The following is a 288358-nucleotide window of genomic DNA, read 5'->3' on the forward strand; positions in this document are numbered from 1 at the left end:
ATAAGATGACAAAACCATGTCAATACAAACATCTGTTCAGAAGAAGTAAGAAGATTTTCAAGATGACCACCATATTTTATCAGATCAGCACCAATTTCACAAAGAATCAAATGAATATCATGTCAGATTGGTGCTAGTTTAAAAAAGAATCAAATGGATATCATGTCAGATTGGTGACAGTTTCACAAAGAATCAAATGAACATTACGTCAAATAGGTGCTAGTTAAAAAAAATCAAATGGACATCATGTCAGATTGGTGACAGTTTCACAAAGAATCAAATGAACATTATATCAAATAGGTGCCAATTTCATTAAGAACCAAATGGACATCATGAAAGATCTGTGTCAATTTCACAAAGAAATCAAACGGACGTAATGATATTCTTTAAGTGAAAACCCGATGTCAACCTGACCATCCACTCAGGAGGAGTAGGACTTTCAAAATGGCCATAACTGCCATAGTGGATGTCCAATATGCATCATTTATTCTGGACCAACTGGACATCTGGATGAAGTTGTACTAAGTTTCATACTTTCCTGCAATTAATTTACGAGGGATAATGATAACCTACTTGTGCTAATGGATTGATTACAGACAACTCTATCACATAACCAGTAGCACCAAAAATCTATAAAGATGTCCGACTTCTCTCCATTTTAAAATTCTAAGCCCAAGCAAATAAGGACCAGATAAAAGATGCTAAGCTGGATAGGTGGTGGAAAACTACTTGGTCAGTAATACAAGTGGATGTTGTTGTTGTCGTTCTAGGGTTTAACACCATTTTTCAGCACAAGATAGGCTATACATGACGGCCAGTATAACTGGTGGAGGAAGAACCCTGGAAAACCCAGGGAAGAACCACCGACCCACGAGAAGCTACTGGCAGGCTTTCCCACATACCCACGCTAGCCGAGCCTTGGACTCGAACCCACGCAGACAGAGGTGAGATGGCAGTGATTCGGAACAGTGAGTGCTTTAGACCACTCGGCCACTCGGGGCCCCAATACAAGTGGATAATTGATAAGATATAAATTTGATTGACATTTTTGTCAATAGGTCAATTCAACTGAAGACAGCAGCTTCTAATCTCATGGTTTCTTCAATTTCCTTAACCTTAATAATGCCATATGCCATCATCAAGAAGGATGGGCATTTTCTGTACAATTTCCTCAATAACTGACCAATTGTCAGAGTGGAAAATTCTGCCTATTCATTAAAATACCATATCCAATATACTCCATCTTCTGTTGACAATAACTTAATCTGATTTAATATGCATGATAAGCATATTTCTAAAACTTGATGAGGGGTCTTTATGACTACGAGTGTCAGATTTCTAAACCCTAAAACATGGTCGAGCTTGAAGCACGGCTACAATTAAACAATAGATCACGCCTTTCAGGAGATAACATCCACTACCAAGTATGATTTTCTACAAGTTAAAATGTTTCACTAACAGGTGAGCAGAGTTGCAGTTCATCAGATAATGCAAAAATAATGAGTTTCAACTTCAGACTGATTCACTACAAAGATATTAGTATGCTCTATACAGCTAGCACAAAAAGAAACCAGACAAATTCAATGTATACATTATAAAGCAGGACATGTTTATTCAAGAACCAATTAATGATGTCCATCTTTATAAATATAACGTAATTTATTACAAATGAGAAATAAATAAACATTAATGCTTTCTAACATTGTTTTATAATTTTTAACACATACATATTTCCATTACAATACACTGACAACATTACATTTTATCTAAAACCACAATCTTCTCAAGTACATACAGCTCTTCACAGGTATACAGGTAATACATCCTGTAAATGACGCACATATTTCAGTCAAACAACATCTGAATTAATACTATTTGTTACAAAGCAAAATGAACCCACATGTGAAAACTGATATCACATACTTTGAAGAGATGCAAAAATATGAACCTCTATGTCATGTGTAAATTCAAATGTAAATTCTAACCCATTCTATAGGTGTTAGTGGCATGATTCACCTGTAAGCAGTAAAACTGGTGTTTATCTATAGCTCTCTGCCTGAGGATGAAATCATAAAAGTACTTTTTTACAAGGCTTCTCATTACATCTGTTTCAGCAGCAATAAATTCCAGGGTTTAAAATAAAGGCCTTATTACAATGAACCTAAACTGAATACAAAAAGTTCCAAAGATTGTTGCCCAATAATTCAGTAAATCTGTCAAAGATGAGGTATACTTGGGCAAACACCAGTATCAAGCAACAAAGCTCACACCCCCTGTCGCCAATGTTCACAGTGACACTTTTATAACATTTATTTTGGTAACAAGGATGCCAGTTTGACAACAAATTTGGCAACCACCTTTTATCATGTTTCTGATGGGGCTAGTTTAATTTTATGATAAAGTAGGTCAGGTACAACAGTTGCCACTATCTGTGAAATTTCACTTCAACATGCCAGGAAAGTAAAGATAACTTCACTTGCCATGAATCTGTGCCATCCAATACTGTCCCCAGTTAAACACCATAAATAGTCTGCCCCCAAAACAGTTAACCTTGTTTCATTTTAGTTTACACATGAAAAAGAGTAGAAACATGCATAATTATTGTTTAATTTAGTACACTTTGGTGCCCTTCAAACACGCACAAAATTTACCACCAACCATGCAAATGTGATACTCTAAGACATGAGTGTCATTTCAAAGTTTTAAAAACTTCAGCACCAAACAGAGTGGGTTGACTGACTTTTACCTTCAAGGAAATATCAGTCATATACATTTTAAATCAATGACCTGCTTTCAATGTTACCTCTAATGCTGCAAATGAGGATCTTGAACACATTTTCAAATTCTAAATAGAATGTTTTTGATATTTTCAATACATTTATGAGAACTGCATATAATTTAATAGTATTTAACTTGCAGAGTTAGAAAACCCAATTGCTGTTAAACTTTGTGAGCTACAACTAAATTTGATCTCTAGCTTCTGCATATTTTCCTAGCACTCTACTGCAGTTAGAAGGGGAAATCACTCTGCTTAAAATTCTTAGTCAAGTATAACCACTGAATAAAGTGTCATATTTCACTAAGAGTTCTTTACGTTTCTCAAGCTATGGTCAGTGTTCAATGACACTCAGAAATTTTGGGCATTTTATATTGTCTAATGTGAGTGATGCTCTAGACAGTGTCAGTGAGGTGCCGAATCATCAATTACTCAAATCAACAAAATTCCCAACACACTCAGACAATCTCATGAGATGTTTAATTCCATGTCAATAATTATAAGGTTCTGTGAATTCAAGTTTTGATTAAGCTACTATGCATCACTTTGAATATTCAAGTGATACATTTATAAAATATCTAATTAAACTCCCATACCTTACTAATTGGATTTATCATATATGAAACACAAAAGGCATCAAACTAGTATCTTTGGCTAATAAGCCTTTAATTTTGTCTCTGAATTTTCACCAGGACCATCATTGGATATGTCTAAAACAAATGCAGATTTATATGTTTTAATATTTGACCTTATTACATCATGGCTAAAACTGTTATCATGAGATCATTGTCAAACAATTTATACTTTCTTTTTTGTCAAGTTTTTTTTTGATTTGACTGTTATTATATAAAATATTATGCAGAATGTAGTTCCAAAATAAATGTAAATAACAACGGTAAATAAAAGTCACTGGCAGATAAAATGGAACAAGCAGATTCATAAAATGGACAGACTACTTTCCTACAGCAGACAGTTCTTTTGAAAAAAAGATCCGCACAGACCAGAAACTTATTGTCATGAGGCAGTATTGAACAAGACTGATTCCATATTCAATACTCTGACAACTGTTATCAGCAGTAAACATATCCAAAAGTAGTTTGCCAGTGGTCATAATGTGTCATCTTAGATGTGTTTCATATTGGGGCATTCTAACAACACCAAACCAATACCACTGCCTGGGTGCTGATAGTTCATAATGCCACATAGCCTCCAGCTGATACTCTCCGTATCATGTTTATTACCATAGATGTGTTTCATGCTGGGGCATTCTAACAACTCCAACACCACCACCAAGGCGCCGATAGTTCATCCCTCCACACAGCTTCCAGCTATTACTCTCTGGATCATACATTTCTATTGTCTTTAAATATGTCGTCCCATCAAACCCTCCAATAGCCATTAGCTGGCCATTAACAACTGCTAAACCAACCTGAAACAAGAAAGATATATTTATTTTATACTCTAAGTTCATCTGATAGATTTAACATAAGTATATGAATATTTTCTGGTAGAAGCTGTTGCCAAACTTTATACAATGCACATTATAACATCATGAAATCTTACAACTTTTCACATTATGACATTAAACAACTTGCTGAATAACTTTCTGTGCATCATAAATTAAATTTTGAACCGAGTGGAGTAAAAGATAAGAAAGGTAAATTTGTTTTAATATATGCTGTTGTTGTTGTTGTTGTTGTGGGGTTAACGCCATTTTCAGCACACGATAGGCTATACATGGTGGCTAGAATTAATGGTGGAGGAAGAACCCGGGAAAACCCCCGACCCACGAGAAGCTAGTGGCAAGCTTTCTCACATACCCACATTGGCTTAATTCAAGACTCGAACTGACGCAGACAGAGGTGAGATGGCAGTGATCCGTAACGGAGAGCGCTTTAGACCACTCGGGGCCCCTTTAATATATGTAACATTTCATTTCAAGAAATATGTGTGTGTGTGATCTGGATTTTTAACATAGCTTAAACAATTTTTCAGTCATATCACTACGATATCTGTAGTGTGATAGTTTATAGTGATGTCTAGCACCTAGGCATCATGTCGCAGACATGTAGCATGATATCCCACCCAGTCACATCATCCTGACACCAGGCCGACCAGTCCTAATGCTAACCTCTTATTACTATTTTTTCAAAGTCTTTGGTATGACTCAGCCAGGGATCACACCCACGACATCCCGCATCTGAGGCAGACGCTCTAACTACTAGGCCACCGGAGTGGTCTTTGAGAAATATGAAGACAGATACGAATAGATGTTAATTATAAACCAGATTATACAATAAAAAGTTTATCACATGTATAATCTCTGATATCTCTGGTGGACTGGTTTTGTTGCAGCTAACTCATAATCTTGTCAGCCACAAGCCAATAAAACCTGACCACCCATGATATCAAACAGTACACATACAATAACATATAACCACCCTAAATATCCATTGTATAAGGCATACCCAGCTGTAATGAGTAATGACTGATTTGCCATAGCATGATGCACATAAATATCCATATATAAGGCATACCCAGCTGTAATTAGTAATGACTCAGATTTGCCATAGCATGATGCACATAAATATCCATATATAAGGTATACCCAGCTGTAATGAGCAATGACTCTGATTTACCAATGCATGATGCACATAATATCTATATATAAGGCATACCTGGCTGTATTGAGCAATGACTCAGATTTGCCACAGCATGATGCACATAAATATCCATAAACATCGATCGCACTATAAATGAGGCGCGAGTTATCGAAGGACCTATAAAATAAGCCCAAAACCAATAAAGTGATCGACGACATAAAGGAAAAATAAGGGGGGGGGCAGATTATAGTGTTGAATACTCACTTTATAATCGTGCTGAGATTAACTGTGAGTAAATATCTCTTCATAACAGTGTACTTTGTTTATTATTTCCTCATAGAGCAACATTAATTTCAGGATAAATTACAGTATATTGAGGCGATCATTGAAACATTATTCCACGTGGTTTCCATTCGCTTAACATGTGTACCACTTCACACACTGTGTACTATGTCACTAATTTTTATATTGAATTGGATACATTCTAGTTTTATTGTTTGATCCAAATTAGACATTTTTTTATATACAAAAAGATCGACTCTTTTTGAGAAACACTGTTGATCGAACGAAGCAGCAGAGGGGGCGAATCCGACATTTTGTCCAAACGTCATTTTGCTTAATTATTACTTCTGCACTCAGCGGATCCGGTGTAGTCAGCGCTGGTAAAAAAAAAAACGACGACGTCGTTGGGGGATCGTCGCGTCGTCATTTGGTTTAATGCACTTTTCTGCGCGCCGATCCCAGCGTCGTCAGCGTCCGGTAAGCACATCGACGACCGCGTCGATGTCATCGCCCCCTCTGCTGCTATGATCTTACAAACAGAGTGATCACTAACTCCTCCTCTTGCAGATCAATTAGGTTATTTGACTGATCGGTAATTCTAAAATTAATTCTCATTAAAAACCGATCATGGCATCGCATATAGACCGGATTAATCGGACTCTCAACGATTAAAAATCCCGGAGGGGCTGTTGGTGAAAATGAATAAAGGATATATCCCTGTTGAGCCTGATTTGATTGCTTGGTATCCACCTGGTAACTCCCTTCGATAACATCACATACTAGATTGATTGCTATCACCGATGCAATATTTACGTTGTATGGAGCAATATGCCTACCACCATCTCCGTTATCGTATCTGAGGATAGTTGATGGGGGGGCGTCCGCGGGTGGATTCTTAGGCCATCCTAGTATGGTTCTTATTGAACTGTTATAAATATCAACCATATACCCCGGTGTGCTTATTTCAATCGTCGACGATAACGTCGGTTCATGAACCGTAATAGCGATTTTTGATTCTTTTCCTGTGATCGATTTTATCCTGCGTTGAAATTCTTTATTGATTTGCTCTATTTGGTATGACCCAGTTGGTATTGTAACCTCCTCCCAGTTTGGGGTCCCATCGGGTTTATTTGTCCGTGCAAAAACCAGCGAGTTATTAGGTTGTTGTCCATTAAATGCGTCCGCTCGGATATTAGGCCAACTGTGATATATTCGCAATTTTGCCAGCGCTATTTCCTTCACTGGAACCGGCGACGGGAAGTTCACACTGAATTCAGGTTTCGTTGATGTCACTGATATCATACTTGTTTGTACCGGAGTGGTGTTCTCCGCGATCCGTTGAAGCAACTGAAACCCTTCGGGGTTCAGCGACATTATTATTATTCGTTGTCTTTAGTGTCTAATTTCAGCAACCAGGTGGTTCCGGCTTCCAGTTAAAAATCCTCGATTTTTGACATCGCGGAGCTATACAACTGGACCATCGTGGAGAATTCAACATCGGATACGAACAAATTATCAATCGATAATGAGATCAACCCGGATAATTTCGAGTATGCGTCGGATACTATTTGATGTTTTACTGTATACTCGTTGAGTTTTTTCTGAAAACACGATGATATCTTTCTAGTGATTGCGTTGGCGACTCCAGCAACTGTTGTCATCGCGGAGACAGTGATTGGAACAGCGATCGGGGCTATCGTGGTCACCGTGGATAAAATAACACCGGTGCCAGCTACTATACCCGACACCGAGTACACGACCGCGTCGATGGCGGTTATTTTACGGTATTGTTCGGAAAGCGTTTTTAAGTTCGCGGAGAATTCTTTTGCGGTATCGAATCGATATTGATGTGACGTCGGTGATACCTCTGATTCAATTACCCTGGTGGTCATTTTATTCTAAAAGAGCTAGTGTTTTTAATTACTTAGATTCGCTACAAATTCCACATACCATGTGATGTTTGCCCGGGCTAAATTTCCATCAACGGCATAAATTGTAAACTGTTCAGTTGCGTTCTTGTCTATAATTGTTGATATTGTATTGTTAAACCCAGATGAACTCGACGATAATATATTAAACTGCATCATTGAAACCAGTGTCAATCGATAAATGCCCTTAACAGTTGCGGTAGTATTTACTGTATTCTGTGTAGGAGTCCAATCGAATGATCCATGCCGAATTGTGTATACTGTGTTGATGATGTTCTCATGAGGGATTTTTATTTTTTCGAATTGCTCTGCTACTCTCGGTAGTCCGTCTTTAATCGCTTCAACATCAGTTCCGATTATTTCTATTCTCCGCAAATTCGCGTCTATATTATTCTTGTTCGCTGCAACCCTAGTAATGAGTATATCTATTTCCTGTATATGCGCGTCCACATTTTTTTTGTTCGCTGCAACCTTAGTAATGAGTATATCTATTTCCCGTGTATGCGCGTCCACATCTTTTTTGTTCGCTGCAACCTTAGTAATGAGTGTATCTATTTCCCGTGTATGCGCGTCCACATCTTTTTTGTTCGCTGCAACCTTAGTAATGAGTGTATCTATTTCCCGTGTATGCGCGTCCACATCTTTTTTGTTCGCTGCAACATCAGTTTTGACTGTTTCTATTCTCCATTCATGCGCGTCTATATTATTCTTGTTCGCCACAATATCAGTTTTGATCGTTCCTATTCTCTGTTCATGCACGTCTATACCTTTTTTATTCGCTACAATATCAGTTTTGATCGTTTCTATTTCCCCTGTATGCGCGTCTTATTTCTTTTGTTCGCTGCAACATCAAGTTCGATTGTTTCTATTTTCCCTGTATGCGCGTCTATATTCCTTTTGTTCGATGCAACATCAGTTTTGATTGTTTTTATTTCCTGTCCATACACGTCTATATTTCTTTTGCTCGTTGCAACATCAGTTTTGATCGTTCCTATTTCCCCTCTATACACGTCTACACCCTTTTTGCTCGCTTCAATATCAGCTCTGATTGTCATTATGTCCTGTGTATGCGCGTCTATATTCCTTTTGTTCGCTACAATATCAGTTTTGATTGTTTCTATTTTCCGTCCATGCGAGTCTACATTATTTATGATCGTTGCAACATTAGCGCCGATTATTTCTATTTCCCGTTCATGCGCGTCTACACTCCTTTTGTTTGTTGCAACATCAGTTTTGATTGTTTTTATTTCCTGTCCATACGCAGTGATATCATTTATAGTTGTTGTAATCTCATCCAGCTTGGTATTTTTTTTACCAAAGAATTTATCAAAGTTGTCATCGATCCTGTTAACATTTTTTCGCAACGTGTAAAATTGGCCCGACAGCGTTGCAAAATCCAAAATAGTATTTTTTATTGTTGTAATATTCGGTTCGGTTACCGTCGGGGTCCCGAAAAAACTAGCGGTAGTGAGCTGTATATCGGTGATAGATTTTTTCACCTCGGTGGCAGATTTTTTCACCTGCGCGTCAAGTTCGGTCACCGATTTATCCAACCTTATAAAACCGTCTTTGACTAATGTTACCGCCGATATATGTTCACCCGGTTTGAGTCGTCCGTCGCTGGTATACAGCGCGATAGTGTCCTCGGCGGCATCACGCTGTCGTGTTAAAACGTCATCCAGGGACACATTACTGGATTTCAATTTACCCTGGCGGTCTTGAAATACGACCATTTCACCTGGGTCAACACTGGTTAAATTCAACGTATCGGCGATTTCATCCTCGATTAGTTTTTTTATGTCATCGGTGGCGAGCGTTTCCGTGGATTCCTTCAGCGCCGAAACCGGTCGTCCCCAAATATCAATCATCGTTATTGTAAAAAAAAACGGCGTTTCTAATTAACCCGCCGGGCCTCTACGACCCCACTAGTGTATTCGTTTACAACTACATGAGGTGGTTTTCGCGATGATGAAATCGCCGCGAGTACGTTTAATGCCTCACGGCCACATATCGGTGGGTCACTTAATCGCTGTGTTGGCAACGTGGAATAAAACGCCCGGGCTGAACACGCCCGGATATACCGCATGAACTCGTTTGGCGGGGCTAACCCGTATGAATCAAAATAGACGATTGCACGCGGATCAATCGCGTATGCAACCCAATGAGTTCCCGCTCCGGAGGACCCATCGAGGTTAATTATGCCTGTTTCAATATTCCTTGGTGCCGCCGGTAATTGATCCCTCATAAAAACACCTCTGAAGTTTTTTATCGCTAGCGCGTTTGCGGCGTCTATTAAATCAAAATTAGACATTGGAGTCATTGACTCAGGAGTCATTGACTCCCGAGTTAATAAACGGTTCCCGGTAGTCTTAGACCCTTTCCCGAGTACCATGAATACGGGGTTCCCGGTAGTCTTAGACCCTTTCCGGCCACGGGTCGTTTTTTTTTGTAGCCTTTCCCGGTTGCCTTCTTCAATGCCATCCCCGCCGCGGTACCAACGGCTCCTAACGCCGCCGCCTTAGCCACTGCTGGTGCGGCCGCGGCAATCAACGCTGGAATCGCAGCTAACAGCGGAAATATCCCACCGGTCTTTTCCATGTTTTTAATTGCTGCGGCGGAAAAATCTACCTGAACACCCTTTTTATTCTTCATCGCATTATTGAAATGTTTTATTTGACGCGCCGTCAACGATATCTTATGATTACCACCTGCCATCTGTGACGGCTTCAGCGTTATTGTGGTCCCGCACTGTTTAGCCGACTTTGATCGTAATTTCTTGACTTGACCATCAGTCAACTCTACACTGACGACACTATACGACATTTTATTGTAAACGCGTTTGTGTTTTCAATTACATGTTTTCCACTGGCGCATCAACGATTCTCATTCGTCCACCAACACCTTCTAGCAGCATTGATTTATCGCTGAGGATGACAGCAACCGCTCTGTAATTGGCACCACCCGGGGCTATACGAGCTCGGAAGTGTATATCAACGACGGATTGTCTCGTTAAATCAAGATGTTCCAGCGAAAAATAATAAATCGGATACAGCTTTTTAAAATCAAGTTGTGATATTTGCAAACCAGTGTCGACGTTTTGATCACGACCCATGTATGACAGCAATCGATGATACACACGTGCGACATGGTTGTCGCCGTAATTAAGCTGTATATCCTCGGATGGTTCCTGTTGTCCGTTTATTCTCAGCGAAACATCCCTGACTCCTAATTTATCAAATATCATATGGCTGCGTTCTTGACTGCCCAATCGTTCCCTATTCTGTAGCGCTATAAAAATATGACGCGGGGCTGAAACACCCTGTTTTGATGCCAGGTGCCATGTAAACGTATCGGCGACGTTATCCTCTTTAGCATCAGTTGTTACCGCTAGCCAACTCAACAATGATTTTCCTCCCTGTTCCATAAATGCTAACAATCGTGCTTCCGTGGTAACTGATGGAGTCAGCACCGGCATCCACAATGCCATTTTAGTTAAAATGACTTTACCGGCAGCGACGCCAGCAGCATGCCATATTGCATTGTTATCATCGCCCCTTCGCGTCAGTGCGATTGTATGCTTAGCCCCATAGATAACCCTCCTGACATTTCTGCAGAATCCAAATATGTGATGGAGTGGAATCGCGCATGAAAACTGTCGGCGTGGTCTTTGCAACATTGTTACTCGTGCTGCGAATCCCATATTGTAATTATCGTTAAGACTTTTTATAACAGTGAAATTAGCGTCTGGTCTTGCTCTGCGGTCTGGGTTATTTGCTTCAGCCTGTGGGTCAACTGCGGTATCTCTTTCCACCAGCACGTTAACGTATTGAAGATGATCAGCGTTATCGGTGGTGTCCTTCGCAAACATCATAGATGGGCCCGTCGATCTCGTATAATCGTCCGAGTATCTCGCTAACCCAATTATCGTCGTTGCAACATCAACCTCGCGTTCTATTGATTCAATTTCTCGCCCGTCAATAAGATATCTGGCGCTCTCAAATAACGCCATGATACCGTTGTTAACGAAGCCAACTCGAACACGATCGTTATCTGCGTATGGTGCATTATCGGCGGCATTTGTCACGAGTTCTCCCTCAATTTCGATAAACGCTTCACATGGCAGAAAGTATCTACTGGTATCTTGGACTTGAAGTTCAATTCGCGATCGTAGGTCGGGTTGCGCTGCATAATAAGAATAATATTGATAATCACGGACAGAATCATCCCTGCGCACTGGGGCATCCATATCAAACGCGGGATCAGCGGTTCGCGCAAACATTTTATTATTTATCATGTTGATGTTTTCAATTGCGATTTTCTTTGAATTCTGTTTAAGACCACTCCCCCGCTATTGTGTTCATGGGCGCGTTGGTGGATGACTGAGCCGCCAACGACTCTAGTTTTTCTTCCACGGCGTTATTTATTACTTTACTGACATTTGCAGGCATCACCGTCGTTGATGGCATCACCGGTGGTTTCTGTTTTTTTCTTGAAAATCTTTTGGATTTCACCAACGACATTAGTTTGTCCTTTGCTGCAGAAAGCGCCTTTCCGGCAACATCTCCAATGGCACTAATACCCTTATCACGAATAACATCAATAGCCTTCATTCCTAATTGTTTGGCTAACGGCGCTACTTTTGGAGCCATTCTTGTAAATAACCCCGCAATGGTGCTACCGAGACCATCTCCATAGTACGCGCGGTAAACAGGCAATCGCGAGTTTACCACGTAGACGAGTACTGGTTTATCATGGTTGTAGTGTATGATCATCCTTATTAAAAACACCAGTTTTCCAATTAATCATCCACGAGTTCGTCTATGAGCGTTCGATATGTATTAATGTCTATGATACCGCCTGCAAATAACCGCTTGCAAATATCAGCAGCCTCATTGATTATTTCCGTAGAGTTATTTCCGGCTCGTTTTCCTCCAATTAGTACCTCTAGCCGTGATATATCACTGAGAACACTACCAGGACAGGTAACACTAGCGTTTTCAACTAGACCACTACCACTTGGATACCCCTCTCCGCTTGTTTTTTTAGAACCAGCTTTTTTTTGACGTTTTTCTCGGACTTCTCCTTTTTGTTGTTGTAGTATTTCTTGTTGTTGTTGTATATCATAATCATCAATTCCCCTTCTAAATTCTTTATATCCCAATTCTTTTGTATCCAAGCGATCAATCTCTTTATTCGTTTTATACAACCAATTAACCCAGTCATCTCGTTTTATATTACTGTTTTTATACTCGTCTTTTAAAAAGTTTTTTCTTGAATGATAGCTTTGAGCGGCAAAATTACCAAAAACCCTATACTCGTCGGATTTCAGTAATTGAGGTTGTTTTATTTGTGCTATAGCCCCTTCAGTGAGTTTATCTATAAAGGGGACTCCTTTTTGAGTGGAAATTTTTTGAAGTTCACCAACATCACCCTGTTCAGAATCATCAATATCAGCTAATCGTTCATACTCTCGTTGGGTTTTTATATCACTGGAAAGTTGTTTTATCCGTTGCTGTGTTTGTTCTGTCTCTGCTGCTATCTTTTCAAGTACAGGAAGAAGAGATGCCTCTTTCCGTTCGCCTTCCTTAGGAATATCCCCATATATTGCTCGTTCTGTTGCAGCTGTAACATCCTTAGTCGCTTTAGTTACCGGGGCAAAGAGTTGTTCGCTTCCAACAGTAAAATCGGTTTGCATTTGTTGTCGCGTTTGAAGTTTCTCTCTCACTCTGTCTCGTAACGGTATGAACTTTTTAAGCGCTGCTAGCCGCTCTCTGGCTAGCCGAGTAGTAAGTGATTCACCTACCATTATTGTAAATTGATCCGCAATTTTCTAATTTTCCGCCGAGTGTACCATCGGGGGCTCCACGGAGTTTTCGTCTATAATCCTTCTAATGTTTTTGATCTTACTAGAAATCTCCCGGCGTCGTTCATAAACACGTCCGAGTTTTTTTCGTATTATTTCAACGGCAGTAAATAGTCCAATGAATGCATTTGCGTCATTGTGGTACAAGTTTTCATTAATCGTATGTTGTAATCGTTTTACAAAAAAGTACTCGCGGGCCAGGGTAAAACGCCCCCGTTTCGACTGTTCGTTAATAATTTCATAATCGGATAATATTTTTTCACTGTCGAGACCATCAGATAATTCAATTCCTTGATTTTTTAATTTTGAAATCTCGGCTAATATATTATTGATGTCTTCGATATTCATTATTCTTATAGAACATCTTGTTTTTAAATAAAAAAAAATGAAACCCCGTGTATCAATCCCGAGGTGTTTAATAATTCGTTTTCTTCCGGAATGGACAATTTATTGTCATGGCGACTTCGTCAGCGCCATAGGCGCCGGTGACTTCGTATCTACATATGAAAATCGAATTCTATGCCCGGTCTTTTTTGAGATTGCTGTTTGATATACTCGTTCTGCTACTTTTCGTATTGAGGCGATACAAATGTCAAAGTATCTACTGGCTTCATTCATCGACTGAAATATTTTTTCCTCGTGAGTTGTTGTATCAAATGACTTTACGGGTTTTGCTTTCTTTGGGTATTTACCGGTTTGGCCTTTTTTGGTATTTTGACTCTGCGAGACAGCTTGCAAGTTTATAAGAGAATTATCAGTCTTATTATTATTAATATGATCAATCACAAGTCCATTTTCGATTAATCCGTTGAATACCTCAAATACCGCCCTATGAACATGGTACTTCTTCTTTCCGGCACCAAACATCAGATACCCCTGATTACTTACGGTACCAACCGGCTTCTTCAGTTTGCGGTTTCTAACAATGCCGTCGCGAGATGCCTCGTAATTGACGAGCACAGGATGCGGCTGAAATTCTTGGTCCATTTGTATTATAATACTACTTGTCTAATTTATTATTTGGTTTAATTATGAATCTTTCAACGTAGTCTTGGGGGGTTTTGATGACGAAGTCAGCGGTGGGGTCAATGACGGCGTTTTTAATTCGCTTGTCATAATAGCGTTTTAGTTCCCTGTATCGCTTTCCGCCACAATTAATACACAACTGCGATTTTCCTCTTACACCGACGTGGCAAACCAAGCACGGGAGGGGGCCAAGAGAACCATTACGAACGCTTTGTAAATGATATCCGCAGAATTCACCTCTACATGATTTATTGCACGGGGTTGTCGACCCAATCATCAACCATTTGCAGTGATTCATTATACTATATTCTTTCATTTAAATACTTGTTTTAATTATATGGATGAGTTCGAGAGATTGGCAGCAATTAAGCCCCGGAAAAATATTAAGTTCAATCTCGATAGAGTCCTCAAGGACACACCAAAAGCGTTAATAAACGATACAACCCTGTTGAGTAAAATACGCGATTGTATCGATGAATTCAAGCGTGATGGCGCATCTCATAGTTGGTCAACATTTCGAATTGATGGCGTTGTTGATGCTACCATGAACGACAACCGCGCAGCAACGATAATATCACAACTTGACGGTAAAAGGTATTTCTTCAGAGTAAAATTCATTGTCCGGGTGGAATCAGGTAATTGGATCATACGTGATAAATTTGAACCAGTTCTCAGCGACATGAAAACAGTCATTGTTAGCCGCGACTCCAAGCCGGGGCTGTTAACCGGAATTGACAGACCATACTATGAACGAGCGTATCCTGAAACAGCAGTTGTTTATGGAATATACCCGTTAAATAAGAAACCTGATATCGGAAAACTGAAACCAATGAAACAGTCAACGGGGATAAATTGTGTAGCAGAACGAGTAATAGAGCATTTTACAAATGCGTGTCGAGGAAACAAATTGACTGATTTACGACGTAGCAAAATCAACCAGTGGGAACTAACCGTAAAAGAGCGTGGAGCAACCATCAGCGACATAGCGAGATTAGAAACGTCGTTGAGATTTCCAATAACCGTTACAACGATAACCGGTGAAGTATTATACGAATCAAAGTACAAATCAAATGGGACCCCAATCAAAATTATTGATCATAACGAACACGCATGGACGCCCGCGATCACAATATTTCCACGGGATAGAACAGTAAAGTATATACCCGAAGAATTCCTGGGAGAAGAATTCTCCCGGGATGGTTTTCTCGCGGAGAGGAAACTATTTGATGCTATTGCCTACTTGTGTAAAAACGACCCTGTATCAGTGTGGTTACTTCGCAGCGCTGAAAACGATGCGGATACCTTTGATCAGTTTGTAAGACCAAACGGTGAATTATATCGCACTGAAGCGTTTCACAACAAGATGAAAAAAACCGCCATGGAATTTGAGGAGCATGATGAACAACTGCTAACAAATTGTTTTACGATTCCATCGGTTGTAGCTCATGTTGCAGCAAGGAAAAATGCGTGGAGACCAACGCGCAAGGAATTTCTGCCGGATGTACAATCCAGTTGTTTGGAATACTATCACGGTGGACTATGGAACACTGAATACAGCCGCGACGCTATGATTTCCGTTGATATGGTTGCCTGTTATCCAGCGAGTTTTCTCGGGTATGGATCCGCCGCTAAGTACTTTAGACGATTTGGACACCCCAGACATGAAATGACTCGTGTTGCTATTAATGGACCACTGCCTGATTTTGATTTAACCGGATTCGCTCGCATAGTATCATTTGAATTCGCGGCAGGACTCCATCGCTGTTGTTATATTTGGATCGGTAGACACATGTCTGAAAAGAAGTGGCTGCCAATAGCGCTGCTACGGTATATGATTGATTGTAGCATGCTTGTATCGTTGATTGTCAGTGACGCGATTATATCATACCGGGCGCAGACTGAAGTCTGGTTACCAGAACCGGAGCGTCTAGATAGCATAATTGACGAGTCCAGAAAACACATTGATGCCGACGAGGAATATATCATCGAATGGTCCAGGAGGATATTCAACCAACGAAACCGCGAGGCAAAAGATCTCGGTAGAAGAATAATTGGTAAGTTCACACAAGGTGGAAAAAACCACGACTACAAACGATATTGCTCACGGCTGATTATAGATGACGCAGAATATGATTTCGTAATCAAGGACGCAGTGGCAAAAAATAAATACGTGAACTGCAAAACAGCTTTCTTGTCCAATGGAACAAAGTTGGGTACAGTTGTTACTTACGCCGATGGAGACAGCCCCGCGTATCCACATTTGAGGGCGTCTATGTTGGGTTACGCCGCTATCAATTTATTCTCGATGATAAATAGATTTCCCGACACCGCGGTTAGAGTAGCCGTTGATTCATTTTATATAGACGTAAAGTACAAGGGAAACATAGCTGAGTTTACTAGTCCGGACGAGAGTTGGGGTACATGGAGAATTAAAAATGAAATACGACGCGATTATTCCCCGTCAGCAGATGTCACCGTTGAAAATAATTACTTACGCGGTGATAAATTGTCAGAATGGTCTAATGCACCACCGTGTTCTGATCCAATTTGTAGACATAAAACAGTTTATTTAAGCGGCTGTGGCGGGTCAGGAAAGACGACTCGGGCAATTGAATTATTTCGAACGCGGGCAAGTATAATCGTGCTTACACCGACCCATAGACTAGCGCGAGAGATAAAACAACGAAATGTTGACGCCGTTACTTATCACAGCTTTTTTCGATACAGTGGCGGTGAGTGGACTCCTGATCGAATGGGTGAAAAATTTATTCCTGGGGTTATCATTTGGGATGAGATATGTACTGTTTCGTTAGATGTTTTACAAATGTTTCTTGAGTGGTTGCTGCGCGCGAATACAGCGGTGATCATGTGTGGCGACCATGGTCAACCACCACCATTTGTCGGCGAGGGTCCACATGATTGGTTAAAGGGTTTTGTGGACTATTATGAAGAAACCGATACTGATTACCGGGCACTTGATGAACAACTGCGCGGGGTTAAAAAATTAATCAGATTACAGCCGGATAGAATTCAGTGTGAAATAATCCGCGAGGTGATTCCGGAAACGCCGTTAAATGAATTCTGGGAAACATGGAGACCAAACGATTTGATTGTAGCGAGTAGAAAGATAGTCAGAGACACACTTCAGCGGAAGTTGTTTACGTTGCATAAGGAAAAGTTTCCAACGCGTCCAGTGCCGTTATGTTATAGACCCGCGGATACACGGCGGCAGAACACTGAAGTTGAAATCCCGGGCCGGACAGAAAAACAAATTCTTGTGCTGAATGATATTGTGCTCGTTGATATCAGCGTCGTCGAGGACGCGCTACGTGCTGATAAATCCCCGTGGACGCTAGGATACGCAACAACAATACATTCCTCGCAGGGACTAACCATCACGGACACAATTGTTTGGATGGTTGATAATCGCATCGAATGGTCAAATCTAGTCTATCTTGCAGTGTCCAGAGTACGAAGGATAAATCAGCTTCGAAGAATTGTTATTGACGAAGCCAGTGACAAAGCCAGTGACGGAGTCATCGATGCAAGCGTCATTGATAGAAAACTCTCGGGTTACCGCCAACAGGATAAAAAAAAACAGCGGCGTTTTGATATTGATGCCGAATTAATAATTGCGTTACGACAACAACAGAATAATCACTGCGCAAGTTGTAATTGTGTAATGCGCTGGCGTTATTCGGATAAAGACGCTCGCCAATTTACCGTGGACAGAATCGATAACAGTCTCGGTCATGTTAAAAACAATGTGAGGTTGACCTGTCTTGAGTGTAATAGACGCAACGGCGCTAGTTAAGACCACGCGGGGGTAATTGAGTATCGTCAGGTATCACTTGTAGTTGCTCGCGTGTAAATCCGCGCTGAGGAGCAGTTGAATCCAGTCTATAGATCGGTGGTCTACCAGTTGATCGTGTTATCGTTGATATGTTATGTGTGGTAACACTCCAAATAGGATCAGTAGCTCTTTTTTTACCGCCTTCAAGCTCTCCTGGTTCATATAGATATCTAACAGTGACATCGCCGAGAATCGGCTTGGAAACGCTATTTATTTTTGATTTTCCGGGTATATACTCGTATTTAATCGCGTCGCTGGGCTTCATGTTGATTGCTCGGGTAATCTCGTTATTTAACGCTCCAATTACGCCTGGCAACCTTTTGACCCATTCACGAGATCGTTTTTCTTGGATGAATTCCTTCGCGTATTGATACCCAAATAACCGTTCAGCAAGAGTTCGATTGAATCGTTCAACAATTGCCTGATCACGATGTAGCGCAGTATGACCTCGTCGTATCGCGACGCTATGATGTTTCAGCGTTGATAAAACAGCACCGCGAAATTCACTACCGGGATCAACTTGTAGTAGATTTGGCCAGCGCAGAGGACCTCTTCGATAAATTCTTTCAAACGCAGCGGCTACTTCAGTTGCCGACTTTGTTTTTAACGGCTCCGCTTGTTTGTATCGACTCGCAACATCAACTACGGTTAGCGCGTATTTGTAACCGTTGTCATGCGGCAGAAATAGTATATCAGCCTGATGAACTTCATTAGGTACGCTGACATCAAAGCGCGAGAAGTTGATTTGTTTAGGCGGTGGTAGATAGATTTGCCATATAGCCTGTTTGGATAACCAATTAGCCGCAGTGGTCTTTGTTACCTTTGCAGCGCTTGCAAGCTTACCAATTGCGGCCTTCCCCTTCCAGTATCCTCTCGGAGAATAATAGATGGAATCCATGTTGTTATTATAAACGCTATCGTTTTCAATTACCAGCGCCAGAAGCTCCGCTTCCAATCATTAATTTACCTTTCATAGCCGATTTTACCAACCATGAGGCTAATTTTTCTTTGACGGATTGATCAGGAATAGCATTTAATGCGTGAATTAATTTTACATCCGCGATATGACGCTGTTGCAGATCGCTACTTTTGTAAGCAACATCATGAGCATGACACGCCTTATCGATAGCGTTTATTGGATACTCACCGGGTTTGGGCTGATTTTGATCATCGAGTCTAATATCTAATCGTGTTCCGGGGCCGCAGTAGTTATATCCTGGGAGGTGCTTTTCTCCTGGATACTTTGCCCACGGTGTTCCGGGGAGTTTTGCCAATTTGGCTGCGATGTCACCTCCTCGCTTTTTTTTAAAACATCTCCGGGTCTAATAGAAATAAATCTAAATTTCTTTGTACCGCATTGTACACACTTACCAGTAAGCGCCGATCTGTTATTTCTTGTTGTAGCGGTTGTCATATCATTTGTGCCAGTACGCACTCTACACTTCACACAATATAGATCCATAATTTATGTATAGAGATATGAATATAATTGATTTTTCGGCGACTAAAACAAGAGAACCAGTTAAGCATGTTGCAGCGTTACCAAACTCGATCCGGATGATTATCATCGGACCATCTGGATCCGGCAAGACGCAATTGTTACTCAATTTAATAATGAGATGGATGAAGTGGGATAAGTTGTATTTGGTTGCTCCTAGCGTAGATGATCAACGATGCTACGAGGTGTTGAAAGATTTCAACGAGAATGCATCAGCGATCGCTAAAAAAAATGTTATTGAGTTTATTACGGATATCAATGATGCACCGGGTATTGATGATATTGATGGCGACGTTAACAATCTAGTCGTGTACGATGATGTTATGTTAGACAATCAAAAAAACCCAGCTAGGATATTTTCCAGAGGCAGGCATAAAAACACTGACGTGATATATGTCACTCAACGATACACTCAGATTCCAAAAGTAATTAGAGACAACTGTAATATTCTTGCTGTGTTCAACGGCGTTGATACACACACGCTACGAAATATTTGGCAGACATGGTGCGGCGGTGACATGGACTTTAATGTTTTTCGAAACTTTTTTAGTCATGCTCAGTCGACCCCACATGGATTCGTAACGATAAATTTACATGATCCTCGGACACGATATCGTATCGGACTTGACCAAATATTCGGTTAGTTGTAAATAATTTTCATTGTAAATAACTACTTAGCAGCAGAGGGGGCGATGACATTGACGCGGTCGTCGATGTGCTTACCGGACGCTGACGACGCTGGGATCGGCGCGCAGAAGGTATTAATTAAACCAAATGACGTCCGGACGATCCCCTCGACGACGACGTCATTTTTTTTTTACCAGCGCTGACTACGCCGGATCCGCTGAGTGCAGAAAGTAATAATTAAGCAAAATAACGATTGGACAAAATGTCGGATTCGCCCCCTCTGCTGCTAACGATAGATAGATAGATTTGAATGCGATAAAAGTAAAATGGAAAACAAAAAAACAAGGGTTAATCAGTACTAACATATTTAATTGGTCTACAAATTTAAAACAACGTAAATTAGAACAAGTTAATACTTGCCATTCGTGCCACGCTTGACAAATATCAATTCACTTTTTGAAAAAATCAGTTAATTTTTTTTGTGTGTGTTACTCCTTGGTTTCTCTGCCGCTGAGCAAAATCCCTCAGATTTCTCAACTGCATGAGCTTTACGTAGTCAACATTTTGGGTCTCCAGCCACCTTATGGCAATATCAAAATATTTGATTGTTTCCTGTGCAGAGGGGAGAGGTGGTGCAACATCTGCGTCTGCATCACTTTCAACACTTGTGGTACTCCAGTTAGAATCGTCTTCTGCTGCAAATTTGTTCGTTATAGAATTAATTATTGTTTCATCTGACATGTATTCGGCTGTGGGGCAATCATTGTCAGCACAAATCCACTCCTCCATATCATCAAGAGAAACGCCCATCTCTGGACCATGAGTCTGTACGAATTTCTCCCAAACAGCCTCGGCATTAATGACATCAGTTTCACTGAAACCTTCGAAATCACTATCATCGTCGCTGTCTCTGTTATTGTATTGCTTTACGTCAAAGGCAGCTCTAAGACCCTTAATCCAGCACCCCAGGTCTCTTGTAATCGATTTTTTAATGCAACAAACACTTCCCCAAGTTGCTGATCAAAACAAAGCCGGCATGTAATTAGGTTCTCACAGAAGTACTCACGGGTTTCAATACGACAGTCGATTGACTCTTTTCATGTTTTCAATGAACAGAATATGTCATGATTATAATGTTTACACTGAAACGGAATTAAAGGATTAGAACGTGACTTACACACAGGAAGACGTTTAATTGGTGTTTATTTCATTCTCTGTTGCCACCTGTTAGCATTTACCAGAAGTTTTCATTGATCGCTATTTCACCAGACTGTTTATTTACAGTATACTGACAACTATTTATCATAGAAACTTACATAATATATGATATCTTGAAACAGAGGTCTTGCTAGGATTTTAAAACTGGGTTTTTCTGCCTCTGAATTCAATCACTAAATATCGGTACATTTTCTCACCCGGCCGCCAGTCAAAGACTTTGAACTAGCCGCCTAGCTATTGCATCATGTTCTTTTTTTTATGTACTCTTATAAAATGGCAACATGTATGCACATCAAAGAGTCTTTCAGTCACTGAATTCTGTCATTGTAAATATCAGCACAGTTAACTGATCAACACATTTTCCCACAAAGCAGGTGGCTGAAACAGGACCGGCAAATCTTTGAATTTTCCCGCGCACCTATTACATGCGTACGGAGGACTCCCGCGTCAGTGATTTTCTGCATACCAGATCCAAAACTGGCTTCCAAATATGCATAATTAAGCGTTTTCAAGATCTCTGAAATTAATTCTTATTTAGAACTTGCAAATTTCAAAATATGGATTATATTTTTACAGGCATTAATCACCATTTTCGATGATAAAATGAGCAATGTATCAAGGTTTAATTTATAAATTCTTATCGTGATTTTTTCATGTTCAGCATATTTTAAAGATATTTTAAATACATTTTCTCTGGAAAAAAACAGGAGCCAAGACAGACACCGCGTTATAAGCGGGATTGAAAGTTATCCGGGCACGAGTTATCGAAGGAGCGGTGTATAAGGCACACCCAGCTGTAATGAGTAATGACTCAGATTTGCCATAGCATGATGCACATAAATATCCATATATAAGGCATACCCAGCTGTAATGAGCAATGGCTGATTTGCCACAGCATGATGCACATAAACATCCATATATAAGGCATACCCAGCTGTAATGTGTAATGACAGATTTGCCATTGCATGATGCACATAAATATCCATATATAAGGCATACCTGGCTGTAATGAATAATGACAGATTTGCCATAGCATGATGCACATAAATATCCATATAAAAGGCATACCTGGCTGTAATGAGTAATGACTCATATCTGTCACAGCATGATGCATATCCATGTATATAAAGTACACCCTGCTGTCAGGAGTACAGATTTTTGTTTCCCATATCCTGACACTTATAGCTATCCATGTGTATGGTGCATCCATCTGAGACAATTAAAAAGACTTGGATTTACCAATGAACAACGTATATACCATACTTATTCACATACAAGTCAGATCCAACTGCAAACAAAGACCATGATCTGCAAACACATAATACACTGGCTGATTAGGGTCTATGTTATTTGTTTTGCCTATTAGTCCTAACAAACTGCATAGACTTATATCAACTGCTGTATTAGATCTTGGTCTAATACACTTGTAGCCCTATCTGACTTGCTTTAAAGGATATGGTACTAAGTCTTTTTTGTTCATTTTACATCTAAGGTACCAACCCTAACCCTAAACTGACAATGTGTAATGGAAGATATGCACCTCGGGTGATGTCAAAGTTCATCAAAATAATGACCTACCACAATTGCAATGGATTTTGCTGAAAAAACTGTTTAAAAATTTGATGTTTTTTATGTGTTTTCTTACAAAAACTATAATGTGCCCAAAAATGATGTTTGCTTATCTGAACTACTTGGGAATTGCTGTCATTCTTTTTTGCTCACAGTTAAATGCTGGTTACTTATCAGCTTCATTAAGCAATTCGTTTCATTTTGCAGTACATAGCTTATATAACAAGGCTCGGCATTAAATAAGTGATTACTAATTTTATCTGAGATTTACATAAATCAATTTTCTGGAATATTTGGTAACATAAATTTTTAAGCACAATTCTCAATTATTTTTTTCACAAGTAATAAAATCATCATCTCACTTCATAATGTCATTCATTAGAACTATAAAAGTGAACCATATAATTACAAATACACATGAAACTGAATGGAAAGTGCTTTCCCTGCATCCTACAGGAGAATACTTGATAATACGGACATAAGTTTTACAAATGCAAATAAAGAATATTATCATACAGGTTAGAGAATTTTTAATTTCACAATCTTTGGAGATTCAACACCCAGATCAACAAATAAACAGTACACACAACCTTGCCTGGAAACACCAACCTCTATGCCATCTTGACCATGCAGACATCACCAACAAATGATGCCACAAAGCTGGTGGTGTATATATGTTACTTTATAATGGGGTAAGTCTAAAGTAAAGTTGGTTATATTAATGCACAAAAACAAGGTAGTTAATAATGTTAGAGATTATCATAGAATATTTAGCAATATAAATGGCTCTTTTACTATACCCGTGCAGTAAGCGGTGTAGTAATATACTGAGGGGCTTCATAATGAGGATAACATATACTACTTCATAATTATGTACATATATGCTAGCTTATAAGTCGAGTCAAAATGAAAACAACAGAATTTTGATCTGATGTAGCATAATGCACCTGCAGAATAGGGTCTATGTTGTTTGTTCGACTGATTACTTTAAAAAACTGCACAGACCCATATCTGCCAGCACATTATGGGTCAATCCAGTTTGCAGCTGAATTCGTTTTATAAGCGAGTATCAATAGTACATGTCTATCTTTGTCGACAGCATCTATGTAGGATGTGCAATTCTAGTATTCATGCATAAAAATCAACCAAATGCATAACAATCGCACTTTATATGTTCAAGCCCTCAGATGTTTCATGTAAACACACATGGTATCCAGAGAAGGCAGTTTTGAAAAATAAAGGCAAGGGTACTCTGATTACTCAAGGGGTTAAAATGAAAATGATGCAAAATTCTAAATTGTATCTATGTGTGACTACTCCACATTAGAAATGCCTTCTGCAAATCCTAAGTACATTTTACTGGAATAGCCTCCAATTTAAGGTGCCAATGACACTAACAAAAATATGATAAAGATGTCCGGTTAATAAAATCCACCCATTACATTCTCCTTAGCATACTACACTTTCATTTTTAAAGGCGTAAGCAAAAGGTATTTGGTGAGAGAGAGATCGATCAGAGAGATTGGGAGGGGGAGAGAGAGTTGATGCATTACTGAACAGAAGTTCATGACATAATTTTGGAAATCACATTAATAATAAGACATATCTAATCTAAATAAAACCCTAGAATAATCTGCTGAATAATGCGATTGCCTTATGCATCAATTAAACTAGATGAATATCATTGATATTTAAGATTTCTTACTGAGAAACCTGAATAAGCACTGATTTAGGTTTGTCTCAATCTCAGAGCAAAAAAATAAATTGATAAAGTACATATTAAAATATATTCAGAAATATTTTAGAAAATAGTGACAGGAACTAATTATAGGCAAATCTCTTTACATATTTATTTTACAACCTTGCAATAAAGTAAATAATTTTCTAACAAATGAGATGCATTCAGGAAGACAGATGATCATAAAGTGTCCTAATAGCACGCATACCCCACTCCTCCTGGATGTCATTGCAACTACTGGTTGCCATGTGTTGGCCTGTGGATTATATCTCTCAGCACTGCTGAGTTCTGTTGTATCATCTCGTCCACCTACAGCATAGATCATGTTGTTATAGACTGCCACACCCAGGTGTTTTCTCCGAGTGCCCATCGGTGCCACAGGGGACCATCGATTGGATCTAGGGTCATATCTCTCAACTGTAATTCAAATACTACAATAGTCAGAAATAGAAATCTAATATGAAACTCAAATTGTAAGATATATTTTGTAATTCTGCCACCAATGTCAACATTGTCACAAATTGCAAAGCTTTGAGCTTCTGAACTGAATAGTAGTAAAAAAATTCATGTAGATGAATTTAGACTCAAAAATAAAAAACAGCAAACTTTAAATTTGCAACTAACAGCTATTAGTTTAGCAATAATTATACAATTGTAAGAAATTCTGAGAAAGTTGTACAAGTGCATTTACAATTTAAGTGTCGGGGCCCCGAGTGGCCGAGTTGTCTAAAGCGCTTTCCGTTACGGATCACTGCCATCTCACCTCTGTCTGCGTAGGTTCGAGTCTCGTATTCGGCTAATGTGGGTATGTGAGAAAGCTTGCTAGTAGCTTCTCGTGGGTCGGTGGTTTTTTCCAGAGTCTTCCCGGGTTCTTCCTCCACCATTAATACTGGCCGCCATGTATAGCCTATCGTGTGCTGAAAAATGGTGTTAAACCCTACAACAACAAGTACAACAACAACAACAATTTAAGTGACCTAAAACACATCTGCATCCATTCACAAGAGTACTTTGACTGACACATTATGCACCTCTGTTGATAACAAACTTTTGTATGGAAACCATTTTTCTTCAGTCTGAATCAAAAAATCTTGGGCAGGTTTGTGATGTAAAACAAAAGTTGTTATGCATAAACAATTGTTTCAGTTTCAATCAGTGACCTATACCTCTGACATAGCTGCCAATCCCAGAACACAAAGATACTGATTGCTTATGCCAAAAATACTGATTTCCAAGAACAAATACTGATTTTTAAAACTTAAATGCATATTTACAACATCGACAACCATCAGTAAAGTAGGACAGTAACTTGCTTAATTATTTAATGTCTAAGAAGCACGTGTTGCACCCTTGCACCTTCTGAATGGGCACTGTTCCTTTCATGTGCCCATTCCGAAGATGCAAGAAAGCAACATTAACTCAGACACATGCTGTTTATATGAGCTTTTTCCACAAATTGTTTTTTCAATCATTATTAGTTCCAATGTGCCATCTTTCATTGATGATCTGAATTCTGTGCAACATTTTCCTTCTAACACACAAGTAATCCTTTGTAATTTTACTGTATGGAAAAGGTGTGCAAAATAAATTACCAGCAACACTAGTAGCTGAGAAAGGTTCATTATAAAAGAAATTTAGTAAATTGAACTTAGATCGAATTACATCAAGGTTCTCTCTAACAGCAATAAATGTAGAGATTTTTTGTTGTTGTTAGGCAGTTGTTGATGATGTAGCACAAAGCTGATGTTTATGAACTTTCTCATGCTGTTTTATGTTATGGGTGCCTCATTAGCGAAATCACAATTACATAATTTGCAAGATGCAAGTTTTTTTCCTTTACTAGATGGTGTCACAAATCAAAACAATATGGCACAATTGTCCTTCCAGTACAGTTTTCATTTCTTTGCTGGCAAAATGAATCTTCTGCTTTCCTTTTCTAAAAGACTAGAAGTTGGATATTACAAAAGATGAAATACAGTGATAGCAGTAACTGCTTTGCACAATCCAATATGGTGGTTAAAAACTGGCACGGTAGCCTCAATTTTGAATGAACCAATTATATTTTAGAATTCTATCTCCCTATATACATATGACACATTCACTCTCAGAATGGAACTGGGTGCCCATTCTAAACAGAAAATTGCAAGGAAATTTTTAATTAAATGGTTTTTAAAAATATTAAAAACAGATTTTTTAACAAGAAAAACATACACTCGTAGTTATATCCAAAACGCAGGACAAATACAGAAAAAAAACAGGACACTTGGCAGCTATGCTTTGAACATATAACCCCAAAATCAATATCCTTCTTCCTTACCCAAAGTGCAAACCTTCCACAAAGTTTTGTTGAAATTGATGTACAACTAATGTTACTGTAAAGGACCATATTTCTATTTTTAAATGAGTGGCAATGACCTTTAACCTTTTGACTCCAAAGTCATCTAGGTTCTTATTGACACAAATGGAAAGCATTCTATCAGGTTTGGTAACCATGTATGATGGAAAGCTCAAATTACTGAACAGAAGCCATTTTTCTTCTTTCATTCAAGATTACCTTAGCCAATGACCTTTAAGCCCCAAATCTACAGTGTTCTTCCTTACCCAAGTGCAAGCCATCCACAAAGTTTGGTAACTGTAGATGGGTAGAAGGCGCTGTTCGGACCTGTTGACCCTAAGACAGGGTCACTTTGAAAGTGAGACAGTAAGACAGTCTAAATTTTTTCCATAAGTTACACCTTAACTTATTTCAGTAATGTCTCACAAACTATCATGTGCTGCTATTTTTAAACTGAACAACATGCATTTGAAAGTTCAAAAGTGTGATCTGATGCTGTGAAGGCAACATTATGTTAAATTAAAACACTGACAAAGGACACTAAGACCCTAATTACTTTCAATTCAGTTTCAGAAATTGCAGTTTTAAAATCCAAGGAGGTCAATGGCTTCTTCCGAGATCTCTGATAAATTTCATGTGTCAGTGTCAATCTACTGTGATCAATACTCAGATCGATCTAACATAATGTCCAGCACTGATACATTTCATGTGTCAGTGTCAATCTACTGTGATCAATACTCAGATCGATCTAACATAATGTCCAGCACTGATACATTTCCATCATTCTTCCCCAGTAATCAGGATATTTGCTTTATACTTTTGTCCTCATTGTTTTAGCTTATTAAGAGGCTGTCCCCTTTTTGTTTGACATTTTCTTGATAATAATAAACAAAAAATAGATCATCACACAAGAGTTTCACATGAAAAAGATGGGCAGATTAAAGCATCAAAAGTACAGCTTAAAAATTATTCTGGTTACCTCATAAACTGCACTGATCTAACACAAACACCCAGATTGAGGCAAAAAACTCAGATTAGCCCAATTTGTAATTTTAGCTATTATTAAAGAAGTCCATAATTTACAGATCATTTCAGTAAGACATGGAGTCAAACTGTAGGGGTTGGCAAGTCTGGGTTATTTTGTTGAAACCATTTTCCTTCTTTCAAGGTCACCTGACCTCTAACCTTTTAACCTGAATCCAGAAGCATTTTTCTTTACCCTATGTACAAGCTATCCATTAAGTTTAGTAACCATAGATAGTGGAGAACTAAAGGTATTGTATGGAAGCCATTTTTGAACTTGAAGACGGTGTACTTGATCTTTAAACTTTTGAACCCAAAATCTATCAGATTCTTAAATACTCCAAGTGCGGGCCATCCACAAATAACTGCATATGATGGAAAGCTTAAGTTATTGTGCAGAAACTAAATGGCAACAGACTGATGGATAGATATCATAATATTGTGTGCATATAATTAATATAAAATTACTGCCTGTGTTGGCATCCTCTATTTCCATCTACCAGTCACTGATGGATTCATTTCTTTATAAAAAAAAATCAACACACAGGGGTTGACAGATGCAATACACAGGGGTTGACAGATGCAATAATGTTCTACAAAAAGCATAGTGGATGCAGGGAAAGTCGATTCAAAATTCAAATTTTCAATCTATTTAACTGGGACAGTTATAAGAAAATATACTAGTCAAATAATTATTTTTAGCTGTTTGGACTCATTAGGCACATTAATTACACCTGAAACATACCAAGCACTTATGTCAATCGATCATCCTGCTTGCTCCTTTGTACATTTAGAACTTACCTGGAACTTCAACTGCCATTTAGCACATTGAAAAACAATCTATACATCTTTGGTATAAAAACTGCCTTAAGTAGATCTGTCAGTAGGCTAGTGTTTACAGAATACCCACCCACCCACCATTACTGGCTAGATATGAAGTGCAAATATTATTTTTTTTTAAAACTGGGGGTATCACTACATTTGTACTAATCTGATAATGATAAGGGATACAATCTCTACTCCTGATACAGATGCATATTTCCAAGTCTCTACGATATGACAGTTCTGGAAATATAAACTGGACAACAGTGTGATCGAAGGAGGGATGAGCACATTTCTTAAAATGCTGATCAGACTCATGATACAAAAGCATATCAAGCAAAGGATTCTGGAAAAATTAAACCAAAAAATGGATGGATGGAAGGACAAACTGATTCATTATACCCTATAAACTTCATTGACAAAGAGTATAAACAGTGTAAATGTACAATGTAAACATCTAAATCTCACCAGAAAAAAAACATACATGCAGACACACCAAAACATGTGTAGAAAATAACAATCTATACATATGCCTACCTGTATTAAGCGGTGATGTGCCATCACTGCCCCCAACGGCATAAAGATATCCTGCTAAAACAGCTACCCCCACCCCCAGCCTTCTGGTACTCATGGATGCCACTTTTGTCCACTTGTTTAATTGTGGGTCATATCTGAAAACAAGTGAATTCATTTATTAAGGATTCTTCAGTAGCTTCAGTGAATGTAAAACCAGTTACCCAGTTTTTTTCCACAGAATATTTTTTTCTACCATGTAATGTTTCCTAAGGTACATTAACTGGATGAAGATGAGTTTGGTGGAACAGGTTTTTCTTTGCTGAAGATCTGTATCACACTTAGGTGGCAAGAACACAATAGCTGCATGGTCAAATAAATGTGCCGTCAGGATCAAAATTCAAAAAAGGGTAAAATATAATTGCCTAATGTATCAGTACAATGAAAATTAATATCTTAAATACAGAACAAATTATGCATGCAGGCCAGCATTACAAAAGACAACAGAAAGCTGGGTTTTTAAGTAGTGTTATTATTTACTCTCAAGAACTGACCTGAGATTCTTTAATTAGTGGAAATGAAACTGAATTGATAAACACTACACCATCGCATCTCTGACTAAATATGATACAATCTATACAGACACAGTTCTCTCTCTATCCCTTTCTCTCTTATATATATATATATATATATATATATATATATATATATATATATATATATATATATATATATATAAAAAGAATACAAATCATATGGCGAATAACAGTCCTTTCAAGTGCACTGGATCCAGCAAGGGATCACGTTTGTCAGGGATTGATTACGATAAATGTAATAAACTGACTATGAACAGTGCAAAACTAGCATCTAACTAGCCTAAGTGTTTTCGACTCTTAATGAGTCTTTTTCAAAGGCAAATACAAAACATAGTCAAGTCAAGACATTGTCTTTGTAAAACTTTACATGACTATGATGCTGTGGATGCTGAAAGATATTTTATACTGACCTAGACATTGATGAGCCATAGCGTCAGCTGTTATTTTATGTATATTTATGTACACGCAAATTATATCCTGGATATTTAATTGTTGTAGTTGTAATTATTGGTTATTGGGTGACTAATATGCAGATTTAGAGAATCACTGAAAAGAGAACATGCCGGATGCAAAAGGGTAATAATTTTATTTGTGAATGTCTTTTTCTAGTCTTCTTGGTTTAAACTGCTTGGTTTCAATGTTCTAAGGTGGCGTTTCCAGTAAGATTCCTTTTCTTTCCTGGTTTCGGGACTCCATTTGGGGTTGAAAGCAATTGCTATAAGTGTTATACCACTGAAAGTGTGGTCATAGGAGCAGAAGTGTTCTGTGACTGGGCTTCTGTACAGCTTTTATGTCATCCAATCAGATCCATGAAGGTTGATCCTTTTATGCAGTTTTTCAGTTTCTCTGACATACAGTACTTACATGAGAATGAGAGAGAGAGAGAGAGAGAGAGAGAAAGAGAGAGAGAGAGAGAGACACACACACACACTCAGTTCATTCCAGAAATGAAAAAGTGGTTGATCATTGGCCTCTAACACTAAGCAGATCTAAAAGTGGAGTCAAGAAATTCAAACACATAACATTATCACAAACAGCAGTGTTGTCAGTTTAATAATTTTTGCTATAAATATTTAATTTTCCAGCACTGTTTCCTCTGAATCAGCTCTTAAAAAGATTAAAGCTCAGACAATTTTCTTGTTGGCTAAAATAACCAATGTTCAAGACATGGTCATTTAATTTGACAAGGAAACTGAAAGGGCATTTGAAACTAGATTTTTTTCTTACTGTATGATACAATGATAGTAAATGCAGCATCATTTTCAGTGAATATTTCATCTTCTCTTCTTTACATATCTATCAATAATGCACTATGTACTCTTGATTGGTTTTAAAGCTAATCAAAATCAGTAAGACATTTCTGTCAGCCAATGAAATTGATCATTTTATGATTCCTTGGCAATGAGCACTCTATTCAGCAAACTTGGAATAAGTTTCTTCATTCTAAAATCAACCATAACTATCTTGTATCTTCAGTGTCTTGGATCATTTTTTATGCACCTATGGTGTACTGACGATGAAAATATGTCAATTACTTGTGCAAGGGTACAGCCTGAAGTGAACCCTGTATTTAAAAAAAATAATTAACTCATTTTTTCATGGCTAAGCAAAAGGTAAACTATAATGCATTATATACAGTTTAATATTTTACCTCTCCACAAAATTGAGACAGGAGACGCCATCTTGGCCACCTACAGCATACATATAGTTGTCCAGCACTGCAACTCCAACACTTGTCCTACAGGAGCTGGTTGGTGCCACTTCACTACTCCACTGGTTGGTTTGAGGATCATACCTGAAAACAATGAATTATTTGTGTCATCTTGTATTGCGGTTTTTCACTTAAGATGAAGGTCACATGGATGAGATTTAATTCTTACCAGAGAAAACTGTTTTTGGTGATCTAAAAATTAACTTTTCTTTTACTGTCTAAATAATCTGCCTTTACTTGTTTTCAACCCATAGCATTTGTTCCTATTGACCTATGTGATATTTTATGAAAATCAGACTTAATGGGTTTCAAAGTTTTAATATATTTAATGTTTATGTTCAAGCCTTGGCATATATATCTTCTTTTAGCAGAGGTTGATGTATTTTCTATACATTTTTAATCTTTTGGAAATATCTGCTTTCTTCTGACAGGCGCATTACTACAGTTAAATTAGGCTCTAATTAAAACTTTCTACATGGATTGCACAATTAACTTTTAACAACTTTTCAAGGACTTCTACAGGTTTTAAGGAGTATTATGTCTTTTGGAAATCAGACCTTACTCATATGTTACTTTGATATCCACTGATTTCATCTCAAGTTGATCCATTAAATTTGATCCCATTTTTATTTACTTATTTTTTTTATTTCTGGAACAATAGATAAATAGAAAGTTCTTAATTTATATTGATATATTTTATTCAGTTTCAACATTTTGTATTCTCCTAAATAAATTCAAGGAGTTTCTGGCAGAATTCAAGGTTTTTCAATGATAACACAAACTACTTGAAAAATTCAAGGTCTCGTGACCATTTAAAAAAGTTAAACAAGTTAATAATTAACTTATCTTAATAATACTGATACATTCAAACCTAATGCAATATATGCACAATGACTGCTCCCTTTATCACTGTTATTGTTTTCCTATACACCTAGCTTATATGCTTCTTAGTAGAGACATTTAAACAGTTCTAAATTTTCACTGTCGAAAGAACTGCACTCTAATTTAAAACTATTCAATGAATTGTTTGCAAAGGCTGTGATTATCCATGTTACGGACTATTCACATAATCTGCTTCAAAAACCAAAGTATTGGTGTTTGTAAATCTGGTGACAGGGATATGTTTACCTTTCTATACTGTTGAGATAGGACTGGCCATCATGTCCACCAACAGCATACAGGAGGTCATTGAGTACAGCTACCCCCACCCCACATCGCCGCTTGCTCATGGGAGCCACCATGCGCCACTCATTTGTTTGTGGATCATACCTCTCAACACTGGAGATAGCATCACCACTGCACCAACCACCCACTGAAATAATGGTAAATGATTTGCACAGTTCTTAATAGACACTGAAGTATCATTAGAATTTGTCAATGAAAATTATCAAAAGCTCTAATAATAACAATAATAATGATAATAATAACAACAATAAAAATATATAAAAACTAAATAAAACATGAAACATACCTTACTTTGAGATCAGAACATTACAAACTTCATTTTGGTTGGACATTATATGGTGGATGTAACAGCTGCAGCATGTTGACTATTGAAATAAGTTTCACAGTATTTGCTGCAATTTTGATAATAAAGGTAGCTGTCCTAAGACAGACCCATAGTTACATGCATTACATTTAAAACTTCAATTTAATGCACAGATATATCTACCAAGGCACCTGTGGTATAAATATTTAATGCACAACTAAGATTTCCTGTGCACATTTTATTCTTGAAGTGTTTTTGTGAGTAAAGATAAGTACATCTGACTTTGATTAAAACTAAAACCATAAAGGTTGTCTGTCTTGTTTCAAAACTTTAATTCTATTTTCACTAACTGGGTCATCGTATTAGGTTGGCATTACAATATTGGCATGTTTGTGAGACTCAATTTTCCTGCCAGATATCTTGATGGAGACCATGGACCTTCTTGTTTTGTCAATCAGATAGGAATAACAGAGTTTATGCTTTGGACAAAATAGTCACCTTTATCCATGAAATTTTACTTCAGTTAGAAAGCAAAGTTGACCATGTTTCCATGATTGACTATCTACCCAACCATTTCAAAAGTGGAATCCATTGATATTCTGCCAAAGTAATGAATTTTGTCATAAACATGCTCAATACAAAGTCCAAAAAGCTTACATCAAAATTGGGCAGCATATATATGTATTAATAACTGCACACATTGAACCTCTGTCACTCTAGATTCAAGTCTAGGCCATAGCACATGCAAGATCACTAATTTCTTCTTGATTCTCTCATTTCCTCACTGTTTAAAACTACATCCACCTCAAAGCCATTTACTTGCCCTGGAATATCTTCATCAGCTGAGCAAAAAGTAAAGTCAAACCTGTCGATAGCAGCCATCAATGGGAAAAGAAAAAGCTGATTTTTGTATGATGATGACTTCTGTACACAGGTTCATCTTTTAAAATTGGTACTGAGCAAATGCCATGCACTGAATATCATTATTATTAATATTATTATTATTATTATTATTATCATTATTATTATTTTATCAAGATTGGTTTATGCTCACTACTCAACAAAATCATAAAGTACATGTATCTGTTCTTTCCCAAACTCATGTTACAAAAAGGATACTGTATCCTGCTCCATTTAATCCATCTTATAAATAAAATCATCACTGATCTGAAATAATCACTTATTTAAGTCTGTTTTGTGTACTGTGACAGAACACAAATTTTACTACTGATTGACAGCTTACACGTGACTGTGAAACAAGGGACTGACTCTTTGGTTGGCCAACAACTATGGTCTAGCTATTCATGCTCCAAAAATAATACCTGGATTAGCAAGTTACTGAACTCGCCAAGATTTTTTAAAAAAAAACAGTCAACTTATGTGAGTCTTGTGATGAGTATGGAATCAGATGAAGCCATATTCAGCTATTATTTGTGATCAATGAACCAAAATTTCACCTGTGTTTGCAGACAGGTTTTAAATACTGAATGACTCCTGATCCTATTCAAAAGGTATGTAACTTCAATCTCTTCTTAAATAATAACTTTCTTCATCAGAGGTAGCTTTAATTCACTGGCATTAAAATAATGAACTAAACAAAGCACACTAGAGCAACAGGCTACTGCATTAAACATAACTACTTTTTCCTACATCCAGCAAACAAATTGCTTCAACCCTTTACCATGATGATAAAAATTGCCTCACTTTCAAATGACATATGACATTTATATAGCATTACACATGACATTTATATAGCATTACATATGACATTTATATAGCATTACATATGACATTTATCTAGCATTACATATGACATTTGCATTACATGACATTTATATAGCATTACATATGACATTTATATAGCATTACATATGACATTTATATAGCATTACATATGACATTTGCATTACATGACATTTATATAGCATTACATATGACATTTATATAGCATTACATACAACATTTATATAGCATTACATATGACATTTATATAGCATTACATATGACATTTATATAGCATTACGTATGACATTTATATAGCATTACATGACATTTATATAGCATTACATATGACATTTGCATTACATGACATTTATATAGCATTACATACGACATTTATATAGCATTACATATGACATTTATATAGCATTACATACGACATTTATATAGCATTACATATGACATTTATATAGCATTACATATGACATTTATATAGCATTACATACGACATTTATATAGCATTACATATGACATTTATATAGCATTACATGACATTTGCATTACATGACATTTATATAGCATTACATATGACATTTATATAGCATTACATATGACATTTATATAGCATTACATATGACATTTACATAGCATTACATATGACATTTATATAGCATTACATATGACATTTACATAGCATTACATATGACATTTATATAGCATTACATGACATTTATATAGCATTACATACGACATTTGCATTACATAACATTTATATAACATTACATATGACATTTATATAGCATTATATACGACATTTATATAGCATTACATACGACATTTGCATTACATGACATTTATATAGCATTACATGACATTTACATAGCATTACATATGACATTTATATAGCATTACATACGACATTTGCATTACATGACATTTATAAAGCAAATTTGCCCAGGGATAATTAGAATGGCTGTTGTGACCCAGGACCACTTGGACAGGTTTGACTATATAACCCAGTGTGAGCCCTTGGGTTTCCCCTGACTTGTAACCAAAACCCTATGAATCTTAAATGCAAACCATACAGGTAGTAACACTCGCAGAATATGTACAAATTAATGTATTGCTGTAATGTATGTCTTATTTAGTGCTGCATTCTGAAGAATCATTACAACATATATTTATCAATCCATAGCAAGTGCTTTCTGCTGGACAAGATGTACTAACTTAACAGACACAAGCAGATGATCTCCAACTCCCAAAAGTAATCAAACGGTGATCTGGTATTATGGCTTTAGAAAACCATAATCTCTGTACACAATTATTGCAAGTTTGATCATTTAGATGATTCATTTATTTTGGGGTTGATTCACACAATTAAGCATCCTGGAGAAAAAATGCATTATGCCATCTTGCCACAAACAACCCATGCATTATGCCATCTTACCACAAACAACCCATACATTATGCCATCTTAGCACAAACAACCCATACATTATGCCATCTTACCACAAACAACCCATACATTATGCCATCTTGCTAAAAACAACAACTACCATTTTGCCACAAACAACTCATGCATTATGCCAAACACAACCCATTCATTATGCCATCTTGCCACAAAGAACTCGTGCATTATGCTACCTGGCCACAAACAACCAATGCATTATGCCATCTTGCAACAAACAACCCATACATACATCATACCATCTTGCCAAAAACAACTCATACACTATCATTTTGCTACAAACAACCCACGCATTATGCCATCTTGCCACAAACAACTCATGCATTATGCCAAACACAACCCATTCATTATGCCATCTTGCCACAAAGAACTCGTGCATTATGCTACCTTGCCACAAACAACCAATGCATTATGCCATCTTGCAACAAACAACCCATACATACATCATACCATCTTGCCAAAAACAACTCATACACTATCATTTTGCTACAAACAACCCACGCATTATACCATATTGCCACAAACAACCTATGCATTATGCTATCTTGCCATAAACAACCCATGAATTATGCCATCTTGCCACAAACAACCCATGCAGTATGCTATATTGCCACAAATAGCCCATGCATTTTGCCATCTTGCCACAAACAACCCATATATACATCATACCATCTTGCTAAAAACAACCCATACATTGTCACTTTGCCACAGACAACCCATACATTATGCTATCTTGCCACAAACAACCTATGCATTATGCTATCTTGCCATAAACAACCTATGCAATATGCCATCTTGCTACAAACAACACATGCATGGCAGTGGATGATTATATAATGGTAATTATCTTCATTACCATTGCTTAACATGAGGCCAAAGACAAACATCAGATGAAATGGTTGTCCTTGTATCAGATGGGTCCCAGCTATAAATCTTCTATGCACAAGGGCCCTTGGGGAATGTTCAATCATCTATGGTTGACATATTTTTAAAAATGTCTAAATGTAATAATGCTGTTGAATTGATATGATTCAAAACTCTACCTTTTCCTCAGTCTGCATGTTAGGCAAACAGATATGATCACTAAGTATATGTACATGCTGCACTTTCCTGAATTTGTGTTTCATTTCCTATACATACTTAAATATTTACGCCAACAGGATTTAATTTTTTAAAGCTGTCTTTGTTGAATATATGACATATTTAGTAAAACATCCGTATGAGGCATCATGTGGTATCATGTTCGTACATATGTGTGCATAATGACAAACAGATAATGCAACTTGGTGTACAGACTGGACATGCACACAATGTTTTTGTAGGATCAACAATGACTGTAAGAAACTGCAGTGACTTACAAACTTGAAATGGAGTTTCTTTAAAATAAACTGTTACTCATCAAAGGTTGTTACTCATTAATAAACATAATTTTAAAATGTAGATAATGTAGTTTTAAAAAACATTGTTAGCAAGATTGGTAAATCGATCCTGATGCAGTACAACCATAAGAAAATCATCCATACCTTAAGAAAAATAAAAGATAATTATTGACAGCCACTTGCATGTTCATTTATGTAGTTACCAATGTAAACATTTACAGGAAATAAACAAAGCTATGACATTCACACATGTCAATGTTGTAGCCTTACATTTATGCCCTGTATAGTAAATGTCATATAGGTCATGTAGCCATTCGACATGTACTACTTCAGTAATGGGTGTCATTTGTTAGAATTTGATTCTACATATCTTTAAATGGCAATTATTGACTTTATTTGATTCTTCACATCCATATTTCTATGGAAGGTCATTATTTACAAGCCCCAGAAAGTACATGGGGCAAAATCAATGGTAAAGTAAATGGAAAGTTTTGGATGAGAAAAACCTAAAGGTGTGATTCAGTACAATCCAGATTGAATCTCAAGCACTGTGATGTCACAATGAAAGCTACACAAGTTAATAAGCATATTCGTACAGCTCTATATTGTGATTATCAGATGCTACATGCTCTTTTCTTGACCCAGTTTACGACCTGGAAATCACTGTAAAATTCCATTGCACTTTATAGTTATTGTCTGGAACTTTCATGATGACAGTTGAGGTTCAAATCATTTAATAATCAGGACTGGACAAACTTCAGTTAAACAAAATTAGTATTAAACTTTAAAGCAATAATATATATTTCATTTACATTAGTAGATACATGACCTGTATGACTTTTACTATAGATAAGGCACTTCAGACTGAATAATAAGTAATAAAACGGCTGAAAGCAAGAAGTTAAGCTTCATTATGGGTCATTTCCAAATTAGCAACCAAAGTAGTAATCAGGTAATCATTAAAACATCAACAAATGGGCAAGAACAAAAATATTCACGTTTTCTTTTTGTGTCTGCTACTAAGAGCTCCTGTAAATTGTGAATGTGTGTATGTGTGTATTACAAAATCTGTTTTTACAAAACCTTTATTTATTTATTGATGTATTTTTATATATAACTGTACCTGCAAATAGCACCTCTCCACATCGAATTGGTTTTCTGGATCTTGTTCGAGGACCTTGCATGAGTGGTCTTTCCTGAGGTAATAACAAATAATTTTTGGCCTCATCTACTAAGTCCCGGCAAGCCTCATCACTTTTGATTAACAAATCTGAGCCAACAGTGCCCACCAGGAACTTAGGGCTCATTAATGGCAGCCGCACATGTTGTAGCACCTGGAGCAAGTGAAAAGATTTAAGGTCATATTCACATATCAGTAAATCAGAAAATAGCAACATATATATATATATTTTCTTACATATGTACATACATACGGCAGCCAGTAGCCAGTATACCTCCACCAAGAACCAGAAAAAACCCCAAGAAAGCTACCAGCAAGTTTCACATATACCCAAATTGGCCAAGTCCAACAAGACTCAAACCCATGCAGACGGAAGTGGGACGGCAGTAATCCGTAATGATGAACACTTTAGTCCACTCAAACTCTCTTTGCCCCAATGAGTATTGTAAGGTTAGTATGTAACATGTTACATAAATAAGAATGTAACAGTATACTCAGATCAGTATATTTGTTGTTGTTGTTGTTGTTGTAGGGTTTAACACCATTTTTCAGCACATGATAGGCTATACATGGCTGCCAGTATTAATGAAGGAAGAACCCTGAAAAACCGTGGAAAGAACCACCAGCCCACAAGAAACTACTGGCAAGCTTTCTCACATACCCACATTAGCCGAATCTGAGACTCGAACACATGCAGACTGAGGTGAGATGACAGTGATCCATAACGGAGAGCACTTTAGACCACTCAGCCACTCGGGGCCCTCAAATCACTGTATAATGAGTATGTAACAATTTACTCAAACAAGTGTGTAATGAGCATTTAAGATTGTACTCAAATGAGTATCTAATGAGTGTAACAATTTTCACAAATGGCAACTGGTTATGCAGTGTTATGACTCTATCATTTTAAACTAAGCAAAGAAAAGACCTAAAACATTATAAAATTCAACAAATAATTAATTTTCCTAGAATACAAAGTGAAAATTTAAAAAGAACTTTCAGTATTGTGAATTAAATCCCAAAGAGTCCTCAAAGTTCTATTACAAGTCCAAAAGAATATAGTATTTTGAATGAATTCCAGTCATGTTCCATATGAATTCCAATTTTAAATGTGTTGATGTGTCAGTAACCTGGAATGTGCTAATGTGACAAGTTTTGACGTATCATAATATGTAATACAATCCAAAATGTCCTTGATTAAATATTTCCAAAATAGTAATTTAGTCCTAAATCAATGGGCACTTTGTAGTTACAGTGAATAATTTAAATAATAAATGAAACCCTCTCAACTAACATAACTAAATGACTGATTACTCGAGATAAATGTTAAGGTTATGAATGACTATTTCTTAAGTAAACAACATTTATATAAAAGCTAAGATACAATAACAGAACCAGGATGAGGATTATTTTCCCATCAAATTCATAAGCAACTTGCTTCTAGAACATTCTTAATTTTAAAAAGAAACAGACCTTGAACTAATCATCTGTAAACATATTAACCATCAAGTCATAATGATCTTAAAAAATAATCAAAAATCAGTCATGAATTAGTGATATCATATGTTGTTCAAACACACATACACAAACATTATTTAGTTACGCCCAAATTTCTACACTTAATTATGCACAAAGGTCAATCACACAATACAAATTAAATACACACAACAGCAGCATAAACCAAAGCTGGAAAATTTAATGTTCTTCAAAATTCAGCTTTGACACCCCGAAACCATTCACCAATTTATAACTACCTGTACTATTTTTATTCTTTATTGAGCAAAAACACAAACTGTTGTTTATACAAACACAGTTGTAGCAAGAAATGTGCAATTTATGACAGACTATCATAAATTTATGTTAGCCTGATGTCACACAAGTTATGTTATTGGGTAATGTACTGATGTCATAAAAATAAAACTGCTTAAGGCAAATAATGCCATCTATTTGTCAAGTTGCTGCCAATAATTCATAAGAATCTCTGGCATAACATTCTGACACCGAACTGATTTACTAATTCAGCTGGTGATATATTTTTACAACTAGTATAATACATTAGGTCCACATATATACATTTGTCACAAAGTAAAACACAGGAAAAAGCTTATAAAATTGTCAAAAAGATTATCAAATGTTTGGATACAATACTTACAACATGAACATTACATCCAGACAAGGTAAAAAATAATTTGATAATTTATTCTTTTTTTTAATTCTGAGAATCTGATTTTGAAAGTACAGTATATTATTCTCTTAGTAATTACATGAACACTCTTTTAATGAACATAGTTCTAGTAAACATATCATAAACTAGGTCTATTTCATGTATTTCATGGAACACAGATGCCCCCTCAGAGTGCCTAAAAATTTATCTCAACAAACATAACAACTGTCAATCTGATGGGCTGACTGACTAGCATATATCCAAAACAATGCTAGGGTGGAGCATCCGAATGAGAATACAAGTAAAGCACATATTTTCCATTCCTTCCAGTAGCTGTTACTGATTACTAACCTGCTAACCATTTTAACAGTTTCAAATCATTCTTGGCACCACCATTAATAATATTCACCTTGATTATCAAAGATGAGTGTTAATTAACAACAAAGTTTCACCTACCGTTGCAAGACAAGTCCTCCGTTCCTGTATGTTGTATTTGACCCATCCCATCACTGCACTAAACACTTGTTCCTCACTCCGCACATTAAGTTCATCACTGGATATAATATCTACTAATTGATTAATAGGTAAAAGTAAAAACTCTTCACTTTCCATTACCTGAAATGATAAAAAAAATTACATTACTTTAATCATACAACTTCCAAGGTTCTCAATAGATGCATACCCTCGGGTTTTGTCATGTGGAATATACTTTATATTTTACCCATTTATGATACACGGAAATTCCAACATGTGCATTTTATGATGCACACTGATTTTGGCCAAAGCATTAGTCTTAATTACAATTGCTTTGCCTCTGGCATAATTTCCTACAGAGTGTACACTGTCCATAACAAAATGACTATGCGCCGGGGATTAACATATGCTAGACTGCTATTTACCCCTTATCTGCCCCTATGCAAAATCAATATGAACTGGGCAGAGCCAACAGCTGATGTCATGCTTAGGTCTGCATAGCTGAATCAAGGTTAGGTTTTGAAATTATCTTTAACACTTACAACAAAGGAAGAGGGAATCAATTATGACTTGATTAACATTTGAATCAAATATCAACATTTGTTTGATTGTCCATCAACATACATGATTCTACTTGTGGTAGGACAAAAACACCATTTTAATGGCCATCAACCGCACTTACCATTTTATAGTTAAAATATCTCACTTTTGAAAAATAAAAAATTTAGTTTTTGTAAGACAAAAGTAATTGATATATTTGTGCATATACTCCGAATATTAAAGTAACCAGTGTGAACCAATACCTCTACAATGATGTGTGGTAATCAGGTTATAAATCCTGACATGTGCATGCAACAATCTTATAAATGATTTAGTTCACTGCTGTAATCTGAAGAGTTAAGGCCAAATGGAGGATGTTTTATATAATAAAGGATTCCAGGTGACTCATGATGGCATTAAAGTCTTTTAACAAAAATCAGCTGACTTTTGTTTTTGTATTACTGAATTGTTCTTGCATGGCTCAAGATGTTTATGGAAAAATATTAAAGGGAAAATAATACACATTTTTGTTTAGTTCATGTCTTACGAGTCTAGGCTCTTACAAAACGTAACAGGAAAAAAGTGAAGACAACAAGGTTTGTAAAATTGAACAAATAATATATTTCCTGAGAAAACAAGGTAAAAATGAGAATAAGAACTTTACAATTCAAACCCAAAATTAATCCAAGAATTTTTTTAAAAAGTCCTTTTCTTAAAGAGTCCTAAATGAATCTGAGTTCGAGTCCCAATGAAATCCAAAAATAGAAGGCGATGACGTCTGTTACAACCTTCAACGTGCTGTTGTGTCAACAGTTCCTTGTTGAATCACAGAAAAAATTAACCCAGTTTTGAATTCTGAATAAATGTCAATGAATGTCTTTATCCACGAATTCTGTATGAGCACTTATATATTTCCAGGGAAAAGAATCACTTGTATTCCATAAAATAAAATTTCAACTCAAATTGTCCACAACAAAACACCTTTAAGTGTCAATGGTTTAGAGCTCAAATACCCAAATTCTATCCAGAAAACAGTTACACACTAAGATGCAAAACAGATTCTCACACGAGGGTCACATGGTCACCCTTCCAGAACAAAACAGAAGCTTTTAACATGCCTAACATCATGTACCCCCAGTATGGCCTTAACTGAACTCAATGGTTCGTACTCTGGGAAAGAATTTTTAAACAATTTAAACAAAGGCTGTTTACCAGAACAGCCACTGTTTCTGAATCAAGGTCAGGAACGAGGTCAGCATTAGACACAATGTCTCTATAATGTTGTTTAGGTCAAAAATATGAAAAAATCAGTCAGAACTGCACTCTCTTTTAGACAATATCAAATCCAGTAAACAAAGTTACCTTATAATAGCATGTAACGGAATAAAATAAAATTAAAACAAACAAACAAACAATTAAGTTAAATATAAATTAAATCAAATATACATAACACATGTCAAAATGCACAACGATAAACTTTCTCCCAATACTAACAACAACAACAATAATCACAAACAAATAAAAGTTGGGAACACATTTCATGTCCAAATCTGAAACTTTCTCCTTAAGACAAACTTTGCTTGAAGGAGTATTGGCGAGTAGTCAGCAACTTTAAAAATCCTTCCAAAGAAAAAAAATGAAGTTTGATATTTCTTGCAGGCTGAGTGTGGTTGTTTGTCATTGCCATGTTCTAATGCTGACAAGGAGAAGATATTCTACGTTCTTCTCAACAATAAAATTATTCAAGGGGAAATCTGAACAAGAAAACCAATGAGGGTCTGTTAAGTGTCATTAATTAATGCCACCAGTGGTCCTTTGTCAGTGATCTTGTAAAAGAAACCAAAAATGCTATGGTTTTTCTTTTTTTCTTTTTAAATTATCGCAGTGAAGTACGAGTTATACAACTCTTTCCTCTTCATCAACACATTAACCCCTAGTGACGAGTTTACGTGGCATGAGGTAGTAGCCTACTGCCGAAGTTTGTAGCATCAAGATCATGTATGATGCACTGAAGTGGGTGGTATTATAGAAAGGTAGACAGATGCAGCTCTACAATGATACCAAATAATCTTGAATTTCTAGTTGCACTACAAAATACATAGGGAAAAATTTCATTTTTTGGACCCAAATTTTTTCTACCCAAAATTTGCCCATGGTCGGAATCCAATTTTGTGTCCGGATTTTAGACTTTTTGGTCTCAGATCTAAGGCAGACCAGTATGAACTGCAAACAGACAGATGAATCTTTGCAAAAAGTAGCATAAGATGGGCATTTGGAATAAAGAGGGGTTTCAATACGAAAATAATGGGTCTGTGAAGCAAAAACAAAAAAGAACTCCAACTTTTACCCTTCTGCTCATGCTCTAGCGAAATAGCTAATGAAAAGGATGTTTATAACACAACAAGGCAGTATGTTATTGGAAGATCACCTTGAAGTTGGTGTTTTAGGATGTATTCAGAAATAGCTTTCAAAATGTGTTTCCTACTCGGGGTTAATGTGTTAAATTGTCTTACATAATTAATCACAATGGCTCTATATTTTCTTTCCTGTTTCAGTCTTGCCAGTAATGATCCTTCTAACCCTTCACACTTAAAAAAAAATAAAGTAACAACTGTGACGATAAGTAGAGCAACTTGTAAGAAATCTTATGCAACAGTTACAAAATCAGATACAAAATACACATACTGTACAAATGTTTCCTTTTACAAGAACTCTTGAGCATCCGTTTGCTCCATGAATAACAAACAATCCCAATGGTGAGATCATGACTCAAAGCCAATGTATCTTGAGATTTCAGTTTGAAATTTATTGAGAACCCTGATTTCAAACAGGTAGGCATCAAAAAAAGATGATCCATGTTTCTTCTAACAGCATGAAAAAATATAGCAGGAAATTCAGTATAAATCTGATCTATATTTCTCTTATTTATTCAGCATGTGTGAGTTCATGCCTCTATTTCCAATCTAAAGTTAACTGTTTGCAGGAGAAAGCTGGGCATGGACAATTTCTTTTTAAGGTACATGATAAAAAACTAGGGCTGGGACCATCAAAAACTGGGAAGGTCAGGTTAGTGGAACCACATATTTTTGAAAGACCTATTTGCATTGTAGAACAAAATGTGTACTGATATGCTCACTCAGTCCACAAGAAGCTGGTGAGCTAAGTATCTTTCCAAAAAAGAAAAACTGCAACTCGTCAGTCCTTTCTAATTCATATCATAATATGAAGCCCAGACCTAAAAGCCATACAGGTCATGTATATGTTCATCATTGATTATTTCAGTCATCATTCATGGGTGTCATTTTGTTAAAATTTGATTTTACATACACTGAAATGGCAATCATTCACTTTATTTATATCCTAATACATCCATATTGCTTTGGAAGGTTATTTACACCGCCCAATAAGTACATATGGCAAAATCAATGTTAAATTATGTGGACATTTTTGGACAAGATCAACCTATAGGTGCAATCCAGTAAAATCCGGGTTGAATGTTGCGTTATGTGATGTCATAATGAAAGCTACATATGGTATTGAACAAATTTGTACAAATTTGTACTACCCTATGTTGTTACAATTACTCTTTTCTTGGCCAGATTTAGTACCTGGCCACATTTATAAAAGTTCACAGATATTGATAATTTTCTTTCAGCTGAAAAAGGGTGAATAACAGCATGTAGAGTGGGCTCCTATATAGTTAGCAAGGGCAGGCTGGAAAAATGAGATGTCTGCCACCCCTGGAAAAGTTTCAATAAAATTTCCAGGCAAGTAAATTATTCTGTCACTTGCCCTGATTTTTACAAGGAATATGAAGGGAAAAAGTCTCAATTTTTCTTCTCTTTTAGGTAAATTTTTATTCTGACCAAGCAGAAAATGTTTTTTATATACTTTTTCCAGCACTGAGGGTTGTAAGTGGAGTCAACTTTTAACTTCTGAACCTTTACTTGCTTGTTTCATTTAGTACTAATTAAAATCAGTTTAGTCCAGACTTGTGAATAACAAGGATCCAGAATGACTTTTCTCTGAATTGGAATCAGTTGGGCTAATACTAATAATAAGGATCATAAACAACTTCTCTCCTACTTATACAAGGAATCACATCAATGACCAAAATACCAAACCAGGTGAAAAAGTGAAATTTAAATATAATTTCAAAAACAAAGACCCCTTCTTAACTTCAAAAAACTTTTCAGACCTCCAAATTCACTTTTATGCCTGGAAAGCTTTGTGAATTCACAAATCCCTTACAATAACACCACAGTTCCTGGGTGTCTGCAGCCCATAATCTGGGAACCACTTTTATAAATACGATTAATTATTGGGTCATTTGACTTAAAATGACCAACGCTTGACCAAATAAAAAAAAAATCAAACCACTACCTACAAAAGTATAAGTTCACTGAAATTGTAATTCAATCACCTTTTGCTACATGCAAAAGTACACATAAAATCTCCATGGTTTGTACATGTACTGTTTTAAGTGATACTTATATGTTCCAGTTCCTGCTGACTATAATGTATACCAGACACAACGAGATGCAATACATGTGTAAATGATACTTTAGAAATAAAGAACTTACATCCTGGAAATTGTGTTGTGTAAATTTATCTGCAATTCTTAACAAGTCTCTACAAGCATGAGTATCTGCAAATGCACGAATCCCCAAACAATTGGAAGGATCAAGTTGTCTCTTTAAGAATTCGCAACAGACATCTTGAATTTCTGCAAGCTGTAACAAACATGCTGCTGGTAATAATGTCTGAACATTGCTTTCCTCAACTGTGATATTGGACGTGTAGCAGAAATCAATTAAAAGTTCCATGGCATTTTCATCTATATCTCTGATCGTCACTTCAGTCTGTCGACTTTCTGCCAACTCCCCCGTGAACATAGCATGAAAATATGGACTACATGCAGAGAGGATTACGCGATGAGCAAATATTTTTCTCTGACCCACAATTAGCACAACGTCACACAATTCTCTGTGTTTTCTCAAAACATTGATGGCTTCCAGCGTATGCCGTGAATGTTTATCTGAGGTATACGCTAAACGTGCTGGAGATGGTGGCCTATCCACACTGGTCTGGGTCAGATCTGTAAAAAATTAAAAAGAATTAAATAAAATAGAAGTACATTCATTGAGTGCAGATTCCCTACCATAGTACCTGATAAAACCTAAAAATAAAACGTAACCTAGGTGTGATGGACAGACAAGGGTAATTCAACATGTCTCTACTAATGCTGTGGAAGAAACAACAAATTGTTTTGTTTGTAACAATTATATATAAAAAAAATACTCATTAAATAACAAATATAACATTATTTCCAGCTATCAAGTGATGTTTTCTGCAATGTAAAGGTCTACTACACATAATTCTCACCCAAAACAAACATATCAATCATAACATGCACATATGTCTACCCCAGATGCGGGAGGTCGTGGGTTCGATCCCTGTCAAAGTCATACCAAAGTCTTACAAAAATGGTACTAAAAGCTGCCTCACTTGGCACTCAGCATTAAGAGATTAGTGTTAGGACTGGTCGGCCTCGTGTCAGGATAATGTGACTGGGTGGGAAATCATGCTACATGTCTGTGACATGATGCCCCAGTGCCAGGCATCTCTATAAACTGCTACACTGCAGCAATATGACTGCAAAATTGTTAAAGCTACATTCAAAATCCAAATCACACACACAGTCTTCGTCTAAAAGTGAAAACATTTGAAAGAAGATTAGATACTCACAATAATATTAGAAGAAAGAAGACTTAAGTGTGGAAAAGAAAAACACAGGAAGTACAATATTGAACCAAGCTGGGATTGACAAATCCGAGATGATCATGGAGGAGTAACTGCTCCTGTGTTCATAAATACAACGTCCTGAATCTGGACGGGAGGGACTGTTGTTAGTTGAGAGGGAAATAAACAGAAAGTCCCTTATATTACGATCCGCTACCAATTCCTCCCGCTAGGCCCAAATCTCCATGGCTTAAGATAATCCACTAAAAATAAACAATACAACAGGTAGTAAATTTACCAATATTTTCCTAAATACGACCCCCGCTAAATCTCAAAACATAAACAAAATCGCTCACTACTGTGCTCACCCGCCTATCTACTTTTGATTTTTCCCTTTCAGAACATTCATTATCCATGTTATACTTACCTACTCCTCCTTTCATCATTATTGCACTGCTCAAAATTCTGATAAATCAATCAAAAGGTCATATTTCCTTCTTAAATTTTACACGAAAATTCAACAGATGATGGGATTTTTGTGCACAGGAAGTTCGTGTTTTTTTTTTTTAAAAAGAAATGTCTTCATAAATTGTGTAGTATCAAATGGTTTTATTGGTTTATTTTGGACGTTTCGTTGAAGTAAATAGTCCTTATCCAATCAAATTGTGCGTATTACAGATGCTGTACCGGAACTTAGCCTTGGAATGACGTCAATTGTTTACAGGTAACGGGAATCTCCTAATGTTCGAAGTGTACTGTTTTTATTTAGTTTTCTGCTTAAGATAAGAAAACCGTGATGGCGTTGGAAGGAGAGGGTCAAAAGGAAGAACAGCAAGAAGAAAGAGAAATTCTTCTTCCAAATTGTACAATTGTAACGCATTGTGTTTTGAAAAACGACGTAACAAGATTCACTTTGTGTTTTGAAAATGATGAGGATCCATACAAAGAAACAGTAGGCGAGTTGATTAATCAAAGAGATGATGATGGAAAATCTCCCTTAGATATTGCAGCTACACTTGGGCGCTTGGAAATGACAAAAGAACTGATTGCAAGGGGTGCTGATGTAAATAGCGTGACTGAGAAAGGTAAAAACAAATTTAGACTAGACATTTATTAACAGATTTAAATTCAAAATTAAAATTTTAAATCTTCTCCCACTGCCGATTAAGAGTACTGTCATGAGGCTGAGTGCATCATTTTGGATGCTGAAGTGATAGCACTTGTCTAGTGTTAGGAAGAATATGTTCCAGTCATTTATTTCTCCCCTGTGGCAATTGGTGGTCACTGTGGGGATCATGTACATAATACCCATCGTAATGAGTTTGACTGTCAGTCTCAGTGGATTTGTTTGTGTGATTCTATATGGGCATATCAGTGGACATGTATTGCATGTCACAGTCAAATTTCCTCTGCCCTTCCCATCCCATTTTTTGATATTTAGAAATTTATGTTTGGCTGTACATCATATATCAAAAATGGGGTGAGAAGGGTCAGAGGTCACTCAGATTAGGCATGTCATGGATACCTGAGGTATTATGTTGTGTCTTTGAAAAGTGGAGAAATATGTCGCATTTACAGCTCAGGTGCATCTTCTCAGGTGAACTGAATTGCACAGCCCCTATTCAGAGCTTGGTAAGTCTGAGGTTCCAGCCATGGTTTGACCATGAATTTTTATTCTATTACATTATGATGGGGTTTGTTGTGCTTTTGTTTAACATAGCCTCCCACCTGGGTCACAAAATGATGGTGGGGGGAACTGCATTCATGAAGAATTCTTAACCAATGACCTATCTTACTCTAAGATCAGCTGCTCTACTGACAGAGCCATTCACACAACCCTTTCCTACAAAAATACTTTTACAATTGATCATAAAGTCATCACTGTAAAAGGAGATGGTAGCTTGTCACACAACAGTTATATGCCTGACACTTTGTAAATTACAGGGAAAAAATTTCAGCATGATTAGTTGAATAAATGGTGGGTTGAATAGCATTATGTGATAATAATAATAATAATAATAATGAGGACTTTGTATAGCGCCTAATCTTTAGAAGCTCTAAGCACTTTACAACTTTAGACAACACCTATAAGATAAGAAACATAATAATATTATTACAAAAACAAACAACATGAAATTAAAAAAACTTTAAAAAAAATAAAATAAAAAACATGCTGAGAATATTTCAGGTAGGAAACATTATTAGGTCTTTAAATTTGTTCTTGCTGTTGAAATAAGTAAGTTTTGAGAGCCCTCTTGAATGTGATCACTGTGTCTTTGTGTCTAAGTTCAATGGGCAATTCATTCCACGTTGCTGGGCCCTGGTATGCAAAAGAACGCTGTCTATATGACTTTGTTTTCATACTTGGAATAATGAGTATACGATTGTCAGAAGAGGAGTGTAAGTATCTTGCTGGTGTGTACATATGGGTGAGGTCAGATAGGTTTGTTGGACTAGAGTCCGACACTGAAACGTAGCACAGAGAACAAATTTTGTGTTTGATTCTGGATCAAATGGATAGCCAGTGTAGGGTATGGAGCAGTGGGGAGGTGTGCTCAGATCATGGTACTCTAAGTATGATCCAAGCAGCTGTGTTTTGAACTTTTTGAAGTTTCTGGAGTAGATATTGAGATGAACCAGACAGAATTGAGTTACAGTAGTCCAGTCTTGAAAGTACTAATGAACACACAAGTGTTTTAGTGGCATCAACTGAAAGATATTTGCGAATTGAGCTGATGCGTCTCAGCTCAAGATATGCAGCCTTGCATATGTTCATGACATGTTGGTGCAATGTGAGAGTACTGTCCAGAGTAACACCTAGGTTTCGTACTGATTGTGTGAATTTAATGTTGGTGTTGCTGATATTTATTGTTTTAGGTAAAGGATGTGAATGATAAAGCATGGTATTCCTAGGATTAGTCACAACATTGTCCAGTTTTATATTAATGTTGTTTCAAACTTCGGTACATATATGAAAATAACCTGTTAGATAGGATTCAATGTGGGCAAAATATTCTATTGATAAATTGATCATCAATCAGCTAGCAGAAACTGATGTTGAATCATGAACTTTTCTCCAACACCATTCAGCTATTCAGTGTATCCAGTAGACAAAAAGATAATTAACCAAAGTTTTGATTTGGATTTGACTGATATTTGAGAATATATGGAATGCTACAGGTTTTACAATATTTGCACATGAAACCATTAAAACTTGTGATTCTACAGGAGTTTTGTAATATTCTCAGTTTCCATGTTTGTTTTGGGTGTTATTTTTGCCTAATGATATGGATAACTAAAGCATTTTTAACATGTCTTTTTAGGATTCTGTGCATTACACTATGCTGCTTCTTGGGGTCGTGTTGAGATTCTCAAGGTTTTAATAGGGCACAATGCAAACTTACAGCAGAGGAATGTACACAATGAAAGGCCAAGGGAAACTGCCCTCCGCTACAGCCAGGCAGAATGTGTGGACTTTCTGGACTGGGCAGGTGATTACAGCTAAGAGTTTGTGAAACTGTAGTATACTCATTTGTATGTAAATGTTTATAAGTTTGTGCCTTTGTTCATAGTTCAAGTTTGCAAATAAGAGCAATTTCTTTTCAGACACCATGCTTCCACTTCCCAGTAAGTTAGAGCATATTGTAGCCAATATAAATCAAATATACATGTGAGCTTCTGGTTGGGTTGATTTGTGCTATGTTTAAGTTTGACAAGATAAACACACACACACACACACGACATTTGACAGATGTGTAGTTATTTTTAATAATAGGCCATGGTTGATGTGTTCACACAAGTATTGTAAGCCCTGAAAAACACTGTATTGACAGTCCTTGTTTCCATGACCTGATTTTACTAATTTAAGATTTTACATTACATTATCTTTCTGATGATATTTCATAGTAGAAATTAAGAAATACATCTCAATAGTTTTAAACCTGGAGACCTGGGATTATTTGTAGTTTTGAAACTTGATTGGAAGAATAATGCAAATTGATATTTCAGGAAATTTTCACATTTTCAACAGAGACAAAATGATACACTTCTGGAAAAATTCAAAGCCCCTGTATTTTACTCCCTGATTATTATATCACTCTGTAACAGAATAATTGTTTGAGTTGTTTAGTAATTTAATTTTTTAAAACTAGGACAAAGTCCTCAAACATCTGATCCTGGACTCTCATTTTTAAAATACTGGATCCCCAAATTCAGGTTAAAGTCCCAACACTTTGTAAATCAATTACAGAACTTTAATCAGGATAAAGTTGGAATCACAAAACTCGTTTAACTTCAGTCTCTTGTAGACTGCCAAATATTCATAAAAAATTAAGACTTAGCTGCAGTATGATGAAATGACTTTGAAATACAATTAGATGCACTGATCAGCCCTACATGATGCTGTGGCATCATTCATCTGTGACATCAGGAAATATTATGTTATGTATCGAAATAACAGCAAGCAGTACTTAATAAGAACAAATAGTGGTATGCTGGTAGGCATGATTAAGATGTATCAACTAATGAGAGTTAAGATGTATTCTACATGTAAGTCTTCAAACTATAGTTACTAAGGGTTTATTGGGGTGGGTGGGTGATAAAAGCACTTTAATACACTGTTGTCTATATCAAGTTAATGAAATGGAAGCAAAGTGCATTTCCCAAGGGCCTCTAACTCAGGCTGGCAAGGGCAGGTATCTAACCTGCTACCCTTACCCTTGGAGTCTAATGCTGAGATATAGAGTTTCTCCATTGTTATACATGGGACCATGTTACACCAGGTTGTTTTGTAATTGAAGGACTACTGCACATGTAATGTTTCTCTAACTTGCAATTTTAGAGGCTAAAGTGGCATTACAGGAAACCATCCGCACCACCCTTGAGACGCTTCAGGATCCAGAGAAGGTACAGGGAAGGTTTACAAAAGAAGACAAGGTAAATAAATTGGTCCCCCTTTGCGATACTACTACTTTTATAAAAAAAAAGCTGGCCTTATAAAAATATTGGCCTGTCGTGAGAGGATCAGAATGGTAAAAGATGCTGATCAGGTTTTGGGTAAAGGGACGTCAGATCAGATGGTGGACTTTAGGTGGTGTTCTTCAGTTACGTGTTTTGCATAGGGTTAGATTTTTAAAGAAAAAGAAATGGGAAGCTCCATGAGGTTCATGTATTTCTGTGACTAGGTAACAATGTGATAAATAGTATCGCAATTTGCTTTGGCTATTCTGGGTTCTCAATAGATACATACCTTCTAGTATTGATTCTTGTAATTTAAATTTTACCCATTTCTGATGCATGTTACATGTTAATTTGGGTCAGAGCATGTCCTAATTATCTTTGATTCCAGGAAATTTCCTACTTACCATGTGGCTGACAAATTTATCATATGCACCATTGTTTGACATTGCTCATATACTGTTTACATCTTCTCTGCAAACATTACTGTCTATTTAAAGTTAGAATGAACTACATTACACTGTGTCTATTTAAAGTTAGTATGAACTATATTATACCGTGCCTGTTTAAAGTTAGAATTAACTATGTTACACTGTGCCTGTTTAAAGTTGATATGAACTACATTACACTGTGTCTATTTAAAGTTAGTATGAACTACATTACACTGTGTCTGTTTAAAGTTAATATGAACTACATTACACTGGGCCTATTTAAAGTTAATATGAACTACATTACACTGTGCCTGTTTAAAGTTAATATGAACTACATTACACTGTGCCTGTTTAAAGTTAATATGAACTACATTACACTGTGCCTGTTTAAAGTTAATATGAACTACATTACACTGTGCCTGTTTAAAGTTAATATGAACTACATTACACTGTGCCTGTTTAAAGTTAATATGAACTACATTACACTGTGCCTGTTTAAAGTTAATATGAACTACATTACACTGTGCCTGTTTAAAGTTAGTATGAACTATATACAGTATGAAATACATACATTACACTGTGCCTGTTTAAAGTTAATATGAACTACATTACACTGTGCCTGGTTAAAGTCGGTATGAACTACATTACACTGTGTCTGTTTAAAGTTAGTATGAACGACATTACACTGTTTCTTATTTAAAGTTAGTATGTAGGGCCAAGATGTAGTGATCAATGCATCTAAATGTATTTCAGTCATTTCATCACACTGCAGTTAAGTCATAAAAAACTTTAAATATTTATCATGATGTGATAAATAGAATATGACACAATCACTTACAGAAGATGGAAAAATATTTGACATGTGTTATAAGTTGTATTTCAAAAGAGTACTCATGTAAAAATGTTTTTGTTTACATTGTGCTTGTTTTAAGTTAGTATGAACTACATTACACTATGTCTGTTTAAAGTTAGTATGAACTACATTACACTGTGCCTGTTTAAAGTTAATATGAACTACATTACACTGTGCCTGTTTAAAGTCAATATGAACTACATTACACTGTGCCTGTTTAAAGTTAGTATGAACTACATTACACTGTGTCTGTTTAAAGTTAGTATGAACTACATTACACTGTGCCTGTTTAAAGTTAGTATGAACTACATTACACTGTGTCTGTTTAAAGTTAGTATGAACTACATTACACTGTGCCTGTTTAAAGTTAATATGAACTACATCACACTGTGCCTGTATAACGTTAATATGAACTACATTACACTGTGCCTGTTTAAAGTTAATATGAACTACATCACACTGTGCCTGTTTAAAGTTAGTATGAACTACATTACACTGTGCCTGTTTAAAGTTAATATGAACTACATTACACTGTGCCTGTTTAAAGTTAGTATGAACTACATTACACTGTGCCTGTTTAAAGTTAATATGAACTACATTACACTGTGTCTGTTTAAAGTTAGTATGAACTACATTACACTGTGCCTGTTTAAAGTTAATATGAACTACATTACACTGTGTCTGTTTAAAGTTAGTATGAACTACATTACACTGTGCCTGTTTAAAGTTAATATGAACTACATCACACTGTGCCTGTTTAAAGTTACTATGAACTATATCACACTGTGCCTGTTTAAAGTTAGTATGAACTACATTACACTGTGCCTGTTTAAAGTTAGTATGAACTACATTACACTGTGCCTGTTTAAAGTTAGTATGAACTACATTACACTGTGCCTGTTTAAAGTTAATATGAACTACATTACACTGTGCCTGTTTAAAGTTAGTATGAACTACATTACACTGTGTCTGTTTAAAGTTAATATGAACTACATCACACTGTGCCTGTTTAAAGTTAGTATGAACTACATTACACTGTGCCTGTTTAAAGTTAGTATGAACTACATTACACTGTGTCTGTTTAACGTTAGTATGAACTACATTACAGTGTCTGTTTAAAGTTAGTATGAACTACATCACACTGTGCCTGTTTAAAGTTAGTATGAACTACATTACACTGTGTCTGTTTAAAGTGTTTAAAGTTAGTATGAACTACATTACACTGTGCCTGTTTAAAGTTAATATGAACTACATCACACTGTGCCTGTTTAAAGTTATTATGAACTACATCACACTGTGCCTGTTTAAAGTTAGTATGAACTACATTACACTGTGTCTGTTTAAAGTTAGTATGAACTACATTACTGTGCCTGTTTACAGTTAGTATGAACTACATTACACTGTGCCTGTTTAAAGTTAATATGAACTACATTACACTGTGCCTGTTTAAAGTTAGTATGAACTACATTACACTGTGTCTGTTTAAAGTTAATATGAACTACATCACACTGTGCCTGTTTAAAGTTAGTATGAACTACATTACACTGTGCCTGTTTAAAGTTAGTATGAACTACATTACACTGTGTCTGTTTAACGTTAGTATGAACTACATTACACTGTGTCTGTTTAAAGTTAGTATGAACTACATCACACTGTGCCTGTTTAAAGTTAGTATGAACTACATTACACTGTGTCTGTTTAAAGTTAGTATGAACTACATTACACTGTGCCTGTTTAAAGTTAATATGAACTACATCACACTGTGCCTGTTTAAAGTTATTATGAACTACATCACACTGTGCCTGTTTAAAGTTAGTATGAACTACATTACACTGTGTCTGTTTAAAGTTAGTATGAACTACATTACACTGTGCCTGTTTAAAGTTAATATGAACTACATCACACTGTGCCTGTTTAAAGTTAATATGAACTACATTACACTGTGCCTGTTTAAAGTCAATATGAACTACATTACACTGTGTCTGTTTAAAGTTAATACAAACTACATTACACTGTGCCTGTTTAAAGTTAGTATGAACTACATCACACTGTGCCTGTTTAAAGTTAGTATGAACTACATTACACTGTGTCTGTTTAAAGTTAGTATGAACTACATTACACTGTGCCTGTTTAAAGTTAATATGAACTACATCACACTGTGCCTGTTTAAAGTTAGTATGAACTACATTACACTATGCCTGTTTAAAGTTAATATGAACTACATTACACTGTGCCTGTTTAAAGTTAATATGAACTACATCACACTGTGCCTGTTTAAAGTTAGTATGAACTACATTACACTTTGCCTGTTTAAAGTTAGTATGAACTACATTACACTGTGCCTGTTTAAAGTTAATATGAACTACATTACACTGTGCCTGTTTAAAGTTAGTATAAACTAGGCATTGCTTAATTGGCTTAATCTTACATTGTTTTGAGATTATCTTTTGATGTTTTCTGATAGTTAGAGGGGGAATCAGCCATGACCTCATGGATTAACCTTTGATCCAAGATCAACATTTGATTGATTGTGCATCAAAACATAATCATCTGGTGAAATTGGAAAATGTTTTTGCTTCTGAAGCCAGTTGTCAGGGCTAAGTGAATGAACCCTGTGTTATATTGGTGATTAATTTGCTTCAATCAGTGAAACATTTAAAACTTTGCACATTTAATTAATGTATCACTCGTTAAGAATTTACCAGATATTATGTTCAGTGATTTATTTTATCTCTTTGAAATAATCCAGGTTGAATCACAAGATGGAATAATTTTGTTATATTAATGTATTTTTTTAACTGTTTAATCACAGTGACACATTGAAATGTATGTTCTTGCCTGTCTCAGAAACGACCTGCCAGTCATAACTTTTTCATGTTTGTATGTGTGTTCTTACATGCACCATGCAGTTGATAACTTTCTTTTTCATGTGTTTGTATGTGTGTTCTTACATGCACCATGCAGTTGATAATTTTTTCATGTGCTTGTAAGTGTGTTCTTACATGCACCATGCAGTTGATAACTTTTTCATGTGTTTGTATGTGTGTTCTTACATGCACCATGCAGTTGATAACTTTTTCATGTGCTTGTATGTGTGTTCTTACATGCACCATGCAGTTGATAACTTTTTCATGTGTTTGTATGTGTGTTCTTACATGCACCATGCAGTTGATAACTTTCTTTTTCATGCGTTTGTATGTGTGTTCTTACATGCACCATGCAGTTGATAACTTTTTCATGTGTTTGTATATGTGTTCTTACATGCACCATGTAGTTGATAACTTTTTCATGTGCTTGTATGTGTGTTCTTACATGCACCATGCAGTTGATAACTTTCTTTTTCATGTGTTTGTATGTGTGTTCTTACATGCAACATGCAGTTGATAACTTTTTCATGTTTGTATGTGTGTTCTTACATGCACCATACATAATTAGAAAGAGAAACACTTACACAACTGTTAGAACTTGTCATGTCTGTCTCGCAGTCTGCTTGCATGTTTCTTGCAAAATACTGTACAAGTGTTTCTCTTTAATTAGCATAAGATGAAAAATCAGTTGATTAACTTTTTCATGTGTTTGTATGTGTGTTATTACATGCACCATGCAGTTGATAACTTTTTTTCATGTGCTTGTATGTGTGTTCTTACATGCACCATGCAGTTCGTAACTTTTTCACGTGCTTGTATTTGTTTTTACATGCATCATGCAGTTGATAACTTTTCACATGCTTGTATGTGTGTTCTCACATGCAACACACATTTGTTTAAGATCCATTATATCCTGGAATGGTAAACTTTCTTTTTATGTGTGTGTGTGTGTGTGTGTGTGTGTGTGTGTGTGTGTGTGTGTGTGTGCGTGTGTGTGTGAATGTATCTATGTATGCATGGATGCATATATGTATTGTATTGTATGTATGTATGTATGTATGTATTGTATGTATATATGCATGCATGGATGCATGGATGGATGCATAGATGGATGAATACCTACTGGAGACATATAAAATCTGACTTGAAATTTATTAAATTCATATAGTTTCTAGGTATAATATGCCTTAAGCTGCTTGCATAGTCAATGAGATTAAGTTAATTAAGACAGGTTTTTGAATCAGTAAATCTCATGACTGTGAAAACTTTGTTTTACGTTGCTACATCTTCGCTAGCCAAGATTCTGATATGTTAACCCTGTCTACACCTTGGTAGATCAAGTAGATATTTAAGTGCTTTGTCCTAGCAACATCTACTGGATTTTATGAGTTGCCTCCCTTAGTAAGCAGTGTCAACTAACCAAGAGCATGTAACAGCAGTGCATTGTATATAGGCCAAAAATTGTAGAAACAGCTGACTTAAAAAGGATACTTTGTAAGTTTAACATCGAAAGTATGACTAGGTACCAGGGAGAAGCCATTACAGGTGTATCTGAGTGAAAGTTATTTATGCAAACACAGACCGGCACTGGAATTTTGCTTATTTATCAGTCTATTCAAGCTGTGTGCTCATCTTGTATTGATCTAGTAGGAACAGTGTTAAAATTTTATCAACTTAATTTTGATTGGATGGCCTGTACACGTTTTCTTTATATGTGCATATTCATCACACAAAGCTTACATTGACAAGTACACATTTGCTTTACAATATGTACACATAGATTACAATATGTGCATAGATTTCATGCATAGTTCATAATGGCTTTTACATTTTCAGAGCATTCTCCAGAATACGTGCAAGGAGAAGAATGAATGGGTGGAGAGCACACCAGATGCCACCACACAAGATTTCATTACCCAGAAGGCCACACTGGAAGAGGTCATAGGCCCAATCCTCCTGAAACTGACTGAGCCTCGTACGTAGAGAATGAGTGTTGTTTTAGGCACCAATGATTAAAAAACAAGGGTGGGATGGTGACAGCTGGGATTTTCATTGTAGAGCCAAAATATTAGCTTGTTTCTCATAATAATAAAAAAACTTTTTATGTGGTAGTACTGAACACCAATATTCAGAAGAAACAAAAATAGTTTATACCATCTAAGTAAGGGCCAATATTTGTTTCCAAAAATGAATCTCAGCTGCCCTACTCACAAGAAGATTAAATGGTGGGTGCTTTTAACTTTTTATTCTCTCATTGAATCAGTAGAGAAGATTTGAAAATTTTGATATATTTAATCATTGTGGATCTGTTTCTCTGTTCACTTCCATTTTTTTCTTCTCCTTTTGTTAGTTTGTTAATTAGATAGACCATCTAATCAGGATGGGCATACTTGGAATAAGATGCAAACTAACCTTGACACGAGTTGGCTATAGTTACTGTTGACATTGATGAGTAACAAATATTAACATTGACATTAAGTTATAAATAGTTGAAGGTCAAGGTCACTGTGGAAGTAGAATGGACAAAAATGCAAGTGGCTTAAGTTTTGTCATTAAATAAATAAAATATGCCCTGGAACAAAACATGTAATGAAATCTGGTTCTTTCAAGAAAGAAAGTATGTACTTAACTAAGGCCAGTGAAAGGACTGACAACTTTGAATGCTTAATAGAGAAAATTTAAATATAAAAAAAACTTGTTTTTAAATTTGATCCGAGTTTGGACATCAAAAAATGCAAACCTGTACATTGGCTGCAAGACACTGGCATCAGAAATGGAAGGTCCATCCTTTTGCTTTGCTTTCTTTTTCAACAACAAAAGCAAGGCATGTTTTTTAAACCCTAGCTTTCAGCACAAAAGCAAGAACTGACCTTTGATTGAACGGTTTTTGCACCCAGGCAACAAGGCCTGGCCTTTGGTCTGGGGATTTAGCACCCCAAAAAACTACAAGTCCTGGTTTGGGGTTCTTAGGGTTTGGCACCAAAACAGCAATCCATTACCTTTGATCTTAACATTTGTGTACCACAGAGGTAGGTAGGGCCTGGATTATGGTTTTAGATTTTGTCATGAAATATCTTCCTCTTTCAGATTTAGCAAAAAAATTTCATTTTAATTTTGGGATAATTCAAGCACTGTGACTTAATAATATTAACTTAGTATATGGATTTTTTTAGGTATATTAATGCATTTTGTTATTGTCTTAAAGGGGATGAACCAGTAAGTAGATCAAATTGTGTGTCTTGTGTGTGATTATAATTACATTATTATCAGATTTTGCATTATTTATAATCTTTAATTATACACTGCGTTATATTCATTCAGCTCACATAGTTTTACACTGAGAAAACCCATGTATAATGATATTCTATCTATACATAGGCATTATTGTCAATTTTATTCACGCCTGTTTTGTTCAGCTTTGGATTTTTTATGTTCCAATTAACACTGATTCAAAGTAAATGAATTAGTTTTTTTTTAAAAGGCATGGAATAATAAGTTGCTAATAACAGAGCTCTCGATAAGCATCATATCTGCATATCTTATGCAAACTATCTCATAATGTATGATTAAAAATTCTTTATGTTCAAATTATGCATGACACTTTTAAGCATTTGTGTCTTTAATTGTTAAGTACAGTCCATGTTTTATGATGGCCCCTCATGTCAGCATGATCCATATTTTATGATGGCACATTTCATCAGTATCAAACTATGCTACCTTGGACACTTCATTTGATATAATGGAAGCCTATTAGATGAAGAACACATATTCAAATCAGCCATATAATTTAATGCACAATTAATTAGTCTTAATCACTAAGCCATTTTATGCATTATAAATGGCATGATTAGAATCTTGGTGACTGAGACTTGGTCTGGTACCTTAATATTTGTGTGTTACACTGTTCACACAATACTCTACTGAATTTTCAAACACGTAACTAGTCTTATAACCTAGCAGCAAGTTACTGCATGTATTATATTCTTATCTCAAGCTCTGCAATAATTGTTGTAGATCAGCATAGTCCAAATTAACAAGAATTGATGTTATTCATCTACATGTAACTTGATAGCTCCACAAGTAATTATTTTTTTTTATTTTTTTATCTTGAAATACATTTTAATCCAATGGAGGAAAGTCAGAATAACTTATCATTGAACACATGGGTTTACTTGGTAGCTATCCTGTTATTAATTTATTATGCTATTTGACTTCACAAAGTTTGAATTTTATTTGTGCAGCTAGCACATTAACTGCATTAATTTTGCATGTAATGAAGGTCATCTGCTATTTGTATTGCATTTGTGAAAGTTGGAATTTACTATATGCTGTGAATGCTTATGCCTGCATGGTACGCTTAGCTTTTATCACAAGTCCAGAATGTGTTTCATCTCCAGCTTACCATATTAGGATCATTAAATAAGCTGAACATATGGCCCCACGTCTGTCACACATGTTTGTCTCTGTCATAAGATAATGGTATCCTCTTTCAGAAATAATTGTTGTCTTACTTTAACTAGGCCTCAATGCTCAATTCCAAGTATGTAAAAGTATTCAAGGTACATTTAGCATGACTCTTGATCACATTATCAGAACCTGTGTACCTGTGAATCAGGGTCATCTTTCCATTAACCTGCATACCTGTGAATCAGGGTCATTTTTCCATTAACCTTTGTACCTGTGAATCAGGGTCATTTTTCCATTAACCTGTGTATCTGTGAATCAGGATCATTTTCCCATTAACCTTTGTACCTGTGAATCAGGGTCATTTTCCCATTAACCTTTGTACCTGTGAATCAGGGTCATTTTTCCATTAACCTTTGTACCTGTGAATCAGGGTCATTTTTCCATTAACCTGAGTACCTGTTTAATTTTCTATTAACCTGTGTAACTGTTTCATTTTTCCATTAACCTGTGTACCAGGGTCATTCTACTAGCAACCTGTGCACCAGGGTAATTTTACTAGTAACCTGTGCTCGAGGGTCACTTTTCGAGTAATCCATGCAACTGATTTTTTTCTTCTCAGTACAGTTTCACCTGATTTGTCTTGCTTTATTGACCAACAAAAACATCATACAGATCTACAGAAAAAGAAAAATCCAGAAAAACAATTTCTGATACGTGTTTATGGTTATTCATTTGTACCTTGAGAAGTTTTACTAATTGTTAATAAAAATAGGATACTATTAGTTAGGGTTAGAGCTAAGTTAGGAATTATGCCATGAAGAGAGCTAGCTGGCAAGACAGAACATTTTCATCCAGGGATAACAATGTTCCAATTTTTGGCATAGGACAAGGTAGGATAAGGGCCAATTTCAGCCCCCAGTCAGAACCAAATGAAACTTATACAATAAATAATAAAGACCCCTCTCATTTCATAAAAAATATTTTTAAATTTGTATCAAGGACCACTATAATAATAAAAGTAAGCCATTGGTTTTTCTCTCTTTTGCAGTACATTTTTTCCCCTTGGATTATTGATATTGTGGTTTAACAAGCCCTAGCCTATTGCCAAAAAGAATGCATTTTAAATTATGCGTTTGTATGCAGTATATATAATAGTCAATGATAAGACTTATAAAACATCATTTTGATTTTGCAACATTGTTTAAGAGAGGTGTATGTTTCTACCAAGTTTTGTTGCTTAGCATGGAGACCAGTTTTCATTTTAATCTTAAATGTTTCACTCATGTTTATGTTCAGCATTAAACTACTGTCAACATTATGCCAGGATATTATGTATATTTCTTAATCATTTTCTTTGGGAAAGAGATGCCATAAAAACATTCTGTTCCTTAGTAAATCTTATTACTTTGTATGATGAGAATTAAAAGTGCTCAGAATGTCAATGTGAGCTGTTTTGTGTATGTATTGGGCAAGGGAAAAACATTTTTTTAAGTTTATTACTAAGTTGTTGAAATTATTCACTATAATAAGTACTGTTCCTAAACTTTGATTTTGTTTAAAATCCAAGTTTTATGTGAGTACAATGGTTTCCAAGCGAGTACAATGGTTGCCAAGCGAGTACAATGGTTGCCAAGCACATGTCATGTAAAGGACTTATGCAATATGTATAGCACCATTTTATTACAGCACTGACAGATGATATCAGTTCTGAAGTATTTATTATCAATATAATGAGTGGACAGGCTCTGGTTTTGAAGTATTCATTATCAATATAATGAGTGGACAGGCATGTAATGGGTGGACAGGCATATAATGAAAAACAAACAAAAACAGTAAGACCAATTAATACAAAAGTATTTACTTTAATGTAAACTTCCCCCGCCTCCATCATTTTTTCATTGACACCATCAATGTGATGTAATTAGTTCAAACTCAAAATTATCTCTTTTTTTATATAAATATAGGTCGTTCATCCCTTAAGCTCCTGTATATTCAGTCATCAATCATGAAATTTTACTTTATTTTGTTTTTTTGGAGAACTCATGCCACATTTAAGCATTTATTTCAGTATTTTTTAAAATAAATTTGTCTTAAATTCCATAGCAGATGCATGCCATAACAATTTCTCTTTGTAGTATGGAGTTTATATTCCCCACCCCTTGTACTTCAAATAAACAAGGTCAAATGGAATTTGATTTCAAATTAACATGGTAATATTTATCTTCCTGTCAATCATGTCAACATAGAACTAAACCTTGAAAGAGATGTACATCACTTCTGTACTGATAGATAAAACTATTAAACAGGGAAATCGAATGTTTAGGTGTGAAAAATGTCAGCAATTTTTTCTAACATGCATCAATATGGAGTCTATACACAGCAATAATTTACATGCACTGACACATGCATATACATGCCCAGACATACCCAGACATACATATGCATGTGTACAAAGACACACACATGCATGCACATTCCCAGACACACATATGCATGTATACACAGACATGTCCATGGACAGACATGCCCAGACACACATATGCATGTGTACACAGACATGCACATATACAGACATGCAAACATGAACACATGACAAGTGATGGGACATCAGAACTTCAATTTTATTTAAAAGAGGCTGCTTACCCAGTGATGTTACAAAGTTATGGCAGGCAATCAATCAATTAAATTTAATAATATAACATGAATAATGGATCAATTAACTCAACTATCTCACCTGATTGTGACATTCCAGACAGATATACATAGAAGCTTAACTATACAAGAAAATAATGTACATGACATTTAAATCCAGCAAGTGCACACTGGCCAAGATGTAAAGCATAGTTTCCAAAAGAGATGATGCCTCAAAAGTTTTCTCAGTATGCTTTACATAGGGACCAACCATTTCATTTTTAGAGAGGGGTGGAAGAAACCTGGAATTTTCTTTTAAACTTGGGTATTTTTCTTTTCTTTTGTATATTTCAATGTAATTTTTGTTTAACCATGGTATCTTGTAATAATGAAGATAATCATGATATCTCATAATAATGAAGATAACCATGGTATCTTGTATTAATGAAGATAACCATGATATCTTGTATTAATGAAGATAACCATGATATCTTGTATTAATGAAGATAACCATGATATCTCATAATAATGAAGATAACCATTGTATCTTGTATTAATGAAGATAACCATGGTATCTTGTAATAATGAAGATAGCCAGGGTATCTTTATGTCACTGCAGTTATATTGCAGCCTAGTTGACAAATTACTTTATATAGATATCTTTTGTCCCTGTTATGTTCCTTAAGGTGAATATATATCCCCCAAATTAACTTCTTTTTAATTTTTGTTTGGTATGCCATTGCATTAAGTAATGTCTAATTCATAAAAGTACAGCTCTGCTATACACCAAGATATAGTCTTCATTTTTCTCTATAGCAGAGGATATGTTGTAGTTGTGTCCTAAGTAATTCATCAAATGGAACAGAATGAATAAAAATATGCTAGCAAATATTGCATGTTAACTGGATTCAGTGCTAATTTCGGTATTATCAAAGCTTGTATGGGTGTGATTCATATCAGTACGATTTGCATTATCAATCATTTTGATTATGTTTGTCAGAGTTCATTTAAGTTTTTGCTTTAATATAAGGGTAGAATGAAATTACAATATCAAAAACAATTTAAAACTGTCAAGGTGAAGAAGAAATACATCATAATTTTTGTTTCTTATCACCAAGGCATTTTTCAGATCCCATTAATAAAATAATGACATAGGCTACCTGTCCTTGCTGTAGGTTGTCAACCTTTACATTTCTCTTTTTTTAAAATCTTTTTAACTACCATCTTCCCAGTATTCAGTTCGATAAGGATTGGAAGAAAAGAAATAGTACCCCAGAATGAAATCAGAAAGAAAGACAATAATTTCTAAAATCTTCCAACAAATGCCAGTCAACATTTGAAAGTCAGTTTTGTTTCATGAAAAAGATGACAGCATTTTTGTGATAAAATGTTTTTAGGACAATGTAGTGATGAACATTTTAACGGGTGAGGTACAAATATGGTTTGTCTTCATTTTTCTGTTCATTAGGATCGGCATAAAAGAGAGCACTTTAGAAATTTGCATATGAATTGGTTAGAAAAAGCGTTTTCTGTTAAAAAATCAAACATGTTCTCAATTGTGCTGATAGTTTCTGAGGAGTCTGAAAATGTAACTATATGAGGTTTTGGGTGAACAGATGCCAATTTAGGAACAAATTAAATGTTCATTTCACAGTATTACAAGTATACATGTTACAATGGACATAGAGTGATTGTGCTAAACCATAACAAATGCCTTACAAAACACTTTATTGTTAAATTGGGGTCCAAATCTGCCATTATTCAAACTTGTCCTTTCTGTTTAAGAAAATGTCACTTTTCGAATTACTGTACTCTAAATTTTTTAAAATTATAATGTACTTTATAGCTAATTTGGGCCCAAATCTGCTTTTATTCAAACTTGTCCTTTCTATAAAAAAATGTCACTTTTCAAAATAACAAAACTATTAACAATTTTAAACAGAGTAATATGGTAGCTTCAGAATTTTGCAAACTGTCATTTGCATACCTGCTGCAAAACATTTATCTTCATAATAGGCTGTTTGTGTGCAGTGCATTAATAAGCTACTACCTTTATACATGGTAAGAAATGTATATATATATATATATATATATATATATAAAAGTTGTTTGATCATGTTGGTGTCATTTATGTCCCTTACATTTCTGAAGAGAAAACAATGGACATATGCCCGAGTGTTACATTCCTATAATTTAGTGAGTTATTTTGCATTCCAAGTCATTTTCTTTGACCTTGTTTCATCCGTGTTTGCAGGATAAGTGCAAGAGAGCTACATGATTAGTGAAGTATTTGTATCAGAGTCAATTTCCTGCATGAGACAATATATATATTACATGTATATATATGATACTTGTACCAACTGTGTATTCCAATGATAAAGTATAATATGTATATATCAGTTAGTTTGGATAGGGTCTAATAGTTATTTTTATGAACAGGTGGTTTTTATACCAACTAAAAATATATAGATTAATATACATTGATTGATGTAAGAATGGAACTTGGAAATGATACACACAGATGGTTTATATGGTCAAACAAGCAAGTATGACCCAATGGCAGTCATATATGGTCAAACAAGCAAGTATGACCCAATGGCAGTCATATTAAGTTTAACATTATCTTATGCAATTTTATTTTGTATCCAATCTTAAATAGAATGGCCACCTGGTACCAAGAATATAGGAAAGACAAGAGATGTTGTTTTTGTTGGTTGGTTTGTTTAACACTTTCAATACACTGTTGGCTATATCATGCAGAGGAAATGGATGCTAAGTACCTTACCGAACAACACACTGAGGAACCCAATCAGCTGGTAGACTGAACCTAGGATTGAGTTCAGTGTGTTACTGATAATAAGATACCACAACTATCCAGATGGCAGAGAGTGTAAAAGAAAGCATCAGTGTAAGGAGGTGTCTGCCAGGGAAAGTATCACTGAATGGGTGTCTACTGACAAAAAGGACATCATGAAATGCTTTTTACAGCAGTTTATTGAATATCACAAACAGTGTCATTAAGTTGACAAAAACAATTCAAAATATGTTCCTTACACTATGAACTTACAAATATATTTTAAATTAAATAATGCCTCCTTGCTAAAGTTTGAGTAACTTGGTACATGTATAGATCAAAGTACATGGCTGAAAAAGACCCCGTCTCCATGAACTGTTCTTTAAGTTTCAGTTTACACTCAATAATTTGTCAAACAATTATCAAGAAATTCAACCCGCAATAAAAATACATATAATGTGCTGTTCTTAAAAGCATTTTGAGAACCCAGCATTTTATTATTTTTCATATTCCTTGTAGTTTCTTCCATCTTTTGCTGTGCAGCTCTACAGTTATCTATGTCAATATCAACAGGCAAGAATTGTGCAAAATGTGTAAGACATACAGATACTATTCTTTCAGATTAATTCATACTTCCAGTTTGCATTTTAACTATAATTTTAAATAAAAATTCCCAAACTGTATAGTGGTAATTTCTTCATGAACCTAAGTTTTAGAGATTTGTTTACCAAAAGGGTGTTGAACTTGTTAGAGGTTTGTTTATCAAAAGGGTGTTGAAAGTTGTTAGAGATTTGTTTACCAAAAGGGTGCTGAAGTTGTTAGACACTTGTTTACCAAAAGGGTGTTGAAGTTGTCAGAGGTTTGTTTACCAAAAGGGTGTTGAAGTTGTCAGAGGTTTGTTTACCAAAAAGGGTGTTGAAGTTGTTAGAGGTTTGTTTACCAAAAGGGTGTTGAAGTTGTTAGAGGTTTGTTTACCAAAAGGGTGTTGAAGTTGTCAGAGGTTTGTTTACCAAAAGGGTGTTGAAGTTGTCAGAGGTTTGTTTACCAAAAGGGTGTTGAAAGTTGTTAGAGATTTGTTTACCAAAAGGGTGTTGAAGTTGTTAGAGATTTGTTTACCAAAAAGGTGTTGACATTGTAGCAAGTATGGATCAAGAGATTATAGAATTTAAATTTATACATTTTAACTGGATTTAAATTTATACATTTTAACAGGATTTAATTTTGCCATTTGAATTTTAGATTTCTTACTTGCTAAAATCTCTACTGCTAGAAATTCCCACAGAATGGTATATTTCTGGTAAAATGTTTGATCACCTGCAGAGGTGTGTATAACAGCATTTGCATAGTTTAAATGATAATGCTTCCCAAGCTGTGGGTATAATAATAACAGTCTATAAGATATTAACACAGTTATATGTATAGCAATGAATGATGGGAGAAAATCAATTCTTCATAATAACAGTCTGGATTTCATCAACAGTAATTGTTCCCTGATAACAACAGAGATCATCAAATTAAATTTGTTAAAATATAAAGGGAGACTTGTTCTCAAATTTATTCTTATTAAATATTGGCCAAAATTTAGAATAGCAAGTGGGAGGAGGCTCCATAGTAAACTTTGGCCAAAATTTAGAATAGCAAGGGGGAGGAGACTCCATAGTAAACTTTGGCCAAAGTTTAGAATAAAAATGGGGAGGCTCCTAAGTAAATATTTGGCAAAATTTAGAATATACAGGGGGAGGAGGCTCCTTAGTAAATATTGGCCAAAATTTAGAATAGAAAGGGGAATTTATTCTTAGTTAATATTGGCCAAACAGCAAGGGGGAGGAGGCGCCTTAGTAAACTTTGGCCAAAATTTAGAATAGAAAGGGGGAGGGGGCTCATTCTTAAATATTGGCCAAAGTTTAGAATAGAAACGGGGAGGAGGCTCCTAAGTAAATATTGGTAAAAATTTAGAATAGAAAGGGGGAGGAGGCTCCATAGTAAATATTGGCCATAGTTTAGAATAGAAAGGGGAGGAAGCTCCTTAGTAAATATTGGCCATAGTTTAGAATAGAAAGGGGGAGGAGGCTCATTCATAAATATTGGCCAAAGTTTAGAATAAAAAGGAGGAGGCTCCTAAGTAAATATTGGTCAAAATTTATAATAGAAAGGGGGAGGAGGCTCCTAAGTAAATATTGATTAAAATTTATAATAGAAAGGGTGAGGAGGCTCCATAGTAAATATTGGTCAAAATTTAGAATAGAAAGGGGGAGGCTCAAAGTAAATATTGGTTAAAATTTAGAATAGAAAGGGGGAGGAAGCTCCATAGTAAATATTGGCCAAAATTTAGAATAGAAAGGGGGAGAAGGCTCCATAGTAAATATTGTCCAAAAATTAGAATAGAAAGGGGGAGGCTCTTAAGAAAATATAGGTTAAAATTTAGAATAGAAAGGGGGAGGAAGCTCCATAGTAAATATTGGCCAAAATTTAGAATAGAAAGGGGGAGGTGGTTGCTTAGTAAATATCGGCCAAAATTTAGAATAGAAAGGGGGAGGAGGCTCCTTAGTAAATATTGGCCAAAATTTAGAATAGAAAGGGGGAGGCTCTTAAGTAAATATTGGTTAAAATTTAGAATAAAAAGGGGGAGGAAGCTCCATAGTAAATATTGGCCAAAATTTCAAAATAGAAAAGGGGGGAGCTTATACTCAAGAATTGGCTTATCGTTGACAAAATTATCTTCACTAGCCTTAATTCCTATATGTTAACCCTTTATATACCACGGCAGATAGAGCAGATATTTCTGTATTTTGAGTCTGTAAATTTCATTGGATGCGACAGCAAGCCATCACATCCAATCAAAATTAAGTTGTTCAAAACATCTGAACACTGTTCCTACCTGATCGAGACAAACACATAACCTAAATGGACTCAAATAAGCTAATAACCTGTAATGGCTTCTCTCTGGTACATAGTCATAATTTTGATGTTATACTTACAAAGTATCCTTTTAAAGTCAATTGCCTCCACCAGTTTTAGCTGATATACCATGCAACAATGTTACACGCTATTGGATAATTGGCATTAGATACTAAGGGAGGCAACTCTTGAAATCCAATAGATGTAACTAGGACAAGGCATTGAAATATCTGCTCGATCCGCCAAGGTGTAATATAGGATTAACATACTAGAACCTTGGCTAGAGATGATGTGACTAAACATGGTAATTAGATTACTGGACTCATTAAAATTTCGTCTTGGAACACAATGCTCAATTCTCATTTTGATAATGAATTTCTAAATATATAAAATCCCATAACCAATATGGCACTAAATGAAATACTACCTTTAAAGGCATGAATCTTAATTTGATTGATTATATTTTATTCAAAATTACTTTCAACCCAATCCAACTGTTACAATAAAAATAAACTAACTAAAGTTGGCAAAATACAGCAATGGCCCATCAAAACTGTTAATAATAATCAGTTATTTAGAGATTATATAAACGAAATGCATGTAACCCACCAATGTGGTGCTTGTTTAATATTCTTTTAAATCAAGTACAGTCAATACATTATAATAATGGTTATATTGTCTGGTTAGATATAACCATTAAGGTTCCATTCAACAAAGCTGGTAAAGCCCTATAGTAATTGTGATGTCTGTCTCTCTGTATATCCAATGGCAATTTTGTTTCCACAACATAACATTACTGGGATTGTTGGATTGTGCCCAGATTTGGTATACAGATTAAGGCCTTGAAAGATGTAAATTTTCAAGCCTTCTCTATATGGTCCCTGCTTTCCTAATTACTGTACCCCATTGCCCAACTTTGGTTTCTGCAACACATCTTTGCTGATGATTTCAACTAGGCTACTTTGTTTGGGCCCTATGTTTTTAAGACTGTGAATGACTTTGATTTCCAAAATTCCACCATGTCATTTCCAGGAGTTATGTTCCCTGGTGGTCTGCTCTCTTCACTTCAGTTTCCACAGCAAATCCTTACCAGGATGTTTTGGATTTCAGTCTTTTTTTTTCAGTAGGGATTTTTATTGAGGAGACATGAAAAAGTTTGATTTCCAGCATTCTAGGGCATCATTTACAAGAGCTATGCTCCTGATTGACTGTACTCCTGACTTTAGTTTCTGCTTTAAAACTTTACCAGAGCTGGTTGATTTCATCCAAGTTTGTTATGGAGATTTATACTAATGAGAATGGGTTTAACTTTCAGGATGATTGTCAGACCTATTGACATTGCTTTCCAAACCATAACTTTTAAAAGTTTCTTGGTTTTTAACCAAATTTGGTACCAGTCATTATATTGATGCCACCCAGAATAAATTTGATTTCCAGTATTTCACTACAGGAGTTGTGGTCCCTGATTGTTCTCCAAAAGTTTTGTTTTCTGAAGTGTTACTTTACCAAGGATTATTGGATTTCAATCAGGTCTGGCATGCAGAGTTATAATTATAAAACCCTGAATTAGTTTAATTTCCAATTGTTCTCAGTATTGTTTACAAGAGTTATGGCCCTTGATTGTCTCCTCATTTGGTTTCTACTGCATAACTTTTACGAAAAATAATTGATTTCAGTCGTATTTATACAAAAACCTTGAATAAATCAGATTTCCAGCACTCTTCTTATTTAGAGGATTTTTATATTCCCTGATTGCTGATGCTCCTAACAATGGTTTGACAACACAAGGTTCACTATTTAAAGCCAGCAGAACACACTAGTTCTTTGACATGCACCAATTGCTTACACATCTGAGTTCTTTTTATTGACACTCCATATTTATATGTAGCCAAAACAGGACTTAGAGCCCTGTTTCTAGCTGTGGAACATATCTAAATTGCTTGATAAGTATATCCCTAGTCTTAAAAAGTTAAATGTCTTGATGAAAGATTTTTATTCTAATGACAATCAAGCATCACAATAAACTTCTCATTATCGAGACAGATTTATCAGTCTACTCCAGTCTCATATTGAAATTCTCAATGAGGTAACTGACAGATTTATCAGTCTACTCAAGAGTCACTGAAATTTTCATTGTGGTAACTGACAGATTTATCAGTCTCATCAAGAGCCATTGAAATTCTCATTGTGGTAACTGACAGATTTATCAGTCTACTCCAGTCTCATATTGAAATTGTCAATGAGGTAATTGACAGATTTATCAGTCTACTCAAGAGTCACTGAAATTCTCATTGTGGTAACTGACAGATTTATCAGTCTCATCAAGAGCCATTGAATTTCTCATTGTGGTAACTGACAGATTTATCAGTCTACTCCAGTCTCATATTGAAATTGTCAATGAGGTAACTGAGATTTATCAGTCTACTCAAGAGTCACTGAAATTCTCATTGTGGTAACTGACAGATTTATCAGTCTCATCAAGAGCCATTGAAATTCTCATTGTGGTAACTGACAGATTTATCAGTCTACTCCAGTCTCATAATGAAATTCTCAATGAGGTAACTGACAGATTTATCAGTCTACTCAAGAGTCACTGAAATTCTCATTGTGGTAACTGACAGATTTATCAGTCTCATCAAGAGCCATTGAAATTCTCATTGTGGTAACTGACAGATTTATTAGTCTACTCTAATCTCACATTGAAATTCTCATTGTGGTAACTGAAAGATTTATCAATCTACTCAAGAGTCATTGAAATTCTCATTGTAGTGACTGACAGATTTATCAGTCTACTCAAGAGCCATTGAAATTCTCATTGTGGTAACTGACAGATTTATCAGTCTACTCAAGAGCCATTGAAATTCTCATTGTAGTGACTGACAGATTTATCAGTCTACTCAAGAGCCATTGAAATTCTCATTGTGGTAACTGACAGATTTATCAGTCTACTCAAGAGTCATTGAAATTCTCATTGTAATAACTTACAGATTTATCAGTCTACTCAAAAGCCATTGAAATTCTCATTGTGGTAACTGAGAGATTTATCAGTTTACTCAAGAGTCATTGAAACTCTCATTGTAATAACTGACAGATTTATCAGTCTACTCAAGAGCCACTGAAATTCTCATTGTGGTAACTGACAGAATTATCAGTCTACTCAAAAGTCATTGAAATTCTCATTGTAATAACTGACAGATTTATCAGTCTACTCAAGAGCCATTGAAATTCTCATTGTGGTAACTGACAGATTTATCAGTCTACTCAAGAGCCATTGAAATTATCATTGTGGTAACTGACAGATTTATCAGTCTACTCAAGAGTCATTGAAATTCTCAATGTAGCAACTGACAGATTTATCAGTCTATTTTAGTCTCACAATGAAATTCTCAATGTAGTAACTGACAGATTTATTCGTCTACTCCAGTCTCACCATTGAAATTCTCAATGTAGCAGCTGACAGATTTATTAGTCTACTCCAGTCTCACCATTGAAATTCTCAATGTAGTAATTGACAGATTTACTAGTCTACTCAAAAGTCACTGAAATTCTCAATGTAGTAACTGACAGATTTATCAGTCTACTCAAGCCTCGTCTTAAAATTCTCAATGTAGTAGCTGACAAATTTATCAGTCTACTCTAGTCTCATCTTTAAATTCTCAATAATAATAGCCAACAAATTTATCAGTCTAATCACACACTGAAATTCTCAATGTAGTAACTGACAGATTTATTACTCTACTTCAGTCTCGTGTTGAAATTCTCAGTGTAGTAACTGACAGATTTATCAGTCTACTCAAGTCTCATCTTAAAATTCTCATTGTAGTAGCTAACAAATTTATCAGTCTACTCTAGTCTTGCAATGAAATTGTCACTGAAGTAAATGACAGATTTATCAGTGTATTCCAGTCTCATATTGAAGTTCTCAATGTAGTAGCTGACAGATTTATCAGTCTACACTAGTCTCACATTTAAATTCTCAATGAAGTAAATTACATTATTTTTTTCAACGAGGCGCTTTGCAATGATGGGAAACTGATACTATTATGCTTTCAACAACAGATGTTTAACAACTGTCCTCATCATTGAGTGACATAAGAATAACTAGTGAGTGAATCACATCTTCAAATGAACAAAAACTTCCGATCTTGCTCACATAAAAGTGTCTCAGCATAAACACATACTCAGTTCAAAACTTTGATCCCTCATAATATTTTTTAAAGATCTACTGCATATTCAGTTTTTAATTTCACCTTTAAATGTGGCCAGTGTATAAAAAAAATTCTATCGTACTTTTCCCGTTATAGTTTAATGTTTTATAAGTTGACATGTTGACCTATTACTCACAAAGAATCTGATTGGTCTACATAAGGCTACAACATTCTTATGCATTCCAAATTCTGACTGACTTAGACCATCGGAACTTTCCAAATCCCTCCAATAGGATTATTTTAATTTACTACTCTTTACTATCACGATAATGATGCTGTAAATCCAATCAGTAGCCAACTGGACTTAGAAATAAAAATGAAACACAGCAGAAGCTCTCACTGATTACTGAGATTTCATGGCAACAGCAAAAAAATTTATTCCAATATATCTGAGTTATACAAAAATATACTTGATTAATAACGAGGTCTTAATGTCTGAGTTAAGTATGTGCTCAAAGCTGAGATGTTTTATGAAAGTAGGACTTGATTGTTTTAATTGGCAAAGATGTCAATCACAAAAGACAAGATAAAGGTAAGACCGTGATTGGTTCTTGTAATGCTGACATCACATGACATTAGGAAAGCAGGTGCCATAACTCAAGAAGTTATTCACTTGGTCGTTTGAATACTTGCATCATGGAAAATAAAAACGTTCCCCATGAAAAAATGCATAGTTCAATATATTTTGGCTCTGCTGAGTTAACGTATTGTTTGAGTACATGCATTTGTTATGACATGTATCGTTTCAATTTGTGAAGTAACGTATTGTCTACAAGATTTGGTACACTTGTTTTTATTGATTTTTAAGGGTATACAAATAAATCTTTGCAAAAATTTTCAAATTTTACCCATTTCTTAAGCACTAAAATCTGCATAGTCTTAAAAGGAAAGTCCATGACCATTTTCAATCTTTATTATTTGATAGATATTAACTTACGGAAATATTTTAGTTCAAACTTTTGAAAATCTATTATGTCCAGAGTGTATTCAGAACTAGCATACTGCAGAGGTAAAATGTATAAATGGTAGGAAAGCATCAGAAGATACCCAAATAGTTCACTGTGTCACAAGGTTCATTTATGTTTACTGCAGTGCAATATATTCTAAGGTAACAAGCATGTTGGAGCGAAACAGTTCATGAAATTGAATATTTAAGCAGTTCATGAAATCAAACAGTTGGAGTGAAACAGTTCGTGAAATCAAACATTTAACCACACTAAACCTCAAGTTATGGTTGCTTTTATTTCTACTGTACCTTTTTGCCAACAACTTGTTTTTTTAATGATTTTCAGCCCGAGTGAAAGTAAATGATTAAATGAAAATTAAAAGCATTGGTTCCTCTATTACTGTCATCTAATAAGGTCACACTGGCAAGTAAATAGTCATGTTTGGCATGGACTTAATGTAATCTTGAGTTTATTCTATTACTGTCACCATTATAAAGGTCACACTAGCAAGTAAATAGTCATGTTTGGTATGGACTTAATGTACTCTTGAGTTTATTCTATTACTGTCACCATTATAAAGGTCACACTAGCAAGTAAATAGTCATGTTTGGTATGGACTTAATGTACTCTTGAGTTTAAGCTCATAGTGGCAGCAATAATACGGTACATTTCAAGTGATTTCGCAGAAATAAAAAAATTCCGCTTCTTTGGAGATTCTAACAAATATGTCTCCTATATACTATACATAATTAAAAAATGAAACATGGACTTTCCTTTTAACAGTACAACATTTTGCATTTGAATAATTAAAGAGGTAAAGTTAAAAACAAATTTTATGGATCGAAGAGTATGAAGAAATAGTGGGAACAATAAATAGACAATATGGTTTACACTAAATTGTATCATTACTATTAATCTGACGTTTTTCCTTACAGCCCCCGAAAGGCCAGAAAAAAAGTAAATAGACTCTCTCCAGCCTAAGGACTGTGTCAGTGTCAAACGTGCAGATGGCAGGAAAAGGCTTAAGCTTAAAAATTCATGTACATGCCAGTAATACATACAAGATGCATGTACATAAATATTGCACTAGACATGTAAATAAAAGATATAAAAATTAAAAAAACGATACATGATGACTTAATAGAATACTGTGATATGAATTTCAAATTAAAAAAAAACATCATTTGACTGCAAGTTGTACAATTACATTACAAATAAATGCACTTACAATTAATAAACTTAAATTGTTCCAGACCATTTGCATATCTTGTACTTTATTTATTGCTGATATATTTCAGATGACCCATGTCTAATTTATCTGTTCAAGCCTAAAAATATAATGTTTCCATTGTCAAGTTTACAGAAAATTGAGGTTGGTCAGTCCAATGAACAGTTTCAGGATTGGGGTGGGGGGGAGTAATCATTACATTATAATTTTTGCAGAGAAACAAGGTCTGATGTACTTCTTCTTAATGTACTTATGATATCCTCTGAAAGAAAGTTTAATATATTCCACAATTTATCAATGGTTTAGCAAACCTATTGAAAACAACAACTTTGTGATTACAATACCAGGATAATGAAAGTTGACTATGACCAGCACACAGCAGACCAGCAGCCATTTTTATTTTGAATCATACTTTATAGTCCAAGTCAAGGAGATCTTTAAAGACAATGCAACAAATGAAAAGCCTATCACTGAATGCTACACTTAACAGAATAATGTCAATTGTCTGGATTGTTTCTTCACACAAACCATGACAATGTCCCCTGAAATGCTCACTTATTACAATATACATGCATCCATGAATCATAAACACAGTTGAATATAATCTCGTCCAGTTATAATTATGTTGGTATTATGAATAATTAAATTATGTATTAAAGAAAAAATAAATGTAATTTGGAGGGGGAGGGAGATAGTGTGCTCAATTGTTACTAAGTGAGTGCCACGCATGGCAACATTTAGTTTGGAAATCCCAAGCTAATTAAGCATAATTAAAGAATTATAATCAACCAAAGACTTTTAATAGTACAAATGTCATAGTTTACTGTCAGTCAATGATCAATGGTGACTTAACAGCTGATAAAGAGTTAATCTCCTATCTGCATAATTAAGAATAGAAACCATGTCATCAAAAATTATTTTGAATTAATGCCCTTCCACAAACACCACACATAAAATAACACCCATGTTATCATTCCATCATGGATGGTAAGAGTAGATCTCTGGTAGGTGTGAAGCACAAATGTGAAAACTTATCATTAATTTTAGCACTGAATTAGATTTTCAAAAATTTTTTATTATTTCTACTATTATTTCTACTTATGCTGAATGTCTAAAAAGCAGCAACTTCTACTGATATTATTATAATCAAATGTCAATTTCTTATTTCTACTTTTTCTGCACTTAAACATGTTGAATGTGTAAAAATAAACTTAATTTTTTACCGATATTAATACAATTAAATGTCAATCTCTACCAATATTAATAACAATCAAACATCAATTTCTACCAATATTAATAAAATCAAATGTCAATTTCTACCAATATTAATAGAATCAAATGTAAATTCATACCAATAATAATAGAATCAAATGTCAATTCCTACTGATATTAATAAAATCAAATGTCAATTTCTACCAGTATTAATACAATCAAATGCAAACTTATTGGATGCATTTAATTCAAATATTTCCATTTACAGTTCTACTTTCTGACAAAAATCAGATCCTCTGGACAAGCAATTATCCAGGCAAAATCCATGTCCCCAATGAGTCTAGATAATTGAAATTTTACAGTTGCATCAACTGAAACCAATGAATTAGACTAAATCCAGTCTGGTCAAAATATTCAGAAACCAAATGCTGAGTGTTCACAATATTTAGAAAATGACAAAAGTATGCCATTTTGACATCATAATGCTCCTTGTGATGAAATACCCAAAATGGCTACCAATCACTCAATCACACATACGATATCAATTTGGAAAAATCTCACATAATTTTTAGACCATCTCACTTCCTGAAATCAGTTTCTCAAAGAATATGAAAACTGTTATGGCAACATGTTTTCCTTCTAATGTTCTGAACCAAGAGGATCATAATACAGCATTCCCTCACTACAGCACCCTTCATTATAACACCATTCCTGGTCATGGATCCCATTTCAATGAGTTATACTAAAATTATAGATACAATGAACTTTGTTATAAGGTGGACACACTTTAAGGCAGTATTCTCCATGGTTCCAATGGATACCATTATACAGCTCTCGCTCATTATAATGTACATAACTGCAACACAATCTGGACCCATGAACAAAATTAAACCATTGCATCTGTATTGGTTTCTAACAGGCAGTACTATTTTTAGACATGTCTCATGCATTATGAAACAGTGCAGTATGGATAAATACTGCACGATTCTGACAATGTAAAATTAATGGAGAAAAAAATGAGCATGTAATAATATGAGTTTATTTCCTCATTGTAACATAATATTCTGACAACATTCTGTCAAAATAGGTAAACAATAGTTCAGTGCATATTCACAGCACTTACTATATCATGGTTCTGTACATAGCACTGTTCTCACTACATCATAGTTCTGTACATTACAAGGCTGGCATTTATGGACCCCAACTACTGAATTGTAACAAGAGAGTGCTTTAAAGAGTGCATTCTGCATGGATAACACATATACCATAACATGCAGGTTTGAGTAACTCAAACTGTATGTGGAACACATGAAGTCTCATTTCAATCCAGATTGTATGCATTTTCCATGCAACCTTAAGTTACCAATATAAATTCAAGCCAAAGGACATTTTATACGCATTTCACACTGTGAAAAAAATCAGGATATCATGAAATTAAGAAAAAGGTCACAAAATATTTTGTGAAATCTTTGTCTGGTACTCTGATAGTATCAGAATTATGCATAATGTTTTCTAAAATATGTGTGTGTGATTTAGATTTTTAATGTAGCTTTAACAATTTTACAGTCATATCACTATGATGTCTGCAGTGTGGCAGTTTAAAGTGATGTCTAGCACTGGGGCATCGTGCCACACACAAGATGAATGATGTCCACCCAGTCACATTATCCTGACACCAGGCCGACCATTCCTAACACTAACCTCTTAATGCTGAGTGCCTAGTGAGGCGGATGTTAGTACCATTTTTAGAAGTCTTTGGTATGACTTGGTAAGGGTTCGAACCCACAAACTTCTGCATCCGGGGTGGATGCTTTAACCACTAGGCCAACAGATCAGTTCTAAAATATGTAAGAAAAGAATAACATCTTGAAATTTGATAACCATCAGTAACATTCTAAAGGCCTCAAATATAAGATTATCACCAACGTGAAAAAGTAAACAGAGTTGGGTTTTTTTGTAAGGTTTAACACCATTTTTCATCACAAGATAGGCTATACAATGCGGCCAGTATAACTGGTAGAGGGAGAACCCTGGAAAACTCCAGGAAGAACCACCAATCCACGAGAAGCTACTGGGAGGCTTTCTCATGTACCCATGTTAGCCGAGCCTAAGAATGAAACCCACGCAGTCAGAGGTGAGATGGCAGTGAATTAAATGGTGAAAGCTTTAGACCTCTTGGCCACTCAGGGCCCCAAAAGTAACCAGAAAAGCAGATGGGATCTAACCTACAGGCACAGAAAAATCAAATTCCAATATTGTTTAAAACAACTATATATTCACAGTAAAATTTGCAAAACATGTGATTTATCCAAACCATTAAAAATGACAAAAGTGAAGTGCTGTGCAGCTCAGTTTGAAGAAAACTTCCCTTGTAGGTCCCTACAATAAAACCTGTCCTACTAAGATTTCCACTGATCAGTGAATAAAATGAAAATGGTTTTAAGTTTGACACTTGCTTAATTTTTCTCCAGTAATTATTTTCAGCAAATTGGCTACCTAGGTTTTTTTAATACAGTATTTAACATTCCACATTGCACAGGCTGGTCCTGTTAATTGTTAAAAAAAGTAGTTGTCTGTGACCATATGCTTTGAGAATAAAAGTTTAATCTTCAGGGATGTGAGGATAACAAATGTTGTTTTAATATCACAATTTTACTCACTGATGATAAATGTTGTCTTTAGCTTGTTTTAGAACAATGTCTTAAATCTTTGAATGTTTAACACATGGTGCATGTTTTAATTCTATCATGTGCATTTTGGGCATCAACTAGGCATCATTTACCCCAATATTTGACTTGCTGTGTAAATAGTATTTTAAATGCACTAGTGAAGTGCACGAAAATGCCCTCTTCATAAAAAGAGTGCCTGTAGAAGAGACTTGACCAAGCTTAAAATGCCCTGACAGGCAACCAACACCCTGCCATAAGAGGCAAACAGCATCTTGACCTTAAAGGCAACCAATGCCCTTACCTGAAAGTGCCCTGCCCTGACAACTGGTCTTGAATCAATAATTTTGATGCAGTGGATATTTATGACTATGTTACAATCATTAACATATTAAAATCCTCAAATAATATTTTTCCTTTACTAACAAATTTTAGATTATTCTGCGAGAAAAATGATCCAAAAATTGTATCTACTGTGATATTATGTTACATAAAGCATGGTGACATCACAATGGTAGCAAATTACCATATATTTTAGAATTTACTATTGCTATTTTACGGCTGCAAAATCTTAAATCTGGTCTATCATAAATAATGCAGGTCAAATTAATGGTCATAGTAGAATAAAAACACAGCAGTGGACTGTTTGGTTATTTGCTGATACAGGAATAAATCAAGAATGAAACTCAGTATCATATTACTTGCAATCATGTGTCATAAATTTTTACAAGACCAAAGCATAGTCTTCAGATACACTATAATCTGAATATACCTCCACCTTTGTTTGTACACCCCTACTGATTTAAAAAACAATAATCTGAATATACCTCCCCATTTGTTTGTACACCCCTACTGATTTAAAAACCATTAATCTGAACATACCTCCTCCTTTGTTTGTACACCAATACTGATTTAAAAAACAATAATCTGAATATACCTCCCCATTTGTTTGTACATCCCTAATGATTTAAAAAACATTAATCTGAATATACCTCCCCATTTGTTTGTGCACCCCATCTGATTTAAAAAACAATAATCTGAATATACCTCCCCATTTGTTTGTACACCCCATCTGATTTAAAAAACAATAATCTGAATATACCTCCCCATTTGTTTGTACACCCCATCTGATTTAAAAAACAATAATCTGAACATACCTCCCCATTTGTTTGTACACCCCATCTGATTTAAAAAACAATAATCTGAATATACCTCCCCATTTGTTTGTACACCCCATCTGATTTAAAAAAACATTAATCTGAATATACCTCCCGATTTGTTTGTACACCCCTACTGATTTAAAAAACAATAATCTGAATATACCTCCCCATTTGTTTGTACACCAATACTGATTTAAAAAACAATAATCTGAATATACCTCCCCATTTGTTTGTACACCCCTACTGATTTAAAAAACAACAATCTGAATATACCTCCCCATTTGTTTGTACACCCCATCTGATTTAAAAAACAATAATCTGAATATACCTCCCCATTTGTTTGTACACCCCATCTGATTTAAAAAACATTAATCTGAATATACCTCCCCATTTGTTTGTACACCCCTACTGATTTAAAAAACAATAATCTGAATATACCTCCCCATTTGTTTGTACACCCCTACTGATTTAAAAAACAATAATCTGAATATACCTCCCCATTTGTTTGTACACCCCATCTGATTTAAAAAACATTAATCTGAATATACCTCCCCATTTGTTTGTACACCCCTACTGATTTAAAAAACATTAATCTGAATATACCTCCCCATTTGTTTGTACACCCCATCTGATTTAAAAAACAATAATCTGAATATACCTCCCCATTTGTTTGTACACCCCATCTGATTTAAAAAACAATAATCTGAATATACCTCCCCATTTGTTTGTACACCCCATCTGATTTAAAAAACATTAATCTGAATATACCTCCCCATTTGTTTGTACACCCCTACTGATTTAAAAAACATTAATCTGAACATACCTCCTCCTTTGTTTGTACACCAATACTGATTTAAAAAACATTAACCTGAATATACCTCCCCATTTGTTTGTACACCCCTACTGATTTAAAAAACATTAATCTGAATATACCTCCCCATTTGTTTGTACACCCCTACCGATTTAAAAAACATTAATCTGAATATACCTCCCCATTTGTTTGTACCCCCCTACTGATTTAAAAAACAAAAAGCACAAATGAGACAAAAGATACACAGAACATAGTTCACTTATGGATTTATAATTTCAAACTGATTATGACCCTAACACTGTTATCATCTGCGTGTTTCATTCCAAACGAAAGTTTTCAGTCTAAAAGACAACCCTGTTTGCCAATCATTTCCAATCCCTGGACAAGTACATTTTCAATGAAGGGGTGTATACATGACTGCACATGTACATTTAAGGAAAAATAATATGTCGTCTGCTTCTGATATCTACAATGTAGAATCAAGCAAAGGAACAGAATAACAACTACAAATCTGCCTTTCATGCAGGTTGAACAAGTTATGTAATTTCTATGTACATGTGTGCAAAGGGATATAACTCTAAACTCTCAACATTATGGTAATTTAAGGAATTATCTGGCAGTTATCGAATAGGATGAACTACGTCACTATGTTGTCTGAGGAAATCAACTCGACCATAGCGTATGCAACATGGCACCATTTGAGTATGGAAAGTCCATTAAGCATGAAAGGCGCAGAGAATAACAGTGTTGAGGCCACTCTTGTCACATTCAGGTTAGAAATTATAAATCAATTATAAATCAATGAGTGAATGGGCTAAGTTGTGCATTTTTTATCACACTAAAGATTTTCATTATTGAAATCAGAAGAGAGGCACAAACAAACGGGGAGGTATACTCAGACTATAGAACTGACATAAAAAGAGCCTCTCAACCAAACAGTGAGGGCCAAAATACAAAACCAAATGAAGGAGTCTGCATGTATTAGTTTGTACAAGGACTCTGTCTCATAAGTATGACACATATTTACCAAGACATTGTAAGGATCATTTACACTGGTTCCAACTGCATCATGTGACATAGACAACTAGTTTAGTTTTTAGCTCATATCACCAGAAAGGAACTACATATGTACTCATGTGTCCTTGTATGCTTTGATCATATGTGTAAATAATGGTCAAAATAAATTTCCCTTAACTACAGCCATTCATGCAATATGTAACCAATTTTCAAATTTCATGAATTCTCTAACATATTAGATTCAATTAAAATATTACAATACTAAGGACAATTTTGTTTCCCTTTACAATTTTCCAAAACTTGTACTTGCTAAATTTGTTCATTTACAGCATGTTAAAAATAAACAGATGATCAAATTATATATTTCTTGCAACATCCATTATAACTATTATATATTAAGCAATGAAGAAATTTTTTTGACTTTTGCAGTCCTGGAATAAAATCTTGTAAATAAATCTCATCAAAATTTATAAACCACAGAAATATAAATATGGCCTGAATTTCTGTACATGTCATACTTCTCTACTGACAATTTTCAAAATGTAGTAGCCAATCACACTCATTACAGAGAGAGCAGGAAGTGTCCTTGTTTCTACCTTCAGCCTAAAGTTCATGACAGGGAGTGCAGGGAATGTTCTGGTTTCTAATCTCAGCCTACAGTTCATGACAGGGAGGGCAGGGAGTGTCCTTGTTTCTGATCTCAGCCAAAAGCTCATGACAGAAAGGGCAGAGAGGTCTTTGTGTCTAATCTCAGCCTAAAGTTTATGACAGAAAGGGCAGGGAGTTTCCTTCTTTCCTCAGCCTAAAGTTCATGACAGAGAGGGCACAGAGGTCTCTGTTTTTAATCTCAGCATAAAGCTCATGACAGAAAGGATGGGATGTGTTCTTGTTGCTAATTTCAGCCTAAAGCTTAGATTACAGTACACTGTTTCATTATTTATTTTCTAATGTAATAAAATGGCATATCAACTAGATGGCATATCTACATAAACATTTTGAGTTCTTTCCACAGTGTGTGGTGTAGTCATAATAGTTTAGTATTAAAAAAATTTAATATTACTGGTAAAAAGTACAACTGGCTGTCACTGCTAAATAGAAACCTCACATACTGCAACTGCTGAAACATAAGTCTCAAAAGTTAAAACCTCTATTCTGGAAAAAATCACTACATTCTACATCCATCAAAATATGTCACTATTATTCCATTGTGTGATGTCAAAAGGGAAATGTTTTCCTATAGTGTTGGCTAGTGGGGTATAATGGTGCCCTTACCTTGTGCACTACACTCAACCAGACAATGCTGTAACATATATAATGCCTTCATCTTAGTCACTATGTGTCACCAGACAATAATGAAAGAGGTTTAGTCCCTTGGGCACTCCAATAAACCAGACAACACAAGATGTATAGTATCATGGGCACTACACTCCACCAGACAATACTGTAGGAGTTATAGTGCCTTCGGCAATAATTCCACCAAACAACACTGTAGGAGGCATAGTACCTTGGGCACTAAACTTCATGACACAACATTAGGATCTCCATCAGACAACACTTCAGGAAGTACAGTACCTTGGGTATTACACTCCGTCAGACAACACTGTAGAAGGTATAGTGCCTTGGGTATTACACCACACCAGACAACACTAGGAGGTATAGTGCCATGGGTATTACACCACACCAGACAACACTGTAGATTTTTTGTTGTTGTTGTGGGGTTTAATGCCATATTTCAGCACATGATAGGCTAGACAACACTGTAGAAGGTATAGTGCCTTGGGTATTACACCACACCAGACAACACTGTAGGAGGTATAGTGCCTTGGGTATTACACCACACCAGACAACACTGTAGGAGGTATAGTGATTCGGCCATTACACTCCATCAGACAACACTGTAGAAGGTAGAGTACCTTGGGTATTACACTCCACCAGGCAACACTGCAGAAGGTATAGTGCCTTGGGTATTACACCACACCAGACAACAATGTAGAAGGTATAGTGCTTTGGCCATTACACTCCACCAGACAACACTATAGAAGGTGTAATTACTGTTGCCAGGTACAGTATTCCATGGTTGAGATCAATGTGTAGTATTCTACAATAAGTAGGCCTGGGCCACAATCAAAGCAGAAAAATGACTATGTCTTGCTCACCACTATCATCAGCTCTACAATAAATCCCTTTAGTTAGCCAATCAGAACTTGAAAGCTTATCATGGAATGTACTAAACTGTATTTAAATCAAATACTGACTTACAGCAAAATCCTCTACATAATTTTAATTTTTCTACAGTACAAATTCATCAAAAGTCACAGTGGAAACTTTTATTATCTAAATTCTGATTATCTGTAAATTTCAATAATTAGAACAAGAAGTGTTACCCATGTATGAATATTATTATTTTTACAAAATCTGACATGTTCCATTTTAGGCATCCAATTCCAAGAAAATCATTTTATATGCTGATGAAACATGTTTGTTAAGAATCTGAATGCTCCTTTTTTCAAAAGGAATTGTAAATAGCATAAATCACAATTTTTATAATTAAAACATATTTTTAAAATTAAAACGTAACAGGTATCACATACTGTAAATTAGCTGGGACATTGAATTTGAAACAAGAGTCCCTCAAAGTGGCAGATGCTCTAATAGGTAAAAAGAATTTCCAGGAATTTGATATCTCTAATGGGTAAATAGAATTTCCAGGATTTCAATATATGACATTTTTTAACTTTCAGCCGCTGACCATTGAAACCATCTCTTATATTCTTCAATGATAAAAAGATTTAAAAATTTGTTGCTGTTTGGAAAGAAAATGTAACAAAATATTTGACTTGAGAATTTCATTATGTTGATTCAAATTTCTAGGTACTATCCACCATTTTTGATGATAAAATAAGCAATATATCAAGGTACCAATTTTGGTCACAATTTTATTCACGTTAAACAAATAGGGGCCAATGTTCTTGGTATTTGCTAGTTATGACCCCATGTCACAAGTGGTTTCAAATGTTATCAGGATGCAAGTTTATCAAGGGAGTGGTGTAATTAGCACATCACAGTATATCAGTATATTTAGTACATCATTCATTATCAATTACCTTATTTTATGTTGTAAACAAGCTAATGTACAATATTTATAAATGATGCTAACACTTTTTTTAAAAAAAATCATTATCTGGTGCATGTGTGAATAATAACCACATGCTATTTCACAACACAAATAGTTGCCACAACACTTATAAGAGAATCTTAACCCACAATGTCACATGATTCCAAATCTCCATTCATAAAATGTAAACTTTTAAACATATAATCCCTATACAGCGAAACCTACCTAAACCAGGTAGACACTGTAATGTCCAAATATATTAGCTGTTTTATAAAGAGGTGGTCAGTTTGATTAGTATTTAAATAGTCATACTATGACAGAAATATGTGGTCAGTCTGCTGAGAAACTGGATAAAGAGGGCCAGCAGTCAGTGCCAAGGAAGTCAGGTACTGAGAAGCCAGCAGGTTGCAGAAAAAGCTGGGTACAGAGGGAAAGCCAGGTACAAAAGAGCAAGCTGGGTACAGAGGGGCTGGCAGTCTGCCAAGAAAGAAGGGTACAGAGTGGCTGGTGGAGGGAAATTTCGTTGAACATCTATTCTACCATTTCAACCATCAACATAACTGATTATCCAATATCTTCAACATCTAATTTTAACTTGGAATAATCAATATTCCATTTAAATATAAATGTATTATCACAGTTCTAGCATCTTCAGATCCATTTTTAGTCTGGACGGCAGCGGTAACTGATCAATGAGACTGAAAATTTCCTTCCCTTCAGTCAGCGAACATAAAAACTCTCGTATTTGGTCCCGACAAGCTTGAGATAGTAACTTTGGCTTCCGTAAACGCAACTGCATTTCTGCATGAAGTCTATTCTGCTCATCTGTCTTCCCCGGGAGATAAATCCAAGTTTCTTCCCTCAGATCCCATCCAGCTCGGATAAGGAAATCTGCAGCCTCGTAATGGCCATGCCATACCAGTAGGCAAAGTGGTGAATGCCGCACAAATCTAGGGAGAAATTAAACATACATTAATGAAACTATTAGTACAAATTTCTGAAGAAACATCCACCAGATCTACTGGCATTTCTAACTATATAAAATTTGTATCATATATTATAAAACTGTAATGTTCCTAGCATCCTCAGTTTTGGCTATAGAGAGAATCTATTTATTGGCAAGACCAGGCTCCTTATTCTTGAAATTTAGTGTAAGAAACTCAAGCTCACATGCAGACATAATTTTGTTTTGTTTTTGATGGTTTTATAGGCACTTTTAGCACATTATTGGCTACATTATGTCAAGGAAATGGTACTTAAATGCCTTTCCAAAGGATATGTAGAGAAAATTGACCCTGGCTGGCTCAAGCCCATGATAACTGGATTACAAGTCCAACACTCCACCAACTGAGCTGCCATGACTCCCTAAGGTCACAAAAAATGTCACCAGCTTTGGATCTGTGATTACTGTATCATGTGGATACAATGGTTCCACCAAGTGCAATGCCACACCTATGAATAGCAGTAATGTTGCGCTAACATTGGAAATACAAAATTTCTAAGCATAACAGGATACAAATTTCAATATATCTAGCAATATTATACCAAAGTCTGAGTTAAAACATTATCTGATGTAGAAATTATATGACTTTCACAAAAGTGAAACATCACACTCTAATATTGTTGGATCTAATAGAAATGTCATACCCATGTCCTGCCATTCATATAGATGACACTGACCTGAAAATATAACTAAACAAAATATGAAACAAAATTGCAGAGACCCATACTGTGAGTATATATGGCAGTCAAATCTATGTACCTTTCATCTCTTGTCCTTTGAGGAGAAAGGTAGGAGCCTGCTCCAACCAACAGTTTGAGGGCCTTAAGACTGAAGTCTCCCAGTACAGCACGGAATGCACAGGTGTGTAATGGTGTGTAACCATGCTGATCAATCACATTCAGCTCTGCCCCGGCTTCAATCAATGCTGCCAAAGCCTTTACGTGCTTCTCACCAAATCCTGCAAAAAGAACATACATGTTACATCTCATTCGCAAAATCAGGTCACATATTGTCAAAACATTTTAAGCAAGAAATTCAAAGTCTAAAAACTTTGTCACTCTTTACCTCTGATTAGGTTTTAATCAGAATAATAAAACTTTCTGGATTACCTGTTTGCCAGCATTAAACATTTTAATTCCATGGACACACTCCAAGTATCATATCTGATTTGGGGACTTGAATCTTGAGCTCAAATTTCAAAATGTTTTGAGATTAAGCAGGTGTGTTTCCTTTATAAACTTTAACTTATCCAACTTGTTGGGCTATGCAATAATTTTCTGACATCATTTTCTTGAAATATTTGGCCCCATTTCAGAGCCTCTTTATAAATTAAATATACAGCTGCCAAAACATAACCAATTACTGATTACTGCTTTCTATTTCTGGTGCTGTTAATCAATGATTACTGACTGCTATTTCTGGTGCTATTAATCAATGATCTGAACAAAGCATATCTTGATACAATGACAGCAAATTTGCATAACAGTTAAAGATTTCTTGATTTCAGACAATCTTTCTTAATTTTTTGACAATTGGCATATATATCTTCCTTGTTATATTTCTAGCTTTTGATTCATCTTGTGAATTAAAATCATAAAAAGCTGAGCAATGTTCTCATTCTGTGGAACAAAATTATTTTAAATGTAAACAAGTCATGAACAGTTAGCAGTCTTGTCTTCATACTTTATTTTGAAATGCTATGTGAACAACATTATCCAATAAATCAATTATTATCAGTTGTGATTCAACTGATAAATTATCCAATAAATCAATTATTATCAATCGTGATTCAACTGATAATAGTCAATTTAAACTCAGTCCAGTTTCATAAAGAATGAATGAACTGGAGACACATTCATGTAACACAGATGCCCTAACACAGTGTCTGAAATTACCTAAATGCAAACTTAATCAAACTGGGAAGGAATGAAGGAAGGAAGGGAGGGAGGAAGGAGGGAAGGAAGGACAATGGTACTATATATTACAACCATGCTGCCATGATGGAGCATGAATTCTTTTAATATACAGATATCTTAATGTCAGACACAGATTATAACAGCAAAGGTCAAAAGGTCAAGGGACAAAACATTCTGCCATTTATAGACAAGTATTTTTTTTAAAAGATTAGATATGCAAGTAAATTTAAAAAAAGGTCTTTTCACTTTGTCCTTGAACAACAGCTGTATTTGTAAGGAAATGTTTGCTCTGGCACACACACACACACACACACACACACACACATACATATATATATATATATATATATATATATATATATATATATATATATATATATATATATATATATATATATATATATATATAAAACTGTTCTGGTGGCCTATGTGGTTAGAGTGTCCACCTAACATGTGGGAGGTCATCGGTTCAAATTAACTGATTTTTTAAATAAAAATCACAGCTGACAAAGCAGGGAAACTCCCAATAAACTGGAAGCAGCTAGTGTCGATTGATAAGGAATGAAATTCACTTTGTCTTCAGATAGAGGTAAGGCCAAATAGAAACGGTCTTAAGAGTGAGGTCCTGAAAGGAAGCCTCACTCAACTGTTCAAAGTGGGTTGGGTTAATGACCATAAAACATAAGATTCCATCAAGGCATAAGAAAGTGCAAGAATGGCCTGAATGATGCAACTAGCAATTCAGTCCAAAAACTTGTTCTGGCCAAAAGATCACTTGAGACGAAGCAAGCGTGAAGGTGGAGAATATGTGGGCTATTGTGTAGGAGGGACTCTAGTTGTTGCATCACAAGATCCTTCCTGTGAGAAAGAGACAGGGGTCAAGCAATCAACAGGTCAAAGATCAATGAACCATGAGTACTGGGAACAATGGGGTCATACAAATGATCTTTTTGCAGAAATTGAGAAAGCAGTCAGAAGGGTGGAAAGGCATGTACAATCAGTCGATCACACTGGAGTCTGCAGGCATCCACAGCCCATGCTCCTGGATCTGAGACAGGAGAAAGCCTAAAAGGGAAGTCTGTTGTTTAGCCTGGTTGCAAAAAGATCCACCAAAAGTCTTCACCACAGTATGAAAAGGGACTCTGAAAAAGAGCGACGAAGAGTCTATTCTGTGAGAATGGCTCCTCCAATTCTGGACATACTGTCTGAAAATGTTCTTCTTGCCCAGAATGTGGCAAACTCTGATTGGGATGTCCTCCAAGTCTGCCCAGCCGAGGAGGTTCCAAAGAAAAATGGGCTTGTGTGCCTCCTTGATGTAGGAGGATGTAGGAGACATGCTTCAAGTGTTTTTTCAGAAGAGATCATGATACACTGAACCCTTACTCTGTTGATGCGCCCTTGCAACACTGGGTATATCACTTTCATTTCTAGGTTGTTTATGTGGTGGGATGATTCAGACATTGCCCAAAGACCATGCTGAATCATGTTCTAAATGAGTGCCCCAACCAAAACCTGATGCATCAGTGAACAGATATGCATGTTGGTTGGGTGCATGCATGGGGACTCCAATTACATATCTTGCCAGTAGCTTCTCGTGGGTCGGTGGTTCTTCCTGGGTTCTTCCTCAACCATTAATACTGGCCGCCATGCATAGCCTATCATGTGCTGAAAAATGGTGTTAAACCCCACATCAACAACCAACAACCAATCACACATCTGTCCTGATTCATCTACTTATGCAAATCATGATGAAATGCTGGTCATAGATTTGATAGAAAATCTGAAGGTTTCCAAAATGCGAGGAGGAACTGTAGAGGTTGCATATGAAGATATCCTTTTAGAATCAAGTTGGCAGTGGTGGTCAAGGCTCCACAAAAGAACAGGTACAATTTTTTTGCCTCTAACAGAACAAGGATTCAATCTGTATGATCTGGTAGAACTCTACGTTCTGATTTGTGAGGAAACTTATCCCGATGTAAACAAAGTCTTGCAAACAGATATCAACAGTGGAACAGATCCAGATGAAAAGCCTGGACCTGAACATAGTAGATAAGCAAATCTTCAAAATACTAGAGAATTGGTGTTCCCAGCAATCAGAGATAAGCTGCTACTATTCCTATAACTCGCATGTAAACTCTGGGTGAAGAAGAAATTCCAAATGGAATGACCTGGAATTGAAAAACATCCTGGTCTAAGCAAAACAGTGAAAAAATATGGGATGTGTAAAATGGCATCACGAAGTCTCCATCTTAAAAAGTTCTTCCATAAAAAAATATGGTTTACAGGGGAGAGTTGTTGTTGTGGGGTTTAACGTCATTTTTCAGCACACGATATGCTATGCATGGCGGCCAGTATTAATGGTGGAGGAAGAACCCGGGAAAACCCCAGGAAGAACCACCGACCCACGAGAAGCTACTGGCAAACTTTCTCACATACCCGCATTGGCTGAATCCTAGACTCGAACCCACGCAGACAGAGGTGAGATGGCAGTGATCCATAACGGAGAGTGCTTTAGACCACTCTGCCACTCGGGGCCCCTTTAAAGGGGAGAGAATGATTTTAATGTGAATCTTTCCACTTTTTGGGGTAATTAGTAAGATACAGGAATGGAAGGCGGGTGATTGATCATTCAGAACTCTCTTAACTGCCTGTTTCTGTAAAAGCATCATGCACCTTCTCCCTCAGTTTCACCAGATGGGATTGGTGAAGAAAGATGGGTGTCCTGGACAGTGAAGCTAGTTCCCAAAACTGGAATCAGTACACCTTGCTTGCAATTGAAAGAGCCCACCCATCATCTGTGATGCTTGACCAAGATTTGGAAAAGAGGCCTAGCAGAGCACCAATCAGAACATCAGGTAGCAGGATGTGCAGCTGGAGAGGGTCCAAGTCCCTAAGGTTGTCCCCCACCTCCTCCTTTGGGAAATGAAGAGTGGTGTGAAAACTGCCTCTTTCTATTCAAGGTTTGTCAGGAATCTCTGTTTTGCCATTTCTGGAGCTCGATGGATGAAGACGAGGTCTACTTTGAGGTTGTATATTGGACTGGGGATGTGTCTGCTTGAAGAATTTGGCACAAGGTTCATGAAGGCAATTCACTTTCACATGTTTTCTGGCCGACTGCAATGGACACAGATTGTATCTATGTTGATCAGTGAAAAAAGTATAATATGTATATTGAGAAATCAAATATTCTCAATTATTTATTTGTATTCATTTACTATTTGGGCTTTCTCTTCCCATGTGTGCTAGTATCTCAGCAAAAAAGGATAAATATAAATGGAGATAAAAGGTCTCGTTGTAAAATCCTCTATGTATATAAAACCAAGAAGACAGGTACAGCAGCTATTTACTGTAACCCATGATTTTATATCATTATAAGCAGTTTATATCTAGTTCATAACAGAATGACCAAAACAGAAGATTAAACATTCTTAAAGTAAATTAATAGTAATAAACCTGGAATTCTGTGTTTTTCAGTGTAAAACATTAAATCACAAAAGTTTGTGATGCTTTCCTGCCTTTAATGAAACCAGTCTGATCTTCATTTATAAGATGTTTTTCATTGTACAAGCCAAGGTTATTTTACAGTGTACATTCAGCAATGTTACTGGTCTCCAGTTCTTAAGATGCTGCTTTGGTTTGTTACCTTTTGTAATACAACTAATTTTTCTCTCTCTCTCTGCACTGATGAAAGTTCCTCTACACTGCAACCATAGTTTAAGGACACAACAAGGAAATGACATATATCTTCAACAACAACAAAATTAAAACTTCCGAAGTAAAACCATCTGAACCTGGACCTTTATTGTCTACCATTTTTTCAAACATCTTAATGCGTCCTCACAAAATATAGGTCCATCTAATGACAAAACTACAAACTGCAAAGACCCAGGTCTTTCTCCAAGCTATCTAGTTTGGAATATCATGTTCACATTATTAAAAAGTTCATTTAAATTATGAAGTCTACTTTCCTGTATTTATACCGATGCTAAAAATGGTGTTTAGTTTCTTGCAAAATTCCTTTTTGTTTTTTCTGTGACCCATTGTCTCTTATTAACGTAGGCATCATTTTATTAACAGAATATTATTTCACAATGGTGCAGAACTACTTTGTAACCTTTTTCCTTCATCACTCAAAAATGTACCATTACCCATTCCATTTTTTTCCTCTTGTATTTCATCAAGTCTTCCTTTTTCCTGCTCAGTTCTAGTGAATTTTCTAAAGTTTTGAAATCTTTTTCTAATTCCTTAATTGCCTCTACTATTACTGTACTTTTGTTTTAAAGTTCTCCTTTTTCTAGTATGTGGCCAAAGAAATAGTTCAACTCCTTATTTCTAATAGTAATGTTTATTAAAAAAAAGTTATCACAAGTGGTATTTGACATTCATCCTGTGAAATCTCAAGTGTTTTCCGCATAATGTTCTACATCATCATGTACTGTTTAACTTTTTGCATCATCTTTACTGCTATTTTCTTTGAATTCAAAATTATTTATTGAGTAGAATAGCAATATCCCCAGCATTTGATGCATCTGAACAAAAAGAAACATTCACTTCTCCATGTAGAACTACGATATTTCCCCCATGTCTTATATGTTTTATTATATTCTCATTTTTGTCCCCGTTAACTTACATTGTCAGAATTGTTCAGTATTACCTGATACTGAATTCGTGCAACAATAGACATATAGCATTCACATGCATAAAAAACTACTTTCTATTGTAAACAAACAATGGATGGAGACGCCAGCACTTTTTATTTGTACACAAATCATGTACACTTATGTAAGAGGCTCTTTACGTTGTGGTTATTTAAATTTGTTTCTGAATGAACTAAAACAAATGTTTCATGGACTGCCATATACCAGCTGCTATGGCACATTCCACGCTGACACAATGTTATGGATTTAGGCTAGCTACAGTATATAACAGACGCAAGATAAGGTCCTTACAAATAACATACAAGTGACAAGTCATACCCTCTCTTCTTTAGCTGGTGATAAGAATGGCAAAATAAAATATACTTACAGTTTTACATCCTGAATTTCATCAAAATGTATTTTCTTAATTCTGCAAATCTGAATTACATGAGCCATGTCATAGGTTTTCAATCTGGATTACACATTTCGAATTTGTACTGTAATTTCGATGATAAGTGCAATTGCATACTCCTTACTGCACTCAAAATGAAATAAGCATTAAATTCCATAGTGTCTTTTTGATAACTGCAATTAAAAGACTTCATATTTTTCCCACATTATGATTTGAAACATTCAATGACAGAAACAAAAACACATCTGCAGATGTCAACATGCTTCTCCCTAGCTTATTAACTCTCAGGTATTTCATGTGGAATCATCACATACAAATCCAGTCTATAATCACGAAATTTCCTAAAATCGAGAAAAATACCAAAATCTATTCATTCCACATCAAATGGAAAAGTTGTTGCAATGCACATTCATTCACAATATGACTCCAAATTACAATTTTAACAAGACACACCATTTTCTTTCGTAAGTTATGTCGAGCATGCGACTAAGTTCACATTTATCTGGGCGGAGTTATGTGCGCAGTAATAATGTTGATTTGTGTAATGATGAATATGCACTTGTGTATTTAGTTTGGAATGCGGCATACATTCATTTACGTGTTTCTTGTAGTGTATTGTATTTATGTAATTAAACCTTAGGTAGAATTAAAAAAATGAGCATAAAATAAAAAGGTTACTGCATTTGTATTGGAAAATATGAACTCGTTCTGTCGGAAGGATATAATCTCAAAACTCGTTCATATTTTCCCATACAAATGCAGTAACCTATAAATATACACATTTCACCTACTGGCCCCTTCGAGATGGTGTCATACTCAAACAGTGTATCTACTGGTCCTATGGGGTGGTTGTTATTAAACACAAACTTTTAATATACTAGCCCTATGTGATGGCTGTTATCAGGCCCAAATATTTCATATAGTGGCTATTATAAAGGAGTGTTTTATATACTAGCCCATATGAGATGGCTTTTATTATACAGGAATGTTTCATATGCTGGCCCCTATGGGATGGCTGTTATTATACACAGACATTTAATATACTTTCTCCCATGGGATAGCTTTTATTATACACAAACATTTCATATCCTGCCCTCCCCTGCCCCATGTTATGGCTGTTAGTAAACACAAACATTTTATCTACTGGTCCACTGAGATGACTGTTATCAAACACAGACATTTCACCTACTGGCCCCATTAAGACTGGAGTTATCATATACAAACATTTCACCTACTGGCCCCAATGAGATGGTACACAAATATTTAATATACTGGCTCCAATGAGACGGCTGTTATGATACACAAATATTTCATACACTGGCTCCAATGAGACGGCTGTTATGATGCACAAATATTTCATACACTGATCCCAATGGGATGGTTGTCATTATGTACAAACCTTTCAAATGTGTACAACTAAATATGTATACTCTGTATGTAAATATGCCTATGGCCACAAGGAGAATTAGTTTACTGCAACCAATTGCATCACCCTCTTTAAATAGTCATTATTATTAATAGTAGTTGTAGTAGTATTACTGTTGTTGTTGATGTTGTTGTTGGGTTTAACACCATTTTTCAGCACACGATAGGATATATATGGTGGCCAGTATTAATGGTGGAGGAAGAACCTGGGAAAACCCTGGAAAGAACCACTGACCCATGAGAAGTTACTGGCAAGCTTTCTCACATACCTACACTGGTTGAATCTGAGACTTGAACCGGTACAGACAGAGGTGAGATGGCAGTGATCCATAATGGAGAGCGCTTTAGACCACGCGGGGCCCCAGTTGTTGATTTTATTCTTATTATTATTGTTGTTGGTGGTAGTGTTTTTAATATTATTATTATTATTGTTGTTGTTGTTATTATTATTGTTGTTGTTGTTATTAATATTATTTATATTATTATTATTGTTATTATTATTATTAGTAGTATTGTTATACCAGCCACTATGGAATCAATAATGCCAAACATATTTCATTTACAATACAAAAGCAGATGCATTTTGTTTTTCTTCCAGTAAAGTTTGATTTTAGCCTGTATGTGGTTTGTTTTACTCAGATTGTGAAAACTCTACCATATTTATTAAGCAGTAGTCCCAAACAAATGTACTTAAGTCAAACAATTAGATAAAAGCAAAGCATACATGTTTAACATTAAGAAATTATACAAAAAAATTTTAATATACTGGCATAGATACTGATATCTGTATGTTCATAATAAAAAAGGAATATTGTAAGTCATGTTATATTAACACCAAGCAGCAGATAAGCTGCACTACTCTGAATAATTAAAAATTTAAAAATTTAAACTCGAAAACTAAATGGTAAAAAATACATTACCATTGACTACTAAAGGTTATAAATAAATCTGTAACAATTCTGTGCTGAATTGTGGGAAATGCAATATCATATCTTATAATACAGTATATCCTCACTGATAAGTTGAGTCAAACTGCAAACAACAAAGATCCTGATCTGCTGTAGCATAATGTGCCTGCAGATCAGGGTCTATATTGTTTGTTCTATTGATTATTCCTAACAAACTGCACAGACCCAGATCTGCCAACACATTATGCAACAACAGATCTAGGTCTATTCAGTTTGCAGTTGGACTTGACTTAAAAGTGGGTATATATGACTCGACTTAAAAGTGGGTATATATGGCTTGACTTCAAAGTGGGTATATATGACTTGACTTAAATGTGGGTATATATGGCTTGACTTAAAAGTGGGTATATATGGCTTGACTTAAAAGTGGGTATATATGGCTTGACTTAAAAGTGGGTATATATGACTTGACTTAAATGTGGGTATATATGGCTTGACTTAAAAGTGGGTATATATGGCTTGACTTAAAAGTGGGTATATATGGCTTGACTTAAAAGTGGGTATATATGGCTTGACTTAAAAGTGGGTATATATGGCTTGACTTAAAAGTGGGTATATATGACTTGACTTAAATGTGGGTATATATGGCTTGACTTAAAAGTGGGTATATATGGCTTGACTTAAAAGTGGGTATATATGGCTTGACTTAAAAATGGGTATATATGGCTTGACTTAAAAGTGGGTATATATGGTACCTTATTGCATGACGTCATCAGCATGATGCTGACTACAAACACACAGATTCTTTACAAGTAACAGATGAAAAAATCTAATTTTGCAGATTTGATACCATATGATGATTCTATATAAACAGTATTTTTCTACAAGGCAATGGACTAAAAACACATAAGTATTTAGTCAAAAGTTTTCAGCATATTGCCCATGCCAGCAATGCCCATTTCTAACGATGGTGCATTCGATCAATATAAAATCTGCTATCTGAACAAGTTCCAAAATGTTATTTCTGATCACTCAGAAGTAGGGCAATTCAAATTAAGTCACATGACCAAAAGGGCCCGTAGGTAGCAAACCATTTGACACATTCTCAATGGCATGATTAATGTCCTAATGAACAAAACTCAGTTTGGCATCATCAGTCAGTGTTTCCCAAATGAATTTTTATAAATACCAGTACATAATTAGTTCTAAACCTGGGTACATGAACCCAATTTATTACAGTTTAAACCTGGGTAGAAAATACCCAATTTATTGCAGTTGTAATCTGGGGTACAAAATACCCAATTTATTGCAGTTTAAACCTGGATACAAAATACCCAATGTATTACAGTTTAAACCTGTGTACAAATTACCCAATTTATTGCAGTTTAAACCTGTGTACAAAATACCCAATTTATTGCAGTTTAAACCTGGGTACAAAATACCCAATTTATTACAGTTGTAATCTGGGGTACAAAATACCCAATTTATTACAGTTGTAATCTGGGGTACAAAATACCCATTACAGTCGTAATCCAGGGTACAAAATACCCCAATTTATTAGTTTTAAACCTGGGTACAAAATACCCAATTTATTGCAGTTTAAACCTGGATACAAAATACTCAGTTTATTACAGTTGTAATCCCTAGTACAAAATACCCTAATTTATTAGTTTAGACCTGGGGTACAAAGTATGCAGTTTATTACAGTTTGAACCAGGGTACAAAATACACCAATTTATTACAGTTGTAAACCTGGGTACAAAATATCCAATTTATTACAGTTTAAACCTGGGTACAACATACCCCAATTTGTTAGTTGTAAACCTGGGTACAAAATAGCCAATTTATTAAAGTTTATCTAAAGTCTTTGCCATATAATATATAGATATTAAAGTCTAAAATTTAAGGCATAAAAATGTTGTTCAAATTCATTTGACTTTGTTAATTTCATGTTTAATACAAAATAAAATATAAAATATATGAAAGATGATATAATAAAATCAACTCTCACTTTGTGCAATGGTAAATCCAGTTTATCAAATCTTCAAGTTATTTCAATATTTTGACAAAAACTATTCTAGAATTTAAAGTTTATGGGGACAATCCCCCATTTCATATTTAAATTTAAAAAGGGGGTATAAAAATAGATTCTAGGATTTTGAGTACATAAAGACATAATTTGCAACAACACAAAATTTAAATGCATATACACAACCATGTTTCTGGCAAGATTTTTTTAATAAGATCAACATGAAAAATCTGCAGTCATCTGCCCCAAAACAACTGCTTTTGGATGCAGCCTCACAAAAGGAGATAAATCAGACAGCTCATTTCATAGATCAATGAACACAATAACTTTCCTAAACTTTCAGACTTTGTTCAAGGTGAATGATGGTACAATGGTGTGTCTGTCTGCTTGGTTTTAAAAGCACTAGTAATACATTAGCTATATGATGCAAAGGAAATAGGAACCAAGTACCTTTCCCATGAACACAATGGGGCAGCTGACCTGGGCCGACCTCGGTGGGCACTTAACCCATGACCTTTGGATTACATCTACTGAGCTACTGCTGCTCTCTGTAATATGTTATTTTACAAACTTTTTAAAATTATTTAATCAGATGACATAATTTTGGTATTCATTTTAATTTTCACTGATTTAAACCTTCATGACCAGCAAATACTTTAAACAGAAGAAAGAATTTTATGTATAAAAGATTTAAGTAAAAACATTTTTTTAAATGGATATATGGTATACAAAAAAATTATGGGTACACATATTACTAATAAGATGGTATTGTTTTTACCCATGACCTTTTAAAATTTATCAGCTATATTTCACAAAACAAATCAGGAAGCCCTACTACATTTAGTGAACCATAATCTGAAATCTACTATAGACATCACTTTACTCCCTTTCTATGGCCTCTATTCTAAATTGAGCTCTTTGCCACTGGTATAATTATACTTTCAGTGCAGGCCTGAACATATATGTACGTATGGCAACTGAATATTAATGGGGACCAAGTAAGGACAAACAGACTGATACCGTAATACATACATAGCAAATACAGCAAGATTATACTCTAGTAGGTGAGGTGTTTTGCGTCATTTACTACCAATGATTTAAAATATCTGCAATGACTACAGTTTAAACAGGTAAGGTTTTAGTAGAGTTAATTAGTATAGTTATTTTCTAAGTCATACTGGATTAGAATACTAGATAGGTGTCTATAGATAAGTCTATCAAAAAAGCCTGTTTATTCAAGCGTGTAATTCTTACAATGTAGCAGACTTATAAACATTTACTAGAATTAAGACAAATAGTCGTTACTTTTACTGGTTTGAGCATGTTTTGTAGTTAGGTGAATCAAGGATGGAATTTAGGATTTAAATGTATGTAGGTGGAGGGGCTGGTGATCTACTCTATGCTAATCTATGCTCCCACCCCACTTACCCCTCTCAAGATCACCTCTGTTATAGTGTATTGTCGACAAACAGTAAATGCTATTTCTAACTATAACGTTCAATTTGTTTGTAAGTTCCTACCTCTATACCTATTTAATCATTAACTTGAACATTACCAATCTGAGACTTTGATACTAAATATATTATACAACTGGATGATTAAGAAACACTGGTGCATCAGTCACTATTATATTTCCGAAATACGGATCAGTGTGAAACATTGTATTCTGACCTACCTGTATGCTGACCTACCTAATACATGTAGCAGCCAAGCAGAACATGAAGTGTTCAATTTATAGATTGATTTTCTTCACTGAACCATACGTACTCACTCATAAGTAAATTCCAACTATAAACTGCACATAACCTGATCTGACGTTGCATAATGTGCTGGCAGATCTGGGTCTGTGCAGTTTGTTAGGAGTAATCAGTAGAACAAACAACACAGACCCTGATCTGATGGTGCATAATGTAATGGCAGATCAGATACTTTATTTTTTGCAGTTGGTCTCGACCTATAAACAAGTACAAACAGTAACTAAAAACTTGGCAACACTTTAAGCCAGAATGACAACATGGTTCAGAAACCTACCAGTATTTCCCCAGTTACATAGTATTTAAATCATTTAGAAGTACCATAAAACCCTGCCTTGAAAGTCCACCCTTTCCACCAAACAATCATGGTCTTGTAAGACATGTGGTCTCTTAAAACAGCATAAAACCTTGTGAGAAATAGTGGGGGTATTCCCACCCTACCAAGCCTTCAGTGCCATCCCCTCTGCCCTAAGTACTCTTCAAGTCTCCCAATGCACACTTTCTGCCCCTCCCCACTAGCCTCTTTCTGGATCATTAAAACACATTCTAAAATCAGTTTTGTTTTCTCTTCATTCCACTTATTTTGTTTATTTTTTGCAGAAGAAATATATGAATGTGTTTGAGTCTCTTTCTATTTCCCAAGAAGATGAAATGCTAAATGTTGTTACCATATTGGCATCCAGTTTTCTATTGTAAAACAAAAATGCCCTATGATAGTAAAATCGCCTTTATTCAACAAAAGTGCCCCTTTTGCTAAATTTGTCCACATCCCTCAAAAAGAAATTCATAATTGGAACACTGATACATCCCTGCATAATCAAATAACTCTTGTCAACTGAGAATTCAGTTTATCAAGACAGGACTGCCATGTCATAATACAAATTGATACTGTATATCAGCAGTGAATTATAACACAAAATGTGTGTGTGTGATTTAGATTTTTAATGTAGCTTTAAAAAAAATTTCAGTCATATCACTACGATGTCTGCAATGTAACAGTTTATAGTGATGTCTAGCACCTGGGGCATCATCCCACAGATATGTAGCATGATGCCCCACCCAGTCACATTATTCTGACACCAGGCAGGCCAGTCCTAACACTAACCTCTTAATGCTGAGTGCCTAGCGAGGTAGCTGTTAATACCATTTTATAAACGTTTTTGGTGTGACTCAGCAAGGGTTCGAACCCATGACCTCCTGGACACTCTAACCACTAGGCTACCACACAAAATGTAACAATATTCTACCATCATGTTAGGGCTTACATAACTGACCTCATTACATATGACCATACAAAGTAGAAAAATATATGGGATCTGGGCAATGATAAATAGAACTCACACATTTTTTAACTAGGGCAAACTTTTACACATCTTTCCTCACTTTCTAATTAAGTGCTGTAGTTGATGTTGTGTTGTGTAGGCTATTAATTAGCTGGTAAAGGAAACAACTTTTAGACTACATATTTAATTGCTACCAATCACTAAATCAAATTTAAATTCTCCCCTGATTAAGCCAATGTTGTCCTCTTATCCATCATGTTAGTGGACTTCACAGAAGACATCCTGATATATTTCCCTGTGTTTCTGATGTAGAAATCTGTGCTTCCTATGTTAAGTTAAACCTTTTATTTTTTGATAATGATTTGTCAAGAAGCTGATTTGTTAACATGCATGATGTAAATGAATACAACATTTCTTATCAAATGCGATCACATTCACACTCAACCTCTGCAACGAAATATAGATATGAAATAAATGTACTTTAGGTGTAGGAACCTGACAAAGATATTTCAAAATTTAAGTATAAAATCTCTCTTTCCTTTAAAACCATATACAAAGTTACAGTTGCTAATTAAAACACTTAATACACTGAAGTGTCTCTAATACCATAATAATTTTAAATATCTAAATGTACTGTAAATGGCTCTTTAATTCATTGACATAAACAAACATACCTTTTTTCATTTCTCTACTACAACAGATAGAGTTCAATCTGAGAAACAAAGGCATTATGTCTATAGGATGGTTTCGGGTGAGTTTACTATAAAAGTTATATCTGTATGTTTTAGACTAGAGAAGCAGCAAATTTTTTGAACGTGGAGTGTAATCAGAGTGATTTGTAAAAGACTAGAAAAACTGGAAGCAGTTAAAATAACATCAATTATCCCTGCAGAAGGATACTGTAGCTTTATTTCAACCCATTACAGCATTGGAAAATATTATTAGTTTTGTTAAAGTTGAGAAAATATCTCCAACAACTAATCATACATGAAGAACAAGCCTAGAATACTTGGACAAATAGGGGCATGTGCACTTGTAAAGGGCATGTGAAAGTATTTCATTGAATATGGTACCTCCCACTTCCTTAACAATTATCAATAAATGTGATGAAAATGCTGTTAACAACCTAGCAACCAACTATCAATCATAGTGAATGATCAGTTGAGTTCCACTGTTATCTCCAACTACCTGTTCGCTCACCCTTAAGAAAATACTGGGGATACAGAACAGTGTTTAATGAGCCATATGTACTTGCTTATAAGTCAATTCAACCTGCAAACAACAAAGATCCTGATCTGCTGTAGCATAATGCACCTGCAGATAAGGGTCAATGTAGTTTGTTCTACTGATAACTCCTAACAAACTGCACAGGCCAAGCTCTACCAGCACATTATTGGCCAGCAGATATGGGTCTGTGTAGTTTGTAGCTGGACTTCTCTTACAAGCATGTACAGACGGTATGTGGCCATGAATATTGAGGTCATACAACTACTGTATAAATTGCAGTCTGTATAAATAGGTTACTGATTGATAAAATGGTGAATATTGGTACCTTGTCAGCAGTATCATTGGAAAAACAATTTTAAATTACCTAAAATTTGTCCTTTTCCAGAGATATGTAACTCTTCAGAAAGATCAACAGTTGGATTGACAGGGTGGCATATCTGCATACCACAGCCATCAAAGAAAATCAGAACATTATGTGATCAAAACAGCTAATTTACACGTGAATTATCATGTAAAATATTATACAGGAAAAGAAAAGAAAAAGAAAACAAGGTGTGATGGCTGACACATATACAATCTACAATCCCTGGAAGTTTGTCCACACAGAAGATTTTGAGGACATTCAGATTGTGGAAATAGAAGTATGTTATAATCTAGCATCATGTAATAATGTTATCATGTTATAATGTAGCATCATGTAATAATGTTATAATGTAGATTCATGTAATAATGTTATAATGTAGCATCATGTAATAATGTTATGTTATAATGTAGCATCATGTAATAATGTTATCATGTTATAATGTAGCATCATGTAAACTGTAGGATGGATTTTTTATTATCAACACTTGTGTGACATTTACACCTAAACATCTCTACAATTAGACAGTATTGACCACCTATAAACATGAGTACCCCTCAGATCATGCTTCTGACTGACATCTGCCTATGGGCCACATGCAAAGAAATCTGGGTCAGTGGGATGCTCTGTTGAAATTTCCCCAGTGCTGGTGATTGCATATCACATGAACACTGAGGTTTTGAGATTTCTGAGCAGTTTCATTTTTTTTACAACATCCCCTGGGTGGGGATGGGATGGGCATGATTTTACATAAATTTCAAATAATTTCTGAGACCTATATCTCAAATGCCTCATAAAAAAAGACATCATCAAGGTTCAAAGTGTCAACATGTGCGACTAGGACCCGAGTGTAATATTCCAGAATCCTTCTCTACCCCCAAAAACTTATCTCCTGCGTCACAGCAAAGTAACATTTGACAGCTCTAGACTATATTGATAGATATGCTTAGAAAATACACAATTATATATTAAAATGACAGGATTCAATCCTACCCTCTGTCCCAGGAATGTACCTGCTACAAGGTAACTTTGAAACCAATGAGATCTGCACTTACAAAGCATGAAAAGACAAATAGATGTGTGACCCTGAATCAAACTCTACCCAGTCCTAGTCCACCGCGTCATAACTTGGAAATTATCAAATTGTCACCATATTACCATGTATACAATACTAGACTTGAAAAGGCAAATGAATGTATTGAACTGATATTAAACCCTGGGTCCATCCTAACTACCTGAGACCAGGCCCCTGGGTTGTAACTTAGAAACTATTGAGATCACCACTCAACAATCATATAAACAATTAGGTACTAGCATGAAAGCACAAACATGTACTTGCAATTAGCACTGACCCTGGGGTCTACCCCTAATGCAAGAAACTCAGCCCCTTGATCATAATTTGGAAACTACTGAGATCCACCTGGTTTTTAAAGCATTGTATACAGTTACATGTAAGTCTGGTACACTGAGATCTCAATATATTTGTTTATAGTTATATTACTTGCACTAATGTGACTGTTCCAGTGGCCTATTGGTTAGAGCATCCACCTCAGATTTGGGAGGTTGCAGGTTTGAACCCTGGTCAAGTCACACCAAAGACTTATAAAGATGGTACTAGCAGCTGCCTCACTTGGTGCTCAGCATTAAGAGGTTAGTGTTAGGACTGGTCAGCCTGGTGTCAGGATAATGTGACTCGGTGGAAAATGATGCTACATGTCTGTGGCATGATTCCCCAGTGCTAGAAATCACTATATATTGCTACACTGCATACATCTTTACAATATCACTGCAAAATTGTTAAAGGTACATAAAAAAAATATCCAAATATCTCACACACACACACACGCACAGACACACACTTTTGTCTCCTTTTAATACCATTGCAAGATACAGATTTGATATTAGGATCAAAGAAAATGAGGATTTATATTCAAAGTGCCTACACTAATACACTATGGTTCAGTGCTCTCAATTATAAACTTCTTATGCTACAATTTATTTCCATGGAAACATAAAAAATACTGAATGCAGAAAATGTTAGGTATCTAAAGGCACCTGTATGCAATTTGCATAAAGCACTTACCTAGTCTGGTTGAAAGACCTTGAACAATTCAAGAAATGAAACTGTTGATATCGTGAGAGCAGTCCTTTACATATTACATACATCTAGATACAAATATAATGTTCTTTCAATCATGCTTTAGTAGACTTTTTATTAACAGATGGTATATGTATGTTTTTAAAGCTTACACTAACTGTGATTGATAAATGGGAAATGTTGCAATGAAACTCGTTGGATTGTCTTACTAAGAACTATGTTCCAGAAATAAAACTGACAAAACCAGTCAGGAATTCTATAAATAGTAAAACTAGACTACTGATCTACTATGCATTACATAAAATTACATGGAGATACTTTATTTTTAAATTTTGCCTTGAAAATTTATGAAAGATAGATCAACGACCAATGGACAGAAATATTAAAAATATTGAAACTGAAGAATTGTGAATTGTAAAGGCAACTCTAAGCCACTAGCATCAAAAACATACCAAATTTTAGATATGTCTTGAACAGGATTGGGTTTTTGTCTTCGAAACAAAATGGTGCATAATATCTCCTTAAACAAAAGCAATACATGTACAAATATTTAACAGGATGTAATGTGCATAGGCAAGAGCACATGTTGACCACAAGTGTAATATGTGTACAAAGTTTTAAGGAGATTAGTCAACTAAAATGAGCTGACTTACCAACGACCATGATCAATAAGCAGGCAGACCTTGCTTGCCTTTACACTTTTTCAAATTCTACTCTGTTTACCTGACTTGATACAAAAGACTAATTGACGTGATAATACAATGCAGGTTAACATATTTCACTTGATTCTGACAAAGCAATCAACAATTATGCAAGTGGGAGAATAATACACTCTCAGTATTTGACTTGATTCTTTTGGTAATGCTCATCAACACTTACGTGATATATGATTTAAACTTTTCACATCTAAATATATGAGGGCATAACACAGTTATAATTATTATGATGAAAGCAAATTAAATGATAAAACCGAAAAGATTTATTCCACTGGTATTTATTTCTTAAATCTGATCTGCCATATCATAATGCACATGTACATCAGGGTATTTGGGGCCCCGAGTGGCCGAGTGGTCTAAAGCGCTCACCGTTCCGGATCACTGCCATCTCACCTCTGTCTGCGTGTGTTCGAGTCCAAGGCTCGGCTAGCGTGGGTACGTGGGAAAGCCTGCCAGTAGCTTCTCGTGGGTCGGTGGTTCTTCCCTGGGTTTTCCAGGGTTCTTCCTCCACCAGTTATACTGGCCGCCATGTATAGCCTATCTTGTACTGAAAAATGGCGTTAAACCCTAGAACAACAACAAGAACAACATCAGGGTATTTGATGTTTGTTCTTCTGATTACTCCTAAGAACTACACAGACCTAGACTGTCCAGTGCATTATGCGACAGCAGATCTGGGTCTGTGCAGTTTGCAGTTGGACCAAATTTACAAACGAGTATATGCATTATGCCAATTAACTAGACCATTTCATTTCACAACCAATTTACAGGAGGAAGAAATAACATCCGAAGATGGTGCCCAGTCTTATTCAATGGTGGAAGACATCGATCATAGCGATGTCCAAGAGGAAAAGTTTCTTCTGAGATTTGCTGACACAGACGTCGCCAGGGAAAATCGGTATCTGCGTGTAACCCTTGACGGTGAGGTCAAGACTGATGGGAGCAGGGCTGACTCTGGTAGTAAGTAAATGTATTAACACTGTAATTCTTACTGTGAATTCCTTTAGTTTCTCATGCATCCAGTTTTCATGGGTTTCAAAAACAATAGTTTTGTTGATACCTAAATTTATGGACTGGGTAAGGAGTTTTATTATTTACACAGAACAACATCATTGTGCATCAGCTCCATAAATTCATGGTTTTGTAACAGCCAGGAAATCCAGTAAAACTGGTCGCCATCAAACATTTTGCCTTCACATTAATGTATGCTCATGCAAATGTGATGTGATTTGGATTTTTAATGTAGCTTTAACAATTTTTCAGTCATATTGCTACGATGACTGCAATGTGGCAGTTTATAATGATGTTTAGCACTGGGGCATCATGCCGCAGACATGTAGCATGATGTCCCACCCAGTCACATTATCCTGACACCAGGCCAACCAGTCCTAACACTAACCTCTTAATGCTGAGCGCCAAGCGAGGCAGCTGTTAGTACTATTTTTGTAAGTCTTTGGCATGACATGGTTGGGGATGTTCATGCAAATAACAAATGATCTGGGCCAGAAAAAAATCTCTTACCTAGCAAGTCCAGAAATGTTGAAAAGTATAATTCACAAAATCAGATAAACAAATGACCTGGTCAGGAAAAATATCTTTTGCCTACCATGTCAGGAAAAGTTGAAAACTATGATTTACAAATTAGGTAAACAAATGATCTGGGAAGGAAGAAAATCTCAGACCTACCATGTCAGGAAAGGCTGAAAATAATAATTCACAAGTTACGTCAACAAATTACCTGGGTAGGAAAAATTTTTTTTGTCTATTATGTCAGGTGAAGTTGAAAATTATGATACACAAATCACGTAAATAGAAAACGACACGCATGGGCAAAATCTCTTGCTAGCAATGTGAGAACAATTTGAAAATTTATATATGTATATTCACAAGTAAAATTTACATGTGTATAAACAAGTAAAATTTACACATGTATAACATTTACACTTGTGTCCATATGTAAAATTTACACATGTATCCACAAGTAAAATGTATACATGTGTATCCACAAGTACAATTTACACATGTATATCCACATGTAAAATTTACATATAATAATAATAATAATGAGGACTTTGTATAGCGCCTAATCTTTAGAAGCTCTAAGTGCTTTACAACATTAGACAACACCCATAAGATAAAAAACATATATTATGATTATAAAAACAAACACCATGAAATTAGAAAACATTATTTAAAAAAACATGCTGAGAATATATGTATCCCAAGTAAAGTGTATACATTTGTATCCATAAGTAAAATTTACACATGTGTATCCACAAGTAAAATGCATACATCTGTATCCATAAGTAAAATTTACACATGTGTATCCACAAGTAAAATGTATACATGTACATATGTATCCATAAGTAAAATGTACACATGTGTATCCACAATTAAAATGTATACATTTGTATCCATAAGTAAAATTTACACATGTGCATCCACAAGCAAAATGTATACATCTGTATCCATAAGTAAAATTTACACATGTGTATCCACAATTAAAATGTATACATTTGTATCCATAAGTAAAATTTACACATGTGCATCCACAAGTAAAATGTATACATCTGTATCCATAAGTAAAACTTACACATGTGTATCCACAAGTAAAATGTATACATTTGTATCCATAAGTAAAATTTACACATGTGTATCCACAATTAAAATGTATACATTTGTATCCATAAGTAAAATTTACACATGTGCATCCACAAGTAAAATGTATACATCTGTATCCATAAGTAAAACTTACACATGTGTATCCACAAGTAAAATGTATACATTTGTATCCATAAGTAAAATTTACACATGTGTATCCACAAGTAAAATTTATACAATGAACCCACATGTAAAATTTATAGAAAATGAAGAAGAAAATCTACATTTTGGGGGCTTTTCACCACGTGTAGAATTTCCATATTTTAATTTAGTACAAGTGTATGATATAAATATTTTATTTTTCTATCACTGATTATCAGAAAGTTATTTGTTACTTTTTTTAAACAGCACCTTTCAACTGTTAAACACAGGATTGTTATATCACGCCGAGGAAATGGATGCTAAGCACCTTTCCAAGGACACACACAAGGCAGCCTACCCTGGCTGGCCTAGCTGGGTATCAAACCCACAACCCTTCAAAAATGAGTCTGATACTCTAACAATTGAGCTACCATGTGTCCCTGATTATTAGAAAGACCTGATGTGCCTTAAGAATAAGTCACATGGACCTATATACTGGTATATTCCATTGGTTTACAAGCACTTATATGCTAAGTGATAAAACATATACAGGTCACTGAAGATGATGTTGAATCTATTCAGCATTATGCACACTGTATTCCATAGTTTATATAAGGAGCCAGATGCACTTTAAAGAAAAGAAAATGAAACAAAGTAAAACCTCAAAGCGTTTAAGAAATGAGGTGACTTGAGACTTCCATGTGTCTCCATAACAACTTCCATGTGTCTCCATAACGACTTCCATAATGCTACAAAAAGCAACTGACAGGAAGATTCAATCAACAGAACGGAAAACACACAAAATACATAAATATATACAATGAGGTTATTTTCTTCAGGTTTGTTTGAGGTGATCCACTGGTTCTGTTCAACACGAAACTCCTACCAGCTAATATGTCAAATGAACCAGCGAATACTCTACATGGATGGAACCAGTCTGCAAACACGGGTAGGTTAAAAATATGTAAATCTTCTGTGTTTTATAAATTATGTGGTAAAAGTAACCAAACATGAACTGCAATGTGCAAGTCATAATGGGTCAATACACTTTATGAGCAGTATAAGTTTCTATAACTACAGATAAAAATAAATATCACAAGAACAAAGAAAGCTACGTACAATGTACAACTTCAAGGAGACGTAACAATGATCAGGGAAACATTTTTGTAGACACAGTTTCAGTGACTTTTAAAAAACAATCATAATCCTTGACTAAAATTCCACAAGCCTGGACTTCATTTTCCATATGCTCAAAATTGCCCTACTTAAACCCAAGCAATATGTTCCCCATTCATAAGTCACATACTTCACTTTGTACACAAAGTTTACAGCTTTTGATACAAGTACAAGTAGATAATCTTCATAAATGTAAGGAGCATATGTGGTGATGAATATTATTAATTTCCTAGTCTTTCTCTTCTTAAAATAATTTTTTGAATTTTATCAGTGCAATCAAAGTTTTCTCAGATAAATTAGATTTAGTTTTTGACAAGCCCAAAGGGCACCTCACTTGGAAGAAAAGGAGGGGCCTGATCTGAAATTTGAGGACATCAGGCTTTCTGATTATTTTAGTAGAGTAATGAAAATAATCCTTAATGTTAAAGGTAAACAAGTCAGTAAAAAGGAAATACTATCACATAAAACAACTAAATCACAGATCTACAGCAAGGGAAGATTAAATATACATATTCTGAGTTAAAAAAAGAAGTTGTCTTTAACATGACGTTATCCACTTCTGTCACCAACTAAAGGTTCAGGCTGAGAACCAAGTCAAACATTGACAAAAACTTAATAAAATCTTTCCTAAAATTAGCATTGCTTAACATCTTGCTAAATTTTGAAAATCTAAGCTAAATAGATAATATAACTGAAAATTTAAGAAAATATGAATGTTACTTTTCACAAGTCATTAAAATATTTCAAGTCAAAATAAAGGCCATAACTTGTTCAAATAAGATCCTAATATGCCGATCATGACACTCATCTGAACTCTTGTCGAGATAAAGATCTTCAAGAAATGTAATTTGATATGAAACAAAATATGTTGGGGTCCCGAGTGGCCGAGTGGTCTAAAGCGCTCTCCATTACGGATCACTGCCATCTCACCTCTGTCTGCATGGGTTTGAGTCTAGGATTCGGCTAATGTGGGTATGTGATAAAGCTTGCCAGTAGTTTCTTGTGGGTCGGTGGTTCTTCTTGGGGTTTTCCCGTGTTCTTCCTCCACCATTAATACTGGCCACCATGCACAGCCTATCGTGTGCTGAAAAATGGCATTAAACCCCACAACAACAAAAGATGTTGATTCTCAAATGTTCAAAATACTTTGGGATACATGGCTACTCTAAGTCAAAGTTCATAACTCCAAAAAATATAGCCAATACCTGGCCATAATCAAACTCATCTGAGACATTGCTCAAAAGAATTTTATTAGTAGATGCAGCTGAAATAAAAACTGTAAATCATACACTGTTCAGAAGCCAGTGAGATAAAATACATGTGCTACCCTAGTCATATAAGGGACATAACTCGATAAAATACTACCCAAATCCGATAAGACCTTGTCAAGATGAAGGCAAACAGTAATTTGGTTCAAATAAAACAAAATATGCAAATAACAGAGTTTACATTCCAGCAGAATGCATATTCTAACTCTTTCAAAGGCCACCCAAAATTTAGGTCAAAATATGGTTATCTTCTCTTGATGAAATAAATTATGAATGCTAGAGTTTTCAGAATCCATATGGATGCTAATTTCTAGTTGATTGAAGGCCATAACTATTTCAGAAACAGCAGAAATCTACACAATACTTAACTATATGAGACCAAGGAAAGGTGAAGCTTCAAGAACAATTTGGTTTCAATCAGATGCACAATGAGAATGCTAGAGTGTTCAGAAGCAAGTGATGTGTACATGTGGAGTCAATCAAGGACTATAGCTTTGTAAAATATGATCACAGTCTGGACACCAACATGCTCTTAAGAAGTAGTGTGAATCTGATAGAAATGCAAAAAAATGTGTTTACTAGCAACAGAAATGCCAGGTCTAAGTTGTTGTTGTTGTTGTTGTGGGGTTTAACACCATTTTCAGCACACGACAGACTATGCATGGTGGCCAGTATTAATGGTGGAGGAAGAACCTGGGAAAACCCTGGGAAGAACCACCAACCCACGAGAAGCTACTGGCAAGCTTTCTCACATACCCACATTGGCCGAATCCTAGACTTGAACCCATGCAGACAGAGGTGAGATGGCAGTGATCCATAATGGAGAGCACTTTAGACCACTCTGCCACTAGGGGCTCCCCAGGTCTAAGTTGATCAAGGCCAAGAACTCTTAGAAATACAAGCCATATCTGCCCTTGATTAAAGCAATCTCCATGGCAAATGTGGTATGAATTTTAAAAAATGAAACGTGAATGAAAGAGTGTTCACATGGTTGTACATTAACTATGGTCATGCTAAGATAAACAAGGGCAATAACTCTCAGGAAACATGCAGAATACGCTCATCATCAAAATCCACTGAGTACTTGTTCAGATGAAACATCAAAGCTAATTTGGCTGAAATCGAATTATAAAATGTGGAAGCCAGAGCACTCTTAAAGTCATGCATTTAAAACGCTTATGCAAAGACAATCATGAGCCTCCAAAAATGTATGCAGAGCATGTTCATCACTGAATACATTATGAACTCTTGCCGATATGAAGTTTAAAACAAAATTTGGTTGAAATCTAAATATAAATGTTGACGCTACATACAATGTTCATCAGTTATAATTAAACGCATGCTTTACAAATGTCCCTGTAAAGGGACTTAACTTAAAAAAAATATGCTAAATGTACTTATCATCAAAAATATTTGAAACCTTATTGAGATGAAGCTTCACAGAAGTTTTGGAAAATTTTGTTAAAACTGAAAAAAAATTTGAAGCAAGAATGTTCAGGTTGTGCTTAAGCAATACCAATGCTACCATGATTAAGGGCCATAACTCTGGAAATATGTGTTGAATGTGCTCATCATCAACCTCATCCAAGCTCTTGTAATGAAACGTGAAGACAAATTTGAACTGTAACCATTTTTGAGATGAAGCATGACAGCAAATTTTATTCAAATCTAATAATAAATGTAGATGCTTAAGTGTTCACAAGATAGATGCATGAACACTTAGAGGCCATTTTTATATCCCTATACCTTAGCAACAGAAAAGAACAACAAGCACATGTGCCGAAATTTATTTATTTCAAGAGATAATTAACCTTTGAAACTTAAACTTGTTAACAGAACCTTAGATTAGTCATATTTTGTTTAAAAGAAACAGTTTTATGTTTGTAAGTCACTGTACTGTTTCTTAGTTCTTTTTGTAGATTCTACAAGCAGCATCTACAATCCATGTCCACACAGTATGTCTAGCTGCATTATCTATTTTCATTCCTTGCATGTAAGAAGCAGAAGGAAACAATATCAAGACAATCTTAGTAGTGATGTTTTTCCAATATATATATTTGTGTGTGTGTGTGTGTATATATATATATATATATATATATATATATACATATATATATATACATACAGTGGAGCCTCGTTAATCCGGACTCTGTTTATCCGGAAACCTCGCTATCCGAACATAATTCAACGGGAACGGAATTCCTAAACGTTAATTTGCTCCGTTAATCAAGAAATCCACGTTCCGGATCTGGAAATCAAAATCAGGGACCGAAGTGTAAAATTACATTAAAACTTGTCTCGATAATCCGGAAATAATCTGTCCAAAAATAAGAAAATTCGAAAAATCGTATGTGAAAATACAATCAGAAGAATAACACATAAAACACAGTAGTGAAGCCCTTGAGAATCTATGGCCACTATCAATAACTAAGTAGCGTGACCATATTGTAACCAGTGATAGTATAAACAATGTCTGTTTTAGCTAGTCGCCGACGGGAGTGTTAATAATTAAATAAACACACTGGGATCAAATCGTCCATGCTTTTTGACATAACATATGGTAAATAAATTAAAAGTGTCATTAAGCCTCTTTGTTGTTTACCAATTGTACATAACAATCACAGTTTATTGCTTGCTGTGCAAATACAGTTGACATTTTTAAGCTGTGGACAGTATAGGGCTTCAAAGAATCCAGGCAAACAAAGATTACAGACTTCTTCAGGAAATTGACATAATAAATGTATGTACAGTACATACATGTACATGAATATAGTGTGATGTGTTCGATGTGTTAACTGTCTAAACTTCTATTTACTGTATATGTACATACAAGCACATGTTATAATAATGTGAAATAAACACAAGTTAATAGATGTATTCATTAATTTATTTCAACCATTATTGAATATACAGTACATTACATTTAAAGCTAGCATATACATGTACATATATACGGTGTGATGATATCGTAAAATAAAAAAAGTGCATGATTCAATTATCCGGAAAACTCGTTAATCCGGACATATTCACTGGGAACGAATGTGTCCGGATTAACGAGGCTCCACTGTATATATATATATATACACACACACAAATATATATATATATATATATATATATATATATATATATATATATATATATATATATATATATATATATATATAAACAAGGATGTATCTTACATACTGCATTCTGTTACAATAAGTAAAAGATGTACAGCTGACAAGAAAATCTTAAGTTTAGGTACAGTATGCAACCAGCTGCTCAGTAAGACTAACCAGTAGATGGAGAAAAGATTGATTTCCCAATCATATATTGGTCCCCTAGGCTGCATAAACTTTACAGCTGCCCAAACAAAACTATCACACAAACATTACATCATGTTTATTTTTTTATTATATCCTATTAACAAATTATTTGTAAATATAAAGTTATAATCAATATTAAAAGCCTCTTTCTTATGATCAAAGTCATCTGAGAGCTTGATGATATAACATTATTTACCAAGTCTGACTGAAACTGGATAAGATATATTAACTAAATCTTGAGGTAAAATGTTCAGCTAATCAGATGCAAGGCATCTCATTACTTGATCTAGAGGTAGCCAGTTCAGCCAGCCAATCAGATGCAAGGCATCTCATTACTAGACCTAGAGGTAGCGAGTTCAGCCAATCAGATGCAAGGCATCTCATTACTTGATCTAGAGGTAGCCAGTTCTGCCAATCAGATGCAAGGCATCTCATTACTAGATCTAGAGGTAGTCAGTTCAGCCAGCCAATCAGATGCAAGGCATCTCATTACTAAACCTAGAGGTAGCAAGTTCAGCCAATCAGATGCAAGACATCGCATTACTTGATCTAGGAGTAGCCAGTTCAGCCAATCAGATGCAAGGCATCTCATTACTTGATCTAGGAGTAGCCAGTTCAGCCTGCCAATCAGATGCAAGGCATCTCATTACTAGACCTAGAGGTAGCCAGTTCAGTCAAACAGGCATCTCATTACTATGTGCAGATCTGACTTATTAGAGAACTGGTCTACAACAATAATATAAACTTATTTACCATGGGGGTGCAAAATCAAATTGGAATTTAGCCTCCAGAGTGGGAAACAACCTTAGCCAATAAAATGTTACCTAATTATTATGTGCAGATCATGCTCATAATCAGACCATATAAAATCTTCATAATATGAAAATATACAATATGTCTGATGAGAAATTAGTTCAAGAGTGTTGAAACCAAACAAATGCAAGGTCATATTATCATTCATGAATTTCACTCATAATCACATTCATATAAGATTGTTATGACATGGGCCTATTTACCAAGTTTGATCAAAATTATTAATGAAAATACAAGAGTGCTACAGAAAACAATCATCAGATTTAAGATCACTTCATAGTATGCTTAGGTCTTGCTCATATAAATCATTGAACATACAAAAAATATCAGCCTATCTACCATGCTTAGAAGCTCAGCCAATCAGGTGTAAAATCACCCCATTCATATGAATAGATCTTGCTCCTAATAAAACACATTAAATATCCTGATAGTATAAGTCTTTTTAACCAAGTCTGATACAAAAATGTGATAGAAACAGAATTCTTCAAGTGATGATAAGCTCAACCAATCAGATGCAAAATCACCTCATTAATATGCATGGCTCTTGTATAGAACTGTACTCATTCACAATAATAATGATTTATGCCTATTTAACAAGAGAGTGTGATCTAACTTAGATCTGAAATAGTCTTTGGAGTAGTAACAGACTCAAGTAATCAAATGCCACATGACTTCATTTGTAACAGTCGATATCCCATGAACTCAAATGCGATCATGATTATAATGCTATATTCAAAATTGGAGCAAAATGTGATAAAGTAAATATGACATTCAGAGTCCTAACAAGCTCAGTCAAATGGATGCATGATCATCTCATAATTTTTCTTATATTTTGTTGATTATTGAACTCATCCAAGATCCTGAAGATATAAGGGCATATTCCAAATTTGATCAAACTGAATCAGAATTATGATTTCCAAAGTGGTAACAAGTTTAGCTAATCAGATGCAAGATCGCCGCCTCCCTAAGATGCACGGATCATTATCCAATATCTTGATGAAAACAAGCAAATGTTCAAAGTATGATATAAAATCTGAGTAGAAATATGGTTTTGACAGTGGTAGGGTGACAAGCTCAGTCAATCAGATAAAAGATCACCTCAATAATATGTGTGGTTCTCACTCATTTTCATATCCATCCAAGATCTTTATGATAAAAGCCCATATTTCAAATTTAATCAATGTCTGATTATAATAAGGCTTCCAGAGTATTACTCAGGCAGTCAGATGGATGACTGCATTATTAACATGTGTGGACCACATTATGAAACTCAACCTGATATAAGCTTACATTCAAAGTTTGATCAAAATCAAATAGAAATATAGCTTCCAGAGCGGTAACAAGTTCAGCCAATCAGGTGAAAGTGCACCTTATTAACATGTGTTGACCTCATTATGAAACTCAACTTGATATAAGCTCACATTCAAAGTTTGATCAAAATCAAATCAGAAATATAGCTTTCAGAGCGGTAACAAGTTGTCAATCAGGCGAAAGTGCACCTTATTAACATGTGTGGACCTCATTATGAAACTCAACTTGATATAAGCTCATATTCAAAGTTTGCTCAAAATCAAATAGAAATATAGCTTCCAGAGCGGTAACAAGTTCAGTCAATCAGGCAAAAGCGCACCTTATTAATATGCATGCATCTTGTTGATTTGAAGGCTGAGGATAAAGGAAAATCGAGAACCCTGTGTTAACTCTTAAGCAGCTCCCAAATCTTATATATTTTTATATTTTCAGCCCTATGATCCTGAGAAGGACAAAAACGATCCAACAACTATGTTTCAAATGCAAGCAAAGGGACACAATCTCAGACTTAGAGGTTTTGTTTCAAATTCTGACATTCCTCTGTTCTTTGATGAGCAAGGAAATTATCGACCAGAAGGGCCAAAACTAAAATCTGCCGACAATGCACGTTTAAATCCTGTGTACTTTGTAACATTTTGTGTGAAGACAATCAGAATTACATCTGTGTGAACAAAAGGAAACCACTACACTGCTCATACATTTAAGTGCACTCTAATAACTCATCAACAAGCTTATAACATTGAGAAATGCGCAGATCCCATTTTTTTCCTCTGTAGTCAATGTAATATTTACTTAATGTATCACAATCACAATCTAAATTGGTAAATAAATGTTCAATTTATCAGTCCTTATATTGTTAAAATTGGCATTTTGTTTACAGAAATTTGTAACAATCAATATGAAATTCATAAATTTTACAAAGAAAGCCAATTTTTATATGGCTTCATATTTTGTCAATAAACAACACTTTATTGGATAAAATACTGATCAAGTGAAGCTGATGATCATTGCTAACTTATGTAAACTGTTGGTAACTGATATCAACACTATTAGAGAGAATACCAATTAAAGAGGTCTTACTAAGTGATATTCATTTTTTTAAATTTTATTCTTTTTTCATTTAATGCAATCATTACAAATGTGATATGTTTTATTCTATTCAAAAATGAAATATTGTCAAGTAATATTCATTTTTTTATTTTATATTTTATTCATTCATTGCCATCATCATAAATGTGATATGCTCTATTCTGTTCAAAAATGAAAAGAATTAACTGCCAGCACTTCCTTTTAAACTTAGTTAAGTACTTACTCAGCTGCTAATCAAGTACTTACTCACCTGCTAATTAAGTACTTACTCAGCTGCTAATCAAGTACTTACTCAGCTGCTAATCAAGTACTTACTCACCTGCTAATTAAGTACTTACTCAGCTGCTAATCAAGTACTTACTCACCTGCTAATCAAATACTTACTCAGCTGCTAAGCTGAATCTGTTCTGATGACTTAATGTTCTTTAGGTTCAATGACACAAGCCACCAGTAATAACCAGATTGTTTCTGCTAATTATAATACAGGAAAGATGCTGACATCAAAGTAATATGTGTTTAGTTTAGCCTAATTTCTTTTAAAACTCACACACCAAAGATAGCTCCACTGTTGTTACACTTGGCTAATATGTGGATTATTCCTCAAAATTTTTAATAATACATTCAACAATAACTTGCAAATCCAAATAAAATTACAATATCAATGATGCATTGGTCACAGAGTGGAAAATTTAAGAAAACTCCAATGGTTGCAAGCCTGCCTGATTATAAGGAGTCTTCTATTTGTTTTTGTTTGGTGTGCAATGCTTAGAAGTCATTTTCTTTATTGAATTGGGCATAGTTTGTGATCATAGGAGTAGAATAATTTCAAATGCATGGTTGCCCACTCGGCAAGAATACTGAAAAATCTGAATATCCAGCAGAAGCATCTGATTGTCCAACTAAACTTTTAAGGTAATTACAATTTAACTATTGAGTTATAAGAAATTAGCATTGGAGTTCTAGCAAATGTGAAAATTAGTAAAAGCTACAGTTTTTGTCTGTCATTTCATACAAAATGCCCATTTGAATCATCTGGACCATATATATTTTAAACATCTTTCTGCTAAAGCTGGTTGCAGATGGGCTTTAACTTTGAATCATCTGTTTGCCCAGCCTTAATTTCAAGTTGCCCTGGGCTACTAGGCAATGGATGTTTGTACCCCAATAGTAGCACATTCCAAAGCAATTTAAGTTATAGTGAACAGGAGATAGATGCAAAGACAATATATTTTACTTTCTCTATTTCTATGTGTGTGCAATCAGGTTTGTGTTGAGGTTTTTTGTGTAGAGTTGTATTTAAAGTAGTGATGTTACTGAGTGTTTATATTTATATTATAATACTGTCACTGAATCATGATAACATCATAATATTTATACTATTTGTCTACAAAGCACATACTCTTGACATACTCTTGACATACTCTTGGGTAAGTGCCAAAGTTACAGCTTATGGAAAGCAGCATTCTTTTTTCACCACAAACCACTGATTGTAGATTACTGTTCTTTACATCTGACAAACATTTATCAATTGAAATATAATATTATCCGAGGAAGGTCAGGTGAAGGTGGAACCCAGTTGGTCTAAGCTACATGGATTTACAGATCACTGAAATCTCACCTCTGTACATGGGGGTTCAAATCTCAGCTCAACCAATGTGTGTATATGAGACAGCTTGTCAGTAGCTTGCCATGGGTCAGTTGTTCTTCACAAGGCCATCCCAGAGTCTACCTGTACCAAATACACTGTCCACCACATATAGCCATATTTAAAAAAATGGTATTAAATCAATCAAATCAATCAATCCTAATGCTGAAGACACATCTGATTATGGTAAACAAGCTGCTATGTAGTAGTGCTCTGCATTGCAGCCTATTGGAAACCTTATTGTACGGGGGTGGGAGACATCTCTAATATACACATGATTGCTAATATCTAATTCTGGCTACATCAACATGACATTAAATCGAATCCAGCAACAATACACAGTGATGGTGAAATATGATACCATCACTAGTCAAAATCTAAAATCATTCCAGAAAGCAAGACTGTTGTAACAGTAAATCAAAATTCAGCTTTTGAGACATGTGATCCATATTAGACATTAAAATACATTTAGCTTTGTTTGTCCAGAATAATGAACATAAATTTGCAAATAACAAAAAATGTTGAGGACACAAAAGAAATGTTTATGCATGATTCCATCACTTGCTCAGGATGCTTTCTTTTTAACTTGATAAAAATGTTTCACTAGATATTTCAATTACAAAATAATAAATTTTCCTATCATGCTGTATGATGCCAGAATAATTTCCCTTCAGAACTTATACTGACAGCAAGAACAACAAATATTTTGGGACACAAGTCAATAAATATAAACTATAACACACAAAAGGCATTATTTTTGCCAAAAATACATAATTTGCAAAACATCTGCATTACCACAAAGTTTCGTCTCCTGCAGCTAGTTTTCTGACCTTGGAAAAATGCCAGCCTCTTCTTGTTTTATCTACCATACAGCTGTATATGGTCAAATGCTTTATAATATTTTTAAAACAGTGTAACTTGGTGAAAGACATTAGAACATACGAGACCCTCCATTCTCTATAATCCCTGATATTTAAGGACGCACATCTTAATACCATTTTAACTGAGGTAAACATACAAGGCTGCGAATGAAAAGTGAGTTTATTTTTTTTAACTTTCATTCAGGAACAAGATTATTACATAATAAAAAGATGGTTTTCTTTTCCCAAGTTGGCACTGGATAAATTGTAGAATAAAAATAATTATATTTTCATACACAGCTTTGTCACTTTTGACAATTTCATGTTCCTTATTCCAAATGATGAGGCACTTCTCATATTAACTCTGGAAGAGAAACTATCCTCTATATAAATTGATGATGAAAGCATTTCAGTAACTATACTGGTGTAATTTAAGCAGTTCTTCTACTTCACTCAGTGAGAGCTGATTTCAATGATATTACAGATCCACATTGGGGTCTTCCGGGCCAGTTGGTTTATCTAGTACATATCACTAATTCTTCAAGGCCTCGCTGTAAATGATAATGCAGCTTGCTATAAATCTATCAAAGGTTAATATCCATAATACACTGGAGCAAAAGTCAGAATGCACCTGTGACACTCAGACCAGGCATGTGTAACTTCCTCCAGGGAACAGGCTGGATAATTTTTAATGCCACACCTTATGATGTAAATAAGCAGATAAAACCAGGTTGTGGGCTGGATCCAGCTTGCAAGCCATAGTTTGCCACATGCATATGTTACTCTGTGAATTTGGGTGAAACCAAGTGACAAACTACACTTACACAAGAGAAAGATGGTCATTACACTCTCTGTGTCATAAGCTATCGTTTTTTTTCAGATCAAGTGATTTTTTTATTTTTCATGTGTGTAATACCACCTTGACTGTAATGGTAACAAATTTGTTCATTAAGCATCGTCATTTAATATTTAACTTGGACTGTTAGACAGCACAATTTTGGTATAGTCTTAAAATTTAAATTGGCCTGATAATATTGGTAACTCCAATATAAATTCTGTTTAAGTTTAATATCCCTGGGAAGGATATCAATGTACATGCCAAACTCATTCTAGTACATGATAAAATAGCTTAACACTTGCCACTTCTCAATGACAGAACACAACTGTAACATTCATTGCATGCTATCGAGGCTCATTTGAATACATTTACATCTTTTCTTCCCAAGACAATGTATGAATTTGTATGTGTTTTGCACCATATTTTCTTTTGCCTTCATTTTAACCCAGTTGTTTTTATTATATAGACAGCTGGATTCACCAAATGATGTGCCAATCATATAAATGAATTCATTTTGTGCAAAAATAAATAAACTTTTGCAGCAGTGAATGATATTTGTTCCTTTTCTACAGCTACATGTATATGCTTGCTTGTTTGTGAAATTCTTCCTAGCTACAAAAATACATTAAAACATGCAGGGTATGACATATTTTATAAAAGTCGACTATCCCTGATAAATCTGAACTAGCCTTTGGTTGTTGTTGTTGTTCTAGGGTTTAATGCCATTTTTCAGCACAAGATAGGCTATACATGGCCGCCATGATAACTGGTGGAGGAAGAACCCTGGAAAACCCAGGGAAGAACCACCGACCCATGAGAAGCTACTGGCAGGCTTTCCAACGTACCCATGCTAGCCAAGCCTTGGACTTGAACCCATGCAGACAGAGGGGAGATGGCAGTGATCCGGAACGGTGAACACTTTAGACCACTAGGGGCACCGAACTAGCCTTTGGAAGATCTGAATTTGCTAATAATATGACAACATAGAATCAAAACAAAAGTTTAAAAAATGATGTAAACTAAAGAATGGAATGGTTTTTTTAAAGAAATTGTGTCATATTTATTCTACAAATAAACAGCTTACTTTGTTTTCTCTTTACCTTTTCTTGCACATTAAATACTTCTGTCAGTAATTAAAGATATCTAAAATTATGGCTCACAGTACATGTAGATTGATGAGAGCATGAGAAAAAAGGAAGTGCTTGAAGTGATAGCTGGTGAATGGAATACATATATCCCTAAAAGAGAACAAGACAGACGGGCAACTAAAAGACTCATCTCTTTGACTTTATCAACAGTAATTGAAGCCTAATTTGGAAATGAGATCAATCTTGTATTAACTGATTTACACACCTGAATGAGTTGAGAACACTTACAATACATACTTACCTTTAAGTCCATTCCAACTGTAAACTGCACAGACCCAGATCTGCTGTCACATAATACATTGGCAAATATGTGTCTGTGCAGTTTGTTAGGAATAATCAGTAAAACAAACAATATCTACCCTGGTCTGCAGGCACATTATGCTATCACAGATCAGGATCTTTGTTGTCTGCAATTTGACTCATTTTATAAGTGAGTATATATCATATTTTATCCAAGTAGTTATTTGATAAACAATAAGTATGAACCAGTTTCTTGTAAGTATTACTGGTACATAAATAATAGATGGTAAACACTGTGCAGATGTCTCAGTACATCATCAACTGTACTTTTAGAGAAATCAATGTGGCTGGTCATTTGAGACTGTTGTGTATATTTAATTTAACTGTTTGTTTGTTAGATTTAATTTTATTTATTCCATTACATGCTGTTTTAATGTAACTTTGTCTACTGGATTTGACATTGTCCAGAATTAAAACACCATATCTACTTTCTGACCTTGTTGCAAAATCAGTGACAGTTTTAGTAAACAACTTTTAAAAAATTTTTTTATATCTTTCTCAGAGTAGGAATCATTAAGTTAAGTCAAGGTCATACCTGGACTATGTGATATTTATCATATAACAAACTTCTATTTTTTCCAGAAGAATGAACTCTTGAGCCCCATCAGGGAATCTGTTTTGCGTTTTAGTTAGTCTTATAACTGAAGTTTTGATAAGAATTCTATTAGTCATGCTTTCACATCTGACACATTAAGTTGTAATATGTTGTGACCAGTTTGACCTGAATTTTTATTTTCTTCAAATTATTTGAATTCCTGTATCTTTTCCCTGGAAATATAAAGGTGCTCTAAATTAGTCCTTGGACAAAGACATTTATTAGAATGTATGCGGTATTCAAAAACTGGAATAATATTTTCTGATTCAACAAAAGACTGTTGGCACATCAGTACAAAGCTAATTATTGCATATATCATCACTGACAGGACTTGTGTGTTTTTTTAAATTCTTATTTTTTTTTTTACTTTGTAGTCTAGGGAAATAAATTATTTGCTAAATTTTACAATGCTTGTTGTCTTCACTCTTTTTTGTTACTTATTTTAAGAGCATAGACTCGTAACAATGTGAGTAAGTTTTTAATTCTAAACACACCTGTAACAAAAATCATACAAGTCATTAAGAACTATCACCAAATCACTTTGAAATTGTGACATGCATAAAAAAAGACTTAACAAAGCCAACTTTTGAGAGCTGGCAAGATTGATGCACTTTATTTGACCAGAAAGTTGACCAATCTTATTTTGAGGCCCACATAATCATGTGGAACTCCCTTCTCACCCACTGTCTCTAATGATGCTAGGACTGTCTGTAACTAAGCTAGGACTTAAAAATCCACAAATCCCCAATACCAATAAATATTACATTTTAAATGTAACTGATAACATGTTAAAACAAAACTGTTTGCCCATTGGTCAAAGTTTACATCAAATAATCAGTATTCATATTATCACATATTTGCGACAAATTTGAGACTCACCTTGATACTGGCTACAAGACAGAATGATAGACTCAGATAGTGAATCATGAATCAACTGATGACTGAAATTGTGGTCATTTACGTAACTGACGCATGCTGTACATATTTAATGCTAAATAAAGGTGTTGACATTGTGGCAAGTTCACTCAGTATAATCTTGCATGAAATAAAACATTACAAACTGCTCATGGACAAGTACCTTTCTTAAGCTGAATCTGAGCTTGTCCTGGATGTCAGGCAACTAGGTTAGTCCAATCCTGAACTGGTATTTAACACCCAGAGCAAGAAAAATATCTAAATTTCTTTGGCAGCCCTGGACAAGTTGAAAATTTTGCTTTGAAAGTAAAATTTGGGTTATTTGATAATGATTTTAGATTAAATATGCAGGATGAAGAAATTCTGTTCAAGATGCAAGCACAAACTTCTAAATTAAACAGGGGGTCATAACTCAGATACTGTACCCACTCATTAAAATGGAATTTCTAATAACAATGAACATGAACTGTCTTATAGGTGAAGCCATCGTATATTGAGGTATTTTATATGTACTATCATTACTAAATCACAAAATGCAATCCATGACCTTACATGTACCTGCCTTAGTTAGAGAAGAAACCACCACACAATGAGGTATTTTATACATAATATTAAATAAAAAATGGGGCCAAGACTATATCTACTTTACTAATGAAAACTTCCTTATATTAAGGCATTTTATAATGATGCTATTAAATCATTTTGTCTTAAGATGCTGATATTAAGGCCATCCTACATGTGGCTTAAATCCATGCAGTCCTTCTAAATTTATTGAGCTGAAACCAAATTCTTGATGGATTGGTAAGCTCCCATGTCAAACAGGGGACATAACTCTAATTTCAGTAGATGATAGTGTAAATTGACCTTGAACTAGGTTTAGTTTTTGCAGGTGTCATTTTGTTTTTCCTTTTCCTTTTTGAATTCCTGAACATCTGAAAAGTGGCTGCTTAGTAGAAAACTGAATGCGACTAAAGCATTCATACAACAGCTCAAGTTTGTTAGGAAATATCATCATCAGGACATTTGAATGCCAGTATACATATGAGAGTACTACACAAAGAACGCTCTTGATGACATATAAGGGAAGAAAGGAGATATTTTGCTTTCAACTTCTCCTTTGACTTAACATATATGTAACCTTTAAAACTAGTATGCACAACAGGATTTAGTCTCGGAGAAAAAGTGGGGAGTCCAAATTGATTGGTTGGTTGGTTGGTTGGATGGATGGATGGGGCTTAACAGCTGATCACCATAAACCTGGCTACTAAAACCTATTTTAAAAAAGTATAGTGTAGAGTAAGTTTAGGTACCCAGAGAAAGCCATAGAAAATAAAGTTAAAGGGAAGAAGAGAAAAAGGTAAAATACTTAAAAATACAGAATCAAATTTTGTATCTACAATGCACTCATTAAAAACATCCAACACCATCACAGATGGAACATTGAATGGCACATCCCTGCTTAAAAAGGTTAATTCCATTAGTTGACTCCAGAAGGGTGCATCTGATTTAATCTATACTCCTGAGCCGCAGGGAGACACACTGCTGATAGCAAGGGACTCTCCCTATGAAGTCCAAGATTAAACCTTGTATATATCTATGTAATCTAAAGATAATCCACAACAAAATGACTTTCAACATCTGCTGAAACAAGTCGTTTAATATAAATTTCCAAAATAACAGGATTTCTGCCTTTGTTTCAAAATCAACTACATACTATTTTTATTGTAGGGCAAAAGCCAAATACCCAATAAAACTTACTTTGCGTAGAGAGAACCTTGTGGAGGACTGTATGACCCATTGCATCCCTATCTCTGATATCACTTCCTCTTTCCAGAAGCAGATTGATAGTCTCAAGGTGACCTGTTGATGCTGCAATAACCAATGCAGTTTCACCTTTACGCCGAGATTGCAGGGAAATCTTAGAACCATTCTGAAGCAAGACCTCAACTACCTGAAATACAATGCTAAAACTATAGAATGCTTCAAAGAAAGATGATGTTGTATAAAACTTAAGATGCTTTTCTTAAATTATAGAAAACAATTTTATTATGTACAAGCATCATGGGTGTAAATAAACCATGCCATACTGAGCATAAATATAACATAGTGTTAAACAGTCTGGCAAGACATGTGACATATCCTGTGAATTCACTGGCTAGGTGAAACAGTCTGGCAAGACATGGGACATATCCTGTGAATTCACTGGCTATGTGGCACACGCTTACTGTAATATTTTGATTTTCTTTTTACTTACAAAAAGATTCTAAATTAAAAAGTATTAAATGTATGATGGCATCTTCTTCTCCCTCTAATATGTTAATCAATCAACCTGTCCATTTTAACTGCTTGAATCCAGATCTCAATTTCGTACCCTCTCTCTCTCTGGGTCTATGATGTCAATATTGATAAAACTGAACATCCGAGAAAGATGTAAAGGAAAAAACTTAATCTTACAGTCAATAGCAACAGTAAAATAAGCATAATAATTATAAGATCAAATGCAAAAAAAAAGAAACTGAAAATGTTTGAATTACCTCCTGTTTATTCATCATTTCACTGGGTTTATATGTATTTTGTTTTATATGTTTGCTGGGGATTACACTTACATTGGTCAGCATGTTGGCCATGCAATGTTTGAACTTTATTTAAACAAATGTTCAAGGCTGAATCTCAACAAACATGATCTTTCAAATTTATTAATATAAATTTTCCTAAGAAGCAAACAATTTTTCCTACAAGATTCAAAATAGCTGAAGAGCATTTTTTCATAGCAAAGATGTGATGAATTAACTCCCTTCATTTATACACAGCAACTACCTTAAATCCAATGGAATCACAAGTATATGTATTTTGTATGTGGTAAAAATGTAAAGTATGTACACTGTATCTTTGAAAAACTAATTAAAAATTTAAACTTAAAAAAGTTGTTTCCTTTATATAAAAAATGTATCTATCCAGTGGTATATCAAAGATGCTCTCTGTGTGTGTGTGTGTGTGTGTGTGTGTGTGTGTATGTGCATGATTTTTAACAGCTTTAAAAACTTTAGTCTTATCACTCCTGTGTCTGTATTGTTGCAGTTCATGTCCCACCCAGTCACATTATCCTGACACCTGGCTGACCAGTCCAAACACTAACCTCTTCATGCTGAGCACCAAGCGTGGCAGCTGAAAGTGCCATTTTTATAAGTCCTGGACATGACTCGGTCAGGGTTCAAATCTGCAACCTCCTGCATCCAAGGCAGACTCTAACCACTTAGGCAACCATAGTGGCTTTTATATATATATATATATATATATATATATATATATATTTTAAACTTCAGAAAATACATACAAACATTAGCAACATGTATAATTTGTAAGCTTGTGCTTTGTCTGCACTATTTGGCACGACAGCCAAGAGATCAAGACACCTGAGTTTATCATGTATGCAGTATGGCAAAGTTTTCATTGATAAAGATTACCCAAATAACGATTACTAAATGAGCAAGTCATAAAGAATTAACAATCACACAGGTTTTATTCCCTCACCAAACCCCACCTCACCAGAATAAAAACAAAAAGGCTTCAAAATTACAATATCAAAAATAGGATCTCATTTAGTTCACAGTTGTGGAATAATTTAAAAGAAAACACCCACCATTATAGAGCTATGTGTAGGCATGGCACCATTATTTCAATACATTTTAATTACTAATTGATATTTTAAAATTCTTCTACTTAATAAGAACATACGACAATAACTGAGTATTAACAAGAACTAAGTGCACTAGTATGAACTTGGTGCAGTTATTTAAAGGAACAAGCAAATAATAAAATAATTGTCAAGTCCCTATAAACTAGATCCACCGGCTTCTGAGGGCCCATTTTCTTGCAAAGCTATAAAAATAAAAATCACTGTGCCATAAAGGTTTTGTCTCCAAATACATCATAAGCACCTAACTGAAAAAATATGCACTGTCATGTATATCTATGTTATGTGTGTTAATTATCATAGATTGAAAGGGTTATTTAGTAAATAACATATTAAATACTAATATTTTTTACAGTTGAAATCACACTTTAAGATGAAGTCATTTTTGTAACCACATTCATAATTTTAAAGAGAGTGAGATGTACTTTTATTGATGTAAACACGCAGACAAGTTCAGTTCAGGTCATGGGTTTTCTGGAAAAACCAGGATCACTTAATGCCTGATTAGCTGGCTGCTAATGTACTTGACAGTAGACAGTGATTTCAAAATGATTTAGTTGAGCCTCATTCTGCTTTATGTATTATGTCTCAGTTTTCCATACAAAGGATAATTAACTGTAAATTATTTATTCCTACCATTCACAGCAGTTGTAGAAGAGGAAACTGGTGGTGATCATTTGACAGGATTTATTTATTAATTTTTATTTATTCATTGGAATTACAAAGTGCTCAGACATTTGGATCTAGGAAATGTATTGAATTACATGTACTGTGAATTCATTTAATGAAATTTTGGATTATATTGTTATGATATATCAAGACTATTGGTTAATGAGCACAATAGATTGAACTTCATTTGGCTTACCAATGGAACTCATTTGGAATACTAGAAACTTTTGAATTTGTGCTAGAATTTTTAGGACTATTTAGGATTTCATTCACTAAACTGTAAGTTATTTTAATTTTTCACTTTCTAATTAAGGGAAATAAATTATTTGTTCAATTTTACAAAATTTGCTGGGTTTTCACTCTTTTTTCTTACTTAGTATAAAACCATAGAGTTGTAACATGACAAAAAGCTTTTCTAAAGTAGCAAATAAGTGTATCCGCAGTTTACAAAAGTTTTACTAAATTAAATTACAGTTGATGGGAGACGAATATATATTGACTCTGGTCAAAATAAACAAGTACAAAATTATTCTTCCTTACTAGTGTGACTATAGCCAGGGTATAGGAGATCATACACAATCGGAATAATAACCTGAAATATATGCATATACAGGTCTTCAATATTTCAGAAAGAAAAATAAACATACATGGGTGCATAAAAGATAAAATACACCCAAGATAATATATTTTATACCCTGGGCACAGAGGTCTCGCTAGGATTTTAAAGCTATGAGTCCAGGACTCCTATTTTGGAAAAAACAGGAGTCCCACCAGCAAAAGTTGCAGTCCCATACCAGAAGCATACTGGGCATACCTGAAATGGCTAAATTTCCAGATAAGTAGAACCAGTGGTTGCCACTAAATTTAATTTTCTAACTTCTTTAGACCAGTGACATGTAACTCTTGCTTGTCCATTAAAATGAGAGTGAATTATGTCAGGCCAAGGAAACATCTTACTCCATGCACTAAGCTAAGCATCACACATACTGTTCCAGTTCTAGCAACTTCTAGCACTCCGTTTAATCTCATTACAATCTTCGCCAATTTGCCCCAAAATACTTAACCAAATTTGCTAACAGCATTTTGTCTAACTCTCGACATGTCTTGATTTTGAGGTCACACACGCTGTTTATTCGGTTACACATGGAAATGAACACAATAATGACAGGTAAAGTTGTTCATTTGATGTACTCTTACACAAAAGTACATCACTGAGTCTTTCTGTCTATGTATTCAGTCATTGTAAATATCAGAACATTTTCCCATCACTATGCAGCTAATTGAGTCACGTTCTTCACATGTAGTCTTACAATAACAACATGTACATCTGGGGGTCTTTCAGCCACTGAATTTTCTCATTGTAAATATCAGCACAGCTAAAATGATCATTTGATCAACACACTTTCCCACTCAGCAGATGGCTGAAGCAGGACTGGCAAGCCCTTGAATTTGCCATTTGGCAAATGTGTGTGTATGGAGAATTCATGTATAAGTGATTTTCTACGTCCCAGGTGAAATTTTTTTGCGTCCAAATATGCGTGATTAAGAGTTTCCAGGACCTCTGGTGGGCAATCTGTCTGATGCTATCTGAATGTGTCAGTACAATATTTAATCGATTTATTGTGTTCCTATTCTCATTTCTTGCTGTTTGCTTTCCTTTTGTCAACCTTTTTTTAAACAGAATATGCTCCTAAAATTGGTCCATAAGCATAAATATCAAAACTGTACAAATACGTTTCACCAGCAGTAAGCGCCAATTATCTAATTTCAACAACTGCATAATACACTAACCCATTTGGATCTCTGCAGTTTGCCAGGACTTAGTAGAACAAACTATACCGACCCTAATATACCATGGTGATCAAGGTCTGTACTGTTTGCAGTTAGGAATAACTTGTACGTGTGTTTATGCTTATTATCAGCACCTTATGGTTTCAGCTTGCATAGCTAATGTGTGTATCTACATATGGATGTAAATTAGTAAATTTCTATGAGAGCATGAGATAATGGTAGGCAACAAAGTAGATTAGTTCATGGGAATTTATTACCATCCCTAACATACAATTATTACATTATATTATTATTATTACATATATTATTACATTTATTATCATTATTACATTTAGTTTATTTTTATTTATTATTACATTTAACATTAGTAGTAGTAATAGTAGTAGTAGTAATAATATTATTACCTGTGGTATTGAAAGACAAGCAGCTATATGGAGAGGAGCCATACCCTGGCTATTGAAATTATTGATGCCAGTCCCCAGCTTAGCAAGCATCTCTACTACTTGGACTTGAGTTGGAGTCTTACTGTATATGGCCACATGTAATGGTGTATTTTCCATTTTTTCCAGGACGCTCTCATTAGCACCTGCTGACAGGAGAATTTTCAAAATCTCTACATCACCGTTCTCAGCTGCAATGTGGATTGGAAATTTCAAGTCTGCACCACATTTGTTTGGATTGGCCCCATTAACACAGAGAAGTTTTACAATATCAGTGAAACATTTCTGGACTGCAATGTGAAGTGCAGTATATCCAGCAGGTCTGGGTGATGGAGCATTACGATATCCTAGACCTGTTTCAACGTTTACATCAACCAAACTGTTCTCAACTAAAGCCTGTACTACATGAACCTGGCCTCTCTCTACAGCCGAGTGCAGGATTGTTTCCCCATTTTGATTCCGAGAATTATTCACTAATGCTCCTTTACGTATCAAATACTTAATGACATCTATATGACCATTGTACACAGCTAGATGGACCGGATAATCCTTATTATTGTCAAATATATTGATTGGGATTCCTTCACGTAATAGTAATTCAATGATATTCACACCACCAACTGCAGCTGCATAGTGAAGGGCTCGTCTCCCCTCTGTATCCTTGTACTGTAAGTTTAGAGGCCACTTTAAACTAAGCAAAATCTGGACTCCCTCTATGTTGTTCTGTTTACAGCAAATGCATAAGGCTTCATTTACATCAACTCTTTTCAAATCAACTGCATTTTGGTCCAAGATAAACCTTAACAATCGATTGTCTTGCTGTAGAATTGCTCGCTGAAACTGTGCTACACCATCTGTACGACGGGTATTATCCTGCAGCATTCTCCTGATTAGATGTCACACTAAGTCTTCTTAACTGTAAAAGAGAAATCAGATTAGACTTACCATCTATTAAAGTACATCACCTGCTTAAACTACATTTTATATGGCCATGTTAAGTTGTGCAAATTACACTATGGTACTATCAATAAAATAATATCTGCTTGGAGAAATTCTGATGAAACTTTACACAAATATATAACTGTATCATCACAAGATCTCTTTCACTACAGCCTGATTGTAATCTCAAAGGAAAAAGTAATTTGGAGACCAAAGCAAGCCTGGGGAAGCCATGACTATTCATCGCAGATTTTTCCTATCTCAGTGTATCCCCTAGGGGTGCATGACTGAGAGTCAAAAATCTCCTTGGAGTCAACATGGAGGTCAGACTACGTAAAAGAACAAAAAAAATTGTTATCAAAAAAAAAAGGGGGGGGGATTAAAAATGTAAGGGTCTCTGAAGAGCAAATGAGGGCATGTGAAACACTGTTATCTGTAACTCAGTAAATTTTCAGGTAAGCATGATTAAATGTAGCTAAAAGTACATAATTATTTTCACACAAAGTATTTAAAACAGATCTAATAGTTTCTGCCACATTAAATGACGAGACTTGAAAATTTACTGAGATGCAGAGAGAAAAAATTATCCATGCTGTATGGAACGAACGGGCCATCCATCTACTCTATAAATAGCATCATGTGTAACAGTGTATGAAATGCTTCTGATCAGTACATAGACCAGCAAGTTGTTCTCCACCTTTTTTTTTTTTTTTTTTTTTTTTTTGACTGGCGGCGGCAGTCAAACAAAAAAAAAGGGGGGGGGGGACAACTTGCTGGTCTAATCAGTACAGTGATGAAGATTACTCAGAAATGGGCCAAACATTTAAAAAGACACTGGCAAATGCCGATGATATAGATCTTACAAGCCGATCTTACTAATGTTTTTTCTTTCTTTTTATCTTTTTTTCCTTAAGAGGTTTTACTGTACCAATACGATGTATGAATGAGTCATATCAGTACTGTATCTATTATACCTCGAAATCTGCGTCTCAGCCGGTGCTGAATCGCCCCCTTTAATTAAATTGATACAATTCAACTGTTGTGCTGAGGACATCACGCAAATATCGTCCACATCTCCGATTTAATATTGCATCAAATTATCCAGTCATTCAATTTTTTGCAGTCAGCTGTAAGTGCTACTCTTTACGGCAGAGGCGCATAAGCATCTGAGGGAGAAATCAACAAGTACAAATTACAAGTCTGCTTTACGAATGAATGAACGTATCTTTATTTGAAAATAAAATTATATGAAATAAACCCTTGCTGGATTTAAAAAGAAGTCTGCTGCAATAGGTTGAGATACAAATAGGCTTAATTATTCCATTTTACACCTAATACTATGTTTCAATAATAATATTTTTTAAAAAGAAATTAAATTGTCAGATCTCCTTCATCGATTTTTTTTTTGATCGACTTCCCACCAAAGGAAAACACACACAATTTCAAGACAGCCAAAGCAAATATTATTGTAAGACAAATAAATATTTGCTCCCAAATAGATACAAACATCACCATTTTTATAGATATATTATAAACAGCACAGAAGCTCGCAATACTTTTGGAAGTAATAATGTTATATAAAACTAAAGTATTATTTTTGGACGTAGAGGTCGTGAAAAATAAAAATAACGACATCAGTATCATGGTTCATATTAAAAACACGAATATTCATCAACATGTTGAATATTTTTCATGTCATAATAAATCAGGTAAAAACGGGATACCATATAGTCAAGCAATAATATATAGAAGAATTATTTCGGATGACACTGTTTTAAAATCATCTTTGACAGAGTTAGGTCAGCATTTTTTAAATGTAAATTACCCTATTGACATCTTTAATACTGCTTTCCAAAACGTATATACTCTTACACAACTTGAACCTTTACAATGTCAATTCAAAAATAGAAACGAAGATATAATTCCTTTTGTTACTGAATATAATCCAAGTTTGCCAAATGTTATGAATATTATATTTAATTTATATTTGATTTAATATAATTGCATGTTTGTAAGTCTTAAGTTATTTTTCTCGAAATTTCTTTACATGTCACTGTGGTGTAATCTTGTTTACTTGATTTGGCATTTTTTTTCTTCAGAAATTCAGTTTGACCTGACTATTTTCATAAATATCTAATAATATAAATACTGTTTCTATTTTTGACTTCGATCCCGATCTTGATTAAAAAATCAAATCGATAAGTAAACAACTTTCTATTTTTATTTTATTCGCGGAGTAAAACCATTGGTTTTTATCAAGGTCATACTGGGGGTACGTAATTCTAGATGTAAGCAGCCTCTATTTCGCAAATCTGGGTTTTCCGAAATTAAGGAGTAGTTCGATTTAATAATGATGTTTAGAGAGAGTTCTCATTTGGGAATTTACACTGGAAACTGTTTGTTTGTGACCAGTTGGGAGTTACATTTTAAATTTTATTCAAACTATTTGGATTCTAAACGTTAATTCTTTTTCATGGAAATATTTGAGTGCTCGTACAGGATTCCTGGACATAGACATTTTTTTAATTTTATTTGGAAATTCAAACACCGGAATATATGGTTGTGGATCAATAAAGAAGTTCAGACACATCCGTAATAAAGGGGCTACAATATACGTCATCGCCTTCCATTTAGGATTTTTCGTCGGGACTCAAACTTGAATTCATTAGAACATTTCATTACTAGGACTGCTAAAATTTATTTCGTGGATTATTCTTCGATTATCTTTGGATTTGATTCTTAAAACCGTAAGTTCTTTTTTATATATTATTTTTACATTATTTTTCCAGGGAAATAAATTATTTGTTAATTTTTTTTAAAGCTTATTGTTTTCACTCTTTCTTTGTTACTGTTTACTAGAACCTAAACAAGTAACATAAGAAATTGGGGTCTCGTCCGGGATTTTTTAGTTGTGGCTAAAATATTTCAGAAAACTGTTTTCTGGAATTTCAATTCCCCATATTTATTAAATCTTTTAAAAATCACAAGTATTCTTTTTAAAATTTTGAAATCTTTAGTGAAATCGGCAAGCTTTTTCTAAAATGTCATCAAAATGGAAACTTTCTTTCAAGTCCTACCCAGCACCAATTAGACCTTTTCAAAAAAGATGCATTAATTCAACTTGAAAGAAAATATGATCTTTCCGAGGTAAATGCTTCCTTAACGAAGCAAGAAATTACAAATATTGTGGTCCGCTACTTCGTAGAAAAATGTTTTGGACAAAAGTGCTTTGGTTTCGATCAGCAACTCTGTATAAGACTCTGACATAAAGGTAGAGGAATTATAATTAAAGTACAAGATGGAATTGGAGTTCAGGAAGCTGGAACTTCAGAACGATAAAGAAGAAAAACAAATGCAGTTGCAGTTGCAATTGGAGAAAGAGAAAGAACAAATGAAATTGGAAAAAGAGAAAGAACAAATGTTATTAGAAAAAGAAGAAAAAGAAATGCAGTTACAATTTCATAAAGAGGACAGAAAGCCAGGAAAGAGAGAAAGAAAAACAAATGCAAATGCAATTAGATAACGATTAGAAAGAACGACACATGCAGTTACAAGAAAAACAAATGCAATTAGATAAGGAAGAAAGAGAGAAAGAGAGTGAATATCAATTTAAAATAAAAGAAATGGAGCTGGCAAGTGAAACGCACATTCCCAATTCAAATACAAATTTAAGTTTCGATATTGCAAAGAATATTAGGTTAGCCCCCGTTTTAGAGAAAAAGATGTAGACAAATATATTCCTTATCTTGAAAAAGCTGCTGAAAATTTGAAATGACCAAGGGAGCATTGGACTAAATTATAACAATGTGTACTTATTGGTAAAACTAGTGATATTTACCATTCACTGTCAGTTCATCAAATTGGTGACTATGATGTGGTTAAGGAATACATCTTAAGGGGTTATGAGTTAGTCCCATAAGCTTATCTGCAATAATTCAGAAACTATATATATATATATATATATATATATATATATATATATATATATATATATATATATATATATATATATAAGCTGGACAAACTCGTGTCGAATTTGCTAGAGAAGAAGAGCAGTTATTTGATAGATGGTGCTTAGCCAAGAAAGATGAACAAGATTATTTAAATCTCAAACAAATTGTATTACTTAAAGAGTTCAAAGACTGTGTCCATAAGTGCTCTTATTTCTAAGAGGTCAAGGTCACATTCATGTTTTGAAAGCAATACATTTTTTTAGGTCTTATAAACCCCAGTCTGATTTTATTATGTATAATTATGAACCAGTTTTATCGAAGGGTTCTATATCACTATTTGGTGATTTGGCCAATCCTATCCCTATTAAAATTTTAAGGGACCAGGAGCTTCTCAGAGTCTTTTATTGTCAGCTAGTTTGCCTTTTTCCCATATATATAAATAATATATATATATATATATATATATATATATATATATATATATATATATATATATATATATATATATATATATACGCTTAGATCGTTAGATGGTTGATGCAAACAAATGTGTATCAAAACTTATTTCTTTCTAAAATGATGCATTTCATCAAATTATTTAGAACTTAACTTTTTTTACGTTTACATCAAGTGTTGTATGATACTAATCTATACCATAAAAATTTATAATTTACTCTCACAATGAATTTAATCGATAAATCTAGCTACACTTGCACTATACGCAAAACTTTAATTTTAATATTAATTATTTCCATTAAAGTATGGTTCAGAGTTTTCAAACAATACATATATGATTAGTTTCATGATCTCCTGCTTCAAAGATATACTTGCATACATTCTTTGATATGGGTTTTGGAATAATATAGGCATCGTTTTAATTTTGGTTTGAATAAGTATTCTGCCTATTTCATTTATTTTTTGGAGACGATTTAGACGAGAAATTTGTGGCCTCTTAAGTCGGATTTCGCTAATTTTGTATGAAGCAAACTTTTCACCATTTTTAATAGATCCGTTTGTAAATGCAATTTTCAGTTTGAAATTTTTATTTTTGTTATTGAATAATACAATCCTTTTTATAGTTTTATTTCCCATGTTTACAAGTATTTATCTTATGGATGTATTCTCCGATTTTGCCATTTCCTTCATTTTGTAACCAACCTGATTTGGTAATTTCATTCATTTTATGACCAGTATGGTTTGGTCATGTCCTCTATTATATTACTAATCTGATTAAGTAATATTTTTACACCTTTTGCATATATAGATTTACCGGTATATTCCATTCAGGCAACAGATTAACTTCAACACATGTAATATTCAAATCCATCGATAATCAATTCCTTTTTACAATGAAATCTGATGCTGTTATTTTCTCTCAAACCATTTTTCTTATAAACCATTTAAAGTTTCTCAATCGTTGATTATTTTATTTAAAGAATTCGGTTCAAACTCATGAATATAACGAAACTAAATTGAAAGAACTATTCTGAAATAATACTTATAAATTTGGACTGGTCTTGTCAATACTTATGCAAGCCGTATCCGTTGTAATTTACACCAACTGAATTCAAAGTCCTCCAAAATGATGGAGCAAAACTTATTTCTTGAGAAGAGACAGAGAATCTAGTTTTCCTAAAGAGTTAAATTCCCAAGGATCTTTTTTTTTTCTCTTCAAAATGACAAACCGTTGCTCCTTCTGACACAACGGGCAAATATAATGATCGATTAAATTGACTTAGAGATGGTGAAAGTGACAGACACAACCTCAGTACTTTCAGGAACCTACTGTGGTATAATGACCACCCATTACATTAGTCATGGAAATAAAGATACAAATAATTCACAAGCTGATATCATTATTATAAAAGAAAGGGAAAGAGCAATCATTGACCGAACAAGAAGAAGGAGAATTAAGTGAATTGTAGGTGCTATTGGAAAGTCGATGCTAAAATAATGTCAATGAAGTCTGACGTATACGTCCACACATAAAAGAGCAGATTGACTGGTTTAAAAATGATATAACTGAAGAAACAGATCCCAAAACAAAAAGCTACATATCAAGAACACGTGGAACTTGATGAAAATAAAGTAGCACAAATAGTTTAATAAAGGGATATCTTTGAGGGAAAAGATCCAAAAACAAAAAGCTACATTTCAAGACCACGTGCAACTTGATGAAAATAAAACAGAGCAATTAGTTGAATGAAATGATATCACTGACGACAAAGATCCAAAAACAAAAAGCTACATATCAAGTACACGTGCAACTTGATGAAAATAAAACAGAGCAAATAGTTAAATGAAATGATATCACTTACGATACAGATCCAAAAACAAAAAGCTACATTTCAAGAACACGTGGAACTTAATGAAAATAAAATTGCGTAATTAGTTGAATGAAATGATATCACTGACGACAAAGATCCAAAAACAAAAAGCTACATTTCAAGGTCACGTGGAACGTGATGAAAATAAAATTGCGTAATTAGTTGAATAAAATGATACCGAAGAAAATTATCCAAAACACAAAAAGCTATATTGCAAAAATACTGAATAACATAGAGTAATTTAAAGAAAATATTGAAATGAAAAATCCATTCAAATTTTAGAGGAAAAAATAACATTAGTTGAGGAAAAAATAACATTAGTTGAAAGGCTTAAAAGGCTGAACAGAGAAAAATTGCAACAATAGCTACTATTGGCAAAGCAAAATCAATTTTTGTTATTTCTATAACAAATTTTGTAACAGCTTTAATAGGGGTGGGGTGGAGAATGAGGTGTTGTTTTATCTGGAGGCATCCATCATTCTTTCCATGACAAATTTTAAGCGGATTAATTAAATGTTTATTATTTGTTTGAATATTTACAACAAGTAACGGGATCATTGCATGGTATTACTGGCACTGCAATTATTGGCTTTTCAAAACAGCACTATAATTGCTTCTTTCCTAATTACACGCGTTGTTCTAATTATTTTGTTGTTTGTAAAACTGTTGTTTGCATTTTGTATCACAAGCGTAAACAAAACATAAGAAAGAATAATAAAATAATAACATAGTACATCGATGTATGTGAAATGTAAACAAAACATAAGAAAGAATCATAAAATATGAACATAGTACATTGATGTATGTGAAATAATTTATAAAAGGAAGCTATGGCAGATCCTGCAACCCGTTAGCATAAATGCAAATGACCGCTAATAATTTCCTATTTCAGTTATTTAATTATCTATCCTGTGCAGTGCATTCACAGCCATTTAAAAGCGTCTTCATCAGCAAGGTGCAGGGCATGCAGTACACCAGAAAACTCTGTCAGTGGACAGTTGTTCACAATGTGTGGCATGGTCTGTAGAGCTCCACAGCTACAGGAAGAATCAGTGGCCTGGCCCCATCGTACAAGGTTGACTGAACAACGACCTTGTCCTGTCCGAAAATGGTTCAGCGAGGTCCATAGATGTCGTGGAAGGTTGAAGCCAGGAGGGCAGACAGATGGATAAAATACGAGGGAGTGGTTTAAAATATATGTTGACGACCACTCATCTGTCCATGCCGAAAAAGCTGTCATATCCTCCGACAAATGACCTAACCAGATTGTATGTCTCAAAGCCAAGCAGACTACTGGATGTGAAGTGATGACCTTGTACAGTGGAAGTTTCTCAATGTCATAGATCTTAGACAGCATGTTTGTGGTTGCTTCCTGGCGACGGAGATGTGGAGGAGGAATGATGCTGAGTACCGAAGCCATGGAAAAAGAGTAGGACGTAGTGTGCCATAGATTGTTCACATTGTTGTGTTGAGCTGGATGTCAAGTAGTTTGGTATGGGACGACAGACAGGAGCGCAATACTTGGCTGTATAATAACAGAGGGCCAATGTTGATGTCCTGTGTCTGAGCACTAGCGCCCCATGTTGAGCCAGCCAGTTTCGGAGTGGGCTGTTTCGAGCGCTCGGGTTTGCTCCAGTTTTCTTCAGGTGGTTGTAGAATGTCAGTGTTCTGTGCAAATCACACCAAGATATGTTGGTATCGGGTCATGTTTTATGTGCTGCCCATTTAGGAGGATGCAAAGCTCATGGTTTGCATTTGCATTGTTAAGGTAGAAGACGCTGGAGACTTGTGTTCGGCAGTAGTGTAGTGGGGTCGTTCAGCGTCAATGGCACTTCCCATTACAAACAGGGTTTCGGCAATTTGGCGTCAAAGGGAATTTAATATGGGACAATTGAACATGGGAAATACAGGACCGGCACTTTAGCGTCAAGGGGAAAATGCATTACAGAAACTCTTGGGCAAGTCTAGGGATAATGGGAATTTAACATGGCGAATTTTAACAGGGGTGGGACTATAGAGGGACAAAAGGTATTGGAACTTTCTAGGGATAAAGGAAAATACATTAGTAGTGTAGTGGGCTGGTATAGCGTAATTAGCATTACGGAAACCTCTATACAAAAATAGCGTCAAAATTTATAGCGTCAATGGGAATTAGCATTACCACTATAACGTCAAGACGTTAAAGTACACCCTGGGCTACTATAGCCTCAAGGGAAATGGAACATGGGGACTAGTTGGCTTGTAAAAAAAAGAGGGGGGTGGGGTAGGCAAGAAAGTCAATTTCTTTTCGAGGCAAATGAGGGGCCCTGAAAAGAGCCTTTGGTTTCTTCTTCTTCTTCTTCTTTCTCCATTTGTTCCACCATCTTCTAATGTTTCCTAATACTCCTTTTTTCTTCTTCTTTGTATCTGTCCCTGGCCTCCAGTCAAGATGGCCTATCGCTCTGAAGTTTTCCTGGACTTTCATCCATTTATTGTTCAACCTCTCAATGTCTTCTTTTTTCTTTATATTGTCTTTTTCCTTTCTCTCTTTAGTCCAGGTTTCTTTGATCTTCTTGAATTCTTCTGTCAACACTTTCTTCATCAGTTCTTCTGTTTTCTTGAGCTGGCCTACTCCCCACTTTACAAATAACCACTCACTCCATTCCAATATATACTTTAGGAAGCACATGACTCTCGTGACATGATCCAGGGCTTCCTTCAAGCTACCTGCACTTACATAGGGAGGGTGAATGAAGCCTCGTAATCTCTTTACTTGCTCTTCTATCATGCCCTGAACAAGATCCATAGCTACCTTCAGGCTTGTTACTTGACTTGTCACAAAATCCTTTGTAACTGGATGCCCCTATTCATGTTCAAGCTTTTCCACTGCATAATTGCCAGCTATCATCCAAAACCAACTGTCTTTTAAGTTGTTAAATAAAGCCGTGACTGTTACCATATTCTTATCGCTTATTCCGTAGAATTGCGCGAATGACGAACGCTTTGACTTTTATTTCTAAAGCACGGACGTGAAGGAAAACATCCCCTACTTTTCTCATATTATATAATATTCACACAAAGGTAAGGAGACAAAAAACTAACCACATTATACACTATCCACACACGGGAAGAAGCAGAAACATAACCAGAATCTACTATCCACAAACGCGAAGAAGCAAAATTAAACACAAAATCTACTATCCACACACGCGAATAAGCTAAATCAAACTCCTATCCTACTATCCACACACGCGTAGGAGCAACAAAATATAACCAAAATATACTATCTACACACGGAAATGTGCCATAACCAACCACATTATCTACTATCTACACACGCGACGAAGCAAAATCTAACCCAATATTTTACTATCCACACAGAAGGAAAGTTAAAAACCACACACTTTACTATTCTACACAAACATACGTGAGCGCTTAAAAACCAAAATAATCTACCATCCACACACGGAATGGTGCCATAACTAACCACATTATTTACTATCTACACACGCTAAGAAATCAAAACATAACCAAAATATACTATCCACACACGGAAATGTGCCATAACCAACCACATTATCTACTATCCACACAGGCGATGAAGTAAAATCTAACCCAAAATCTACTATCCACACACGAGAAGAAGCAAAAACATAATCAAAATATACTATCCACACACGCGAATAAGCAAACTCTAACGTAAAATCTACTATCCGCACACGATAAAGAGCAAAAACATAACCATAATCTACTATCCACACACGGAAAGAAGCAAATATCAACCATAATATACCATCCACACACGCGAAGAAGCAAACTCTAACACAAATTATACTAAACATACACGGGAAGAAGCAAAAAACATAACAATTTAGTATCCACATACGAGAAGGAGAAAATCGAACCCAAAATATAATGTCCACACACGCGAAGAAGCATATAAATAACCATAATCTACTATCCACACACGGGAAGAAGCAAAAACATAACCAGCATCTACTATCCACACACAGGAAGAAGCAAAAACATAACCAAAGTGGCATCGTCGTACGCATGAGTTAGCCAAGGCTTTCCTAACTGTTTGGCTAAGACTTGCACTTGCGATTCATCTCTAGGGCTTTTAAACAAGACCACGTAATGAGCATTGAAACTGATGGTACGATGGGCTTTACTTTGTTGAAAAAATTTTGAGTGATGTAAATGGCAATGGCATTACGATGATGCCCTTTGCGCGTAAACCACAGTTTCATTTCTTCTTCGTCTTCTCCTAACATGTCGTCGAAAATGACCAGATAGGTTTGACGGAGGTCAGACACGATTCCGTCGTCTTCGTTAGGAATGCCTTCCACAAACACGATGGAATCGCCTTGACTTTCTTTCAAGAGGCTGTAGGCCGATTGCCAATCTTTGTAACCCACACGATTCGTGGAGGTGGACGATTCATCAAATGATGTTTATGTTCGATCAAACGTTTGACAAGTTCAGTTTTGCCTGAACCGCTAGGTCCAGCAGTGAGCATGTTAAAGGGATGACGAAGATACAAAGCCTCCCAACTGGCACGATCTAAGTGTTCGTCGATGACTTTGAAAGTGGAGGAAGAGGGAGCAGAGACAGTAGAGGTAGCCATAGTGCCAAGAATGTCACTTGTGACACGAAGACAGACAAGACAAGAGTTTATATACTTTTTCAGGACACGTTTATTGATTTTTTAAAATAAAGACGAAAAATTTGGTTTCTTAAACGACATGGTAGGTCACTTCAATGACTCGGTCCCACTAAAGGTAGGTAGTGACAATTCGGAGACCATCGAGCATGTTCCAGGTATGCTGAATCTTGTTGTTCCCATTGGTGTAGTGACACACCGCAACTGAAGCACTTGACTTTATCCCCTTCGCCAAAGTAGTAAAAATCCGGCTCTGGCTAATTCGTCAGGGGTCGGTCCTCCCAGATACTTAGACCATTTTCCTTTGAAAGATTGAAGACGAATTTCAAAGTCACAGTTTTCAGGCAAACGCACAGGGAACGAATATTCGTCTTTCACAGGTTCGTTTCGATGAGGGTAGTGTGACATCGACATGAGTTTGCTCAGGGCTCCGCTGGATGATATCCGTAGGGTGGTAGACGTAAAGGTTGACATCCACAAATAAAACCAGTAAAGAGTCCACGATCACGAGCGGCATCTCTTTCGCATCCGTCAGATTTGACACGCACAGCATCACTTTCCATGATAGGTGTAGTGGCAGTAGTAGTAGTAGTGAGAACAAAGTTCCCTTGATGCTTTACTGCATCGCTGTCAATGCAAGGAACAGCATCGCACTCCACTTGAGAATCACCGAACTTGAATTGTGCCTGTCTGAACTTGTTTTGTGTTTCTTTGAAGGTATTCATCTTTCTCGCTTGGTCTTGGTAGTCACAATGAACTATCGATCTTGGACATTGTCCCTTTTTATATGTTGACCAATATCAATGTGACCGTAAGGCAAAGTGAAGCCGTTGGGAAGCCTCACTCGTTTCTGGTACACGATTTGATAGACTTTTTCCAAGGGTCGACTGACGATCTCGTCAGTGGGTAAACGTACAATCTTGTTCGGTTGGTAGGTGATCACTTTAAACTTTCCACCCTCTCCAGACTGCAAGGCTTCTTTCAACACGCCAAAGTTTATCACTCGACTGGTGCGATAATTGAGAGTCAGTACTTTCACTTTACACTCGGTGTGCACTTCTCGTTGTTTGTCCCGGTATTCGTAGCCGTAATTTTTAGGGCCGCCACTAGTGAAACTTAACATCTTCTCGTCGGGGTGTTCGTCTGTCCAGGCTCCTAAACGGTCTCCTTCGATGTCAGGGTGACGTTGACCTGTGCGATCGATGTAAATGCAACTGGTCGTGTCAAAGTACAGGACGCAATCCCCTAACAGTTCTAAAGTTTTGTACAATTTTAAGCGAGCATGCGCTGCCACGTAAGCCGCAATGATGACATTTCCAAATTCGTCGGCTTGTACAAAGTCCATATCTTCTTCGTAATTGAATAAGATCAAATCATCACGAACGACGTCCACGTGTTTCATGTATTTGGTTTTGTCGTGAATCATCTGAAAGTAGCGGGAAGGTTCTGTCAAATAATCCGTTTTAGGTAAACACGGTCGTTGTATCATTTTACCCCACAAACAATTTAACATTACTTTGGCAAACGATCGCCTGCCTTCGTTTTTCTCGATGTGGTCTAAAGTGATGCCTTTTTGCTCCCGGTATTTCTCTTTGACTGTCTTTTGGTCTTCGGGAGTGTGGCACCAGGAATGATAGCCACTGTCTTCTTGTTTCAGTTTCTAAAAGGCATCCACGTAGTCTGCGAAAATGCCTTTCTGAGTTTGGTCACTCTTTTGGTATTTCTGTGTCTCGGGAAAGTGGTAAATTTCTTATACTTCTAACATTTAGTATCCCAGATCCAGAGCTTTGAACAATTCCACGCTGACCCTTGTTCCCGTCAAGGCACGTTCTTCCTGGGTGTGCTCACAAGACTGGTCTTGGTTGCACGTTTCGGCACAAGTACCGCACAAGGGAAACGTCAGTTTTCCTTGGCAATGGTGGGGTAACACGGGATGGCACAAGTCGTTGGGAGGCAAAACTTTGCACTTGATCAAGCCTTCGTATTGTCGAATGTGGTCCAGGTCGATGTGTTCCGTCAACAATTGCGGGTGCCCTGCAGGAAAGCGACACTATTTGCACACGTAAGGATACAGTGAGCACACGTCCAAGTATTTGATTTCTTCTCATTTCTCTTCGACAGCGTGGTACAACAAACATGTGGCATTTGTCCTTCCTCCATACAAACTGTCCCTCGGGTTCAGTGGGTCCATCAACTTGTAACGTTCTACGATACATTTAAACTCTGGATCGGTTTTCAAACGGTGTTCGTACTCGTGTTCCCACATTTCCACCACTTGGTATCCTTGCTGTTCTAACTTCAAGCGTCGCTGACGAGTGGCCTGGTTCAAGTCTTCCATGGTTCGTAGTAAAAACTGATTTTTAGTGCCACGTTCAGGGTAACAGACGGGACATCCGTGAAATAAGCAACCGTTAAACTCGTACACGATCTTGGGGTTTTCTAAGTCCCAGCAATCTACCGAATACGTTCCGATGGTCTTTTCGCCCCCTCCATTGCGTGCGTGCTGAATCCATTTGTCTTCCTTGTCGCACAAGTAATGTATCCAGCGTAGGGCTTTCACTTAGTATTGACGTTTGACAAAGTTTGTCATTTGAGTACTGATGACAGCCAGGGTGTTTTCTGGTATGAATCGTTGGCAGGCTTCTTTCAAAGGATCGACTCATAGGCACATTTCTCACATTAATAGCTGTATCCCATGAATCCGGTGATGCTGGTAATGGCATCGAAATGCTCGTCATGATGATAGAAACAACGGAGACCCGCGCACTTGTTGAGGGTGTACTTTCAAGGTGTAGCGTGCAGCTAGGACATCTTGCAATGTTTGCATTTCAGGAATGCCACAGGGTGTGTCTTCAGCTATTGTACGAGGCGATAAATCACGTTTCTGCCTCTTACTTTCTTGTCCTTTCTTCACGAATTGATGCGATCGTTTCATCTTGACTGCAAAAGGTCATATGACCACATGTTAAACACAACAGGTCACTTTATATCCATGGCAGACCAGAGTATATATAAAGGGTGTTTGTCTTGCCTTCCACTATTCATTTCACTCAAACCGAGCAAAACAGTGGATGAGCCTACACAAATCGAACTTTTGATCAGAGCTTTGCGAGGTGGCATCAGAAAATTTTCGTCAGACAAGCCGACAGACTACTCCCCCTCCTTTCGAGATAAAAGTCAAGATACTTGCTATATCTGTAAGAAGAAAGGACGTTGGTCTTCAGAGTGTTACGACCGTCAAAAAAGTAAAACAGGGGCTAGAAGAGACAAAAGTCAAGATACATGTTATCATTGTCAAGAAAAAGGACATTGGTCTTCAGATTGCCCTATTAAACAACAGGAGCAAGAAGAAGAAGAGAGACAAGGCTGTTTAAAGAGAGTTCTAATCTACGGCCTTAAGTCAAAGTTTGAGGAAAAGAAGAAGATCAATGCCATGTCCTCTGTGTTAACATAAACCCAAAGGTCCTTTTCATGGCGCCTGATAGGCCTCGAAAAGAAATGACTTTCTTGCCTCCCATTTAAAAAAAGTTTTTTTTAATGTTGTATAAGTGTTTGTGACTGTATGTTGTGTGTTGTCTATTGTCTGTATTATCTCTACTGTAATGTATTTTTTCCCATTATCCCTAGACAGACCCACCATGTTAAATTCCCATTTTTCCCCAGACTTGCCCAGCGGGTTCTGAAATGCATTTTCCCCTTTGACGCTAAAGTGCCGGTATTGTATTCCCATGTTCAGTTTCCCCATGTTAAATTCCCCTTGACGCCATAGTGTCGGGACCCTTTTTGTAATGGTAAGTCCCATTGACGCTTAAGCACCACACATCACTACTCTCGGCTGTAGGCGTCATTTTTTTTAAAAAGTCCGTCATTTCCTCGAGCTCCTTATTCAGTACCTCCTCAAGCTCAGTAAATGAGTTACTTTGGGTCTCGAGAACAATGTCAACTGCGTACATGAACTTGTGCGACTGTGTTTCATGCAAGTCATTGATATATAAACATGAAATTGTGCGACTGTGTTTCAGGCAAGTCATTGATGTATAAACATTTAACAGACTTGGCGCTCCCTGTCAGTACTCAGCAAAGGATCCGCTCGAGACTGGGGAAGCAAAAGATCCAACTTGTAAACCGAATTCAACATTGAATTCCTTTTACGTCCTTCGACTTGCCAGTGAGTAGTGAATAGGGATAGTATAGGGTCTATGGGACTTACCATTAAAAACACCCCTGGGACAATATAGGGCCTATGTAAATTTAACATGGAGAAAAACCCTGGGACAATATAGGGTCTATGGAAATTAACATGGACAAAAACCCCTGGGACTGTATACGGTCTATGTAAATTTAACATGGACAAAAACCCCTGGGACTGTATAGGGTCTATGTAAAATTGAAACTGGGAGGGGTCTCTATTTTTTTTTAAAAAAACAAAAAATAAAAAAGAGGTAGGCAATTGAAAGTCTATCTCTTTTCGAGAGATTGGAGTGGCCCTGAAAAGGGCCTTTGGTTTTCTTCTTCTTCTAATTTCTTCTATTTCTCCACCAGCTTCTTATTTTCTGTCCTACACATTTTCTCATCTTTTCTTCCTCCTTTTCCTTCTTTTTCTCTTCTTTCTGCTACTCCTTCTCTTCTTTCTTCCTCTTCTCATTTTCTTCTTCTTTTTCAATTTTTTCGTTCCATTCTCTCATCCTTATCTATTCCTCTTCATCCTCCTTCTCCTCCTTTATTTCTTTTAACAGATCACTGATGATGTCCTTTAGTTTTCTTAAATTGTTGATCTCCATCTTCACTCGATGGGGACTATAAGAATAGTGATCCTCGTTTAGGTTAACCAACATTTGCTCCATCATACCCAAATTGCCCAGGACGTCTTGCAATTTTTTCATTTTATCAAGGTGGTTCGAAGCCATCTTCTTTTAATTCTTTGTAGAATGGTGTGAACGACGAATACTGTGGGTTCTTATAGTTAAAGCGCGGACGTGATGGAAAACATCCCCCAAAAGCCCAAAAATTATATTACCAACATCATCACTTAAAACGCGCAGACGTGAAGGAAAACATCCCCTACTTTTCTCATCTCATATTATCTACTATCCACATACGTGAAGCAGCAATAAACAAACCCAAAATCTATTATTCACACACGCAAAGCAATAAAACGAAACCCAAATCTACTATTCACACAAACCAACTTAAGCACTTACAAAACCCAATAATCTACTATCCACACAAACGTACTTGAGAGCTTACAATCACAAACACATACAATCGCACCAGGAAAAAAAAGAGTCAGTGTTTATATTCACACTACTCTACATACACACACTGGCAAATCGATTCTTATTTCTTTTCTAAAGGTTTGGGTAGCCCTGAAAAGGGCTGTTTGTTTTGAACTCCAGGGCACCTGGTTAATGGTTGCACCTTCCAGGCCTGGCACCACACACACATCTCCTACTCCAATCTCCTTTCACTCTTTTTTGGGGGAGAGCAGAGGCGGAATGAGTGACTTCAGAATCCCAATCTTCTGTCTCTGGGATTCTGAAATTTCCTTCTTGTGTCTGTGTTACAGCCATTCCTCTCTCCTTTTCCTCCTCTTCTTTTTTCTTCTCTCCTCCTCTTCTTTCTTTCTTCTCTCCTCCTCTTTCATCCTTCCCTCTTCGACGATGGCCTCTGCAGCCAGTTCATTTAGTATGAGCCTGGCATATTCCAGGTGCACATGAAGTTCCAACAGTTTCGCTAGCCTTCTGCTCATTCTCTAGTGTTGATCAATCAACAAGGGTAGCTAGACTGTTGTTGTTGTTGTTGTTGTTGAGTTGGATTATAGTGGTGTGCGCTCGCATTGAGCATGTACCACTGGTTTATGATGCCACAGGCACCTAATTGATTACTCCTTGGGGGAAGGAATGGAGCCACTTCCTCCAGGCATTTCTGTGTTCACAGAACACTAATTGATTGGGCCGTCAGGTCGAGGTACTTTTGTATACACATCGATCTGATTGTAAGGCCTATGTTTTTGGTTGAGTGGGATTGGACCCAGCACACACTCTGTCATTCATTTGCATTGATTAGCGACTAGTGGGATTGGACCTGATCTAGTTCGCATTTTTAATTTATGATGCGTGTACTGCACGTATGGGTTTTGATGTCTGTCCGTGGCAAAGGGTGAAAGTGGTCGGGCTCGGGCGGAGTTGTCTTGCCACAGGTTAACAGGGTTTTTCCGATCCAGGATATTTTGTTCTAAATTTCCGTCTTTTGGAATTTGAATAATAAAAAACTCTGTGCTGTTTTTAAGAGAGATAGAGTCTACTGAGGTCGATGTTAGCTTCTAGGTGACAGCATTTTGTCGATTGGTTTTGCAGCCTTGTGCTGCTGGCCCTGGATGGAGTTGGTGTTTTTTCCATCTTATTGAGTAATTGTTTTTGGGTCCTATTTTTCTAGTTGTAAATTTTGGTTGCAGCCTTGTGCTGCTGGCCCTGATAGTCATTGGGTTTTTTGACTACCTTATACGAGTAATTTTTTTGGGGGGTAGTATTCTATATGTTTGTTATATTTGCAGCATTGTGCCGCCGGGCCTGATAGTCGTTGGGTTTTTTCGACTACCTTATATTTGTAAGTTTTAGGGTCTTAATACGGGGATCCCTGATGGTCTATTCTTGCGACCACCTTATACGTTCTATTTTGGGATTATATGGTTATATCTAGTTTTTGTCTTAGCTGTCACCTATGTAGAAGATAGACTTTTGGAGCTGTTAGTTAGGGTGTTAGGAGAGTAGTATGTTAAGAGAAGTGGAGAAGGGTTGTTTATTACACCACCTGCCCCCTGTGGAGTCCTTCCTGGTATTTGTACTAGTTACTTATTTGTAGTTGGTGTTTTTTAATTTACGCTATTTATTTGTATAGTTTTATCAGTCAGTGGGCTTGTTTTGATAAAAATTGAGTTTTTCTTCTGATCAGAATTTGGCACTTGTTTCATGAGTGTATTTATTTTGTAATACTTTTGGCTAGATTCGGATTAGATTTCCTCGTCGATCACATTCGCCTCTCATAAATGGAGAGTTCGGGGAAACCGAATCCTTGTCTTCGCCATTGGTCTAAATTTGAAATATATTTTATGAAAGTATTTATTAGTGTAATTTAATTAATTTGGTTGCTTAGCTGGTTTCGGATTACATTCTCTCGTCGATCACACTCGCCTCTCATAAATGGAGAGTTCGGGAGAACCGAATCCTAGTCCCTGCTATTAGTCTAAAAGGGTATATTGCTTAATTATTTATTTATGGTTTGTATTTAAATTTTTGTATATATTTCAGTTTTTGTAAGGAAAGTTATGATGTTGTATGTGGTTTTTAAATTGGGGTTCGTGCTATTAAGGAATTCTGGATATGTACTCGGCGATCCTATTTTATTTTGTTCAGTTTTGAAAATTTCCCTTTCTTTCTTTAATCTGTAGCATATGTTAAATATGTGGTGCAGATCTTCAGGCACCCGACAGTAGAAACAGTTTGTGTTGTGAGGTTTTGGTCCTATGTGTTTTCCGTAGCTGTTAGCCAACTTAGTTTTTCCTGTATAAATTCTATTTATTACTTTTGATCTTTCCCTTTAAGTAAAGGTGGTTTTCTATTTCTAATGGTTTCTTTGAGTGTGTTATGTAGTTTTTTACCTGTCTTGCTACTGTCCCAATATTCCTGCCATTTCTGATTTATCATGACTGTTATTAGGCTGTATATTTCACTAACACTGTATGCCAGTGGTACGTGGTTTAGCTCGCTTAGCTTTAGTTTAGCTAATTCGTGTGCTAGATTGTTTCCTAGTATGTTTATGTGGGATGGGACCCATTGGAATTCTACTTGTTGTTTATTGCTCTTTAGTTTTTTTTAGTATTAAATTGGTTTTATTTAGGAAATTTTCTCTGCTTTTGGTATTGTTATTTAGGATGGTTGTAAGGACGCTTAGCGAGTCGCTTATTATTACTGTTAGGGGTGGGTTGTTTTTCTCCACCCATTCTAGTGCTTGTAGTATTGCCCAGAATTCTGCTGTGTAGATTGAACAGTGGTCCGGTAGTCGGTGACCAGCTTGTATCTTAAGTTTGGGGATTACGTATGCCGCTGCTGTTTTTGCGGGTTTTGTGGTTTTTGAACCATCTGTGTATATTTGTAGATGGTTTGGATACTTAGTTGCTAATATTTCTGATGTTATAGTGTGCAGCCGCAGTTCTTGATTTAATTTATTTCCATGTTTGGTGATGGAGGTATTGATGTTTGGATCTTCGTTATACCAAGGTTCAGGATCGAAGGTGTTGTTATTTTCTATTTGCTTTATGTCTATGGGGAGTAGTTTTGTTAATTCGTGCACTATTTTTCCTGTTGGTACGTGATGCTTTTGAGTGTTACTAAAGGAGATGTTGCATTTCTCAATTGCTAGTAATATGGGGTGAGTGTTTGATTGTGTTTGTAATCGGGCTGCGTATCTCAGTATTAGTTCTTGCCTTCTGAGATAGAGCGGAAGTTCACCTGTTAGTACTTGGAGCTCTACTAGTGAAGTTGATGGTAATGCTCCAGTGATTGTAATTAGGGCTTTTCGTTGTATTTGCTCTAATTTTTTTAGATGTTTTGTTGGGGCTAGGTTGTATACTTGGCACCCATAATCAAGTTTGGATCTTATCAGTGCCCGATATATTGCTAGCAGTGTTTCCTGGTTGGATCCCCAGTTCGATCCTTTAAGGCTTTATATGAGGTTGATGTCCTTATCGCATCTTTTAACTACTTCCTGTATGTGTTTTCCCCAATTTAGGTGTTCGTCGAAGTACATACCCAGAAACTTCTTAAATTTAACATATTTTATTACTTGATTGTTTATTGTGAAAGTCGGTTGTGGTTTGTTTCTTTTGTATGTGGGTGAGAAAATGATAACTTCTGTTTTATCCTGTGATAGTAGTGAAGTGGGGCACCCTAGCCTCAGTGGAAATTAGCATTACAGGACCCCTTGGGCAAACCTAGCCTCAAGGGAAATTTAACATGGGAAAAAATCATGGGCAACTCTAGCCTCAAGGGGAAATGAACATGGGAAAAAATCATGGGCAACTCTAGCCTCAAGGGGAATTGAACATGGAAAAAAAAATCTTGTGTCTGTTGAGCGACAAGGAAAAATGGAACAGGGTCGGGACCCTATTTTAGTAAGGTCCCGACCTGATGGGTCTATGGAAATGGAACATACGAAAATTGAAACAGGGAGGGGTCTCTATTTTTTTGTAAACAAAAAAACAAATAAAAAATAGGGTAGGCAATTGAAAGTCTATCTCTTTTCGAGAAATGTGGGTGGCCCTGAAAAGGGCCTTCGGGTTTATGTTAATACGCCCTTAACATAAAGGACATCTGCAACATCTTCTTCTTCTTAGGCTTCGTCGAATGGTGGGTCCATAAACTAAAACTCTTTTCAGGCATCCTTGCCTCTCCACGTAAATCCTACGTATCCATAGGCTCGTGTAGGTCCTATGGACAACTGCCCACTTGGATCGGACATACATGGGTATGTCCGTCCTGAACATCATCGTTGACACAAGCGTTGAAGAGTGCACATCGGTCCACATGTTGAGGCGCCGAGAACAGGTGAATCAATGCAGTGAACTGCACTTATTTATAGGGAGAGAAAGGATTGAAACGGATTGAGTTTGTTGACCAATCCAAACACGCGTTACAAAATTCAGTCAGCCCACGTCCAATCCGAAGAGAGCAGTCTGTGACGTCACGTAGTCTATATAGATTCGCTAGCGCTTGTGTGCAGTCAATTCATGCGACAGTTATTCAACATGACGGAAACTCAGAAAACGATCAATTGGGGTGCACCGACGGTGGAGACTACCCAAGGGAACCCGGACTTACTTTCAGAAAAGGTGAATTGGGATTTTGTGGATTTTCTTACCTCGCAAGAATTTGTTCCGGAACCTTCGTCACCTTCTTCATTACCGCAAGTGGAGAATTTTAGACAGAGACAGAAAGAAGAATTGGAGAACTTTATACAACGACAAAAGGAAGCGGAACAAGCTTTTCTCCTACAGCAACAGCAGCAAGAAGAAGAGGTAAGAAAAAAACAAGAAGAAGAACAAGTAGCAGCAAAGAAACAAGGGTGTGAAAATCAAACGGTCACGGTACTGTTAGACATTTTAGCGGAGTTAAGAAGTCTGAAACAAATGTATCAGACTTCTTTATCACGACCGAAGAGAATACGACCTTCCCGAGCTAAGCACTCCAACCCTGTGACTAAGCCTATCGTGCCACCCTTAGTGATTTCAACCAAATCATCATCATCAACAGTACGCAGTCCAGAAGTAGGCCTCGGCCGTGGCAAAGGCTTAAGACAGTTAAAGTTGATTGCTTAAACTCACCCCTACACCAGTAAAAGGCCCTTTTCAGGGCCACCCACGTCTCTCGAAAAGAGATAGACTTTCATTTGCCAATAACTCAAAAAAAACCCATTTTACCCCTATAGTACGTGTCTGTGTATGAGTGTGTGAGTGTACGTTCTTATTTTAAAATCAAAACTCAAAGACACTTACTTTTTTATACCTAATTTATTCTTTTATAAATATTTACAATCCAATTCACAATTCACAACAAATCACTTTAAAAAGTTCATAGACTTCTTCTGTCTCATTGTTCACTCTCTCTGTTTTTTGAATTTCTTCACCGTCACAGTCTTTTCCTCCTCTTCCTCCTCACTTTCTTCCCTTCTTCTTTTCTTCTCCTGTTTCTTTTTCTTTTCCTCTTGTAAATAGAATTGTCTTCTTTCTTCCTCTTCTTCCTCTGAAGAATCCCTCTCTTCTTCCTCTGAAGAATCCCTCTCTTCTTCTGACTCCTTTTGTTTCTTTTTTCGGCAATCTGGAGACCAATGTCCTTTTTCTTGACAATAATAACAGGTATCTTGACTTTTGTCTTTTCTATCCCCTTTTTTCTTTTTTGACGGTCTGGACACTCTGAAGACCAATGCCCTTTCTTCTGACAGATATAGCAAGTATCTTGACTTTTATCTCGAAAGGAAGGAGAGTAGTCCGTCGGCTGGTCTGAAGAGAATTTTCTAATGACCCCTCGCAAAGCTCTGATGAAATGTTCGATCTGTCAAGTCTCTTCCATCGTTGTGCTCGGTTTGAGAGTGAAATGAATAGTGAAAGGACAAGACACACACTCTTTTATACACGCTGATCTGCTAGGACTATAAATTAGTCCATGGTGTTTAAACTTTAGTCATTTGACGTTTTTCTATCAAGATGAAACGAGCCAATTCATTTGAGAAGAAAGAAGAAGAAAGTAAGAGGCAGAAACGTGATCTATCGCCTCGTACCAGAGCTGAAGTCTTGGCACAAATTCATGCCAGTGATTTTGAAGAGGAGATGAGTGAACCAGAATCCAAACCCTCTAAACAAAGTTCACCACCCTTAGTTAACCCTGAAAAGTACTATTCCATTCGAGAGACGGAAAAGCGCTCCTCTAGAAAATTTAGAACCACGGCTTACAAATACACGGTGAAGTTTAAAGATTTCAAGGCCGACGTACCCTTAGAGAAAGCAGAAGGGTTCATCACCGGGTTGTGGGATTCTTTACTCACCACACTCAAGCGACAATGTCAACCCAAAGAAGACGATCGCTTGAGACTTTCCATACAACACGACGGTTTGAAATCCCCTGTTTGGATCGAGTTTAGCAGCCCTGCAGAATTGACCCCTTCCAAAGTCATGGACAAGATTCAACACGTACAACAATCCAATGACCAGTTTGACATCACCGATGGAAAAGCCACACTGGACATGACCCACGTCTCTCCTCCTCAAGGGACTGGACGCAAAAAGATGTTATTGGTGGACGAGCTTCGCAGCACCAAAACAAGTCTCGTCCGAATTCACAATTCTCAAGACCAGATGTGTTTATCCAGGGCCATCGTGGTGGGACGAACCTATGTCAACAAGAACGACACGGCAGAATGGAAAAGAGCCTGGAAAACTATTCGACAATCGGACCGAGCCAAACAACGAAACGAAGAAGAACTCCTGTTACAACAAGCTGGCTTGCCCAAAGACAAACCCTGTGGGATTCCTGAGATGCAAAAATTGCAAGATGCCCTAGCTCCACGCTACACCTTGAAAGTGCGCCCTCAAGAAATGCGTGGGCCTCTGTTGTTTCGAGGGAAATACTTTAAGGATGGAAAATACATTCACGTCTATCATCACGATGACCATTTCGATACCATTACCACTATTACTGGATTCCTGGGATAGAGTTATTACTGTGAGAAATGTGACTATGACTATAACAAACATTGTGGATCGAAATGCTCAGGATGTTTGGCCTCTCCACCCTGTCAGAGCGAAGGACAAGAACCAGTGCATTGTTTCACTTGTCTGCGCACGTTTGTCAGCCCTGCCTGTTACCAACAGCATTTGAAGACGAAAGGTTCACAGAGGACCGCGCTTGTCAACTGCTGAGATTGTGCCTCACGTGTGGACAAGGCATATGTACCAATAATACCAAGGCACACGTATGTCGAGGAAAGAAAAAAATGTCACATTTGTCATCACATCGTGGACTTGGAACACCAATGCTACGTGCAAAAATACCAACCCCAACCAGAGAAAGAGGATGGACACAAGAAGAAAGGCAATTTCATCTTTTTCGATTTCGAATGCATGCAAGAGACCGGCATTCACATTCCTAATTTCTGCGTGGCTCATCGAGCGTGCGAAAAGTGCATTCAAGAACCTATCTTGAATCATTGCCCTTACTGCAGTAAGATTCCTGGAGGGCGTGAAAAATCTTTCGGGGACCGAACACGCTAGCCGATTTCGCACAATGGGTCTTAGACCCCATCGACAAGACGTGGAGCCAAGAGGACATCGAACTTTACGGAGATTGTCATCGTCATGCCACAGTGATGGCTCACAATTTCTCCGGATAGTTTCTTCTCAGATACTATACGAAACATGGCACCGAGCGTCCTAAAGTCACTTTGAACGGAGCCAAAATCATTTTCATGCAAGTGGGACAAATACAGTTTAAAGATTCGATGAGTTACTTGGCCATGCCTTTGAGTCGAATGCCTAAAACGTTTGGAATGACAGAAATGGATAAAGGTTATTTTCCTCACTTTTTCAATACGGAAGCCAATCAACATGCCGTTCTACCCCATTTGCCTGAGGCTCGCTATTACGACCCTGACAACATCCGTAAAGAACAACGAGACGCTTTCTACGCTTGGTACCAGGCTAACGCCTCAGACCCTTTCGACTTTCAGGAAGAAATGCTAAAGTATTGCCGTTCCGACGTGGACATTTTACGGCGTTGCTATGGAAAATTTCGAGAACTGTTCATTGAACACGGAGGGGTCGATCCTTTGAAAGAAGCTTGCACCATTGCCAAAGCGTGTTCCTTAGTGTACCGACAACGATTCATGCCTGAAAACACCGTGGCTGTCATCAGTCCTCAATCGACCAACTATGTCAAACGTCAATACTCGGTCAAAGCCCTACGCTGGTTACATTACTTGTGCGACAAGGAAGATAAGTGGATTCAGCATGCCCGCAACGGAGCGGGCGAAAAGACGATCGGAACGCATTCGGTCGATGGCTGGGACTTAGAAAACCCCAAGATCGTGTACGAGTTTAACGGTTGCTTATTTCACGGATGTCCCGTCTGTTACCCTGATCGTAGCACTAAAAATCAGTTTTTGCAACGAACCATGGAAGACTTGTATCAGGCCACTTGTCAGCGGCGTCTAAAGTTAGAACAGGAAGGATACCAAGTGGTGGAACTGTGGGAACACGAGTACGATCACCGTTTGAAAACCGACCCCGAGTTTAAACGCCTCGTGGAAAGTTACCAGTTCATGGACCCCCTGAACCCGAGGGATAGTTTGTACGGAGGAAGGACCAATGCCACCTGTTTGCTGTACCAAGCTGACGAAGAGAAATGAGAAGAAATCAAATACTTGGACGTGTGTTCGCTGTATCCCTACGTGTGCAAATATTGTCGCTTTCCTGCAGGACACCCACAATTGTTCACTGAACACATCGACCTGAAAAACATTCGACAATACGAAGGTTTGATGAAGTGCAAAGTTTTGCCTCCCACGGACTTGTACCATCCCGTCTTACCTCACCATTGCCAAGGCAAACTGATGTTTCCTTTGTGCCGTACTTCTGCGGAAACGTGCAAATAAGATCAACCTTGTCATCACACCCATGAAGAACGGGCCTTGACGGGGACGTGGGTCAGCGTAGAATTGTTCAAAGCTTTGGACATGGGATACCAACTGTTAGAAGTGTACGAAATTTGCCACTTTCCCAAGACACAACAATACCACAAGGGTGACCCCAGTCAGAAAGGCATTTTCGCAGACTACGTGGATGCCTTTTTGAAACTGAAGCAAGAAGCCAGCGTCTATCCGTCCTGGTGTCACACTCCCCAAGACCAATAGACATTCAAAGAGAAATACTGGGCACACGAAGGCATCTCTTTAGATCACATCGAGTAAAACGAAGGCAGGCGATCGTTTGCCAAAGTGATGTTAAATTGCTTGTGGGGAACAATGGCACAACGACCGTGTTTACCCAAGACGGAATATTTGACCCAACCTTCCCGCTATTTCCAGATGATTCACGACAGAATCAAATTCATGAAACGCGTGGACGTCGTTCGCGAGAATTTGATCTTGGTCAATTACGAAGAAGATCTGGACTTTGTACAAGACGACCCCTTTGGAAATGTCATCATTGCGGCTTACGTGACAGCTCATGCTCGCTTAAAATTGTACGAAGCTTTAGAATTGTTAGGGGAACGTGTCCTGTACTTTGACACGGACAGTTGCATTTACATCCATCACCCGAGTCAACAGCACCCTGACATCGAAGAGACCGTTTAGGAGCCTGGACAGACGAGCATCCCGACGACAAGATTCTAAGTTTCGTCAGTGGTGGTCCCAAAAATTACGGCTACGAATACCGGGACAAACAAGGAGAAGTGCACACGACGTGTAAAGTGAAAGGATTGACTCTGAATTATCGTACCAGTCGTGTGGTCAACTTTGGGGTATTGAAAGAAGCCTTGCAGTCTAGAGAAGATGAACACTTTAAAGTGATCACCTATCAACCGAACAAGATTGTACGTTTACCCACTGAACACATCGTCAGTCGACCCTTGGAAAAAGTCTATCAAATCGTGTACCAGAAGCGAGTGCGACTTCCCAATCATTTTACCTTACCATATGGACATGTCGGTGTAAAACATTGGCTGTAAGAGGATAGCCACCAGAAGGATGAATTCACCACAGCAAGAATCCAGTGAGAACTCCAAGTTCAAACCCTACCATTTTCCGGTCTTCTTACCTGACTATTGTGATTGTGCCCGTCGATTGGACACGTTTCAAGCATGGCCTACGGATAGGGAAGGATTACCTTCTTCGCATGTTTTAGCTAGAACAGGATTTGTCTACTTGGGACCTGAGACTGGATTGGGATACAAAGTACAGTGTTTCGCTTGCGGACTGAAGTTACGAATGGATCTATGTATCTATAAAGATTCAGCTATTCTGGAACATACTCGATGGTCTCCGCACTGCCCTTACCTTTCTATGGCCTTTCCACCCATCACACTACGGTACAATTATGATGGTACCTTAGAGACGGTACCTTCCAAAACTAGACACAAAAAAGGAACGATGTACAAGCTTGAGACTGCATTGCGACTAGTATAAAAAGGGTTATGGTCAAGATCGATAGTTCATTGTGACTACCAAGACCAAGCGAACAAGATGAATACTTTCAGAGAAACACAAAACAAGTTCAGAAAGGCACAATTCAAGTTTGGGGCTTCTGAAGTGGAATGTGATTGTGAGCCTTGCGATGGGAACAATGCTGTACGTTGTGACCTTAGCGATGCCGTAAAGCATCATGGGAACTTTGTTCTCACTACCCCTATCATGGAAACTGATGCTGTGCGTGTCAAACCTGAGGGATGCGAAAGCGATGCCGCTCGTCCTCTTGGACACTTTACTGGGTTTCGTTTTAAAGGTGAATGTCTACCTTCACGTCTACCTCCCTACGGATGTCATCCAGCCCTGAGCAAACTCCTGTCCATGTCACCCAACCCTCATCGAAACGAACATGTGAAAGACGAATATTCGTTTCCTGTGAGTTTGTCGGAATGCTGCGACTCTGAAAATCGTCTTCAATCGTTCAAAGGAAAATGGCCTAAGTATCTGGGAGGACCACCCCCGAAAAATTAGCCAGAGCTGGATTATTCTACTTCGGCGAAGGGGATAAAGTCAAGTGCTTCAGTTGCGGTGTGTCACTTCACCACTGGGAACCGCAAGATTCGGCCTACCTAGAACATGCTCGTTGGTCACCGAATTGTCATTACTTACCCTTAGTGGGACCGAGACATTGAAGGAACTTACCATGTCGTTGAAGAAGAAACCAGATTGGTTAGGAATCAAATGTTGGACATCACCGAAACCAGTATTTAAACTTCATTTCAAAAACGATATTGAATCATTACCTAAAGAACTGCAAGAGAAGATTTACAAGGAAGTTTGGCAGGGACTTGCCAGAGTGAAATCTCAATGGGTCACTGTAGAACTTTTGTGTCGAGAAATTCATAAGAGGAAAGTGAAAAAAGTCAACCAGTGTGTTAGATTTCTTTGGGTCAAGTGTGCATTCGTCCTATTATATTACTCTAGGCCGTTTACGTCAAAAGAGTTCAGTGAGATTCTTGGACGTTACCCTGAATGGCAGTGGTCAGAAATTACTTACTATGTGGATTACTTTTGCTCTAGGAGAAGATTGTGAATTGTACAGACTGACCTATTCATGGATACTTTGCAAGAGAACATTCGTGCTTTGTCTGTGGAGTTGAGAGAACGCATTTATCGAGAACTGATCAAAATACAAGTGAAACGCAAACGCAAAGTTATTCATCCGTTTTTAAATTATGCTCTGTTCTAAAGTATAAGAAGACAGATTATGAGTGGATATTACATCAGGCACAAAGGTAAACGAGGCTACTGGCCACCACCCAAGGATTCTGAAAACAGTGTATATACTTATGGATACTTTACAAGAGAAAATTTTGGGCCTGCCTGTGGAGTTGAGAGAACGCATTTACCGAGAGCTGGTCAAAATATAAGTCAAACGTAAAGAACAGTTTCAGCCGTTACGTCACCGGTGTTTGAACCACTGGTACCTGAATGGTATAAAAGAACTGATTCGTCAGAAATTGTTTCAGTGGTCAGACCTTGCTCAACACTTTGAGTTAGTGAATGAACGAAATGTTCGTAATTTTGGTTACTTCGAGATTCACCCTAGAGCAACGTATTGAGGAAGACGAGTTAAAGGATTACCAACATATTTTACGTGGAATCTGCTTAGCGGAAGACGAAACATCTAAACAAACTCTGAAGTGTAGGTTACAGTATGCAAGATTTAGATTCCCTACTGGAGAACGAAGATGTCTAGTCAAAAAGTATCTTTATTGCTTCCGAAATAAAGAGACTATAAAATCAGGAATCCATGCCACGGCTTATGTCACAAGTGATTGAACAGATTCCGTTGAAGGAACTCAATGACCATATTGAAACCGTGGATCATTACCATCAATTATTACAAGAACTGTATCCATTCAATTTGGGTAGACGCATAGTGTGTGTCTTAGTGACTTGTTTTCTGGGATTTCGTTTACCAGCCGATTCCTTGTGGACTCTTTACGAACAGTACTTACCACCCAAATGTCCTTAAATGGTCACGAGAGACTCCTTTTGCTCAAAGCCTTGCGTTTTCATCTGGATACTTCTCGACCTCTACGGGAAAAAAAGATTCGTCAACTTTTAGCTACCCAAGACGTGTATGACGATGTGTGTGTAGCTTGTGACTTACACCCCCATTGGACAGATGTCCGTGACTGGAAAAATGGGGGTTTTGAGGCTTGGACCCAAGAAGTGGCCCAGTATGCACGAGAGTTGTTCAAGGAAAAAGTTACTTTTCAACCTGTGTTAGTGACAGTGCCAGAAGAACCCGTCACCCAGGACAGGACTGTCGTGGACATGCCTGAAAGACCCTTTCGGGAGGACACTTGTGTGACCTTCCCCGTATAGAACTGGTCAGAACATTACCCAAAACATGTTGTACAGATACTTGTGTTTATTCCACGTTAATGGTTTTGATGTGCCTTTTATCGTTGTACTTAAGCCTTTGGCTTTTATGTATTTTTGTATTTCGTGTTCATGTTTAAAACATTCAATAAACGTGTTCTGAAAAAGTATATAAACTCTTGTCTTGTCTGTTTTCGTGTCACAAGTGACATTCCTAACACTATGGCTACCTCTGCTGTCTCTGCTCCCTCTTCCTCCACTGTCAAAGTCATCGACGAACACTTAGATCGTGCCAGTTGGGAGGCTTTGTATCTTCGCCATCCCTTTAACATGATCATTGCTGGACCTAGCGGTTCAGGCAAAACCGAATTCGTCAAACGTTTGATCGAGCATAAACATCATTTGATCGATCGACCACCTCAGCGCATCGTGTAGTGTTACAAAGAGTGGCAAACGGCGTACAGCCTCTTGCGAGAAAGTCAAGGCGATTCCATCGTGTTTGTGGAAGGCATTCCTAAAGAAGAAGACGGCATCGTCTCTGACTCCCGTCAAACCCATTTGGTCATTTTCGATGACATATTAGGAGAAGACGAAGAAGAAATGAAGCTGTGGTTCACTCGCAAAGGGCATCATCGTAATGCCAGTGTCGTTTACATCACCCAAAATTTGTTTCAACAAAGTAAAGCCCATCGCACCATCAGTCTCAATGCGCATTACGTGGTCTTGTTTAAAAGCCGTCGAGATAAATCGCAAGTACAAGTTTTAGCCAAACAGTTAGGAACGCCTTGGCTGACTCAGGCGTACGACTATGCCACTCCAACTCCACACGCCTATTTACTCGTCGATTTGAAACCTACGACACCCGATGATGTGCGATTTCGTACCTAATTGTTTCATCACTGGGGCCAAGACGGAGGGCCTGTCCTGTACACGTCTCCGTCCTCGACTTAACTTCACTCAACAAAAAAATCTATAAAAACCTCAGACACTTTTCGTCTGTCTCACACAGTTTGAACATGACGACCCTTCAGTCGCATCTTCCCGTCAAATTGATTCGTGCCTTGTATGGCATCAGTCGAGAAAAAATCCACAAATACGAGCTCGTGTCTTAGAAGCTAGTCTCAGAGAAGTCTTACGATGGTTCACGGTGACTGCACGTCAATTACTGCAAGGGATCATTCAGATTCCTCATCAAACCAAACGCTTTTTTGATCGAAACAAAGTCGCTTTGACCCAACTGGCCGATCCTCGCATCGACACTCAAACCAAAAAACAAATCATTTTGAAACCTGGAGGGAGCGGTACTCTAGGAGGAGTCATCATTCGCTCTCTCTTAAGATGGGATCCTAATGCCCCCAAAGTTCTCCCCAAGAAAAATGTCAAACGAAGCTCCAAGAAGAAGAAGAAAAAAACCAGGTCCCCAAGGAGACCCGTGTCTGCAAGAACGTCTCCAGTGGCGGGACCCTCCTCTTACCAGACACCACCCCGGAAAAAGAAAAGAAGCCCCAAGAAAAAGAAGCAGAGAAAAAGTCCCCAGAGAAGTCCAGAGAAGAAAACTAGTCGCAAAAGAGGCACTTCAGTCAGGACGCAACCTTACACTCGCAAACCACGACCTGCAACGGCGGTGACCGCGTCTCCGGCAGCCTCAAGTTCATCCACTTCCCCGTTGATGACACCAAGAACTGAAGAGTACTTGGAGACGTTGATCACACCAAGAACTTCTCCGTTGATGACCCCAAGAACTTCCCCAGTGGCAGGACCCTCCAATTTAGTGGCAGTGGCTGCTGCTCACAAAGTACCTGCTCCCAAAATCAAAGTTCAAGAAAAATCGGGCATATTACAAAGTTTACTGGATTTGTCCAAGCAAAAATTGGCTCGATTTAGTCCGTTGCGTACCCCTGCACGACGTGTCATGCCTGTCCTCAAGTTGATACGACGTAAAGACGATCAGTGGCGACGCGTTCCAGTATAAAAAAAGGTGTGTGACCAAGTAGGGTATCAGTGTTTTGGTGCTCCTGAAGATGTCACCCTCCAGAAAACATCCCTCTTCTTAACAACCCCAAGGAAAGAAAAGGAAAGGGCTGCCTCCTCGTTTAGTCAAACATGGGGACATGTTATCTCTCCTGTCCAAAGCTTCTCCACCCCTACGAAAAAACTCATTCAAACAGCCTCCAAAGAGGTCATCGATACCGTGTGCGAATGTTGTTTGAACGTCTTGAAAGGCACGATCCCTTTGTCCAAACACCAGAAACAATGCTTAGGCAAACATAGTCACGTTCTTCGCCAAATGGTTCCCCCTTCGTCAAAAGAAGAAGATGTTGGTCCAACGTGGAGGAATTTTACCCCTCTTGTTAGGCCTCTTATTGAAAGGAGTCTTGGGAATCATGTTTGGAGGACTGATGGGAGCAAGATAAAAAGACGCTCTGAAGTCCCAAGATCTCAGAATCGACCCCTGACAACCCCATGGAAGGACGAAAGCTAGCTTTAGTGCCTTACAAACTATGGATGGAATACCATCGTTGGCAAGAACAACGCACCCCGCATTTACCTCCCAATCCCCATTTGAGCGAGATGTCCCAGTTACAACACGAATTACAGTCCTTGATGGATCGCCAAGATTTGTCCGAAACAGAAAAATCGCAAAAGTACGGTCAACTCTTGCAACGACTGCAACTCTTTCACCAGAAAGCTTTAGACGAAACAGCTCTTCCCACTCTGAAAGATTTTAAGACCTTGATGAAAAGTCCAGCACCATCACCAGTACCACTACCATCACTACCAGTGACCAAGACAGAAAAAGGAGAAGAAGAAGAAGGGTTTCAAACTCCACCAGAAAAAGTACGCAAGTTAACAACACCACCTACCTCCAGAATTGGATGGATTAAAAAGATGATGACACCTCTTCTTCATCAGAAGAGAAAAAGAAGGTGAAGACAGAAGTGAAACAAGAAAAATATCCCCTGTTCAGGCATCCTCCTCCTCCTCCTCCACACCTATTGCCGGTCGCACACGCAAAGCATTACAATCCAAGAAAATACCACAAGAGAAAAAGAATAGCATCTTCCAAGAGTGGGTGCCTTGTTAAGAAACCCAAAAAAATGGAGAAGGTGTTAGCCAGCATTTACTACGATCCCTCGCATCCTGCAGGTTACGCAGGAGTTTAAAAATTGTATCGTGCTGACAAAACGCGACTGAAAAGTCTCCGTTTACCTCAAGTTCAACGATGGTTACAAGAACAAGCTACCTATACTTTACACAAACCCATTCGACGCAAGTTTTCCAGAAGTCGCACCCGAGTGGAAGGCATCGATCATCAATGGCAAGCCGATTTAGCCGATGTCTCTCATTTGGCCAGCTACAATCGTGGCTACAAATATTTGTTTTGTGTCATTGACGTCTTTTTCAAATTTGCCTAGGTCGTACCCTTGACTTCCAAATCGAGCAGTGAGTTAGTGCGAGCCCTGCAACGAGTGTTGAAACAAAGTGGTCGTCACCCTCTTCGATGGCAAACGGACAAAGGCACCGAATTTCTGAACCAAGTTTTCCAAAAAGAATTAAAGAAACGTGACATTCATTTTTTTTACCACCGAGAATCCCGAAACCAAAGCCAGCATCGTGGAACGTTTTCAACGCACTTTGAAAGAACGTATGTGGAAATATTTTACGCATCACCACACTCTGAAGTACATCGAGATCTTACCGCACCTGGTGCAAGCGTACAACCAATCTTACCATCGAAGCATCGGACGTGCTCCGCAAGAAGTGACTCCCGAAAACGAAGTGCTGGTGTTTGAGCGCCTGTTTGGTACGTCCCCGACTAGGGCTGCCCCCAAGAAAAGTGGAGTGTTGACCGTAAGAGATTGGGTACGCATTGGCAAAACCAAACGCACTTTCGACAAAGGTTACTTACCTAACTGGACGACCGAATTGTTTCGTGTCACTGGACGAGTGCATGGCCGTCATCCTACCGTCTATAAATTGTAAGACATGAACGGAGAAGTGCTCAAAGGAACGTCTTTCTTACCCGACTTACAACGTGTCACCAAAAAAGAAGACGAAAGCATTCTCGAACGCAGAACCCGTAAAGTGGGTAAACGACGTGTCAAAGAAGTCAAAGTACGTTGGAAAGGATATCCACCCAGTTTTGATTCTTGGATCGACGCTTCGCAAGTCATCGACTATAAAAAGAAGGGACCATCATGCCCTTTCACACAGACGCAGATACGTCGACCACTCCTTCACTTAGTTCTTCTCTGCAAGATGTACAAAACAGCCTTTGTGGTGCGGAGAACGTGTGCCTAAAACGCAAATCGTCTTTTTCTGCCAAATCTTCGTGGTGTATTGTGTCATCGGGGCAGCCATCGCCAATTTAAGTTTGCAACAAGGAGACAAACAATTGTGGACCATTTTATTGAGCAGCTGCATCGGTTACCTGCTTCCCAATCCCTCCCTGAAATTCTCCTCGAACGGGAACAACAGGAACCTTGTGTCCAGTACCAGTGTCAGTCACCACTCCATTAACAACAACAACAATCCCATTTTGGGCGGAGACACTCCTCTGACGTCCAGTAACCCCTCGGACAGCCACAGAACTCTGGAATTATGAGTCACCAAAACCAATTTTACTCAGCCTTACCCAGTGACAGTTCCATGGAGGTGTTTCCCAATAACACGTTGTGCTGTTACACGGCCAAATTACCTCAGACCATCCCATTAGATCACGAAGCCCATTGGGAAGTGGCTTTAGTAGAAATCATTCACCCGACCCAAGTCCTCAATGTCCTTCCCAATCAAAACTTTTTTGATGTGGAAGTTCATGACGAGCAAATGCAACAGTACTTGGATACCCATGGCAAATATAACATAAAAATCCCTGGCACACAAAATCAAAAGTGCACCACCTATCACTTGTTCATTCCCCCCGGCTACTATTTTAGTGGTCAACATTTGGTGAGCACCATAGCCTCCAGGTTTAATGTCGTGTTTCTGAAAGCGTTGGAAAGTGTCAAAAAAAGTGTCACCCTGGAATACCACAAATCAGCTCGTCGCTTTTTGATGAAATTTGACGGGTGTAAAATCCTGTCCATTTTGTTTTGTCCTGAATTGCTTGACATGTTGGGCGGAGACATGGACATGAGAATGGCCATGCTCAAGAAAAACGAATTACCAATCATTTACGACAAGTTATTTCGTTCCCCGGTAGAAGTGAACCAAGGACTGAATTTGATGTTTGTGTACTCCGATGTGGTGGAGTACAACGTGGTGGGACACACCTCTGTGCCGTTACTGCGTGTCATTCCTTTCAACGTGGATTCTGCCACGACCGCTGACGAGGAAGGTGGAAACACCTATCACGTACACCGCGAATTTGTACATCCTCATTATTTGCCCGTAAGTAAGTCGTATTTGGATACTGTCAACATTGCTATAAAAGGAGATCTGGGACAAAATATTCCATTCACCAAAGGAAAAGTCACGGTGAAACTCCATTTTCGAAAACGGTTTTCTCACGACTCGTAAGTCATTTATCCAGTGTACCGAGGGGTTGCTCGACAGCGAGGACACAGTTTAGGAGATATGCTGAAATCGGCCTTTCGTTCGGTGGCCCCGGTGTTGAAACCGATGGTGACACGCGGATTGCAAGCCTTGAAAGATGCGGCATTGACGCAAGGCAAAGAATTTCTCCAAAATGTCATCATTGACAAACAAAACCCCAAAGAAGCTTTCTTGAGGGCAGGCAAAAATGTCTTGCTGCAAACGGGCAAAGACCTTTTGGGCCGACGAGAAACACCTATAAATGCCCTGCACGCTACCGAGTCAGGCATTCAGCAAGGACAAGGCAGAAAGAGACGACGAAGAAAACACCCTTTCACCAGACTTTACACGTCTAAAGCTAGAAATGCAAAGAAAAGAAGAACCGTCCGAGACTTAGACGTTTTCGATTATTGAGACACAGAAAAAATGATGCACCGAGAGTCTTGCGTCTGTTCCAAGTCGGAACTGGATCTGTTTGCCATGCCCCCCCCCCCCCATGATCACGATGCAAGAATCCCAATGGGTGGAATTTCACCCCGTCTCCTCTTTGACGGATTCCGCTCCCATCGAGTTTGAAATCAAAGGACAGCCCGAGGATTACATCGATCTGAATAGCAGTTACCTGTACTTGAAAGTGAAAGTGATCAAAACGGACAACACCAATCCAGGAGGCGATGCTAGAGTAGCTCCTGTCGACAATTTCATGCATTCCTTGTTCAGCGAAGTGGACTTGTACTTGAATAACAAACTGGTCAGCAGCAACATGGATACTTACCCGTATCGTGCCTACTTGGAAAATCTCTTGACGTACGGAAAAGAAGCCAAGAATACTTATCTGGATGCTTGCGTGGTATGGAAACCTGACACGGCAGGTGTAGGCATGTTTATCGACACAGCCCTAACAGAAGATGACAATCCTCACAATGTGGGGTTTAACGACCGTCGTAAGAAAATTCTGCAAGGGCGAAGCTTAGAATTGATGGATCGTTTGCATTTGGACATGTGGTTACAAGAAAAGTATTTGCTGAACGGGGTGGATATCCGTCTGAGACTGAATCGTAGCAGTGCCGCTTTCCATTTGATGACCCATGCCAATGAATACAAAACTATCATTCAAGAAGCCCGACTTTACGTGCGTCGTGTGGAATTGTTACCCAAAGTGGGAAACGACGTCAGTCAGACGTTGAGCAGAACGACCGCCAAGTATCCGATACGACGCGTAGAAGTGAAAACGTTCACCATTCCCGCTGAACAGCGATCTATGATCGAAGATCACCTGTTCCAAGGACAGTTACCCAAGCGTTTGATTGTTCGTATCGTCAGGAATTCAGCCTTCAACGAAACCCACGATCAAAATCCTTTTGAGTTTCAACATTACAATTACAATCGATTTGCCAATGTGTGTATGTAGAGTAGTGTGAATATAAACACTGACTCTTTTTTTTCCTGGTGTGATTGTATGTGTTTGTGATTGTAAGCGCTCAAGTACGTTTGTGTGGATAGTAGATTATTGGGTTTTGTATGTGCTTAAGTTGGTTTGTGTGAATAGTAGATTTGGGGTTTCATTTTATTGCTGTGCGTGTGTGAATAATAGATTTTGGGTTTGTTTATTGCTGCTTCACGTATGTGGATAGTAGATAATATGAGATGAGAAAAGTAGGGGATGTTTTCCTTCACGTCCGCGCGTTTTAAGTGATGATCTAGGTAATATAATTTTTGGGCTTTTGGGGGATGTTTTCCATCACGTCCGCGCTTTAACTATAAGAACCCACAGTAGTCGTCGTTCACACCATTCTACAAAGAATAAAAAGAAGATGGCTTCGAACCCCCTTGATAAAATGAAAAAATTGCAAGACGTCCTGGACAATTTGGGTATGATGGAGCAAATGTTGGTTAACCTAAACGAGGATCACTATTCTTATAGTCCCCATCGAGTGAAGATGGAGACCAACAATTTAATTAAACCAAAGGACATCATCAGTGATCTGTTAAAAGAAATAAAGGAGGAGAAGGAGGATGAAGAGGAATAGATAAGGATGAGAGAATGGAACGAAAACATTGAAAAAGAAGAAGAAAATGAGAAGAGGAAGAAAGAAGAGAAGGAGTAGCAGAAAGAAGAGAAAAAGAAGAAAAAGGAGGAAGAAAAGAAGAGAAAAAGTGTAGGACAGAAAATAAGAAGCTGGTGGAGAAATAGAAGAAATTAGAAGAAGAAGAAAACCAAAGGCCCTTTTCAGGGCCACTCCAATCTCTCGAAAAAAGATAGACTTTCAATTGCCTACCCCTTTTTTATTTTTTTTAAAAAAAATAGAGACCCCTCCCTGTTTCAATTTTACATAGACCCTATACAGTCCCAGGGGTTTTTGTCCATGTTAAATTTACATAGACCCTATACAGTCCCAGGGGTTTTTGTCCATGTTAATTTCCATAGACCCTATATTGTCCCAGGGTTTTTCTCCATGTTAAATTGACATAGACCCTATATTGTCCCAGGGGTGTTTTTAATGGTAAGTCCCGTAGACCCTATACTATCCCTATTCACTACTCCAATGTCTTCTGACTTTCATGTCTATGGACCGGCCTTAGAGTTTTACAACTTAACGTCGATGGTCTCTCAGCAGCCAAACGAACCATCATCATCGCTACTTTTCTCTAACAAAATTGTTTGTTTGACGTTTTCAGATTGGTTGAAATCATGTAAATGTTTTGGTATGTTTTGGTAAAGTAGTTAGACCAAGCCATGTTTTGTGTTCGCCATTCTGGTAGTTGACTCTAAAGTAATTGCATCATATTTTGAGTCACTATCTTTTGTTTGAAGCTGAAGTTTGTCCTTCAAAAATTATATCTGCTTCTCCTGGATTATTGTCAATTGATATGTAAAGGATTTTAAACCTGTACTGTCAATTTATCTGAATACAAAATTTGTACATTTACCAGCATTAGATAAATATTTCTTCTCTGTATTGTACTGTTTCAGTGTTGTTTATTACATCATCTGTAAATATGCTTTCTGAAGCGTTGGTGTATATCTTTTTTCTTACTTTTGAAATCATCAATGGAGCATATTATATTATTAGCTTGAGTCATATTTTGTAACTTACCTAGCTTTAACTATGTTTTAATCCCGTTCAAATCCGGAAGCAAATAAGCATTATTTCTAGATTCAGACATTATTGCTCTTTTGTTAAGCCCTTGAAATATTTATATCACCACTCGAGAGAGAAACAAAAATTGAAATCAGTACAATGTGGCTTTTTGCCATTATTTCCGTTCTGTACAAAAATCATTTATGATTCCTTAATTGTCTTTATTATTTAGCAGGTTAGCAGCAGGGAAGTTCTACAGACCAGACGTTCCAGACCAAATAAAGCTTCCTACGAGAACTTTCTCCGTAGAAGCCTCAGATTTCAAAAATAAGCCTTCCTACGAAAATTAATTTGCGTAAATTCACTCCCGATTGCAATTTTTTGTGTGCAAATTCAATGATTCTAGACAAGGAAAAAAAAGGGGGGGGGAATTTATTCCGTCGACGAAGTTTGCAAAGTTTGGCTGCCTTTTCATGAATAAATTTGATCAAGACCGATTCGATATCTACTACGCGGATCATGAAGATTAATCGTGATGAAACCATGCGGTATTGCCTGGGCGCGGCTGAAGAAATTTTTGAATTTGTTTATGTCCATATCGCCGTTGCACCAAGTCTGATGAATATTTCTCAATGTGTGAGTATCAACGCCATTGAAAACCGACAAAATGTTACAATTGTCCCTAATTACCTTTGGAATTTGTGTATATCGCTGCGTAACGTAAATAACATCGGTGTTCTTATGTCGGCCACGCGAGAATATCCTAGCCGGATTAGTTTGCTTATCCAGCATTACATCATCGAATACGACAAGATTATTAACATCGCCATCTAAATTTTCCACGGATGGAGTTTCATTGATGTCTGTGATGAATTCGATTGTGCCTTCGTCGGTATTGTCGCTAAATTCCTTTAGTACTTGATAACATCGCTGATCATCAACGGATGGCGCAACCAAATACAATTTGTCCCATTTTAGCCATCGCATTATCAAATTTAGCAACAATTGCGTCTTTCCAGAGCCGGACGGGCCAATGATTATCATCCTTATCGAATTCGGTAATACCGCGTTGTGTTTCGCTTGCTCGCGTTTCTTCGTGGCGGAAAAATCAATTACATTCATGTTACTAGAATACATGGATCTATATTGTGTTAAGTGTCGCACGCGCACAGCTACGATAAATCCAACCGAAATCGTCACACGCAATAACAGGAACGCAATTGCAGGAGAATGCGAAGTTTGTAATACGCGCAAATTCAGATTTGTAAAAAAAAAAATAGAAGAACCGGAGGAGACATTACCGCCTCCATGAAAAATCTACCCGGGTTGCCCTGGGCGAAATATCCCGGAGAAAAGCATCTGCCAGGATACAATTACTGTGGACCCGGAACAAGGCTCGATATAAGACTCAACGATAATAATCAACCAAATCCCGGCGAAGATCCAGTAAACGCCATCGATAAAGCGTGTTACTATCACGATCTCGCGTATCGTAGCGGAGATTTACAACAAAGACATCTCGCTGATATTAGGCTAATTCATGCAATAGACGCGATTCCTGACAAAAGTTTCAAAGAAAAATTGGCAACCTGGTTGATAAAAGGCGCGATGAAAGGTAAATTAGTACTCGGCGCTGGTAAATAATAATGGAGCAGATATATTATTCTCCGCGAGGATTCTGGCGAGGAAAATCAGCAATTGCCAAACTCGCCAAGGCAGCAAAAGTAAAACAATCCGTTGCTGAATCGTGGCTATCGAAACAGGCAGTCTGGCAAATATATCTTCCCCCGCCTAAGAAAATGTCATATGCGAGTTTCTCTGTCAGCGTCCCTAATGAAGTCCATCAGGCTGATTTAATGTTTCTTCCTTACGATACCGTCGACGGAGTCACATACAAGTATGTGTTGACGGTTGTTGATATCGCTAGCAGATACAAGGAAGCGGAACCGTTATCGAATAAAACAGCAACGGAGATCGCTAAGGCGTTTAGCGAAATTTATTCACGATCTCCATTAACATGGCCGAAGCTTCTCCAGGTTGATCCAGGTCGAGAATTTCTTGGCGCGGTTACTTCACTGATGAAAAAGAATAATGTTAAAATCCGTCGCGGTATTGTAGGTGTTCATCACAATCAAGCTATCGTTGAGAGATTCAACAAAACGCTCGCAGAACGATTATTCGGATATCAGTACGCGCGTGAATTTATTCAAGATAATCGATCTCATGATTGGGTAACAATATTACCTCACGTGATTAACGCACTAAATAACGAGACAACGAGAACAATAGCAATGAAACCCGCAATTGCGATTACAAGATCGAAAATACCCCTAAAGCGAGATTCCGCAATTCCGCCTGTGCTAGGTAGCGTCACGGTCAGGTATTTATATAAAGAAGGCGAGGCCGAAGGAGGAAGAAAAAGAGCAACTGATCCAACCTGGAGCGTAACAACACACAAAATATCCACCGTAACAAGATCGTCAGGGAGACCAGCAATTTATTTCCTAGATTCACTAGCGCCACAACGCGGATTTACCAAGGAGGAATTACAAATAATACCGAAAGATACTCAACTACCGCCAGCGTCATTAATGTGAAACCGAATTCTACCTAACTGAGATAATTTTCTTACTCTTGACACGGCTAAATACACTAAATTTGACCAGGAAATTCTATCATCGACGATCCAAACTTGGCCATCCACGGTTAATCCCTGCGACGAGTGTATCGTTGTTGCATATCCTAATTTCCATGGCGATCTTTCTGCATTTATCGCGTCATTAACAAGATTAATATCAACAAGAATAATATCGTTCAGTACCAAGATCTTTTCCTCTCCGCAGGGTAAAGTAACACTGATATTTTGTTTTCTGGTATCAGCGGGCCTGTAACACAACGGCACCTGCAATGTTGGAAATTTCTCACAATGAAGCTTGAATAACATTTCCTGAATAACATCGCGAACAATTTTTCTGCTAGCAACAATCAGATGATCGGGACGCCACAAATTTAGAAAAATATCCATCGGAGTCTCGTCAATTATTTTTCTCATCACATCGCATTGAATTTTATTCGGTTGTAATCGAATTAATTTCTTAAATTCAGTCAGTAAAATATCATCGGATCTATAATCGGCGTTGATTTCCTCATAATAGTCAACAAAGTTCCTGAGCCATTCGTGAGGAGATTCACCATCAATCGGATCTGGCTGGCCATGATCTCCGCACATTATCACGGCTGTATTTTTCTCCTCCAGCCAGACCAGGAACGATTTTAATACAACTAAATTTACTGTGCAAATTTCATCAAATATTATAATTTTGTTGATATATTTATTTCCCATACGAGCCGAATCCCATAATCCACCGCTGTATTTGAAATAACTATGATACGTACCAGAATCAACGCCGCGTTGCCTTATTTCTCGCGCTAATCTGTGAGTTGGAGTCAACACTATCATATCAGATTTCGCAAATAAATTTATCGCTCGCGTTGTTTTACCGCTACCGCCAGGTCCATTTAGGTAAACGAATTTGTTACGTGAAATCGGGTCAAATGCGGATGCAGCCGTCGATATTTCCTCAAATTTATCTCGATGAAATTTATCGCAATCTTCGACATCGGCGTCCTCACAGTAATCTAGGATATCCTCGTTTTTTATCCTCCAAGTTCCCCAAGAACCATCGGAGATTAAATTATCCAGCCTGTACTGGTATTTCTTATCGATATAAAACGAGTCCGTTGCGACCCTTACCGCGATATCAGAAAATTTATTTATCATCGACAGTAAATTTATACTCACATAAGCGAGCATCGATGATCTCAAATGCGTATACTGCGCTGATTCTCCGTCGAGATAGCTAATTACGGTACCCAACTTTACTCCGTCAATGATAATATTCTCTCTGTTGCAGAATATTCCTCGCGATACCGTATCGGCTATAATAAAATCCATCTCGGCGTCGTTGATAAATAACCTAGCGTGTCGGTGTTTATGATCAACGGATCCTCCTTGAGTAAATTTGCCAATTATTTTTCTTCCGATATCTTTCGCGTTTTCACAATCCGTCGGCAACCACACTTCAGTTTGTTTCCTGTATGATATAATCGCCTCACTAACCGTCAACGATACTAACATTGACGAATCCAGCATATATCTCAACAACACTATAGGGACCCATCTGCGTTGAGATAAATGCCGACCAAACCAAATATAACAAATTTTATGTAAATTTTCAGCAAGCTCGAATGAAGTTACATAAGCGAATCCGGTCATGACAAAATCAGGTAACGGTCCGTTAATCGCTACTCTCGTCATCTCGCTGGTGGGATGGCCAAATTTAGCAAAATAATCCGCACAATCGCCGTATCCGAGGAAACTTCCAGGATAGCACGCGCTCATGTCAACGGATATCATGTCTTCGAAATAATATTTGGTATTCCACAATCCGCCATGGCCGTATTCGATACAGCTAAGTTGAATATCAGCGAGAAATTCGTTTCTCGTAGGTTTCCATGAATTTCTTTCTCTGGCAGCGTGAGCAGCAACAGACGGAACAGTAAAGCAGTTCGTTAATAACTGATCAGGATTTGACGAATATTTCACCGCGATATTTTTCATAGATTCATGTAATTTTTCATCTCGATAAATATCCCCTCGAGGCAAGATAAACTGATCATACCTTTCTTCGCTCGAGAATAACCAAACCGATATCGGATCAGACGCGGCTAATATTTTGATATATCGGAACATGGCATCAGCGCCTTCCACGGGATAAAATTTAACAACCCGATCTCGCGGGAATATCATTACCGATTGCGACCACGCATGTGAATTATGATCAACAATTTCGATTGGTACTCCTCGAGATTTATATGGCGAAGAATATAATATTTCTCCCGATAGCGTTTTCACCGTGATAGGAAATTTAAGTTTCTTGCTCAACACAGCAACATCGTCAATCGATGCGCCATCAACAACTGTCTTCGCCCATGAGTTAATTTTATTCAACCTCAGCTGAGTCAATCCGGATCCACGACGAGCATTTTTCATATGCTCGATAACGCGCTCGGCAACGCAATTTATCATCGGAGATTCTTTCATCACAGGTAGATTTTTCATGTCCGGATTATTATTCAACCGATAAATTCCATAAACAACAGCGCTAGATGGATACGCCCTAGCATAATAAGGACCATCGATTCCCAATAATAATCCTGGCTTCGAATTTTTATCAAGAACGACGTTTTTCTTTCCACCACGCACGGGATCTCGTTTATCGCGAATAATCCAAGTGTCGTCAGGCATTTGTGCGATGAATTTTATCCCAAAGATAAATCGCTCTTCCTTGTGTTCGAATTTTATGTGCTCGATTATCTTCTTGGCCCGATCCAGATTCATCGTAGCATCAACAGCGTTAGTTTTCCATGTCGACCAAGTGTGAACCGCTCCATCATCGAAGAATTCTTTTTTGGCGCGATCGACCTCAGGAATGATATATTCTGCCTCATCAAGATCAAATGTATCCATTATTATATTTTAGACAAATGTTTAAATTATATAATGCAATGCAAATGGATACCAATCGGATCAACAAAATCATGCGACAAATCCTGCAGAGGCGAATATTGTGGCGCTCACATATATGCGATTCGACGAGGCAGTAAAGGACCACAACGGTGTTTAGTTTGCCAAGTTGGCACTCGAGGAAAGACACGATTGTGTTTGTCCTGTGGAGGGAAAAATTATCGAGAATTACGGCGATATTATGAAAAAAGATCCTCGTCGGTGATAACCTGCGAAGAAGATTATATTAATCGATTCAAGGCAAATTATGATTTAGACAGATAAATATTATATAATGGAAATGAAATCAACGATTCCTGCAGCAACAATGACATGCGAGTTTAAATCTCACCCAATAATTACTAGATACGAGGCGTCGTCCGATGGTATAGTCAGACATATCAAAACAAAGAATAATGTCGGTAAAGTTGGTAATTCGGGTTATCTATCGCATAATTTTAGTGGGATAAATTATTTTCTTCATAAATTTGTGTTCGAGTGTTTCCATGGACCAATCAAAATTGGCCTTGTTATCGATCACATCGACGGAAATAAAATCAATAATAAACTTTCCAATCTCCGAGCGGTCACTCCGAGTGAAAATTCAAGATTTGGTAATACCGGTGGCGTACGGCGACCAGCCAAGGCAGTCAAATCGATAAATAGAGAAACAAATGAAGAAATTGTATTTACGTCGATGTATGCCGCTGCAAGGTATTTTAGCATTCATCCGAATTCCGTGCGACTTGCAGCAGAAAAAATATATAACGCGACATTTTCTTATAAAATTGGCGAGTGGATTGAGTTTTACTATATTCCGATAATATCCGAAGAAAATTAATTGAATATTTACAGAATTATATAACATGGAAGAAGAAAATATAAATAACATCATCGAAGCCATCGATGATCTAAGAAAGAAAAATATAAATCTCCCCTCGGAATTGGACACAAATAAAATCCGATCCGAATTCGAGACGATTGTTCAGGGGAAACTTGAATACAAATACACGCTACCATCCGAATACAAATTAATAAAGAAAATTCAGATTGCGATGTATCAATCACTTGCGACAGTCAGCGATGATCGCATCGAGGATTTTGTTAAATTATCGACGCTAGTGGAGAAAGCTAGATTGATTTTATCAGAAGCATACGAGTCAAAAAAAATTACAAGCTCGCGCATCAGACAACTGAAAAAACTTGTCGATGAGAGCAAGGCCAAGGAAATATCCTCCTGAATATTTCCGCAAACAACAAAAAAAAAAAAAAAATTAAAAAAATATATTAACTTTGAAAATTTCCCTGGATTTTATTTATTTTTTTGGCCCGTTTTTCCCTGGCAGATGGATTTACGATCTTACCAGCAGATTGATACTTATCGTTTCCCCGCGTATATCAAGCAAATTTCCTTTCTGATCCGTTAGTTTGAAATTTATCTTCGACAATAATCGATTATGACATCGCAGATAAAACGGATTCACCGGCTCCTTTATTATCAAATAACCAGGAGAAGCGCTAGGTGAAAACGAATACAATATAAATCCCTGCTGTGCTTGATTTGACTCTGACGAATCAACATTGTAACTCCCCTCGACAACATCCGCGTGAAGATAAATCGCGATAACTTCCGTTATATTAACGATACCTGGCGAGATATGCCGCCCGCCCTTGGTCGGATCATTATCGTGTCTGAGAAACAGCGCCAATTGTTTTTTCTCTTCCCATGCGGCGTGTAATTTCGGAAATAACTCATCGATGGTATCAGTGACGGATTTTCTCATTTTATCAACATCATAACCGGGAAATTTGAAATTTGGTAATGTCTCCGTGGTTAATTTATGTAATGTCACAAATTTTTTCTTATTACCTGAGTTTTTGATCAATGTGTGGCCGTAGAAATTAAACCCAGCTGATATATCGTCGATGATAGCCCTAATGAACATACCGTGATAATATTCAAGATCGTTCGCGAGTCCATTTAAATATTTCACATATTTGGAAATTAATTCACATGAAATTGATTTATCTGAGATACATTCGTTGAATAATGTTCTCACGTGAGATAGATACATTTTATGTTCCGCGTTAAATTCGTCGATAGTTTTTTTTATATAATCGCCGTATATTATGGTCGGGTGCTTATTTGCACCGATATAGACGATTTGTGTATCCGAGGGTGTGGAGGGGACGGACATAAATGTTATCGATTCCTCATCAACGGAAGTAAAGACGATTATTATTTTGCCGGATTTATGTTGATTAATGAAATCAATAGCTGCACTGACTCGATCCAAGTGATATGAGAGAACTTCATACGATACCTCGTCCGTGGTAAAGTCGGATTTTTTTGGTTCGGGTTGCCTTGATGAATCCTTCGAGGTAAATCCTGGAGTTGTATCGGGGGATGTTTCCAGGAGTGGAATTTCAGGCCAACCTAATATGGTCCTAATCGATGATTGGTAAATATCTACCATATATGGTGATTTCACTTCTATCATCGATGATAGCGTTGGTTCGTGCGCAGATATCTTTATTCCCGGAGTAGCATCGCCGGTTATATTTGATATTCTGGTGGTAAATTCCTTATCCAGCTGATCAATTTCGTAACTGCCTGTTGGTATGCCAACGACGATCCAATCAGGTGTTCCATCGGATTTGTTTTTGTTGGCAAAAACAAGTGAATTATTTGACAATAATTTACCGAATGACGTCGATCTAACATTAGGCCAACTGTTGTAGACACGCAATTGTGTTAACGCAATTTCTTTGACGCTGATTGGTGTTGGAAAATTAATGCTAAATTCAGGTTTGGTTGAGCTTAATGATATTAGTGTTGTTGTCGGCGGTGTCGTGTTTGTCACGATCTGAGCTAGTTCGGACATTATTAATATTCATTTGTTCAATCTCCGAGTAAATACTTATCATTGCCGAAAATTCTAGATCGGAGATAACGCCATCATTGAGACTCTCCGAAAGCAGCGATGATAATCTCGAATACGCGTCGTTGACCTTGGATAGTTTATTCTTGTACAATGATAACTTTTCACTCGTGCACGAGGAGATTTTTTTTGCGATGATATTGAGAACACCAGCGATTGTTGTTGTCGACGAGATTATTATCGTTGCAACGATTGGCGCTATTGTTGTTACCGCGGATAAAATTATTCCAGCACCAGCGACTACCGCAGATACCGCGTACACAGCGACGTCAATGATAACTAATCTACGCTGGTATTTTTTTATTTTTATCTGATACTCGTCTAGGAGTTTTTTTAGCGAATCCTGCCATGACCTCGCCTGATTGTAACGGTAGTCAGATGCGGTCATTTATTAATCTACGATAACAATTACGGATAATATGGCGTATGTTCGTATAAAAATTCGAAAATTACAGAATAATACACTGATCTCATGGTGGTTCTGTCTGGCGGTTCTAGCGTGAATGTTGTTTTGCTATATTCACTTAACGAAATAATAATAAAAAATCCAGGGCAGAGTTCATAAATTTTATTATTCTGATCCGGTTGTACCTTAAATTTTATATCGGAGATAATATGTACTCGATATGTGCCAGCAATTGGCGCGGTAAAGCTAAATGTGTTATTCTCGGGTGTCCAGATAAAATCATTTATGGTTAACACAAATGTTAGATTGTATCGCAAAATTCTGTCTATCAATTTATTTGTCACATATAATTTCTCCAATCTTGGGATATCCAACGATGATATTTTTGTGTTAATATCGTTAATTTTTTTAGTCGCATTGATAAGATCCCCGCTCAATTTTGATACTTCACCGAGGTAAATGAATCCGTCGACCTTTTCATTCACTAATGCGCGTACCACGTTAATTTCATCGTTAATTTTAGTAATATCCTCGTCGATTTTTCTTGTTTTCTCGCTGAGATCGTTATGTGATGTTCTATCGGCTTTTTGAAATATTAATGCGCGTGCCGATTCAATATCTTTGTTGATTTGGGCGATATCTTCGTTGATTTTCTTTGTTTTCTCGATGAGGTCGTCGATTGATGTTTTATCGATTTTCTGACCCATCGCGGTATTTATTTTGGTAATATCTTCGTTTATTTTCTTTGTTTTCTCGATGAGATCGCTGTGTGATGTTCTATCGGCTTTTTGAAATATTAATGCACGTGCCGATTCAATCTCTCTGTTGATTTGGGCAATATCTTCGTTTATTTTTCTTGTTTTCTCGATGAGATCGCTGTGTGTAGTTGAGGAGGTTTGGATGAATTTTTTTATATCCTCGTCGAGTTTTTTATTGAGATTTTTTGATGTATCGTCTAGTTTTTTAAGATCGTTAGTTAGCTTGGTAAATCTTTTTATCATTCTGTCCTGAAGATCGTCGTGTAATGCTTTATCGGCCTTTAGAAGCATCGCCGCTGATAGCTCTTTGTCGGATTTTTCTACATCCGCGATATTAGCCTTCAGGGGTAACTTCGCTATAATATCGGCGATATCAGCAATAGATTTGAACACTAATTCTGATTGGCGAGTAAACTGACTGATATGATCGCGGTATTCTTCTCGCTTGATTATATCAGTTATTTTGACATTGCTGGTGTGTAATCTTCCTTCGGTATTTTGAAAAACAGCAACTTCGCCAGGATCCACCTCTGACAACGATAGAAGATTGTTAATATCGCTCTTGGTTGCGAACTTTGATAGATCGACGTCAGTCACTTCTGCTTTTTCCTTCCTGTAGATAAATCTACCGTAAATATCAACCATGATATTTATCTACGGCGTATTCAAATACAATTTTGTGATACGGACCGGATGATTTTGAAATTGCATCGAGGACGTTAATTGATTCAGGGCCGCATATTGGCGGATCCGCTAATGTCTGCGTTGGAAGTGTCGAATACCAAACCGGAAGTTTCAGCGAAGACACATAGTTGATAAATTCATTTGGCGGTGCTAATCCGTACGAATCAAAATAAACGACTTCGCGAGGATTAATCGCGTAGGCAACCCAGTGTGTGCCAGGGCCGGTATTTTTATCGAGATTAATTATTCCTGTCTCGGTAGAGTTTGGTTTGTCTGGTAGTTGATCTCGCATAAATACACCTCTGAAAAATTTTATTTTTTTATTCTTTGCTTCGCTGATCAAATCTAAATTTGAGGCTGGTAGACTCGTCTTAGGCCGGATCCGTATGGGGGCCGTCTTAGATAAAGGCCGGATCCTTTTTGTTGTTTTTGCAACATTTTCGCGATTAGGGGAGAGAGGACGGGAAGTAACCCTCCCTTTTTTTTACTGTATCTCCCTCCCACCACTTTTTCTCCTAATTTGGAACCTATGCCTGATAGCGCGCCTAATCCTGCTGTTTTTGCAATCATCGGAAGAGCCATTTTTATCAGAGGAAGAAAAGGAAGAAATCCGCCCGTTTTGACCATGTCTCTGATGGCGCCTATGGAGAGACTCACATGAACACCGGAATTCGCTGATTTGGCCTTGGAAAATCGTTCACGCTGACCTCTAGTTAGCGATAGTTTGTTAGGTCCACCGTGAATCTGATCGTTTTTCAGTGTTAATTTCATACCGCATCGCTTTGATATCGCTGATTGGAGCTTTTTCATCTGACCCGGGGTCAGAGTTACACTGACGTGTTCGTATGGCATATTAATAATCGCTTAGTCTAAATTTGGAATTTGTCACATGTTCTCGACAGGAGCATCGATGACTCGCATTCTGCCGCTGATGCCTTCCAAGATCATTGTTCTATCGCTGAGGATTACCGCGATGGCTCTATATAAATTATTTCCTGTGCGAATTCTAGCTTTGAAATGAATATCAACAACGGATTGCTTTATCAGGTCGAGATGCTCCAGGGAAAAGTAATAGATAGGATAAAATTTATTAAAATCTAGCTGTGATATTTGCAATCCGGTATCGATATTTTGATCGCGACCCATAAAACTTAGCAATCGATAATACGCGCGAGCTGTCGAATAATTTTCAAAATTAATTGATATTTCCTCTGATGGTTCTTGTTGGCCATTTACTCTCAGTGACACGTTTGTTGCGTTGATACTATCGAATATCATATGGCTGTATAATTGATGATATCTTCGCGTGTGCAAAAAAGCGATAAAGATATGCCTAGGTGCAGAGGTACCTTGCTGCGATGCAATACGCCAAGTAAAATCACCATCAATATCGGTAGTTATGGAATCTGTTGTTGTTGTTAGCCATGACATGATAGATTTACCGCCTTGGTTCATAAATGACAATAATTTTTCTTCTTCGATTATTGATGGAGTTATCGCTGGCATCCACAAGGTAAATTTGAGTAATTTTACCTGGCCGGCATTTCCCGCATCGAGAGCATTTATCACGTTAGTAGCGTAATCGATATTACCTTCTCGCCAGATAGCATCATCGCTATTTCCTTTTCTAATAAGTGTTATGGTATGTTTCGCTCCGTAAATAATTTTTCTGAAATGCCTGCAAAATCCGAATATATGGGATAACGGAATAGCACAAGAGAATCTTCTGTGAAGTCCTTGCAGCATAGATTTTCGCGTGGCAAATCCGAGATTATAATCATTATTAACGCCAACAGGAAGATCTTGGATAACATTTGAAGGGGCTGGATTAGCGGCGCGATCGTTGGGTTGTCTGATGTCAAGCGGCCTACTATCGGGACGATCAGAATTATCTTTGGCAAACATCACACTAGGACCAGCTGATCTAGTAAAATCATCCGAGTATCTAGCTAGGCCTATTATCGTCGTTGCTAAGTCAACATCATTAGTAATTGACTCAATTTCTCTTCCATCAATCATGTAAGTGGCGCTCTTGAATAACGCCATAATACCGTTGTTAACAAATCCGACTCTAAAATCTGCTCCATAGAGGGTATTATCTGTTTTAATAATTTCCCCGGTAACTTCGATATATGCCTCAGATGGAAGAAAATATCTTGTTGTATCGTGAACTTGAATTTCCAAGCGATTAGATGTATTTGGTTCAACTGCATCGTACGAGAAATACTGGAAATCTCGCACGGATGTGTCTCTTCCTACGGGCTCGTCCATGTCGAACACTTCATTTGACACTTGTGCGAACATTTATTATTAAGAATATCATCTAAAACGAAGACCACTGCCTGAAATAAAACTTGTATTAGCAACTTCATTTGCGAGATTTGTCTTAGCAACTTCCTGCGCTAAATTTGTCTTAGCAACTTCCTGTGCTAGATCGTTTATTTTTTTATTTGCCGCGTCGTTTATGACTTTGCTGATTTCGGGTGGCATTTCTCTGGTGATGGGTAATTTGACGGGTTGTTTTTTGCGCACTAAATTTAATATTTTACTTTTGACAGCATTGAAGCCTTTACTGGCCAAATTACCGATACCAGAAATGGCAGTCTCGCCGATTTTTCCTATTGCTTTTGACGCGAATTGTTTGATCGTGGGTCCGATTTTAGGTATTACTCGCGTAACGAGACTTCCAATGATATCACCGAATCCATTGCCGTGGATATATTTGTACACGGGCAATCTAGAGTTTACTATGCGGACCTGTTTGGGTCTGCGCTGATGTTTGTGAACAATCATGTTATTTCAATTGTGTTGTTTTAATCGATGAGCTCATCGACGAGTTCCTTGTAAATGTGAGAATTGATGATGCCACCGCGGAATAACCGCTGACAAATATCTGAGGCTTCGTTAATTACTTCGCGAGAGTTATTTCCTGCTCGTTTTCCTCCGATTAATACCTCGAGGCGAGATACATCGTTGACAACACTGTCAGGGCAAATGGTATATCCGCTTCCTGTTTTTGGTTTTGAAAATGACGATGGCGATAACGCTTCCTCGAATACTTCTCCTGACGATGTCCCTGACGACGTTAATGGTGATTCTAAGGGGAGTTGAAAGGAAGGGGGGTGAAAACCCGGGATTAATATATCACTCTTCCTTGTAGATGATAGACTTTCCCTTAGCTTCTTTGATTTATAATCACCAACATCCGATATAAATTTTTCAAAATTTTTATCAGAATAGTCTATTGGTTTTCCTAAAGTGCCAAAATAAATTATCGCCAGCCAATCAACTTCTTCGACTTTATCAGCAATAAATCTTCTCAAAATAAATCTTCTATTTTCAATAGAATCATCCGCAGCCATCTGAATTTTTGAATCATAATTTCTAAGTAAATGCAATATGTTCGTGTTCAAATAATTATCAGCGGTTACACTAGTATCAAGTTTTACTGGATGAAGTTCATATTCTTCCTTCATCCTTATATCTTCGGAAAGTTGTGCCTTAGGTTGTGCTGGTTTAACTATCGATGCCTTAGGTTGTGCTGGTTTAACTATCGGTGCCTGTGGTTGAATATCTTCTTTTTTCCTTCTTGATTTTCTCTCTTTTTTCTGAGGTGGAATTTTTTCTTTTGGTCTAGCTCCTAATTCCTGTGGTTGAACTATCGGTTCCTGTGGTTGAACTATCGGTTCCTGTGGTTGAATTATCGGTTCCTGTGGTTGAATATCCTCTTCCTGTGGTATTACTTTTCTCTTCCGTGTTTTAGTTTTTTCTTCCTTCTTCTGTTGTTTTCTTTCCTTCGCGTGCTGTTTTATATCTTCCGCTAGTTGCTTATTATGATTATATCTATCGTCTGCTGCTTCTAAAAATCTTCTAAAAAATGGATCCCTTTCACTCGCCTGTGTTTTTTCCGCATAAACTTTATATAACATACCATACCAACTATTACGGGTTTTATATTTTTCCTTTCCTATTTCAGTCAAATATTCATTTCGAATAGTAAACATATCTTCCGCAAATTGACCAATTCGATCTATGGTATACAGTGTCGAGAGCGGTCGTGATATTATTTCCCATCCCTCATCGGTGAAATTTTCTCTTAAATTCTCGATACTAAACTTCCCTTTTTTTACTCCCGGTTTTCCTAATACGGTTTTTCCCTTACTTGCTCCAGAATCAATTGCAGGTTGTTGCCCTTGTGCTGCTGCTGCTATTGCTAATCGATCGGGTAATGTTCGTGATTGTTCCTCAATACCTTTCAACATGGGAAAAATTCCCTTTTTCCTGGTATCTGGATCTTTTTCGTCACCAAATACAACTTGCTCGATTGTTCCGGTAACTGGCTTCAACCATTTCGATGATTCCTCGGCAATTCCATGTTGCACATCTTCGTAACCACGAACATTTCTCTTAAATAATTGTTTTGTCGGGATAAGCTTCTTTAATGCCGCTAATTGCTCTCGCGCTAATCTGGCAGAATGAGGCTCTCCAACTCTACTAGTTTTCCGACTCATATTATTTTCAACTATATTGTTTTAATGCGAGGTAAAATTAGGATTAGCAGCCAAACTTTGCAAACTTCGTCGACGGAATAAATTTCCCCCCCCCCTTTTTTCCTAGCAGCAGGGGGGGCGAATCCTACAAGGGTCTAGAGACCACCAAATGATAAAATAAGCCTTAAAAAAAGCTAATCCTACAACAGCAACAAGACAAAAAAACGCGACCCCCCCCCTCAACTTGTTGTCGCCACCGGGGCTGCTCTCTTCGAGTTTTTCACGTTAACCATACAATGTATCAAGTCCGATACGGTATCGTGTCCGCGGGTCGTGTAAATTTATTGTTACAAATCCGTGCGGGGAAATTAAATCATTGACAAATAAATAATGGCAAATATTGGAGAAGCACTTACTACTAGATTAGCTCGAGAACGTCTCGAAGCAATTCAGAAATTTCTTCCTGTCCGTGATAGTGTCAGACAAAAATTACAACTAAGACAGCAAGCGCGGGAAGTCTTTGCAGAATCCGCGGAGGAATTATTTAAACCCGTCACTGCAGCTACTGAGAAAGTTACAACTGTCATCAAAGAAGATCTTCTTCCGGTATCAAAACAAACTGCGACGCAGGCTGAAAAAATAGCAAGAAGAACTAAACAGACAAAGAAGATTTTACGAACACTTCCAGCTGATATCGCTGCGGCTCAACCTCCACCTGTCGGTGAAGAAATACCTGAGGGTACTGACGTCGCCGCCGGGGAAGAAAAACCAAAACCAGTAAAAGAAAACGTAGAATTAGCTGCAAGATTTAAGGAAGGTGTTGTCGAAGATATTAAAAATTCTAAACCAGAAGAATTAGTTAAAAAAATATTATCTAGTATATTTAGTAAATCTAAAATTTTAAACCCCCCCCCCATGATAAAGTAACTGATGATAATCTTATCAAATGGATATATCGAATACGCGCAGACAAACCGCAGGCCAGAGATGATGATTTAGAGTATAGAATTCTTGTTGAAAAAGTAAAAGAACTTTATAACGAGCAAAGGAAACAAATAGGACAAAAACAACCCGTCGGGTATCAACTTCCTCCACCTCTGCAACAAATAGAACAACAGCAACCTTCTTCTCGGCAGCAGAAACAAACTCGGCAGCAGAAAAAACAACCTCCACCACCACCGCAGCCACAACTTCGGCCGCAATCTCCAGAGGAAGAATTTCACGACGCACCAGCCGCTACTGGTAGTGGTCTTGGTGGTCACATTATTTGTCCTGAAAATATCGTCAATGACGTATCACGGTTGGAAGTTCTCATCGGAGGAAGACGTGCCGGAAACAACTCTCGGGAAATTATAAATGAAGCCGCAGATATCTGTCAACGACTATTTCAGCGCAAAATTATGGATATTGGTACTTACCGGGGACTCATTAATGAACTCGTCGACGATTACCACAGCGACTAAGTTAGAGAAACAATAATTAAATAAAATGATCATACACAATTCTCGCCCGCGCGTGATGCAAGTCCGCGTAGTGAACTCGCGATTACCAGTCTACAGAGCAACCTACGGAGATGGTCTCGGTGATACAATTACTGGTTTGTTTTCAAGAATAGCCCCTAAAGTGATCCCGATTGCGAAACAATTGTCGATGAAAGCTGTTGATGTTGTTCGTGATAAAGCTATTGGAACTGTTGGTGATCTTGCCTCGAAGGCATTCACGTCAGTCCGGGATAGACTGGCGCGGTTAATTCGTAGACCAGAAAAACCACCACCGGTGAAACTACCAAGTACTACGCTTATGCCCGCGGATGTCAGTAAAGTAATAAATCAGGCTGCCAATCAAAAACTCGCGGAATTAATAACCCAAACACCCGAACAAATAAATACAAGTTTGATATCAGGAAGCGGACTTCGTTTTAGACGGCGATGATTTTATATAAAAATGTTCAAACGCATATCCGATCCCGCATTTGACATGGATGCACCAATACTCAAAGACGATTCTGTACATGATTTTCAGTATTATTCTTACGAGGCAACTGTACCTGATCAACGGGGGCGAATTGAATTGCGAGTTCGGGACACAAGTAGATATTTCCTACCCGCGGAAGCATTTCTTGAAGTTACGGGTATGCTTGTAACAGATGTTGTCCCTAATACAGAATACGGAGCTAATGTTCGAGTTGGTTTTGTCAACAATGGTATCATGGCACTGTTTAAAAGTGCTTCATACAGCATTGATGGAAGGGAAATTGAAACGATTCAGGATAACGCTGATGTTGCTACAACAATCCTGGGATTGGCACGATACTCCGATGACTACACTAGATCAGCTGGTCCGACTATGATGTTCGCTAAGGATAATTCTGATCATCCCGAACACAGACCTTATGAAATAAGACAACCAAGAAACCGTAATGCTCCTCCCGTTGCTATTGATACAGTAGAAAATTTATCATTTCCCGTTCAGGATTACAATTTAGGTTTTGCAACGCGCAAGGCGATGTTATTGACTAACCATAGGAGATTTTCATGCGCAATTCCACTCTCTCACATCTTTGGATTTTGCAGAAATGTCCGAAAGGTTATTTTTGGAGCCAATCATACAGTTGTACTTAACCGAAAAAGTGATGACAATGACGCCATCTGGCGCGAAGCTGCTGCTGATGGTAAAGTAGTATTATCCAAGCTTGCGTTATGGATGCCAGTTATGACTCCATCACTCGCCGAAGAGCAACGGTTACTCTCTTTCATGGACACAGGCGGTAAATCATTGATATCGTGGTTGACAACAACAACAGATTCCATTCAGGGTGCCGGTGTTGGGGAGTTTACGTGGCATATATCACAACAACAGGGAATATCAGCGCCGCGACATATTTTTGTTGCACTCCAGGCTAATGCACGGGTAAATTCACAAACACAATCGCATATGATATTTGACAAACTTGCTGTCTCTGGGGTTTCGCTGCGAATAAACGGGCATCAAGAACCATCCGAGGACATACTGATAAATTATGAACGAAATCAGGTCGCACGGGCATATCATCGTCTGATGTCATTTATGGGTCGCGATCAAAATGTCGATACTGGTCTGCAAATATCACAACTGGATTTCATATCGTTGTATCCCATTTACTACTTTTCGCTGGAGCATCTTGATTTGGCTAAGCAATCTGTCGTTGATATACACTTCCGGGCTAACGTGGGCGAGTTTCCCGCCGGCCCGCCTGCTGGTTTTAGAGCTGTCGCGGTTATACTCTCCGATAAAGCAATGCTACTTGAAGGTGTTGGTGGACGAATGAGAGTTATTGACGCTCCCGTAGAAAACATGTAATGAAACACAATTAAATCATACCTTATTAAATAAATGGTATATCATCACGTCAATGTTGCTTTATCGCAAGGACAAATCAATAAACTACGATCCAAACAAGCATCATCGTCAGGAACATCTATAACTCTCAAACATTCACAGCTCGGTACAGGACAGAATAAACTATCAGTTACTCAAACACAGCTCAATCAAATTTCTAACGCGATCGCGGCCCGACGTGGAATCAAACTTCATTTTGCAGCTGGGGCCATCCACGATATGGTTAAAACCGGTGGAATATTTCCTCTTATTCCAATACTCGCCGCAACACTAGCACCAGCAGCAGTCGCAGCAGCAAAGGCAGCAGCGTTAGGAGCAGTTGGAACCGCAGCTGGACTCGCACTAAAGAAAGCAACTGGAAATGGATACCGCAACCGGGGTACCACGGGTGGTAATATCCCACTTGCGGCTCTTCCAGCATTGATCTCTGCAGCAGCTCCCACCATGATGAAGAGGGTTATGTCTTCACCTCCCACTAATATAGCAGGATTGCCTATGTTAGCTCTTGCGGGAATGGCGGCACTAAGGAAGGCAACCGGGAGCGGATACAAGAAAAAAAAGGGACGCGGACTAAGACTACCAGGAACTCCCGCATCATGGTATCCAAAAAAATTCTAACGCCGTTGAGCAATTTTGATTTACTCGATGCTGTTAAAAAATTGCGTATAAAACATTTCAGAGGAGTATTTATGCGAGATCAATTACCGCAACGACCGAATAATCCAGAAACTGGCATTATCAATCTCGACAACAAAGATGGTCCGGGAACTCACTGGGTTGCTTACGCGATCGATCCACGTGGAATTATCTATTTTGATTCGTACGGTTTAGCACCGCCAGTTGAGTTTCTCAAGTATGTCCGCGGAGTGCCTCGCACTCTCAACAGCAGATTTTCTAATGTTCCAGTGTGGCAGTCGACGCTACCAACACAAACATTAATTGATCCGCCCATTTGTGGGAACGAGGTTTTAAATGTTCTTGATGCAATCTCAAGAAATCCAGCAACGTCTCCGCATCGAGTAGTGTATGAATATACCGCATCGAGAAACGCTTAGCATTTCCGGAAGTCCCTGGAAATCTCCGATGAGAATGCTTTGCATTCCCGAGGACTTCTCACGCATTTGAAAAACAGCAATAAGAATAATGGTGGATATTTACGGAAGACCTTTCACAAGAAAAGTCAAACCTGGCACGGATGTTGATCTCTCAAAATATGCGACCCGAGATGAAGTCGATAATCTTTTGAATCTAGCCGGAGTTGACCCAGATGAAGTTGCTGTTTTTCAGGACAAGCAAGGAAAACTAAAAACTAGCAACATCAAGTGGAATGATTTAATCCGTAATGTTCGTACAGCTATCCCTGGTAACTTTCCCGTTTTTACTGACCGTGGTAGCATCAAGGACTCGAACATATCAATCGCAAGCATCAAAGACAGTATTGATAAAGGTGTTGATAAATGTGTGAAAAAAGCCGGTGACACGATGACAGGCGAACTCAGCATGAATGGAAACAAAATAACCGTACTCAGAGATCCAGCCTCGAACGACGATGCAGCAAACAAACAATACGTCGACGCGCAGTACAAACTCGTTGTTGACCTAGTCAGCGACAAAGTAACAAAATCCGGCGACGTAATGACCGGCGGACTTGACATGAGCGGCAACAAAATAACCGCGTTAGCAAATCCCGAATCCGACCAGGATGCGTCAAACAAACAATACGTGGACATCGTCAACGGTAAACTAAATACGCTGCGTGCAGAGTATGATGTTCACGTGGGCGCGTTTACAAGACTTCGAAGAAACTTCTCAAAAACTGATGAGGCCGTGGATAAGTTCTTTGGGGATCCTCCAGTCGTCGACACGAAACTTTCTGAAATCATACCAAAACTTACTAATAACGCCAACGATATCAATAAGATTAATACCCGGTTAGGTGTAGTCAGAACGGAAAAAAGTTTTTCAGATCAAGTTCAGATAATAGAAAATAACATTAACACGATCAAACAAACACAGCAGAATATAGTATCGGGTATTCCTGAGATCGTTAACAAAACCAGTTTGATTAAAGTTCCCACTGAAGTTACTCCCGGGCATATCACCAACATCGTATTCACGGTATCATCGGGATTCGCAACATGGTCACGACAAAATAGCACTATCAAATATACAGCAACAGCCACCGGTGTTTACAGGTTGTCTGTGTTTTCAGCCGCTAAATTTGAAATCTTCACAACATATCCTTGGAGACATTCCACCGATAAGTATTCCGGGGTTGTAACCGTAATACTAAACAGCGGAACCGAGGAAACATTTATGCTTGAAGCCGCCGACGAGACATTAACATCAACATCTTACTGGTGGTGTTTGGAATTCGTCGCTGCAACGCCTCAATTGGTCACTGCATAATTGAATCGCATGCGATTTAAATAATGTCAACGCAAACGCAAAGCGTTTCAACACCGCGCGGGAATGAATATAGATACAATCAGGTCTATGAGTGGCAATCAGAATTAAAAACCGTCATCGACGAGCTTAATCGTAAAGTAAGGAAGTACCGACGCCGCGTTGTAGTATTGGATGTTATGGTTTATTCGGTATCTACCGCTGTTGCATCCGCGGGATTAATACTATCAGCGATAACTCCCGTGACTGCAGTAGTCGCTGCAACAATTTGTGTTTCTGTGACAACAACCACCGCCGGCGTCTTTGGAATAATAGCAAAAAAAATATCATCATGCGCGAATACAAAACTGCACGATTACACAACCAAATTAACTACCGCCGTGACCGCATATCAGAAACTGTCATCGCTGATATCATCAAGTCTCGACGACGGAACGATATCAGATTCTGAATTTACGGCGATGTCACACGCGTACAATGACTATTTGAAAAGTTCAGTAAATAATAACGATGGCAACGCCACAGGAACTGCTTCAGCAAATAGTCACAAACACAACGCCGGTAAGGACCACAATGATCTCAGTGTCCTCGACGGAACCCCAATTCGGTATTAATTTTCGAACTCCAATTGCCGTGAACGAAATCGCGTTGTCGAAGCTCAGTGCGTATCACAGCTGGCCTAATGTCAGAGCGGAATCATTTTCCGGTCAGCAGCCAAATAATTCGTTTGTGTTTTCGTGGAAAACCAAAGCCGACTCTGACGAATTCGACTGGGATACAATTACGCTACCCACTGGGAGTTATCAGATCGAAGAAATCAACGCGGAGATACAACGCCAAATAAAACGAATCACCGGCAAGGAAGCCAAAATATCTATATCCGCGCACGAACCAACGCTGTCTACGGTCATTGAAATCTCAACACCGGGATACGCCGTGGATATTTATAGCAGCTCTCTTCGAACAGTATTAGGATGGCCACGAGAACGACCCGTTGTCGAGGTTAAAACGCCTCCACGTCAGCCTGAAAAATCGGATTTTATGACAGACAAAGAAGCACTACACGACCTCGAGTACGGCGATTATTTATTCCTTGCAGATCAGTTACTGGCAGGAAAGAATCTTTATTTAAGGGGGGGGGAGGTGGATAGAAGTACCTACCCGTGATGGGGGTACCCGCGGTCACAATCTAGATTATATAGAATCTCATTTATTTACTCCGATCAAACTAGCACACCAACAACACCTACAGCTGCTGCGAGGATATTTCCAAGATTATACTCATGATTTAACAAGTCCTGGAACTAGAAACGCTAGCGTTTCCACAAGCAGTTCTCGGAATGCTTTGCATTCTCGCGATAAAATTATCACCACCATAGAAAAACTAAACAAACTTGCATCCGCGATGGAAATTATAAGAATAAGAATAATTCAGGTTTTACTGGATGTGGAGGGGGGCGATGCCAGATTACAATTTGCGACGTTGCATAATATCCGCGTGGAGGATATTCCAACTTTTAATTTTCCGGGATATAACGCACCTGAGCTGCGAAAATCAGTCCAAGATCTCATCGAGGAATCCTACAAGGATATTTCTAACGCGTACACGCGAACAAAACCACAACCTGTTATTTTAAGACACGACAACAGTACAGCATCCGATGGCAGACACATCTCACCCGGGATCGTTTCGATCACAGATGTGGTCGCGGTCAATCTTGTATGTGACGTCATTGACGGTAGCTACAGCGCTAGCGCTGACACAACGACGGCCACGCAGGGGTTTATCCTGTATACGTTCACACCAAGAGACCCCCCTGGTTTTCTGATTGTGCAAGAACCAATCAATGTGGTCTATCTGCGGTGTGCCAATCCGTGGTTGTCAACGATAAATTTCAAACTCGTCGACCAACGCGGGAATCTGTTGGACCTGCGTGGCGAGACTGTTAGTATAAACCTGCTGGTGAAATCCTAATGGATTTTCGTCTTAAGACTTCTCATTTAAAAAAATTGCAGTTGTGTATAATGCGCGAGTATATCCATGTCCGAGTTCGCATACATGACAAACAAATTCTCAACGCGGCAATCAGGACCGCATTTGATTTCCCGGAACAGTATTCGGATGTCGAAATAGTCGTTGACGACCACGGCAACGAAGACTTCTTGTTGACACGGCCGCAACAGGAACAGTTACAGAAGTATCACACGATCACAGTTTTTTGTGACCAAGAACACATCATGAACTATTCTCATTCGTGTATTTCCGCAGAAACACTCAAGCAAATCCTGGAACTCAAAGAGTTCTGAGAAATCTAAGGACTTCTTGAGAAATGCTTGCATGTTTCACATGAGAAATGTTTCACATTTCCAACGCTAGCGTTTCCATAGTAGAATTTCAAAGACAAAAAAAAAATAATACTTTTTTTTTACCCTTGTAAACTCACAATGGTGTTTCTGAAAACGCTAGCGTTTTTACGTTAGACTTCCAGAGAAGTCTCTGACTTCTCAGAAATGCTTAATGTATCCAGAAGTCCTTGCATTTCTGGAAATGCTTGCATTTCAGAGCAATCGTGGAAATCTCTGATTTCTGAGATTGCCGCGTCTGAATTCTTTATTTGATTTTTTAACAATCTCACTCGGGAATTAATTAATTTTCGAGTCTCATACTCGTGTGATAGTGTGCGACGAATACTTTCAACTGCACGCGTCAGTGGAATAAATTCGGATATTTGTTCATTGGTGATCTCGGCAAGTGATCTATAAATGCAATTTTGCAGTATTTTAATAAACCTGTATCGGGAAGGAAGAGTATTTTTCTTCGTTGATAACTCATTCAAGGATTCAAAATCCGACATAACTGTGGCCGGGTCTGTTAAAATATTAAAACCCCGCTGTTTCAATTTTTGAATTTCATCAATTACGATTCTTATGTTTTCGTAATTCATATTATTATACCATTTTTTTTATCTAATATGGAAAAATGTAAACATTTTACACGTGTGAAATCAGAGATTTTTGAAATCAGAGATTTTTGAAATCAGAGATTTTCAATGTAGTTTTTGCATATCCGAGTTATCGTCAATGATAAGAGGGATATAACAAAATGTGATTTTTTGATTTAATTTTTTGGACAATGCTGTTTTGTGGATCCCAGCTGCGACATACCGTACAGCAGATCGACAAATATCGAAATACCTACCAGCGGCGCACATTGACTGGAATACAATTTCTTCACCTGTAATTGTGTTTGTGGATTTGATAGCTCTTCTTGCAACTGTTTTACAACGCCCTGTTTTACCCAGCAAGCAGTTCTTGCTCTGGGTGACCATGCGAAGATTGTCTACGGAGTTATCAAGGGTGTTACCGTTAATGTGATCAATGACAAACCCGGTCGGGATCACTCCATGGAAACATTCATAGACAAAACGATGACATGAATAGCCCTTTCTGTATACAGTAAATTGACGATAACCAACATTAGTTGTAAAACCAACTGGTTGTCTTCGCGTGCAGTGTCGCACCGTGCCATCGCGTGATGCTTCATAATTTTTAATAGTTGGATGTGCAACAAATTCTTGTTCGGGAACAAATTCTTGTTCGGGGACGAATTCTTGATTCATTATACTATAGGCAAATCATTTGTCTAATTCATAATTTGTCTGAAAACTTATTTATGTAATCACGCTCATAAAAATCAACCGCGGAAATATTATTTTTTTTAGTATAATATCGTTTAAGCTCGCGGTATCGTTTCCCACCGCAACGTGCACATAATTGTGTTTTTCCTTTAACTCCAACGTGGCATCGGATACACGGTATTGGTCCTAAACTTCCATTTCTTACTTGTTGGGCGTGTTGTCCGCAGTATTCGCCCCTGCAGGGTTTGTTACACGGAGTTGATGAATTAAGTCGAAGCCAGCAACAATGGTTCATTATATAATATATTTGTCTATTTAAATACTTGTCGTAATTATAATAATGAGTTTTGAAAGACTATCCAGAATAAAACCCGTATCAGGTTCTCGATTCGATCTTGACCGGTTAACCGGCGATGTACGACGAAGAGAGTTAAAAGAACTGCTTGGTGTTATCAAGAATGCCAAGGAAGAGTTTCGTCGTGATGGTGCCGCACATGTGTGGTCGACATATAAAATTATCCCCGAAACGCGAAGAGTTTTTGGCGATGCTAGCATCGCTCACGCGAGCGTTATCATTGATGCTACCATGAACGATACAATCGCGCGTAACATAATTGGGTATCTCGACGATAGAAGATATTTCATACAGATAAAATTTATTGTCAAAGTGGTCAACGAAAACGACGATGACACGTGGATTATCCGTGATAAAAATGATCCTATCCTTGACATTAAAAGGTAAACTATTTTGTTGAGCAATAATTCTAGACCAGGAATGTTGACGGGGGTTGATATACCGTATTACGCCAGATCGTATCCAGTAACTGCAGTCGTTTACGGAATATATCCGATAAAGAAACCAAGTGTAGATAAACTCACGCCAATGAAAACATCAGTGGTGTTAAATTGTGTAGCTGAGCGAGTAATGGAACATTTTAAAAACGCAGCACGTGGAAATGGTCTAACTGAGATCAGAAAAAATAAAATAACAACATGGGCTAATCGAGTCAAAGATGTAGGGGCGTCAATTAAGGATGTTGCCGCGCTAGAAAAATTATTAAGATTTCCTATAACGGTATTATCGCTAACAGGCGAGGAATTGTATAAATCGAAATACAACCGTAGTGGAGCTTCAATAACAATTATTGATCATAACAGCCACGCCTGGACGGAATCAGTTAAAATATTTCCACGCGATCGTGTTATAAGGTATTATTCCGCGGGTATGTTTGATTGTATTTATCAAATGAGTAAAACCGATCCGGTATCGGTATGGTTGTTTAGAAGTTCTGAAGTTGGTGATTATGACCAGTTCGTGACCCCGAACGGAGAAATATATAGAACTGCACAGTTACAGAATGAAATGAAAGCGCTCACAGAAAAATATTCAACTGAGCAAGTTGATCAATTACTAACTAATTGTTTTACTGTTCCAAGTGTTGCCGCACATATAGCACGACAAAAAAATAATTGGAAACCAACCATGAAGAGTTTTCTCGAGAATGTTCAGCAGAGTTGCATCGAATACGGACACGGCGGTTTATGGAATAGTGTATTTGTTAGTGATAATATGGTATCGGTGGATATGATTGCGTGCTATCCAGGAAGTTTTCTTGGCCGTGGTGAATGCGCTGAATACTTTGCGCGGTTTGGACATCCCACAAATTTAATGACAAGAGTAGCTATTAACGGACCTTTACCTGATTTTGACCTGACTGGATTTGCTCGCGTGGAATCGTTCGAATTTGCAACACGGTTACATCCTATTAATTATGCTTGGTTTGGCAGACATTTCCACGAAAGGAAGTGGGTGCCGTTTCCGTTGTTGCGGTTTATGGTTGATAAAGGAATATTAAAATCTATTACTGTCAGTACGGGGATTATTTGTTACTCAAAACAAACCTCAGTTTGGTTACCAACTGCGGACACGTCCGAGGAAGAGCGCAACTGTAAAGATCTCGGCCGAAGATTGATAGGTAAATTTACTCAAGGCGGAGCATATGATCATAAACGACATCACAGTCGATTAATTATGGATGAGGAAGAATTAAATTTCATTATCGCTGATACTACTGCGAAAGATACATTCTGCTCCCGCGAGGACATAATAATCCCGGACGGAAAACGATTAGGAACAGTTGTTAGTTATATAGACGGTGATTCAGCTCAGTATACTCATTTGAGATCCTCTATGCTGGCTTATGTTTCTATAAATTTACTGTCGATGGTGAATAGAGTTCCCTTCGTGGCAAGAGTTGCGACAGATTCGTTTTATATTCACGAAGACGATTTGACTGTGTTAGATTTGCCAACATCTAATGGTCAATGGGGAACATGGCGAGTAAAAAAAGAAGAATTACACTCGTACTGCGCATCAGCTGATGTTGAAATTAAAGATGAATATCGGAAATCAACAGGGATGTCATGGACACCTTCATCGGGACCTTCTGTGCACGATCCAATTGCTAGACACAGAACAGTTTATTTGAACGGACCTGGAGGCTGTGGTAAGACAACTCGTGCAATCGAACTATTTCGCGGTTCTGATTTGGTCGTGCTAACACCAACACACAGACTTGCCAGAGAAATGATACAACGCGGAGTAAAGGCCTGCACTTATCACGGCTTTTTCAAATACAGCGGCGGTACATGGACTCCTACGCGAATGGGAACGAAGTATATCCCGGAAAAAATCATCTGGGATGAAATAGACACTGTGCCGCTGGATACATTACAACGGTTCCTGACGTGGTTGTTAACGAAAAATACCGCAGTTGTGATGTGCGGCGATCATGGTCAACCACCACCATTTGTCGGCGAATCTCCCCACGAATGGTTACGAGGGTTTGTTGATTATTACGAGGAAATGCGTGATGACATCAGAGCGCTTGATGACACATTAAAGGAGTTTAAAAAACTAATTAGGCTACAAACCAATAAAGTCCAATGTGAAATAATGCGTGAAATAATTCCAGAGACTTCATTTGATAACTTTTTAACGGCGTGGAAACCAGATGATTTAATTGTTGCAAGTAGAAAATCAGTCAGAGATACACTTCAGCGGCGACTATTTCAGTTACAGCGGCAGAAATTTCCAACGTTGGAAGTGCCGTTATGTTATAGACCAGATGATACACGATTGCAGAATACTGATGTTGATATTCCCGGAAAACCAGAGAAACAAAATTTAGTATTGAATGATATAGTAACAGTTAACGTCGATGCGGTCGAAGATGCATTAGCAATAAATAAATCACCGTGGACACTAGGATATGCTATGACGATTCATTCAGCACAAGGATTAACTATTTCTGATACAACTGTTTGGATCGTTGATGACCGCATCGAATGGTCAAATTTAGTTTATTTAGCCGTGTCCAGAGTAAGAAAGATGGCTCAGTTACGAAGAATTGCATTAGATACGTCAACGAAGTCAGCCGTTGTTGAGTTAACGCAAAAAGATCAAATAAGAAAAAAATTAGACAGTTACCGACAAAGCGACAAGAAAAATAATAGAGAGTTTAACCTGGATATCAACGCTGTGTTGTCGTTACGTGAGCGTCAGAATAATCACTGTGCGAGTTGTAATTGTTTATTGCTGTGGCAGTATCCGAAAAACGACCCAAGACAATTTACCGTGGATAGAATAGACAGCAATCTCGGTCATACGCGTGAAAATGTAATGCTGACCTGTCTTGAGTGTAATCGACGCAGAGGTGTTGCTGCAGTTATTTAAGTGATCGAGGTGGTAATTGTGTATCCGTGGGAATCACCTGAAGTTGCTCGCGTGTGAATCCACGCTGAGGAGCAGTTGAATCTAATCTGTAGATTGCGTTTCTCCCAGTTGATCTGGTTATGCTAGATATCTTATGTGTTGTAACGCTCCATATAGGATCAGTTGCCCTTTTTTTTCCTCCTTCGAGTTCGCCGGGTTCGTATAAATACCTAACGGTGACATTACCCAGCAACGGGGACGCTAGCGTCGTTGGCCGCGTTGAAACACGTTCACTGACGCCGGGTATATATTTTTTTGTGATTGCATTTACAGGCCTCATGTTTGTTGTTCTGGTAATTTCATTATTCAGTGCGGCTATCACGTTTGGCAGTCTTGCAACCCATTCACGAGATCTCGTATCGTAAATGAATTCCCTCGCGTACTGGTATCCGAATAATCTCTCAGCGAGTGTTCTATTAAATCGCTCAACAATTGCCTGATCCCGATGAATTTCAGTATGTCCTCGTCGTATGGTAACGTTATGCTGCTTTGTCAGTGATGACACCGCGCCCTGAAATTCCTTGCCAGGATCAACTTGTAATAATCGTGGCCAGTTTAGAGGTCCTCGTTGATAAATTCGCGAAAACGCAGAGGCAACTTCGGACGCTGTTTTAGTCGCTAACGGTTCTGCTTCTTTGTATCTACTGGCAACATCAACTACTGTTAGCGCGTATTTGTATGTTTTTCTACGGACAGTATCATGAGGCAGGAATAGTATGTCAGCCTGATGAACTTCATTGGGGACACTAACATCAAAATGTGCAAAGTTGATTTGTCGAGGTGGTGGTAAGTAGATTTGCCATATTGCTTGTTTTGATAGCCAATTTTTGGCAACCTCGCGTGTTACTGATGCCGCGTTGGCGAGTTTATTAATTGCTGCATTACCTCTCCAGTATCCGGCCGGGGAATAATAAATCGCTTCCATTGTTATTAATTATCCAGCGCCTAATGCTAATTTAGATTTCATCGCTGATCTTATTAACCAATTAGCGAGTGACTCCTTAAATGATTTATTTTTTATGGCGCTTAGTGCATGAATTAATTTCACATCCGCGATATGCCTGTCTTGCAGATCTTTACTTCGATAAGCAACATCATGCATGTGACACGCTGCGTCGATAGCGTTTATCGGATACTCGCCGGGTTTGGGCTGATCGTTGCTGTCAAGCCTGATATCTAGTCGTGTTCCCGGACCGCAGTAATTGTATCCTGGGAGATGTTTTTCTCCGGGATACTTTCCCCAAGGGGTACCTGGAAGTCGTCCGAGGGCGGCTGCAATGTCACCACCTCGTTTTTTTTTTGAAATTTAAATTTTTTTGTGCCACATCGCGTACACGTACCTGAAGTTGCTAGTCTGTTATTTTTTGTTGTAACCGTTGTTAGATCATTCGTAGGGGTTCGTGCCCGACACTTCACACAATATAGATCCATAATTATTATTCTTTGTATACAAATGGAAATTACAGACTTTTCTGCGACGCGGCGAAGGGAGCCAATCAAGCATAATTCGGTGTTGCCAAATTCTATCAGAATGATTATCATTGGACCGTCAGGATCGGGTAAAACGCAGTTGTTGCTGAACCTGATTATGAAGTGGATGAAGTGGGATAAGCTGTATTTGGTAGCACCATCTGTAGACGATCAGCGATGCTATAATGTTATAAAAGATTTTAATGAGAGTGCAAAAGCGCTGAGTGACGAGGATGTAGTTGAATTTATCACTGATATCGAAGAAGCTCCCAGCGTTGAGGACCTCGACGGGGAAAAAAATAACCTAGTAGTGTATGATGATGTGATGCTGGACAAGCAAAAAAATCCTGCAAGGGTATTCTCCCGGGGTCGTCATAAAAACAGCGACGTCATTTATGTTACTCAACGTTACACACAAATACCAAAAGTAATCAGGGATAACTGTAATCTTCTTGCGATATTCAATGGAGTTGATGTTCATACGCTGAGAAATATTCATCAAACCTGGTGTGGTGGCGATATGGATTTAAATAAATTTAAAAATTTCTTTAGTCGCGCTCAAAGAAAGCCTCATGGATTTGTAACAATAAATTTACACGACCCGCGGACACGATACCGTATCGGACTTGATACATTGTATGGTTAACGTGAAAAACTCGAAGAGAGCAGCCCCGGGGGCGACAACAAGTTGAGGGGGGGGGTCGCGTTTTTTTGTCTTGTTGCTGTTGTAGGATTAGCTTTTTTTAAGGCTTATTTTATCATTTGGTGGTCTCTAGACCCTTGTAGGATTCGCCCCCCCTGCTGCTTTCCTTGTCTAGAATCATTGAATTTGCACACAAAAAATTGCAATCGGGAGTGAATTTACGCAAATTAATTTTCGTAGGAAGGCTTATTTTTGAAATCTGAGGCTTCTACGGAGAAAGTTCTCGTAGGAAGCTTTATTTGGTCTGGAACGTCTGGTCTGTAGAACTTCCCTGCTGCTGCAGGTTAGTATTTTTTTGCTGTTTATTTATATTACTTTATTTGTAGAACATTATAAATAAAATATAATAACTATTTGTGGTCTAGCACCATAAGAATATATCTGCGAATGATGTTCAGTAATGCAGCTCGAGCATACACTGGTGCTTAACAAACGGTCCCCATCTTTACCTTCCTTTACATTTCATAGGTGTCGCTGCGAGTGGTGCATCCTAATTTTTAAAAACGATAGAAGAGACGCGCGCGATTACAGCGCCCGTTTTAAATACAGAAACAAAACACAAATACAGTATTTACTTTCAAAATGGAATCTGGTAAAATAAGTTTAGAGTTTGTCAGGGAATACACAATCGCGGCTCAAGCTTTTGCGTGGAATCATAAACTTGAAATCGGCGCAACGCTGTACGTACTGCTACCATCATTTTGGGGAAGACGTTTTTGGTTGAACTCTCAGATGTTAATTATGTTGGTGATTTCTGGTCTTCCTACAGTTATTTGCCCACAGACTTACTTTTCATACATGGTATGGACGCACATTTATAAGTTCACAAAGCTAGGTAATAGGCCCAATAGTAATAAGTAGCTCACGTTTTCGAGTAAATCATTCTGTATATTAGGCTTTCATTTTATTCCCATGGTTTCACTGGAAATTGCATTATGTAATTAGATCTCAGTGCATGTTATATAAGACACCACACTAAGATCAGTTTTGTTGCCCCTTATAGTAAATGTCGTACAGGTCAGTAGTCGTTTTTTTTAGAATTTCAATACACGCCTTTAAATTTCGATTGTTCACTTTATTTTAATCCTCATGGGTGATTAGTTACATATTGTAAATTTTTTATATTTTTGTTTGGAAGTTTCTTGATGACCGGTGTAGTGCAGAACATTCATTAATCGGGATATAATAGACTTGTTTAAGCAGTATTAGTAATAAATCTAGAACAACAAAATCTGGAGACCACACATTGATTGTATCAGTCTGGAATCTGGGAATCAGATTTTCAACACCACTTGCATTTGTGGGTAGACTAGAGTCCTAATTCATATCTCTAAACCTCACTCCTTTCTGAACACCAATACAGATGATTGAGATTGGAGTGCTCATTTGGATCCAGAGGGTGTAATTTGTTAGTGATTTTTGTCTTGTGAAGAAGTGACCGCGTATATAAAGAACTGGATAGTGTTTTATGATTTACTGGGGTGTCAGCCTCATAAGTCATCAGGGAAGCACACATGCTCCTCTTTGCATGGAAGTGTGTAATCTCCTTTCGATGGGCAGCTTTGGAGGAGGGAATTGTATGATTCTCATTGAATGGTTTCTGCTTCGTCTGGTAGTAGAGTCACGTTTCCAGTGCTGGGGGATATTCTTTATGGACCAATAAGAACTGCTTTTATGGCTCTTCAATACTGGATTAGAAGACCTGGGCAATGGACACTTGCAGTCTGAAATGGTTTCAGCTATGTGTAGGCCTTCCTCCCTTTAAAAATAACTCCTTGGGTGCTCCATCAAGACCAGGACCTCTACTGCTAAGGCTCATCCTGGTGGCATACCCTCACTATGTTCTCAGTGGTTGGTGTTATCGACCTGCTCAGCCTGTTGTTAGATGAGCCCTGCGAAATACCACAGAAGAGGAACCTACTACCACAGCACAAGGGGTTTCTCAGCAGCAGCATTCAGATTCTCCACCTTCCTGCTTAGCTGATTCCTATTGATTTTGTGTTTCAGAAGGCAAAGGATCATTATTTAACAAAACAAGTTACGTTTTGATCCTTTAAAAAGTACTGCACCATGTATATTTGGAAACTAGAGTACAAATCGATTCCCTCATGTTGTGTTTAATCTCATGGGCTAAGTCCTTTAAGTGTAAGGGGAAAACCTCGCGTATCACCTGAATATTTGTATTTGTTCAGTGGTAAGTAAAGTTTTAGTTCTGTTGTTGTTGTAGGGTTTAATGCCATTTTTCAGCACCTGATAGGCTATACATGGTGGCCAGTATTAATGGTGGAGGAAGAACCTGGGGAAAACCCTGGAAAGAACCACCGACCCACGAGAGACTACTGGCAAGCTTTCTCACATACCCACATTAGCCGAATCCAAGACTCGAACCCATGCAGATAGAGGTGAGATGGCAGTGATCCGTAATGGAGAGCGCTTTAGACCACTTGGCCACTCATGGCCCCTTTAGTTTTGTATTTATCAATCTCAATAGTTTACAAGTTATGGGCCATAGTCTGATATCTGTGACTCAAATAATTCTTGCTTTATCTTCAAAATGGTTTGGGTTAATTGATCTAAAATGAGTCTGACCTCATTGCCAGTTCAGAACTAATATTAATGTTGGAAACATCAAATCTCATCTGCAGTAATACATCTTGATGATCAATTTTAAAATGCTCAGTAATTATGGAGAACAGATCCATGTTTTATGTTCAGGTGTCATTTTCATTAGTTTGCAAATATAAAGTAATGGGGCACAAAATGATTGTTTGTTTTTAAGATGACTATGATCCAAAGAGGATAGTATTGGATGTATTTAATTTGAAAGTTCAGATGCTATATTTTACTTTTGTAATTTTTTTGGTCATCTTCATAAAAAGAAGGAGAATAAAACCAAGACACAGGTACATTGTGAGTACCTGTTTGTTGGAGTGGGAGGGGGAGAGAGTGGTAGAATTCTTTTGTATAAAGATTTAAAAGACTATATTTTTTACAACACTGTCCTAAAGAGATGTTATGAATTGTTCATAACATTTATAATTTTTCATTCATGGCAAACTCTACATGTGTTGAACTTTATATCCCAGATTACATGAAGTGATATATGTTCTTTTGTTGATAATGATAAATTTGAGAAATGTGTGCTTTTTTAGGCATTTGCAAGTATTCCATTGAATACTCGAATTATAATGTGATTTGTTATTGAAGAATAACTGCAGAAGGCATTCTATACTATTTATTAAATACAAGACATCAATACTGCTAGGAAGGGGAGTAAAGACTGCTCTGAGAGTATATTTCCCATGGAACTTAAACCCCAGTGAATGTATAACATAAACCAGCTGTTGGTGTGTATCAGTTCCAGTCCAGTGTGGAATATCTGATTACTTTTACTGTCAAGTGATATTTCAAAACTAATTAGATTAAGGCTTACACTACATAGATTACTCTGGAGTTTTTGGCACAAGGCTCATTGGTGTTGCTGATGGGCTATTTTCTTAACCACATGTTTGGAGTGAAAAAAGGAAAACAAAACAGCAGGTTTAGAACCCTTCTCATTAATGACCCCTTATATAATTTATAGTAAGATATAAGACTTTTATTATAAATCAAGTAATCACTGTTTCACAAATAGCTCTAAATTTTTAAATGGTATATGTGCAGTGACGTGTGTATAATCTAAGCATCATTTAATTTGGGGAAGATTTTCATTTTTAAACAAACTTTCACCATGAGTAAGGCATATGATATATGATTATCCAGAGAATATAAAAATGTTCTAATTTTCTTTGGCTCATTGTTTTCCCCAGACTGCTAGTATTTTAAGACCGTGCTTATTTATGGATACATTTTCATGTCAGCAAATATTTATATGTGCAGTGACTTTTCACAAGAAATAATGGCTTACATGAAAAGATGTCATTTGCATTACTTTGCTGTTTCTCACCCACTTTAACACAACATGTGCCATTGTGATCTATTGATAAAGCATGGTGATTGGCGATAATTGGATAATAATATAGTAACCTGCAAATCTTTTAGCCCAGCATCAATCTTCCTCTTGATAGGCACCCTTGAAATGTTCTTTATAAATGGATTTTTGACTGAAATGGATTACTTAGTATGTACAAAGTTGGTTGAAATTGTGAAGATGCTTGGAATTCATGTTTCAGATGTAAGTAACATTTGTTCTACATGAACTAATTACATGCATATAGAAATATTGCTGGATTCATCACTTTGGTGTGAAAACATATATCCAGAATGCTGCAATCTTGAAAATACTGGTGGTCTTGGGCATTGCTGTTTGACCACATGCTATATCACACAATTTTCTCATTTGTTGGACATTAATTTCCCACATGTTTAGTTCATAATGATGCGTGATAGCTCAGAAAGCAAAACTAACATAAAATGACACTAAGATTACTGAAGAGTTGCTGTAAACTCTAACACCATTAAGAAAAATCATGGGCTAGTTAATTACTATAGTTACATATCTTGTTTGTTGTTATTTTATTTTGTTGAAGCCTCTTTTTTAAAAATTCCAATCCTAAACTAATGAATTGGAAAAAGAATAACAGGTCCACAACCACTGTCTAAAATTAATGGCCGGTTCTTGAGGGACTTAGTTTTAAGCTCAAAACCTTCACACCAAACATAATGTATATGTAACATGGACACATTTTAATATATAAAGGTTGCATGAAATGCCTGTGATCGTTTATTAAGACTATTGATCTAAGTGATGACAGGGATTAGTATCAGCTGCAGCTCACTTGTCCTAGTGACAAGGGCATGGAGAAAAAAAAATCCTTAAGACCAGACTTGGATTGAACTTTGCAAGTAAGTGTCAAGTGTCTCATTGTCAGATCATGTATCACCGATAACATTCATTCGTTTATATTGCATATGCTCATTGTTTTCAGAGTCGGACCAGTGATAAAATGGATGAGACCCATATTCAGTTGATGCGATGGATTGGTGTTTTGATCCTTATTCAAGCTCTGTCCTGTTGGCTTTTAAGCAAGAGTTCGGACTCGACCACAGAAACGTCACAGTTGTGGGCCTACACTGTTGTAAGTATTTTATGTATTGAAAGTAATTCATGTTTTTTTGTAGAAAAAAAGTTTTAAAGCTCTGAGAAACTGTAGAAACTTTGCCTGTTTAGTCTTTATGCTCATTATACCATCTCCAAAACAGTTCAAATTGATCCCTAGAAAATATGTATGCAGTGTCCATACAGTAAACACTAAGGGTGAAATCAGGGGTCAACAGAGATCTCAGAAACGCTTAATTATGCATATTTGGACGGCAATTTTTGATCGGGGACACAGAAAATCACTGAGGCAAGAGTCATCCGTACGCATGTAATAGGTGTGCGGAAAATTCAAAGACTTGCCAGTCCCGCTTCAGCCACCTGCTTTGTGGGAACATGTGTTGATCAATTAACTATGCTGATATTTGCAATGACAGAATTCAGTGACTGAAAGACCCCTTGATACATACATGTTGCCATTTTATAAGAGTACATAAAAAAAGAACATGATGTAATAGCTGGACAGCAAGTTCAAAGGCTTTGAATGGTGGCCGGGTTGGAAAATGTACTGATATTTACAGTGATTGAATTTAGAGGCAGAAAGACCCAGAGATGTACATGTGGTCATTTATAAAAGTACATCAAATAAACAACTTTAGCTTTCGTTATTGTGTTCATTTCTGAATGTAGCGGAATAAGCAGTGCATGTGAGCTCAGAATCGAGACATGTTGAGACTAAGACAAAATGCCATTCCTAAGTGGGTGACTAAGTCGCCTAAAAATGTAAACTTTGCGTTCTTCTGTTAGGAAAGCGAAAACAACTTCACCCTGTGATTATTTAAGAGTTACATTGACTGACCACACCATTTTTTTTTTTAATGCCCTTCGCCATAGCCCGGTTAGTTCTATTGTTGTAGCGAAATGTGTTCATCAAGGCATCAGTAGCTAGGCCTAGTTTTTATATCAATTACGTTGAGAAACAAACTCTTGCCCATTCACAAATATTATGTTTTGATAGCTGATTGACCATTAACCCTTTCCGAGTAAGGTAGCAACTATCAATTTCCTGTATGCTTTCCTCTGATGATAAAACAAACAAAGTTGTGTTTTAAGCTCAGAATCAGTGATCTGGATATATATTAACTACCTCTTATACACTATTTTGTCATAAAATTAGTTTGAAACTGTAAGTGAACCAGTAGGCCTAACAGGAAATAATGGCGGACTTCGCTATGTCTGGGATGTACCAGTTTATTAGATTGTCTATTTTCTTAAATCATCGGGCAAATATATTCAGAAAAAATATACAAATCATTGAAACCAAAGCCTAGATAGTATTTTATTAAAGATTTAACTTTAAAATGCAAATTATATATGTCAGAAACATATGGGACAATGCTATGTTGTGGAATTCGCGAGATGCGCTTTAAGGTCTAAGCTGTTTTCTGACTTGACACGAAAATACGGGGGAAAACAGCAAATCAGATACTATTTTTGCCTAAAATTGCTACAAATACATACACAAATAAACCATAAATCTGCGATCCTGTCAATGGACTGTTGTAATGAAGCTATATTATAGTGGGTGATTACATTACGAAAACCTCTCCATCTAAAAATACATGCACTCACATCTGTGTTGATTCCGTAGGAAAGGAAGGGACTGCAACTTTTGATGGTGGGGCTCCTATTTTACCAGAATGGGAGATCTGGACTCCGAGTTTTAAAATCCTAGCGAAACCTCTGAGTTAAGGTAGACTTGAAATTTAGGGACAAGTGACTTTTGGACTGGTCGGCCTGGTGTTGGGATAATGTGACTGTATGGGACATGATGCTACATGTATGCAGCGTGTTGTCTCAGTACGGGACATCACTAAGCTGCCACACTGCAGTCATTGCAGTGATATGACTCAAAAATATTGTTAAAGCTACCTTTAAAATCCAAATCACACACACACATACACAAAAAGAGAATGAGTGAAGTAAAAAGACATCTTTGACCTTGTATCGCTTCTCAAATTCCACAAGATAGCATTGCCCTGTTTCTGATCTACATAACTGCAATTTTAGGCTTTATCTCCAAGAACATAATATTTAGACATTGTTTTATATGAATTGTATATTTTCATCAATGTATTTGCCCAGTAGTTTACAAAACAGACAGTTTAATAATGTGATTCTTCCCAGACATATCAATGTCCACCATTGTTTTCCCATGACATGCTCACATGTTTCAAATAGATTGCATGCATCAAATAACGCACACTTTGCAGTTAAAATCTTCAGATTACTGGTTTTATTCTTAAAACACAAACTGTTATTTACACACTGATGTTCTAGTTTTGAAAAGTAAGTTTGTAGTATTTTCATCATCAAATGATAGCTTGTGGAAATCAGGCAGTAATAGTTGTCGACTTACTTGGGAATGGTTAATGGCCAATCAGCTATTAAAACACATGCCTATGAATGTGTAAGAGTTTGCTTGTTGGCACAGTTGATATGAACATCAGCTATTTGATGGCTTGATGAATGCCAACATTTTGCCTTGAGCTACACGACAACACTGGAACAACCTTGTTATGGTGAAGGAACATCACAGAAGTCTTAAAATACTGTCCTCAACGTACTTATAAAAAATCACATGCAAAGTCATTTTTGCTTTCCTTGTGTTCTTAGGTGACTTAATTGCCCACTTCACCTGGTAGCGAGATCCCTTGGTGAGATGATATACCTGCACGTAACTATATATACATATATTTCTCACTAATACAGTCCACATTGCAAAGGTCACTCATCTTATACAGCTACTTTCTTTGAGCAGAAGGGATGGTTGTGTAAGAGGGGGCCACTTTATTAGCATCCAGTACTCTAATTGCTAACTTTATTTTCATCAGTCAGATATTATCACAAAAATCATAAACTACGGTCCCTCCATGTACTCCTGAAAGATCACAGCCAAAAACATTTCTGAAGACATTACCAAGCAGCATTGAAGCATTTAGTGTATACTGAGTACATGTGTAATTTAGTCCAGGGTGTACCAGATATTCCACCCCCTGTGGATGACTAAACTCTGGTACAAGGTAGGTTGTTGGAGTGTAACTATTGACTATAGCAAATTCATTAACAATAATCAAGCAATTTAGGGACATGCTGGTAGTTTTAATGACCTCAGTCATTATAATGCAGTATGCAGTTTTTGATTGATAATTCGATTTTGGTACCAAAGACTTACAAAAATGGTACTAACAGCTGCATCGCTTGGCGCTCAGCATTAAGAGGTTAGTGTTATGACAGGTTGGCTTGGTGTCAGGATAATGTGACTGGGTGGGACATGATGCTACATGTCTGCGGCATGGTGCCTCAGTGCTGGACATCACTATAATCTGCCACACTGCAGACATCGTAGCGATATGACTGAAAATTGTTAAAGCTATGTTTTTAAAAAAAATCCAAATTGATTTTGGTACCAATCTGCAGAGGCCCTGAGTGGCTGGGTGGTCTAAAGCGCTCTTCGTTACGGATCACTGCCATCTCACCTTTATCTGCGTGGGTTAGTGTCTTGGATTTGGCCAATGTGTGTATGTGAAAAAGCTTGCCAGTAGCTTCTCGTGGGTCGGTGGTTCTTTCCAGGGTTTTCACGGGTTCTTCCTCCATCTTTAATACTGGCCGCCATGTATAGCCTTTGGTGTGGTGAAAAATGGCGTTAAACCCTACAACAACAACAACAACAACCAGTCTACAATCAATAATTTATTAACTAGTCCAAAGTATGACTTGCTGGAACTGGAGGTGTTTTTTTTTTAAATAGCCCAAAGTCTGAACTGATGGAATGATGCAGAACTGGATTTTGAACAAAATTGATCAGTTTGAAAGAAAATGTAATTGATGAAGTGATCATTTCACTGAAGGTGGCTAATTCTAAACCAATAAGGTTGCAGTATATATTTGTCTGTAGCACAAATCTTATTGATTAATTGGTCACTGAAGGTGACTAATACTCAACCAATCAGGTTGCAGTATATATTTTTCTGTAACACAAATCTTATTGATTAATTGGTCACTGAAGGTGACTAGTGCTCAACCAAATAGATTAACCAGATGAGCATTACTTATTGTACTTGTATAGTGCATTAGTATGTTGTTTTCTTATTCATTTATTTGCTTTGACCTTCATTTGTTACAGACCTATATGTCTTTTTCTTCCTTCAAATACTGCCACTTTTTTCTCAACATTTCATTTTTAATCTGTACATGATCACTCTTTTCCATTATAGGAATTGGGTTGTGTTGCTATGGCAAAATTTTACATGTACACCCACCCACCCAAGAAAGCTGGTGTAAGATTTGATGACCAGGTACAGTAATTGTTTTCTTTTTTACACTTTTATATTTTAATATTAAAGATGAATTATTATTTTGTCATAGCTAATAGAAGAAACAAATACTTTTGAAGAAAAAACGAAAGGTTTTCTAATTTTAATACATGTATCCATAAATGATGATGTTTTAATAATAATATCACGTGACCTAACATGAGGATTTAGAAACTTTTCATTGTTAGATCTGTAATAGACATTTTTTTAAGTTTCTGCTTCTATCTGACAATGCTTTTCAGAGCCTCATAAAATTTAGTATTTATTCCCATGCTTACAGAGAGGATATACCAGTTGGTTTGTTGGTTGGTATTGATGCTTGTCAAAATTTGTTATAGATGCAGGTCGCAGACTATATAAACTAATACTAGGTTACTGTATTTTGTTTGCTTGAGTAACTGGTATTTGCAGAAGTTGATTCATTAAATCAACAACACAGACACAATCACAGATATATATATATATATATATATATATATATATATATGTGTGTGTGTGTGTGTGTATATGTGTATATATATATATATATATATATATATATATATATATATATATATATATATATATATATATATATGTGTGTGTGTGTGTGTACAAATGCAGCCAGGATGTGGGAATCCCACAAAATATATATGATTTCCTGCATTTGAATAGCAATGATCAGTGAGAGCTCCCACAAATTAGTTCAAAGTCATGCATATAAAATTGTGCTTTGCACAGTAAACAATTTTTATTTTACTGTTAACCCTTAAACAACAAAAATCAACTGAATGTGGGGAAAATCGTGCATAGTATTTCCAAGCCCTGTCATTATGTCTTTATTAAATCCCATCTATTATGAGAAAATTCCTATGTATCACTATCAGTGAATGTATAGTGTCTCACATCCAAAGTTATTCTTTTGGTGTCAACTTCCAAGGCAAAGATTCCTCATTAGAGCCACACTCATTGAAGTAAGCAAAGTGTTTAGTAAACCATTCTGTCCATACTTATTATTTACATTTTTAAATTTCATATATTTAGCACCAGTGTTTTCAAATTTCGATTTTGTATTTTTAGCTTTCAATGAATATTTTTTAAACACTTTCAAATTTAATTAAAAGAAAGACATGGCCTAAAAATAAATCAAATTCAAATTTCAGTTCTTTTTAAAACCAAATTAAAAGAATTATCATTGAACCAAACTTTAAAAATCTTTGATGACTGAGTTAGGGACTATGCATCTTAATTATGACTTTATCTTTGGTAAGGATTTGTATCAGGAAACAGTTAAAAAAAAAAATCAACATAATTTCTTGAGATCAACAACAGTGCCTGGCTTATGTAAGATAATTAATAATGCAAGTTTTTTCTTTACAAATGGCCAGTTTTTATAAAAATGTTGTCACATTGTTTACTTCTCATTTCCAACATTTAGACTGGCTGCCTTTTATATGAGCCACTTTTGCAGTTCAAAAAGGTTTCATTGATGGCCAGTGTACTTGACCTCATGTGGTGATTTGAGTTTGAGACTCATGCTCTAAGTCAAGGTTATAATATTGTTATTTTCCATATCTGTATATTAAGTCCACAGTTCATAAACAGTTTATTAGATTTTGATATCTTTTTTTGTACTCAACACAGTTCGGAAAGTTTTGCGGCAGATATGTACTGAATGTCTTGCTAATTGCCTGTATTATTTTACTAGATTATCTTTTCTCTCTCTTTAAAAGATGTTCCCATCATCAGTACTTGCCACAACCCTGATGTTCCTGGTCAGCCTTTTCTATGCCCTGTGGAGTACAGACTGGGGTGGCTATTCAGAACAATTGTCACGAAGAAACACTCACATAAGACTGGACTCTTTGCTGCTTTTCGTTTTTGGTGTGATGTGGTTTGTTTCTCCAAGCCTTTTCCTGAACTGTCAGGTATAGTACATCTCATGCAATAATTTCCTTCTTGACACATGGTGGGTTGTTGTTGTTGTTGTAGGGTTTAACGCCATTTTTCAGCACAAGATAGGCTATACACAGCGGCCAGTATAACTGGTGGAGGAAGAACCCTGGAAAACCCAGGGAAGAACCACTGACCCACAAGAAGCTACTGGCATGCTTTCCCACGTACCCACGCTAGCCGAGCCTTGGACTCGAACACACACAGACAGAGGTGAGATGGCAGTGATCTGGAACAGTGAGCGCTTTAGACCACTCGGGGCCCCGACACATGGTGGAAATGGAGAGAATAAATAGGATTAAGAAAAACCCTTCCACCATCTCTCTTCATGTCCTCATGGAGTTACTGCTGCTTTCACGGAATAGCTCTGCACACCATGCTTTCTTGTGGAGGTACATCCAACAAACACTATGGTGTGGATAAAGGGGGTGTGGGTTACTGTTTTTGACCCCTGCCAGCATGTACTAAAGAACTGATGGACAGAGTACATGGTGGAGCAGTAAGTTACCTACATCAATGCCACTTTAAATTAATAAATGAGGGGTGGGGTGAATAATTCTTCCAAAGCAGATTTTTGATAATGTAATGATCTGCAGACTATTAATACTATATATTGAATGATGCATCTAATTTTCAGGCTTTGTCAAATAAATCTGCGTGATATGCAATTTCTTTATTGTCAACATAATTAGGAAGAATTGAAGCACTTCTTTGATTCTTAAAATGCGATATGTGTCAATTAAAAGTTACTAAAATCTTTCGATGCAGAAGCAGGTAAAACCCACACTTGCTAGTCAGTGGAACAATTTGAATGAAGAATTACAGAAGTCTGATGAAAGTATTGTTACATGTATAAGATGTGATGGGATTTGTATTTTTAACGTAGCTTTAACAATATTTCAACCATCACAACGAGGTTTGCAATGTGGCAGGTTATAGTGTTGTATAGCACTGGGGCATCATGCCACAGACATGTAGCATGATGTCCCACTCAGTCACATTAGCCTGACACCAGGCCGACCAATCCTAACACTAACTTCTTAATGCTGAATGCCAAGCGAGGCAGCTGTTAGTACCCTTTTTATAAGTCTTTGTATGGCTCTGCAGGGGATTGAACCCACAGCCTCCCTTTCCAAGGCGTACTTATATAAGAAGCATCTTTGTAATAAATTTATTAAATACAACAGAGAAAGAGAGAGAGAAGGGCGTGTAAGTTGTGAGCAATGTCTGAAAAGTGATTAAAGGGGTAAATTTCATTGGCTAATCAAGTATCTACACGCTGTCTCAACATCATTAAAAACATACTCCTGATTTGGCAATTTCGTTATCTCCAAAATGTCAAATGAAAATATGTAACAAATCATCAAATTATTGTAGGCATGAAGGAATGGTGATGTATGACCACTTATATCTGCTGAAGACATCAAGTCTGTGCTGATATTTTCATGATACACCACACTCACCCCTAAACAAACACACATACTGTATATTGGATGAAGTTTTATATGCAACTTCAGTTTTTTTTTATATAAAAATGTGATCATATGGTAAAACATGGTTCTCTTTATGAGCATGGCAGTCTCAAGCACATGTATCAACATTATAGTCTCACTGTTGTTGTTTATATGGGTTTAATGACATTTTTCATGTTGTTTTTATGGGTTTAATGACATTTTCATGTGTTTTTATGGGTTTAATGACATTTTCATGTGTTTTTATGGGTTTAATAATATATTTTTAGCACATGATAGCCTATGCTAAGCAGCCAGCATATTTGGTATAGGAAGAACCAGGGAAAACCCCTTGAAGAACCACTGAGCCAGGGGAGGCTACTGGCAAGATTTCTCCCATCTTACTGCTTGTGAAGATATTCTTGCTTACATGCATATTAATTATTAATTTACACACTACTAATTATTAATTTATTACACATTATTAATTATTAATTTACACATATTAATTAATTACACATATCTACTTTTTTAATAAAATAGCACATAGGGTTTGTTCACAACATGGAGAGAAGAGTTGGTTATGAGCAGGCACTGAAAAATGTGATGCAGGATACCAGTTTATGTCAAAAATTCATTTTCATTATTTTGAATAACCATGTCATGTTTACCCCGACCCAGAGTAGCCCAGTTTGAAACATGTATAATCAAGGCAATTCTGACGGGTCATTGTTTGATGTCGAACATTGCCGAAGGCTAGCACTAATCCGTTACATAAGATTGTTGTGGCTAGAATCGAAGGACCGGACATTGGAGTTGCGAAGTCACAGACAGCCAATTATCACCTAGGTGTCGAAATGTTTCCAAGATCAAAAGAAATTGCCTGAAGAAGTGGGAGTGTCCTAACTTCTTTCCCCTGCAAACAGACAGACAGGTTGAACTGGCCGCTAAGACGATTGGACAGGGGCACAGCGCCACCCAATCAGAATCGAGATAGGGGGAGACCTTGATTTGGGTAGAATGATATCCCTGCGTTTTCCGGCAAAAGTTAGTTCGCTGAGAGAAATTACCCAGAGAAGAGGTTAGCGTAACTCCGAATAGCCATTCATTATTGGCGGGAAAATCTTAGAGCAGGAAGGTCTAAGTACAGAAAGCTTCAAAAGGTCAGTAGATATTTGTTCGGTCTTTGTGGAATGCGACTGCATTTTAATTGTAGGTCGTATGTATACTTTATTATTACTAGAATCGTAGTACGAAGAATTACTTTGTTTTGTTAATATGTTTGCATATTTTGAAGAAATGAGTTGATATTTGTAAAGAATTATATAGCTTGCTAGCCGTCGTAAGAGTTAATATTGTAATTTACTATGTGGGTATTTTATAGTAGACTAACACATATGTTCATATGATTATAGATTTTGCCATTGTTGAATATTTGTAATGTACAGACATGAGTCTGATTTTGTCAGATTGTAGTACGATGAGATTAAATATATATGTGTATATACTGACGTGACGCAATGTATTGATGTCTGTATAACCATTCGCTGATACTGTGTTATTACGCCATTGTTTACCCAGCAAGAAGTGTGTGGGAATTTCGATGTGTATGCATGCGTGGCCGAAACAGTGACAGCTATCTGATGGTTAATTGTCGTTATAGTGTGAGGTGAGGTTCGATTAAACATTTGTTAACGCCTTGTGGTTTTTCACAGGAAGCTTTGAGGGACAGACCAGTTAAAGTTTGGTCCCGTTGTCTCGGATAGAGAGACGGAGGAAAGGAGGGAAGGAGAAGAAAGGAGGAGTTGAAGTCTGGGAGCGGAATTGGAGGAGGAGATAATAGAGAGGGAAAGGAGAAGAAAGGAGAAGTTGAAGTCTGGAGCGAAATTGTAGGAGGAGATAGTAGAGAGGGAAACGGAGACAAAGGAGGAGTTAGAGGAACGGAAAGAAGGAAGAATCAGCGGGAAGAAATAGATTAGTAGATGCAAGGACAGGGGGAAAATTGAACTCACACTGTAAATCACGGGATGAATTAAGCTGTCACTTGGTTGAGGGAAAGACGAGTGATTGGAAGTTATCGTTTTAAATTATCACATTTATTAAATTGTTATTGATTGAATTTCATCTTCGTGTTCTCTATAATTTAACCGTCGGCATTGCTGACTGGGGGCTCAGAGCTGTAAATCTACATCATCACTAATTTAACTTTCTAACCTAACGAGCCAGGGTGGAACTTTCAATTTAATTTAATTAAATTATATTGGGAGAACCCCACCCCAATACGACAGAACGTCACAAACCAGAATTAGGAAATGATGTAATATTTATCATGAGAATAACTGAGAGAAGGATAATACAAATAAATAATAATTAAAAGGATTAAAGTAAGGGCTCAGTGAGTGGGTGCATGTAGTCAATGTATCACAAAAATAGAATGCCAAAACCAGTTGATTTCATTATCTGCTGGATGTAGATTGAAACTATAATTTACCAAAATCCTACAATATCTTTGAGAGGGAGAGACAGTGACCTTTATACAGAATTGCAGGAGACAAATGACTACATGACTAAGCTTATTGTCACAAAAACATTTTATCCAAGGTACATAAACTAGTCCAGGATAACAGACTGGAACTTTTTTATAAATATTTCTCTTCCAGAATTAAAAAGATTGCATGATTTGATGTATGTATGGTATGGTTTTACAGCACAAGTTCCTAGACATTTGGTTGGAGATGGTTCGCAGGTTTTGCCTATCACGTTCTATCACTCTGCAATGCCTTTTATATATTTCTTTCCATAAGAAATGAGGAAAATTGAAATTTTAAAGGTTATATAGCTTCACATATTTCCTATCAATAAATAAAATAAACAGTATATTAACATGACACTTAAAAGAGATTTTGGATACTGAGATCTTTTTGGTAGTCCCAAACATCGTATAATTTTAAATCACACTGATAAAATACAAGTAAACAAATAATAACTGATGGTGTAAAGTTTGTCTATGGCTGAAAATGAAAGGTGAAAATCATTGTTTTCAACTCTATTATTAGAGGTGGATTAGTTTGGAAATCATTACAATTATTTGACATCATTCATTTCAACAATAAATTTAATTAAGTTTAGTTGCAGACATTTAACAAAGTTACAGTTATTTGCTGGGCTATGATTAATGGGGGCTGTTAAATATGATACTCCAAGTCGGGTGGATTCATGTAATAAAAATGACACCTTTCCCAGGCCTGGACCTGAAACTGACAGCCTGTATTTAAAGTTTATTGTCAATATTTGGTCACTGGCTACCACCTTGGTTTTTGCTGAACATCCATTGTAGTTAGTTTTGTGGGGCATGCAGTTCAAAACTGGACAGGTCAGAGTACATATAGTTTCCAACAGGTTTTGAAAGTTTTCAGTTAAAAATTTAATTACATTCATGTTGTTTATTGCTCCATATTATAGCTGAAAATTTAAAGAAAACATTAGAAATAGTACATGTACTATTGGTCTTCTTCCAGTTGATGGTAAGAGAGTGTCACCACGTAAGGGTCTTATGAAAAATCCTTAATTGAACTGTTACCAATAGAAGGCACTTATGTAAAACTGAAACTACCAAGACTTCTCACTATCTCAGAATCTGTGTAGACATAGTTCCAGCAATTTATTGAACCAAAATAAGATTTTAAAACAGAGAGAATCATTTTTGTTTTTATAAAAATAATAATAAAATTACACAAATGGTCCTTCATTGATCTCTGTTATTGATTGAATATGATTTTGTAAAACAAACTACAATGACCTCTCCCATTCTCAAACTTTTTCTTCTAATATTTTCTGCAGTTAAATCCAAAACATATTAACAACTTAAAATTATATAATTTTATATGACTGCTGATGAAGGTGAGACAGCTTAAACCATCCGATGATGACCAATCATTGCGCAAATTTGAAGAGGCCTGGTGTTGAGGTCCCTGGTCTTGTACCAGCATGGATCTCCCATGGGACTCATTGTTAACTCTATCTGTCTGAGGAATGGTAATAAGCACAAGAATGTTCACTAAACCTGTGATCATTTGATGTCATTTTGTTGTAGTAGCAATATTTGTATACCAATGCAGGGCTTTTTCTGGTCATTTTTGTGGCCAAATGCAGATATTGTTTTCATTTGAACAATTACGTGTTATTATCCAAACTTGAACCTCAGATTTACAACATGTGAAAAGAAGCAACTAACTTAACATCAATCAGAGAATCATTTTTGTTTTTATAAAAAAAATAATAAAATTACACAAATTAAAGAGATTATGTTACATTATATTCCTCCTTCAAGCAAACACTTATGAGAACTTTGCCATATTTGGGTTTTTATGGTCCTTCATTGATCTCTGTTATTGATTGAATATGGTTTTGTAAAACAAACTACAATGACCTCTCCCATTCTCAAACTTTTTCTTCTAATATTTTCTGCAGTTAAATCCAAAACATTAACAACTTAAAATTATATAATTTTATATGGCTGCTGATGAAGGTGAGACAGTTTAAACCATCCGATGATGACCAATCATTGCGCAAATTTGAAGAGTCCTGGTGTTGAGGTCCCTGGTCTTGTACCAGCATGGATCTCCCAGGATAAACAATCACCCTGTAGCTTGCAATTAATGCAGTTCACCAATTTACCCAAGTACCAGTCTGGACGTGTTTTTTATAACAATCAGAGCATCACTTTACCCTCATCCTTTTCTTGGCTCCAATCACTTTGAACCTCAAAAAGAAGAGGTTTGCAGTGCGTGAGGTAGGTGGGTTTTTTTGTTTGTTTTTTAAAAAAACATAATGATTAGTACATATAATATTTTAAGTGCTCCAAGTACTGGACAAAACTGGTTCAGTTACTTGCACAAATCAATCTGGGAAATTTTCTAGTTGTTTTTGCTTTTTTATTTAACCTTGGGTGAAAAATATGCTGTTGTTGGCAACAAAAAAACAGGCAGTTGACCAACAGGAAACACATTTCTTGCGGGCCTTATCTAATGCTATCATGTATTCTTTATGTCAGTATTTCCTGTATAAAATTTTGTTCTTAGATGAAATATTTTGTTTTGTTTTTTTTTTTTCTTCAGACTGATGCAGAGAAAACGGATGTCTTTCACCTTTATCAATGTCGAGTTGTGGGATCCTTTTTTTTCTATAATGCCATTTTGTCCGCTCGCTCAGTCACTTTCCTTAGGGACAGTGATAAGGATGCTGTCATCTTCTCACATTTAATTGTAAGTTTATTTACATTTATTGATTGTGTAGAAGACAAAAATGAGACTTTGTTTCTGCTTATCTGTCCATTCCTATTTTTTTACCTGCCAACTATAGATATTTTTAATAACTTCCAATCCAGATTTTGTTTTAAAAGTGTCATACCATGTCCAGGTTTGGTGTCACTCATTTTATTGTAGTTTATTCTTTAGGTCCACTACTATTAGGGCACATTTAATTCATGGCATTGTCTGTTAAGAGTCTAGATAACATGAGCCAAATACTTTGCACTCTGCACATTATTTGCAGTCATTATGAACATATGGTTGCAAAAGATTTAACAGTGTTCGCACAGTCATTAAAAGTCCATGAAAGTGATTCAGAAATGAACACCTCAATTTAAGGCCTTGAAAGTCGTTTATTTTTCACCGGGTCATTGAAAGTCATTGAATTTTTTTTAGAGATTTTGCTTAAAAATAAAAGCGTTTGCAAATTTTACTTTAGAATCATTTATTTTACCTTTAGTGGCGTTTGGAAGCACAGTTTGATTTTTCTGTCATATGCTAGCAATTCCACTAATATCATAATCCACATGAAGCAATAAGCTATCATGCGTAGTGCTGATTGACATGATATCATTAACACTCTTTGATTTAACTAAGTTTAATTGTCACATTGGGTCCTGGACTAGACCTTCTGTCGTAGATTGAACCATGGATCCTGGAAGTTTTATTTTAAAAAAATGTTTAAAATATGGGCTACCTAAACAATTCAACAGGACTGAATCCCATCGCAGAAGATTCAGTTCAGCAAATAGGCCTACTGGCTTTTTAAGACTGCATTATTCAAAATACCTTGAGCATAGCTAGATATAGCCTTATAAGTATTCAGATAAATTTTTATAAATAATCTAAAAATTTATTTGATCAAAATACTACTCTGTGAACAAGCAGACTATGGCATTAAAGAACTTAAAATCCAATTACAGTATTATTGAACCGATAGGAAGTCTTGCAGTGTAGTCAGTAAAGCACTGATTCAAGAAAGTGAAACTTAGGTAGAGCTTATGTTGGTGAAATTTTTTTATTTTGGAGCTAAAGGACTTTACCTATGTACATAATAAACAAAAAGAACAATTTCCAAACTTGTTACAGCTGGCTAGGCTAGCTATGTATATGCCCCATCAGCAAGGGCATCTCAGCACAGAACAGTATTCATACAATTGTGAGGAACAGATTAAACTCAGAAAAATTAACATATTAATGCATATAAAACTTGAGGCAACATCTTTTAAAGCTTTTGATTTAAATAGGAATCTAACAGAGTGTAGCTGGAAGAAAGATGGATATTAAAGTGTTAGGTATATAGTGAACTGTTGCCATTTCCTCCTCTCACTCCTTTTTGTAAACACCCCCCCCCCTTATTTTCATAACAAGTGGGTTCCCCACCCCCATTAAATAAAATCCTGGCAACATCTCTGAACAGGGTTCGTATGGTCTTTGAAGGTCTTTGAGAGTTTGGGAAAAATGAGGTAGCATTTTCAAGGCCTTGAAAGTTTGGGAAAATCGAGCATATTACCATGAGGTCTTTAAAAGTCTTTGAAAATTGAAATAAACCTAAAACTTTGTAATTTCTTTCCAGAATCACAAATACAATTATCCGAGGTTGTTAGATTCGGATGTAATCTAGTTATCGTGGTTATGTTCTTTTGATGACCCGTTCAGTTTCATTGCCGCCGCAATAACAAAAGAGGCTTTGTTTGGCCATCCAAAGTTGGCCTCAGCGGCGACTTCAATAACACATGCACTCTTCATCAAAGCAAGATGGCTACACACTTCATCAAAGGAAGTCAGAAATAAAATTGCCTAAGGTCGTTAGCTTCGGATGTAGCTGGTTTTCCTGGCTTCTTTCTTTTGACGAATCGTTCAATTTGATTGGACGAGTCCATCAGCTTTGGCCAGTCAAAATGTTCATTACACTAATTCACTCTACGTAGAAAGTGCGCGGAAGTATTACGCTCGAGCATTCAAAATTTGTTCAGTCGATTTACATCTTAAGGGTTTAAAAATGCCAGGTCTTTGCTCTTTCAACGATATCTGGCTTGAACAAGAGAAATACAAGGAATGGCTGCAAAAGGATAAATTATGTAAACGAAAGGCGTTTTGTACATTATGTAAAAAGACGATCAACTTGGCTTCAATGGGAGAAGGAGCCCTTACAAGTCATGCCAAAGGTAATTGCAAATTAGTAACTACATACTGTTCATTTAGTGGAACAAAGATGCAGAAGTATAAGCTATTGGTAGTTTTGGGCAAAATAATGTTAACTCATTACTTTTTGGGTATAAAATAAGATATTGTTTAGCTTGATGATTTGGGAGGTATGGCAAAAGAGGGCCCGTTTAAATTTACTTATACCGTCGGTTTATTTAACACGTTTGAGGGACAAAAATCATTTTCAAATTTTTTTTCTACATAATAATGTTCCTTGGTTTAATATAGAAACATCCATTGTAATAAATTCAATTCATGGATAAACAGTTTCAAAATGCGCATGCGTACACTATAGTAGAGTTAAGCAAGAGTTGTTGTTCTTGAATTGCGAGTAAAAAAAAATAATAAAAAAGATGGCGTTAACGTGTGTTGTGAAGCTTTAACTGTAGGAAGTCAAGTCATTTGATTAGGCAAATAAAAAAAAGAATGAAAAAATGTGTTTCGAGTTGACGGAATGTCCCCGTTTCTCATTGCCAACCGTCGACCTTTTTCCCCAGTGGTATAAAAAAATTTTTTTAAAAAATCACATTGCCGAAATTGATTTGTATATCTATAGTCTGACTATACATCCCCATTTGTTTGTACCCCTATATTTTATTTCACTTTTTCAGAAGCCATTTTTTAAATGGTAATTTGTGTCTAAATAGCGTTTCTTACTAGTATGTAAAACCGAATTAAAAATTACTTTCATACATCATGAAGTTATTTGTTTTCATTTAGATTCATTAAAATTCTTGCAATGATAATTAATTTTGTTTCGTTTCTAGGATATAAGCACCAACAAAATAAAAAATCTGCAGAACAAGTCGCACCAGAAAAAAAAGCAAATATAATAATGCATTTAAAGCAGGGCTGATGTCTGTTAAGAGAACAATTTATTTTGTACTAAATCTGACACGTATGTTACATATTTCTGAAAAAATAACAAATGTTAACCTATTTTCCAGATCATTATAATGCTATTTTAGGAAATTAATTATAGTTTGACTTTAATCAGTAAACAATATTGTAGTATTTGGCATTCGTTGTTTTCTCATATAACCTGTATAAACAATGTTAGCAAAAATAGGTCTTGGAAATCTCTGTTTGTGGTCTCTGAAAGTTTGGGAAAAGTCTTTGAATTTATCATTCATAGTTCAGTATGAACCCTGCTGAAGTGAAAGTACTGGAGTTGCAGCTGGAGAAGAAATTATAGAAGCTAAAGGGCAATTATTAACATCTGGGTTACAGTGACTTTCATTATAAATATTATTTCCCTTTCATATTACATTTATTTATTTCTGTATTGTTTTTATATTCGTTAATTGTATTTAAATTAGTAACTGAAGCAGAACACTAGATACCGTGAGTAGTCATTGAAAACTGGTCGTTGAAAAGTCATTTAATTTCAGCTGTCCTGATCTGTATGAACCCAGTTTAATTAGGCCTGTATTAAATGAAATATTATGTGGAATGCCACTATTCTCAAACGAATGAAATTACATCAAAATTAAGGTCAGTAAACATGCATTATATCCCTTCAATTATCATTCAGTTCTTGGGGGGGAATTTATTTTAAAAAATTTGAGCCAGACTGACCTATATTCATTTTTTTTATATCATGAAACTGAAAATTCCTTTTACTTGGAGGGTTGACATGTTGCTTCTTTAACTCCCAACATAAAAACAATTTAGGAAGTAAACATCTTTCAGCTGGTTATTCACACACCATCCCACCACTTAAAAAAAAATTACAGGTATTCCAACCCCATTTTTGTTTTGTGAAAAGGTAAAGGGCAGTATTCAAACTACTTGCCATGGTTCATATTAAAACTTTTTTGCATTTAAAACTAAAATGGTTTTATCTTTGGAAGTGCTTTATTTTTTGGACAATCTGAATTTTCATCAGAATTCTTTGAATTCAGCTTGAAGAATATTAAAAATTTAAACAGAATAAAATATCGAATTTTAAATTCAGAAATTTTGTTCCCTTCATAGTTTCAGAAATTAATGAATAGATCAATACATAAAATGGTTTCAAATTGTGTGGATCAAATGATAGGTCAATGGGTTGTTATCCAAGGAATTAATATTTGTTGTGTATTAATTATTTAGAAACAGTTAAAAGTTACTTTTCCATTTTAAAAGTATCTTTGAGAACATTCAAATTCTTTAAAAAAAAACCCATGAAAATCGTGTCTAAGGATTTGTTACATTTTTCCTGGTGATGTATAATCAAGTAATAAGATGCAGAAATTCAGATTCTGAAATGCTGCAAGTTTATTATTGATGCTTTAATTTGTGGTCACAAGAAACTGAAATTAAAAGCTCAGTGAAAGTTATCTTTTGTGAAAAGAAATTAGGACTAATTCGTCAATCAACAGATGACTTTGCTGATGAAAATCTTTTATGAATCACAAGAAATTGATGCCTACAGATATAAATGGACAGTAAATATACAGTGCAGTACAAAAAAAAACAAGTAATATATTATAAATATTTTTAAAGGTATTCTTTATTTGATCTTTACATTTGTTAAAACTTACGTATGAGCAATATTCAAGTATTTGTAAATTTGTAGGCTTATAATTCTTTGTGTTTGTACAGGGCTACCTGATGCTGATAACTGTGTTTGCTGTGGGCCAGATCAAAAATTGGGAAACTACTATGTCCCTTAAGAGTGCTGCCCTTATGAGTGTTGATGAAGTCTTCCTTGTCTTCAACTCCGTTGTTGCAATGAGTGTGGATGTCCCAAAATACCTCACCAAAACTCTCGTCCCACGGGTCATACAAGTCCCGCAAGACCTTCAGAGAATTGTCAAAAGAAAGAGATTTTGAATCTCTCCTTGCCTGAATTTGTTGAAGACTTTAAATGATTTTCATTTCCTATATGTATGCTTTGAAAATATAATGACATCATACACATTTATACATATAATGGTCTTGCATTTTTCAAAGGAAATGCAGGACGTGCTTTAGCATTGTTGATGACGGTGATAGTAGCATCAATTCATGGTTGAAGTTTTTTGCAATCCCATAACTCTGTTAAAGGTTAAGTTGTTCTAAGTAGTGGGTTCAGACCGGCCAACATTGAAAAAATCAAAATCAGGAAAATCACCATTAAAAATCAGGAGGTACAAGAGTAAGGTGTATATATCAAGATAAATATGTCTACTTTTGTTATTTCAGTCCAATGTACACCTCTCCCTCGATAACTCGTGCACAATGGTGTACCACAAACATAGACCGCACTATAAGTGAGGAGTATGTTACCGAGGGACCTCCAAAAATTTAAATAAATTTGCTTTGACATCAAGAAAACTGGCGGGTGGTGAGCGGCGTTAGGGAACTGGGCTGTTTAATGACTGAATCCTCATTTTACAATCACGTCGATAATAATTTTTAATAATGCGTTTTTTCTAATGAGGTTGTTCATTGTTCTGTTTAAATAACTTTTTTCTTCTTCAGATATCCAGCATATGAAAGATCGTTCCAATTGGTTTGAACAGCCATCACATGTACATGAAAAATCTGTGTATTATGTCACTGCTTTTTGTTTTCTTGATGAGTCTGGTTCCCATAGTTGTGTTTAATAGTATCTCGCCAAATCGATAGTCCATAATTTGGGAACTAGACTAACTGTTGATACACCACCAAACAAGATCCCTTTTTTTTCTCAAAAACATGCGACATTTATTTCATGACACGTCTACGTCAAAACTCAATTGTTCATTGTTCAGTTAGTACATTGTTAATGTCATGATTTTATTGGAAGTAATTCTTATCATCCCTGAGGATATCACTAAATGCCAGTTTAAGAATTCTCTGAACCTTGCTTGCCCACAATGGTTTTTATCTGTGAAATCAAGCTCTCTATTTTACGAAGTATTCATTTTTCACTTCGCTGCCTTGTTATCTTTGATCGTAGTTAGGAAAGAGTCGGTTACTTTAAGGTAGTTTATGTTACATACACAATAAGGTTTATTATTGTGTTCAGTTGATCAAATGAAGTGAGTTCATACAACTGGGGACGCTAGATTTTAAGTTAGTCCAATTTTTGTGCCTTTTAACTTTTCTTTTATTTCACCTCCAGCTTTTTTATTCAATACAACAATACAACAAGTACTTCCGCAAGTCAGTTATCAAAACATGATCAGCACTTAATTAGGTTCTCAGAGAAATGCTCACGGACATAGCTGTTACGATAGATTAACGCATTTTACGTTTAATTACAAGAAGATACATTGCATTTATGACGATTACACTTAAAAGGAACTAAAAGATGGAACTAGAACACAAATTTCAATTGATAAAAAAATTATTTAATTTGTATTTATTTATTAAAGTACTGTCTCTACTCGGCGCAAGTGACATTTTCATTGATCGAAATTTCCTTACATATCGTTAATTGCAGTGTACTAGGAATGTTGTTTGGAAAGAAAATGTAAAAAATTGAGCTATTTTTTAATTTGATATTTCATTGTGTTGATTAAAATTTCCAGGTTCTATCTACCGTTTTCAAAGATAAAACGAGCGATACATCAAAATTTCCGTTACCAATTTGTATCGCGGTTTTCTTTAAGTTCAACAAATAGGGATAAATTTTTGTGGTATTTTTGGGTTTAAAAAATGGGATCCACGCCTGACACTGCATTATAAGCAGGTTTGCGAGTTATCAGGGTGCAAGTTATTCAGGGAGTGGTGTATGTTGCAGATTTGCATTTCTGCAAAAGTTCGTCATTTATTTATCCCTGGGTGCCAAATTTGCTAACAAGAATAGCCACCATGGTTGTTGCTGATAGGCTGGCTCTTTGGATAATTCTGTTTTTTTGTGACCATTGAGAATGTTTTCTCAGCATTGCTGTTGCTGTGCGGTATTTCAAGTATTGATAGCATTACTCTCCCAAGAGTTGGAAACAACAGTTGGCCAGATCCATCCATTTTTTTTCTGAAAGCAACCCACTGATCTGCTATTTCCATATTCAATTCTTAGTCTAAATTGTTGCTTTGGTACAGATGAAACTCTATGCAGATCATCAGTGTTGATTCCTTCCATTTGGCTGGAGAAGAAGGCCAGGTCCTTAAATGATACTTCAGATTGTTTAGCCACATCTGCAATGCTTGCTTGAATAAGTAAGCCATCCTTTAGTGGAAATTTTTCCATCATGTATGACAGTGATTTGATCTGAAATGCCCTACAGAACATTCTTGTCTGTAACTGTGTTTAAATATTCATCTTCTCTATAAGTTTGTTAGTTGCCTCACCCACATACAAATCCTGAGAACGAACCTACAAATTTTCATCTTTTACATCAATTGCTGTGATGTCTATCTTGTCAAAAATGTACCTTTGTTTAATAACAATAGAAAGGAATTCTCTGTACACGCATAGTAGAATGCCTGTGGTCTTGTAAATTAAGGGCTTGTGATGCTGTAGAGCTTTGTTGGGTCTGTCAAAACTGTTCTGAATCCAACTTAAAAACTGGCAGTATGCAAGGGTACATCTTGAGTTTAGGTTATCTCTTATTCTTTTCAGCCCGACATTGCTGAGACTCACAGCAGGTGATGACATTGTTTCCTTCTGCCTGTACCAGCTGCCAACAATTGTCAGCAGCAGCATCTGGCTCTTCCTTCTTACATGCAGCTGCTGAAGCCTTCTCTGCTTTTGCCTTTTCTTTTAAATGCATTTTCTCTATAAACTCACTAAGTGGCACCCACAATTCTAGAAAATGATTAATGCACTTTCCAAGAGAAAGCCACTAGTTAGGCAATACTTTAGGATTTTCCTGACTTCCCCAATATGCAGAAGTTGAAAATTCTTGAAATCTTTTGTCACTTGGTTCCAGGTAATAATAAATATCCAGGAGAAGATCATCAATCCACACAGGAAGAACTTTTTACAAGCAACATTGATGAGGTGGCAGGCACAACCCACTGTAAATAAACGAGGATGTGCTTCCCTAAGCTTGGAAGTGACAACATTGTGACAGCCAGCCATTGGTGATGTGTTATCAGAGACAAAGGAAAGCTTATTTTCAATTTGAATACTGTATTTCTTCAACTGTTACAGTATCAGCCCAGCAATATTGCTCCCAGTGGATGCCTCAGTCAGCTCAGGTACTGAAAGGATACTTGTTCTCACTTCTGCACTTTCATCAAAATATGACCATCGGGAGCAATTTCTCTTTGGTGTCATTGCTTTCATCAGTTGCCAGGCTGAAACAAACAAGACCAGTAATTACACAAATGTAAATGGTTCAAGTGGCTTGTTGTATAAAGCAGCATAGTTAATATAATACACATTTAAGAGCACCAGTATAAATGTATTTAAAAAAGTACACCAGAGTATTTTAAAATTTCACAGCTTTATATTGTGAAATAAACTACCTCAAAATTGTCAGGCAAGAAACAGTTATTTCTGCCATTTTGCAACCATGTCCATGTAATAAAAAAAGTCCAAGTATTTAAATATTTTGATACTCGTCATACATGAAAGGAAAATCACGCATTACTTTTGCAAGTGTCTTTGTGGTGTCAGCAGCCAAGGTCAATGCAATGTATGTTGACTTTGTTTTTGCACATCTATACTTTTGAGCAGTTGTACTTACTGTCTGGAATCTTGCTCCTTACAACATCCCCAAACCCATCAGTGGCTGCTAATTGAATCTTATGATTCACAAGCCAGTTAAAGAAATTATTAAAAACACCATTCATGCAATCATGAAATAAACCTGAAACCGTATTAGCAAAAGCAGCTTTCTATTTATGAAAAGAAAGTAATGAGGTGTTCTGATTGATTTGTCTCCTAGAGGGGTATAGCAGATTGATCCATCAATCAGTCATTAGAGAAACAATTGCAGCACAAAAGCAGTGAGTCATAGTGAAAAAAAAAGATTATTGATTTCATAGGAAACTTGGTGAGATGCAAAGATCTGCAAATGACAAAACAAGGGAGGACAAGAGATCTTATGGTTGTGACTGACAGATCAGGACCTTGTTATTTAGGCTTTGCAAAATATCTGATTCATGGACAGAAATATCCTTAAACCAACAGTTGTGAATTATGGAAAATTATTTTTGGATGTACTTACAGAAAACCCCACTTGAGAATTGATTCTGACTGACCAAAATAGCAGTGGTCATGATTTTATAAAAAGCTCATTGTGTGATGGTATTTTGGTTCTGAAAGCAGAATTCACACTTTTCCGAGGAATAGGTTAACGTCTGAAACGGTAAATAAACTGATCACTAGACAAATTAAAGGGTGTCCAATAAATCCTATTAAGTTTACAAAAGCTTCATGAGGTTGGGTGATAAGAAACAAAGGATGCTGGGCAAACTGATTTAGGTATGCAACAACCTTATACATTTGTTGTCTAACAAGTCATACAGAGTCCTGAAATACTCGTTTTAAAGTAGTCTTATGATAATGTTGCCACCCATCATTTGCCATTCAGCATTGTTTACCCACCTCCACTGCATGAAATATCTGTGGAGGTAGATGTTGAGAACCTCCCCCTCAAAATGATTTCATGCATCATTATTAAAGAAGTTATATTTTAAACAGTTTATTGCCTATTGTTTATTTTTCTGGGCAGAGAACAATTCATTGGTACATACATATCCATGCATAAAAAAATTGGTAGCTTAAGTGTACATATTTAGAGCTTGTATATACACCATCCAATCTCAATGTATCCATATAAATAATAATTTCGTTGAAAATGTGCACAAAAAAGCATACTTTCAGGAATCTTTCTGCTGGATTCCATTAAAATCCAGATACATAATTTCTTGCTAATACATTCACAAACTTAGGAAACACTGTATATTTCTGAAAAAGTTATATTTGCTGGATGTTCTTATCAATAATAAAATGCTCAATTCAAACTTTCAGAATTATTAAAAAGAAACTTGTATTTAGTCCACATTGTTTGGTGCTTGGTTGTGTATCCCAGCTGACTAACCACCGATTGTACACAGGATGCATAGATGAACATAAAAAAAGATCTAATGGCTTTATCTTTGATGGTTCAGTGATAATTAAAACAACAATTGTCATCATTTTAAGGAGTTATTGTCTTTCAAAAATAAGATAAAAGCAGTGAAATAGTTTTTTCTTCAGGCATGCAATACATTCTTTGTTTTGGCAATATCACTTATTGGAAAATATTACCAGTGATATTGCTATATCCAAATTCATGTCATAATGGAGAGTTTTTATCAGGGTTTCACTGTAATTTTAAATGTTTTATCGTCCTTATATGCATCAAATTGTTGTCCGAATTTTCTTCTAATTATACATAGCCTTCATTATTCTGTTGGCATCATTGTTAATGTTATGTTAAAATTTTGGCTAAGTTTTTCCCCCTAGATTTCATAAACCCTCTCTTTAGAATGTCATCATATGTTTCATGAATCATAATTAAATCTAGAAATACCACAACGTTTATGGCATAATGTCCATTTGCAATCACCAACTATAGTTTTTGATACTAATAATAATTACAGATCTTTTGGTCCTACTAAAAAGTAGTAAGACACTATAGATCTGGCCTGGTCAATATTACCTCAAGGAAAGCAGCTCAGATTTAGGTAAATAATTAGATCTAATATTAATCTCCCTTGGATGTTGTTTCAAAGATGGTAATAATTTGAAGCAATCATAGAAAATGATTTTCCAAGGAAATCGTAAATTTCTAAAGTGTTTAAAATGTTGATATGAATTTCCTTCAGACTCGTATAGAAAAGAAAATTTAGAAAAATATAACAATCATTTTCAGCACTATCTTTACAATAGTAGCAAGGAGTTTTATTCTTCCATCCAATCTTATGTAAATTAGTGTCACTTCATCCCTCCATGTTAACATAATTTTCAATTCTCTGACTAGTGTATACCATCTCATTCTGTATTGACTTTGATCATTTATGTATTGGGCAGATATGCTACTACCAGTTAATGAAAAACGAAATAATAACATTTTCACCAAATATCATCCTTCCAAGCAAACTATAGATAAAATATATGATAAAATGTTTAATAAGTTGCTATCATTTAATTTTAAGGTGTCAGGTATGAACTCAACCAATTCTGCTTTTTTTGTATGATAGACCAACATATTTCTTTACACTTGTTGAGTTTTTATATATTACATTTAACGGGGGGGCGGGGGAGTATTCAAGTATATATGCTCCACTACAAAAAAATCAACAATCATAAATGTATTACATGTCTTTTTTATTATCCTGGTTTTTCCTTCACCTTTGATAGAAAAAGTTCCTTAGTATTTACATCCTTCATAAATTTACGGAGAAAATCTCTGTTGACACAGTAAGGGGGCCTAATAATATAGCCCAAGAAAACAATTATTGGTTGGATTTTGTTTTGCTTTAATTTGTTCATCTTCATACCTATCAACAATATGTGATAAACTCATGACAAGACAGGTAAAATGTCATGCATGGTATTCAATAACAAAAATAACAAACACGATAGAGGAACACAGGTCATACTATATATGGGCATCCTAAGGGGTGACTAGGGCAGGTTTCTTGTTAGTGCAACACTTTGCTTTAAATTAGCAAAAATGTTGAATGGGTCTAACTTTATTATTAGCTATCAGGTAGCCATTAGTGCTGACTTTGTGACTTAAATATGCCAGTATTTTGAACAATGGTAGAGTCAAATAGTGGATATTACACTTTGTTATCAGTAGTATCTACTTTTATGATAAAGTAAATCAGTCATTTAGAACTTTTTTAAAAAAATCTCCCAGTTATTGTATGTATATTTATGCATAGAATTGGTATCATTCAGTGTATTTGGTGGTTTTTCATTTCCAAACATGATTGATGGCAATTTAATTTCACATAAATCTTTTTTACTTCATCTGTGTAATTCTAACTATCTAATTCTCACACAAAATTGCTTAAATAAATAACACTAAAAAAAATCTTGAATTGCTACACCTTTAAACAGTTAGGTCACTTTGACATTTATTTCAAACTGCAGGGAATTGTTTGGAGTAATATTTATGTTTAGCTTGTTTTCTTATGCACTATTACCAATGGAATCACATAATATGGTATGTAACAGCCATCATTAAAATCAAGGTCCCAAAAACTAGGTCATTGACTGATATTTCATGGTTTTGTGATTTGTGCTTGCTCTGTTTAAGTGCAGCTTCTCAGAATTAGCATTCATCATTTAATCCAATACATTTTGCTCACAAACACGTTTTTCTTTGGGTATCAGTAAATCTAGCCAAACTTGTATCACATGAATACAAATGAATTTACAGTTACCATGGCTTCCACTCTGCCCCTACTGTCATTTGTGGGTTTCTTCTTCTCCTTTGGTACCCATTATAACATGCACATATTTATTTGTCTAAAGTGCAGATATTGAAAGCACAAGTAATTATAGTGGTCACACACTGATGGGCCGATCTCTTGGTGTTGTGAAGGTTAATGGTCTAAAAAAAAAATAACCACCCTTGAATGGTGGCATTGCAATGTGCAGGAGAGAGAGAGACACTGTACATAGCAATTTTTAACCACTGTACTATAGTTTATGGGTACTGTTAACTTTTACACTGTCTGACAAAAAAGATCTGTCTCTAGTTTTGCACAAAGCAATTATGCATGCATACTTTCTAGCTTTTTTAAATATGTTTTTAAATATATTTCTGCATACTATTATTGTGATCCAGAGTGTTGTCTGATTTTATTTTGTCTTTTCTGAAAAGATATTATTTAATGTTGTGGTTTTACAGAAACTGATTATAATAAGTAAATATTCCTAGAAAATAGACTTGATTCAACCAGTTTTATTTTTTATGAAATTGAGCTGTTTGTAATCCTGATGTATACAATAAAGATTTAAAACATGATAATGATTAACAGTTCTCTTTTGCCTCATCACAACAACTACTACTTTTCCTGCAGACCACTTCAGTGGCCTAGTGGTTAGAACTGCCTCGGATGCAGGTCACGGGTTCAGACACGAGCCAAGTCATACCAAAGACTTATAAAAATGGTACTAACAGCTGTCTCGCTAGGCATTCAGCATTAAGAGGTTAGTGTTGGGACTGGTCAACCAGGTGTCAGGATAATGTGACTGGATGGAACATCATGCTACATGTCTGCAGCATGATGCCCCAGCGCTAAACATCATTATAAACTGCCACACAGCAAACATTGTAGTAATATGACTGAAAAATTGTTAAAGCTATGTTAAAAATCCAAGTTACACACACACACACTTTTCCTGCAGGAACAACATCAGAGTGTTGTGTTATGTGTTTGAAAGTAACACATCTTTTACATGACTATATTTTACTTCAGCCGAATTAAAATATTTAGTATTATTTTTTTATAACGAGATACTCAAATGTATCAGTGGAATAAAATAAATTGCCTCAATAGTGATACCAGTTGTATCACCACAGTGGCAATACCACTTGGAAACTACATTTTTTTTCCCCATTTAGGAAATGTATATCAGTATGTTATTCAAACCTGTATTTCCATATTTTGGTCCATTTCAGTCTTCTGCTCTTTCTCGTTTCCTCTCTCTCTCTCTCTTTCTCTCAGGCTTCCAGGATAAAAATGTATTAAAATATATGTAACATATGCAAGGACTGTGGACCTGGTAGAATACATTTATGTAATCAATGAAGAGGCACCATCATAAAATGCTTTAAAGCAAATTACAAGGAACATTTTTGTCAATTGTTTTCTGCATGAATCACAATGTCATTCATAGATGAAACTTTTCTGCAGAATAGTTGTGCTTATTATGCCCCAGTTCTAATGTAGTAGGATTATATAATGTAACTTTGCCCCTTGGTGAAATTAGATGTTCATGGCAGTTTATGTAGTTAACCTGGTATCTAATTCTCACTTTGGATAAAGTTTTGGAGCAAATCTTTGCTCTTGTCTGTATCTACTCTTTTTTCTTGGATGGAAGAAAAATAATGGTTTCCACACAGTAACAGTTATATTCACTTGCATGGACCAAGTTTTATGGATGGTTTGCACTTGGGATGGAAAAAAAAGTATGTTGATACTGGTTATCTATATGTAGATGTACAGATTAAATTTTCAGATAGTTATGGCAAAATTACAGTTCTTAACTCTTTTTTGTTTACACTGTGGACTTTGACTTTTCTTTAGATACATTAATGCAAACTCCATTCCTTTGCAAATGCAGCCCTCTGAAGTACTTATCCCATGTCCAGATAAAGGAGGTCTGAAAATGTTTCACCATGATGTAACCTTCATGCTGGTCTAGTAACCCAGGATGTTATAAGGGGAGAAAATTTTTGTCAGAGCTCTCTCCTTCCAGCAACATTCTCACATAATGCCACAACCATGTTGAAATTCAGATTTTCAATCGGGAATCTCTTAAATCATTTTAATATTTTAAATGTGCCCATTAACCCCCACACCCAGTGCCACTGGTTTTTAAGACAGTAACAGATCACCCTTCCATCTCACTGGCGGCCAAAATGTTGCCTAACAGATCCAGTGATCAAATTATCTGACTGTATTATGCTCCGTCTCAACAAATGAAATAAGCTCCCTCAAGATCTCTATGTACTGACTGGAGAAGGGAACAATAATCTTGGACTGGGGACTAGAACCAGGAAAAGATAAAGCAGTGCAATGGAGTAATAAAAGTTAATGATGCTATTGAATGGATGTAGGTGCCACAGTGGTACAAGCAGAAACACGTGTCTCACTTAAAATAAAGAAGTTGGGTCCCATAACATTTAATGAGTACTGTTCTATGATCTTGGATTCATCTCGCATTCATGATAGGGAGGATATGGGGCCATCCATTTAGTACGTACGCAAAAATCTGGCAAGGCTTGACCCATCCCTGTACACATGCATACTTTTTACACACCCTCATCTGCATAGTTACAATTGACAACCACCACCTGAATTCTGTAGAATGGCCTATATTTAATCCTTGCAGAAATGATCAAGGATTAATAATATTAATGTGTTTCATAAAACAGGTAGTCCACCAATGTTGAATGTGTGGTTGCGTCAAAGAAATAAGCTGTGTAACTTTAAAAAGTTTGTCTAGTGTCCACTAATATTCAAAGCCTGACTGAACCCGAAAATGTTACATATTAGACAAATCATTATCGAGGTTTCACACACCCCATTTCCTTTGTGTACGTACATTATCAGTAGACACACACCCATACGCAAGCGTATGCATTTGGGTTACCCCGTACCCCCTCAATGTGTACATACTAAATGGACAGCCTCTATATAGGCCAACAACAAAAAAACAAAGACCTATCTGATCTTGAAAACTTTGACCTGTCTTGACCAAAGATCATTGCCTTTTGTCCAGATTTGGTTCTGAATGGCTAATTGTATGCCTTTGAACCACTTTCCAGATTTTGCATGACTCATTTTGTACAAAACCTGCTTCATAGTCACCTTAGATACGTCTGGCAGAATCAGTTGGATAACATGCATATCAGTCAATGCAATCTGCAGTTACACTATGAGGGTGCAGTTTTCATGACAACCCATGGTTTTATTGCCAGGAATTGACTTCTGTTCTTGGAGAATCAGTTCCTTGTATTGTAAATGGTGTGAGACCCTTCATCCTTGGCATGTCTGCTGGAGCACATCAGCAACAAGAACAAAAATGTGATTGAAATCCAATATACAAGCATGCAAATGATGTAACTTTGCATGGTTGCTACAGTGAAATCTTCACAAAATGCTGTATTGCATATATACTTCATTCATAACAAGAGTTGAATCTCGTGTACATGAAAAGAGAGAAGAAAATAGAACCACATTGTTTAGAATTTTCTTGATGAACATATCTGAAGGATTAATAAAATTCTAGTCTGCAAGTAAGAAGACACAGAATCTTCAATTTATTAAAAAATATATGCTTAATTTATCACCACTGAGTTTAATGCATCATTAACTTCTTGTAAATGAAATATTAGATTAGAGAGTTTGAAAGTACTGTAAATTAATTAGCTTTCTGTATGAAATTGAATGTATTAAAGTTATTATGTGAAATTTGCTTGGAAGTGTGTGCATTCTGTAAATAGTGTGTGTGTAAAAGGATTGTTTACTGGTCTAAAACCTAAGTTCTAGTAGAGAAGTAAGGAGAAGTCCACTTGCCTGTGACTTCAGTTTATATCCATTAATATGCTCGATAAAAAGTTTTACGAATTCTAAAACTAAAGAATAAATCACCATATGCAGTGCAGACAGGCTGATGGCACAACTGCAAAGTAAATATTAAGCCCCAGGCTGGATGTTTCATAGGGTTGTACAATATCTTTATAAAAAAAACGCTAAATGCCTAATTCATTTTCAAAAGTATACATTACAATATCTTACAAGAATGTGGGATTAAAAAGGGGATAGTGATAATTGCAAAATCAAATAAGTACTTTGTTCCTAGTCATGGGAAAGAACTCGTTTAATACGACATAGACACATTCATCTTGGCCTCACGACCTTAACATATCGATTATCATTTTAATGGTCATCCACGTGACTAACACGGACCCTTCTGTATGTACATCTTTTTCTCACTCTTCTGTAATGTGATGTAGGTTGTTCAGTTCACCATTCGTAGCAGCAGAGAGGGTGAACAGACCACTTAGGGGAATGGTCACCCTTGTGTTTTACCAAAAAAAAATAGTGACCACTCATAGAGGTCAATTACCACGTCTACGATTATTGTTTGTCCCAAACAGAACCGTAGACGCCCCTCTCTGCTGCTATCAATATTGGGAATCTTCATCTGTTTCATCTTTATTTGTTTCATCTTTATTTGTTCTATGTTTCAAGTAATATTCAAGTTCTGATGGTGGTTTTTCTATTTTTGGATTTATGTTCTTTCTGTGTTTATAATATATCATCAAACTTCTGTATCGATCTCCACCGCAATTTTTACAAATCTGATATAATCCTCTAACGCCGTTGTTACATCCAACACATCTTCGTGGACCAGCATGAGGATTTTTCTTTATAAGATAATTATGTTTCTTGCAATATTCTCCACGGCACCTTTTGTTGCATTTATCTGTTGTTCCTTGACGCAGCCACGCACAGTTGTTCATTATATTAATGATATCTATTTAATTAAATTTAATTTTATCATCGCCCCTCTCTGCTTCTCCCTGTTACCCAAATATTTTATCAATACCCACACGATATCTTGTTCTTGGATCATGTAAATTTATTGTTATAAATCCATGCGGGGTAGCTTGCGCTCGTGAGAAGAAATTTTTGAATTTAATTATATCCATGTCACCACCACACCAGGTTTGATGAATATTTCGCAACGTGTGTGTGTCTACGCCATTAAACACAACTAAAATGTTGCAGTTGTCTCTGATCACCTTCGGAATTTGTGTATATCGTTGAGTAACATAGATCACGTCTGTATTTTTATGTCTCCCTCGGGAAAATATTCTGGCTGGATTTGATTGTTTATCTAGCATCACATCGTCGTATACAACTAAATTATTAATAAATCCGTCTATGGAATCTACGGATGGTGCTTCATCAATATCGGTTATAAACTCTATAACATCATTATCCTCATCCAGTAATCGCGCGTTTTCATTGAAATCTTTAAGTACATCATAACATCGTTGATCATCAACGGATGGTGCTACTAAATATAATTTATCCCATTTCAACCATCTCATTATCAGATTAAGTAATAATTGCGTCTTACCCGATCCAGATGGTCCTATGATAATCATTCTGATGGAGTTCGGTAGCGCAGGATGATGCTTAACTGGCTCTCGTTGCCGAGTTGCTGAGAAATCAATTATATCCATATATATTATAACATGAATTTATATTGTTTACGCTGTAAAGTTAAAACTCCAACTATTGATTTAGCTACAGTTACAACAAAAAATAAAAAAATAGCGTACGGTGGAAAATGTTCTGTATGCTGTAGAAAGAAATTTTCGTTTTTACCTAATAAGCGCGGTGGTGATATTGCTAATTTGATGTCAAAGTTTCCAGGTGCTCCATGGGCTAAATACAGCGGAGAAAAACATCTACCAGGATATAATTATTGCGGTCCTGGTACCAGACTTGATATCAGGCTCGATAATCAAGATCAACCAAAACCAGGCGAGGAACCAATAAATGCTATTGATCGAGCTTGTCATGCTCATGATGTAGCTTATAAAAGTCAAAATCTACAAGATAGGCATATTGCAGATGTAAAATTAATTCATTCATTAAATTCTATAAAAAATAAAAATATTAGAGAATCATTAGCTAATTGGTTAGTAAGATCCTCGATGAAAGGTAAATTAGCGATTGGGGCTGGTAATTAATAATGGAATCAATTTATTATTCGCCGAGAGGATACTGGAGAGGCAAAGCAGCAATTGGTAAACTCGCTGATGCAGCATCGGTTAAACATTCTACTGCTAAAACGTGGTTATCTAATCAAGCAATATGGCAAATTTATCTACCACGTCCTAAACAAATTCAATACTCGTATTTCGATGTCAGTGTTCCTAATGAAGTTCATCAAGCTGATATTCTGTTTTTACCGCATGATACTGTACGTGGAAAAACGTACAAATACGCGCTAACCGTAGTTGATGTTGCAAGTAGATATAAAGAAGCAGAGCCGCTATCGGCGAAAACATCATCTGAAGTAGCCGATGCGTTTGAACGAATTTATCAACGAGGACTCGGACCACAAGGTGGTCTACGATGGCCACAGCTACTACAGGTTGATCCTGGTAAGGAATTTCTTGGTCCAGTATCATCGCTGATGAAACAACATAATACCAAAATACGACGAGGTCATACTGCAATTCACCGTGATCAAGCAATTGTTGAGCGATTTAATCGAACACTTGCTGAACGGTTATTTGGATATCAATACGCGAGGGAATTTATTCAGGATAAGAGATCTCGTGAATGGGTTGCAAGATTACCAATCGTGATAGCTGCATTAAATAATGAAATCACACGAACAACCAACATGAAACCCATTAGCGCGGTCACAAAAAAAAATATACCAACACAACGGAAAGATGCTGGAAAACAAAAAATATTAGGTGATGTCACAGTCAGATATTTATATGAGCCTGGTGAACTTGAAGGTGGTAAAGCGAGAGCGACTGATCCTATTTGGAGTGTTACCACACACAAAATATCTACCGTGACAAGATCCACTGGAAGAAATGTAGGCGTTTCCAGACCTGCAATCTACAGATTAGATTCTGCTGCTCCTCAACGTGGATTTACACGTGAACAACTACAAATAATTCCCGCGGATACACAACTACCACCGCGATCACTCCGGTGATTTCGATCACTTAACTAGCGCCAAGGGTGCCTGCACCCCGACGTCGATTACACTCAAGACAGGTTAACATGGTATTTTCTCGTGTATGACCGCGACTATTATCTTTCCTATCTACGGTAAATTGTCTTGAATCATTACTCGAATACCGCCATAACATTATACAATTACAACTTGCGCAATGATTGTTCTGCTGCTGTTTTAACTCAATAATAAATTCAACATCAAGATCAAAGTCGCGTTTATTTTTTTTGTCAGATTGTTTGTATCCGATTAATTTTTTTCTTATTATATCATCATCGATGATGTTAAATTTATCAACGATTTCAGGAATTATAATTCTACGTAATTGAGATATATTTCTGACCCTCGATACCGCTAAATAAACTAAATTTGACCACTCGATACGATCGTCTATAATCCAGACTCGTGTATCAGAAATAGTTAATCCCTGAGACGAGTGGATCGTCATAGCGTATCCCAACACCCATGGAGATTTGTCAGCGCGTAATGCATCTTCGACCACACTGATATCAACGGCGACAATATCATTTAATACGAGATTCTGTTTCCTTGACTCTGTCTGTCCTGGAATATCAACATTAATATTCTGTTTTCGTGTATCTGATGGTCTATAACATAACGGAACGGGTAGTTCTGAATATTGTTCTTTATGCAGTTGAAATAACTGTTGTTGTAAAGCGTCTCTGATTATTTTTCTACTTGCTACGATCAAATCGTTGGGTCTCCATGAGTTCAAAAAATCACTCATTGATGTCTCTGAGATCACTCCACGTATTATTTCACACTGAATTTTGTTTGATTGTAATCTGATTAATTTTTTAAACTCCTTCAAATTTGCATCAAGAGCTCTATGATCATCATCTATTTCTTCGTAATAATCAACGAAATTTTTTAACCAATCATGTGGAGATGGTCCAACAAAGGGCGGAGGTTGACCATGATCGCCACACATTATTATAGCGGTATTTTTCGTCAACAACCAATCAAGAAACATTTTTAATGTATCCAATGACACCGTGCATATCTCATCCCAAATAATTATTTTAGGTATATATTTTTCCCCCATCCGTTGAGGAGTCCATGTATCTCCGCGCCATCGGAAGAAACTATGATACGTACACGATTGTACTTGCCGCTGTTTCATCTCACGTGCGAGTCTATGTGTGGGTGTCAGCACGATTATATCTGAATTTCTAAAAACATTAATCGTTCGAGTTGTTTTGCCGCATCCACCAGGTCCATTGAGATATACTGTCTTATATCTAGTTATTGGATCACTCAACGATGGTGCCTTCGACATTTCTGATATTTTATTACCCTCACGATAAACATCTCTCACTGGAACATCTGCTGATTCTGTGTAATTGTGTAATAGTTCCTTTTTTATTCTCCACGAACCCCATCGTTCATCATTACTTGTAAATTTCATAACAGATTCTAAATATTTACTTGAAATATAAAACGAATCTGTTGCGACTCTGACTGCGGTCTCAGGAAATCTATTAATCATCGATAATAAATTTATAGAAACATAAGCCAACATGGAAGATCTTAGAAGATTATATTGCGAGGATACGTCATTTATGTAACTAACGATCGTACCTAATTTTGTTCCGTCGGATAAATAAACACTCTCTCGATTTACAAATGTATTTTTCGCCGTTGTATCAGCGATTATAAAATCGTACTCGGCATCATCTAAAATTAATCGTGCGTGATGTCTTTTATAATCATATGCACCACCTTGAGTAAATTTACCTATAATTTTTCTACCGAGATCTTTTGCGGTTTTGAGTTTAATCTCGAGAATTTTAGGAATATCATCTTCGGAAACATCAGGATATTTTTCCTTAAACTCGCTGATAACTTCAGAATCTGACATGGGCAACCAAACTTTGGTCTGTGCATGATATGATATAATTGCCTCACTGACCACCAACGATGTCAGTATCATACAATCTAGCATATATCGCAACAGAACTATAGGTGCCCAACGTTTTTCACAAAAATGTCTGCCAAACCAAACATAACAAATCTTGTGAAGATTTTCGTTAAACTTGAACGACTCAATACAGGCGAATCCAGTCAGATCAAAATCAGGTAATGGTCCATTAATTGCCACTCGCGTCATCTCGTTTGTAGGGTGACCAAATCTTTCAAAGTACGTAGAACAATCTCCGTATCCCAGAAAACTTCCTGGATAACATGCAACCATATCAACCGAAATAACATCATTGTAATTGTATTTGGTATTCCATAATCCGCCATGTCCATATTCGACGCAACTTGCGCGTACGTCCTCAAGTAAATCAAATCGTGTTGGTTTCCATGAATTTCGTTCTCTGGCGAAATGAGCCGCAACAGATGGAACGGTAAAACAATTAGTTAGTAATTTGTCAGTATTTTCCGCGTGCTTGCACTGTGAAAACGTCGCAAGATTTTTCATCTCGTCATGGAGGGATTCTGTGCGATATATTTCACCGTTCGGTTTGACAAACTGATCAAATTCACCCTCCTCATTACTTTTGAATAACCATACCGATACAGGATCGGTTTTACTTATTTCGTTGATAAAATCAAACATACTCATATCTGCCACAGAATTATCTGCCCCAGAATTATCTGCCACAGCCATATCTGCCACAGCCATATCTGTGGGGTAAAATCTAACAGTTCGATCACGTGGAAATATTGTTACTGCGTTAGTCCATGCGTGCGCGTTATGATCGATAATATTTATTGGAGCTCCCTTCGATTTATATTTCGACTGGTACAGTACTTCTCCCGTTATTGTTGCTACGGTTATTGGAAATTTTAATATTTTTCCTAACTCAGCAACATCTTTTATTGTAGCACCAGTATCCCTAACTGAATCAGCCCACGAGTTTATTTTTTCACGCCTTAAATCGGTTAATCCATTTCCACGCATCGCGTTTGTAAAGTGTTCTATTACTCGTTCAGCCACACAATTTAACCTTGACAAGGTCAAGGATGATAATTTCATCGGCGCTAGTTTATCAACGTTGGGTTTTTTATTTATCTCATAAATTCCATAAATAACTGCTGTTACAGGATACGCTCGCTCATAATACGGTTTATCAATACCAGTCAATAGACCCGGTCTGGAATTTTTACTTAATATGATAGTTTTATTATTACCAAGGACAGGATCATATTTGTCACGGATAATCCAACTACCTGTTTCTGTTAATACAATAAATTTTACTCTGAAGAAATATTTTTGATTGCCCTCGTATTCAGCGATGTAGTTAATGATAGTTGCCGCTCGCTTGTCATTCATTGTAGCGTCCGTGACAAAGTCAGTGTTTCGTATAATCTTGAACGTTGACCATGTATGAGATGCACCATCCGTGTAAAATTCTTTCTTGGCGTCGTGAATTTTCGAGATCAAACTTTTATTTTTCGGATCAACCAGATCTCGTACTGGCAAGTCAGAAGATAATCTGTCAAGGTTGAATTTATACTTAACAGGCCTAGTTTGGGATAATCTCTCAAACTCGTTCATATAATTAAAACAAATATTTAAATAAAGAAAATTATATATATATATACAATGTCCCAATGTAGATGGTTGATGATCGGCTCAGTAAATCGATGCAACAAATCCTGTAGAAAGGAATTTTGTTGGATGCACTCACAAAACATACGACGAGGAAGTCTAGGACCAATACCATGTCTACGGTGTGGTATTGGAGTGCGAGGAAAGACAGAATTATGTGGGAAGTGCGGCGGGAAACGGTTCAGAGAACTTAAAAGATATTATGACAAAAAAAATAATAGCGGTGAAAACGCTATAAAATCCGTGGAGGATTATATATCAAGATTTCAGACAAACAATGATTTAAACATATAATATTATTATAATGGAGCAAAATATATTTGTCCCACATCCTGTCATAACAAACTATGAATCAAATATTAATGGTATCATCAGACACCGCAAGTTGAAGAGACAAGTTGGTAATGTTTCTAATACTGGCTATCTTAGATTTACAGTTGGAAAGAGAAGATATCTATGTCATAGATTTACATACGAGTGTCACAAGGGTTTGATCAATGACGGTCTTGTTATTGATCATATTGATGGAAATCCTCAAAACAATAATTTATCCAACCTTCGTGTTGTCACTCGAAGCGTGAACTCTGCATGTGGTAATACAGGAAGATATAAGACAATCGGAAAGAGGGGGGTAATTTCTACAAACATAGAAACCGGTAAAGTAATTATGTTTCAGTCTATGAACGCGGCTGCGACATATTTTGATATTAACTCGCGTTCAGTACAAAATGTAGCAGATAATATAACCAGATCTGCTCTCTCGAAAAAATATAAGCAGAAAATCATCTTTCAGTATCAATAACTATCATCGCCACATTATTAACTATCATCACCACATTGAATTAATTTTTTTAATTTATGTCACAGTAGGTCCTCCATACACTACTGAATTTTTGATTTAAGGGGAGATTACTTTGTAATATATAGTTTTCTTCGTAGATGGTTGGTTTTTTATGATCGTAATTAGTCAGTTTAACTAATTACATCGTATAGTGCCGACGAACCTAACTCATTAGACTCATAAGTATTATTTATGGTTTTTAAATATTTTCCCATCATACAAAAGATAATATTATTGATCCGTAGGAAGTTGTGTGTGAAACAGAAACCGTTACTCATTGTAATTGACCTGCAGTTGTGTGTTCACTGAACTTACAATTCTGGAAAGTTCTTTGACTGGTGCATTAATGCTACTGTTATTATTGATTTTCGGTCTGCTACAAATACAGAAACTATTATTCAGAAACTGTTATAAATACAGAAACTATTATTCAGAAACTGTTATAAATACAGAAACTGTTATAAATACAGAAACCGCTACAAATACAGAAACTGTTAAATACAGAAACCGTTATTATTCAGAAACCGCTGTTTAGTGTAAATATTGGTTCCTTAGCTATATAGCTAGCTATATATTAACTTCCGAAACATATGTTCGTAACAATGTTTGATAGCTCGATCAGTATGGTATTGGACTGTGACGCTCGCGGTCCAGGATCGAATCCCCATGGCTGACAATTTGTCGGTGGTGCGCATAATTGCGATTTTTATAATAGTGGGGGGAACCGCAATAACCCCTCCGCTCAGCAAATTCACAAACCACAATATTGACTTGTGGTTGATACATATTTTCGTATCACCCACTGGATTAATTATTGTGGGTGTGATTTTGCTGAGCGTATATGTTTGTACTGTCCTTAGTTAAGTTATATGTTTGTACTTCATTCATAATCTGAGCTCGCTAATACACTCGATAGGGGCTCTTCATTCATTGTATATAACCATTTCATTGTATGTATACCTCTAAACTTGGTAGATTGCGGTGGCAAGCTACGAGTTTAATGAGGACTGTGCTGTCCTTAGTTAGTGCCGTTTCATTCATAATCTGAGCTCGCTAATACACTCGATAGGGGCTCTTCATTCATTGTATATATGTTATATGTATATCCTCTAAGCTTGGTAGATTGCGGTGGCAAGCTACGAGTTTAATGAGGACTGTGCTGTCCTTAGTTAGTTATATGTTATGTGTATACCTCTAAACTTTGTAGATTGCGGTGGCAAGCTACGAGTTTATGAGGGTTGTGCCGTCCCCCCTCTTGGGCCTCTAGACCGTTGTTTGGCGGGTTAGGGGCTCTCGTAGAGGGAATATTTGCCTAATGAACTTGGTTGATTGCGGTGGCAAGCTACGAGTTCTTGGCTGTGCTGTCCCTGAAACATCCCGACGAACTCGCTAATACACTCGATAGGTGTTCTAGGGATATTTTTTTTATTTTAAAGATTTATATATTATATAATGAACCATGAAAATATCAATGATGTAATTGTCGCTATTAAAAAATTAAAAAAAGATGGAATTAATATATCTGATGAACTTAATCCTGAAAAAATAGTTTCTGACTTTGAGATTTTACAAGAACGTAAAACCATGGGGACACACACACTATCATCTGAATACAGTCTCATGAAACGGATTCAATCGGCAATGTTTCAGTCGCTAGCTACCGTAGAAGATGATCATGTGAAGGAGTTCGTTCCCCTTTCTACCGCCGTAGAAAGAATTAAGTCGTTATTATCCCACGAGTATGAGGCAAAGAAAACGATTAGTACTCGCATAAGACTATTAAGAAAGATAATGTCAGATCGTGAAACGATCCAGAGTAACTTCGTTACTGGTGAAACGATCCAAGGTAACTTCGTTACTGGTGAAACGATCCAAGGTAACTTCGTTACTGATGAAACGATCCAGAGTAACCTCGTTACTGGTGAAACGATCCAAGGTAACTTCGTTACTGATGATAATGAAAATGAAAGTTTTGGTAACTGGGGTCCAAGTCAACGCTGACCACGTGTATTGGTAGTCAAAATCAAGTAGTTCTAACCTTGTCAAATTTGTTCCTAATAAATTTTATTTATTATAAATTTTATTTATTATAAATTTTATTTTTACTGAGGATTTATTTTTTTTTTTACTAAAATCAAGAAAAATGCACAAATTACTTGATTCTGACGGGGTAGTTGGTAGTCAAAATCAAAGAAAAATGCACGAACTACTTGATTTCTGACGGGGTAGTTGGTAGTCAAAATCAGGAAAATTGAGCAATTTCGTTGTATTTTAGTAAAAAAAAAAATAAAAATCTCAGTAAATAAATAAATAAAATTAATTTATAATAAATAAAATTTGTTAGGAACAATTTGACAAGGTTAGAACTTTCTTGATTTTGACGGGGTAGTTGGTAGTCAAAATCAAGTAATTCGTGCATTTTTATGTTTCTGACGGGGTAGTTGGTAGTCAAAATCAAGTAATTCGTGCATTTTTATGTTTCTGAGGGGGTAGTTGGTAGTCAAAATCAAGTAATTTGTGCAATTTCAGTAAAATTAATAAATATTATTTTTTTTGTGATAGAAATTTTAATTTTACTTTCATCGACTAGCTTTTTTAGTTGCCTAGGCCTAGGCCGATTAATTTGTACCAAACACAAATTTGTGCCAGTAATTTTAAGTTGATCGAATTTGAGTCTGATCTCTGTTACAAATGTTCTTCTAACTGTTAAGAAATCCTCGCGTGTAAAACCCTCCTCCACATGAAGATCTACGATAAAGTCTTTACGACAAAAGTCTTAGGACAAAAGTCCTAGGACTTTACATACAGATTTATTACAAGCTCTTCTTCACGTATGTCAATCAAGCGATTAAGGTGGTCTGTGAGTTTAAAATTGATTCGCGTTAACATATTATTGTGACACCGCAAATACACGGGATTAGTTGGTTCTTGCACGATTAAATTTCCAGGGGGAACTTGTGGTGTGAACGTGTACAGGATGTATCCTTGTTGAGCTTGATTTGATCTTCCGAGATCTATTTGATAGCTGCCATCGATTACGTCACAAACCAGATTGACCGCGACCGTCGGTGTTATATTAACAATCCGCGGGGATACGTGTCTTCCGCCGCCATGTGGATCATTATCATATCTGAGAACAACTGCTAATGGTGCTAGTTTTTTCCATGCATCGAGTATTTTAGGAAAAAACTCATCAATGACATCACTGACAGATTTTCTTAACTCGGTTACACTATACCCGGGGAATTTATAATTCGGTACATCGGCTTCTGTTAATTTATATTTTTCTAACCATGTATATGCCTCAATTTTTTTAAATGATGGCCCTAAACTAACCATCGCTTGAACTATTCGGTTATTAAAATATTCCATATCTGATATAAGCTGATTTAATATTTCCACACGCGTGATGATTTTTTCACGCGATGACGCTGATATGTCAAAAATATGTTCGTTAAAATATTGATTTAGTTGATCTAGTTGTTTTTTACATTCTTGATTGATTTCCTGAAAATATTCAATAATATCACCTCGATGAAGACCAAAAACATGTCCTGTTTCCCCCTCCCGACTTAGAAAAGTCCATGCCTCTATGGGGGTGTGAAAGATAAAATGGCTAAATATTAATTTATTTTTAAAATCACGTAGTTTTTCCCCGTATGATGGATTAATTTCATGATATGATTGTCTATCCGTGACATAATCAGACTTTTTCGGTTCTGGTGGTCCTTTATGCACCGGGGGATTTTCAGGCCATCCTAGCACTGATCTGATTGAAGATTGATAAATATCAACGGCATAATCAGGCGAGTTTATTTCAACCGTCGAGGACAACGTCGGCTCATGAACGTTTATTGATATTTTTGATTCTTTTCCCGTTATTGATTTTATTCTACGCGCAAATTCCTCACCGATCTCTTCAATCTGGTAACTGCCGGTTGGTATTCCAACAACAACCCAGTCAGGTGTTCCATCGGGTTTGTTCTTGTTAGCAAATACAAGCGAATTATTTGCTGGTGTACCATTAAATGATTTTGATCTGATATTTGGCCAGCTGTAATATACCCGTAATTGAGCTAGTGCTATTTCTTTTACTGGAATTGCAGTAGGAAAATTAACACTAAATTCAGGATTAGTTGAACTTACCGAGATCATCGTTATCTTTGGCGGAGTTGTGTTGGTCACGATCTGCTGGAGTAATTCTGTCATTATTGATACTTGTATCTTTAATACCTTCATCGTATATTTTGGTCATCATTGAAAATTCGAAATCAGATATAATTCCATCACTGAGACTCGCTGATAACAACGAGGATAATTTCGAGTATGCTACCGTCGCTGTATGTAATTTTATTTTGTAATCGGATAATTTTTCGTTCGTACAAGTACATATTTTTTTTGTGATGATACCAAGCACACCTGCAATAGTTGTTGCTGCTGAAATACAAATAGTTACAGCTACTGGTGCCATCGTTGTCAACGCTGATAATATTACACCGGTTCCAGCAACAACAGCGGATACTGAATAAACAATCACATCAACGATAACCAATCGTCGTCGATATTTTTTTACTTTTACTGTATATTGATCGACTTGATCTTTTAGCGCAGCCTGCCATTCACGCGCTTGATTGTATCTGTATTGCGCACCGTCCATATATATTTTTATACAAACAATTGAGGTGTTTCAGCTACAAATTCCAAACACCACCAGTAAGATGTTGCGGTTAATTTCTTATCATCTGCTTCCAGAATAAATATTTCTTCGGTTCCGATATTTAATACAACAGATACAACCCCGGAAAACCTGTCGGTGGAATAACGCCATGGAAACGTTGTAAATATTTCAAATTTTGCAGCACTAAACACAGATAGCCTGTACACGCCAGTGACTGTTGCGGTATATTTGATATTTTTATTCTGCGTTGACCATGTTGCAAATCCCGATGATACCGTGCATACGATGTTTGTGATATGCCCGGGAGTTATTTCAGCTGGAATTTTAATCAGATTGGTTTTACTGATAATCTCAGGAATTCCCGCTACGATGTCTAGTTGTGTTCGTTTGATCGTGTCTAGGTTACTTTTGATATCAACGAGTTTTATGTTGACGACAGGCGGAGCGCCGAAGAATTCTTCTGTGTTTTTTTGATGGTTTCTGCGAAATCTTGCAAAAGCGCCCGCGTGAACGTCATACTCAGCCCGTAACGTGGATAATTTACCATCCACGTTGTCAACGTATTTTTTTGTTGCTGCGTCTTCGTCAGATGTTGGATCTCTTAAAACTACTATTTTGTTCCCGTTCATGCTAAGTTCACCTGTCATCGTGTCACCGGTGTTTCTCACGCGATTAGCAACACTTTTTGCAATTTCATCTCTAATTGTTGCAAACGATATACTTGAATCTCTGATTTTGCCGCTATCAGTAAACACGGGAATATTATCCGTAACTGCACCAAGTACTCGCCGGACTATATCATTCCATTTGATATTGCTGGTTTTTAGTTTACCATATCGATCTTGAAAAATAACAACTTCATCTGGGTCAACTGCAGCAAGGTTCATAATATCAGCGAGGTCATCTTTAGTCGCATACTTTGACAGATCAACGTCGGATTTTATTTTCTTACCAGTAGAAGATCTTCCGTAAATATCAACCATTATATAAGATCCGTTGTTTAAAATGCTTTACGCGCAACATATCGGTTGCTTGTATAATCGTGCACGACTTTATGTGGCGGCTTGGATGATTTTGATATGGCGTCGAGTACATTAATTACTTCACGGCCGCATATTGGCGGATCTGTCATTGTTTGTGTGGGTAGCGTTGAATACCAAACTTTATAACCGCTAGTTGTTGCGTGGAGTGGTGCGACATACTTGATAAATTCAACAGGTGGAGCTAACCCGTACGAGTCAAAATAGACAATTCCACGCGGATCAATCGCGTATGATACCCAATGAGTACCGGGTCCGGAACGTTTGTCAAGATTAATAATACCTGTTTCTAGTTTGTTTGGTTGTTTCGGTAATTGATCTCGCATAAAAACACCTCTAAAGGCAGATATTTTTAATTTTTTAGCAGCATCAAGTAAATCAAAATTTGATGATGGAACGTTTAACGAAATGACCCTGGAAGCCTTAGGCCTCTCCCCCAACGAGATCCCGGTAATCTTAGACCGCGTCCCTTTTTTTTGTTATATCGTCCACCAGTAGCTTTTTCGAAAATTTTTTTACCCGCCGCTCCAGCAACACCTCCAGCAACACCTAACGCGGCCGCTTTTGCTAAGGCTGGAGCAGCCGCAGCTAGTAATGCCGGAATGGCCGCAAGAAATGGGAATATACCACCCGTTTTAACCATGTCTTTGATGGCGCTCGGGGAGAGATGGAATTGAACTCCAGTTTTTGATTCCAGGGCTTTATTGAAATGTTTAATCTGATTATTTGTCAACGATAATTTGTTTGGACCACCACTAATCTGATCTCGTTTTAGTGATATTTTAGTTCCGCATTTGTTGGCGGTTTTTGATTGAAGCTTTTTTACCTGACCCGGGGTCAGAGTAACATTAACATGACTATACGACATTTTTATATAAAATATATTTTTCTAAATAACACGATTAAAGATTTTCCACCGGTGCATCAACGACCCTCATTCGACCACTGCCACCTTCAAGTAGCATGGCCTTGTCGCTAAGTATGACAGCGATCGCTCTGTAAAAGGCACCACCAGCTGGTGGGTTAGTAACATGAGCTCGAAAGTGTATATCAACAACAGATTGTTTGGATAAATCAAGATGTTCTAGTGAAAAATAATAAATCGGATATAGACCTGTAAAATCTAGTTGTGATATTTGCAAACCAGTATCTATATTTTGATCACGTCCCATGAATGACATTAAACGATGATATGCGCGCGCTACATGATTTTGTGCATAATTTAACAATATATCCTCGGATGGTTCTTGATGTCCATTTATCCGTAAGGATACTTCACTAACTCCAAGGTTATCAAATACCATATGTGATTGTTGTTGATTATTTATCCGGTTAATATTTTGTAGTGCAATAAAAATATGTCGTGGTGCAGAAACACCCTGTTGTGATGCTATATGCCATGTAAATAAACCATTAATATTGCTTTGAGCAGCATCTGTGGTTACTGTTAACCATGATAGCAATGATTTACCGCCTTGATCCATAAAAGATAGTAATTTTTGTTCCTCATTAATAGATGGTGTCATTACTGGCATCCACAATGAAAGTTTTGATATATTTACTTTACCATCGGCAATACCACCACCTCGCCAGATTGCATCATTATCATCACCTTTTCTTACGAGCACAATTGTGTGTTTAGCTCCAAAGATGACCTTTCTAACATTTCTGCAAAATCCAAAGATGTGAGATAATGGAATTGCACACGAAAAATTTCTATTATCTCCTGACAGCGCTGTTTGGCGTGTTGCAAATCCTAAGTTGAAAGTCGCGCTATCACCTTTTACAATATCAAAATCAGCAGCTGGTCTGGTTGCGTGTTCAAAGTCAACTGGTTGTGGATCAACTGCAGTATTTTGTGGTGTCCGTATTTTAGCATACCTGATATGATCAGCGTTGTCGGTGATATCCTTAGCAAACATCATTGTTGGACCAGCTGATCTTGTAAAGTCGTCAGAATATCTCGCCAGACCAATTATTGTTGTAGCAACGTCGACATCCTTCTGAATTGATTCAATATTTTTTCCATCAATCATGTATGTGGCGCTATCAAACAGTGCCATAATCCCGTTGTTGACAAAACCAACACGCAAATTAGCAGCATATGCCGTATCAGCTACAACATTCGTTACAAGTCTACCTTCTACTTCAATAAACGCCTCAGCGGGCAAGAAATATCTACTTGTATCATGAACCTGTAATTCGATTCTCCCCCGCTGATTTGGTAGTCTTGCGTCATAAGAATAAAATTGATAATCACGTACTGACTCGTACTTAAGGACAGGTGCCTCCATATCAAATGCTGGGTCTGATTCGCGCCTGAACATTTTATTATAGTTACCATTTTTCCAAATGATGATCATCGTCGACGAAGACCGCTCCCTGCTATTAAATTTGCTGTTATATTTTTTTCTGCTTCTTCAGATATCGCCGCTAGTTTTTGATTTGCAGCCTGATTTATTATTTTACTGACATCTGCAGGCATCACCTCAGTACTTGCCAGTTTCACCGGTGGTTGTTGTTTTCGTCGCAATAATCGTGATAATCTTTCTTTGATCGCCGAGAACGCCTTACCAGCAACATTGACAATTGCACCAGGAGCTTTATCACGAACAATATCAATAGCCTTCATCGATAATTGTTTTGCAACAGGTGCTACTTTTGGAGCTATCCTCGTGAATAATCCTCGAATGACATCACCAAGTCCATTTCCGTAAATAACACTATAGATTGGTAATCGTGAGTTTACCGCTCTAACCTGTGTGGGTTTACGATGATTATCATGCACAATCATCTTATTTTATTTACCATTTATCTAACAACTAGTCATCAACGAGCTCATCAATAAGTTCTCGGTAAACGCCAATATCCATGATACCACCTTGAAATAGTCGCCGACAAATATCAGCTGCTTCATTGGTTATTTCTGGTGAATTATTTCCAGCACGTTTTCCTCCTATGAGAACTTCTAACCGTGACACGTCATTGATGATATTATCAGGACATAAACCAGATCCTGTTTTAGGTTCATCTTGGGGTGGTGGTTGCATTACCGGAGTAGGTACTTCAGTGGTGTCCGGGGGTGAGTCACCTTCTCGAAATCCATGTGGTGAACCTGTCGGTGTAAATGTCATTTTCGGTGCAGAAATTTTCCTCGAGGAGGGTGATTTAAGTGACTCTTTAGCCTTTTTAATTTCCGACATCAACCTTTGCTGTGGCGAAGAAGATTGTTGTTGTTCTATTTGTTGCAGAGGTGGAGGAAGCTGATACTGGGAGGACTCTCCTTGTTCTAGTTGTTCCCCTCTCTCTCTATAAAGTCTTTTTACTTCTTCTTTAAGTCTTTCAAATTCTGAACCTCTAGCTTGTTTTTTGTTGTAATATACGCGATATATCCATTTAATGAAATTATCATCATTTGTTTTTTCATAACGGGGTTTTAAAATACTAGATTTATTAGATAAACTATTTAATATTTCTTCAGGTAATCTCTCTCTTTCAGTTTTTCTAATTTCCTCAACAACTCCTTCGTTAAATTTTGCAATTAATTCTACGTTTTCTCCTGCTGGTTTGGATTTAGATGCAAGTTTTTTTCTCACATCGGCGACTTCAGCACGAAGTTCTCCAATACCTTCAAGTATTTCCTCATCAACAGGTGGAGGCTGAGCTGCAGCTATTTCCCTGGCTATGCCAGGTGGAAGGTCTCGTAAAATCTTCTTTGTTTGTTTGGTTCTTCTTGCTATTTTTTCAGTCTGCGCCGCAGTTTGTTTTGATACCGGAAGAAGATCTTCTTTGATGACAGTTGTAACTTGTTCAGTAGCTGCAGTGACGGGCTTAAACAGTCTTTTAGTGTCTTCTTCGTACTCAACTTTTGCTTCTTGCTGCGCTTGTAGATTTTTTCTAAATGAGTCTCTGACAGGAAGAAATTTTTTAATTGTTTCTAATCGTTCTCGTGCTGTTCTTGCAGTATGAGATTCTGGATGTACCATTTTTATTATAACATAATAATTTAATTAATATCAGCAGAAGAGGAGCAGCAGAGAGGGTACCTACCAACGTTGGTCGTCAAAAAAATAAACAAGAAATAAATAAACACGTAGAGTACTTTATTTTTTCAGATACTATTTCGAACTGAGGTTTTATTAGCACAATCGGTCATTGCAAAAATAAACATCTCAAGGAAAGTTCATTTGTAAAATCTGGACCTTTCTACGAGATGATTTATTTGTTTGTTTTATTTATTTTGTCGGAATTCTATGGTCTGTTCACCCTCTCTGCTGCTTTCGTCATTTCACTATTTGTGTAGTTTTTGTTCCATTTAAACTGTATTGATTGATATTTGTATTTGCAACTGGAGTTTTATGGTTCTAGTAAAGATTACTTGAATGCTGTTATTTTCTTGCTGTGTTGTGTTTTATGCATAACTTATTTCAGATGGTATTAAAAACATGCAGAGAATATTTTTTGCTTGCTAAATTGACAGTTGGTGCTAACAACATATCTACAGGACAAAATTTCCATGACGGGTATATTAATTTTCAATGATTAGCTACGTTACTATGATCTCTTCAAATGTTTAAATTAATTTAAAAGGTGACGTCACGGTACTGCCGCTTAGCATCAATGTAGCAAGGGCCTGGCCTCAATCGGGACCAAAGAGCGAGAAAAATAAACCTAGAACGTTTTTGGCGGGACAGAGACAGAAATAATACATACGAAAGACAACATGCAAACAAATATACAACCGACTAAAAAACAATTTAGGCAAGAAAGCAAATCTTTTCGAGGCATATGAGTGGCCCTGAAAACGGCCTTTGGGTTCTTTTTCTCCATTTCTTCAACCATTTCCTCACTTTCTCAATCAGTCCTTTCTTCTTTTTTTGCTTTTCTGTCTCTGGAATCCGATCCCATTGATCTAAATTTCTCCAGCAACTTCATCCAGTTTTCATTCGGTTTTTCAAACTCCTTTTTTCTTTTGGTTTTCTTTGTCCTTTCTTTCTTCAGACCACCTGTCATTTATCTTCTTCACTTCTTCCATCACTTTTCTCATTATTTCTTCTCATTTCTTTAGTTGGTGCAGTCCCCAATTCACAAAAGTCCACTCTGTCCGATGCAATATGTCTTCTAAAAAACACCTTACTTTTATGACATTATCAAGGGCTTCCTTCAATACCACTCTGTCCAATGCAATGTCTTTTAAAAAGCACTTTACTTTTATCACATTATCAAGGACCTCCTTCAACGTGCCCACCCTCACATAACGGAGGTTGAATGAAACCTCTTAACTTTTCTACTTATTCCTCTATCATACCTTGTACCAGGTCCCTAGCTACTTTCAGGCTGGTCACATGACATGTAACAAAGTCTTTGGTAACTGGATACCTCCATTCATGTTCTAGCCTTTCTACCACATAGGGGGCATCCACCATCCAGTACCAACCGTCCTTCAATTTGTTAAACAACTCTATGGACATCTTCCTTTATTCGGTGTTGAATGGCGCGAACGACGAATGCTTTGACTTTATATTTGTCAAGCACCGACATGAAGGAAAACATCTTTTACACTCACTTCACATATTATCTACTATCCATATTGAACGAAAAGTTAAAAACTATTATATATTATCAAAAAACTTAAAACAGAGGTGAGGAGCAAAAACCAACCAAAATATATTATCCACACGGGAAGGATCAAAAACAAACCCAAAATATACTATCATTAGCCACAATATTACTATCCACGGACGGGAAGGAAAATAACCCAAAATATACTATCCACACCTGAAGGAGAAAAACAAACCCTTACTATACTATACTCAAAATCAAAATATACTATCCACACACGGGAAGGAGAAAAACAAACCCTTAGTATACTATCCTCCAAACCAAAATATAATATCCACAAACGGGAAGGATAAAAACAAACCCTAGCTATACTATCAACAAAACCAAAATATACTATCAAAATCCACAATATCTACTATCCACACAAACCTATGCGATCGCTTTCAAAAACCTAAAATGTACTATCCACACAAACGTATGCAAACACACACTCTACTATTCACACAAATGTACGTGAGCTCACACACACACATCTGTAAAGGAGTGAGTGTTTATAATCACACTACTCCACTTTCACACAAATTGGCATCTTGAATAGTGACTCTTTTCTAGAGCTTTGGTTAGCCCTGAAATGGGTTGTTTTGAACTCCAAATACACCTCTTCATGTCGGCACCTCCCATGTCTAGCCCCACACACGCATCATCTGTTCCAGTTCTGCCCCCTGTTGATGCGTGTGGCTGGGAGTGTGAGGGAGAATCACTGGCTTCACTCTCCCAGTCTTCACTTTGAGGGATAGCAAAGACTTCCCTGAAATGGGTTGTTTTGAACTCCAAATACACCTCTTCATGTCAGCACCTCCCATGTCTAGCCCCACACATGCATCGTCTGTTCCAGTCCTGCCCCCAGTTGATGCGTGTGGCTGGGAGTGTGAGGGAGATTCACTGGCTTCACTCTCCCAGTCTTCACTTTGAGGAATAGCAAAGACTTCCCTCCTCATGTTCTGCACACGTGAATGTTGCCTTCTTTCCTCCTGCATCTGCTGAGACTCCCGCTCTTACCTCTGCAATTCTTGGTCCCAGACCTCTATTTGTGGGACGACATGCCTTTGTGCTGGTTGTGTCTGTGGTGCTGGAAGTGACTGTGGATGTGTCTTCACCACTGGCTTAACTTCGCAGCTTTGTCTTAGGATCAAATGAGACAGGATAATTTATTTTCCTTCTCTTCTTTCTTTCCTCCTCCACTTCTATCCTATCTCTTTCCTGGGCTGCCTCCATGATCAGCTCATCCAGGAGTCGCCTAGCATATTCCAGGTGCATCTGGAGTTCCATCAGTTTTGCGAGTCTGCTGCTCATTCTTCACAGTTGATGAATCAACAAGGGGTAGCCAGACTTAGTTTATTAATATTTAAGTGGTTTTCGCACAATCGTGCATGTACCACTGTTTTATGCCTACACGGTGGGCTGTTTGATTACTCCTAGGGAAAGGAATTTGAGCCACTTCCCACAGTCTTTTATGTGCTCACGGAGCACTGTTTCATTGAAGCCGTCAAACAGTGGGACTATAATTAGTTCCTAACTGTCTGAATTAAGGGCTTGTTGGCGAGTGGGAATAGACCCAACACACGCTCGACCTATTCAGTCGCTACTACTTAGCTGCATTTAGGTATGTATGAGTGGGAATAGACACATCACGCACTCACATATTGATATTGTATTTCAGTAGTGTTAAGGTGTGCACTGCACGCTGTTGTTTTATGTCTGGTCGTGGCAAGAGAGGCTTCGGTGCTCCTAAACTTCAGGGTATCTGTTCTAAATTGTCGTCCTTCACAATTTTGGAAAAACTCTGTGCTGTTTTGTGTTTAGAGTTAGCCTAGAAGAGATATCTTAGGTGGCCGTTTTTAATAAAGTTTGCCACCTTGTGTGGCTGGTCCTGGTTGTCTTGGAGTTTTGAGACCACCTTACATGAAGGATTCTGTTTTTGGGTCTTACTTGTCTAATTTTATATTGTTGTATTTGCAGCCTTGTGCTGCCGAGCTTAATGGTTGTTGGTGTTTAAACCACTGTATATATGCTGATTTTGGTCCTTTTTCCTAGAGTTGTTGGTAGCCAGACTGACGAGCTCTCCCTTTATATTTGTAAAGCACGGACGTGAAGGAAAACATCCCCTGATACCAAAACGTACAAGACCCATATCATCATCCCAAAAAGTCTGCAGCGAAAAGAGCAATAAGCAACACAGTATTAATGGAGGTAGCGGTGGATTTAATCCCAGCTCAAGCTTTGAATGCACTGAAGGGCATTAGCCATGTAGTAGCATCTGGTTGGAGCTTAAGAACGCAAGCGAATCGTACTACATTGATCTTAATTTGGGAAAACGACACTCAAGAAAAGAAGAATAGGTCCAAGAGTCTAAGAGGTGGAGATACGAGGAACAAAGGGAGCCAATGCAACCCCGGTTGCCCTTGAGATAGGAGTCAACAAACCCCAACAGTAGACTTCTAGAGATACACCAACTACAGGGGCCAGACTCAAGACTTTGACTCCCCAGACGAGACAAGACCACTATCTGGCAAAAACCAAACAACAGCAGCAACCAGCTGTAAGCTTTGCAAGCGTTGCTTCCAGCCCACCTAAGAGTAGGACACCATCACAACCGAAATTTACAACATTTACTCCTACCACACCAGCTAAAGTTCAGCAGGTCAGCACTGAGCAAGTGTTCAGCGGTATCCAATTACTTTTAAATACAGCGCGGATATCACGTTCACGCCAACGTGCTAAACAAAGGGAAGCTGAAACAAAGAAATCCGGGGAAGGAGCGACAAAAGGACAATTAATTCAAATCGAGGAAGACAGTGACCCAGATATAATGCGACTACACTCACTCAGTTTACATGAAACAGAGGTAGACCCTACTCAAGCTGAAGAATACATCCAGGCTGTCAATTGTGTGGCCTGGAGATGACTCAGAACATGAAAACCCTGGCCACAGCAATGGCACAAGAGTAGGGAAGTACTCTACCACAACTACAATGATGCTTACACCCAATATCCGATGTCAACCCTCATAGAAGCCGCCGACTACTTAGCTCAACATTATGGGCTAGAGGAACCCCCTACCCGGTGATATAAGGAGTCCGGACGGCTGAGAAATTATGTGACGAAGAGTTCAACCGGCGCACGTTCAAAAAACCAGCTGGAAAATAATAGTCCTTTTAAGGGCTTCCAAAATTGCCTCTTATCAAGGGAACCAATTTGGCTTGGTATCCCAATTCGATTTAACCACTAAGTATTCTGACTTGATCCTGTTTCCCACATATTCAAAATTCAAACCTTTTTTAACATAAGAGTGACAAAACCTTTTATATGTCGCTTAGACATTAGTACTCAGAAATTGTAGGGACATTACAATGTACACTTTGTACTAGAATGTTTAGATTGATATCTTGTAGGAACAAATATGTAACTTGTTTAACTTGACTCAATTACACAGGTGGCTGACACAATATTAGCACTTTTTATTGTCCATTTAAATAACTGGACTAAATTTGGTTAAGTACGAGCTGGTGTTTTGGGGAGTACACATCCATGGCCGGCTTGCCGACCTCCTTGTCTTCTTACCTCGCTCGGACAAGGTACACAGACGGATTTTTTTCACTTCTGTCGAAGGAGGAGTGGACATCATCTTTTTAATGTAAGTTTTTAGTCCATCTCGTTGGTGTGTGGGGGACGGGGTCAACGAGGATGTTACAATCTCCTTTTATCTTCTTGGTCCCTTTCGTCTTGCTCCCACGAGCCCTCCCAGCATTGTTTCCAATACTCCTTTCAGCAAGGGTCCTAACAACAGAGCCAAAATTCCTCCGCGTTGTACCAACATCTTTTTCTGTGTATTAATGGGGATTTCCTTTTGAACCATTTGGCGAAGAACGTTACGACGATTGGCTAAGCATTTTTTTTCTGGTGTTTAGACAAAGGTATGGTGCCTTTCAAAACGTTTAAACAACATTCGCATACGGTATCGCTGACATCTTTGGAAGTGGTTTGAATGAGATTTTTTTGTATGGGTGGAGAAGAATTGGACAGGAAGGACAACATGTCCATGTTTGACTAAACGAGGAGGCAGTCCTTTCCTTTTCTTTCCTGTGGGTTTAGAAGAGGGATGGCTTCTTGAGGGTGATATCTTTGGGTGATCAGGAGCACAAAAACATTTATTCTCATTCTTTTCGTTAGGCATTTTTCTATACTGGAACTCGTCGCCACTGATTATCTTTACGTCGGATCAACTTGATGACTGGTATCGCGCGTCGTGGAGGGGTTCGCAACGTACTAAATCGGGAAAGGTCTTGCCTGGACAAATCCAGTAAACTCTGTAACATGCCCAATCTCTCTTGGACTTTGATTTTGGGAGCATGTACTTTGTGGGCAGCTGTCACTGCAGCTAAAGAGAAGGAGAGTGTCACCGCTGGAGGAGACGTTCTTGGAGACGTGGGTTTCCATAGTTTCATCAACTGAGGAAGAACGGGTGTGAATTGAGTTTGGCTGGCATCCCCAACAGCGGAGAAGTGGAAGAACCTGAGCCTACTGGAGACCCAATCACCGTCGCTGAAGCTCGTGGTTTGCGAATGTAAGGTTATGTTCTGGTCGAACTGTCTCTTGTGGGTAGAAGCTCTTTTCTGGGGGCTTTTCTTTTTGTCGGGAATTTTCTTTTTCCTTTCCTGGGGGCTTTTCTTTTTCTGGAGTTGTGACCTGGTCTTGACACTGTTGCTCTTTTTCTTCTTTTGGGTTCATTTGGCTTTTTTTGGAGTGGTTTTTTTCTTGGGTAGAACTTTGGGGGCATTATCATCCCATTTTAAGAGGGAGCGAATGATGACACCTAGAGAACCACTACCTCCAGGCTTCAGAATGATTTGCTTTTTGGTTTGAGTGTCGATGCGGGGATCTGCCAGTTGCGTCGAGGCTACTTTGTGTCTCTCAAAAAAGCGTTTGGCTTGATGAGTAATGTGAATTATATCTTACAGTAATTGACGTGCTGTCACCGTAAACCATCGTCAGACTTATTTGAGACTGGCTTTCAAGACACGAGCACGTATTTACGGATTTCTTTCGCGACTGATGCCTTACAAAACACGAATCAATTTGACGGGAAGATGAGACCGAAGGTACTTCATGTTGACATTGTGTGAGAAAAACCCAACGTGTCCGACGTTTTTATAGATTGCTTTTGTTAAGTCGACGACGGGGACATGTACACGACAGGCCCTCCGTCTTGACAGGAGAGGGGACATCCGTTAAATAAGCAACCGTTAAACTCGTAAACTATCTTGGGGATTTCTAAGTCCCAACCATCCACCGAATAGGTTCCGATGGTCTTTTCGCCTCCTCTGTTGCGGGCATGTTGGATCCATTTGCCTTTCTTGTCACACAAGTAGCGTAACCAGCGTAGGGTTTTGACCGAGTATTGACGTTTGACAAAGTTGGTCTTTGAGGGCATATGACAGCCGGGGTGTTTGAGGGCATAAATCTTTGGCGGTACACTAAGGAACACGCTTTGACAGTGGTGCAGGCTTCTTTCAAAGGATCGATCCCTCCGTGTTCCATGAACCGTTCTCGAAATTTTCCACATTAATGCCGTAAAATGTCCACGTCAGAACGACAATACTTTAACATTTCTTCCTGAAAGTCGGACGAGTCTGAGGCCTGAGACTGGTACCAAGCGTAGAAAGTTTCTCGTTGTTCGGTACGCATGTTGTCGGGGTCGTGGGTCGTAGTAGTAAGCCTCGGGCAAATGGGGTAGAATGGCGTCTTGATTGGCTTCAGTATTGAAAAAGAGCGAAAATAGCCTTTGGCCATTTCTGTCATTCTAAACGTTTTAGGCATTCGACTCAATGGAATGGCCAAGTAGCTCATCGAATCTTTAAACTGTACTTGTCACACTTGCATGGAAATGATTTTGGCTCCGTTCAAAGTCACTTTAGGACGTTCTGTGCATTGTTCTACATATTATCTCAAAAGAAACTGTCCATCGTATCCCGAGATATTGTGAGCTATTACCGTGGCATGGCGATGACAATCTCCGTAATGTTCGGTGTCCTCTTGGCTCCACGTTTCTATGATCCATTGGGCGAAATCGGCAAGCATGTTAGGTCCCCGAAATATTTTTTCACGTCCTCCAGGAATCTTGCTGTAGTGAGGTCAATGGCTAAAATTAGGCTCTTGGATGCACTTCTCGCACGCTCGATGAGCCACGCAGAAATTACTAATGTGAATACAGGTTTCTTGCATGCATTCGAAATCGAAAAAGATGAAATTCCCTTTCTTCTTGTGGTCTTTGTGCTCCTCTTGTTTGGAGTGGTATTTTTGAATGTAGCATTCTTGTTCCAAGTCCACGATTTGGCAACAAATGTGATATTGTTTCTTTCATGAACATGCTTTTAACTTGGCACTATTGGTACGTATGCCTTGTCCACAAGTAGCGCACAATCTCGGGAGTTGACAAGCACTTTTCTGCTGTAAACCTTGCGTCTTTAGATGCTGTTGGTAACAGGCAGGGCTTACAAAAGTACGCTGACAAACAGGGCAACGCACCCGTTCTTGTCCTTCGTCCAGACAAGGCTTAGAGGCCAAGCATCCCTCACATTTCGATCCAAAATGTTCGTATTACTCTCGATTGTTATATCCATAGTCACATTTCTCACAGTAATAGCTGTATCCCAAGAATGCGGTGATACTGGTGATGGCATCGAACTGTCCATCGTGATAATAGACGCGAATGTATTTTCCGTCTTTGAAATAGTTTCCTCGAAGCAATAGAGGTCCGCGCACTTCTTGAGGGTACACTTTCAAGGTGTAGCGTGGAGCTAGGACATCTTGCAATTTCTTCATTTCAGGAATACCACAGGGCGTGTCTTTGGATAGCCCCGCTTGCTGTAACGGGAGTTCTGCTTCTCTTTGTTGTTTGGCTCGTTTCGATTTTCGAATGTTCTCCCAGGCTCTTTTCCATTCTACCGTGTCGTTCTTGTTGGCATAAGTTCGTCCCACCACGATGGCCCTGGCTAAACACATTTTGACTTGAGGGTTGTTAATTCGGACGAGACTCATTTTGGTGCTACGAAGGTCGTCCGCCCATAACACCTTTTTGCGTCCGGTCCCTTGGGGAAGAGATACATGGGTTATGAACAGTGTCGCTTTTCCATCGGTGATGTGAAACTTGTCGTTGGATTGTTGCATGTGTTGAATCTTGTTGATGACTTTGGAAAATGTCAATTCTGCTGTGCTGCTAAACTCAGTCCAAACGGAGGACTTCAAACTATCGTGATGAACGGAAAGTCTCAAGCGATCGTCTTCTTTGGCTTCACATTGTCATTTCAGAGTGATATCAAAGAATCTCACACCTCTGTGACGAAGCCCTCTGCTTTCTTCAGCGGTACGTTGGACTTGAAATCTATAAACCTCACCGTGTAAGTGTAAGCCGTCGTTCAAAATTTTCTAGACTAGCGCTTTTCCGTCTCTCGAATATGGTAGTACTTTTCAGGGTTTACCAATGGTGGTGAACTTTGGCTGTGTGTAGAATCTCTGGGTCTGGATTCTGACACATTCATATCATATTCAAAATCACTGGCATGAATTTGTGCCAAGATTTCAGCTAGTGTACGAGGCGATAAATCAACGTTTTTGCCTCTTACTTTCTTCTCCTTTCTCCACGAAATGATGCGATCGTTTCATCTTGACTGACAAAAGTCAAATGACTACATTTTAAACACCACTGGTCACTTTATATCCATGTCAAACCAGCGTATATATAAAGGGTGTGTCTTCTCTTCCAATATTCATTTCACTCTCAAACCAAGCAGAACGATAGAAGAGCCCACACAGATCGAACTTCTGATCAGAGCTTTGTGAGGTGTCATAAGAAAATTTTCTTCAGACAAGCCGACGGACTACTCTCCCTACTTTCGAGATAAATATTAGCATATTTGCTATACCTGTAAGAAGAAAGGGCATGGGATTAGAGAGTGTACAGATCGTCAAAAAAGCAAGACAGGTGTCAGAAGAAATAAAAGTCAAGATGCATGTTATCATTGTCAAGAGAAAGGACATTGGTCTTCAGATTGTCCTAAGAAACAAGAGGAGCAAGAGGAAGAGAGTGGTTCTGAAGAGAAAGAAGATGTACCCTCCCCCAACGGAAGAACTCGTGCAGAAAGAGAAAAAAAGAGAAGAAAAGAAAACGAGGAGGAAGTGAGGAAGAAGAGGTGGAAAAGCCTGTGCCAGTGAAGAAACTAAAAACAGAGAGAGTGAACAAAGATACAGAAGGAGTATATGAACTTTTTAAAGTATTGTGTTGTGTTGTAAATTGGATTGTAAAATTTGTACTAGAATAGACCTGGCGGAAAACTTAAGTGTCTCTTGGTTTTGATATTTTTAGAATATGGACCTACACTCACGCACTCACTCACTCACTCACACACGTACATCATGTGTAAAGAGGGCTTTTGAATTTTAATTGATTTTGGCAATTGAAATACTATCTCTTTTCGAGATTAGCGGGTGGCTCTGAAAAGGACCTTTGGTTATTTGTTTATTTTAAAAACTCAGGAACGGGACGTTATCAGCTTTAACTGCCTTAAGCCTTTGCCACGGTCAAGACCTACTTCTGGACTGGCTCCTGTCAATGATGATTTGGTAGAAATCACTAGGGGTGGTATCGCAGGCGTGCTAACGGGGCTGGGTTGCTTGGCTCGGGAAGGTCTTTTTCTCTTGTGTCGTAATAAAGAAGTTTGATACATTTGGTTCAGACTCCTTAACTCTGCTAAAATGTCTAAGAGTACCATTACCTTTTGGCTTTCAATATTCTCCTTCTCTCCTGGACCTTGTTTCTTCTCTGCTGCTTCTTCTTCTTGTCGTTTCCTTCTTGCTGTTGAAGGAGAAAAACTTGTTCTGCTCCTTTCTGCTGTTGTAAAAATTTCTCCAATTCTTCTTTCTGTCTCTGTTTAAAATCCTCGACGTATGCCAAAGAAGGATAAGGTGGCGAAGATACTGGTACCAGAACAAATTCATGCGAAGAAGAAAGAAAATCAACTAAATCCCAATTAAAATCGACCTTTTCTGGAAGTAGGTCTGTGTTGACTTTGGTAGCCGCTATTATATCATCGCTTCTCGTCTCCACGGCTGGTGCACCCCAGTTCAATGTCTTCTTAGTTTCTGTCATGTTTGAAAACTGTGTCGCATGGATTGACTGCGCACAGACGCTAGAGCATATATATATATAGGGAATGTGACGTCACAGTCCACTCTCTTCGGATTGGAAGACCGACTCATTGATGTGACTGAACTTTGTAACGCGTGTTTGGATTGGTGAATAAACTCAATCAGCTTCGATCCGCACTTCCGCTATAAATAACCGCAGTACACTGCATTCCATTCACCTGTTCTCGCCACAAGATGTGGACAAAAGTAGAATCATCTACTCTCGTATCGTCAGTTCTGTACGGATTTACCCATGAATGTCAGATCATCGTGGACAATTATCCGGATCACCGATATGAGCGTTTGGAAAAGAATAATTTATGTAGAGAGACAAGGCTGTTTGAAGAGAGTTCTCATCTACGGTCCTGAAGTCAGAAGAAGTTTGAAGAAGAGAAGAAGACATATGCGTTGGCCCTTATGTTAATGGAATGATGTTAACAAAAAACCAAAGGCCCTTTTCAGGGCCACTAATATGCCTCAAAAATAATTGCTTTCTTGCCTCAAAGTTTTTAGTCGGTTATATAATTGTTATTTCTGTCTCTGTCCCGCCAAAAACGTTTTAGCCCCCCACCCACCGCTCTTTGGTCCCGATTCGGGTCAGCCCCTTGCTACGTTGTTACCCATCTTCAGTCCCATGACGTCACCTTAACTGTAATGTATTTTCCCATTGTCCCTAGACAGGCCCAATATCTTTGTCCCTCTATAGACCCACCCATGTTAAAATTCCCTTCGTTAAATTCCCATTGTCCCTAGACTGGCCCACAATGATAAATTTCCCATTCTCCCCAGAGTGCCAGGACCCTGTTTTTAATGGTAAGTCCCATTGTCCCTAGCGTGCACAAATGTACTACTGTTAAGCCCATGAAATAATTATATCACTACTCGAAATACTTTTGATGTCAGTCTAATATAGCTTTATGCCATTATTTCCGTTGTGTATTAAAAAAAAAAATTATTATTCCTTAATTGTCTTTTTATTTGGCAGGTCTTGTATTTTTTTCTCGTTACTTTTATTTTGTTGGACATTACAAATATAATTTAAAATAAATATATTTGTGGTCTAATACCGCACGAATATATCAGCGAATGATTTTCAGTAACGCAGCTCGTTTATTTTAATAAACAGACCGGTGCTAAACAAACGGTCCCCATTTTTACCTCCCTTTATCGCTGATTAGGTGTCGCTGAGAGTGGCGTATCCGGATAAAAATAAATAAAGCAGAAGCGGCTGTTTTAAATACCGAAACAGAATACAAATTACAGCGTTTGCTTCTAAAATGGAATTTGTTAAAACAAATTTAGAGTTCCTTTGGGAATATATAATCGTGGCTCGGGCTTTTGCTTGGAGTCATAAACTTGAAATCGGCGTAACGCTGTACGCACTGATACCATCATTTTGGGGAAGGCGTTTTTGGTTGAGCTCACAGATGTATATTATGTTGGTGATTTCTGGTCTTCCTGCAGTTATTTGCCCACAGACTTCTTTGTCTTACATGGTATGGATGCATATTTATAAGTCATTTCCTAGGCCCACTAGTTGGGATACTCGAAAAGACGTATTTTGCATTACTATGCCGATTCTCACACAATGGATTAGTCACACAATGTAAGTCATAGCACATGTTGGTTTTGTTTTAATGCTATATCGGGTGATGTGTCGTACGTTGTAGGACTGACAATGGATAATCTATTTATAAAGCACGATGCCAGAATAACATCCTATTGGTGTTAACTGGATTATAATGTAATAACCTTCCAAATCGTTAGGTCTAGCAGCAATCAAGAACAACAACCAAACAAGCAGAAGAGATTTTGGAACTACATTAAGTCCTTACGTAGAGACAACTGTGGTGTGGCACCACTCAAGGAACATGGGAAACTACATTCAGAGGCATCCAACAAGGCTAACATACTGAATCATCAATACCAGTCAGTCTTCACACAAGAGGATAAGAGTAATCTACCAAGCCTACATGGAGATCGTTACCCACCAATGCCTGACATCCAAGTTACTGTAGAAGGTGTATACAGCTTGTTGCGGAAAATTAACCCACAGAAAGCTACAGGACCAGACATGATTCCAGCAAGGATCCTGAAAGATCTAGCAGAAGAGTATGCACCATACCTGAGTTATATTTACCAGAAGTGCCTCTCAACAGGTTGTGTCCCTGATGTCTGGAAAACAGCAAACGTTACAGCTATCTTCAAAAATGGAGAAAGATTCAAGGCCAGCAATTATAGACCGGTCTCCCATACATGTATCTGCTGCAAAATGTTTGAACACATCATAGTCAGCAACATGATGCAACATCTAGATCGCTACAACATTCTAACAGACTGCCAGCATGGTTTCCGTGCCAGACGAAGCTGTGAAACACAGCTTATAACCCTAGTGGATGAGCTCGCCAAATCCTTAGACAGAGGGAAGCAGTATGACCTTGCAATCTTTGACTTCAGTAAGGCTTTTGATCGTGTCCCTCATGAAAGACTCCTCAGTAAGTTGGACCACTATGGCATCAGGGGTAACACACAGAAATGGATCAGAGATTTCCTATCAGACAGATTGCAGAGAGTTATAGTAGATGGAGCAACATCAGACCCAGCACCAGTGGTTAGTGGGGTACCTCAGGGGAGTGTTTTGGGTCCCATACTCTTCCTGGTGTTCATCAATGATCTACCTGCAAGTGTCAAATCCAACACAAGACTTTCTGCAGATGACTGTATAGTCTACTGGGAAATAAATGTCTCCAAGGACTGTGAGATCCTTCAAGAAGACCTGAACCAACTGGCCCTCTGGGAAAGAACTTGGTGTATGTCGTTCCATCCAGAAAAATGCAGCATCCTAAGAGTTTACAGGAAAAAATCACCAATCTTGTCAGAATATACTCTTATGGGGCACAAGTTAGCCAATGAGCAGGCAACAAAATATCTCGGGGTGGAATTGTCTAGAGACCTCTCTTGGAAAAGGCACATAGACAAGATAGTGAAAAAAGGGAACAGTAACCTTGGTTTCCTGCACCGCAACCTCCAAATCAACAATGAAGAAGTAAAAAGTGTGGCATATTTCACTCTGGTTCGACCAGGTCTTGAGTATTGCTCGTCTGTGTGGAACCCACATAGTAAAGATCTAACAAATAAGATAGAGATGGTTCAGAGGAGAGCAGCTAGGTTTACCACAAATAAATATCGTAACACTAGCAGTGTCAGTGCAATGCTGAACCATCTCCAGTGGGAATCACTCGAATCCAGGCAAACCAAGGCCCAGCTAACCATGATGTACAAGACTGTGAACAACCTAGTGGACATACCAGCAGACAAATACCTGACCCTGGCATATAGCCAAACTAGGGCAAACCACAGGAAAAAGTTCCAATTAAAGTCAGCATCGACAAATTGTTTCAAGTTCAGCTTCTTCCCATGTACAATAGGGACTTGGAACAAATTGCGATCAATAATTGCAGAAGCTCCTGACTTGGTATCTCACAAGCAGGCGCTTTCCAAAATCACATTCTAATGAACTAGTCAGCTACAAGTAAGACCTAGTGATTCTCAGGGCTATGCCGGTTGAGGTTCATATCTCATTGCTGCTACGGTAGCCGGATTGGTCTGAGTATGAAGGGACGAAACATACACTGACACACTTTTACTTATTTCTGCCTTTCCTATCATTACTCTTCTGACTGTCCTCTCACTTCCATCTTTACTTTATCTTTGACCACATACCACCCATTGCTTAATAGTCAAGTGTGACTGCGTCAACGTATTTATAGATAGAATCTTCCTACTGGTAGGCACCCTTGAAAATATCTTTACAAATGGAAGTTTGAATGAATTAGATTAATTACCAACATGTCATCCAATTCTGCTCATCAGGTAATTCAGCGCAACAATACTACGTTCCTGTAAACATTGGATCACATGTTGTTTTTGGTCGAATATCCAATTTGTATCAAGAGAGAACAATCATCCTTTAATTAAGAAAGTGATATTCTATAAGATTACAAAAATATCCCACATTTTAATCCAATTTTGCAAGAAGCTGTCCCACGTGTACAAAATCCTGTTATCCAAAATGTGAACTTGCTGCTGGAGACTGATTTTCAAGAAATTCTCCAGCTTAGTCTGTTTCTAAATTATTTAGTAATTTTTTTTCATAAACAAGATGCTGTAAACACATTACATCCGATTCATTGTTGGTTCTCTTCAACGTAATGGCTTTTTTTATATATAAAAAGTTAAACTCGACTAATTTTTTTACATGATCATTTTTGTTTGCTTAATATCATAAATGGCAATTGTTATGTTGAAATTTGTAAAACCAGCTATAAACCTGACCTAATTACTCGTCCTTAATGCTGATAGAAACAGTCAAAAGAAATGTATGCCATTTCCATAGCCCGATTAATAAAGATTACGTCTTTTGAAAGCTATACGCAGAATAGGCTGACCTATCACAAGTCCCGAAAACACAGGGGTGGTACCTGGTATGTCCACAATTATTATTATTTTGAACATAATACTCTGGTGACAATTACCTCTTTTCAAATGGTAAGCATTGCAGTAATTTTTTTGGTCAGTTGGTTAATTTCTTTATGACTGTTCAGCTTCAATATTGGTGACAGAAACCTTATGTGTGCAGAAATGCCCGACATCATTGTAGTACAAAATTTGGTAGAAATTGTGGAGATGAATGGAATTCTTGGCTCAGATGTAAGTTGGTGACATTTTTTGTGCAGAAACTAATTATGTGCTTATAGAAATATCTGCTGACATTGTTAATTTGGTGTGAAAGTGTATCCATGAAGCTGCAGTCTTGAAAATATTTTTGTTCTTGGGCACATGTAATGCTGTTGGACCACATGTTAAATCAGTTTTCTCATTTTTTGTGCTGACATATCCAATTCATAGAGATGTTTGATAGCTCAAAAAGCAAAAACTTAGATAAAATGTCACCAAGATTACTGAAGAATGTCACTGTAAACTAAAAAACCATTAAGAAATATCAAGAGTGAGTTACAGGGTTATCTTTCAAGTTGCAAATCCTGTTTGTTATTATTAGGTTGGGGTGGATGTTGGAATGTAGCTGAAGACCTCTTTTTTTACATTTGAGACCTAAATAGTTTGAAAAAAATGTCTTGCTTTCATTTGCAGAAATGACCTTTAATATATCTATCATATTGATTGAAGAAAAATTATCTTGTGGTAAAACAAAGAACAAAAACTTAAACAGATTGAAAGAAAATTGCAGATGCACCACCACCATGATCTGAAATTAAATGGCTGTTCCAGTAGGTACTCTATTTTTGAATGGTTTTAAGCTTAAAATCTTCACGCCTAATATGATATGTACATAAGGTCTACACATTTTAATATGAAGGTTGCACCGTGTGCCCGTGATTGTTTAGTAAACTGTAAATAATAAAGTAGATAAGTGTACTGTATTTATTTACGTGATAACAGGGATAAGTGTCTGATGTAGCTTACTTCTGGCAACAAGTGCATGGGGGAAAAAAATCCCAGAGACCGGACATAGATTGTGCTTGGTACATAAGTTTCAGTGTCTTATTGTAAGAGTAACCTAGCATGTATCACTGTTAGCATTCATTCGTTTATATTGCATATGCTCAACGTTTTCAGAGCGAGACCAGTGATAAAATGGATGAGACCCATATTCAGTTGATGCGATGGATTGGTGTTCTGATCCTTACTCAAGTCCTGTCCTTTTGGCTTTTAAGCAAGAGTTCGGACTCGACCACAGCAACTTCACAGTTGTGGGCCTACACTGTTGTAAGTATTTTATGTATTGAAAGTACAGTGGTCCCCCTCTTATATGGCCACCCCTTCTGCACCGGGAAAGTGGCCTTATATGATGGGTGGCCTTTCCAGAGGGGGAGTAAATTTTTTTTGAGAAGTATACGTAATGTACATAGTAAGAAAGCTACATACTTCATAGCATTTAATATCTTTGTTTAAAAGTAACAATTATTAAAAGGTTCATTTTGTTATAATAATAGACTTATTTCAACTGAATATACATTAATAGTTCTTGTTCTTGATGTAAGCGTGATATGCGAGTGGGTATTGTTGTAATGCACATTGCAAAACTATTCAAAAACGTCATTTAAGTCTTGGTACATACATCATTTTCTTTCCATTTGCTCCATTTTCCCACTGCTGCTGAATAACCTCCTTATTGGTTATGAAGTTGATTATTCGAGTCTTTTCAACATAAAATTGTTTTATTCAACTCTTTTCTACAAACAATTGTTCGGCAAAAGTCCCACCTCCCCTGATGTCATCAAGTAGAATAATCAACTTTTTTATAAAATAATAGTCTCCGATTAAATGATGACAAGTTAATGTTTGGTAATGATTTATTCAGATATTGCTAACTGTATGCGATTTAATTATGCAGATAAAACTTTTGTTAATTGGATGAAATGCATTCTTTGTAAAGGAAGCCATAAATGTGTTGTCACTTGATTTTTCGGTCTTTGTCTGGAACTCTGTTTTGTTCAATCTTTATTTCTCTGTGTGTGTTAATGCACAAAATCCATTATTAGCCTAGGCTAAGACTGGTGTGAAGACAATTACGTCTGGTTGCAATCATCAAAGAGAAGAACTCGACAAATGTGAGAAACCCAAAACCCTTATCATAACATCGTTAAGCCCATTTCCAGTAAACATCGGCTTTTATAGACAATGATACAATATTAGTCTTAGTGTTACATGTACTTTAGTACATGTGGAAACATGTATCAACAATAGAGATAATCTGATTACTTAACTTATGTCACGATATTAATTAATTTTAGGTTCTGTATACATTTGAATAAACAAAGTAGCCGCTCATGAGGGGAACATTTTACATTTCTGTACTAATTTGCTGGTCGCATTAGAGGGGTGGCCGTGCTTGAGGGGTACTTTTGAATAGAAACTCATTGGTGCCAATGGATTGTGGCTGTTGGTCAGTGGGCCTTTCAAGGGGGGGGGGATACTGTAATTGTCTTCATGCTTTTTTAGAATAAAGTTTGAAATGTCTGAAAAATTGTAAAAACTTTGCCTGTTGAGTCTTTATGTCCATTATACTGACTTCAAAAAAATAATCAAGTTCAAATTCATATCTTGGAATATTTGTGTACTGTCTTTATGAGGGGCCCCGAGTGGCCGAGTGGTCTAAAGCGCTGTCCGTTACGGATCACTGCCATCTCACCTCTGTCTGCGTGGGTTCAAGTCCAAGGCTCGGCTAACGTTGGTTCGTGGGAAAGCCTGCCGGTAGCTTCTCGTGGGTCAGTGGTTCTTCCCTGGGTTTTTCAGGGTTCTTCCTCCACCAGTTATACTGGCCGCCATGTATAGCCTATCTTGTGCTGAAAAATGGCGTTAAACCCTAGAACAACAACAACAACAACAACAACTGTCTTTATGATAAACATTAGGGTGAAATGATACACATTTGCGTTACTACATACACTTATATATTCTTCTCACAAATATAGTCCCCTTCTGGAAGGCCACATTTTTACAGCCACTTTCCCGGAGTAGAATAGGTAGCTGTATAAGACGAGGAATAAGCATTCATTATTTCAATCGCTACTTGATTTTCATCAGTTTTGACCTTACCAACCAACACTGAAGCATTTTGTGCATACTGAGTACAAATGTAAGTTAGTCCAGATAGTCCGCCTCCAGGTAGATGACTAAATCCTAATACAGATTAGGATGTTGGATAGTGAATGACCACTTAAAATCTGAACAGTCTTAAACCATGTTAGTCGTGGACCAGACATTCAGGATTTAGGGTTTCAGTCACTAATGCAATTTTTAAATAATAATCTTGCATTAACAATAGCAAACATGCTGATTTTTATAAAAAAATTCGTTAATTATAATGCCCCGAGTGGTCTAAAGCGCTCTCCGTTATGGATCACTGCCATCTCACCTCTGTCTGCACTTGTTCGAGTCTCAGATTTAGCCAACGTGGGTAAGTGATAAAGCTTGCCATTAGCTTCTCATCGGGCGGTGGTTCTTTCCGAGGTTTTCCCGGGTTCTTCCTCCACCATTAATACTGGCTGCCATGTATAGCCTATCACATGCTGGAAGATGGTGTTAAGCCCAACAACAACAACATTATAATGCAGTATGTTGGTTTTGATTGATCATTAGATTCTGGTACCAATCTACAATCAATCAATAATTTATTAATTTATCCACAATATGACTTGCAGAAATTAGAGCTACTTTTTAAAACAACCCAAAGTATGAACAGTGAGAATGATGCCAGACTGGATTTTGCATACATGTCAACCATTAAGCTTTTTGGCGTAATCATTAAGATTTTTTCACCAAATTACACATTGCATATAACTATTTGGATTACACGTTTTTGGTATATCCCCCTCCAAAAAAAAGTAATAATTTGTTTTCTCATTTTTATTAACATCCCATTAATCCCACTGACCATATTCTAGAAAAGACGGCTTCTATGTAACTACGAAATAAGAGAACGCTTGTCCGAAGACTTGCATGCACTTTCCTAACAGTATATGTTCTATTTATAGCAGTTACCCTACTTCAAGAAACATGCTATGTTCTACTTTTGACCTTGGTTTCTGTTTATAGCAGGTGTATGGCTTAGTTAGAAGAGAACAGACTGGTTTTCCAACTTTTAATCTTTGCTCACAGATTCTTTGTTCTAATTCAGAACAGAACCAGTCTGTAGGTATTTGGAACTAAAAGTCAAGTCAGATTTATTTTAGTCGATGCATGTTAGGGCAAAAATATTTGTCAAAAAATTTCACAGATGGATTAGGAAAAGACAAAAAACTGATTCAGAGATGAATACATGAATTAAACAATACAGTGTTCCATTCTAGGAATCTTCTTGCCCCATGCAGGTTGCATGGAAAGGATTTTAATATTGGTCATGGAGGTAAAACAAGAAACCTTGAATTAGTTTGTTTTACTAATTCCAGTACTAAGGTAACTTCTTATTTACAGCAGAAATAAATTGTGGACATGAATTTTATAAATGCAAATGCGTTATCTACTGAGTTCTTAATAAAACAGGGGGCCCCAAGTGGTCTAAAGCACTCTCCGTTACAGATCACTGCCATCTCACCTCTGTCTGCGTGGGTTCGAGTCTCAGATTCGGCTAATGTGGGCATGTGAGAAAGCTTACCAGTAGCTTCTCTTGGGTCGGTGGTTCTTTCCGGTGTTTTCCCGGGTTCTTCCTCCACCATTAATACTGGCCACCATGTATAGCCTATCGTGTGCTGAAAAATGGCATTAAACCCTACAACAACAACAACAACAACTTAATAAAACACAGACAGCCTCTAGCGGTAGAAGACTACATTGGTTCTTTGTTCAGATGGATGTTTCCTGATTCCAAAATTGCAGAAAATTTGCATGTGCAAGAACAAAATAATCTAATATTGTTAGGTGTTTTGCAGAAGATACATACATGCCAACCATTACGTTTTTTTTCACTAAATTATGCGTAAATGTATTCAGATTACGCATTTTCTGTATATCCCCCTCCAAAAATTTTTGATTTGTTTTCTCATTTTTATTAACATAAATCCCATGATTGTATTCTAGACAAGACGGCTTTTATGTAACTATGACATAAGAGTACACTTGTTGGGAGACTTGCATGCACTTTCATAAGAGTATTATGTTCTGTTTCTAGCAGCTGCCCTATTACCAAGAAACATGCTGGTTTCACTTTCAAACTTTTGACCCTTGGTTTCTATTTATAGCTTAGTTAGGAGAGAACAGGCTGGTTTTCTAATTTTTAATCTTTGCTGTCATATTCTTTGTTTTAATTCATATCTGGTACAGAACCAGTCTGTAGGTATATGGTGCTAAAAGTAGTCAGTTGTATTCTGGTCGATGTGTGTGTTAGAGCAAAAATGTTTTTCAAACAATTTCATAAATGGATAAGAAAAAGATGAAAAAACCGATTCAAAGATGAATACATGAATTACACAGACTTCCGAATGAGTACAGTGCAACTTCAAAGGTGTTTTTGAAGGACTGAATTTTGCAGTCACTTTCTTCCTCAGTAATGATTTTGATGCGATCACCTCCTTTGAATTCAACATGGGTCGAAATTTAATACTACACTTGGGTTGTTATTTAATAGAACTTTTTAAAATGAGTCAGATTTTATCATGGCCATTGAAAAAAATTACCCAACCAGGTCAAAATTTAATACTACACAGGCTGTGTGGAAAGGATTTTTAATATTGGTCATGGTGGTGAAACAAATAGACCTTGAATTTGCTAATTTTAATAACTCAGATACTAAGGTAACTTCTTTTTACAGCAGAACTCAGTTGTGGACACAAATTTTATAAATGCAGAGAAGTTACTTACCGAGTTCTTAATATAACACGGACTGGTGGAAGACTACATTGGTCCTTTGTTCAAATGGATGTTTTCTGATTCCAAAATCAGAGAATATATGTATGTGCAGGAACAAAACCATCTAATATTATTTGGTGTTTAGCAGAAAATACGTAACTTAAAGTTGCAGAAGTCATGAAAATTGTGCCATTTAGTATTGCCACAGGGGTAGTGATTATGATGACAAAAAGTTGTACCCAGTCTGTATAAGAGACTTTGATAGCGAAAAGATCAAAGTCAGCATGCTCTTCTTTCATTACCAGAATTGACAGTAGATTCCACTGGAGAAAATGCTTTTGATTTGCTTGATAATGATTTGAATAAACATAAGTTGGCAAAACTGTATGGGTTTTTCAGCTGATAATGCATAAGTGATGACTGGAATTCATAAAGGAGTTGCATTCTGTATTTTGAAAAATGTCTCCATCTGTGTACAAATCAGGTTGTCCCTGTCATTTGATGTACCTTGCTGAATGAAAGGCTGCCTATAAATTAGAAGGAGAACACCTGAAGTACCAAACCGGCATTCTACCTGACAGTGTACTTCATACGGACAGAGTTGATGTGCAGTAGCACTTTATTTCCAAGTTAAAAGACCCAATAACTGGAAGATATAAATTTCCTCATCTTTGTCAGATTATGAATGGAATATTGGTTCATTACCATTCTAACACTGTGAGAGCTTGTTCACAAAAATAAAACTGAATACAGATCCAGGCTGTCTAACCAGCACTTAGTGCCTTACTGGTGTGCAAAAGTCTTAATCTCAGCTGGTACAAAGTGTTTTGAAATGTAATATGAGAATCAGTTGCTTTTTAAAGCTCAAAGTGTTATACAGTATATGAATACTTGAAGCAGTAATTGATGTTAAAATTCCAGAGGGATAAATAAATCATTTTGTACATATGCTTATTGAATTTTTATCATGTTTTATGTGGATTGCTCTTTTTCTGCTCGGATTACTCATTTTGTCCACTTGGATTACACTTTTGCCTTGCCAGGGGTTGGCATGTATGATTTTGAACAGAATCGATCAAATAAATTGTAATAATAATGTGGATTTGATACTATGTCTAATATTGAGAAGCTCTAAGTGCTTTAGAATATTAAGTAACATGTGAAAACATACCAAGACAAGATTTCAAAACAAAAACACCATGCAATTATAAAACAAAAACATGCTGATAATAGTTAAGGATGTAAACATTAAGTTTTTAAGTCTTTTGTTGTAGTCAAAATAGGTTAGTTTTAAGAGCACTGTTGAATGAGATCACAGTGTCCTTGTGTCTAATATCTTTGGGCAATTCCATGTAGTTGGGGCCTGGTACACAAAAGAATATTGCCCATGTGACTTTGTTTAACAGTGGGAACAATGAGAATGTAAGTGTTGGGAGAGGAGTATAAGTGGGGTGTACACATGGGTGAGGTCAGATAGGTATATTGGACTGGAATGAGGAATCTAAGAACTCAAGCTGCAGTGATGTTGGAATCTGATCAAGTTCACATGATTTGGGACTGCCTTTCATCTCAGTATGCACCAAATCAATATAGATAGGTTCAGATGCTGTTAAAGGTTGCAGTGTATATTTTTCTTTATCACAGTGTATATTTTTCTTTATCACAAATCTTATTGATTAATTGGTCACTGAAGGTGACTAATGCTCAACCAAATAGATTAACCAGATGAGCATTACTTATTGTACTTGTATAGTGGATTAGTATGTTGCTTTCTTATTCATTTATTTGCTTTGACCTTCATTTGTTACAGACCAATATGTCTTTTTTTTTCTTCAAATACTGCCACTTTTTTCTCAACATTTCATTCTTAATCTGTACATGATCACTCTTTTTCATTATAGGAATTGGGTTGTGTTGCTATGGCACAATTTTACATGTACACCCACCCACCCAAGAAAACTGGTGTAAGATATGATGACAAGGTACAGTAATTGTTTTCTTTTTTACACTTTTATATTTTAATATTAAAGATGAATTAATTTTTTGTCACTAGCTAATAGAAAAAACAAGTACTTTTTGAAGAAGAAAAAAGAAAGGTTTTCTAATTTTAATGTCCATAAATGATGATGTATTAATAATGATATCACATGACCTAACATGAGGATTCAGAAACTGTTCATTGTTGGATCTGTTGTAAACATTTTGTTTCAAGTTTCTGCTTTTACCTGACAATACTTTTCAGAGCCTCAACAAATTTAGCATTTATTCCCATGCTTACAGAGAGGATATACCAGTTGGTTTGTTGGTTGGTTTATTACACTGTCCATAATTTCAACCTTATTTAGCTGATGCTTATCAAAATTTGTTTTGGATGCAGTTCAAGGAGAGTTACATAGCTATAATAAACTAAAACTAGGTTACTGTATTTTAATACCTGAGTTACTGATATCTGCAGTGGTTCATTCATTAAACCAACCATCCATATATATATATATATATATATATATATATATATATATATATATATGCAACAAACTGATAATGAACAGTGCAAAACTAGTATCTAATAGCCTGAGTGCTTTCAACTCTTCAGAGAGTCTTTTTCAATGGCAAATACAAAACACAAGCGAGACAAATAAATAAAACAAAAACAGTTATGTTTGCAAAACTTTACATTGCTGTTTCTACATGAATTAAACCTTTTAACTTTAGCTGGAAAATATTTGTATTATTTGCTTGTCATGTCTGTTTTGTATTTGCCTTTGAAAAAGACTCATTAAAGAGTCAAAAGTGCTCAGGCTAGTTAGATACTAGTTTTGCACTGTTCATTGTCAGTTTATTATATTTTTTTAATAATAATAATAATGACCTTATTTAAAGAGGGTAACACAATTAGCTGAGAACTAATCTACCTTGAGGCCCTCATACAAAGGTATATATGTATATATTTATTTTAGCTGCATCTCTGAAGCCACTGGATATATTGGGTTTGGAAGAAGGGCATTTTATCTTAATCAATCCCTGACACACATGATCCCATGCTGGATCCAGTGCACTTGAAAGGATTTTATTCGCCATATGTGATATATATATATATATATATATATATATAAATGCTGCCAGGATGTAGGAATCACACAAAATATGTATGATTTCATGCACTTGGACTAGAATGATGGATAAGAACTCCCACAATTAGTTAAATTAGTTAAATTAAAGTTTTGCATTTAAAATTGTACTCTGCACAGCAATTTTTACAAATGTTAACAGTAAACACCAATAATCAAACTAATGTTGGAAAATCATACATAGTATTTTCAAGCACTGTCATTATATCTTTATTAAATCCTGCCGATATTTTGAAAATTCCTTTTATCACAAGTGAATGTATAGTGTCTTACATTCAAAGTTATTCTTTCTGTGTCAATGTCTGATGTGAAAATTACTTATTAGGTCCATATTCAATGAAGCAAGTAGTATTATAGTAATCACTTCTGTCCATCCTTTTCTGACCAGTTTTTAAATATATTTAACAAAATTGTTTTCAGATTTATATTTTGTAAATTTGGTTTTCATTGAATATTTTTTCCTAAAAAAACACTTGTAAATTTAATTACCGAGTTTAAAGAAACACATGGCCTAAAAAACAAACAGAATTAAAATTTCAGTTCTTGTGAAAATCAAATTAAAAATAATCATCATTGAACGTAATTTTAAAAAATCTTGGATGACTTTATGATCAAAAGACTATGCATATTACTTACGCCTTTATGTTTAGAAAGAATTTTTAACAGGCAATGGTTAAAAGAAAAATCTACATAATTTCCTGTGGTCTGCAGCAACGCCTGGAATTTATAAAACTATTAATAACACAAATTGTTTTCTTCACAGCCAGCCAGTTTGATAAAATTTTGATTGCTATATCATTTGCTTCTTGTTTCCATCATTTTAAGTGGATGTAAAAGGTTTCATTGATGTTGCCCTTCGGCCAAAGTATTAGTCCTCATGTGGCCCCCATGGTGATTGAGTTTGAAATCCCAGTTCTTGCTGAAGGTCATATTATTATATGCTCATTTTATTCTCCGTTAACTTTACATTGTCAGAACTGTTCAATATTTTACAATATTGCACACCATCATATTGCATTCATGTGCATAAAGGAACTACTTTCTGCAATAGATGCAGACGCCAGCACTTTTGATTTGTAAATAAATCATGTACACACGCGTAGTAACCTCTTTATATTTGGTTCATTAAATTTGTTTCTGAATGAAGTAAAGCAGATGTTTTGTGGACTGCCACATTCCAGCTGCTTTGGCACATTCCCCATTAACTTTTTTGATACAATGTTTCGGATTTAGGTTAGCTATACAGTTGACATCAGAAAGGGTCCTTACAAATAACTTACAAGTCTTCTTTAACTGGTAATAAGAATGGAAAAAAAAATATACTTACAGTTTTACATCCTGAATTTTCTCAAAATGTACTTTCTTAGTTCTACAAATCCGAATTGCATGAGCCATATCATAGGTTCTCAATCTTGATTACACATTTCAAAATTGTGTTGTAAATTTCAGATATAAGTGCAGTTACATCCTCCTTACTGCACTCAAAATGAAATAAGCATTAAATTACATAATCTTTTTGATAATTGCAATTGAAAAACATTTTTCCCACATTATGATTTCAAACATTCAATGACAGAAACAGAAACACATTTGCAGATGTAAACACGCTTCTCCTGTGCTGAGTTATATGCGCAGTAATAATGTTGTGTAATGATGAATCTGTGCTTGTGTATTTAATTTGGAATATGGCATACATTCAGTTATTTTGTTTATTGTAGTGTATTTTGTTAATATAATTAAGCATTAGGTAGAATAAGAAAATGAGCATATAATAAAAAGATTACTGCATTTGTATGGGAAAATATGAACTTGTTTTGTTGGATGGATATACTGCACTCCCAAGGTCATTATATGTGCAGTAATAATGTTGTATAATGATGACTCTGTGCTTGTGTATTTAGTTTGGAATATGGCATACATTCAGTTACTTTTTTTATTGTAGTGTATTTTGTTAATATTAAGCATTAGGTAGAAAAAGAAAATGAGCATATAATGAAATGGTTACTGCATTTATATGGGAAAATATGAACTTGTTTTGTTAGATGGATATACTGCACTCCCAAGGTCGTTCATATTGTCCCATACAAATGCAGTAACTTATAAATATTGTTAGTTTCCATATCTGTATATTAAGTCCACAGCTGTATCACAACAGTCAGGGTTTGTATTCATCGGGTTCTGCTCTCTTTTTTTTTTGGTCCTCAACACAGTATGGAAAGGTGGGAGGTAAACATGTACTGAATATTTTGCTAATTGCCAGTATTTTACTAGGTTATCTTTTTTCTCACTTTTTTAAGATGTTCACTGCAACATTGCTTGGCACATCCCTGATGTTCCTGGTCAGCCTTTTCTATGCCCTGCGAAGTACAGACTGGGGTGGTTATACAGAAATAGTGTCACGAAGAAACACTCACATCAGACTGGACTCCTTGCTGCTATTTGTTTTTGGTGTGATGTGGTTTGTTTCCCCAATCCTTTTCCTGAACTGTCAGGTACAAACATACACTTGTGAGGTACATTGAGAAATAAAAGGTACAGATTTGTTTACATTTTAGTGTTGGAAAAACACAATCATTCAGTTAATTAAATTTTGAATAGCTTTTCTGAAATAAATATGATGATGATCTGATGTCCACTACCAGTGCAGTCATCTTGAAAATCTTATCACAACACACTTGTAGACAAAGTCATTTTGATGTGGAGTTTTCACCAAAAGACTTCTTAATCTTAAATGAAAATGCTGCCAATCTGATATCCAGTATGGATGAAAACCTTGTTATTGAATGTAATGTCATATTTACATTGGATTTTCACCAAAAGACTTATCATGCCATCAATGGTGCTACTCTGATGTCTAATTTATTTGCCACTGTAGCAGGCTGGTATATTTTGTCATTATTACTTCGGAATGAATGCTCATATCGACATATTGTTTTATTAAAAGACTTCTTATAATGTTTTGTTGATTCTAAATTAAAATGATGCTGATCTGACAGCCATCTTGTAAAATATCCCTAATTGAACTTTGCTACTAATAGAAGGCACTTCTGTAAAACTGAATTACAAATTCTCACTATCTCAGAATCTGTGTAGTCATATTATCTGCAAATTTTCAAAACAAAATTATATTCACATGAAGAGATTGTCATTTTTTTTCTTTAAAACACATTTATAATAGTAAAATTACTGAAATTAAGAGATTATGATTCTCGTGCTTTGAACAAATACTATGAAAACTTTGCCATATTAGAGTGTTCATGAACCTTCATTGATCTCTGTTATTGATAGAATATGCTTTTGTAAAACAAACTACAAAGACCTCTTCCATTCTCAAAGTTTTTCTTGTAATATTTTCTGCAGTTAAAACCAAAAAATATTTACAACTTAAAATTATATCATTTTATATGACTGCTGATGAAGGTGAGACTGAATCAGTGTTAGTAACAGTTTAAACCATCCAATGATGACCAATCATTGCGCAAATTTGAAGGTTCCTGGTGTTGAGGTCCCTGGTCTTGTACCAGCATGGATCTCCCATGAGACTCATTGTTAACTCTATACTGTCTGAGGAATGGTAATAAACGCAAGTATGGTCACTAAACCTGTGATCATTTGATGTCATTTTGTTGTATTATCAATATTTTTGTACAATGTATGGGTTTTTCTGCTTATTTCTGCGGTCAGAAACTGTTCCCAATTCAGCGATTATATGTTATCTTCAAATGCTTGGGACCATATCTTGAGGATTAAAAATAATAAACAAGCATAGGAAGCACTTCATGTCTTAGTTGTTTTCTCATTTGAAAAGTCTAAATTTTTCATGTTCCTGCATTTTCCCACTTCCATGGACATTGACTATCGCTTAAGAAACTTCCTGCTTAGTTTTTTTTTACTAGTTTATACGTTTCAAGTCTATTTTCTTTACAGCAGGTTTTTTAACATATATAAATGCAAAAACTTATTTAAGTGTAAAAACAAATTGATAAATTGGATACTTACTTTAATTTATTGTGATTATATTATGCATACATTTTAAATACGAGTTTTGTCAGGAAGCTGCCCACTTTACAGATAGCTTGCTGAACAAAACAAAAAGCCTGTAAGGTAAAAAAGCTTACAGTAGGCTCTGCCCAACCAAAGTCAGTATTGACTGTATGTCTAAAAAGACACACGCTAATAACCTTAGAGTACACTCCAAGTCATTGTCAACTGACAGCAGAACACATTCATGCTAATTCTATCAGCTTCCTACCAAACAAGGATTCTTTTTATGTAAACTTAAAGAACATTATGAACATGTGCCCCCTGTGAATATCCTGAACTTTGTCATGGGATTACAGTTTATACAAAACCATTTGACTAAATATTATCAGGATTTAAATTTTTTAAATATTTTTTATCTTGTAGTACAGGCATGTGCAACCACCATGGTACAGGCTGAATAAGCGATTTGTAAAGCCACACCTTATGATGGATAAAACCAGGTCATGGACCTGCCTACAGATGCTTGTTGTAGTACTTAATGTTATATTTATATGGAAAAGTTTGAACTTACTACATTTTTTTGCAATTCTTTGTTTTTACATTTATATTAATTTACTTTTAGTAGATACCATGTAGACAATATGGTGCTGATGTACTGTTAAACCTGAAGACATGTAATGTTTCATAACAGTCAAATGGCACTACTATTCCCTCATCCTTTTCCTGGCCCACAGTCACTCTAAACTCTGATAAAGAAAAAGGTTGCAGTGTTTTATTAAGTTGCATCTGCAGTGCGTATATAAAATATGTACCATAAATCTTTGGACACCTTAGATGTTTTTGTTTTACTGATTGCTTGGCATATATAAATCGATTGTATTTTTTTTATAAAATGTTCTTTAAGATTGTTAAGGGACTTAAGAATCATTAAATGGCAGTATTAAAAATTAGTATAAATCTCAATTTTCAAAAACACTTTTTTTTTTGAGGAATTTTTGTATAATGGTTATGTGCCAAAATGTTGTATAGCTCCTGATGTTTTACAATGATTGGGGCAGATATTGTTATCCATGCCATTTGTTTGTATCTGTTCATATGTTGTTCCATGTACCCTGTGAGTCTGTTTCTACATCACAGATTTAATTTCCACTTGATAACTTGTGAAAGGCTTCCAAGATTGGAACTCAATTTTCTGTGAGGCTTTATGTTTAAAAGATCTCTTTACAGTTAAATTTTCACCTTTTTTTAGACCACTCCAGTGGCTTAGTGGTTAGAGCGTCCGCCTCTGATGCGGGAGGTTGCGGGTTCAAACCCTGGTCGAGTCATACCAAAGACTTACAAAAATGGTACAAACAGCTGCTCGCTTGACTCTCAGCATTAAGAGGTTAGTGTTAGGACTGGCCGTCCTGGTGTCAGGATAATGTGACTGGGTGGGACATCATACTACGTGTCTGCGGCATGATGCCCCAGTGCTAGACATCACTATAAACTGTCACACTGCAGACATCGTATGACTGAAAATTTGTTAAAGCTACGCTAAAAATCTAAATCAAACACACACACACACACCTTTTTTTTATCTCCATAAATTGGTCTGATTTGTTATGTCATATTTTTTTTTTATTTGATAATTTTGGCAAAGGCTTTCTTGTGTATAAATACATTTCTTATACAATGGAAGAATTTTATGAGGAGGGTTAGCAGTAGCTGTGAATAGACTACATACAAGATAATTTAATTTAACAAATATGTGTCATAAATAACTTGTTATAAATGATGATAAAAGATTTGTATGTATCTTCATCATTGGCACATTGGCATAAATCATGTGTGCCAATTTCAACCATGCCATGTGCATTTTGTAAAACAAGATTAACTAGATAATTGATGAATATATCTAATTGGTTAACTGCAAAATGTCAGTTAGTAAATGCCTGATCTTGGCAGTTAATCTAAAAATCAAGCACTTGCATTATTAGATTGAGTTATTTAATATTAGCAATGGTTACAGTGTAATTGAACTAGCAACAAATCATCTGCGTAATGTTTATGCTATGTTTAGTTTAGTTCTTCATAGACTAGAAGAGCTTATGGCATGGTCTTTCGTCTATTATCCATCTTTAGTACAAGTTTGTTTTCACTACTTGTAGGGTTGCCATGAAACTTTCAATACATATTCATCCCATGGTCTATTTGGTCCTATATGAAAATGTCATTGCTCAGAAATATAGTTTGGCCACCACAGCAGCTATCTTAAAATCTTGTTATTGCTTCTCCTCCTGAATGGATGGTTGTATCTACTTGGGGTTTCCACTAAAAGACTTCTTATGATATCTACTTGGTCAAAAATGAAAATGGAGACAGTCTTATGTCCAATACAGTAGCCATCTTGAAAATGTTATTGCTACTCCTCCAGAACATAATGTCGTATGGACATGTGGTTTTCATCCGAAGACTTCATGCAACGTCTAGTTGGTTCTCAATTAAAATGGTGTTGATCTGATATCTACTATGGGTGCCACTATTCTTAAGGGTACTCCTCCTAAATGGATAGTCATATCAGCATGAGATTTTCTCTAAAGATTTATTGTGATGTCATGTTGGTCCTAAATGAAAAATGGTGCAGATCTGACATCCAATATGGCCACCACATAAACGGTCTTGAAACTCTTGTTATTGCTATTCCTCCTGATTGGATTATTATTATTATGGTATCTCCTTTTCTAAAATGTTAAGCTTTGAATCAGTGGTAAAATCAGACTACAGCACACATGTCTAAAATTTCTTTGTCCACTGACAAGAAACATGTCCATTGTTCAGGTCATGGTTAGTTCAGTTGACAAGGAAATTGTAGCAAACTGTGCTGTAGTCTGACTCAGCAATGACTCATTCAAAGTGTATAATGCTGGAAAGTGAATATTTATTACAGAAAATTAATAAATCCATGACCCAAGTGCCTATATTCATTATCAGCCTCAGACGTCACAAGACCAAGATCTGATTTCCACATCACTGAGTAACCATAATTTTTCAGATCTGAGTCTATATTTTTTCTTTCCAGTATATAGCATTGGAAATCAATGCAGCAGCGTATTCACTGAAGATTTCATCACTAATTATAATTCATGTGCATTTGATTGGTGCATTAGCTAATCAGAATTCAGCATTTTCATCAGCTAATGAGTTGATTGTCTTATGCACTAAGTTGAGTCTAAAATCATTTGCAGTGATCATTCATCTTTTTTGGTGGATATTTTTATTACCCCATGGAAAGAACTTTCTTGCACCAAAGATGACGAAAATTTGGTCATTGTTGCAGTCTAGGTCTTTAAAACCCATCAGTCAGTAATCTCCAGAGTAAACTGTACACAGAGGACCATTAAATACATGGTGGGCTAATCTCCAGAGTAAACTGTACACAGAGGACCATTAAATAGATGGTGGGCTTACAGTGTGCTTACTATTGATGTTACTGTTGTGACAGTAATCATGGATTGAAAACAAATTGATTTTATATCACATGAAACAGATTAAAATTTGTCTAAAATTTCATGAAGTGAAATTGTTTATTTGTTGTTCACATGCAGTATTGACCATCTTTCCATGTAATACAAATTAAAAATATGAAGACTGTAACTTGTCTTGGGCCATTTGGCAGAAACAAAACATGTGTTTATTGAACTGGTTTAAAATTAGGGTAGGTAGGTAGGTTTTTTCTCCTTTTTTTTCTTCTTCTCTTTTTTTAACATTATATATTACAGTGATTACTATATATAATATATTAAGTACTCCATGCACTGGGCAAAACTGGCTCAGCTACATGCACAAATCATTTTGGGAAATTTTATAATCTTTCTTTTAAAACCCTGATTGTGAAAAAAAATGCTACAGTCAGCAATGAAAACTAGGGACATTCTGCCAACTGGAAACACATTTTTGGCCTTATCTAATGCTATCATGTATCCTTTATGTCACTTTTTTCCTGCATATAGTTCCATTCATAGATGAAATATTGGTGTTTTTTTCAGACTGACGCAGAGACCACTGATGTCTTTCACCTTTATCAATGCCGTGTTGTGGGAGCCTTCTTGTTCTATAACGCCATTTTGTCCGCTCGGTCGGTCACTTTCCTTAGGGACAGTGATAAGGATGCTGTCATCTTCTCACATTTATTTGTAAGTTTATGTATAGTATTTGATTGTGTAGAGCAAAAATATACACCATGTTTCTGTTTATCTGACCATTCCTACTATTTACCTGCCAACCAGAGATATTATTAACAACTAAGATCACAAGTTTTGTTTTAAAAGTGTCATACCATGTCCATGTCTGGTTTCACTCATTTTGTTGTAGTTCATTCTTTAGGTCCATTATTATTAAGGCACATTTCATTCATGGCAGTGTCTCTGAAACATCTGTTAGACATAGTCTAGATAACATGAGCCTAATATTTAGCACTGTGTAAAGTCCGCTTTATTTTCAGTCGGTACAATCAGACAGTTGACAAAGATTTCATTAAGTTTGTATAAAATGGAATATTAAGTGGAATACCACTAACTATTGTCAGAGAAATGAAATTACATCAAAATTAACGTCAGTAAACATGGGTTATCTGCCATCAATTATTATTCAGTTCTTGGGGAAATATTGATTTTTTACAAAATTTGAGCCAGACTGTTCAGGATCCATTTTTTTCATCATGAAACTAAAAATACCATATATGATGGTCATCCTGAAAATCCTGATATGGTTACATCTCCTAAACAAATGATTTTATCAGTATGGTGTTTTCACTCAATCACTGTTATAGCAACAAATAGCTAGTCCTCAAAATGTGAACTCAGTCATGTGACAAAATATTTTTTGCTGCCAAATTTGGTATGTTTGAGTTTGTTAAGAATTTCAGATATGGTTTCTTATATCCAGCAGTTAAAAAGGAAAAGTCTTTCCTTTGATTCTTGGAAATTATTTTCTTCCAGTCAATCATTGATTCGTTTGAGGGACTCTTGTTGCATTATTTGTCAAACCTTACAATATGGCGTGAACTGGTGATCTAAATAAATGAAGTTGGTGTGAAGGGAAATTTTGAAATTGGTGCAGTGCAGCAGTGTAGCTGAATGTAATGAATGGCATTAATGCAAAATGAAAAAAAATACACCTGTTTCTCAAATTGAGTTATATTTATCAACTGTATCATTAACACAGACCTGTTTACTATCATGCATTGCACATAGTTTGGATGAATTTTGACCCACAATTATGCGCTTATGCCGTAACATACCAAACTACACATTTAGAATAATCCAGGTCTGCTAAGCATAAAAAGCAAAGCCTAATTTCAACTATATTCTATTAATCTTAACTTCCAATCCTATTGGCTTCTCAGTTTATTTGAATCAGAGCTTCTGTCTTTTCTTCATCCAAGAATATTGCTATATTAAACATCCCTGCTATTATGGATAACAGTCCACTGAAAATACAAGTGAAGTTGGCTACTCTGACATTCAACATGGAATACAGTGATGTGTGGCCACGTTTAAAGGAATTGAAACTCCAGTCTTGTGTTCATTGCATGATATGCAATACCGATTTTTCATGCAAACACAGTGGTTGCAATCACTGGAAGTAAAATTTCTCCACAAGAGTTTGACTACACTACACATTTGGGTTTGTAAAACTACACTTATGGGATTTTGGGGGGTATGTTAACAGAGTATTGTAGGGCTGTAATTCCATTTCAGTTTTATTTGCGGGGTTGACGTGCTACCTCTTTAACTCGCAACAGAAAAACAGTTTAGGAAGTAAATATCTTTCAGTTGGTTATTTGCACACCATCCTTCCACTTTAAAAAAATTCATTGGTATTCTAATCCACTTTCATTCGTATAACACTATAAGGGCAGTAATCAAACTATTCGCCATGGTTCATATTACCTCAAAAAATCCTTGAATGTGAGGTGTTGACTTACAGACATTTTTTAATTTAAAAAGAACTCAGTTTTATTATCGAAAGTCCTTGATTTTCAGGACAAACTTTGAATTTTTCCCAGAACTCTTTGAATTCAGCTTGAAGAATATTAAAACAGAGTAAGATATATCATTTTAAATTCAGAATTTTCGTTCCCTTCATAGTTTTGTAAATTAATGAATAGATAATACATAAAACAGGTTGTGTGGATCAAATGATAGGTGACACGGGTATTTATCTGAGGGAGTAACATCTGTTGGGCATTAATTATTTGGAGACAGTTAAAAGTTTCCATTAAAAAAACATTTCTTTGAGAACATTTTAAATTCTTGAAGGGGCCCTGAGTGGTCTAAAGCACTTTCCAGATCACTGCCATCTCACCTCTGTCTGCATGGGTTTGAATCTCGGATTCAGCTAATGTGGGTATGTGAGAAAGCTTGCCAGTAGCTTCTTGTGGGTCAGTGGTTCTTTCCGAGGTTTTCCGTGGTTCTTCCTCCACCATTAATACTGGTTGCTATGTATAACCTATCATGTGCTGAAAAATGGCGTTAAACCCTACAACAACAACAACAACAAATTCTTGAAAAACTTAATGAAAAGTACGTAGAAAGATTGTTAGATTTTGAAATATTGTCAGTTTATTATTGTTGCTTTATTTTGTGGTCGTAAGACACTGAAATTAAATACTCAGTGAAAGTTATCTTTTGTGAAAAGAGACTAGGACCAATTCTTCAGTCAACAGATGACTTTACTGATGAAAATCTTCTTTTATGAATCAAACAAAATTGATTCCCACAGATATAAATGGACAGTAAATATACAGTGCAGTATAACAAATCGTGTAATATATTACATAAACATTTTTAATGGTATTCTTTGGTTGATCTTCACAATTTTTTAAACTTTATATATGTGCCGTATACACATTTGCAAATTTGTAGGTTTATCTTTCTTTGTGTTTGTACAGGGCTACCTGATGCTGATAACTATGTTTGCTGTGGGCCAGATCAAAAATTGGGAAACTATGTCCCTGAAGAATGCTGCCTTTATGAGTGTTGATGAAGTCTTCCTTGTCTTCAACTCCATTGTTGCAATGAGTGTGGATGTCCCAAAATACCTCACCAAGACTCTCGTCCCACGGGTCATGCAAGTCCCAAAAGACCTCCAGAGAATTGTCAAGAGAAAGGGATTTTGAATCTCACCTTGCCTGAATTTGTTGAAAACTTAAAATGATTTTCATTTCCTATATCTATGCTTTGATAATTTAATGACATCATACACATACATATAATGGTCTTGCCTTGTTCACAGTGAAATGCAAGACATACTTTAGCTTTGGTGATTTTGGTAATCAGTGGGATCAACTCATTGTTAAAATTTTATGCAAAGCCTATAACTCCATAAAAGGTTATATTGTTCCAAGTAGTGGGTTGGTCATGTGGTTCCAAGTTTTAAACCAGTTAAATGATGTCATTATCTTGACATAATCTTCTTGTTTCATTTTACATTTAACTCTTGCTTCTTAAACTGTTTTCATGACATGACGAAATAAATAGCAACAGAATTTTTAAATGATATAGAGAAACCCTGCAATAACATGAAGTGCCATTGAGCTATCCTGTAATATGCAACTAAGTCAGTTAATTGAAGCAATTACATGTACTCCATATGTATCCGCCTAGCTATACAAGAGATGGAATGGATGGGGGTGCACAATCATGGACTAAAGAGACACAGTTCCCAGCTTCATGTTTATTGTCAGAGATACCAGGCTGTTGGATCATGGATTCCTTGAAAAAATTACAGCTGTTAAGAACCAATGGGAGAAAGTGCAACGAAAGTGTTTCCTGTGATTAGTTGTTCCCAATTTGAATTATTTAATTATGTTAATCAGATCACCTATGTGATTGAGATCTGCTGTCACATTGCAGAAACTATTGAGGTGTTCCAGTTGAATTGTCTCCTAGAGAGGCAAGCAAATTAATCCTTTGGTCTAGCCCCTTCTGGAAGTAGATGTGGAGAGCCTCTCCCTCATAAGATAATTTAGGCAGCATATCTGTATTAAACAAGAAATAAATAAAACAGTTTATTGGCTATTATTGGGGTGGTGGTGGTGGCAGAAAACAGTTCATTTGTACAGACATATCCATTGGTGCTTTAAGAGTACATGTTTAGAGTTTGTGTTCACCACCCAATCTCAATAATAGTAATTCCATTAAAGACAAACAAAAAGACCTAATGGCTTTATGTTGATGGTTCATTGATAATTGGAATAACCATTATCAGCTTTCTAAGGGGCCGAAGTAATTTAAAAATAAGATATAAACAGGGAATCTGTTTTTTCTTCAAGAATACAATACATCTTGCCAAGTTATTAAATCAAACTCTTGTTTATTTTGGCAATAATGCTCTGTTATGCTTGAAAAAATTAATGAAATTATTTCACCATGATTTTCAATATCCAAATTTATGTTATAACAAAGCATTTTATAGTAGGATTTCACTGTAGTTTTAAATGTTTTATAATCATTATTTTCATCAAAATGTTCTCAGAATTCTCTTCCAATTTAATAATTAAGAAGCAAGAGCTGTAAAAAAATATTTGTATTTTCAATCCTATGTTAGTTGGGAAAAGATACATAGCATTCATTATTTTGTTGGCATTGTTGTTCTCCTTTTTGTTGACGTTGTTGTTGTCCTTGTTAATGATATGTTAAAGTTTTGGTTTAAGGTCTTTTATGCCTGGATTTTTTAAACTCCCTTTATAGAAT

The 288358-nt window shown here is 36.8% G+C and overlaps 7 protein-coding genes across 7 annotated transcripts in view; 5 read left to right on the forward strand and 2 right to left on the reverse strand.

Moving 5' to 3' along the window:
* Nucleotides 1–1588: 1588 nt before the first annotated feature.
* Nucleotides 1589–48702, reverse strand: LOC149779174 (kelch-like protein diablo). Its single transcript, XM_089939741.1, has 9 exons — nucleotides 48564–48702; nucleotides 46978–47492; nucleotides 41837–41995; nucleotides 39160–39370; nucleotides 33110–33293; nucleotides 31922–32065; nucleotides 29699–29832; nucleotides 25190–25398; nucleotides 1589–4205 (listed from the first exon to the last, which is right to left on the reverse strand). Exons 1-9 carry the CDS (start codon nucleotides 48580–48582, stop codon nucleotides 4014–4016), a joined length of 1767 nt encoding a protein of 588 aa, XP_089795867.1. The 5' UTR covers nucleotides 48583–48702; the 3' UTR covers nucleotides 1589–4013.
* A 143-nt stretch (nucleotides 48703–48845) lies between these two features.
* On the forward strand, nucleotides 48846–76387 carry LOC149779175 (ankyrin repeat domain-containing protein 45-like). The gene is made up of 5 exons (XM_089939744.1): nucleotides 48846–49221; nucleotides 51460–51627; nucleotides 52977–53071; nucleotides 59080–59218; nucleotides 76064–76387. Exons 1-5 carry the CDS (start codon nucleotides 48933–48935, stop codon nucleotides 76087–76089), a joined length of 717 nt encoding a protein of 238 aa, XP_089795870.1. The 5' UTR covers nucleotides 48846–48932; the 3' UTR covers nucleotides 76090–76387.
* LOC149779176 (transient receptor potential cation channel subfamily A member 1-like) lies at nucleotides 75420–132902 on the reverse strand. The gene is made up of 5 exons (XM_089939742.1): nucleotides 132625–132902; nucleotides 130676–131627; nucleotides 125876–126068; nucleotides 88100–88298; nucleotides 75420–87287 (listed from the first exon to the last, which is right to left on the reverse strand). Exons 2-5 carry the CDS (start codon nucleotides 131591–131593, stop codon nucleotides 86972–86974), a joined length of 1626 nt encoding a protein of 541 aa, XP_089795868.1. The 5' UTR covers nucleotides 131594–131627; nucleotides 132625–132902; the 3' UTR covers nucleotides 75420–86971.
* LOC149779177 (uncharacterized) lies at nucleotides 99626–122258 on the forward strand. The gene is made up of 5 exons (XM_089939745.1): nucleotides 99626–99797; nucleotides 103317–103572; nucleotides 106877–107066; nucleotides 109688–109797; nucleotides 117160–122258. Exons 2-5 carry the CDS (start codon nucleotides 103489–103491, stop codon nucleotides 117394–117396), a joined length of 621 nt encoding a protein of 206 aa, XP_089795871.1. The 5' UTR covers nucleotides 99626–99797; nucleotides 103317–103488; the 3' UTR covers nucleotides 117397–122258.
* Nucleotides 132903–200012: 67110 nt separating the features above from the next.
* LOC149779178 (uncharacterized) lies at nucleotides 200013–230717 on the forward strand. Its single transcript, XM_089939746.1, has 6 exons — nucleotides 200013–200330; nucleotides 204458–204607; nucleotides 208845–208925; nucleotides 210656–210850; nucleotides 217444–217590; nucleotides 222430–230717. Exons 1-6 carry the CDS (start codon nucleotides 200112–200114, stop codon nucleotides 222658–222660), a joined length of 1023 nt encoding a protein of 340 aa, XP_089795872.1. The 5' UTR covers nucleotides 200013–200111; the 3' UTR covers nucleotides 222661–230717.
* Nucleotides 230718–263328: 32611 nt separating this feature from the next.
* The window catches only part of LOC149779179 (uncharacterized), a 29173-nt gene continuing 4143 nt past the window's right edge, over nucleotides 263329–288358 (forward strand). Inside the window, exons 1-6 of the mRNA XM_089939747.1 lie at nucleotides 263329–263636; nucleotides 267778–267927; nucleotides 274410–274490; nucleotides 277934–278128; nucleotides 283649–283795; nucleotides 286555–288358. The exon at nucleotides 286555–288358 is cut by the window's right edge and continues 4143 nt beyond it. Coding sequence (XP_089795873.1) covers nucleotides 263418–263636; nucleotides 267778–267927; nucleotides 274410–274490; nucleotides 277934–278128; nucleotides 283649–283795; nucleotides 286555–286782 — 1020 coding nt within the window. The 5' untranslated portion in view covers nucleotides 263329–263417 and the 3' untranslated portion in view covers nucleotides 286783–288358. The remainder of the gene's footprint in view (nucleotides 263637–267777; nucleotides 267928–274409; nucleotides 274491–277933; nucleotides 278129–283648; nucleotides 283796–286554) is intronic.
* Nucleotides 264953–265981, forward strand: LOC149779180 (uncharacterized). The gene has a single exon (XM_089938582.1). It carries the CDS (start codon nucleotides 264953–264955, stop codon nucleotides 265652–265654), a length of 702 nt encoding a protein of 233 aa, XP_089794708.1. The 3' UTR covers nucleotides 265655–265981.

The sequence above is a fragment of the Sinohyriopsis cumingii genome, chromosome 17, assembly GCF_028554795.1.
Source record: "Sinohyriopsis cumingii isolate HCF-2022 chromosome 17, ASM2855479v2, whole genome shotgun sequence".
Taxonomy (NCBI): domain Eukaryota; kingdom Metazoa; phylum Mollusca; class Bivalvia; order Unionida; family Unionidae; genus Sinohyriopsis; species Sinohyriopsis cumingii.

Bases quoted from the DNA above. Each gene is read 5' to 3' on its own strand.
- LOC149779174 (XM_089939741.1), bottom strand. The intron at 32,066-33,109 runs GTAAACATATCC...CATTGTTTTCAG, and splicing joins TATCTCAACAGTATAGAAAG to GTATGATCCTCAAACCAACC. The intron at 4,206-25,189 runs GTATGCGTGCTA...TTCTTGTTTCAG, and splicing joins TGACATCCAGGAGGAGTGGG to GTTGGTTTAGCAGTTGTTAA.
- LOC149779175 (XM_089939744.1), top strand. From the start codon at position 48,933: ATGGCGTTGGAAGGAGAGGGTCAAAAGGAAGAACAGCAAGAAGAAAGA. The intron at 49,222-51,459 runs GTAAAAACAAAT...ATGTCTTTTTAG, and splicing joins AAATAGCGTGACTGAGAAAG to GATTCTGTGCATTACACTAT. The intron at 59,219-76,063 runs GTACGTAGAGAA...TTTTCCTTACAG, and splicing joins CCTGAAACTGACTGAGCCTC to CCCCCGAAAGGCCAGAAAAA.
- LOC149779177 (XM_089939745.1), top strand. From the start codon at position 103,489: ATGGCTGACACATATACAATCTACAATCCCTGGAAGTTTGTCCACACA. The intron at 107,067-109,687 runs GTAAGTAAATGT...TATTTTCTTCAG, and splicing joins GAGCAGGGCTGACTCTGGTA to GTTTGTTTGAGGTGATCCAC. The intron at 109,798-117,159 runs GTAGGTTAAAAA...TTATATTTTCAG, and splicing joins GAACCAGTCTGCAAACACGG to CCCTATGATCCTGAGAAGGA.
- LOC149779176 (XM_089939742.1), bottom strand. From the start codon at position 131,593: ATGCTGCAGGATAATACCCGTCGTACAGATGGTGTAGCACAGTTTCAG. The intron at 126,069-130,675 runs GTAATAATATTA...ATTGTATTTCAG, and splicing joins CTTGTCTTTCAATACCACAG to GTAGTTGAGGTCTTGCTTCA. The intron at 87,288-88,099 runs GTACATAGATTT...ATTTCTCCCTAG, and splicing joins CAAAGGACAAGAGATGAAAG to ATTTGTGCGGCATTCACCAC.
- LOC149779178 (XM_089939746.1), top strand. From the start codon at position 200,112: ATGGAATCTGGTAAAATAAGTTTAGAGTTTGTCAGGGAATACACAATC. The intron at 200,331-204,457 runs GTATGGACGCAC...CATTGTTTTCAG, and splicing joins AGACTTACTTTTCATACATG to AGTCGGACCAGTGATAAAAT. The intron at 217,591-222,429 runs GTAAGTTTATTT...GTGTTTGTACAG, and splicing joins TCATCTTCTCACATTTAATT to GGCTACCTGATGCTGATAAC.
- LOC149779180 (XM_089938582.1), top strand. From the start codon at position 264,953: ATGTCGTTCCATCCAGAAAAATGCAGCATCCTAAGAGTTTACAGGAAA.